This window comes from Cheilinus undulatus, linkage group 12 (genome assembly GCF_018320785.1).
Source record: "Cheilinus undulatus linkage group 12, ASM1832078v1, whole genome shotgun sequence".
Lineage (NCBI taxonomy): Eukaryota > Metazoa > Chordata > Actinopteri > Labriformes > Labridae > Cheilinus > Cheilinus undulatus.
The window spans coordinates 36,443,433-36,711,244 of record NC_054876.1 but is presented as its reverse complement, the minus strand read 5'-3'; the positions used below and the strand labels follow the sequence as shown (position 1 = coordinate 36,711,244).

The following is a 267,812-nucleotide window of genomic DNA, read 5'->3' as shown; positions in this document are numbered from 1 at the left end:
TGCATGTTTAATGTAGTGCACATCACCAAAAGGAACACCATATCCACACACCTGTCAATTTTGGCACCAAACCTTCAGGTATCTGCTAAAAAGCTGAAGGTACAGGGCTGGTCTCGGCTTGTAGCATGTCGATGGCCCATCCAAATCTACAAAAGAATTTCCTTACCAGAAGATGTTTGGACTGGCCCAATCAGAGTCCAGTGTTGTTAAATAAAATGTTTTGTTTTTTATACTTATTAGGTCTGACTGATCCGAAATAACTAAAAGAAATAAAAAGAAATGTCCACCAAATAAAAGCTCTGGTCTCAGGAGGTTAAAACTAGAAAAATTCTGAAATGATGTCTCTTTGCCTTATTTTTACATCACAAAAATTTTAACAGGGGTGTATAGACTTTTTAGAGCCGCTGTAACTTTATATTACCTCCAAATATGACTGCCGGTGATGCTTTAAATAATATTGTACTCTTTGTTTCCTAAAGCTCCTGTGTTTGTTGGTGTATCACAGATTTAGTGTACCTTACTGGGAACATTTGGATTAGAAAATGTAAAAAAAAAAACAAAAAAAAAAAAACACAATGTTTCTGCAGCATGCAGTTTGTTCCTTTGTCTTACACCTACCCCGTGACAACCTTTGAGAAATGGTATGCCTATACGCTGATGGCCTCTGTTTTTTTGTGCTTTATAAAGTGGTATCTTTATGGATTTCACTCTATTTCATAACCAGTTAAAAACTCACCGCAGCTTTAATGCATTGTACTTCAAGTATTGTTGCTTTTGACAGTTTTCTGGCTTATGTTTACTTATTATTACTCACTTTATTCATGTATATTTGATGTTCTTAAGTCTTACTCTTATTTTGTACTGTGATATTTGAGCAACCTGGTTCCAGAATTTCCCTATAAAGTAAAAACAAATAAAGTTATAATTTATCTTGTCTTTGTCTGTTTATAGAGTTCTATCTCATACCATGCATCATAAAATTTAACACAGTATGCATTCATCATGTGAAACCAGTTGCATTATTTGTGTGTCCCAGTTTTTATAATCTTCTTTCAAAATACGGACAAACTACCAAAAGAAGACGAGGTCTGCACGTACATTACACCTATGAAACTATAGATTGTTGGACACTTAATATAATTCCTAAACTGTGGAAAAATAAGCTATAAAAAGTTTTTTCAGTTTCAAATAAAGTCTTATATGTTTGAGTGCAAAGAGTCAGAGCAAAACTGATTAAATAAAGTTTCAGTTAGTGTCAGGCTGATGCTACCAGAGGGGCAGGGGAGCTAAAATGAAAAGAGCACCAGGTGCATTAAAAGTGCCAGGATTCCCCATTGGAAGAAAGGCTTTTATCACATTTTATCCATTTTAATAGAACCTTAAAGAGAATCAGTATGCCAGTCATTGATCAAACTCAAACACCAAGTGATCACTTAAGTTCTGCTGCAGTCAGTCTCTTAACAACCCTGTGTGAAAATGTTGCTAGTTGTAGTGGTGACAAGGCCAATTATTCTGAATGAACTGATTCTTTTTTCACAGCTATGTTTGCTAACATCAACATCAGCTCACCTGACCTCCTGTGATAAACTTCTAGTTTGTGTAGATTTAGAGCCCCCTTGTGGATAAAGCAGTATTTAATCTGTTCTCTACATGTATGGGCAGTACTTGCAAAAATCAAAATCTTAACCTGCTTTCTTCTGCAGTCAAACTTCCGCTCATTGAAAAGAATCCCTGCCATGAAAAATATAAAAAGCTGTTCCAGTTTGTGCAGTTCATGGATTTGTCTGACATCTACCCCACAGCGGCAGCGTCATGATTAAAGAACAACCACAAAGAAACCAACAATCCTGTCACAGATGGTTAAAATTGCTTCAGTATCCTACCATGAGACATACAGCATTAGCTTTAGCATGTTTCACATCCAGCTAAAAACTTGTTTCAGGAGCTTTAACCCTCATAAACAAAGTCAGTTTTTGTTGTTTTGGCACCCTCTGTGGACAAAGCTGTAGCTCTTAATCTTTGCTGACTTTATGTGCATAAGCAGTGTAATTTCACAAACAAATCTTAGCCATCTTTTATCAGTAGTAAATAGTTTTACTCTGGTGGAATCTTTGCTGCAGAAGCATATTTAGGCATTGTTCTGTTCATCACATCATCAGTCCATCTGATGAGGCATTAAAGTTAGCAGTACAGAAGTTACAAGCCTTGCCAATGATGGGGAGAGACACCAAATATTAATTTCATAGTTTCATAACAAGTTTAAAACTCCTCACAGGGGCTTAAGGTCCAATAAATTAAAAACTTCAGTCAGCTACCACCACAGTTGGAATCCCACTCTGTTGAAAACACTGTACTTAACAACCTAATAAGCAAGCTCATTAATTAGCCGGCTAATAGTGTACCACATGTGTGGACTGTATGTGTTTGAAATATGATTGTTTCCAAACCCGTCCTCCTGTCTGTCTTTATTGAATCATACAAATGTTTTTTTTTTATCTATAAAACCAAAGTCAAGGTTCTAGTCACACCATGGAGGCTACGTCTCCTCAATTAAGGTCAAACACTTTTCTTTTCTCAAAAAAACAAAAAAGAAAATCCATTCTTATAATAACAGAATATCACAAAACATCAGTCCAAAAAAAGGATTTATAACACAGAAATGTTGACCTTCTCTGAAATTATATTAATTTATCCACTCAGTTCTTGGTCTAGCTCCTTTTGCACAAATTTCTATGTGAAGTGGCATGAAGCCTATCAGTCTGTGGCACTGCTGGGGTGTTACAAAGCCCAGGTTGCTCTGTTAGCAGCCTTCAGCTCGTCTGTATTGTTGAGTTTGGTGTCTCTCATCTTCCTGCTGACATTTCCCCAGAAGAGACTCTTGATCCACTGACTCCAGACTCGATTCAATCCTTGTGAGGTTCCCCTAAGTTCTTGAGTCTACTTTGTTTGACAATCCTCTGAAGGCTGAGCTCCAGTTCAGCTGTTTTCCAGTATGCTCTTATGGTTGTTTGCATGGCTGCTGCTTATTTTCTGAAACTTTGTTAACTGTGCTTCTGCCTATCTTGGCTAGGTCACTCGAAAAAGAGATCTCTAATTTAAATGACGGGTTCCTGGTTAAATAAAGGTTGAAAAAAATTAAACAAGCCCTTAAAGCAGGGGTGTCAAACTCATGGCCCAGGGGCCAAATCTGGCCCATGGTACAGTTATACCCGGCCTACAAGATCATATTTCAATTTTATCATAAGTGGCCACCAATATGAGGTCTACAGATTTCCTCCAGTATAAAAACGTAAATTTAACCATGATCATTTAAAATATCCTTGTTAAGACATACACATTTAAAAAAGTAAAAAGAATTCAATAAAAAAGTTAAGTGTGGGAAAAGATTTACTTTTTGTTTTCTTTTATATTTTCAATTTTGCATCTCACAATTCCAGCGTAAACTTATGATTTTTAATTTTCGTTATATAATTTGAACTTTTCAATTAATAATTTTGAATTTTATCTGATGTTATGACTATTTAAACTCCTAATTTTGACTTTTGTTTTGCTTTTTGATTTTTGATTGATTTGATTTTGACCTTTAAGACTCACAATTTATAAGTTAAAATCATATTTTGGCCTTTTAAATTCACAATTTCAAATTTTATCTCATATTTTGATCTCAGCATCTCTGTCTTAAAGACAGAGCTATTGCTGACCCAGTACCATGAGTTAAACCAAAAGAAATCACTAGCAGACACAAGCATCTTCACCTTAAACAAAGGTGACTCAGCTCAGAGCAGATGCTGTAGCTATGATGTCTGGGAAAACTCTGACTGGTCATCACACACGTGCGAACATAAACTGAAGAATGTATGATTAGGGGAGCTAGTGAGTGTTTGGGCTCATGTGGAGGAAAGAGTGAAAGTGAGAAAGAGACAAGGCAGAGAGAGCGAGTGAGCGTTGAGTCACTTCCTCTCTGAAAGTAAGAGTGTTTACCTTCAGTCGCTGAGGAAATGACTGCATGGGCTGAAACAGAGTTCACAGGCCGTTCTCACATTTCTCCTTTCCTCTGCTGCTCGCCATCAACGACATCGTCGACTGCCAAGAAACACACACACACGTATGTCACACACAGAAGACAAACACACAGTAGATTTCACATAAACCTCTTTGGCTGTAAGTATTATTATGTAAGCAAAATTTAATAGCTTCCTCTTTGGAAACTGAGATATTAGTGTTACTCACTCATTGCACCACACAATAACGAACAGAGAAATGGTCATATAAGACAACAAGAAGATAGAACTAAAGTTACCAATTCAACAGCTTAACCAGACAAAAAAGATGTGTCAGAGAGGAGTGGGTCCTTCTCTTTATTGTAAGCAAACTTCTGCAAACACATGTACTCAGTGGTATTTTGATAGTAAAGGAGAGTCATTGTGACTATAAAAGTCAAAGATGATCAGAAACAGAAGTTGTAAAATAGCTGGAGCCTATTATGAATGACCTAATTTGGGCTGCACTATGGCAATATGACCTAATGCAATAAACCCATCACAAAAATCTGAATTTATTGCATTACATTTTTCCATCAAGCAATGCTTTCTTAGTTACAATTGCAGTTTTGAGGCGGTATAATAGAAAATATTTGCAGAGGTGCAGTAGAAAAACTCTACAGTTGTGCAGGAGGAGTAGGACAATGTTGACTGGAAATATTTTCCCTACGGTATAGGAAGACAGTATGCAACATATTTTATAAAAGAATCCACAAAGTGCAGTGTTGTCTAATGTAGATTTTTCCCTCTGATTAAGGCAAAGTATCTTAGATAGTACAACACAAAAGAACAGACTAAAATTCATACGTTTTTAAGCTCAGATGAATTGATGATTTCCTCATCTTTATGTGTGATCCTGTTTGAAGGGAGTGAAATGAATCTTGCAGCAGATTTAGTGCAGAGAAGATGCAGAGTTGTGTAGATGTAGTGCTTCACCAATGTTTTTTTCATGAATCACAAGCTCTGCAGCGTGTGATGTATTCAGACAAATATTGAGTTTTATTGGCCTCCACAGCACGAGTTTGGACTTGATGTCATAACTCCCATTAGTGGTCTGTTTTGTTTGAACAAGTTTGCATCCTTTAGATTTCATCTGACTGTGAGCTTGAAAGTTTTGATCAACAAAATGCAAGCCTAGGATTTAAAGGGTCTGACAGGTATACCTCTGCTTTAAACAAACACTGCTTTGTATTACTCCAATCAGATTATCAGCAAGCAGCTTTTACCCTGTGTTTGTATTCTTTTCAAATGTTGCATGTATTTAATGTAAAACTACTACCAAAGCACGCCGTTTTTTTCTGCAAATGTCTAATCTCATAGCAGATAAATGACAATAAAACACAACTCAAAGAAAAGATCAAAATTCTGCTTTTGCTTTTAAAATTGCTACACTTTGTGCTATTATTTTCAGTCTTTCTTTGCAAAACTGGAAACTTATTACCTCTTAATAACTTGATATAATTTAAATAAAATAATGTGGGACATTTTAAGGTGCACAGGAAAAACAATGTTAATAACCACCTGTTCTTTCAAGGTAAAGCCAGTGATTGATTTTCTACAAAGTCTGCCTGACAGTCAGATCTTATTTATCTATTTCCATACTATCTGAACTATCTAACAAAAAGCAAAAAAACATTCACTGACTCTGTTTGAAATCAATTATGAATCAGAGATATGACATTCTCATATGCTTTGGATTTGTTGAAATCTAACATGTTTAAAAGTAAGTGTGAATATGCTGCATTCATGGGCAACCGTTGGGTAAATGTTGGGTGCTCTTTAAGCTCACCTTGCCAGTTCGACACTCTTGGCTTTCTTGCACATCACCCCCTCTTTCTTCCTGTCTGTCTTCAGATTTCCCCATCAATGAGGACAAAAAGGCCAACAACATCCTGAAATTCAAAGCAGTACGTCATATATAAACACAAAACAGGACAGGTGAGGTGGGCTATGGATGTGACAAAATATTAATTCAGTTATATCTATTGTGACTTGTCTTGTGATACTGAGTCCCTGGTGGTAATAAGCTGTAGATAATGGATGGATGCATTTACTGTCACTACAACTTGACTCCTCATGGTGGTGCCAAGACCAGACAGAAGACAAAAGAAGAGGACAATATCAGAAAAATACACAGCACTGAAAAGAAGTAAAAGGAGGACACCACTTTAGCTCAGTTGGCAGAGCAGGCTCCCATATGCTGAGGCTACAGTCATTACACTGGTTGCAGGTTTCAATCCTGATCCTGGTGTTGTTTGTTGGGTGTCTCATCCACCTCTCCCTCCTCATATGTCCAGTCTCTCCTCAGCTGTCCTGCACAACAAAGGCAAAATGAATACATGAACAAATTAACAAATAGGTCGTTTGCAATCACATGACCCTGAATGTCTGTTAGGGTTCAGGAAGTAGGGGGGCAGTCATTAGGACTGAATAGGAATAGAGAAAAGTTTGTATTTAACAGCTCTCAATGAAACTGCACGCTGCAGTTTTGCAGTTATCATCACAAAATCCCTATAGACATTCAGTCATTACACTTAACAGAAAGGTTTTTTTTAGCACAGTTTAGCTGATTTACCTGACGAAGAGGTGATCATTATCACTAATGACTCAGTCCTGCAGCTCCCACAGTCCAGCAAGGTCTATCCAGATGAAGGGAGACAAGAGTCTAGAGGAGTCTTGAAGTGAGCAAAGAGGCCAGCTGAGCCCCTTTAAAAATATATAGAAGTTCCTTTTAACATGCTTTTACCTGGAACAGTGATGTACTATCAACCGAATTAACCTTGTGGGGTAAGCGGCTGAGTTATTATGTGCCGTTTAAGAATGAGGCTGTTCTACAAAACAGCTCTTTAATGTGAGCCACTGTAGCTAGCTCCTATTTGAGTGCCTGTTTTCTTTCTTCCATTTTTGTCATTATTTAATCCACATTTAAAAAGCCAAACAGCTACCAAATGAAGAGCTGTTTGGAAGTCAAACATCCAGCTCTACTGAGCTGAGCCAAATGATCTGAATCTCTAAAAACATGCATTTCCTGTCACAACGAGCAAGGCTGGAAGGACATCAGCTGAGGAAACCCGGGTAAGACCAGAGTTCGATGTGCTAAATCAGGAAAAACTGAACCAAACAAGGACCCCTTTGTGGAAAAGGACAATACACAAACATTGTGTGACATCACTTGTCCAGGCTTTAAAAGGGGGCTTTTTCCTGATTCCTGCCTGCAGTGATTTCTGTGACTTTTTAAAAACTTTTTGTGCCTGAATATTTCACTTTCAGAATGCAAAATTAACTTAAAAATTAAGAATGTTTAGATTTTCACACTTTGAATGCTTGGCATACTTCAAAACATGGCCTCCTGGTAGCATTTCTCTATGCAGAAATCTCTACTTCCACATCATCTGCAAAGAGCCTATTAAAAATAAAGCAGCACCACACAGTGGCCAAGTGGTTAGCTCATGAAAGCTAGTCTTCCAAGGAGCCAGCCTGGGTTCAGATCAAGCCTGTCATTCCTCTCTCTACCCCGATTTCCACTCTCCACTCTCCAAAAGTGGCCCTAAAATCAATATGAATAAAGCCCTTTAAAAAAAATCACGTGTGATAAAAGGTGGAAGTGTCATCAAATCATAGTGATAAAATACCAGTCCTTTACCTTTATAAGGGTCTTTTTATAATTCGTCAATTGATCAGATATCTTGATGTTATTTGACTGTCCTGATAATGCATCAGTTATGGCAGAACCAGTGAACTGTGGTTTTAACATTATCCTGAGCTATGTAACCCTTATTGTGTCGTGAGTTACCTTACTATAGATATAATAGTCATTTCATTTCTTTGCATCGTTTGCACTGAAAGACGGTTTCATTAAATTAATATAATCATGCATAATATAATCCTGGTACTCATGTCTGACAGCTGTTGTAATATTTTAGTCTTTTAATGGTAAAATAAGTGATGTTTTCTATTCCTGAAAGTAACCTTTCAACAGTTCCAAATGATTCAGAACTTGAAAAATATTCACTTTTTGAATCAAAATTGTCATCAAGTATGTGGAAAAAGTCCAATGTGATACGGATGAAAGCTGCCACACACTTACATTTTTTTCAGTAATATTTTACCCGTTAAGCCTCTGCAATCAGAAGAAAATCCACCTCAAACAGCACTTAGTGTGTATAAACACAACTTTCATTACTCAGCACTCGGATAGTAGGCAGGGTGTCATTTGGGCACTTTCCATGGGCGTGTCTGCAGCACCTACACAATCTGCTTGGCGGCGTTTCAGTCATTGTTGGAAAAAAACCCTCTGCTCCAGGGTAGATGTGGTTTCCTGTCAGGATATAATGAAAAGAAATAAAGTGAAAATGCTTGGACGATCTAAAATTAGCCTCGAGTATGGAGCCACATTGTTAAAACGCTCTCCTAAATATGGACTCAAATGTTTACGAGTGATTCCTCTGTCTTCATTTGACATACAGAAAAAAAAACAAGCAGAGAGAGAGAGGAGTAGAAACAAGGCCCTTTAATATAGTAACATGTAGAGTAGGTAACAGGATGACTGCCATGTGGGTGGATGTATACTGAACACAGAAGCATAAAAAAAGAATCCATTTCACATTTAGCACTGACTTTGAATGGGGCGATGCTGATTCAGTTCAAACCTACATGCAAAGGCCTTCCTGTGTGTAAAATAAAAAACAATAATAAATATGATTATCTCAGGAAAGACTTCCTTGGCAGACTGTATTCTAGGGACACAGTAACAGATATTTTTACATTTGAGTGCCTGCTAAAATGACTTACACTTGATTATGTACACAGAATAGTTACATAAAGACCATTATTAGAGTAATATACATATTAAAGACAGAAGAGACCTATAGTAGAGCTTAAAAAGCCGAGGATAAATGCTCCTGATGTACAAGTCACACCAGAGCATCAGGAAGAACACGAGGAAGAAATCAGTGAGATTATATATAATTACATTGTATGTACTGTGAGCATACGGGTGCTGTCTAATCCTTCTTTGACATAGTTGCACTTTCATTTGTTAACCCTCATTGATCCAGTTAAAATGGCTCAAACTACATTCTTATTTACAGAACCAGCAGGTGAGGTGTTGTCGCCAGAGAACAAATACGCACATGCAAGCACCAGAATCTGTCTGTTACTAATGGCTATTAAAACAGCCGGCAACGTTAATACAAGACCAGAAAAGCAGCAGCTTTCTGGATGAGCAGCAGCTTGAACAAAGAGAAGGAATGCAAAGATATGGTCTTTAAAAGGGGCATGATAAACAGACAGGGAACAGTGAAGCCTTGTGGAGAGAGAAGAGAAGTTTGTGAAGATAAAAATTGTTATGAAACCAGATTTTTTAAAACCTTAATATGACACTAGTAAAAATCAAACTATATCATTTCTTGTTCTGGTATTGTAGTGACAAAAATACAAGTCCTGGGCACCCAAAATTTGATAAGTTCTTATTTACATTACCAGAAATTATTTGGCCAACATCTGAACATTCTTGAACTAGACCAATTTTTGTTTGCAGTGTTTCAGTACTAAATTTTTGGTTTATTTATTCCTCTCCTATGCATTTATCTTTAAAATATGGATTTTTGAAGTATTGGTATATTTATAACTACTATCATAAAAAAGAGATTGTATCATAAACATCTGTAGAAAGGTATTGAAGAATCGAGAAATTCTGACTATCTTAGAGCAAATACAATCAATCTTTGACTTTTTTAAGATTTATTTTTGGGCTTCTTCTGCCTTTATTGATCGAGAAGAACAGTGGATGGACTCAGAAACAGGGAAAGGATCCACAGGCCGAAAATGAACTCGGGCTACGACCCAACCAGTTCTCCATCTGCCTTTGACACAGATTTTTACACAGATGACCTTATCTTGACTAAAAACATTACATTTAAGAAACAGATGAAAATAGGAAGAGTGATGCTGGAGACAAAATCTACCATGTTAATCAGTGGTTCTCAACTGGTCCAGCCTCAGGACCCACCAGTCTGTCTTATGACAGACAGCAACCCAAGTTTCCAAACTATTTTTAACAATGCATGTTTAGTTAATTGAATATGTCGCATTTGGAGCATGATTGGACCAAAACACCCGATATAAAAAAGTAAAGGGACAAAACTGACACATTTTAAACCCTCTTTCCCATCATTATGTGTCAATTTTCCAGAGAGCTTGTGAAATCAGTTCATTATCATGGGAAAAGTAGCCGCTTATTGCAAGAACAGGAGATAAATTACTTTAAAAATTAATCAAACATTTAAATGACCCAATTTCACAGAAAAACAGGGTAAAGTAAAAGGTATCCATGCATGTTCAATAAGGACTTCAGGACTTTTGCCAACATTTTTTTTCAGACACATCGTTGCGACCCACTGAAAACTGCTCTGAGACCCACTTCCATCCCGACCCTCCAGTTGAGAACCACTGATGTAAATGACTGCAGTCAGTAACAATATGGCTTTTTAGCTTACACTCTGCTTAATCAAGGTAGAATACTGGGATATGGTAACTAGTAAGGCTGCACAATAGTATTGGTATATCAGCATTGGCAGATATTAGCTTGGAAAGTAAATTATTATTTCTTTTTTTTTTTTTGAAGATTTATTTTGGGCATTTTGTGCCTTTATTATGATTGAGGAGGACAGTGGATAGAGTCAGAAACAGGAACGAGAGCAGGGGAGAGACATGTGGTTAAGGGCCCCAGGCCGGATTCAAACCTGGGCCGTCCGTGTACATGGGGTGCGCCTTAAACCACTAGGCCACCTACGCCCCAGTAAATGATCATTTCTGAACATTTCTGATGACACTGACAACCAATTTCAAAGCTCTAAATACTGACCTGTATTAGCTGTAAATATTGGGTGATATGTAAATATGTTTGTGGACTTTTAGGCGGGACTAACAGACCTACATCAGCTAAAGTCTTTTTCTTCATTCATCCTCATTCCTGAAACTTTGAGTGTTTGATAAGGACTTAAGCTGTAGGTCTTAACTACATTTATATTTTGGTGTGAGCTAAAATAATTTTTTTAATATCAACCTGCAAAAATCTAATATTGTGCATCCTTAGTAACAAGGGGTTGAACAAAGTATCAATACTGCATTATATCAGTTAGAAATGTTTTTTCGGCTCAGTTGTAAGCACTAGGTTTTCTCAGATGGCTGCATCCGTACAAGAATAAGCCTCGCTGACAACTATTAAGTAGGTTGATGAACCACATTACTGAAAGTAAGCACATAAATTCTGAATGTATATGGCTTTTTAATTGTCCATCTATAAAGACTTCAGAAGTGGTTCAGAAGTTACATAAAGGGTTAGCTGAAAAAAATTAGGCCAGCAGTGTGGTTATGATAAATACCCAGGTGTAGCCCTCATGGACCATGAAGCAGCCCCAAGGATCAGCAGTTGAATGAAAAGGAAAAGGCCAAAATAATAAAGCAGAAAATTCAGTCCCTGGCTCATGTTTTGTGTTTATATGAACAGCAGCAGCAGCAGCAGAGACTCAGCTGATGGATGGGTCAGTATACAGAGGATCTAAATCGTAACAGAGGGGAATCTTTTTGCCATCTTTTTCCTAAATATTGGCAGGAGGCTTAGCTAACCAGTACCCTCCTGTCTGCCAAGAACAGTTCATGAGCTGCTGCTTCTGCTGCCTGAGGAATGTCTGGACATAAATACTTACTGTTGGAGAATGTACAGTGGATTATTTTGAAGTTATTTTTACATCTTGGATTGTGAAACATGGCAATGTCTGGTATATATAAAACTAAAGGCCAGGGTTATATGTAGCCTCATTCTTCACTTTCACAGCTGAAACAGAGATGACCTTATGTGCCATGTTTACAAACTACACATAAAGCTTATTTCAGGTTTATCACCAGAAGACGATTTCATGGTATGTAAAAGTTGCCCCCTAAACACAGTCCACAACAGAGCTGTCATCCTCCTCAGCTCCCCACTCCCCAAACCTCATCTGAGGGGACGGCGCTGCTGGATGGAGGTTGTTTATGTCGTCCATGGCGTCTGGGTCCGTGTCATCGCTGGCCCCTATCCCCATGTGGCCTCCTTCGCGGTGTGTGCGGATGTGTTTCCGCAGAGCTGCTGGCTCTTTGAAGCTGCGGTTGCAGAAGGGGCAGCAGCATGGCCTCTCTCCAGTGTGGATGAGCTGGTGGTGCTTGAGGTGCTGCAGGCGGCTCAGGCGCTTCCCACAGATAGCACACACGTAGGGTTTCTCTCCAGTGTGCGTGCGCCTGTGTTTGCGCAAACCGTCCAAGTGTCGGAAGCAGTTTCCACACTCAGAGCAGGAGTAAGGCTTCTCACCTGTGTGGATGCGCAGGTGGGTTTTGAGCGCCCCTGACTCACGGAAGCGACGGCCGCAGACTCCACAAGGGTACGGCTTTTCTCCTGTGTGGATGCGAATGTGCTTCTTTAAACTGGAGATTAAACGGAAAGTTTTTCCGCATTCTAAGCAGTGGTGGGGCCGATCTCCAGAGGGCTCCCCTGCTGTGTCGGGGACTGAAGGTCCTGCTGAGTCCTCTGCTCTGCCTGGTGAAACACCGTCTCCTCTTCCACCTACAGAAGTCCTCACCAACTGTTTCTGTCCATCAAGTCCACCATGCTGCAGGTCAGTGCTGCAGTCTCGCACAGGTCTTTGGTGACGCAGAGGTTGAGTAAAGGAACGCTGGGAACCTCCCTCCCCTCCAACTTGAACATAGCCGAGGTCACCCATGCTGTGGGATGATCGCTCTTCATCCCCAACTCTGTTATCACCACGTAAGCCAGGATCCTTCCTGCTCGACTGTGCAGGGCCTGAAGACGGCCCCTGCTCCTCCTTGATTTCAAACCTGGATGCTCCACCTGGTCCCTGAGACTGACGCTCATCTAAAGGCAAAACATAAAAGTTAATGGTGAAGCACTTCTGAAACGCAGCAACAAAAAATAATAAGAAAGCACAAATATATCTGCAGTACCTAAATGTTGCCAATGATTAAACATTTAGTACAGTTTTGAAGTTGAAACAACCCTTATCGTAACAACCCTGTAAACAAATTTGCAATGAAAACTAAGAACATATAATGTGATTTTTACCTGGTCTGCTGGAATCTGAGCACATGTGGGCTGCATTGGAATCAAAGTCCAGAGCATGGTTAGTCACAGAGCCATCCGGTTGTATTGAGAGCTGGCACATTTTGTAGTCATCTCTCGGCTCAAACCCGTGAAGCGATTCATCCACAGATCCACCAAGACCCAAGTCAACACCTGCTCCATTTACATTTCGTGAACTCTGGTGGTCCCGCTCCAAACCTGAGGTCATTGAAGCCATGGAAGACAGTGAAGGGGCGAAGACTGACTGATTGATAGTCTGAGTGCCTGTGTATGAGATCTGAAGCTGATCTATGAGCTTCTGAGCACTACACAGACACTCCTGTAAAGTCTTCAGCTCCCTCTCTGAGACCTCCAGGCGAACCTTCAGTCTTTCATTTTCTTGTTCCTTGTGTAACAGTTCTTGTTGTGTCTCATTGAGGACTAACACGACTTCACCCAGGAGAGTATCCACAGCAGCGGACATGGCAGTCTGAATGGTCGGGGCGAGCCGTGATTTCAGAGATGTGACAGTCATGCTGCCCTGTGAGGCTCCGTATCCTGATTTGTCTGCTTTCCTATCATAACAGGACTCTGCTCCAGTCCTGTCGGGAATGTTTATAATATTCTGTTTACGGTTCCCACTGTGGACTGAGCTGCTACCGCCGTTTGATGGAGAGGACTCCATGCTGCCAGCATAGCCTGTCCTCCTGGAAGTCATTATTTTAATGCAGTTAGCTAGCTTTAATTCACTTAGCCGACGTTCACAGGCTGTGCTAGCTTTTACTGTGCTGCCTGAACCGTCAGAATACTACCAGTCTTTTTAATAACGGGGGTTTTAATGGTTGAATATGTACAGAATGACGTGGAGATGCTACATTCACATCTGCCTTATTGGCTATTCCACCCGGGTTCGCTGACAAAAACAATGTAGAAACTCAGAGCAGCGACTCCTCACTGGGCCTGGCTGCGCCCGCTAACATTAGCCTGTTAGCTTTTAATTATCAACGCCAGCCAGTCAAACACGGACGTTTGCAAACAAACAGACTCTGCAGGACAAAAATGCAGACGGGCTCTGACAGTGTTATTCAAGTCCGTAAATTATTAGAACTCATAATCTCTGAAACCATGGCCCTCAGCGGCGACTCACCCATCTCCAGCTTCTGCCTGCAGAACTGACACAGTACAGTACTGTACACTGAGGCCCGGCGCATAGAAATGACGTCAGTGAAACGGACATACAATGGGCTAACGTTACCCTGTGTTTTGACTTGAAGAGTCAAGACTCGCAATTTCTCCTTTTTGATTGATATTTTAGTGCTCTATGATATATCTCTGGCTATTTTGATATTGTTTCACACTAATTCTAGAAATCTATTCTGTCCTGTGTTCCTTAGAGATACAAATAAAAGAATTTGTGGAATATTCAAAATAATGCCTGAGTAATGTGGTCGTCCTTTGTGTTAGATAAAATGGTGTGCATACAGCCTACGTTGCATTTTAATTTCCATTTAACAATGTCAAATTTTAACAATAATATACAATATATAATTATTAGGGCTGTCAAATTCATTTTTTAAAATTTGCAATTAATCTCAAGATTTCTCTAGTTAAACGCTCTTAATCACACCCTTTTAAAGCATTTTGAAATTCCACTATTCTACATTTAAAATAAGTCCATCGCTGCTCATTAATGAAACAATAAAGAGCAGTGGAGGACTCATTTTACATCACCAAGGCTGCAGGGAGAGGCTGGTGTGGCTTAACCAAAGTTTGTTGAAAAGAACAATAAGGCATTTTATTAATCAGTTTTAAAAAAAATTAGTGCAATTGTGAATCGTAGTTCATCGCATTCATACGATTAATTTTGACAGCCCATTAATGCTTAAAAATCAGTAAAAAAAAAAAAAAAAAAGAAAAAAAGAGGAGTACTAACACGAGTTTTTTCTCTAACTGTATCAAATATTGGGATTGAATACATAGTAGCCAATCAAATTATTAGATTCTTATTACAAGTAAATCAGACTAATGTTTGATTACCTGTGATATACCACTGTCTTTTATGCAATTTGACTTAATCTAAAAAAAAAAAGTTATTGAAAATGTTTTTATTATTTCTAGAGGTCTCCACGTACCCAATCTTGCATGGCAACGGTCCTTTTTCTTAAGCCTACAAGTCATCCCTCAGGGCTAAATTTCCCCTTTTCCGAAGCGCTTGGGTACAGCAGCCATTTGGAAGGAGAGGTTGAAGTTTGTACTCATTAATCCAAAATTAAACTTCCAGGGCTCGACCTAAAAGTGCCCTAAAGGTCACAGACCTCTCGTGGGTTAAAACAACCGGATACTGTCTTTGCAGACATTGTTTTCTACCACGGCAGCAGTCTGCAGGCGGAGCTGTGACTACAGGATGTTGCTGCCAGATTGTTATTTTCGGGAATTTCCAAGCATATCATGAACTTTGGGATACTTTGCAGATGAACTGTCGATTGTTAGGATCTATCATGGGAACCAATTAATGTCATCCACACCCAGCTGTGTAACTGAGAGAACACAGACCTCGCCTTGCTCTAAGTTCAGTCCTCCCTCATTTATTCAGTGTTTTCCTCGGTGTTTTGGGCTCTAGGAGGCACTGTTGACTTCTTTAATAATGAATTACACGGAGGTCAGGTTCTAAGCTTTACATTAGCCAGTTCCCATTGGAATTTCTCCCAAAACACAAAAATACAGAGCTTTTTACACATGTTTTATTTAGTTTCTCTTGCATTATTCAAGTTTATTCAAAAGTAAGTGAATAATTCAGCTAATGTCCACAGAATACCACTGAGTTTAATATTGTTTAATTATTAAAATGGGAGATAAATAACAGTAAACGGGTTGGAATTTTATACATTAAAAGTTTAAAAGGTGAAATACAAGCTTGAGTCTTAAATTCTAGCATTTGAATTACTGTTGACAAATCAATTAATTGCTTAATCAACTTTCAGACAAAACAAGAACTAAAAAGATGGCTGATTAAAATAACAGACAAATTAAGAAAAAAGAGATAAAATTAAAGGGCAGTGGAATAAAAAGAAAATTATGACAATGGTAATACAATATAATATAACCGTCTCAGTGCATTACAGCTTATTCTGCTCTGTGGAACAGCCCATAAAAAAGAACCAGAGGATCTGTGGGGCTGTCCTGATTCATAAACAAAAACCATCATTGACAGGTAGTCTGGAGCAAGGCCATGTACTCAGATGAAAGGTCAGTGAGAGTGGCCTTCAGAGATGTACAGTCTGCAGCTGGACCCCTCTCATAGTTTAACTTTCATAAACTTAGAGTAAACTGTTTATGCATCTAAGGAGTGTCTTCCTCTTTAGCACTGCAATCCTGGTTTGCCCCGTTTCTATAGACCACAGAAGGAACCACATAACAGTTCAGTGTTTTCTTAAAATTCCTCTGGTTAACACAAGAAGTGAGTGTTGCATCTAGAACATGACTGTTAGAAGTTGCCAACATTCCCATTTTTACACTGTACCTTTAAAACAGTCTCCCTTTCTCTTCTAGAAGAAGGGCCACATCAGCTAATATAACTGATAAAGGAAACCCTGCACATTGCTGGAATAACATTAGATTATTTTATGTTGAACAAACAAAGACACCAGATTTCTTCATTTAGGATACAAAACAACACTCATACGTATACTGCTATTGTTGCACAATGCATTCTGGGTAGTGATGTCAATGGTTGCATTTTTCTCCCTTCTGCATTTTTCCAGTTGTACTCACTATGATCAGGATTGCAGTAACTTTTTCATCATTGTCCTCTTGACTAAAACTGCACCTAGGTTAACACTGAGAAGACTCAAGGATGACGCCATGTAAGAAAAGGAACAACACAACCATGTGACATCACTACCCAGTGTGCATTGCACAACACTGACAACCTACATGTGAATCAGTTATATAGTTACTAAAATGTGGAAATCTGGTGTTTTTTTGTACAACTTACACATAGAGGACAACAATATTTATCTAATAAAGTTACCATATCTTAAGATGTAGGCTTCCTTTTAAAGTCAAATATCTGAGTCTACTGTTGGCTCCTTGACAGAAATCTAATTTAGATTGACATTGCTCTCACATTGCTCAGCTACTGTCCCCTTATGGCCATCAGTGACAGACCATTAAAGAGGTTATTTAATCCTGCATTAAAAATATAGGACAAACAGCCCATAGGGTCCCATCAGTGATGTACCCTAAGACAGTGGTCCTCAACTGGCTGGTCATAATGACCCACCACCCTTTTTACAAGAAATCGTGACCTAAAATCTTCAAAATGTTCAACCACTTTAATGGGTTTAATAAAACTGTTACTGTTGGGCGCATAGATAGTTGAGTGTGAGGGGGATTACACAGGGCATTCACTGTGGCTGAATCAATCAGTGCTGTGCCAGGTGTATGTGGCTGAGTCAATCAGGGCTGGGCCAGGTGTGTGTGGCTGATCAGCACTGAGTGAGACCAGGTGTGGAGAGCTTATATATGCTCTTGGGTTGCAGCTCTCAGTGCAGACTCATTATCTCACCTTCAGAGGTACTGAGAGCATCTCCTTGGGATTTTTCCTGTGTCTTTCTATGTGAAGTCTCTCAAGCACTGTCGACTCTTTCCTCAGAGCTTTTTTTCATTTAAATTACTAGTTACCCCAGAGGTAGTGGTTGATGCTGGAGGTATAACCAGCTTTTCTTTGTTTCTCTCTTGAACCCCAGTGCGGGCATCTTTGAGTTTCTTCTGAAGACAGTTGTCTCACTCTCCCTACAAGTCTAAGTTTCTTTTCAGCTGCACGGCGGCAGTGGTTCAGTTTCTCTTTTCTACTATTAATTAGAGCGGGAGTTATTAGTTGGGCTTATCATTTTGCTTTGGTATTCTCCCCTTTCCCTTTTATCGCTTGCGATTTAGTGGTTATCCTTCTAGGATAACTTTTTGAAACCTGCGGTCTGCATTTGTGTCCCACTGCCCCTCCCCCCTTGACAGTTGAGTGGTTTAAGGTGCTACTCATGTATGCAGGTGGCCTGGGTTCAAATCTGGCCTCAGGCCCTTAGCTGCACTGTCCTTCCTCTATCAAATAAAGGCATAAAAAGACCCAAAAAATAAACCTTTAAAAAAAGTTACAGCTTGGATCATAAATGGAAAAAAGGAAAAGTAAAGTATGCGAACATTTTATTTGATTCATTTTGTTCCAAGATAGCATGGAAATTTGATAATTTCTCAAGGAGTTACCTAATTATCTTGGGAAAACAAGCTTTGTTATCCAGGAAAAGTGCATCAATAAGTTAAATATTGAGAAAAAGACTGAAATTTGAATAGATGTTCTGTCTGTCCACTAAGGGCACAAACAGCACAAACTTTTTGCTTTTTTTCCTAGCACAGATTTGCAACCCACTTGAAACAGCTTTGCTACCCACATTTGGGTCCCAATCCACCAGTTGAGAACCACTGCTCTGAGACACCTATACATGCGAAGTTTTGACCACTTTGTGGTATTTGTTGATCTTATACACAAGTGTTTACATGCAGATGCCAGTGCTATAAAGGGAACCAAATTAAAGGAACTCCTTAACCGATCAATCAAATAAATCTTGCAGTCATATGTAGGTGTGGGGGAAGGGAGCATTGGATTATATACAGTATACTGCACATACACTATAGTGCCAAAAGTATTGACTCACGTATGAACTTAAGTGACATCCCATTCTTAATCCATAAGGTTTAATATGACGTTGGTCCACTCTTTGCAGCTATAACAGCTTCAACTCTTCTGGGAAGGCTTTCCACAAGGTCTAGGAGTGTGTTTATGGGAATTTTTGACCATTCTTCCAGATGTTGGACGACAAGGCCTGGCTCTCAGTCTCCACTCTAACTGATCCCAAAGGTGTTCTATCAGGTTGAGGTCAGGACTCTTTCAGCTCAGTTCAGTTTCTCTCAGTCAAGTTCATCCACACCAAACTCTCTCATCCATGTCTTTATGGACCTTGCTTTGTGCACTGGTGCGCAGTCATGTTGGAACAGGAAGGGGCCATCCCCAAACTGTTCCCACAAAGTTGGGAGCATGGAATTGTCCAAAATCTCTTGTCATGCTGAAGCATTCAGAGTTCCTTTCACTGGAACTAAGGGGCCAAGCCCAGCTCCTGAAAAACAACACTGCACCATAATCCCCCTCCACCAAACTTTACACTTGGCACAATACAGTCAGAGAAGTACCGTTCTACTGCCAACCGCCAAACCCTGACTTGTCCATCAGATTGCCAGATAGAGAAGCGTGATTCGTCACTCCAGAGAACGCATCTCCACTGCTCTAGAGTCCAGTGGCGGCGACTTTACACCACTGCATCTAACACTTTGCATTGCACTTGTTGATGTATGGCTTGGATGCAGCTGCTCGGCCATGGAAACCCATTCCATGAAGCTCTCTATGCACTGTTCTTGAGCTAATCTGAAGGCCACATGAAGTTGACAAGCAGTTGACTCTGCAGAAAGTTGGTGACCTCTGCACACTATGCACCTCAGCATCCGCTGACCCAGCTCCGTCATTTTTATGTGGCCTACCACTTTGTGGCTGAGTTGCTGTCATTCCCAACCGCTTCCACTTTGTTATAATACCACTGACAGTTGACTGTGGAATATTTGGAAGCAAGAAAATTTCATAACTGGACCTGTTGCACAAGAAACATCCTATTACAGTACCATGCTGGAATTCACTGAGCTCTGAGAGCGACCCATTCTTTCACAAATGTTTGTAGAAACAGTCTGCATGCCTAGGTGCTTGATTTGTATGCCTGTGGCCATGGAAGTGATTGGAACACCTGATTTTAATTATTTGGATGCATGAGTGGACACTTTTGGCAATATAGTGTATGTGCACTTGCATGTTTGTGCAGGTAAAGGCTTTTGTGTTGTATTTGTGAATGCTGAAGTCTTGAAAATACTTAAAAATGTTGACCAAATGTAACTCATGGACTGGCTTTGTAAGAATTTTCTATGTTTGTTTTATAAGAGGCCAATTCTAAATGCTGTGGTGTTGCTGTTCAATTCCTTATGCATCCATCATGCCAAATAAACAAACAAATAAAAAAATACATAAAGCAAGTTCCCTGGAGGATGAAATAAAAACTTGACTGTTAATTTATGATGTGGCAATATGCGCCCCCCTCCCCCAGGTCAGAGTTGACTATAAATCAAACAATCTTACTATTTACTGTGCTGAGCTTCATTGTTGTTCTATAACAAGACCTAGTTGTATTCCTTTGGGCAGCTTCCATTTCATATTTAAAAATAATGTATTCCTGATGGAGTTGTCCCTGATGAGGAAAGCAGATCTGTCCCCGCCTGCAGCACACCAGTGGTTGAGGAAAAAGTGATGTGGTCTGTGGCAGAGAGGGGCATGCAATCCACAGTGAGGTTATATAACAAACCGTCTGTAACAGTTACCATCTGTCTGCGTTTGTGTCACTTCCAGAGTCACAACACAAATATTTCCTATTCAGTGGTTTAAAATCTGATTCTGAGAAGCTGTGACTGCCTGTCACACCATGTCTGCTACGAGTGTCAACTCGCTCGTGTCTCAGTTTCCATGTATGGGCCTTTTGTGGATGAGCTGACTCACTACACAGAGCTGAACAGGTACCTCGCTATTTCATTTATAGCTTTATTTTATACAGGGGTGGAAAGGTTAGAAGAATATTTGACCAAAGTAAAAGTACAAATACTTTTCTTGAAATGTACCAAGGTTAAAATCAAATTACTGGTCTATGAAATACTCAAGAAAAGTAAGAAGTAATTTGTTTTAAAGTTAAATACTGTGTAGTAATTTTGATGCTGAAAGGAGTGGGTTTGAAAAGGAAAATTTGATCTTTTCATCATGTGACGTGCAAAAACACAAAGAGAATGTGAACTTCAACCACGCCTTTATAATGAAATGTGATGAAATATCATCATCTCAGACAGAAAGACAATAAATGACCCAAAGCAAACAAAAAGGGAAATTTTCAGTCAAAATGCAAAGGAATAAGTCGTTTGCAAAAACCAGCTTGTTTCCAGCTCTTCAGATATATGGATGCAGGATTTTCAGTTCACACAAGTCCTGTAGTAACAGTCTAAATAGACGAATTGGCCTTCAAAATAAGGTCAAATCTCCAATATTTAACTTTGAAAGTAGAGTTGTCAATACAGGACAATTTCAGACTTTCTAGGCAAGTCAAAGTAAGAAGTAATGATAAAAAGAGACACGGTGTGATTGAAAACAGCAAGCTCTGTAAACAACAGGATAAGAGTATATCACTTTACATTTGATCCCCATTAGATATAACCTTGCAAAGCAGATGGATTCACCCATTTCTGTGTTTCTCACTGGTGAATCCATCTTGCAAAGCTCCATCTGAACAATTTGGCCCGGTTAGAAAGTGGCAGGACCAATCAGCAACGAGGGGCAATACTTTTGGGCGCGGCAGAGTTGTGACGTAAGCAAGCAGCGACAAGATGCCCGGTGCAATTATGGCGGAAAAGATTAGCGTGGATGCTGTTTAAGTGCAAGTTTTATCAGAACTTTGACGACATTTCTTCATTAAAAGAAGAACAAAGAACAGCAGTGAGTTGTTTTCTTTTCAAAACAACAAAAGTCGTGTACTGACAGTCTACAGTTGCCTTGGTTCACATAATGCAGTTCTCTATGGAGTTTAGTCCCCAGGTAGTGGCGCACTTCTGTAGCAGCTACATCACGTGTTTTGATGTTCTGATTGGCCCGTAAAGATGTGACAGACAGAACACTGATCCATTCACAACTGGTTAAACCTGATGTCAGTGTTTAATTTTACAGCAAAGCACTGTCAAGTTTTCACATTTTAATTATAAAACTGTGTTATTTTTTACTTGTATTACCAAACACCATGCCACCCTCCTGACATTATGGACCTTATGTAAGTCTGTTTCATAAAACATCATTAAAATCCATTTGAGTGTACTGTTGAGACAGGAGCTTTTGGAGTGGTTTGAACTTGAAACCTACGAACTGTAAGTAAAATCTGCTAAGTTTTAAAGCGTTTTAATCACAGACAAACACATGCTCTTTATCATCATATACCCCTATATTTGCTGTATGAACTTGGATTAAATCACACATGCTCATTAAACAAAGAATAAAAGAAATGCCAGATGAAATTTATAAAGGAAATAAAGAATTTTATGAGAGAGACATTTTGTTGCAATGGTTTGCATGCCAACATCTGCATTTCTGTTACATAAAGGGCCAAATATTTACTAGTGTGTTGTGTAGCAGCAGTGTGAACTCACAGCACATAAAATCTGAGCGACTCCATCAGTAAAATCAGCTTTCAACGAGTTCTGCTTTGTTTTAAAGTCTGACCTTTGTGAATCTCTGGGACAGAACAATGTGAGCTGATCTTCGTCACTTTTCCTGTAGACTCAGCTCAGATTCAGAGCGGATATGTGCGTGTTCACAGCTGGATTTAAGGCCACATAGCTGTCACACAGTGTCTCTATCCCAAACGCCACATCGGCAGACTTCTTGTGCAGTTCTTTCTTTCCTGGATATGACAGTTGCTGAGCTGAGTTCTTCTTTAAGTGATGTTGCTTTTATTGGTCCGTCTTGCAAGATACACTCACGCTGATGGATGCTGTTCTTTTTCTTTACTATCCTCTTCATACTTAACTGGATGCTTTTCTTTAGTCAAAACTGACATTAAAAAGAGAAATGTTTCTGTCTTTGATAGAATTACCCACACACCAGCCTAAAGGTTCTAAATTATGGTCCTTGTCTGAAAGGGATGGCAATCATGCGATAAATAATTCACTGAAAAGCCTTGTCCGATATGTTTCATCAATCTAGCATTATAAACCATAGACAAAGATTTAGCTATGCCAACCATTTGGTTACTAAAATAGACTTTGGAAGCCAAACTGGCCACAGTATTGAAAACACTGACTAAGACTAACTTTAGCTCAACCTGGAAACAGACGAAGACATGGAGCTTAGATGGGCCTGCAGCCTCCTGTCAGACAGCTACACTGTGCTCTTGGAGTCATATCAGCATTGAACTTAAGTATGCATAACTTGCATCCTTTATAAAACCAAAACAGATGGCTATCAAAATAAAAAGTCAGTTCCTGTCTTGATTTTCTGGCAGCATCTTGTTGACAGATTCCCAGGTGTGGGGAAACATATAAGCACCCTTGTCCCTGTTCATAGTCCTATTCACCTGTTTATGAATCTCAAAGGCTTCCCTGATCCATTGTAGATACTTCTTGTTCTCTGGACGTCCAAAGACGCTGTCCTCAAGAAGCTGCCAGACAGCAGGGGACGTGGTCGTCCTGTCCATCGAGACAGGACGACCAAACCTGCATAAGGCCAGCTGATAAAATGTCAAGCATACTCATCGGTCAATAAGAAAACCAAGAAAACAAAACTGACACAAAGCCAGTGTGGTGGCAAACCAGGTCCTGAGGTGCAAAGCAGCCACTCTTGAGACTTTACGGGCAAAGATCAATGGCCTGTCTCTACCATTAATCCATCCTGCATTTGCAAGAGAGTTCATCCGTGAAGGTGCAAAGCATGGCAGGTCAGTACAACATCAGACATCGGCCAGCTGTGAGGGGAACAGAAGGGGAAGTGGGCCGCTCATGGCAGTGGTAATAGACAACATGTACATCTAAAATTATCAACCTTGTTAGTAATGTTCTTGTAGGGTTAGGGAGTCCCTATTCTTGTTGAAATAAAGGGGCAGGGTGAAGTGCTAGGGGCACATGACCCTTCTAACTGAAATTTTCCAGTAGCACACTCCAAACAGAGTGTTATGGGAGAACTCTAAGGCCCCTTCCACACCATGACAAATTCAGGAGTAGATGCAAACGTTTTTTGTCATATCGGGATTTCAAAGGCATTAAATGCTTCTTTTTAAAACAGGTTTCCAGAGTGAGCAAATCTGTATAGGCCTACCGTTTCATCTCCATGAGGACAGCCTTGTACCGCATTTTTCTTGAAAAATACATAGCACAGCCCACTTAAGCCGCATGCATGGGTGCAACCAAAACAGCAATGGCGGATTAAAGGCATGCTCTGTAATCTTCTTCTCTCTTTTTGGTGCATTTCCGTGGCAGCATTACGGCGCCACTTACAGGCTTGGCATATATATACTACAGCTTTTTCAGTGACATTTCCTGAGATGATCCAGTGTTTACAGAAAACGTTTTCAAAATGAGAAGGAAATATACTGTTTTCATCTCAGTGTGGACAATGCAATGGATTTTATTTTTATTTAGGTCAATACAAAATATAGACAAAAACATAGTCTGAAGATTAAACATTATTTATCATGCTGAGGTGGACATGAGCTCATTTCCATTTAAACAGGAGAGGCGAAAAAGGGATAAAAAAGACGATGTGCGCTATGGAACAAAGTTTTCTTATACAAGTCGGCATGCAGATTGTTAAGTGATGAGTTCGCTGCACAAACTGAAGACATGGTCTCATAAATGGTGGCTCTTATTTTAGATAGCCTAGAAGAAATATTTTCTTATGATTTATTGTCCGTACATCTGTGAGTGGCTGCTTTAAAGAATCATCGGCAGACAAGGCTGAGCATTTACATAACTATTTATAGGAAATAGTGTTCTCTTTACCTTATCACAAAAAAGAATAACAGCCTCATGCAGAGTAAAAATGATAATGAGAGCAGCTGGTGAGCAATGTAGTTTAAATGAGATTGTACAGTAAACTTTAGATGAAGTCTGGCTTAATTCATAATGCTTAACCTAAAAAAAGTTCGTTAAATTTGCTTTTTTAGAACTATTATTAACATAGGAGTTATATGATGATAAAACAGTCTATTATATTACTATCATTATAGGAGTTAAATCAGTCTGATGTTGTTGCATGCACCTTTGCAGACAAAGCCTGTGCAACTGGTGGAGGAGTATGTGATTGTCACAAGTTGTCTTTTCTTGTTTTATTATTATAATTCAGCGTGCGGTAATGATAGAAATCCTGCGAAGCAGACAAAATGCACACAGGCATATTATGTCTGTGCTAAGTGATACTTGAATTTGGATCATAAATCAATTTATTTAAATTTAATCGCTGTGCTTGTTAGTCTGTAAACTCATGTATTTTTTGTGTACTTGTATTTCCTTTTGTGATGGAATTGCCTACATTAATATTTCAGCGATGTACGAAGAAAAGAAACGAAGAAGATGTTCACTCCAATTTACTTACGGTATCAGACGACGAGATATGGCGGCAATTTTCTGACTTTCGATATGGGGTTGAGGTCCTCGGTTGCATCCAGGTCCCTCTCCTTTTCCTCTCCACTGCTCAATATTAACCATTTTACTCTCCTCGATGCCATCAGCTTCACGGTCACCTGACTTGTCATCGTCGAAGAACATGGCTGTTTAATGTAGTTGCTGTGCATCTACCAGTCTGCCATCTTGGAACGGGCGGGATTAGCGAACGCTCAATATAAATTAGCCCACTTCGCCTGTAAAATCTGCCCTACCATGCTTAATCCTGAACCAATCTACATGAAATTTGTTTTGTTATAAAGCTGAAAGCTTGAACATGATACTGACTACTTACTGGAGTTAAATCAAGGTACTGATTGTGGGTCTGATCAATTTAAAATTAAAAAAACTATTATGTGTATGATATGTACAGGGAACATCAGGTGTAATCAAATATTTAGAATCTATAATTAGATAGTTTTTGTTTCTCCAAATAGATTTATATAGCTAGATAATTTCTCTCCCTCTCATCTTGCAACTGTCCTTTAATCTATAGGCAGGCATACACTGTGAGTCGTCACGCCTTTTCTCACCTGATGATTTTTGAGTTTGCAGTGCATATTAGCCATGTGACACAACGGCCAATCTCGGCTTAATTACTCATGCAGGCGATGAATTTCTGACTCAAACACTCGCAGAGCCAGCAGATTCTAAAACATCAGGACAATTTTCCAGTAAAATTTTCTGAGCAGATCATCAGATGAGGGGCAGAGAGAGGGCTACATGAGGAAAACTAAAGTCTCAACAGGTAAAAGCCCCGACAGGATGAGTCACGTGATTTCTAATTTCTCGTGTTTTTTTTCTTTATGGTACAACAGAAAGTGGCAAAACAAAGAAGGAAAGACCGAAGTTAAAGCTGAATGATCCTGGCTTATTTGATCATCTTTATGTTGTCTAAAAAGCCTAAATCAAACTGATCAAAACTTAGACTGACAGTACAGTGCGCCGTACACTGACTTTCTCTGTCTGCGGTGCATATAATAATGCTTATCGTCAAAACGAGAGAATTTTCCTGCATTTAAGTCAAATACCAGTCTTCTGATGGCTGATTTATGGGTCTTTGGGATAGCAGAAAATTAAGGCAATCATATTTTTGGAATAGGCTATAAGAACTGCGTGCTTTACTAATGCCAATAAATTAATATGACTTAGTTGTATATTTTAGTATTGTACTTAATGACATTATTAAAATAATGCTGAGTAAAAAAAGAAATACTTAAAGTCACAAAAAGGAGGTCCAAGATTTCTGTCAGCAACATTAAAATGACCAGTCTGGCTTTCAACAGTCAGATGACAGTCAGTACTTGCACATAGCAGGAGAAAGATTCCACATTTCCTTCCAAAACAGCGGGTGCATTGTACTTTAAGTAAGGTAACAACTTATAATAAACAACCCGGTCGGAAGTCCTGTGCATATTTAAGGCCAGAGCACTAACATCAGAATGAGGAACCCATCGTATCTGTGGGCGTCAGCACACGAAGTTGGCATTTTCAGTGCTGTCTGCCCATATAACTATTGAACTCTCACTCTTTTGCCCGCGCCAAGATGGCGGCCATGTAGACGTACCGTCAGATAGCGAACGCGTCATCTACTTCTTGATATCTATGGCTGCACCTACGCCCCTACTAACTAGGTTAAACTTCATAAAGAACTATATAACGCGAAGGCTGGTGACTGAAGACATGTCAGTACCCAACTTTTGTTGTTTTTGAAAGTAAAATAACTCCGTGTTGTTCTTTGATTTTCTTTTAACAAAGAAAAGTCAAGTTCTAATAGCAGCATCCACGCTAATCTCTTCCGCCCCAACTGCACCGGCTTCTTGTCGCTGCTTGCTTATGTCACGACTCTGCCACGCCCGAAAATACTGCCCCTCCACGCTGATTTGTCCTTTCACTTTCTAACCGGGCCAAAACGGTTCAGATGGGAGCTTTGCAACATGGATTCACCAGTGAGAAACACAGAAACAGGCGTATCCATCTGCTTTGCAAAGTTAACAAAGAATGGGATGAAGGCATTACCTTTCTCCTCTTCGCTGGGAGACCTTAGGTTTTAGTCCGTGTGATCATGTGTTTGGCCATACAGTTGGTGACCCGGACACAGCATGAAAAATGAACCATAACACAGAGATCTCAAGTAGCTGCAAAGACTAAGTTCAAGATTTTAACAAGAAGATAATTTAATAAAAAAAGTCAGATTTAAATTCACACAGACAAAGGATCGTTTACCTCAGGGTGAGAGACTTTAACCTAACAAAAGATTTATGGGAGAGACCACTGTTGGTCTAACTTATTTTTGATCGTAATCATCTTATTTCCTTCCACCCTTTAAAATAGCTTTCTTGTTTTCTTGTTTGCTCATTATATTGTACTCAATTGTTAATTATTTTTGATCAGTCTCCAAATGATATTGTCTTTGGAAGTTACTTTGCTTTCTTCACAAATATTTTTTTTTTTTTTTTTTTTAAGTTTGATTGGCATTTTACTAATTTCAATATCCCATATTAGTAATAACTCTATGTCCCCAAAATCTCCCTCCTCTGAAAGTCTACGAGATTTTTGACAGGGTTTTTGTTCCAGTTAAATGGATTGGCATCATAACGTTAGACTATATGCAAAGTAATTAGAATTTAATAGTGTTCATTCAGTCTCGGACAAAAGACCTTCTGTTTGTATTTTAACCATGTAAAATGAGTTGGCTCTAAACTTAAAATGTCATTAGTGAATGTTTGAAGAGTCTGCAGACAGAGCAGGAACACAACATTGGTCACTCGTTTGACCACTTTACTCTTCTGTAGTTTCAGCCCAGAGCTGCAGAGCTCTTTTTTTTTACAATCATCAACAAGGCTGATTATTAAGCTTACAAGGATCGACTTTTTCTAAATACTCATGTAGTGTGATTTTATGATTGTTTTACTACAAAATATTGCACATGATGTTCAGAGCAAAATGAAAAAATGCTGTGACACTCAGTAAAAAGGTTCTTTTAAAATCAGGAGAGTCCATATATCTCAGAGGTGTTCGTAAATTTACTGTACCAAAAGCTCAAAGGTATGATAAGTAGATGTGTTTCCAGTGTTGGAGTTTAATTCTGGAATGATGCCAATGGACATATAAAAACATGTATTTCGCTTTTGGTCTCAAGAAAATAGTTTGTAAAGCTATGTTTGAGGCTTACAAGTGTGATTGATTATCTGTTGTTGTTTCTTTGCGTTTCTAGAAGTTGGGGGCTTAAATTGTTGAAAATATAGGATAGGCTTTTATAAGCAGCTTGCTTTCACCTGTGCCTTTCAGCAATTACTCCACACATGAGTATTGATTTTGTTTGAAATGTCTATAGTGTAAAATGTTTGGAGTTGTGGTATGATTGAATAAACTAAACTAACTAACTGATTCATGATAACAGGGTGAAATATGTTTGTGCAAGTCTTTGCTGTCAAATAATAGACAAAAATATTGGCTATGATAAAGGTTAAGGCCTCTGCACACGGGACGTGTTTCTTTGTTGCGATTAATTTCCACATAATCGTTTTGTTTTCCTGTTGTCTGAACCTGCCTTTCATTGAAATCTTCCACACCAGCAGTGTCATTTTGGCTATTTTTTTATTTATTTATTTATTTATTTTTTTGGGACCACTCGAGTACAGATAAATCATACCTGAGACCACTATAATCTCAGTAAACAACTTGTCGTTTGTCTGCAGCTGGACATTTTCAATAGGCTAAAAAGTGCAGGATTGGACCAGCACAACATCATCCAGTTATATGATCATTACGGCAGGGATGGTGATGTGCTGGTCTTAGGGGATCTGGATATCACTCTAGAGGATTACATGCTGAAAAAGAACTATCCTATGCCATTGAGCTGCATCACACCCATCATCCCACAAGTATGTATACTGTACCATCAGTTACGTGGAGTAGGAAACTGTCTGATAAACCTCGGTACAATCTCTGATTATGTTTATTGCTTTTAGATGGCTACAGCATTAAATGCACTGAAGAGCATTGAGGTGATCCACGGTGGTATTAGAGGGAAAAAGAGGCCAATTACAGAGGCCATCGACACGTGGTCATTGGGCTGCGTGATGTTTTTCATGCTCTTCGGCCAGAAGCTAATTTTTACACCGTATGAATGTGTAGCAGTAAGTCATTTTTTAAGCAAACAAATCAAACACAGCTGCTGTTTAAGGGTTTAATGGAGGTTGCAAACTTAACAGCTAGTTCACTGGAAAGGGGGGTGGGTACATTCAGATGTTCTCCAGGTTATTTTTTTTAGTAATACTCTCACATGATAGTAAGGGCTGTATTTAAACACATATTGTTAAAGAAAGGGGGAGGTTGGATGATTAAATGCTCTTAAATGGTAAATACACCATATCTTACAGTAGATGGAAAATTTGTAAAGCAACATTATGAATTTATTAAGTTTTTACTCAGGATGACAGAAGGATACAACTTCATGTGTTAGTTATAGTTTGTGCTCTTAGCATTAGCATGTGCTTGTGGCTGATATTTTCATGTGTGTGTATCTCCAATTACGGGTGATACTTTGAATGCAAGGTCAGCTGCCAGACGAGATTCTGGACAAAGGAGTACAAACAGGAAAATGTTTTAACAAGGGGAGGTCAAAACGCTGGACAATCAAGGTATTGATTCTACTCTAAGCTCTCACATTATCAACATTTCCAAATGGTGTCCATTTTCCTCTTGAGTCAGACTCTAGTGGTGTAGCTGTGGAAACAGTGCTTTGATTTAATTTAGTTTTACTAGTTAAAATGGGTTATATAACAAATTTATTATATATATATATTATATGGTTATATATGATATCTTTAAGATGTTTGTAGGGCATATTTACAGTTAAAACAACGTATTTTAAAACTGAGCAAACTTTGTATTCCATAGCTATAAATAACACTGAAAAGGTTTCAGGAAATGTGGAAATTCCCAGCTAAGATTCACATTAACTCAGTAAATCTGTTTGTTTTATTTTCCAGGACTTTAATGCATCTGTACCACGAACCCAGCCCATACCTGCTTACCTTGAAACACTTAAAACGGTATGTGTGGAGCACCCTCCAGTCAGTTTTAGACTTTTAAGGACAGATGAAGATGGCTTTACTGACTCTCCTGTTTCAATACTAGTTCAGGATTGATGAAAATGACTTCATTACTTCTCCGGTTTCATTTATAGCACAGGAAAATGCACAATGACAATGCAAAAGAGAAGGAGCAGTGCATCAAGCTGCTGAAGGCCATGCTGACATTAAGTGGAAGCGAGAGGATCACTCCCACTGAAGTCCTTTGACACTCCTTCATCACCCTGACCCACCAGTGCTCCCAGTAAGTGTCCATTCTATTTGTCTTACACTGCTAATATCAAGAATATAAGTTGTCAAAAATGGCCATCCTGATTCATTCTGGGATGCTTAGCATTGCGAAATGGGAAGTTGAGGGCACTTTTAATCTGCTTTTCACCCTCATGCTGTCAAATTCAAACACTAAAACTGTGTTTTTCTCAGAAGTAAGTACACTGAAAAGAGGCAATTTGTATTGAAAAGACCCATTAATTCAAAAAGCCTGGTTTGGACAGAGCCCAGTGACAAACTAACTTTAGCTGAGGTTTCCTGAGTGAGGTCCATCCAACTAAACAGAGACAGAGATCAGACAGTGGGGTCATAAATGATCATGTGGTCAGAGTAACATAACTACAGAATTACCTTCTGGTCCGGACACTCTTAGAAAAGCCAAAGTATGTACTGACTGTGAATGTTCAAACTCAACAGGAATAAGATAACATCTACCTGTCCTGTTGAAGTGTGCTGCAGTAAAGCTCCCACAATCCCTTAGCCATCAGTAATCGACGAATGTAATGCAGCAGCATAAAGAAAATGTGCAGAAAAGAACTTACAAGAAAAAAATGACAGAAGACACTAAGACATCTCCTCCAGTCCATCCGTCACGTTTATTCATGGTCAGAGCTGCACCAGCTGAAGACACACCGAATCACCAAGATGAGGACGATGACAGGCCAAAACTGAAAAAGGAAGAGACTCAAACATCTCCTCCAGTCCCTCCATCACATGTGATCATGGACCCGCTGAAAACATGCTAAAACTAGAAGATGGAGGAAAAGACAGGCCAATACTGGAAAAGGGAGACAGCGCAGGAAAAAAAACAATGAAATCAAAACATCTCCCCCAGTCCCTCCATCATGTTTAATTATGGTCGGATCTCCACCAGCTGCAATTAAGCTGGATCAAGAAAATGAAAACAAAGACAGGCCAATACTGGAAAAGGAAGTCACAGCACAGCCAAACAACAGGTAGAGCTCTTTCTCATTTTTTGTTACAAATATGACTGAAGATCATTAAGTAATATCAATGAGAGTCCACTAATCTTTTATATTGAGATCATGCAGAAATATATCTGGGCCTAAAGAGCAAGATATCCTCTGTGTGTCAGATAGTTTATACTTCAAAAAAGCTTTAAATTTAGACCGTTAAAAAGTTTTTCACCTCTTTCCTGGCTCATTGATCTCATTCAACAGACTCTCACACCATCCTGGAACAGATTTACTGTCTCATTTTTCAAGATTTTGAAGCTTAGGACTTAGGATTTTTTTTTTATGTTTTTCAAGAATTGCCTGACTTTCACCTTTTTATTTGGCAGAACTGGGCTTCCATAGGTACCAGCCCACTCAATTCACTTAAAGAAACCAACAATAATTGTCTTTTCTTCTCTTTTCATTTTTTAAGCTGTTTTTGTGTGATTTATTGATTTTCAGCCTGATCGGTCTCCATGCTCTGTACCTTCATAAGCATCATGTTCAGATCTGTCTTCATGTGATGGTGGTAGTATTTCAAAACCCAACCCACCACTTGCTTTGTAACATCTGATATCGTAAAATTTTGTTTTTTCAGACAAGTGCCAACCTGGCACTTTTATTTGTCAAACTCCACTCACCGTACAAGTTTACTCAGGTCCGTTTAAGGCCTTCTGCTGAACATCTGCGCAACAGTTTAGGTCCTTTCAGTTTTGTTTCATGTTTAGAGTTCAGTCATGCATTTTCTAAGTGAGAGGTTAGAGGCCTGACATGATGAAATAGGCATTGTATATGTGAGAGATGACACATTCAACTGAATCAAAAGAGGCATCGCAAACCTATTTAGCGCCAGTCAGGCCTAAAAAGGGAAACATGCTCATTAACAAGTGAGACATGCTCTGAATAACCTGCCACTGTTCAGATGTGTAGCGGGAAATGAGCTTCACTTCTTCAGAAGTTTAGGTAGCAGTTACGTAACTAATAGCAGCCTTTGGTAATGCCTCTAATAGCATGCATACTCACTCAGACACTGGTGAAACATTAAGGGAGGAGGAGGGAGGTGGAGCTGGTGCAAACGGGTCAGGAATAAGGGAGCGAGGGGGGGGTTGTGGGAGGGAGGAAAGAAGGAGGTGATTGTTGGGGAGACGGGAAGCGTATAAAGAGGGGGCAGACAATTTTAGCAGAGACGAGGAGAAAGAAGTGTGCACATTTTCATTAAGACACTTTGGCAAACAACTGGTGAGTTTGTTTTTAAATATTGAACACATTTGAGAGAGATTGGCTGTAGTGTAAACAAAGAGCTCTCAGTAGTATTCAAGAGTTGTCTTCAGTTCAGCTCAGGCGGATTTTAGTGGATTTTTGAATGGGCTTTGGTTGGACTTCAGTCCACCACAGAGCACATTTCAGGTCTGTTTATGTGGATTCTTGTGGGTATCACTGAGGCGTTTTCCGTGTAAGTGGATCCTGCTGACAGAGCCGTGTGCATGCATGTGTTTGTGTGTCCAGGGTGTGTGAGAGGCATTTGGACCTGTTGAGCAATAGCCGAGTGCCTGGAATGCTGAATTAGTCTGAAGTAGCTCCAAATCTTAACAAGTGAGAATTATTCCCAGCAGCTGTGAGTACAACAGTGGTAATCATGGACAAACATGCCACAGAATAATACATTTGAGTTAATTAAGTGTCCTCATTATCTGCATGTGTACTCAAGAGGAAAGACAGGGTGTTTCTCTAAAGCTCCTGTGAGAGGTTTTTAGCTGGTTATGAAGCAGAGTGAAAGTAATACTAATGTGTCTATGTGACCTGAAAAAGCAAATAAGACCATCAGTGACAAGACTATTTCTGTACAGCTACATTTAATGTCTGTGAAGTCGAATCAACCTCTGCCAAGTAATAGGTTTGATTGTCGTATTCATCAGAAAACAGTACTTACAGGGATGTTTTTTCACTGATTTTGGAAATGTCGAAAAATTCTGTAGTTTCGGGGGCAAGTTGTTTGTATAATGCAGGAGTTTTTCACTTCAAATAAAAGCAGGCCTGGCTTAAGTTATTTTTTGGTATTTACCCAAAGGACCACAACATGAAACAAACAAATTTCCATGGGCTTGTGCCTTTTATGAGCAAAAAAACCTCCAATTGTGTTAACATGGGTTGAGTGACAGACCAAGTATCAACCAGTGGTTTAAAGAAATGTCAGCAGCAGTGTTACTTCAGTAAAATACTGTTTTACTCATGTTAAAGTAGTTACTTAAAATTTACTAAAGAAGAAGTTAAAGTACTGATCTATAAATCAACTCATGAAAGTTTACTCAAAGAACCAAGTACTGAGTAGCTACTTATGATACCCAAGTAGGTTGTAGTAATACACCTCTTTTTTTATGTAAAATAAAAAGAAAATAAAAATCTCCAAAATATGTAAAGACATGACGCCATAATGAGGTGAAATGCAACAACTTTTTTTGGATGTAATGTGGACTAATTCTCTCAGTGTGTGCAGCTGAGTGTCATGTGTAATCAGAGCCAAACTTTTGGCCAGTTTCAGGCCATTGACAGAGCCCTTAGATTTGTGTTTATATTTTTTACTCAGTAATTGGTGCTTTTTAAAATGTAATGAAGTACAGTACTTTACCTCAAATACACCTAAGAAAAGTAAAATGACTGATTTCATAATGTACTCAAAGAAGTATAAATTCACAAAAAAGCTAATCAGTAATTTGAGTACATGTAATCAGCTACTTTCCACTTCTACTTTACTTTTACACGTCAAGACAAAGTATTTCACAGCATCAGGAGTCTACCAGTTATCTCAGGGATCCATGTCATATGAAGCTGGAGAAGAATAGAATCTCTAATGCAGGTCATCTGCAATATTAACAACTCCATTGTTCCCATTTTATTTGGAATATTTTATCAATTAGTGCTTAACTAATGTCATGCTATACATATTTCTATGCTATATTTTGTATAAACTTTTAAATGTAATGTTTTAATTTAATCTGATTTAAGGTTATTTTATGGTAAACTGTGTATCTATGTGTGAAATCTATGTGTCAATAGCATTTAAACACCTTAGAATCCATTTAATCTCTGTATTTTTTCCTTTGTAGTACTATTTTTGTTAACATAAGTTTTAATTTCCTAAAACACATAGACATAATGCATACTGGAATGTATTAAAGATATTCCTCTCAACTTGCCTAAACTGCTGTACTCTACCAGTGAACAAAAGCGTGGCTTTATCTACGTTCGTCCATCTTCACTCAGAGTGATGGGGATTCCAGCTATTTTTAGAGTTTTAGCATGTTGTGAAACAGATGATGTCTCAGATGAACCGTCTGTGAGAGTGGCCATCAGAGATTTACAGGCAGCAAGACCCCTCTCAAACAGGAGCTGGCTCCTGAGCTGACTCCCGTCTGGTCACAAAAAGAGCCAGTCCTTAAGACTGGTTCAGATTGGCTGCATATTTTGCTGCAGGCAAATGCCATGAATGTCTGCTCCGGCACGCATAGTCACGCTTTCATACCAGTGTTAATTTCGTCAACCAAGACTATGACTAAAACTATTCGTCAACAGCCTTTTTTTCCATGACAAAAACTAGACTAAAACTAACAAAAATATATCTGTGATAACTAAAACTGACAAAAACTATGTTTAGTTTTTGTCAAGATGACTAAAACTAGACTAAAGTGTAATGTGGTCTTCGTCAGACATTCACAATCCATGATATTTCTCCACTGTGGATAAATCTGTCAAAAACAATGCATCTATTCTGCCTCTCAGCTGTAGAAAGCAGGGACCCCAGGTTTGGCAGGGTGCAGAGAACACACTAAAATGATTCGGTACCAGATTTAGGCAACAAAATAAATGTTTGGACTAAAAGTAAAGACTAAAATGTGAGAACTTTTTATGGAATAAAACTAAACTAAAATGTTTTAAGTTTTGTAAACTAAAACTTGACTAAAACTAAAAAGGGTAGAAATGACTGAAATGTGACTAAAACTCAAATGCATTTCATTTGAAGACTAAAACTAAAATTAAAAATAGCTGCCAAAATTAACACTGTTTCATACCAGGTGTGTGAATGCCGTGAGTTGGCTGCATCTTGCTGCTACAACAGCCCTGCCTTTCCTCATCAGTTAATAAATCTTCCTTCAAGTCACTTTATTCACTCTATAGCCAAACTGAAGAGAGAAAATTCAGAAGAAAAGAATTTTATGAAGAGGGGATTTTTTTCCAAGGAAATGCAAAAGCTGACAAACTGGAGGAGTCCTCATCCTGTGTTTATCTTCCCTGTAATACATTCACCAATTTGGAAACAGGAAGCCTCGTCAGTAGTTGAAATTTAGAGAACAATTTGTAAAGACATTTCAGCTTGTGGCCTTCGTCCAAGTTATCAAGACATTCATTGCAAACATATTCTGATGTGTACATACACATCACCTAAAACTAAAGCAGTATATGACTCTCTATCATTTTCCTGTCTGTTTTGGCCAATTGGCCAGCTATCAAATGTCTAGATCCTGTGTGATCCACGAGTAAGACATATGTATCAGATGCATGAGAGGTGATGGAGCCCTGCTCTGAGAAAATCCAGCGAGGCAGGAAGTTTCACCAAACCAAATTAAAATATCTAGTTGAATTTCAGAAAAAAACAATCGCCAAACAAATGCAAGAACAAATTTCGAATCGAGAAAATGTCACAGTGGGGGGTAGCCAAGCCCCGAGTCAACAGGTCAGAGGGACAAGAGGAAGCGCATCGATTTATAAACAGGTTGCTTACCCATGGTGGAAGCACAAAAATCCACACGAAAGGACAAAAAAGAGACAAATCCAAGCAAGACCTTTCTCCAACTTCAGTAGCATCTTTCTCGCACGGCCGGGAGTGATTATGCAATTACAACGTGACCCCCTCCTCTCAGTCTCGCGGGCCCTTGACCCGTTGCTGATCTGTGCAGCACACTGAAAACACTTTTAGTGGATTTGGAGACAGACCCAGTGGAAGTCCTGGATCAGGCTGCTGGTTTGACCAAGGCCTGCTGATACAGAATTTGTCAATACAGCTGAAACTATAAACAGAATCTAGATTATGTTCCATGAAAATCCAAAACTTTGTGAACAGATTCTGCATTTCCTTTTAGAACCTGTAAACATTGATTACTTACAGGACAGCAAAGAGAAAAGAGGTGCTTCTTTTGTCCATAGGGGACACCAGAGTTGCCAAAAACCAAAAATTCCTCACAGGAGCTTTAAGGGAAAAAGTTTCTGCTTTACAGTAAGACAGATGTTTTTATTCACAGACTGGAACTTGTCTGACTTTTAAACCACATTTTTATTCGGTCGGCCGTCCTCTGTGCAGTCATATGATCTCTAAACGGAGCACCATCAGGGGAGAAATAACTGTGTCCTTATTCAGCCCTCTTTATGCAGACTGAAGTTCCTCTGAATGTACACATGGCAGGAAACCCAAGGGGCTGATACTTTTAGTCATATGCAGAAAAGACAGATTTTTCATTTTTCCTGTCTATGATCTCCACAGAGCTCCATGGCTTCCTGCAGGAACCTTCCTCTCTTCGTGATCTGTCTGCTTCTCATCAGAGGTTCTGCTCCTCTGCCAACAATGACAGACGAGAATCAATTTAAGGACCTTCCCCCACCAGATTACTATGATAATGATGAAATCTCCACTACGGCACCTCCTAAAGCTGTCCCTGCATCACCTAAAACGCTTCAGAAATGTGACTATAACCCTTGCCTGGACGGTCAGCTCCCCTGCGATTATCTATCGGCCACTACTGGATGTTTATGTCAAGGGGTCACTCTGTTTAACGTGGCCCCGCTGGCCCCTGACCTAAAGTCAGTCTCCTGGAACGGCTCCGAGGTGGTCATCAGGTGGTGTGCACCTTATTCATATGTCACAGCGTATATCGTGACGGTCGGGGGAGAACACAAGCAGGAGTTTGGGAAGGACCAGAGAAGCGGTGGGTTGGGCGACTTGGAAAACGTCGCAAAGGTGTGTGTGGTCGCCATGAATGACGCAGGACCCAGCAAGGAGTCCTGCATGATGTACCAACCCGAGGACACCAGTCTACCTCTAAAAGCAGGACTCATAGGAGGAGCTCTAGGATTCCTGCTGCTCCTCCTATTGGCTGTGCTGCTCTTGAGGCACAGGAGGCAGAGGAAACAGGAGGCCGGCATCTCCATGCACAATACGGCAGAGACAACGCAGTGAATGAAAAACAGAGCAGGGCCGGACGCCTTAAGATAAATCTGTCCTGTGAGACTCTTCAGATGGTTATAGATAATAAACTGAGACTGCATTTTAAAGTCAGAGGGTTTCTGAATATGCAGCAGGAAGCAGAGGTCATCATGCCCCAGGAATATAAATACAAACCTATATGACGGGCAATGTTATAGCTTAATTCTTGTTTTATTTTGAAAACCTCCTAAGAAGTGTTAAAATGAATTTCCCACAAGATTAAGAAAGCAGCTGCAGGACATTTTTTAAAATTATTTATGTGTTATGTGCTATGAAAATTAAACCCCAAGGACAAACAGTAAGCAAACAAGAATTTCACAAGAGATACAATGGAATTTGATTGCTTTCTTAGCATTTAAAATAAGAGTTTTAATGTTGCCTGTGATGAAATATAAGGTTATAGGGCTTCAAGTAACAGCCTGGCATGCTGTCAGTGCTGAACAGCTGTTTATTGCCAAGTAGATCAACAGTGATTGGATGAAACATCACATACAGTCTCATCTACCAGTACAAATCTCAGCTCTCATTTACTCAGAAACCTGTCGGTTGCACTTGCTTTTAATGCTTGTGAGGAGATTTTAGATAGTTACGACATAAATCAAAAGTTTGACTGATGTGTCTAAATGTCCTTTAAAAGCAGTGAAACCATCAGGAACAAAACTGTTTATTTCTATCGTTATTTTCAGCCAGTTTCTGCTGATGTCATACAGGCCGGTTACCAGACTGATTGTTTACATCTCTTACAGCAGAGACTCCCAGTAGGTAAAAAAAAAAAAGTTAGACTTTTAAAATAATGAATTTAGTTTTTGGTTACAGAATGATTCACATCGGACAAAACCAACGAAGAGATTAAACATATGGCAAGATAAAGCTGAAATGAAAGTTGCACACAGAAGCTTAAAATAGTTTGATTCTAAAAAAGCATGAAGCATTATTTGGTGAACGTCTCCCTTCACGCCCTTTCCCAATATTTCCTGTCTCTCGTCAGCATTCCCATCTAATAAAGGCAAAAAAAAAAGTCCTGAAAATAATCTTAAAAAACAAACAAACAAAGAAACAAAGGTTAGTCCAAGACAGTCTGGCTGAAGACCGTAGATCTCAGCCCTTGCAAACCACTACAGTGAGATGCCACCTCTGTCAGAGCAGAAAAACACGTGAAAACTTTCAAAATAAAATCTGATTAAACTTACGGTTAGGGCTAGGCTTCCAAAAGTTAAAAATCCAACCTGAAAAATCTGATGACAAAACATTTGAATAAGTTTGTCCACGACAACACTCTAAAGCAGCTAACGCTAAAGCTAACAAAGCTATGCAAGCTACGTAGGCAACGTAGCAAACAAAGCTACTCTAAAGCTAACCAAGCTATGTTAGCTATGTAAGCTACCACGGCTAAATAGCTTTTCTAACTAATGTAGCTAAAGCTGAAGCAAACGAGGTTACATTAGATTATGCTATTTGGTAAAGCTAGGCCTGTTTATGAAGTAGTTATGTGAACGATGGCTCATTTAGCTTCATTAACCTTTGCTAAAGCTAACGTAGGTACATTGGCTATTGAGTACCATTTATGACATAGCTAGAGTAGTTTTGTTTGCTTGAGCTGTAGGAAACGAAGCTAAAGTGAGCCACCATTTGTGTGACTAATTCTAAAATGGGTCATGACATTTAAAACAGAGGTGGTGTTCCAAAAGTTTTTTCAAACCTAAAGCGCTGTGAGCACTGCAACAAAAAACAGCTGACACCCAAGATACTGAAAACACTGAACTGCATTAGTTTTGCAGAGAGAACAGGCCCTGCCAACACAAAAGATGACGTGGACACAACCCTTTAATCCCTGAGTTGTTCAAAGGTACTGAAAGGAGTTTTTAGCTGGTTATGAAACTGACTAAAATGAATATTTATGCCTCTTTATGAGCAACAAAAGTAAGCCTGACTGTCAACATCATGACTAACTGCTTCTAAAGCTTGAATCAACTACTGCGGGGTAGGTGTCAAAGGAAGTGGTTAAAGAAACGACTTGTTAGCACACTTTCCATGTGGAAAAATGTTGGTTAGTGTTTGACAGTTTAAGGAAAAGCGAGCGGCCTGGGTTCCAATCTAACCTGCTGTTCCTTTTACACATATTCCCATTTTCTCAGCCTAAATTGCTGAGAAAAAGGAAAAAAGGTGCTTGAAGGAAGGCGCTCTCACTGATCTAAATCAGGAAATACAGATAATGAATATTAAAGAATATTCTTTAAAGATTTGTTGTGACAAATGCTGACAGGCTTGAATGGTTTTATTTGTGGTCAGTCAGCATGAGTTAATAAATTAAACATTGTGTACACAGAAAAGATTCATGTTTTAGTTTGAAACTCTCTGTGAGAGTCTTTGTTTGTATTTCAAGTGACTGGATGTTTGTTTTTAACTTAATTTATTTGTTTTTGGGGTTTTTTTGCCACAAAGCTTGTACATGTTAAGCGTTTTTAGACAGAATAAGAGGCTGTTTTAACTGTATATTAATGCTTTGACTATTTAATACTGGTGACTGTCATCATTTTGAAAGTTGTTTTCACACCCATGTGCCACTACGTGTATTTATTGAACAGCTTGTTCCATCTGTCATGTGTTGGACATTGTCTCAGTGTGCTGAATGAGCTCAAGTGTTCACTGCTGTTTTTCCAGCTGTCATACAGCAGCGTCTCCAGCGGATATAGATTTTTTTTTAAAGGCTTGTCTCTTTCCAGCTGAGACTTCCAGTCAACCATCGCTGCGCTGCTGAGAGGCTTCAGGCTCCTTTTCTTTCTGCCATGATGCGAAAGAAAAAAAGGTCCAATATTTAAATCCTCACAGTTTATCTCATGTTCAAGCCTCCATCTGCGTGTCTCGCAGCGATGATATAATTCCTTTTTGCTCTGGATCCCAACAATCGCTTGTTCCTCTGCTTCTGGCGCTTTTCTTGTTGGACTGCACATGTAACATGGCACAGAGCTGTACAGAAGTCCGTCTGATACAGAGACGCCGTAGATTGTTTATTTCAGTCTCTGAATTGGCCTGAAGACGTTACTTTAATGGCACATATTCAAAGAGTGCAGTCACTGTTAAAGTAGGAGTGAAATCATTGACACAAATGGGCCAGAGTGAGATTAATTTAAAAAACATGTGCAGACAGCATTGTTTTTTAAATCGTCCAAGATGTTTGAGAGATTGCTGAGTAGAATTAACAAGAATTACAACCAGAGCGTTGTTGTTCTGTTGATGGTAACGAGCAAAACAAAATGTTCTCACTGATGAATAAATATACGGGCTAGCTTATTTTTGAATGATCTGTTTGCTTTTCTGATAAATAAGCTATTTTCACAACTTGGATGTTTCTGAATGATGATAATGAAATTAAAATCTGTTACACAAAGACAAAAAAGTTCTTCTTGTGCACTCTGTGTCCAGTCATACAGCTGTAAGGAAAATGATCAAAGTTTATTTTGCTCTGTCGCTGCTATTTGAGTACGTTTGTTCATACAAATACAAAATTGAGAAATCTGATTTTAAAATACTAGATCATGTAAGTTACTTAACTGTTGGAAGGGGATTTTTGTGATTTTAGGGGGGATTGTGGACAGGCCAGGGGCCTGAAAAAGTTAGTTTTGCATAATATGTGACCTTTAAGGAGAGTGCGCTGAGATTACCAGCAAGAACGCCAGATTAGGCAGCCTCACGAACAGATACAGCTGCTCCCTGTAAGTTAGCAGATTATAGGTCAAAAAGGCCAAAAGTCAATGTTGGTTTTAATGTACATTTACAGAAAAATCTGGAAGCTTTTTATTTTTCCCCCAGAAAGCCTCTGTGTATGGTGCTAATTTTCCATGCAACAGTTAGGCTATGTGTGCGTCATTATCTCCTGATCAGCTGTTTCAGTCTCAGAGCAGTAGTGGGGCAAAGTACAGGTCAAAGGAGCATACATTGATTTATGTTTTTTAATTCACTAAATCTCTGAAAACTACGGAGCCCCAGACATGACATGGTCAAAAATAAATAAATAAATAAATAAATAAATTGTGGCCTGGACAGCTGGGTAAGCAAAATTGAGCGCACCTTCTCTAAGGTCTCAGGTAGAGGCAGTAGAGAGGTTCAAGCTACACGATGAACAGGGATAGTATGATTGAATTTTATTTTAGGCTGGGAATGAGCTACATAGACATTCTGAAAAGCCTGGCATTGCAGGGGACCATTGTTACCGAGAGGCATTTAAACAGAATATTGAGAGCCAGGTTGCTTTACCAGCATAGTTATGACTTGGACTACGGGATAGGAAGGTGCGCTCGATTTGCTTGCCCAGCTGTCCAGGAATAGTATTATTATTATTATTAATTAGTATTTCCTGCACACATTATACCTACTTCATGGCCACAAATTTGTATTTCGTGTGCGCGTTATACTTATTTTGTGGCCACAATTTAGTACTTCGTGGCCACAAATTAGTATTTTGTGCGCCCGTCATAGCTATGTTGTGGCCACAATTTCATTTTTTTTTGATCGTGTCATGTCTGGGGCTCCGTAGAAAACATTAATTTTGCAGCTATAATTTAAAATTGACAGCTTTTTTCATCACTATTACATTCATGTAACTTCCATTTTATATTTACATTATTTACTTATGGAAAACGAACTTATTTTACCTTAAAGGCCTTTTTCTTGATTGAAATGTGCTGCTGTTGCTAATAGCAATTAAGCTAGCCAGCGGATGCTAACGTTAGCTAGCGCTAGCATGCTAACAGTACCATATCCACTATTTCACCACTGTGGTGTTCACTGAGTGTGTGAATTATCCATCATTCCAGATTCAATTTCTGAGTTTTCTCAGTGTGAGTGCACTGATAGTTTTAACCTGGTACAAAGGCCTAATATCACATTAAGGTAACGCTAGCTTTAAAGAGATGGTAGCTTATTTACTCACAAGCTAATATAGTTTAAGCTATTTTCTTTTTAGTTTAAGCTAATTTAATGAAGTCCTCTTTTAACCCTCTCTAAAACAAGCCATATTCCCCTTAACATTCTCATTATCTTCTTATTATCTTATTATTTTTAGTCACTCAGTCATGGATTGGTGATAAAATGATGTAGCTTTTTAGCCTCCAAACATTAGCGTGACATCAGAGGAAAATGGCAGAGTGATTTACAGTTAATTAATCAAAATTTTAATTCAATGAAGATAAATAAATGAACAAAGTAAGGAAGAAATTATTGCTGCTATTTTTTGTCCTACAGAAACTAATATATGGGATTGAACATTTTATTCTGGATTCATTATGTTTTAAGTCCTATACGATGACACAATGTTTGTTTGCACATTTTGAGGTTATAATGAATTAATTTCTTGAAGTTTTCAGAGGAAAACCCCCAACAATCTTCAGTGACCTTGATATTAAATCAAAACAGAAGAGTGTACAGAAGAAGGGTAGATGTGAGGAGCTAAAACTGGGTGGAGTAACAACCCTTTTCTTTCTCCTGAAGCCTGTTTTTCATTTATTAAACTTAAGGAAGAGCAAAAGCTGATGGAGTACAGATAAGATGTTTTTGTCTGCAAATTCTTCCAAAAGCTCAGCTCTATGAATGTTTTTGTGTGTATGTGAGACGTCTCTTCTTGCTCTGTACAAGTCATGTTGAATCACAGCTATCTCATTCACAAGTCCAGTGACTCATGTTCCTTTTCTGGAGAAGAGGTGACATATAGAACAGTGAATCAGCTGAAATCATGAGGCCAGCATTCACAGAAAGATACTTTTCTAAGTTGCTGATTCATTACCACAGGTGTTTAGCACATTTCTTGAGTCAGCATGAGTATCTGTGTAGTCTGCATACTTTATTACGTGTTTTATTTATATTACTTCAGTTTGGAAGTCCACCAATGTGTGACACAACAGCTTAAAAATGTCTCAACTTAAGTGAGGAAATGAGGAAAATATCGCGTAAGCAGATGAGGCATTTGAAATATTTAAGTAATCCAGGACTTTTATCAGCCTCTCTTTTCAGCATGACAGATTTATATTTTCACAACAAAGTGTATGGATGGTTTTTTTTAATTACAGTTGACATCCATGAATTTTAGAGGTAATAAAAGGAGTTTTGAGATATAAAGAGAGCAGATATCTGCCCTGTTTTTACTGCCCTTAGGCTCAGGGGAGAAAAGTAGCTTTGCTGCCCTCTGCTGGTCACATGATGTCCTCTACTGAAAGACACGGGGACACTGCGCTGCAAAAACTAGTGCTTTTGACAAACTTCTCATCTAAAATATCTCATAAATATATTTCTCCTGAAATACAGCTTAAGACAGTACCATTTACAGTATATGTTGATGCTTATACCAAAGTAACCCATGAGGACCCAGCATAACACAGGTGTCGCATGACCTTTAAATGTTAATTCATGAAGTTTCTAAGTGAAACACACTAAAAACATTCCGATGTGGTCATGTGAGTGGCCCATAAAGGGGATATAAGGGAGAACTTTCTTGGGCCCAGCCAAACTGGGGGCCAATTGAGGTTAGCAAAATCATGATCCATTCTAAAGTTAAGCTGTAAAACTCACATTTTGTAATTTTAAATATATATATATATATATATTTATAGAAATGGGTTTAATATGGCAAAAAAAAGAAAAAGTAGCAAAAATGACCGGATATAGTAAACAGGGCTACACATTGACAAAAATGATTGGATGTAGGAAAAAAAAAGTGGCCTAATGAATGGAAACAGTGGTGAAAAGGGTTCAAAAGAGACAAAAATGGGATTAAAGTAGCAAATATTTGCTACCAAAAAAAAAAGAAATAAAATGCAACAAGGGGGAGAAATGGATGGAAAATGTTGAAAGTGGTTAAAGAGTGGCAACAAAATGGCGAAAATTGACCAAAATGGCTTGAAGAGGCAAAATTGGCAATAAAGTGGCAAAAATAGGTTTAAATAGCTAGATAAATTGATAAAAACTGGTTAAAAACTGACAAAAATGAGTTCAACGTGGGAAAAAACTAGTTAAAAGTAGCATACAGTCACAGAATTTTTATTTAGGATGGGCAAGAAATGGGTTACAGAAATACAAAAAAAGGGTTTAAAATGGGTGGAGGATGTTGAAAAATGGTTAAAAAGTGGCAGAAATTGGTATACAGTGGCAAGAAGTTGCAAGAATGGTTAGATAAAGTAGGAAAATTGGGTTTTAAAGTGGCAAAAATGAGTTGATAGTAGAAAACATGGGCTAAATGTGGAAAAAGTGGCATAAATGAGCAGTAACAGTGGTCAAAAGGGGTTAAAATGCCCAAATTCTTTGAGTCCAGCACACGTGTTGATGTCATCAATACATTGTGAAAGTGGAGGGCCCATTCACTTTGTTTTTGTGTTGGAACAAAACTGAAAATGACTTTTGTAGTTAAATGTAATTGATTTGACCTATGCTGTATAAATATTAATGAAAATATGTAGTTAGTGTTATGCCTCCCATCATTTTTTCAATCTTATGGGTTAAACTTATGGGGAGAAATACCTCTGCATTACCTACATTTGTTGAGTGTGGAGGACTGGAGGTACCTTTTTCACAAAACCCAAAGAAAGTGCAAACTATCTAAATGATTATTTTAGAAACAAGGTATCAAAATTACAGGAAAATCTTTCTGATGGACTAGAAAATAACCTGTCCACTCTAAATATAAGTAAAATCATGAAGGAAAAGTTATGCCATTTTGAATTCAGTGAAATAAAAGTGGAAACTATTGATAAATTGATAAAGTTAACTTGCACAGACAAACAACCAGGTATGGACAAGATAGACGGTAAACTGATCAGGTTGTCAAAAAAATACGTTTTGCACCCTATTTGTCATATATTGAATGCTAGTTTGAAAAACAAAATCTTTCCACAGCTCTGGAAGGAAGCAAAAATTATACCAATGCCAAAAAACAGAAAAGAAACACTTAACGGTCCTAATAGTCGGCCCATAAGCTTGCTATCAGCACTAAGTAAGATCCTGGAGAAGGCAGTATCCAGTCAAATACAGGAATACTTTTCAGAAAATAATTTGATCACAGATTCTCAGCATGCTTATAGAAAAGGACACTCTACATGCACAGCTCTCATGCAAATGACAGACGACTGATACAAAGAGTTAGACAACAAAAGATATGTGGAGCAATCTTATTAGATTTTACAGCTGCGTTTGATGTGATCAATCACAAGCTTCTTCTAAGGAAGTTAGAGGGTTACGGATTTAGACCATCAGCAGTAACTTGGATGGAAAGCTATCTGACAAATAAATCGCAAAGAGTTTTCTTAATGGAAGTTTTTCAGACAATGTCTCCTTAGAATGTGGCCTTCCCCAAGGTAGCTGCCTAGGCCCTCTGCTCTATTCTATTTACACAAATGATTTACCTTTTGTTCTATCAGATGCTAAATCAATAATGTACACAGATGATATTACAGTATATGCATCAACAACTACACCTGCTGATTTGACCACCACCTTGAACAAGGAATTAAATATCATAGGAAAATGGATTCAAGAAAACAAGCTTATACTGAATACATCCAAGACAAAAAGCATAGTTGTCGGGTCTAATCATTCTCTGAGGCTAGAGCCAGAGCTTAAACTCTTCATCAATAATTCACCTATAGAGCAAGTAAAGGAAATTAAACTCTTGGGTGTTACCTTAGACAACAAATTATCCTGGTCAAAACATATAGAATCTTTTGTCGGTAAAATGGGAAGGTCCTTGGCTGTAGTAAGGAGAAGCAGAAAATTTCTTACCCCTGAATTAACTAAACTTTTACTGAATACTCTTGTGCTCTCACAGCTGGATTATTGTCAATTAATATGGTCAAATGCGACAAAAAAAGATTTAAGTAGACTGTAGCTCATACAAAACAAGGCAGCACGCCTGATTCTACAATGTCCATATGACACTAATATCAACACTATGCACCAAAGTCTGGGCTGGCTAAAGGTGGAGGACAAGATGACTGCTTCATTACTACTGGCAACATGGAAACTTTTGCAATTTAAAACACCTATTTATCAGTATAGGAAACTAAAACTGAATTTAGAATCGTATAGATACAACACTAGACAGGCAACAAATCGACAGTTTTCACTACCAAAAGGAAACACTAACTTCCTAAAACGTACAGTGGAGTACAGAGCAATGGAGGCATGGAATTCCTTACCTCTATTACTGACTAAATTAACACAAAAACTTATTTTTAAAAGTCGTTTTACAAAACACCTTGGCACATCAAATTTGTAGGACACTAGCCATAGATAGAATGATTTTAGTTTTCTTAACCTAACCTTGGTATTAATGTTTTGTGGTTGACATTTGTTTTATTTTTGACAGAAATTATTGTATAATTTCAATGAAAATTTTAAGTTTCTGGATTTCTGTGAACTTTGAGCTTAATTATCTTTCCTATATGCGATGGTTTGCACAGACTGTGTTGCTTTCTTGTAAAGTTAAATGTATATATGATATGCCTGTAAATATGTTTGTTTTTAGCCTGGACCCCAGGGAGACTAGCTGTGCTCCAGGGTACAGCTAATGGGGATCCAAATTAAATAAACAAATAAACTTAGTACAAAAAGTAAAGATGTGTATTTGGTAGATTATTTCTTTGTTGTAACAATGCTTCTTGGTAATAAATCTTATATCACTGGAAAGCCTGTTTATTTCCCTTTAATTGGTGCCACATTTGCAGGGGACAAGAATTTGTGGGATGAGCAGCAGAGCTGAGTATGTGGGTTGCACCCATGAAAAATGTGCCAGATCTTCTCCACCAATGCAAAACAGCCTATTTTACTGTTGCGACTGACTCTTGTTTTGAGCTTCTGGTACCTCCAGGTGCTGACAGTCAGGTGCCTGATTAGCTGCCCGAAATGATGGTTGAAGAATGGGATGCCATCCTACAGCAGTGTGTGACCAGGCTGGTGACCAGCATGAGGAGGAGGTGCCAGGCTGTTGTGGCTGTGTGTGGCAACTGAGGCACCTGTTTGTTAAATGGATAAATTGTAAAATTGCCAATACATCTTGTTTCTTCATACTTCAACCATCCAATAAACCCAAAAAAACAGGCAATGGTAGAATATGCTGTTTGGCTGGGAATATTAATGTTTATGTACTTTTTGTTATCAAGAATCATTAAAATAATACCACGGTGAAACACAGTCATTAAGAGTACAGGAATGTTTGATAATATATGGGCATGTTGTCAATGTTTATTTCCAGTTTTAATGGGAGTTTGTTTGTATTTTTTTCCTTCAAATTCCAAAAAATGAGGTGTTTTGGATACCTTTTTTTGTTCCTATTGCCCTGACCCACTTCTAAGTATCAGAGTTTTTGCAGTTTACTGCTAAAGATGATTATAATGTCTAATAAGCAGAGTCATACCAGGGGCAGCATCAGGGATAAGCAGCAAAAAGCAGCACAATCTGAGGTTTCAAAGCTGAACAAGAAAAGAGATCTTCAGAGCAAGGTCACCTGAGTTCAAAAACATGAAAAGACAGCTGAAAGATTTATTCAGATCACTTAGTTAAAGCTGTTTTAATCACAGTGCTTATATTAATTATTAATCAGCAGAGAAGGTGTTATACACGAACAGAGTATTAAAGTATGACTCTACAGTTCCTCTCTCTGTGGATTTGATTTCTTTAAGTCCATTGTTTTGGTTATTATGCTTCCACTTTGTTCTTTAATTGACTCTCATAGTTGCATTGATCTCATCTGTGCAGTCTCCAGAGTGCATCTGTGCAGCATGTAGCTGTTTTCATTGGATTACTGAGTAAAAAACACTGCACGCTAAATGACCTGGACTGAACTCAAGAGGGACAAAGTTGGTCATTTAATGGACAAAGTGGAGCGGCTTAAGAGTCAAGCATTTCCCTAACAAGTCTGCAGAGACATTAAAAAACAGTGAAATGAGATTGAATGCTGGACTTGAATTTATCAAGTCAGTAGCAACATTAAAATGCTCTCTATGGCTGCTGGAGGTGTAAATACACCAACCTGCTGATCACTGGTTAAACATCTGATCAGAGGAAAATTATGTGGCATGCATCAATGTCTGAGGTTTTATTGGCCAGAGACATTTCAAGACAATAATTTAAATCTGTCACATCTCACAGGTCATTGGAGGGTTTTCAAGCATGAAGCACTGTTTAAAGTCATGCCACAGCCATCCATCCATTTTCTATACCGCTTATCCTGTTTGGGCCCAGCTTTCATAGGGCGAGAGGCGGGGTAGAGAGACAGACAACCAGGCACGCTCACACTCACACCTACGGCCAGTTTTTAGAGTTCACAATTAATCTAATGAGCATGTTTTTGGTGGTGGGAGGAAGCCAGAGTACCCAGAGAAAACACACATGTGCACAGGGGGAACATGCAAACTCCACCCAGAAAGGCCTTGACCAGGAAGCAAACCAGGATCTTCTTGCTGTGATGCAGCAGCGCTAACCCCTGTGCCGCTGTGCAGCCTCCCCATGCCACAGCATCTCAGTTAGAATTAAGTCCTGACTTTGACTAGACCACCAAAACCTTCATGTAGTTTTTTTAAAGCCATATAAAGTTGGACTTGTTTGTGTGTGTCAGATCGTTGTCCTGCTGCATGAGCCAAATGCTCTTGAGTTTGAGGTCATGGACTGATGGCCAGACATTCTCCTTCAGGCTTTTCTGGTTGAGAGTAGAATTCATTTTTTCCATCAATTACGACGACTCATCCAGGTCCTACGCAGCAAAGCATCTACAGTCTATCACACTATCACTATATTTGACTGTCGGTATGAAGCTCTTTTTTTATAAAATGCTAACTCAGTTTTACACCAGATGTAACTGAACACCTTCCAAAAAGTCCAGCTTTTGTCTCGTCAGTCCACAGAATATTTTCATAAAAGTCTTGGGGATCATCAACATTTTTTTGGCAAATGTGAGACGAACTTTTGTGGGGGTTTTTTGGTCAGCAGTGGTTTTGGCCTTGGAACTCTCCCATGGATGCCATTTTTGCCCAGTGTCTTTCTTATGGTTGAGTCATGAACTATGACCTTAACTGAGCCCAGTGAGGCCTGCAGGTCTTAGGATGGGGTTCTGGGTTCTTTTGTGACCTCCTGGATGAGTCGTTGTGCTCTTGGAGTCGTTTTGGAAGGATGGCAACTCCTGAGAGGGCTCACCACTATTTCAAGTTTTCTCCATTTGTGGATAATGGCTCTCACCGTGGTTCTCTAATGAGGATAAGCTAATTATACCTTTTAACTCTTCCTGTATTATATAAATACATGTCAAATTGACTTGCAGTTGTACACATACAAGTGTACACATGTAAGTTGTGTTTATGATAAGTATTAGTCTGTTTAGTTTATTATTTTTTGCATAAGAAATCAAAAAACAAACCCAGCTTGCTTGGCATTCTTTTAATCTTATCTGACACCTACCTGGCAGAGATTTTAAGCGTTAAACATAACCACACAAAACCAGTAATTCTTCTTCCTGAGGGTCTGGCTTTTACTTCAGTAACTCACATAAATGCTTCATTATAAAATTCAGTCTATTTCATGAGCAGTTAAAACTCCTCATAGGAGCTTTAATGTTAACAGCAATCGTGAGAGTTTAAAAGGAGAACAGATGGGAAAAGACAGACAGTTCTAAAGTCTAATCTAGAACTTTATATTTTCAAAACTCAATATCTTAAGAAGGATTTGACATTGTTTTGTCTGCTCCTGTGCTGTGTATACATCACACTGAATAAAAACTGATTACATTATTTCCAACTGAACCACAATCATCTCTCAGTTTGTGTATTCTTACTGCAGCTGAGGCCTTAAGAAGCTTTACTTCCATAAAAGTAATCATAAGCTGTAATATTATGTTCATCTAATAACATTCAAATGGTTCCTCTGCAAAACCATCATTCATTTTCACACTATTAATTATTCATGAAAAATTAATTTGCATTTGGCTTAGGGAAATGAATGTTAGTTTTTATTATTAGTAACTCACCAGCAGGGGTACTAATGGCTGCTTCTGTGCCCGCTGGGGTCACCAGGAAACATGCAAACTGGGTCAGGCATCAATCAGTGCGCATCACAGGATCTAGACCGGCCTGGACTCGTACTGGGAGTGTTCAGACGGACAAAGGATAAATGAAACATGGGACTGTACAGGTGTACAGCACTTCAGGTGTAACATAGCACATGATTTATCTGATGTACTGGAAGCACTATTCCTAATTCATGTAATATATGATAGTATATGAGTTTTTAATGCTACAGTAGAAGCTCTTCCAATCTGCAAGGATGTTATCCTGTTATCTTTTATCTGTCTTTTTTATCCAAGTTTATACAATTATTTATTAAGTGTGTGTTTGTTGGCAGACACAGGTTTTATTGAATTAGTCTCTTGGGAGTTCAGTGGAAAACATCCAAATATTCTAAATATAGGAGATCATATCTAAGAAGAAATTCTTTTAATTGGCTTTATATTGTTGTAAATCAACATTGTAGTGATCTCTGAAGCACAAATGAAGCTTATTTTTCATGTTTACAAAGCTTCACATGGCCTTCCTCCATATATCACATCCAAGCATTCATCATCTAAACTACCTGTACTGTTTGGGGGTTGTAGGGACACTAGCGACCAGTCCAGGGTGAACTCCGTCTCAATGGTCAAGAGCCAGGGTACATCAAGGACTTGATGCCTGTCAGTTACATATAGTGCTGACATATAGAGACAGTCACGCACACATTTACACCCACAGGCAATTTAGCAAGCATGTCTTTGAAGGAGGAGCTGGTGTACCCAAGGGAACCTACATATGCAAGAGAACATGCAAGCATGTCCAGTGAGGATTCAAACCAGGAATTTTCTTGCTTTAAGGCAACAATGCTAACTACTGCACCGATGTGCATACATGTCACTAACACATTAATTATATTAATGTATATTAAAGCAGCAGTTACGTGAAAATATAGTGGTTAAGTTCATGCTGTGTTTTCATGTGTGACAGAAATAATGGTTGTTTGTTACAACTTTATGCAATAGGTCATACCTGAGATGGTGAGAGTTAAATAGGCCTATTGTTAATATATGGTAGATGCATTTTTGTCATTTTAAATGATAAATATTTAAGCAGGATCATACTGGTAACAAACAATAAGAAGATAAAAAGAGCCTGATTCAGAACCGAATCCCCCTTGATACAACAATGGTTCAAAAATATTTGAGCCATTCTTAGCATGGTAAAAACACTTCAGTTTAGACAGAGGAAATTCTGTGTTGTATATTGTGTCAAGTCATGCTATGCAATTCTGCCTCCTGTTATGTTACGCTGCACGACCTAGGGTTACATTGCATGTTATGTTGGACGTTATGGTCAGTCACATTTCTACCCCTTAGCCTTTATCTTAGCCCTACCCTTTGGTTTTGCAAATTAACGTCAGGTGAAGGGGTTTTTCAGTTCTCTTAAGATTTTTCAGGACCATGTTTGAAACCTAGGGGTATGATGAATTTCCCACCATGCACTGCATTCACTTGCGAAATGGCACAATGGACTACGAAGGAGTCACATAAATGTAAAAATGTCTTCAGCATACAGTCATACAGTCAATCTTGAGCTACTAGGGATGGGAGTTTATTGTATTTTCAGTATGTACACGTTTAAACCAGGGCTTTTAACTGTATAAATAAATGTAGATCAACACAGAGATCTATAGTATGAATGAGATGGTTGAAGCTTTATTGTCACCTCTGATGAAGCAGCTGTTTATCGCCAATGTGTGACGATGAACAGCAATCAAGTGGCGTCTCGATTCTTAAGTGAAGATTTTCCCCCCTACCCCTTACGACTCTGTTTTAAGGGGCAAGGGGAAGAGGTAGACAAAGGGAAAGGATTAAGCAGTAGAAATGGGATTGGCCCTTACCTTGTGTAGTTCTGCTAAGGTTAAGTCAGTTACATCAGTTTAACTTGTGTTTTATTATGTTATGTTGTATGCTACGTTGTATGCTCTGTTACATTGCATTACTTAGCACTGCATTACATTACGTTGCATTATTTCATGTTGCATTGCATTTTGTCGAATTGTTTCCTTGCATTACGTTTTCATTGCATTATGTTTTGTTGCATTACTTTTTCATTGCAGTGCGTTTTTTTTTTTTTTTGCATTGTTTCATTGCATTATGTTTTGTTGCATTGCATTTCGTTGCATTACTTTTTGTTGCATAATGTTTTCTTGCATTTCGTTTTCATTGCATTCGGTTTCACTGCATTTTCATCACGTTAAATCACTTTACATTATGTCATATGTTACGTCATATTTTACATCACATTCGGTCCTATATGTAACATTACATTGATTTACGTTGCCTTTTGTCACGTTGCATTATATTATGCTACATTAAGTTATCTTGCATCGTGTCAGGTTGCATTAGGTCATGCTGCGTTACGTTACCTTATGTTGCGTTATGTTACATTGTGTTATGTTAGTTTACATTACATCATGTCATGTAATGTAATATGTTACATTGTATGTAATATCACATTTTGTCACATAATGATACACTATGTAGGTTACATTTCATTACGGAAGTTTGTATTACGTCATGTAGAGTTATGTTACATTATGCTACGTTAAGATACAATGTTACATTATAATACATTATGTTATGATACGTTACATTAGGTCACGTTATGTTGTTGTAATATACACGGTGTGTTATGTTGTGTTGCATTGTGTTAAGTTACTTTACCTTAGGTTCCATTATATTTTATGTTGTATGCCATGTTTTTCTCTGTTATTATTTTACATTGCAATACTTTACACCATATTACATTATGTAGCATTTTTGTTACTGTACATTAAATTACCTTGCATTATGTCATGTCACGTTATGTTGTGTAACACTGCATTAAATTACATTACGTTACATTATGCTACACCCTTTGCAATATACCTGTCAGGGTTTTCAAAAAATGCAAACAAAAGTAGGACCCAAACACAAGGCACAGATGCAAAAGGTTTAATAACTCAAAAAAAGGCAAAATACAACAAAACTAATACAAAATCAAAAGCTCGTCAAATAAACACTAGGGAACACTGGAGGTAGCCGCAAGAGATTCACAGGAGGGATTAACCAGGAGGATACACAAGGAGGATAACCATATGAACTGACAAAGACACAGGGAAACACAGAAACTAAACAGACAGGGAGTGATTAGACACAGGGGGACAGGTGAGGACGATGAGACACAGATGAGGGCAATCAGGGTGGAGGGGAAAAAATAAAAGGGCAGGAAGAAAACTAGAGATCACACAAACAAGGAAGGAAAACTACAAAATAAAACAGGAAACACTGAGTAAGGAAACACAAACACGAAAAGGAAAGAGGATAAAATAACACAAAACTAGAAACTAAACTGGGAAACACAGGAGGTAGAAACAAACACAAAGAGCACAGGAAATCTAAGTAACTCAAAATTACACACAAGAAAAACCAAAAGCATGACAATAACATTATTTTACATTACATTGGATGTTGTGTTGAGTTACATTGCGTTATGTTACTCTGCTTTATGTTTACGAATAGTTCTATGAGCTGACTTGACATGTGGAGTAACTGATACACAACATCTAGATACTGGATCAATGAGCCTATGTGACCAATTGTTTGTTTCATGTAGATTATGTTTATCTTAGTATTTCTTGCTGATTCTTAAAAGAGTCACTAGTTAACATACCACTTATACATACAGCAAAAATCCATTCAAAAAGCAGCTAGGTGTCTTTGAGGATTTAAACAGTTGTATACTGTGGTCCATGTTGTGGCCTTCATCAGGGGACAGTCTGGGTCTAAGTGGGTGGTTGTAGAAACTGATCCCCTCTCTGCTGCAGGCATCTCATCCTGTTTATTCTTGTTTTTGTCTTTAAACTTGCTTATGCCTGTTTTGCCTGAAAAACCACAAGTGTGTAAATAAAGGGATTAACTTCTGTCCTCGAGTGTAACTGGACGGATGATGGAGGTTTATGTAAAGGCAACAAGCAGTGTGTTAGATTACATTTCTTCTCTTTGCATCATCATTGAAACACACACAGAAAAGAAAAAAAAATGAAAAAACAGAGTGTGACATCTTTCATCATGCGGACATCTTTCCAAACAGGTTCAGTGTCATTCAGAGCCTCTTTGATTTATTTTCACAGGAGCCACTAGAGGTCATTATTGCAAAGAGCAGTGCAGGAAAGAAAGGACGCCACCTCTGGCATGCTCTCAGTGATAATGTAGTGGAAATGGAAATTAGTTGCTCTAATGGGGATGAAAATGAGTTTGCAGTTGTAATCAGCTCAACCACATTTCTGCATCACAGGGGAGAGGAAAGGTTTGTGTTTGAAGAAGCAGATAAATGTTTGCTTTCCGTTACACTTTCTTTTTTTTCCTCCTAAATCATTTTTTATCCAGTGCTTGGCAGGCAGGTCAGCGCCCTCCTCTAAACTCCACCAAGAGCGATTCATAAAAGGAGAGAAAATCTTTTCCCTTTTTCCCCCTCTTTCCATTTCCTTGTATGAAGAGCAAGGGTAACCATGGCAACCTGGCATTATACAGGACAGAGATGAGGAGGAGGTTGAAACTGAGCTTGGAGAGGAGAGTTATCAATCACTTTGGCATCAGCACTGTCACACACACACACAAACAAAACACACACACACTTGGCTGCTCTTTCATCCTTCACAGGCCAGGAGTCCTGACGTTTGTCTTTTCATCAGTGAACAGAAAAATTTACTTCAGAGTCCAGTGGAGGGATCAGGGTTATCTAAACACTCTGGTTAGAGGTGAAAAGGCATCCAGCTTATCAAATTAGAATTTATCACCTCCTAAACACTGAACACTCTAATAGTAAAAGAGAATTTATTTGATAAATGGACTAAAGCTTGTATAACATTTCCTAGTCCTCTGACTACTCAGAGTGCACCGAAGGTCACATTCACCCTCCACTGATGGCGGAGGCTGTGTAGAGTGTCCAAACTCATCCCATTCATATCCTGTGGCAGTAGGAGCAATTTGGAGTTAGCCAGTACATTTACATGCACAGTAAAATCAACCTAAAGTTATGGCTTCATTATTAAATTCATTAGGACTAGGAGTGGATGGTAATATGGTAATATCATATTCAAGTGCATCTCAAAAATATTAGAATATGAAAAACACTTGAATCAAAGAGCGGCCTCTGTTGTTTGTTTTTTTTTGTTGTTGTTGTTTTTTTTGTTTTATGTTTCTTTTCGGGGTGGGGTGGGGGTGGGGGGGGGGGGGTCTGTATGTTTGTTTGTCTGTTTGTTTGTTTGTTTGTTTGTTTAAGTACCACCCTTAGTGGGGACTGTATTATGTGTGTTGCCAATACTTTTTAGCTGTTGTCTTGCTGTTAATGATGCAAAAAACAATACAAAACATTTTAATTACAGAATATGAAAATGTTCATTTACCACCTGTGATTTAATTCAAGAAGTGAAACTTCCACATACTCTAGATTCATCTCATGCATTGTGAAATATTTCAGTTCCTTTTTTTAAATGTTGATGATTATGGCTTACAGCTCATAAAATCAAAAAATCCACTGTTTCAGAATATTAGAACATCATAAACATCTGACCTTCTGGAAAATTATGCTCACAATGTGAAAAAGTATTTGTCCCCTTTCTGATTCCTGTTCTTTTTTTTTTTTTTTTTTTTTTGCATATTTATCACACTTAAATGTTAAGGATCATGAAACCAATTGTTCCAAGTGTTATATTTCACAAAGACAACCTAAGTGAATAGAAAATGCAGTGTCTGAAGGATTATTTAATTTTTTTTTTTTTTTGGGGGGGGTCCAGTAGCCACACCCAGGCCAGATTACTTCCAGTTTGTTGAATCAAGAAATCACCTAAATAGAAGCTGCCAGACAGAGTGAAGTAGGCTATGATCCAAAGAAATTCAAGAACAAATGAGAAACAAAGAGATTGAAATCTATCGGCCTGGAAATGTTTACAAAGCCATTTTCAAGCTTTGGGACTCCAGCAAACCACAGTCAGAGCCATAATCCACAAATGGAGAAAATTTGGAACAGTGGTGAACCTTCCCAGGAGTGGTCGGCCAACCAAAATCACTCTAAGAGTGCAACGACAGCTCATCCAGGAGGTCACAGAAGAACCACATCCAAAGACCTGCAGGCCTCACTGGCTTCAGTTAAGGTCAGAGTTCATGACTCAACCATTAGAAAGACACTGGGCAAAAATGGCATCATAGGAGAGTTCCAAGGCCAAAACCACTGCTGACAAAAAAGAACACAAAGGCTCATCTCACATTTGCCAAAAAAAAAAACATCTTGATGATCCCCAAGACTCTTGGAGAAATACTCTGTGGACTGATGAGACAAAAGTTGAACTTTTTGGAAGGTGTGCGGCCTGTTACATCTGGAGTAAAAATGACACACCATTTGATAAAAAGGACATCATGCCAAGAGTCAAACATGGTGGTGTCAGTGTGATGGTGTGGGGCTGCTTTGCTGCTTCAGGACCTGGACCACTTGCTGTGATTGATGGAACAATGAATTCTGCTGTCTACCAGAAAATCCTGAAGGCAAATGTCTGGCCATCAGTTCATGTCCTCAAGCTCAAGCGCTCCTGGGTTGTGCAGCAGGAAAACAACACAAAACATACCAGCAAGTCCACCTCTGAATGGCTCAGAATAAACAAAATGAAGGTTCTGGAGTGGCTGAGACTTGACTTTAATCTAACTGAGATGTTGTGGTGTGACCTTAAACAGGCAGTTCATGCAGGAAAACCCTCCAATATGGCTGAGTTAAAACAATTCTGTGAAGAAGAGTGGGCCAAAATTCCTCCACAGTGATGCAAAAGACTCATCACCAGTTATCTCAAACGCTTGAGTTCAGTTTTTGCTGCCAAGGGTGATACAACCAGTTATTGGGTTCAGGGGGCGATAACCATTTCAAGGAGGTCCAGATGATTTTGGATTTTTTCCCCCTTAAAAAATCAAATAATCATTCAGACACTGCATTTTCTATATACTTGGGTTGTCTTTGTGAAATATTAAAATTGGTTTGATGATCCGAAACATTTAAGTTTAATAAATATGCAAAAAACTCAGTAATCAGAAAGGGGGCAAATACTTTTTCACAGCACTGTATGTGACGTGGCATGGAGCCCGTGGCGCTGCTGGGCAGTTATGAAGCCCAGGTTGCTCTGATAGCAGCCTCTGATCGCATCTCTCATCCTCCTCAGAGATTCTTTATGGGGTTCAGGTCAGACCAGTTGGCCTACAGCCTCAGTCAGGTCTTTATGAGGCTCCCCTAAGTTCTTGAATCTGTTTTGTTTGACAATCCTCTGAAGGCTGAGCTCATCCCTGTTGCTTGTGCACCTTTTCTTACCACACTTTTCTCTTCCAGTCAACTTTCCATGAATATACCTTGATACAGCCTCTGAGAACAGCCTGTCCTTGTAACAGTGACCTTCTGTGGGTCACCCTCCTGGTGAAGGGTGCCAATTGTCTTCTGGACATTTCAGCAGTCTTCCCCATGATTGTGGTTGTGTGAGATGAACCAGAATGGGAGAAGGATGGCTCAGAAAACATTGGACTTTATCATAATTTTCATTAGCCATAAGCCGTAATCATCAGGATTAAAACAAAAAGTCTTGAAATATTTCATTTATATGAGATTAATCTAGAATATACAATTTTATGTAGTAAATCAAAGGGAAAAAAGGAACTTTTACATGATATTCTAACTTTTAATATGAACCTGTACCAGCGTATTTAAAAATAATAGCCGCGGTATTGCTTTAATCACCATCATGAAGAATGTGTGTCTGTTTCCACCAGCAGCACCGTGTCCCCTTGGAATTTTAAGCATTTGAGAGTTTTGTCAAAAATGTCAGATCTTAAAAAATAGTTAAAGCCATCCAAATCTAAAAAAAAACATTGTCCCTGAACCCTAATAACTGTTTGGTCCCCCTTTGGTGACAACTGCAAGCTCCCGTCACTGGCATTTAATTTTTCACATTTCTGTGGAGGAATTTTGACCCCCTCTTCTATTCAGAATCATTTTCATTCAGCCACATTAGAGAGGTTTCAAGCATGAAGAGCCTGTTTAAGTTCATGTCACAGCATTTCAATCAGATTTAAGGCCAGACTTTGAGTAGGCCACTCCAAAACCTTCATTTTGTTTCAGGTTTTGGATCATTGTTTCGCACATAACTCAAGTGTGCTTGAGCTTGAGGTTACAGACTGATGGCCGGACATTGTACTTCAGGATTTTCTGGTAGAGGGCAGAAGTCATGGTTCCATCAATTAGGGTGAGTCATCCAGGTCCTGAAGCAGCAAAGCAACCCCAGACCATCACACTGCCACCACCATGTTTGACTGTTGGTACGATGTTTTACATCAGATATACACACACCTTCCAAAAATCTCAACTTTTGTCTTGTCTGTTGACAAAATATTTTCCCCAAAGTCTTGGGAATCATCAAGATGTTTTTCGGCATATATGGCAAGCCTTTGTGTTCTTTTCAGTCAGCAGTGGATTTTGCTTTGGAGCTCTCCCATGGATGCCATTTTTGCCCTCTTACTGTTGAATCATGAACTCTGACCTTAACTGAGTCAAGTGAGGCCTGCAGGTCTTTAGATTTTGTTCTTGTTTTTTTGTGACCTCCTGGATAGGTTGTTGATGCACTCTTGGAGTAATTTTGGTGGGAGGGCCACTCCTGGGAAGGTTCAACAGTGTTCCAAGTTTTCCCCGTTTGTGGATCATGGCTCTCACTGTGGTTCACTGGAGTCCCAAAGCCTTAGAGATGGCTTTGTAACCCTTTCCAGACTGATAGAAGTCAATGACTTTGTTTTAGATCCTGGCATGATGTGTTGCTTTTTTTTAAATCTTTAGGCCTACAGTCTCCAAAAAGTAAACAAAAGGAAATAAATGGTGAAATCAGACAATATTTGTTGTCAAGTGTGGGGTCTATCACGTTTTCAAAATTGGTTAAGATTTTAAAAGTCTCCAGGTGTTTGTCAAGCTTTAGAAAACACACAGTGCCCTCACCATTGCTGCCTTTATCTTACTCATTGTGGATTAATGTAGGCGCTCTGAATATTTCAACAAAGAGAATAGTTTGGATCTATTTTATGTAAAGTCTCGATATATTTTCTGACGCTTCAGAAATACTTTAGTTGCACCTAATGTACCTCCATCTGAGGTTTTATTGTGGTGTATTTAATCTAAATGACTAAGATGGCTGCTTGTATAAGCAGAAATACTTGTGAATATTTTAGAGCAACTGTGTTTTCTGTGCATTTTTTACTCTCTAAACCTGTAGCTGCTGCTTTGTGTTGTTGAAGTTTGCCGGTGTATCCAGCTGAATCTTGAAGACTTTAGGAAACCAGGAGGGACACGCAGCCCGAGCTGTATTTAACCCTGTGAGGTTAAGTAGTTTCCCCTGAGCTGCTGCGCTGCTCCACTTCCTCTCTCCTCTCAGCTGATCTGAAGTCAGCGGCTGTTAATGCACTTTATAAAATAACGTGTTCTCTGTGGCCTCGGTGGAGAAGCTCACTGTTTAAAGTCCTCAGTGTGCGAGCTGCATCGTTCTGCCTGTACCTCCCCACGGCCCCATTTATATTCCTCACCTGCTTCTTTTTTTCCCTTTTCCTTGTCAAGGGGGCATTGAAGCATATCCCAGCATGCATTTGGTTGAAGGTAGAGAGACACTTTGGACAGGCTGTCAGTCTATCCCAGAGTCTCCAATCCCCTCTGAAGAGCAGAAACTTGCATTAAAAAGATGGAGAACGAAACAGAAGTTTAGAAACTCATCAGCATCATGACAACAATAACACAACTCTGAATGGGGAACTTTTAATTTAAGATGCTTAAAGACAGTTGGTACCACATCTAGGTCCTTTGGTTTGTGGTAGATAGCTGTCCTGTAGTAACTCTGGTTCTGCTTGAGGTTGCCATGTGCTTGTTAAATGATGACGTAATGTCCAATATTCAGTAGCAATAAATAATAGCTTAGACCTGATCTCTAGGCCAGTGTTACTCAACCCTACTCAACCAAAGAGCCAGATTGTTGAAAAATGCCTTTGCAGGAGCCACAATCTCAATGGTGAAAGTGGCAAAAATGGTTCAAAGTGACAATGAAATGAAAAAAAAGGTGGCAAAAATGGTCAAAAAGCAGCAAAGAAGTAGCAAAAACTGGGTGAAAAAGGAGCAAAACAGGCATGCAATGGACCAAATCAGGTGAAAAGTGGCAAAAATGGGTGCAAAGTCACAAAAAATTGAGTTACATGTGGTCAAAAAGCATCAAAAACTGAGCAAAAAGTGACTAAAATGGACAAAAAAGCTGTAAAAAGGTGGGAACATTGGTGAAAAGTGGCAAAAAAGGGGAGCAAAATGCAAGAAACCAGGATTAAAGTGGCTAACGCTGATGAAAAAGCACAAAAACAAGATAAAAGTGGCAAAAAGTGGCAAAAAGAAGTGTTAAAAATCAGCTAAAAGCAGCAGAAATTGATTATAAGGGGCAAAATTGTACAAAAAGGGGCCAAAAATTGCAAATAAGCGATATGGAAATATACAGAGAAAAAAAATAAAGGTTGACAATTAAGTCTGACCATTAAACCATCTGCATAAGTGTGGGAAACAAACTGATTAATGTAACTTGCAATGGATAGTTTCTGAGGTCAAAGTTTTCATTTTTAAGATTTTCTGGGGAATAATATTTCAAATTGAAGCATAAAAGAGTCACAAATCATCATAAAAGAGCCACATGTGGCTCAAGAGCAACGCGTTGAGTATCACTGCTATAGGCCCTTTCATGCTTATACTGCGATCCTGGAAATTTCCAGAAGTTTTCTGGCTGACAAATCACTCCCAGATCTCTAAGTTTTGTTTGGATTTTGCACACCAGGGTAGCAAATAATCATTTTAATATACACTGTTTCCATGAAAGGGCCAACAAGTAGAATTTCAGCAGTCTGCTCATCATTTTTATGCCTCTGCAGCAGGTATAACTGTTCATTTGTTTGCTGCCCAGGGATAGTGACGACATGACCTGCCTTGAACTGCCTTTAATTGTCCAGTTCTTTTTACAGCCTTCCTGTTCTGGTTGGGTAAGAATATCACAGTAAGCCAATCACAGGCAGAGTAGGGCAGGTCATAGTTTTGGTTCTCTGGGATATCAGTGCATGAACTGAGCTGGTGTTGCTACTGTGTGTCGTCCTGCTTTCCTTATCATGACTTCAGATTGATTTTTTAATACTTAGAGTCCAGCAGTTAAAGTTTAGTGTGTAAGACTGCAAACCTAATAAACTATCCATGTTATACAAATCTGCAGCTTTTAATGTAAAAACCACACAAACCTTATGAATGTCCCATGAATGTAACAGCAGTGGCCTCCTGAAAACTTCATTTACATTTGCAGAGATTTTATAGTTTATGTGAAGGTAAAAATAGTCTTTACTTTTAGTCCAAGCATTTATTTTCTTGCCTAAATCTGGTACCAAGTCATGGTAGTGTGTTCTATACACTGCCAAACCTGGGGTCCTGCTTGCTGCAGTTGAGAAGCAGAAGAGATACAGACGTGTTGTTTTTTGATGGATTTACCACCAGTAGAAAAATATCACGGATTTTGAATGTCAGCAAAAAATAAATTACATTTTAGTCTAGTTCTAGTCATCTTGGTGAAAACCAAACTCACTTTGAGTCAGTTTTAGTCATCACAGATCTATCTTTGTTTAGTCTTAGTCTAGTTTTCAACATGGAAAAAAAAGGCAGTCGACGAACATTTTTAGTTTTAGTTGGCAAAATTAACACTGCCACAAAAGTGATGTGACCATGAAAAATAAGTTGTCATTGTTTGTTGAAGCCCTTTTACACGTTGGCTTAAGCTCATCGAAAAATGTAGTTATGGCTATTTTTAGTTCACCATGAAACAGGAAGTAGTTTTTTTCAGAGTCTTAAAACATCCATAGAGCCAGAAATCTAAGCACATTTTTTTTTTTTTTGTATGAGAAAGAGAGAGGATTGATACCCATTCTGGAAAATTCTGCAAAATCCAAGGACTTCGTCTTGAATCAAGCCCTCGGGGGAGTTCATCTGATCCAAATGTAAGAAATTTTACAGTTCACATAGAGCTGAAAAAACAAACCTTTTCTGCATGTGAACAAAACTCACAAGCTAAGACTGTGCTGGCTCTCCCCATTAAAGCAAGTCACTGTGTGTTAAACATAACAGATACAAACAATAAAACTGACTAGGTTAGCAGTGTTTCTGCATGTTATTTTTAATTTCCTAGGATCATTGTTTTGAAATATTTTAATCCACTCACTTAAGCTTCATTGCTCCACCAGTGTTTAAAGACTCTGAAAAAATACTTCCTGTTTCATGGCAAACAAAACATTATGCAACTAGGTTTTTTTTAATTTGATTTACTTTGATGTGAAGATTTTTACGTTTCCACAAAGGTAATAAATCCCCGCAAATGTAATGGTTATTATGTTTGTGTGAATTTTGTCAATATTTATGCAGTAGGCAACTGCTATTACATTTGTGTGAAGCTTTTACTGTGTTTGTGGTCTATTAAATTCATGAGCAGTTATTAAGTTTGAAGGTCTAATAGTGTCGATGTTCAAATACAAGAAGGTATATTTTTAGGCTTTTAGAGCATATTTTTAGAGCAGTTAATGGCAGTTTATCTTCGCTGGATGTGTTGCAGAAAAAGTAGACCCACCTCTGCAGTCACCATTACATCACTAACAGGGCCGCAATGCTTTTAAATTGTCTACCCATCCATCCAGGCTGTTCCTATAAATGCAAAGTTTTTCAAAAACTCTTCTAGTGATTCTTTTCAAACTTTGCACAAATGTCCACTATTACTCAAGGATTATCTAGTTTATAAGACCATGGATCAAAGGTCAAGGCCTTTAGGCCTAATGTTCATCCTTAACTTTTAAGCATCAAGGACACTTTTAGGAGTTTCCTTCAAACTTTGCACAAATCTCCACTATAACTCAAAGAGAATTAGATTAGATTTTGGAGGTCAAAGGTCCAGTTTACTGGTTCTCACTTTCACCTCTTGCTTGTACATTCATTATCTCAAGAGAGCTTTGATTTAATTTTCAAAAATTGCACAAATATCCACTCTTACTAAAGAGGAACAGATTGGACTCATTGAGGCCAAAGCCCATGTTCATCCTTTGATTGTGAATGTCTCAAACATTTTGAGGGATTTTCTTCAAATTTCTCTACCCTAATGTACTGTAGTAATACTGCTTAGAAATTTCTAGATCAAAGGTCAGTGTCATAAAGCCTCATGTTCATTTCTTGCTTATGCAGTTTATTTGAATCACACTACCACAGAGACCACCCCAGCCATCTTTCATGGCTGCACTGTCAACAACAGTATACGTCATGGTGGCATACAACCTCCAAACGTACTTCTAGTTTATAAAGTTTAACCTTCCCCAAATGTTGTCCACCTCCAGAGCAACAAATAGGGCACTTTCTAAAATTTTGTCAACTCACAGCGCACCCAAGAGGGTCAGTTTTTCAATATCATGTCCATAAAGAGGATTTTTTTTTTTTCCCAAGAAGGCACGTTGTCAAAGTGGGCCCTTTCTCGAGAAGACACCCAGAGGCACTTTTTAGAATTTTATCCACTTACTGGGCACCAAAGAGAGCTGTCCTTTGTCAAATTTTGTCAACTTGCAAGGCACCAACAGGTCACTGTGTCAAATTTTGTCTATAAACAGGGCTCCAAAGGGGGCACTTTCTCAAATATTGTCCACTCAGGGCTCCAGAGAGGGCACTTTTCAAATAATGCCCATTTAGAGGGAACCTAAGAGAGGGTTTGTCAAATTTTGTCCATTAAGAGGACACCCAAGAGGCAGTTTTTTTTTTAATTAAGATTTATTTTTGGGCATTTTTCTGCCTTTATTAGATAGAGGAGGACAGTGGATAGAGTCAAAAGCAGGGTCAAGAGTGGGGGAGAGATGTGTGGTGAGGAGCCTCAGGCCGGATTTAAACCCGGGCCACCCGCATACATGGGGAGCGCCTTTGGCCACTGGGCCACCTGCTCCCCCCAAGAGGCAGTTTTAAAATTGTATCCACTTACAGGGCACCAAAGACAGCACTTTCTCAAATTTTGTCCAATTACATGGCTCCAGAGAGGGCACTTTTTTCAAATAATGCCCATTTAGAGGGCATTTTTTGTTCATGCAGAGGGCACCAAAGAATGTGCTTAGTCAAATTCTACTTGCAAGGCACCAACAGGGCACTGTGTCAAATTTTGTCAGTAAACAGGGCTCCAAAGGGGGCACGTTCTTAATTTTGTCCACTCACAGGGCTCCAGAGAGGGCACTTTTTTCAAATACTGCCCATTTGAAGAGCACTAAAAAGGGCATTTTATCAAATTTGTCCATTTAGAATGACCCCAACAGGGCATTTTCACTCTTCACTGTTTTTTGCCCCCCTTGGCCCTCCTCTGAGTCCACTAGTAAAGCTCAGAGATTACGTGTACATTTTGGTGCTATTTAAGGTAAAATGGAGTCATATATTTAGGGCCAGCTGTGCTTGCTTGAGAAATCAAGATTAGTTTTCTGTCCAGTAAATCTTCTGGAGCTGCAGGGTAGGGAGAAGACACTCATTTAAACATGAGATAGAACTGACTAATAGATTAAAATTCAGGCCTTATTTGTGGCCAGATGTTGAACAAAACAAACCCAAATCATCCCTCCCACCATAAAAAAAAAAAAAAAAAACAGGCAGAGCTGGGGCAGAAACAAGCTCAGGAACAAGAGATGAATCAGGGACAGATTATCCAGGACACAGTCACGAGGGAGCGCGAGCGCGAGAGGAGAGCAAGGACTTGACCTTTTCTGAATATTCATGATGAGGGAGAGGAGAGAGATATAAACCTTTAGTGACACCAGAAACCTTTGTGGAGTCTAATAACAAAGGGCAGCATGTGATTCAGCGCGAAAATAAAAATATGTAGCAGGAGTAACATCAGGATATGTTGGCCGTCTGCCACCAGGAGGATCAATAGCCATTAACACCATCAGGCATGCAGTCAGAGCACAGCGGGGATGTGTGGCTCTGCGGAGTATTTCATCATGATGGGAGGTGGATCGCGGCTTTAGTTACAGTTGGAGCTGCTGAGAGCGATGCTTTCTGACTGACAATGTCACCAGTGCGCTGTGTATGTAAACACATCCAAGCCGTCGAGAATCTGGGTCATTTTCTGGCGGGGATGAGATGAGAGGAGGAGCCGTCTGGAGACACAAATGTGCGCCGCGTTCATGTGTCAGGGAGTCGGGGCCGTAATCCACACGCAGCCTCTTTTATCTGCTTCATGAATCAAGAAAACGTGCCTCCAGTGGTGATGAAATCCGCCGAGAAACACAGGTAGTGGAGAGAAAGGGGAGGGAGGAGGGGTAAACGCATGTAATTTCTTGCTCCAGTTCTCTCTGCTTTAGCACTGAGGACACATTGTTCATTAAAAATCCAAGCCCTCAGTCTCCAGGATATACAAAGCCCTGCATCATGTAATATTGACACACAGGCTCGCATAAAGACACACGAGGAAAGCATGAGGCGGGAATTACACTTTGGATCTGGAACACCGTGTCCTGAATTTACACAGATGCTGGGGTTAGGGTTATTTTCTATCTGTTTAATGTCAAATCTGTTCATAAAGGCTCCGCTCAGTCAAAAAAGAATTCCCTGCAAGTTTCAGTGAGCTGCTAGATGTTTTCACCCAAATCTATTTAAAAATCAATCACCATTTTATGTCTGGGAGCATGATTCTATGATTTCAAAATTTAGACCACGCTCTTTAGCCCATTTCATATATGTTTTACATTCTGGTACAGACGGTGCTGTGACGTGGTGGCTCCACCTCTGACTACTTCCCAGTTGATTCTGGGGTGAGGCAGGAGTGCGTCTCAACCCCTGTGCTCTTCAGTATCCGTATGGACTGGTAGCCTGACACAGTAAACCTTCCATAGACAATGTTTGGAAAAGGGCAGAGCCTTTGACAAAAAACTTGGAGGGTGATTGGATGAACGTTCAGTCTGCCACATCTTTACGGGCCAATCAGAGCAACAAAACGTGACGAAACCAAGGTGTGCAGCTACCGCCGAGTAAACTCTTTTCCCATTTTTGAAAAGAAAACAACTTAATGCTGTTCTTTGTTCTTCTTTGTGAATCCATCTGCTTTGTAAGGGTAACAGACTGGATAATGAGGTTAAGAACAGAGGCATTGAACTGTGGAGTGTCATTAGCGATGTCCAGATCCCTGATCTTGGCTTTGCTGATGATGCTGAGTGAGGAGGCTAAAGCGTTGGGAATGCACGTCATCTGGGCCAAAACAAAGATCCAGGCATTTGGGGATAATTTGGATGCGTAGTGGAGCGTGGTGTAGTTCGCCTACCTTGGCAGTATTAACCATTGATCCACTGACTGCGAGGCTGAAATCAATCACAGACTTGGACTTGCGCATGGGGTGATGGGTTCGCTGAGCAAGAAGGTGTGGTATTCCCGGTATCTGAGGATGCAGATGAAAGTCTTTCAGTCCTTTGTCCTCCTGGTTTTAGGAGGCCTCTCTTGTGAAGCCTAGATGTTGACTGATGGCCAGAGGTGCTGGCTGGATTCCTTACTGACTAATTCTCTGGTACATCTTTGAGTATGGGGGCAAATTGTGCCATGGAGGGGGCAGCTGTAGAAATCAGGCATGGGCCTGGCGAAGGCCTGGACTATGGCCATCAGGAGGCCAGAGCAGTACAGAGCCAAGGTTGACATGGGAAGTGCTGAACTGTATATGCTCCCATACCTGACCTGACCTTTAGCCCATTTCAGAGCAAAAATGTGCAAGTTGAAACCAGCTGCAACTGCTTTTTACAGGCAAAAATGCAACTTTCTGAAAGCCTGTCAGTTTTTACCGCTGCAACTGGATGAGACGATTAATCGTTTCCATTACAACAACTCTCTCCAGGCACGTCTAACTGGGAAGAGACCCCAAGCAGACCCAGAACTTGCTGGCCTCGGAATGCCTTGGAATCCCAAGTCTGGGTTGACTTGCTTTCCCCACTGGATGAATGGTCACAGAGGTCTTTCTGGTGCGTTGCAAATGTGTGCCAAGAAAAAAAATGTGGTAAAAAGTCTATGCACAAAAAAAACCAATAGACTAAAAGTAAATTAATACATGCATTTTTAGGTCTTCCTACATGACAAGTACATTTATCTATTTGCTTTTCTTTGGATAACATGGCTTGTTTTTCCAAGAGAACCAGGATGCATGTCTTCTGTAATGGCATGTTTCTTTTGTCCTGTCTTGTGCACTGTAATTTTTTGGTAACATTTTTCATTAAATAATTGAAGTTTTACATATTTTGGTCACTATTATTCTTAAGGAGGTGTTGGTAGATCCTGATGCCTGACCATTTCAGAACCACCGGCCTAGTGGTTTAAGGTGCGCCCCATATCTGCAGGTGGTCTGGGTTCAAGTCTGAACTGTGGCTACTTTCCCGCAGGTCTCTCCCCATTCTCTCATCCCTGTTTCTGATTATGCACTGTCTTCCTCTATAAATAAAGGCATAAAAGCCCAAAAATAAATATCTTCTTAAAACGTCCAAAATTTGACATATAGCTAATGCTCAAAAAAAGGGGAAACTATCACATGAGCGGCACTTATCGGGACCAAAATGTCTTATTGATGGCAGAAGTGGGAGAGGGATTGCTGGACAGATTCAAGCTAATAGAGGATCAGCAATAACTCAAATAACCACTAATTCAAAAGACCATTCTGAGTGCTCCAGTATTTGAATGGTAGGGTCATTCTGATCCTCAGTTTGAACTTCAGCAGATCATCTGGACTATGCCTACAAGAATAAATTCCATGGTCGCTGTTGTGTGATTGGCTGATTAGATATGTGCAGTAATAGCAGATACACTTAATGAAGTGGTTAGTGAGCTTCTATAACAGGATATAACAATATGAGGGAAAAAACTCAGAGTTCAAGCATGATACATGGAGGTATTTCATCATATTGATGCAAACATCATATAACAAGTCTGACAGTGTGCAGCTGTTCTAACAGCTGTGTGAGGCTCTAATTAAGCACACTGGTGCTTTAAGCCAAATGCCACCATGCTTACATTGATAATGGGAGCATGATGATGTTTCACAGGAATATAATTTACCATGTTAACTATCTCAGTTCAGCATATAGGCATGCAAACATCAGTCACCTAACAGTGAACAAGTAGTGCATGAAACAGTGTCTTTGCACACATGCAAGCACTTCTGAATGCAAATGGTTAAAGGATTTTTTCTTGTCAGCCTTTTAGGGACATTTCTGCAGGTCTGAGTGTGCAAATGTATGAACACAGCAGGTTACATTCAGGAAATTCACTGCAAGCAAAGGAAAAAGTGACGACTTTTATATCCTGTGAATGGTGTAATCTTAGTGCAGTTATAAAGCTGCTTCATTCTCTTTTCTACACTGTGAGTACATTTATATATAATCATATGTTGTCTGTCATAGTGTGAGACTGTTGTCTACCATTTTAAATGTGTTGCAAACACTATACTGTTACGTCTAGTGCATTCTTTTTACTTTATGTCCTGCCTGATGAGACCCCTTTATTTATGTAGCACAGGGAAAATTTCCTGCTGTGAGGGACCTGTATGAACTGAGAGCTAAGGTTTATTTCACAGGCAGGCTGTGCTTAAACTTTCGATAAGTTCTTAAGCAGGGTAAGCACTACAAAGACACAGGGCTGATTTTGGGCCAGAATCCTGAATCCTCCCTTCCAACAATCCTAAGTGAAGTCTGAATTTTTGGATGGATCTTAAGATTGCCTTCGCAGATTTTCCTGTGGTTTGAGATATGTTAAGAGTGATCAGATCTCCACTGAAGAACGTCTGGGCTGCATCAGGAACAGCCAAGTGTGCACTCTATGATAGTCAAGTGTAAAGAAATGTCAGCCAAAGTGGGAGGTGAGCCATCTGAGGAAGGAAGCACAACAACTGCCAGTTTTTACCCTACTCCATCTTGCATTTTAAAACCTGTTTGTGCCATTTCCATGACTTCACTACCTTATTTCTTCATAAATAAAAAGTCCAAAAACTATCCCAAATTCTACTTGCCTCACTGTTCACCATGTTTGTTTACATGAAAGTCACATTTAACCAAAAGATTTTGTGAAATTTCTTGTTTGAAGAATTTGGACTCTAGTGGTTTGTGAACACAACATTTAAAGCAGGCTATAATTTACAAGATTGTCAGGCCGATTTTTTGCCTGATTCCAACCCTCCCCTGATGTCTCTAAAGATTAACTTCCCAGATCTTCTTTTGGTGTGAGTTGTATAAGGAGTAGGGATGCTCCTAGGTGACAAATATTACATCTGGTGACCACAGATTATGATTACATTTAACCGAATAGTCTAAAGACAAGTTAACACATTCTATGAACTAAGGATGTTCCCAGGCTGCTATTTCCCTTTTCTGATAAACTAACATTTATATTGCATTTTGCTGACTAGTCTAAAGAGGAGAAAATGCTCAGTAAAGAGTCATCACAGGGCCATTGTGTCTGTGGGTACATGATGTGAGGCTGCTTTACTGAGTCGAGTGTGGCTAAAGTTAGCTAACTCTGCCAGGCTTCAGTGCTAAACTACACTGTTCCTGCAAGATGCTGTGAAATCTCTCTGTTCACTGTTGTTTACATGAGGCTAAAAAGCCCAGTGGCAGCATAGTGGTCTTTAAGAACAGTTGCAGGGGCTACTAATGGTGGGGGGGTTGCCTTACATTTCAGACGGAGTGTTTGAACAGGATTGTAGGCCTGAATTAATGCTGCATTCCATTTGTCATCGTAACTCGTATTTCGACTTGTTTATCTGACTTCCAACCAGAAGCGGCAAATGGAACGTCTCCCCAAGTCGTATTTACAACTGAACTTGTTCTTTCACAGAGCACCCCAACCTCGACTATACAACATGGTGGCACAAAGTATTACGTGTAGTAAAAATTTTGATTTTGACCTGTTTTCAGAACCTTTTGCTGTAAACAGAGCACTACCCTGCAGTTGCAACAGTCTTTTAATGCATGAAGTACTGCACAATGTGTTGTTTTAAAGGCTCATCAGCTAGCAACTGGTCAATGTTGCTAAAAGCAGTGAATGGCTAATTTAAGAACGGCAGCCATCACTTTTCCAACTGGTCGTGGTTGTGACAAATGGAACATAACTGATAAATCCGTTTTTTCAGACTGATCTGGTGTCATTCCCAGTTCCGACTTCCGACCTCCGACGTACATGTGCTAAACAATCAGTACAACAATATATCATCAAGTGCACCATGCCATTATAGGTACTGCACTAAATACACTAAATTCTGCATATACAGTTAACAACATAGCCAAGACATGGCAGCAGTGGTTAAATTGCATGATGCAACACACGCCTCACTCAACAAGTTGGTACTTACTCCAATAACTTAAATCAGAGTTTCTATTTACTACCAGCAGGCTAAAAGCAAAGATACTGGGTTATTTTGGGTTTCTTCAAACACCAGAATGCCAGTCATAAAAGCTGTGCAGTAAAAAAAAAAAAAAAAAAAGGTAAAACACTGCAGCAATACCAATCCTCATTGACACGACACCAGGATAATTAGCAGTTAACACCAACAGCTAGGCTCAATGGCTTATATGCGTCTTCTCAACCAGCATTGAATGATGCTGTTAAGTAAAATTTCCCTCAACTTCTAAATGGGATCAGGAGATTATACGAGCGCTTTGTATATAGAGTTTCTTTTGGAATTATAACATAAAACTGATGGTATCCTAAAGAAAATCCTCCAAAAGAGGTCAGAATCTAAAGAAAGCCTCACCAACTCTGATGTCAAAGAACCTGTCAGAGGACTCTGCAGTCATCTCTGATGACTATGTGGTTTGACTCGTCTTGGTTTTTATGTCCAAAGTTTTATGGAAATAAAATAAATACCTTTTATTAAAAAATGTTCAAATGTTTAAGTAAGTAGCTCATTTGATGCTATATGTATTTTTCCATAGATAACATTTTTATATGCATACACTATGTGGAAACTTTTTTTTATTTTTTATTTATTTATTTTTTTTTTACCACAAATGGACTAAGAACCATATATGGTCATTTTGCTGACCTTGATTTTTACCATTATAATGTAATATCAATATAAAAGTAATAAAAGGGAAAAGTTGTCAAGTTTTTTTTCAACAAGACAACTAATGATAGTCTCATGGTGATATAGGAGGTGAAATCAAGGACACATAAGCCAATGAGGATTCATCCTGTGGGAATTGTAACTGTCTGTACAAAATGTCAATGTCATGGAATTCTGCCGTACTGTCCTTGACTGACATTGCTACTACTGGACTCATTCTGCTGGCTTGGCTAAAAAAAGCCCATAAAGCACTGCTGTATTGATTTGCAAATCAGCCTATGGTTGCCTGAGACATTAAAGAAATACAAAAGAATACATTAAAGGCATACAAAAGCCCTGTCAAAATGTCAGACTTTACATTTAAGCAGGTTTTGCCTTCAGCTGTACATCCTCTCACATTGTATGGAGTCATTAAAGCATTTTATTGAGAAACCGCTTCAAATGTGTTCATTTTTTCTGTTTGAGCTGAATTCAAACCTGCACTAAATACACCACATTCTGGATAAAGTTGGGCTGAGCCAATGTGTCAATGCAGCAGGAAATCATCAGGAAAAGCGACTTAGCAGGAGGGAGGCTGATGTTTATATGCTGTGACTGGTGTGATCCTGGCCCAGGTAATGAAGCTGCTTCATCTTGTTTTCTGTTCTCAAGCATGTTCATCAAGTCAAGCCCTCTGAGACCCCATCTGATAGAGAGAGCCTCCCACTGTGAGCTGCATGTGTGAATTAGCAAGTGGGGAAAGGGCAGGCTGTATGAAATCAATGAATTTTCAGGAATGCCTCTGTGAAGATGGCTGTTGTGTTGTATGGACATTGTGCTGGTGCAGTGGTTAGCATTGTTATCTTATAGGAAGAAGGTTGCTGGTTTGAAATCCCATTTTTCTTGTGTGTGGTTTCCCTCTCGGTACCAAAGCCTTCTCTCAGAGGTCAGAAACATGCTTTTTAGGGTAATTGGTGTCTCTGTAATGCCAACAGATGGGAATGTGTGGTTTCAGACCATGACAGCTTGTGTACCACCAGCCCCCTATTACCATGATAGATTTATGTATATGGGAATGTTTTTTTATTTTAGGGTACACAGGGATGGTTTTACAACCCAGGGAATTAAAGCACATATAACATCTAAAAATATTAACACCCAAATAATCAACATCAACATTTAAAAAAGCATTATAACTCTCCACATTTAAATATTACATCGCCTCTCAAGGGGTCAGGTCAGGTGTGGGAGCATATGCCAGTCCGGCCCTTCATCACATCAGTCTTTGGCCCCATACTGCTCTAACCTCATGGTGGTGATCAACCAGGCCCATGCCCCATTACTCCAGGTATCATCCCAGGTGGCCCTTCCAAGCTGCACGCAGCCTCCCCTGAGGCCTAATCCACCCATCTGGTCCTGGGCACCCAGTATGTGATCAGCTGGATCAGGCAAGGGAAAGTGCTCCAGATGCCTGTAGAAGTGTCTGTTCCCCATCCAGAAAGTGACCCTGCCCATCTAATCTCCCCTGTGCACGTCAGCAGTAGACACATGGTCATGTCAAAAATACCAAAAAATGTGCTAAAGGTAAATTGTTACAAGAGTCCAACTGGCGTCCCTCAGTCAACATCCAGTCCTGATAAGAGTGTGGTCAATAGGTGTTTTTTAATTGTCATACTTCTATACTAAATACTTCATATTTAGAGTGCAAAGAGCCTAAAACACACTGGTGCCATCTTCTGATGTGTATCCAAACATGCCCCCCCCCACTCTTTTTTTTTAATATAAAAAACCCACACCTGCAGTGGCCTGGATATGATATGTGACAGCAATTTACACCACTGCTCTATTCCTTGCACAGATGCTGCAGGCAAAGTGCCTGAGAGAACAGCTGTTTCGTACATCTCTGCTGAAGCTTTTTAAAAGCACAGAAGAAGAAATTTACCCCCATCTTCTTTTCTAGGTGTAGAGTGAGTGGGAGTCCCAGCTGTGAGTGCAGTACCATTGCTCTTATCGTTTACCTGGTGAGGTAAAAGTCCTGAACAGGCTCTCGACTCTGGTAACAAGCGCCTGGCCGAGCAGTGGTTGGTGGAGAGTTTGACCATTGATGTGTGCTAGGGGCAACAAATTCAATACACTTCAAATTACAAATTCAAGCGATTATGATTTGATAGTAAGAAATAGTAAGAAATATTTGAACAATCAGTGCCTTTAAAAGTAATTAAAGCAAAGAGGTCAGCCTTTTCTCTATAACTGACTCAGAGATGAAGACAAGCAGCATAATTTTAGTCTTTTACCTACTCACAGTATCACACTATCATCCTTTCTCCTCCAAGCAGGGTCATTCTTGTGGTTACGAGTTTTAGAGGTGATTTATCTGCACAATAGTAATCTCCTCCTTTGACTCCTTCTTCAGATCCAGGTGGTACAAAGGGCAGATGTTAACTGTGTTTGATTTATTGTTAGTAAAATCTTCTGTCATGTTTGCCTTTGCCTGAGGCGGGGTCTGTTACTCCTCTCTTCCTTTAGTGTCTCTCTATTGAAGGATTACAAACTGGCTATTTCTAAATTTAGAAGAATAACACAAATGGATCCATCAAGAGGACTCAACAATAAGCTGCTGTGAAAATAGAGCTTTTGAAATGTCACAAATAGAGGTATCTAAGTGGCACTGCTTCAAACAGCGTGACAAAGCATCACAAATGACTATACGGTAAATAACTGCACTCACCATAAATGAGGTTAGGATAACAGTATAAAGATACTCTTTGGGTGCGAGGAGGGGGAATGTACCACACTGAGCTTTAAAAGCTGTAAGTATTTCATTAAAAGGCACCAAAATGAAATTTCTGTCATAAGATGATTATATTTTGTATAAAACTTCAGCTGGAATGTTGCCATGAACAACACAGAAGCAGGCATTGCTATTTGAAATCACAGGCGCTGCTGAAAGAATCTCATTAATGGGATATAATGAGAAGATAATGAGAATTTAAAGCTGTGGACCAAACTCACCTGATGGCTACACAAACCTCTTGTTCCTGGTAACAGCAGGAAGCACACGTCTCGGACACCATATGCTGTTATTAAGGCCTAATGGGTCCCGGTGCAGGTGGGCAGATTGTGGGCGACATTAGCGTCTGTCCTGATGCCAAGAGGAGAGGAGATGGCGTGGAAGTGGACACTGGTCAGCTGCATAATGTTTATATTACTGGGAGACAGTACAGCATGTAGATAATTTTTAGTAATGGCATGAGCAATGAGGACACCAATGTTAACAACTTAATGTGGAGGTTTCATGGACATGATGGGAAGATTATAGTTTATAAAATCTTGTTCTAAAACTCACAAAGTCAGATCAGTTTCTCTGAGGTGACTAAAGACTAAGCCATCAACAATAACCCCCTACAGTCAGCCCATCTCCAAATCACCTGCACAATCAAATTCAGGGTGCAATCCAAGGCTGAGCATCAGAATGCAGATCATTATAAGCTTCTGTTTGTGACACATGACTCAAGATAACGCTAGTGTCACGATGCAGAAATTCTGGATGAGCTGGCCAGCGATGCCCCTAAAAAGTCACACTGTTGATTTGATTTATTCACTGCAAATTAGTGTCAAGTTTAATCTCCCACTTCATCCTTTGCTGTCGTTGTTTTTTTTCCAGTGTTATTGGTTTTCTGTTCATCAGTTTATATGCACACTTTCAATTACCACAAAAACTGAACAAAACTTGAAATAGCTTTGATGCTTGGATGAGATGGAAAAGTAGGAGAATTGATAATGGTAAAGTGAGACTTTTTGAAGTAAAAAACAAAGCAGCAACCTCAGTGTAATATCAGGTCTTTCCCACAGCCTCATAATACAATACGCATCACAATACAGGGGCCACTATACAATATGTATCACCACACACAAACCCTGATCTGATAATTTCACTTTACAAAAGCCATAGCATGGTATGCATTGCAATATAGAGACAACAATATGACACGTATCACGATACGGAGGCCACGATATGATACTCATCACTATACAGAGGCCATAATATGATACAATAGAGAACACAATATGACATGTATCACGATACGTAGGCTGCGATATGATACTCATCACTATACAGAGGCCATGATATGATACATATAACAATATGGAGGCCACAATATGATGCGTATCACAATACAGAGGCAACGATGTGATACGTATCCTGATACGGAGGCCATGATATGATATGTATCATGATACACAGGCCACAAAATAATACGTATCATCATACAGAAACCACAATACTATACGATACATAGGTCATGTTACAACATGTATCACAGTAGAGACCATATGATTCATGACACATATTTACACAATACATGTCATAATAAATATGTCCTGCACTGAATTCACTATAGCAGCTTGTCTTCACTGAATCACAGAAAAAAGGTAGTTTTAAGGTTCTTACACTTAAAAGTACTGAAATTCAGTTCATCAGTGACTCAAGTGAATCAACGGCGTCCAACATAAAACAGTTATGTAACAAGTTTTACAGCCAAAATCCTCACCATATAAAAAATCTATGATCTTCAAGCCCCAACTCTTCTATACAGTTTGCTCTTGTTATGCATCTAAATATAGAGATGAGCTGTTAGCGCCTTCCCTCTATGTTGCACTGAGCATTATTCTCTTCCTGGCAAGGGTCAACCAGTGCCCCCCTGAAATCTGATTAGCCACCCCAAAATCCTTAAATGACTGTGTTTGCATTGTCAGCCATTTAGGGATATCCAGTCACTAAACATACCTTAAACTACATCGGTTTTTACCAACTTTAAAATCCTAAAGGTAGAGTATAAGAAAGTGGCCCCATCATTTTTATATCTGTCTGTGGAAAGTTCGGACACCCCCAACATAGTTTAACAGCAATGCTCAAGGGGTACACAAATCCCCCTGTTCCATCCTGCCAGCTACCCTCTAATACCACATACTCTGTCCATGCCGGGTTGCGAATGCGCCATGCTCCCTTTCTAGTCAGTCATTACAGAGGTAATCATTATGGATTAGAGAAGTTAATTCCTGAGTTGGAACACCATAAGATTGTTCTTTTGACTTGACACGTCCTTTCTAGGAAGTATAAACCTTTAAATTTTCCTAATAAACTCATTCATGGTAGAAGCAAAACAATTATTACAGAACAATCAACCTCAGAAAGGCAAAGTAATATGTTGTTAACTTCTCATGTTGGACTCAGTTGTTATTGCATGATTTTACAATTCCTGCAGAAAACTGGTGGTGCACACATAACGCTGCAGATATGGACTGTGTAGAATTTACAGGTCAGACAATACTCTCTGCAGGACTAATCTGCATTGGTTTCCTCTCTGTGTGCCTCACATTGCAAGTGAAGTATAGTTTCTTTAAATGACTGTGAATGCATGAAGACATGTATGCATTTGCAATGTGAAAACAATGACATTTAAAATTAATTGCCCAGCCCTAGTAAAGACAACAATATTCTTTACTTTCAAAATCATGTTTATTAAATTTAGAAAACACCATTTTGTTAACAGTTTCATAGCAATAGCAGGAAAAGAACTGAAACTGTAAGAGAGAGACGTAGATGGGGCCTTGGCCAACCCCTGAGTTAAAAACCAGCTTTGTTTTGGAGCTCAACCGTCCCTACGTGTCTGCTCTCTGCAGGGTCACCTGCATCTAACCTGGCATAGACTAGAAGAGAGAGAGTCAGTGTGGGAGTGAACATCTCAAAGGTAGAACGCCTAAAGAAACGAGACATAAGAAAAACTTTGTAGACATCAGGTAGAAAAGTTGATTTGCAAAGTCACTTTTCAAGTCAAGGTATTTCCTGCCAAAATATATACCGAGTATGCAACATTAACATGTAATTAGGTTGCCAAACCGTATCGGTACGTAGGTTGAATCACTTAGGGAGGGGGTACTGCACAGCTTCAAAGGAGGGGGGCTTGGGGGGGTACTCAGGGGTGCAGTACAGATGTAGTCCGAGGAGGAAGTGCAAACAATGTCTATAAGGAGTGTCTGTTGGTAGGGGAGGGAGGGTGATGGGTTACGGGGGTGTGAGCAGAACACAGCTCCCCCCCTTTGCTCATCAAGGTGCTGAGAGGGGCGACTCTCTAGAGGGCGAGCCTGAGATATCCTCAGGGGGGAAAACTGTGAGTGTGCAGGCTCGGATCCCGCCCAGCGATTCGGGTAAGTCAAACACTTTGTGCCATTCGTCTTTCTCGGGGTCGTACTTCTGTACTATTTCCACCATGCAGCGATTGTTCCACGAGTACCCGCCCACCACGTAGATCTTATTCTCAAACACAGCCACGCCCACGTCGCTCTGGCCTCGCAGCATGGCCGCAATAGGTGTCCATAAGTCGAGGGCAGGGGAGTAGTACTCGCAGCTCAGCACGTCGTCGTAGTCGCTGGTGCCCCGGAAGTGATTGCCCCCAATCACATACAGACGATCGCCCACGGTGCACATGCAGTGAAGGCCACGCACTGTCGTCATGGGCGCTTTCTGAGTCCATTTATCCGCATCGGGGTCAAAGCACATCAGCTCCTTCTGAAAAGTGTCATGAGTGATTCCCCCTGTAGCCAAAAGACACAAAAGAGCACAAATTAGCCTTGTCAGTGATCATTTTAGGGGGAAAACAGCTTTGGAGACACGTTAATCAGACAGATCGGTGACTCACTGGACCATGCCAACCTACATTTCCATTAACTAGGCCATGTGCAAGACCGTCTATAACACAGGAAACAGTCACATTTGTCTCAGCAGCATTGTGAAGATGAAGAAGAATCAGGATAAAGGCTTTGAAATTTAAAATCTCACCGCTCCGCCATCCCTATCTGTCAAACCTTAACTTGTACCTCAAACACTGACACGCAGAATGAACTGCATTTACAGCCTTTAAAGTGACATCCACATTTGTTCAGCGTCTTTTCAACAGTGTGAAAAATTGCTGGTGATGAGAACTCAAAGTATAAAGGAACACAGTTACAAAACGCATACACACGAAAACAGACTGTATACGCCGGGACACAAAAAAGCTGAGGGAAAGTGGGGAGGGAAAAAAAACAGGACATGTCTACAGGGAAGGCTTAAAATAAAGAGGAACACAATCCCAGCATGCATTTGGGTTGAAGCCAACCCACCCCTCCCCCCCGCAGGCGGAGTGACTAGGAGCGATGCAGCGAAGGCTTGCAGAGCATGGCGAATAGAGGCAGAATCCCTCTTTTGCTGCTGCCCAGTGATCGTGTGCGCGCTTTATTGTTGAGGTCTAAGCTGTCTTTTCAGCTGCCATGACTCAGATCTGTGATGCTGCTCCTCTTTAACTGATCAGATCCAGTGATAGGCCCACTCTCCATTTTCTTTATCCAAGCAGTCCATGGGGCACGCCTGCTATTAAAATCCAGACAAGGGAGGCATGCGTTAGGTCCTTATAATTCCTCTCAAGAGGCCCTGCCTCTACTCTGATTCAGTTCAAGAGCTTTGGCCTTTTCCCTGATACAATAATGTCTGATCAGTATCCCGCCGTTCTAATGTCTAATCAGAGCCATTAGTGAGACGGGGTTTGACTAAACTGAGCCAAACTCAGAGAGTCAGGCTTTTAGCCTTCTGTAGACAGCACAGGACACACTGGATTATTGTTTACATACATAATGCATCAATACATTTTCTTGTTCTGACGTGTAGACATTAAATAACTATGGATTCCTGAGGGATGTGACCAGACTGGTTGCTGCATTGAAGCCCCCACAAATGGGACACATTTTTAGAAAATAAAAACTCAATGCATAGGTGCTTACTTGCTAGCAACATTTGATAGTCAATAATACTGCTAGCACCACTACATGTAAAATACAGTCTGGTTTTGGGGGTCTCCCAGAAGGAAAAATGGTTTAAACCAGTGGTCCTCCACTGGTCAGGCTTCAGGGTCCACAACCTCCTCCTTAAGAGAAATCACAAGCCATCTTTTTTTCATATGTTCAACCACTTAAATTTCTATCTTCTTTTGGTAAAACTAGCTCTATTACCATCCCATCAAAGGGTTAGGGTTAGTGGAGATGAAGAAAGGATAGAGTCAAGGCAAGAGAAGGTGCTAAGCACAATCCACTTGGCTCCATTATTTCACTTTTTAGATCAAGTAAAAAAAAAAAAAAAAAAAAAAAAAAAAAGACGCTTATTTTCATTTATGGGCTACATTTAAGTGAGACATATATACACTTTCCTGAATTTGTCCTCTGACTATAACCTCACTTTTCAAATTGGACCATTAAGTGCATTTACATCCATCTGACATTTAAGCATGACAGTGTATATTTTAAAGTCAAACCAGCCCTTTATGTTTCCTATTTAATGGATTTTCACGCTTTAGAATGAGCAGCAAATTTAAAAGATGTCTATTTTTATAAAATGCAAAGCATAGTCAGACTGTTGGCAAAATGGGTGACATGCAGGGGTTGCTTTTTCATGCCAGTGATTAAATATGTGGGGTGAGGTCACCTGCAACAATGGTCATCATTGCATTGAATAATCAAATCAACACCAATGAAACCAGGCAGTCCAAATAAGCAAATAAAACTGACCATGGCATACAAGCTTTTTTAAAGAATACATTTAGGTGAGAAGTCATGCATTGGAATTTAAGTGTGTGGCATACTTTACACGAGTGAAATTCTCTTCAAATAGTTTGTCTTTTGGAAACTCAGAACCATGAATTGTACAACTAAAGATTTGGATGAACCTGAAGAAGCTGCAAGAGAAATGTTTGCTAACAATGAAGTCCCATTTGCAGTCTGCTGTGCAATATTTCTTTCCTTTTTTAACAAAAACAGTCTATTGTGAATTGTAGGAATGCTTATCTTTAGACTAAGAGCTTGCAGGAGTTGTTTAGATGTGTTTGAAGAAAACTGCATCAATTTATATCACAGTTAAACGTCGTTCTCAGATGAGAACATGATTATTCAATTACCTTTTTGCTGATATACACGGGCTTTAATGAAATTATTTATCAATAAATACCAAGACATACTAGTAAAAATGTACAACTAATATGTTTTTTGTTGCAGGGTCACCACCAAAGAGACACGGTTATTTTGTCAGAAAAGGTCCTATTTTGTCTGAATCAAATATAAAATTAAGCATTCAAATGAAGGACTCCAAAGTATCAGCCTTGTGATGTTATCAAACACCCTCTAACAGTCTGGCAAAAGTGATTATTTTGAATTTTTTTCAAAATAAAATGCACAACTGTAGACTATGAGGCTGCCTGCAGTCCTGACACCTTCATGTAAATTACTCAGAGTTCTGCTCGGTGTCCTTGTTGTAGATGACTCAGTAAAGAAGTAAAAAAAAAAAGTCTGATTTGTAAGCATCTCCACAGAGATATTAATCTCTCATGTAAGAACAGAAGCAGAGCGGCTCTGTGCTGGTTCAGTACTCATGTCTGAACTCTGCCACACCACTTGAGCTGTGACGGTCTGCGGGCTGAGTGGATTTGTCAGGTTCATCCAGCTGACAGAATATCTTCAGACAGCACAGCAGCGCAGTCGGAGAAAGTGACCTGATCTGCTGTGACAGACGGACACAGAACTGCACTTCAGCACGGGTCACCTTGCACAGCGAGACTCTAACCCCAGAGACCGTGGGCGCTACAGTACAGCCTCAGTGTGGCTAAATTCCTTAAACGGGTAATGCTGGGTTACTTCTGCATTAAAAACCCTCGAGCCGTTTACAGACAGCGTTCACGTGACCTTTTAACAAAACTGCTGAACTTGCTTTATCCTGTAACATGCACATGTTCTTCTCCCCCCGCATGTAGTGTTAACTGCTGCAGGTGCAAATCATGACATTGTGTCATTGTGTTTTATCCTGCTGCCCTGCATTACTAAAACATGGCACAAATACAAAAAGAATCCATTAGAATATATAAAAATGGGTGAGCAGTAAATACTGTGTACTGAAGAGTACAGCCTCAGGCAAAGTGTAAAAAACAGCTGGCTATCAGCAGATTAGCTGTCCCTAACTATTTTGTTATTCATCATTCAGTTTATTTATTTTAAAAATGGAAAATGTGTCTTTCATCTTCAATCCACTGTAAAATTAGGCTTGCCAAATCATATGGTCCATGTGGTCCCAAATATGCCCCAGTTCTTGTGCTTGCCAAGGGAAATACTGACTAATTAAAATTCTCTAAAAAGTTTAGCTTGTTGTTGATAAAAACAACGACAGTAATCACGTATGAAGTTTGTTGTTAATTGCTGGCCTCTTTCCAGAAAGTTACAGCTAGTTAATATGAAATTAAATGAAAGAGGCTTCATGCACGGTTGGGTTTTGCACATGCATGCACTCTGAGAGAATTCATGCAGCACTCTGTTGTGTTAAAAAAACAAAAGACGATCCAATAACAACAAGCAGCTACATGCTCCTGTAAGCAACTTTTAGTTTTAGTCGTGTTGGGCGCTGCAAAAATAGCTTGTCTCATCTCTTTGCCCATCCTGTGCATGCATCAGTGAGATTTTTTGATAGAAAATCTCATCCTGCTCTTTGAACAGTCATTCTAGAGGTGGGCAAAATGGTCTGATATTTATATCACGGTACTTTATGCCCCCATCTCTCACTCAAACGGGCGAGTGATGCCCTTTCAACTCATTTGCGTAAGAATAGAGAAATACGTTTCTCTAGGTCACTGTGTACTCATATACGCTGTAGCTTGGGACTGAAAGTGTGGGCTGAGGTTTTGTTTCTATCCTGTTTAACTGTGTTTAGCTGCTACTTAAGATTTCCTGACATGACTGTTTCACAATAAAAGCATTTCAACAATACAATAAATTGGAAATTTTGTTTTCAAAGTTTATCAGCACAAAACATGTTAATTATCAAATTATCTAAGCTCTAGCAAAGATGCAGTTAGTGGCACGCCTACATAAAAGTACTCACAGGTGCTCCTCCTAAACAACTGGTTCCCAACCTGGGGTCCGGGTCCCTAGGAGGGCGCTAAAGATCTCAGGGCAGGTACAAGGCTTTGCTTGCTTTGAGGTCATCAATTATACTGGCATATATCAACTAAGATCATGGAAAAACTTTACTTAAATAGTTTATACATATGTCTTTTTTCATGATAAATGTGTAGACCTATTTTTTAGGGATCTGTCCATAAAACAATTCAAACTAATATTGATTTTTGTCAGAAATCTATCACTTTTTAATCCTTGTGGGTCTCGGGGGGCTTAGCTTGTCTTGGGAACCACTGCCTTCGACCATAAATCAAACTTGTAGGACACCTTTAAGCAGGTAGGCCCATTATAAAAGAAATACAGTAAACACTTTCCTCCATCCCTGTTGATTCACCTCCTGTCTGCCCATCTGATATTCACGTGTCATCAGGTTCCCGTGACTGCAAACAATCTGTTGTCAGAGCAAAACATGCAGCAGACAGGCCACAACCCAGGCTGCTGTCAATCACAAATCACTTTTTTATGCTGCTATTATTTATTTGCCAGTGTGGCTGGTAGTTTGAGCCATGAGTGGCCTTGTGTGCACTCCTACCAACCCCCCAGGTTCATACAGATAGTAAAGGTATTGCAAAAATCAATTTTTGTTGCAGCACATAATAGCGGCAGTATAGTATAGTATGGATACTGGTTTGCCGCCCACCCCTAAGTCAAATGAATTACTCACAGTCAATCTATTCTCTGGAAGATGTAAAAAGGGCTGCTTTTTCTTTCTGCTGTAAATCACCTCATCTGACACCTCCCCGGAGCAGCAATTTTAGCATTCAAAAATGCAACGACACAGTTTTAAACTATAAACAAATGTTTTAAATCAAAGCTGAAGGAGAAACAAAATTGTTCCCACACAAAAAACATATGCTTACATGTATTAAGTCTACTTACAATACCGAAATCTTTTTATTTACTTTATCTGTGAAGCTTTTAGTTTACTATATTTTCAAGTGAACTGTGTTCTCTTATTATTTTTATTCTGTTCTTTATTTCTAACATCAGCCCCTAGAAGCCTCCAAGTGAAGGCTGTTGCAAATCAACATTTTGCTATAAATACCTTAAGCAGGACAGCTGTGACAGTAACACAGTTAAAAGCTCTTAAGAAAATGCTCTTGATAAAGTTTTAATAGTTTACTTGAAATATAAAAAGAACTTGCTGTGAAATTTTCCTGAAAATCTGACAGCAAATTTGAAGGGAATTTATTAGGATATTTGGGTTATTTTTATTTTTTGTTTGTGTTATTTTTTGTCTTGGGTAATTTTTTGGGCATTTCTTTGGAAATTCAAGCAAATATCTGGCTGTTTGGGAGACGTTTGCATGAGGGGTGTCTTCATCTTTTAAAATTTAAAATGTCCCTTAAAAATTTTCATTTCAAATTCATGTATATTTCAGGGAATTTGTTTGAAGATACTACTTTAAAGATATGTGTAAAAGATTTCACAAAAATTTTTGGGACTTTCTTTGAAATTTTGGATTGGATTTCTTGTGGATTTGAAAAGGAAAATTTCTAAGAAGTTCAGAAATTTGAGTTAAATTTTGATCACGCTTGGCATAAATAAGCCTTTCTGTCCATCATGCAAATAAAAAAGAGAATGACTCCGCTATCCCTCCAAACAAAAACTCAGATCTCAGAAGGTTCAAGAAACAAAATTTATGCAAATGGTCACACCTGCTTTTCTAGATCAAAAAAGGCATTCAGTTTCATTATCTGTTTCATTTCCAACTAAAAACTTTTCACACGTGCCTGAAGTCATGAAATTTACCATGACAGAGAAAAGGAGGGAAACAATAAAGTGGGTACTACACAACATAAATATTTGCAGGAACAATGACACGTGTGGATTATAAAATTAAAAGCGTGGCTCAGGTTGCAAGCACAGTACTCAGATGAGTGAGTGTATCTATTAAAACAGTGTATGCTTATCAGCATCGCACATTGTAATCCTAATGTAAGCTCAATACAACAGCTGTTTGCCACCACAGCACATAAGTGCAACAATGTTAATGTAATTAATGCTAATGTATGTTAATGTAAATGAGGAATGGAGATTAAATCTATACCCACTACCCATAAACCACCTCTTTAGTTAGTTCATGAAAATGCTGCTGCATTAGTTGTAATAATCACTAACCTCTGTCTAGAAAGACAATTAACACCCTTTATTCCTTTAACTCATCTAAAAACTGATCTACAAGAAACCTTCATTTCAGTGTTTATGAGTGCTTTTTAGATTTGCATGTTGTAGGAACGACGATTGTACCCACAGCTAGGGAGGGATTAACACATGCTGTTCAGTGTTAGACCTCCTACACCAGCTTCACTCCTCCACTTTGCTCCATCCTTCCCAATTTTCCCTTCCACTTCTACGCTCCCTTTCCTCCCTCCCTCCCTCCCTCCCCTGTAAGAACTGCTCTGGATTAGTCACACTGAGAAACTAGGGCTCATCTCCATAACGCAGGATTTGTTTTCAATCCTATGAAGTGAACAAGTACTGAGGTGACACTAAAGAGACAGGAGTTGCTGGCCAAAGGCAAGACCTCAGTGTGAATAACCCTCTGCCTGAAGCGCTGAACGCCTGCAGAATTGATCTTACTCTACCTGTGTGCTCAGTAGAAAGGGACTGAATTCGTGAGAGAGGATTTGCAAAACAAACTCTTTTATCAAACAAAGTCAAAATGCTTTAAATCTGGCATTGGCACCTAAAATTGCATTACTTCCTCATGAACAACCCTCTAAAAACTAAAATGTACTGTATGAGCTATTTGCCAATAATCTGAATAACAAATTCAGTGGAGACTCACTTTTATAATACAGAATTATTTATCACTACTATGACCTAACATGCACTGTCTCTGACGCATGTGTCAATCTTATGCCGAGTCTGTTTCATTTGATTGTTTCCACTGAACATGATGAAAACACACAGAACTCTCTGTCTCTGACTCACGTTGATGCATTATAAATGCAGCAGAGATTTTGAGGAAAGGTATCACACGAGGAGAGCGCAGAATAGATTTCATGGCTTGTACGTTGTAAGATATAATCAGGCAGTTGCTGCCTTGGAAATGATTGGGAATTTGAAAAAAAAACACTCAACTCTAATTGGAAAGCACAATGCATTGAAATTAATTTCATTAATGACTGCAAGACATGAAATCAGTTTTTAATCTCAAATCATAGTCAGACAGCGTTACAGTTCACTATTGGAGATGATTACAAATGAATGTACTAAGGTTATCAGAATTTCTACCTTTTTCAGATACCATGTGTTTAAATAATACACAACCTGTGCTGATTTGATGATCAATAGAATCAAAAAGTACCAAAACCAAGTAAAAATACATCTTTTCCTTTAAACAGATGCAGGAGAGAAATGAATCTATTGGTAATTACAGGCAAACTCCTGCATATACAGTGCTGCAAAAATAGTTAGCCCCTTCCTGATTTCTTCTATTTTTGCACATTTATCACTCTAAAATGTTTCAGCTCATCAAACTAATTTTATTATTAGACAAAAACAACCTGAGGAAATACAAAATGATGATCTTAAATGAAGATCTCATCTATTAAGGTACAAAAGTCATCCAAACATACCTGGCCCTGTGTGAAAAAGTAATTGCCTCCTAAACCTAATAACTCATTGTGTTTTGTGTTTGGACGGCTAGTTTAAGTCTGGACTTCGACTAGATAACTTCAAAATCCTTTGTTCCCTTTTTTTTCTCAAGCCATTCAGAGGTGGACCTGCTGGTGGGTTTCAGATAATTTTCCTGTCACATAACCTGAAAATGCTTGAGCTTGAGGTAATGAACTAATGATCGGACATTCTCCTTCAGGATTTTCTGTTAGAGAGTAGAATGCATCGTTCCATCAAATACAGCAAGTCTTCCAGGTCCTGAAGCAGCAACACAAGCCCAGACCATCACAGTACCACGACTATGTTTCACTGTTAGTGTGGTGTTTTACATCAGATATAACAGGTCACACATCTTTCAAAAGTTCAACTATGTCTCGTCAGTCAACAGAAAATGTTCCCAAAAGTCTCGGGGATCATCAAGATGTTTTCTGGCAAATGCTAGACAAGCCTGTGTGTTTGTTTTGGTCAGCAGTAGTTTTGGCCTTGGAACTCTCCCACAGTTACAATTTTTTTCAGTCTCTTTCAGTCTCTTTCATGAACACTGACCTCAATCGAGTCAAGTGAGGCCTGCAGGTCTCAAGATGTTGTTCTGGTTTCTTTTGTGACCTCCTGAATGAGTTGTTAATGTGCTTTTGGAGTAATTTTGGTGGGCCAGCTACTCCTGGGAAGGTTCACCCCATCCCAAGTTTTCTCACTTTGTGGATAATGGCTCTCACCGTTGTTCTATTGAGTCTCAAAGCCTTAGAAATGGGGGCTTTTTGAGATCTTTTAGCGATCTTTTAGCCTACTTCTCTTTGTCAGACAGCTATTTAAGTGGTTTCTTGTTTCAACAGGTCTGTCAGTAATCAGGCCTAGTTGTAGCTAGCGAAATTGAAGCCAAATTAAAAAAAAAAAAAAAAAGTGGTTTATTACACTTAAATAATGATTACCATGGATTACTTTTTCACATAGGGCCAGGTAGGTTTGGATGGCTATTTCTCTTGATGAATAAATGTATTTACTTGGGTTTTCTTTGTCTAATATTAATATTTATTAAATGATCTGAAACATTAAAGTGTGACAATAATGCAAAAATAAAAGAAATAGGGAAGGAGGCAAATAGTTTATCACAGCACTGCACGCTGCCAATGTTTGGGTGCAATCTACAGGAATTTACCCATGGTTTTGGTGGTTAAACCAAGAAATAGACCATATTGGGTGCCCAGGACTTCTACTTTTGTCATCATGCTTTAAAAAAAGATATTGATGTCGCTTAAATTCTTACTAGTATAATATTAGAAACTTTGGTATCGTGACAACCCTTGAAATTACTCACCTGAAATATACATATAACCCCCGTACACCGTCCCAGCATGGCCATAATGTGGCTCGTTCATTTTGGCAACATACGTCCATTCATTCGTCCTTGGGTTGTAGCACTCCACAGTAGCTTGAAGAAAAACATGGAAAAAAGAGAAGTATTAGTTGAAAGTAGGTCAAGACACAACTAAGGAGGACAAACAGCAGCAAATGAGGCCTTGGAGGGTCTCAGCGTGGGAGCTAAAACACGGATTTAAATACAGAGTACACATCCCCAAAACCCCACCAGCACTGACTGCACAGGAAATAGGGAGATTGTAAGATCCTTTATCTAAAGGCGCCTCAGGGTGTTTTTGGCAAAAATCTGGGAGAAACTGGAATAAGGTCGCTGGGATTCATGAGCGATGCTCACAGGTGAAAAAGGTTGTAACTTGGACCAGCAGGGTTACTGAAGAGATGGATACTTGCCGTCTGATGATCTTCACCCTCTAGACATAATCTGTGATGGAGCGTTTTAATTAAAGATTACAACATGAGAGAGTGATTTCACATTCTGGCCTTATCATTGAACACTGTGAGAGACACAAGTGTATGTTTTTAAGGATCACACACCATAGATTACTTATGTTCCAGATAAGGGCAGTCTCTTCTGCATATAAGGTGATAAAGATTTACTGTATGGTTTTCTGTCACCAACAGGGATGGAGCTGAAACCCAGAAATTCATTTTCACAGTTTGTAGCTGATGGATAAAGCAGAAGTTGGACTGATTAACAGTGATTTTACGCTCTAAACGGTCGCAGCTGAACACAGAGAATAAGATTGGACACTTTCTAAAGGCTTTGGTTAAATAAATGGTTTAATCAATGGTTTGGAAAAAAAGATTAAATACAGCATTAAACTCAGGACCACAAAGGAGAGTGAGCCACCAATGGGCCAGCCTGAAAAATCTCAGCGGAGAAAATGAGTGAAAACCTTCCTCTGCTCGCTCAGCAGCCATCATCAAAGTGACCTTGAGTGGGGCATAATATCCTACAGCTGCTTGGAGGAAGAAGGGAGGAAATAAAGAATATTGCTGCTCTGAGAAGATCTGAAAACTCAATGTTGAACTTCCCGAATGCAGAGGGAGGGCAGACTGAAAAATAACGGTAATTTTTGAAATTCTTTATACAAGCTATGATCTATAGATGTGTTTCTAATCCCTGAATGTTGCTGATTTACCAACAGAACCCAAAGAGGCGGATGTCTTTACTTTCAGATGCATATCTTATACTGTACTTCTCATCATCACCTGGAAAGGTCACATTCCTAATTAACACATCTTTTCCCCCTGGATGTTGTTCACAAAACCTGAATGCTCCAAGGGCCAGGCTTGCAGCTGGTGACATCTGGTAACAATTACTGTTTAGCATACTTCAGTGACCTCGAGCGGTGGTTCGCAACATGAGGGACAGGACCCCATAATGGGATCAAAAGATAGAGTAACTGGCCGAAATAACCTCAGATTATAAAGGACCAAGATCAGATTGTAATAGTAACCTTTGCTGTTCTTTGAGAGTTTGAGGTTTGCCATAGATGTTTTGACAGAAGAGATTACAGCAAAAATAGACCAAAATACACCAGTAGAAGCACCTCTGATGACCTGTACATGTCTTCTTCTGTGGAGCAGTATCCTGAATCTAAAAGACTGTATTAAAGTAAAAAAAAATTAAAAATCTATAAAAGAGGGTTTAAACAACTAGAAGCCTATGTATTACATCACCAGTTAAGTTGCTTTTGACATTTTAATTTACATAAAACAAAGAAATATACTGTTTTGTTTTTTTTTAATAAATCATATTTAAAATGGCAAAATAATGCCTTGCAATCACATCACCTGGCTCCAAAATTTGTAATTTCAGGCTAAAAAAAGTACAGTAGCTATTAAACGTATTCAGCTCCCTGGATGTTTGACCATTTTAATGATTTTATAAATCAATCATGGCCAATATAATTTGACTTTTTTAAACAAAGTCACCTCCTTTAAAGTGACTGACCTAATTCAACAGAGCTCCAACCAGTTGGTGCAAGTAGTCTCACAATTAGTGAAATGGGGATCACCTTGTCTCACGTGATTGCAGTATAAAGACACTTGTGTCTGGAAGGTCCAGTCACTGGTTAATCATTATTCCTGGCTACCATTACACTATGAAGACAAAAGAACACTCCAAGCAACTCAGTGAAAAGGTTATTAGAAAGTATAGGTCAGAGGATGAATACAAAAAAATCCAATGAACTGAACATCCCCAGGAGTTCAGTTAAATTCATCTTCAAGAACTGGAAGTAATATGGCACGTATGTAAATCTGCCTAGATAAGGCTGTCCTAGAGTTCATCAATAGCATGCAGGAGACTCCATGGTCAAGTGGAAGAAAAGTTCTTTGGTCTGATGAGACCAAAATACTACCTTTTGGCCATCAGATAAGACGCTATGTTTGGCGGACACCAAACACTGCAAATCACCACAAACACACCATCCCCACCATAAAGCACAGTGGTGGCAGCATCATGCTGTGGGGGTGCTCCTTTGCAGGTGGCCCTGGTAAAATGAATGCAGCAAAAATATAGGAAATCCTGGAGGGGTTATCTTATTCAGTCTGCAAGAGAACTGCAGCTTGGGGGAAGATTTATTTTCCAGCAAGAGAAAGCAACATAGAAATGGTTTAAAGATAAGAAGGAGAATGCTCTGGTGTGGCCGAGTCAAAGTCCAGACCTCAATCCAATAGAGAATCTGTGTCTGAACTTGAAAAGGGCTGTTCCTGCCTGATCCCTATGCAACCTGATAGAGCTTGAGCAGTTTTGCACAGAATAATGGAGTCGAATAACAGTGTCCAGATGTGCAAGCCTTACTAAGACCTATCCACACAGACTCAGTGCTGTGATTGCAGCCAGGTGCATCTGCTAAACATAGACTTGAAGCATGAAAACTTATTCAATTTCTCATTTTACCTTATATATTTTTATTTAAATGACATTACTTTATAGAAATCTGTTTTCACTTTGATATGAGCAGTTTTTTGTAGGTTTTTTTTGTCAAAAAGCCAAATTATATTGATCATGGTTGATTTATAGAATCAATAAAAGGGTAAAACATCCAAGGGGTGAATACTTTTGGTAGGCACTGTAAATCGAGCCTCAAGAGAGAAAGAGTCAGACATGTGCAAAATAAAATGTAAGGCGTTCCAGTTAAGATTAAAGCTTCTTCCAGTAAAAATCCTTACAGACGTTGTTAAGCTCTTCTTTAATAAATCCTAGCATTTCATATGTAACAATAAAACCACACCCGTGTGTCGTCCCCAGGGTAAACAAACATAATGCAGAGGCAGGGCACATCCAGAATAACATCAAGGCTTAGCCACATGCAGGGGAAGGGCAGTGGAACGTAAAGCAGAAAAAAAGCGAAGTTGTGTAGACAGGCAGTGAACCGAGGCCGTGTTCTTTGGTCTAATTATAACCCAGAAGAGAAGACTGCTTGCACTGTGGCCTCACTCTGTGTGCTGCCTTTACAGAGCTGACTTTAAGTACTGGGTGGCACCTCGCTGTGGTCCGCACTGACGGGTGCAGAAATTCCAGATTGGTTATTCAGCAGCAACAAGGAAGCTACGCTGGACGGTCAAAACTATGTATCATTCCAATCAAGTGCTTCTCCTAGGGGGATGAATTGATGATTAAATTATAACAAACATCAAATTATTGAGTTAAGATGATCCCAGACAACCCCTTTAGACACCCATCAGCCCATCTTAAACCTTTTTGAGCTCTGTATAGTTCATGTCTCAGGACCAATTAGAAATGTGTGCATCATAACAGGAAACCCACAGGGTGAATTGAACTGTGGAGTTTCATAAAATGAAAAAACAAAACTACCTACACCTGAAAAATACCTCAGAAAATGTAGCCTCTGAAACAGTGAGCAACTTTATGATTCCTGATGTAAACATTAAATATTGCAAAGGATTTTCATGTGCTGAAAAGCTTCTATATTAGATATTAGATTGTAAAAGGTATTCATGACAACGCACCCATCCTCTACCTTTAATTAAATTACACAGAGATTATGAGCGCGACATGTTGAAACAGCAAATGATGTGTAGGCACAACACTTGATTACCAGCGTCAGCATGCTCCCAGCCTTATTAAACAGCACGTTCTTTCTTCCAGTGCTCCTTCATTTTTAAGAGTATAAACTCATACAATATTAATACACAGCTTGTGTTGTTGCTTAAAAGGGAAAGTTAAAAACAAACAAGCAGGGAAATAAACTCACCGAGCTCCCCGGCAGCGTTTCTACCACCCACAGCGTAGAGGTGTCCCTTGAGTGCACTGAGGTGGAAGAAGGTACGTTTCTCATTAAGGCACGCCACCTGCATCCACTTGTTGTAGCGCGGATCGTACCGGAACACCGTGTCCACCGCTGTCTTGCCTTTGGTGTCATAGTTGCTTTGGCCTCCCACCACATAGAGGAAGTTGCCAATGACTGCAATGCCGTGTTGGTAGCGGGGTGCATCCATGGGTGCCAGTGCTTTCCACTCATGAGCCTTCTCATCAAAAAGACGCAGCTCCTTACTCACAACTAGCTGCTGGCGCAGGACACCACCCAGGGTGACCAGGTGGGCACTGTCTGAGCGGATGGCTGTCCGTTCTGACTGCATAACGGGCTGCATGTAGGGCATCATTTGGTAGTTGCTAGCTTCCAGGAGAAGGTTGACACAGGTGTTGTCTGTGCGCATAAAGTCCACCGTCTGCACGTGATTGATGAGCTCCTGTGGGTTCATGAGGGGAAAGCGGATGTTCTTCATGAGTTTTGGGGCATAGTCCATACGGCCATCTTCGTAGCGTAGCCAGCGGCACGCAGCCTTGAACAGGTCTAACTCAGTGCAGTGTTTCAAGCTGTTGCTGGACAATACAAAAGCCAAGCGTTCAAATGGAAGCTTGACAAACTCCCCTGTGCCCAGCAGTGAGGGAAAGTTCTTCAGGATGAAGTTGTTGACATATTTGTCCACCTCTGTGAGGTTATATGTGTTTGCAATGCGCCCGACCTCTACACAGTTGTCAAGAGAAACCTGCAGAGAAGAAGAAATTTTTAAATCTTTGACAGCTGCAATTAAGACTGACAACTCATCAGGACATGAAAGAGTCAAATATCCAGACGTGTACAGAGAAACTTGCCTCCTTAGACAGTCTAATTAGAAAATGTCAGTTATTTGGCACTGAAGGATGCTGCAATCAGAGGCAAACTGGTGTAAAGTCCATACTTACTGCACAGAGCACGAGCACAGTACAAGAGTATACTGCTTTTGTTTCATCAACCTGACCTTGACACCAAATGTCTTTTCTATGTTCCATTGATTTTGATGTAAAGACTGTGTGGTGATGCAAGTCTCTAATTTGGAAAAAAGACCATGATCTCAATGGGACTAAAACTGCTAGAATAAAAATAAAAATAAACGTGCATTCTGGAAACACCAGAATCTACTGATATTGTTAATCTAAGCTTTAATGTTTATTAGGGATGTACAATATTATTGACATGATATAAAATCTGCAGATAACAACTTTAAAAGCCAATTATCTGAGGCTCATTATAACAGAAGATACCAGTATTTCTACCGATATTTAAGGTTAAGGTTAAGATGAAATTTATCATTCTTGAGGGGCAATTCATTTAACAGCCAGCAGAGAATACATTAAAAACATACAGGACAAACCCAGAATAAATGAGCTCCTGTATCTTCTTGTTTTACATATCAGTACCATGTAACTCAGTACCATGTACCTGCGAATGGACGGCAGCAGTCTATATTAACAAGACAAGGGATGACTCATATAGCATGGATGGCTTTGGCTCTATGAAGGAGGGATAGCTCTTGAAAATGTGTCTGTTCAATTTATACACACATTTTTACAATTCTCTTAAGTTTGTTCTTACTTTCAAGAATAAGGGACTCAAAAAAGCAGATTAACGAGAGAGTTAAAATGGATTAGGGCTGGGTAATTAATTGAAATTTAGAAATATGGCCTGCTGTAATTTTCGAAAAACAGAAGGTGCAACATTTTTATCTAATTTCTAAAATAACTGAAATTTGAAAATCATTTAAAAATATTTCTAGCAGGAAATTCAAAACATTATTTCTTTTGACAATTTCAACTTAACGATGAATCAATGAGCTTGACTCACTCTCACAAGAATGGACTCTTGAAGGATGTCTGGGGCTGCTGAGAGAATGCGTATAAAAACAACAGAAAAACTACAAAAAACTCCTTATAACTACTGATTTTGACTAGTGTCCTCATGTGTTCGAGTATTTACAGCTAGTCAAAACTGGATGAAAGCTGTGTACTGTGCAGTGATGTGCAGCCATGTGTCTGCCGTCTTACCCCAGATATAAGAAAAACCTTGCAGAAGTCCAGTACAGGCAGGATTTGTAAGAAGCTGGCTGCCTCGAGTGTGTCTTGCAGATTCTCCATGTTGAGTGACAGTTTTGCAGTGTAGATAAAATCAATGATCTTCTTCAGGCCTATTCGGTTTACCCCGTGAAGCTTGATGCACATTAAATCCTGTTCTTTCATTCCACCTGTGTTGGGGGAGTGACGGGAGAGGATGAGAAAAGCAGGCGCTCACACGTGGTTCAACACCTACATAATCTTGTTTAACTGACAGGTCGGTGAGCTGAGACTATTTGATGCTTTAAAGAAGTTGGAGAATGACGCTTACAGCAGAAGGAAATTAAATTAAGCTGGAAAAAACAAAATGCAACATTTCATTTGGATGCATTGGCATCTTGTGTGAATGTCAATCAAATGTTTACAGTGTCAAAGGACTTATATTCAGGGGAAGGATTGAAGGTCTTAGAGGGAATCTCACTGCTCAGCATCTATGCTCAGACAGCTCTCTTGTTGTTAATGCTATTCCTCACTAAGTACAACATGTCCCCTCATACCTACTTTAACTGGATCCTCCTCTGATGTTATTGCAAGACCTTCATCTTAAAGATCTAACAAAAATTCAACCTACTTCCACTGTAGTCGAAATGTAAGACCCAAATGAACCTCAAAATAATGTAAGAAAACCAGCCTTTTACTGCTTATATTTACTGTTAAATCTTGATTCCTTCATCTTGATTGGGCTGCTGCACACCTTTTAAAATCAAATAAGACATTCATCTTGAAGCCCCCTAAGCCGATAGATAGGGTTTGCACAGTCCTGCAGTGAATTGTCATGTGAACAAAAAATCCTAAAAAAAAGTATTCAGAAAAAAGAAATCATAAAGCCAACAGGATAATGAGGAATTTATGAAGTATTCAGACATTTCTCAGTCAAAGTGTCATTTCAAATTTAACACCTCTATCAAGTAAATAAAAGACATTTTTTAAATTTAAGAAAAATAACACTCACTTTATTATGTACACTTGGTTAACTGTTCATGAACACCAATTATACCATGGTCTTGCTGAATGCTTGATTGTGACTGCTCTAGAAGTTCCATTTGTGTTCATTAACTTCTGATATAAGGACACCTATCGAACTTTACAAGTAGTTCCGGTCAAAAATCTTTACACGGTTCCAAATTAATGCGTAGCATGCGTTAGATGGTAGGAGTAACCAAAGCAACCTGAGCCGGTCATATTTTCTGAGCAGGTGGTACAGCGTTGCCAACCTAAGGAGCCTGATGGTCTGCATCAACCATCACTTAACAGACATAAATAAAATGACAGAATCTAGGTTTGAGACCAGTAACGCAAGATGGTCTTATTTCCTATTTTTGACATTCAACTAGTTCTCAGGCTCACCTTAACACTGAGAGGTGAGTGTTAAGGTGAGTGGCATGGAGGCAACCGTCCTCCACTGCGCGTCAGATGGTTCAGGCCTCCACGCCGTCCATTAATCCCTGATAATTGGACACCTCGTCTGGCATTAGCCCTTACATATCTGATCAGCCAATCACATGGCAGCAACCACGATACTGAGGCATGTAAACATTGTCAAGACGATGGGATAAAGTTCAAAACAAGCATTAGAATGGGGAGGAAAGGGTACTGAAGTGACTTTTAATCACTGTTGGTGGAATTATAACCCCAGGTTCCTGTTCTTAACTGACAGAAGAGACACTATGTGAGGCCTCCTTCTCCTGTAGCCCACCTGTATAACTCAGTTGTAGTGAATGGTTATTTGAGTTATTGTTGCTTCTCTGTCAGCTTGAACTAGTCTGGCTGTTCCCCTCTGGACTCTGCCATCAACAAGGCTTTTTGTATCAGAGAGGCATTTTGGCTCACTGGATATTTTCTCTCTTCTGGACCATTCTCTGTAAACCCTAGAGATGCTTGTGCATGAAAAATCCCAGTAGATCAGCAGTTGCAAAAGACTCAGACCAGCTTGTCTGGCACAAACAACCATGGTACATTGAAAGTCACTTACTCACTTTTCTTCCCCAATCTGATGCTCAGTTTGAACTCCAGCAGTTCATCTTGACCATGTCTACATGCCTATTGGCAAGGATTGGTTGCTGCCATGTTATTGGTTGATTAGATATTAGCCTTTTTGGAGAGTTGAGTAGATGTACCTAATAAAGTGATCAGTTAGTGTACTTTAAGGCTTCTTATGGATCTGCAGTAGCCCTGAATAGAGACCAAATCTCAATAAAAATAAACACATGCTAAAGTCAACATTCATTTAAAGAAACAAAGTCATTTTTACTGACTGATAACTTTTACAAAGAAGCAAAAACCTTGATAATTTCAATTGTTTTGACTGCATAAAGACATTTATTGCATTCAGGAACTGTCTTACAGTTCATATGCTACTCCTACTGCACATACTGTGGACATTTATATAAAGCAGTTGAGATTCTTCCACTTCTGCATACATAAGAATGTTTCACTACTGTGATGTGGGCACAAGGTCAATTTGAGTAATTTCAAAGGAGGCAAAATGACACAGGCATGGCTGCGACTGTGTTAAATCATTGAAAGATTCATGAATACAGAAGGAGTTACTAGAGAACACAATGAAAGCAGGAACAAGTTCTAAGGCATTCACTGCATGTGTCATTGCAATGGAGAGTGCATCCTACACAAAAGTTTATTAGATGTTTTAGGTCAGTGTGAAGTCTGCTAACCCACCTGTGAACATGGCTTTGAAATAGTCGGAGGAGGAGGCCATCATGGCACGGTGTACAGGGAAAGCTTCGTCGCCGTCCCCAGCGACCAGTGTGACATCACATAGTAAACCTTCTATCCTCAGCTGGTCAAATCCCTGAGACAGGAGCAGAAAGGTGAGAGATTACTGAGGAGGCTCAGGTGGCTGGAACTTTGCAGTAAGACAATAACATTGAAAAATCTGTCTAAGCCAACTGCATCTCAGCTTGAAACAAAAATCAGACCACAGTATTTTAGGTAGGATCAATCATGATATTGTTTTGTCTTGATCTGTCAGTAGGGAGCTCATGAGCCTTAAAATGGTGCTGTTCTATTTTTTCTGCCTGACTGATTGTAGCCTGTGTCTTTTCTGGATTTTATTGCATGTAACTGGCACAGGATTACATGTTCAGAGCTCACAGCTACAGTGTATTGTCCCCTTTTGGCAAAGCAACAAAGTGGGGTCTTGTGCAGCATGGAGGCATGTGCTTCATAACAAAGAAATCCTATCCACATGCTGACAATGTGTGCTCACACCACATTATTAACGAATGCTTTCATTTCTCTCAACACCTCATTTCACTGAATACCACACCTATTTGCTATTTGAAGTAAAACAAATCAAAATAAAATAATCCAAACTTAGTTAAATGCATCCTTTATGTCAGCATTATCATTTAACACCATTTAGGTTGGCCGAAATATCAATAGGGCATTACAAATTTTTATCCTGGTTTGTAAGACACAATTATCGAATCACTGGTGCCAAATATTGATACACATATTGATAACATCCCCCGGCCAACTTGAGTCAGGGCATCATCCTTTCATGACTCCATAATGTGGTGCTTCTGACATGAATTCAGGTAACGTGAGATTAATTCTTAGGGCCATTGCAGTTAATAGTAGGATACAAGAAGAAAAAACGACAACAGGGTAATGTTAGACAGCGGTGAAAAGAAGTACAGGAAGGTTGATTATCAGCCTGTCTGATGTTCGGCATTTTCCAGATTATGTATCAGCAATTAAATTAGCTAATTAAAAAAGACCTACTTTAGCGCTTCTATGATGTGTGCCTATCCCTCTGGCTCTGCTTTTCACTCTCCACAGTCTAATTTCCCATCCACAACACTATCTGATTGGCTATACATCACACAAGTAATAGCCAATCAACAAAGAAGCATGGTAAACTGACTGCATCACTTCCTGTTTTCCTGTTCAGTTGTGCAATTTCATGTGTTGATCGAGCTTGTCCTAAACAGTTTATCTTAACTTATTTTTTGATCACTGCCATTACTCTGTTTATGTATGTTTAGCAGAAAATAAATTATCATCAAACACTGATCTGCTAAACTGTTTGATCTGTACTTCTACTTAGCTTAGCTTAAAGTCCCTGTAAAGTGATTCAAAAAATCTGTATTTTAGGTTTGTTGTATATCAGGTCACTATGATATGAACCACCAGGCCAAATTTCAGCCATGAAAAACCTCTCTAAATTCATAAATTAAGCTTCAGATTCACAAAAAATGAGGCAGTAATATCTACTCTGGGATGGGGTGAGCATGTTATTGAATGAGCTTAAGCCACGCCCACTCACAGGAAATACGATCCTCTAAAATAAAAAAAAGCTTCTGATCAGAGCACAGCTGCCTGGCTCTCTGCCAGGGCATAGAGACAGAAGTTGGGGATTAAATTTACTGTTTTCTGGTACAAAAGTCTCTGTTATGATACTTTTAATGACTCGTAGGCCACCATGGCGGAAATTCACCTCACAGCGACCATTATGTTTGTTTTCAATAGCTTTGTATGCTTATCATTTGCTTTTAATCAAGGACTCTGACCTCAGTTTCAGGACACTTCTTCTCTTGCTACTTTCACTGTGTCATCTCCTCTTCTGTCTACACTCTGAGACAACAGCAAGCGGTGACACAAAACGTTACACCCTGTGACTTGTAAATGTCAAAAGTGTTTCCATTGCACTTTTGCAATATATTTCTCTATATTGAAACGTCTACAAAACCTCCTCATGAGAATGTAAAAACTTTTTAGTGATTAAATTAGAGGTTTTTCGAAATTCAGGTGTTTCCATTACCAGTGTTTATTAGACTATTTAGATTTTTTGTATTTCTAAATGTAATAGAAATGCAGCTACTAATGAATATGGTAGAGCACAGCATGCACGATGACAAAAAACTGTATTGCAACATATTAACACAGAACTGCTGTATCACTATATTGTCAGTGTGAACCATCCTATTGTGATTTAGTCTGTGATTCCCACCCATAATTTTCAAGCAAGATAACATACATTGCATGTTGTTAAACCACAATAACTCCTATCAACAGATGTTTTGGAGGGTTTGCTTCAAAACGTCTCAGCAAATCTACCAGCTGCAGGGTGACTGAATCAAATGGCCAGGATAGAAATACCGTTATCAGTCCCTTTCTGTGCTCTGAAACCAGAAGATTAATGTGCAGAAAAAGCAGCCAACAGCCATTCATTTTCAATAAGAGCTGGTGATGACGGCCAACCATCGCTGTGACAGCAGCAAACAGCCAAATGCCAACAACTGGTCCAAAAAATTTTGTCGATGCAGTTTTTGAGAATCTGTCTACGTGAGATGAAACCCATTACTAACTTACTTAGTAAACATTGATTCATACTTAAAGATCTGATCCTGAACTGTTTGTTAACTGTTTTGTATGCATTTTTGGGAGGGATATAGGCCACTTGAAAGACTTGTTAAGCTCCATTACTTTGTTTAATTACTCCTGATCAACAGAGTTTCATAATGTTCTTGTCTTTATATCAAATTACACAAAAACCATCTCCCAAGTGCTTTTGGTTAATCATCTGAATATTATCTGAGCTATTAAAGTGTGTCCTATAAAACATGCTATGGGCTTTTTGCTGTGGTGAGGGGTTTTAAACTGCAGAGAAATTCAATAAGGACAAATTTCCCATTTTGTAGTCTTGTTGAAGGAACAGATTAACTTAGATAGCACTTTATCTCATTTAAAAAGTGATGGTAAGGAATCTGAATCAGTCTCACCAGTGTGCAGTCAGCACTATTTTAAGGATGGAGCTATCAGGCCTACATTATTCACAAGATCTCTAAAGGAGCAGTGCGGGAAATTGGGAAAATGATTATCATATTTGACCCAGTGTTGACTTCTCATGTCTGCGCACTCACCTGAAGAACGACTGAGCTGTGTGTGTTGCTTGTGAAAAATCGAGTGTTTCCTGTCTTTGATGCCTGGAGGTGAGCAGAGATGCCCATATCACCATAGCCCAGAGCCACTTTCATGTGAGCGTCGTCGTCCTCCACGAGGGATCTGTTAGAAAAAGAAGGAAAGTTTTACATTGGGAAAGGAAACAAAACCAAGTGGTCTATCCAATTCTATAATACATGAAGTAGGAAAGAGAAAGTGACAGTACTTTGGGACATACTGGGTGGTGATAACCAGCTGTTTGACAAAGAGTCAACACCAAAAGTTGCACCAACTATTACCAGACTAATAAAGCCTGTTTTATACTTCTACCTCAATTCTACAATGTCGCCCCACATTACATACTAATGCATTATCTGCTTCACTCTATAATACACCACCAAAACACTGGTAGGCGGTGACATTTCTATGCCTTGCTATTACAGCAGTTTCAGGTTCTGTCAGATTCTCTGCTTGTTTTTGCACAGGAAACCATGAAAATCATGTTATACTGGAGCTGATAAACTACTGAACAGCTGTTGATTTTGTAAAGAAGAAGGATAGACGACATCTATAGAAATGGAATATAAGGTTGCTGAATCAGCTGAGGCAAGAGGACGGAAAACGTTTCTGCACTTGTTGAGCCACAGAGATGTGGCACCTACAATATTTTCTAATGTCGGCAAGTATAGCGTAAGAATTGAGAGTTTTTCTGCAGGCATTTATCTCACACCAGCGTACACACAGGGTAACATGCCTCAGAGACAGACAGTCACTCCATGCTACCCAGTGGACCTATCACAGGACTGCTATTTCAACATGCAGCTACATTTTGAGGTGGTCCATGTCAGGCTACCTGCATAGGCCTCTATTTTGGCTCAGGACTGCTTGGATACGCTGCATGCTACAGCATAGACTTGTAGCGTAGATGTATAAATTGGCCTTAGGGCCACTCTCTCAAATAACAGTATTCTACAGATAAGATTTTCTGTGACATTTTAAAGCTTTATTTAAAGGGTGCACAATGTCTACTCAGTCAGTTAAGATGCCCGTTGAATTTTGGCAACAGAGAGTACAGCTACAAACACCATCAGTGAGCAACTTTTGCCCATTACACCAGTAATGAATGCATAGAATTCCTCAGCACCAGCAGCCTGAGGATGCTCATATTTCTTGGTTAGTCAGTCTATTACACAGTTAAGTCTAAAGCAAAATTTATAAATAAACTTCTTGAAGTTTGGCCTGAATATTCGTGTCCTTCTGAAGACAATAACTCCATGACATTTGTGGCCTCCTCATCTTCCTTCTCATGCCACTCTCAGGTCAGAGCCTATCTTCTAAACTTCCCCAATTTTATGTAGCTATTCTTTGTACCCACAGAATGAGACTTGGTATTTTAGAGGGACCTTGACCTTTAGTTTTGTGCCAATTTATATATCACACATGGGCAGCTGTGGCTCAGAAAGGAGAGAGGATCTTCTATTATTCTGTGAAAGAGTTCTTGTGAAAACACTAAACTCTAAATTGCTCTGGATCCAGAACAAACAAATTTTAAAGCAGTCCTCTGCCATTGGTGTATATAATGGTGTGTGAATGAGAGCCCAATTAATAAGCATGAGTCAAGAATATATAAATGCAAAAATATGAGATAATTGTTAAAAGTTGAGGAAAGTAGTTCAACCAATTTAGAAAAAGAACAATTTTGATTTGATGAAATCATGGCCTTCTCTCTTCAACCACACAAAGGAGCAGCTTTACATTTTTCTTGTAAATCACTCCAGCCAAGACTTGTGTGATACAGATTAGAATAAACATTTAGGCCTCAAAAACCTTAGCAAATTGGTGCAACTAAAATGACTGATTTCAATTGAAGATCCTGCTGATGTACACTGGCAAAACTTTAATTTGGGTACTCTATAATACCATGTATTGTTAAATAATACAATCTTGGTTATTGTTTAAGCAATAGTTCCAATCTGACTGAAAGTATACATGATTAAAAACAAGAAATTAGCTAGTGGTTGCCAAAGATTATCCTTATTGTTATGGTATTTCAACAGCTGTAATCGTACTGTACCTTTTTCAAAACTCTGCTATTGTCTTTACCCTTATTATTCTTGTTGTGCATTTCAAGGGCTTAAGAACTGACAGCCCAATGTTCTTTCTTTTCATATTTGGCCCAAGCAGGACACGGGTGAGTGTGGAATAAACAGATCACTCAAATATATGATGCATCATTTGCCCAAGTTAGATTAGCACCTGAAATGAAATATTTTTCAAACCCTGCAAAGTAGTAAAAAGGCTGCAAGTTTTAGAAAGTTCTGAATAAAAGATGAAACCACTGTACAAAAACAGACATCACTCAATATCCAGATATCTCTGAAAGACAAAAACGTAGGAGACAAAACATCTTAATGATGAGAGGCATAGACAAAGGTTTGGTTTCGAACTGTGTACTAGATTTATAATCAAGGGAATCTACACTTTAACTGAACTCTGTTGAGTCTTTCACAGCCTCGGGAAACAATCTGCTCAGTGGGAACGTGATATTAATGTTTCTCATCTGTATCGTCCAATTCTTGTGATGTTTCTGTGCTCTAGGACAGTCTGACTAAAATCTAATGCAAAGTCCTTAACTGCTCCTCAGAGAGGCAATGTGGAAAGATGGCAAGAGTGACTCAGAGCCCCAAGGGGAACACTCTGGGGATATTGGTACGTTTCGTGCTGACAACGCTGACATTAGAGAATGAAGCTCATTTGGATAAAAAAAAATATCAGTCTGTGAATCAACAAAATCAGCCAGGCATTAGTCATCTGCTATCAAACGAGATAACTGTCTCTAAAGTGTTATAAGCAAACATTTTTGATTTCCCTGATTTGCTCCTGCATAGCCTCTTTGAGAAGTGAGACTGATGCCTCTATAAAAACAGGCCTTAGTGAAGCGAGTGTAATTAGATGAACAAAAGACAATGAAACAACCCATCTCTACCAGAGTTGAACAGCTGGTATTTTAAAGTGGGATGGTGAGGTAATGCAACATCCAAAGGAAATCTTCTGACTGATAATAACAGGGATGATTTTTGTGCCTAAGTGCCTTAACCTGTTCTGCTTTTTATAGAGCAAAGTGATGCTCACAACACGATGGACCATAAAAATCTGCATTTCAAACATTGATTTAAAAAAACTGAACACAAAAGGATTACAACTACTTTTCCATGAACTACATTGAGATGACAGGATAGTCAATAAAAGTGGCGTGTGAGAGTTGAAAGCCTGTCGTTTTCAGATGAAGATTGGCCTCGTTTTGATGAAATATTCTTTTACTAAAATGTCTGGCTCAGCACAGCGGTAAATTTGTGTCTTCAAACAGGCCCATGAGCAGGCAGTGCTTGTCAGATCTAAGAGACTAATGGTTTTTGGGTGAACTATTTATATAATTAAGCAACTCGAAATCCTTGCATGGATGAACATCAGATTTTTTTGTGGTGAGCAGGGTGGTTTTACCATTTGTAAATAAAGGCCCCATGCTTTTTGAGAGAAAGTTCATTATTTTTGAATGAAGTATTACTTTTTTTTTTTTAATAAATGGTTGCCTTTAAGAGCTCTCTCTCAACAATTATAGATTAGTCTTCTACATGATCAAAAAACATGAATCCATGAAGATCTAGGACAGATTTGGGATGGTAGTTTGATCAAATATTTATTTTGTGGAAAATATTAAGTTAAAACTTCAGGTTTTGTATTTTTTTTAAAATTGCAACTCAATATTTGTATGTTTTCAGGTGAGAAATACACCCTTCAAAGCTATCATGATTCACTGCGATTTTCTCGACAACCAAGCAAGTAGACTTAAATGTATCATATCATAATATCTATCACAATATTTTCCAATAATTCCCCATTAGGGGTGTGTACTGGCAAGAATCTGGCGATACGATACATATCGCGATACAGGGCTGCTTGTAGAGGAAGACTGATCCTCATGTCCAGCTTTAAGAACTGACAGACTGCTGTGAAGAGAGCATGACGTGATGGGCCCGTGTTTTCTTCTTTTTTTTTTTATCATACTACGGAAACTGTCATTCATAAAGACACTACAATGGCACAGGTCCTTACAAAAAAAAAAGAAAAAGTACTGACATGGTAATTGTAGTTACATGAGTAAAAATCAGTGGTAGCTTCAGCAGGCTTCTTTTACGTTAGCTGTTAGCCCCTAAGCTATCACTATGATGTCTCGCGCTCGGGTTTGTCGTTTCACTCTGGCGTGGCCTACCTTACAAACAACTTGACTCCTGTAGAAGTCTGTACTGTCTTTAGTGTTTTGGAAGCTAAAACAAGTCCACATATCCGCCATGAATGCAGTAGAAGCTGCACTGCTGGGTAGGCATGAGCAACCGACTCACTCAGACCGGCAGTCTTGCGTGATCTCGTTGTCTAAGCAGAGGAGGAGAGGGAAGCATCAACTGCTTGATGCCAGCTGGTGGTGCCTGCCGCCAACTAGCGGTTGGGGGGTTAAATTACACCACGAACTACTGCACCAACAAAGTAAATTATTAATTACAAAAAATGTTGATACTGCATTCTAAAATATGGATACAGTATTGCGCCGCAAAATATTGCGATTTATCAGTGTATCGATATTTTCTAATACCCCTAGTCCCCATTGTCATTGTACAAGTACAACAGTATTTTATGCAATCCTTGTGATGCCACAAAAAACAGCCATACAAAACACAATAAAAAAAAGCCCTGAGCTGATGGGTCTGCCACTTTAACCCTTTACCTACTGCCATAGCGCCGACGCTATGTTTAATATGTCCGTAGTATTATTACCATAACTCCATCAAAGTTTATCCAATCAGGGGGAGCAGGTGGCCTAGTGGTTAAAGGCGCTCCCCATGTACGCGGGCGGCCCGGGTTTGAATCTGGCTTGAGGCCCTTTACCGCATGTCTCTCCCCACTCTTGACCCTTTTTCCGACTCTATCCACTGTCCTCCTCTATCTAATAAAGGCACAAAAATGCCCAAAAATAAATCTTAAAAAAATCAAAACAAAAAAAAAAAACATTTGTCCAATCAGAAAAATTCTAACAGTGTTGGAAAGCTGAGAATTGTGGGCATGCGCACATATATGGCTCATTACAGTACTCGCAACCATATGACGTGGGCATTCATAGCAAAACATCAGTTTTGTATTTTTTTTCTTTTAAACCGCTGACAATTCCATATAATGTGCAATAATCATTAACCAGATGTTGAAAAGTCAAGTTCAAGTATTCATGGGAAAAAAAGGGATCAAAGCTCTCAGACTTACAGCTATAATCGCAATTTTAAACTCAGTAGATAAAGGGTTAAACATGCAATAAAAGTGGTTACTGGTATCATGTGGGCTGGTCTGAGTATCTCAAAAACTGCTCATCTACTGAGATTTTCACGCACAGCCATCTCTAGGGTTGACAGAGAATGGCCCAGAAAGACAAAATATCCAATTGGGATGCACGATATTACTGGTATCAGATGTAATTAAAGCAATACCTTGGCTATTATTTAATACCCCAGAATACAGTATTAGCATATTACCACTCATTCCTATCCGCCATACATATCAGCAGTATAAGTCCTATATCATCCTTCAATATCACTAGAGGTATACGTGGTTGCCAAGGACATCACACAATCAAGGGGGTCTGTCTATACTGTATCAGTATTATGAAATAAGTTTAGAAATATCAGCATATCGAATCTCTGGGGAAAAAAAAATCCCTAATATTCAATGAGTGGCAGTTCTCTGAGTGAGCATGCCTTGTTGATGGCAGAGGTCAAAGGAGAATGACCAGACTGGTGTTAGCTAACAGAAAAGCAACAATAATTCAAATAACCACTCATTATGACCGAGGTATGCAGAGGAGCATCTCGTAGCAGATGGGCTACAATATGGTGGCAGAAAAGCTCACAGTGCCACCCCTGTCAGCTAAGAACTGGAAAATGAGACTACAGTTTGCAGGAGCTCATCAGAAGTGGACAAAAGAAGACCGGTTAAATATCACCTGGTCTGGGGAGTTTGACTCTTGCAACTACATTCAGATGGCATGGTCAGAATTTGGTGTTGGATACATTAAAGCCTGCCAGATGACCAATGGCAAATTCCAAGTCTCTTTAATCACCTTTCTTTCCCATTTTAATGCTTAACTTGAACTTCAACACATTGTCTTGACCATGTCTATGTGCCTAAGTGCATTGGCTGCTACCATGATTTGCATTAACACACTTTTTACAGGTATGAAGTGATCAGTGAATATGTGTAATGTAATGTAATGATCACTTAGAGAGAAAAATGCTGAGAAGCTCCAATAACATTTTACATCATTCACACTACTGCGACACTACAGCAAAATTCATCTAGATTATTAAGAATCAGAGCATCTACTATTCTAATTGTTTTGAATTCTGATTGATATAGATAGGACGTTCTATTTTACAGTTCTAAACCTTTAATCCTTTTAAATGCACATCTATTTTAAGGGTAATCAGGTGTAATGGTTTGTGTATCCGTCACGTAAAAGCCTACAGATGTGGTGTGTTTAAGTATTGCTAGATGAAGAGGCTTGCTGGTATTCTGTTGTTTTCTGCTACTTAAATAAAATGTACTACTTTGGCTTCTGCACATAGGTAAATGTTTAGGGCTACAGTTAGGGCTAGACTGTGCTGTTGTTTCATGCATTTTTCGACAAAGCAGCATAATTGTCAGAACACCAGTATTTAAGTAAATCACTGTAAATTTATTGAACATATTAAAATGTTTGCTGCTGTTTTTGGCTCAGTTTTCTCCACATATTTGGCTGATTATAAGACAAAAAAATTCTGTCTGATGAGGTTGGGAAGAAGCAAATTTTCATAGTGTTTATCATCTCCAAAGCACACAGCATGTGTTTCACCATTTGGTTCGTTTACACTTCTGTTGTAGAAGGCAGGAAATCAAACACGTTGGACTGTCTGTTAGAGGGTCTTGAAATGCAGAGTTCCTACACACTTTAATGAATTAAATTCAAGGCTTTTTAAGACCTTTTCTAAGACCTGAGAAAATTATTACCATTACTTTTTGTGGAAAACTGTAAAAATGAAAGCCATGTGAGATTCCTCGAGTACTGGACAGAGCAGAATTACCTGGTTTAATGGAAATGTCAATTGATGTGGGATTAAGAGATTTTTTTGGTCAAAAACACCCAAATTCAATCATCTCTTGTGTACATAAAGTTTCTTTTCTATCAATCTATACCATAGTTACTCTATCAATAGAGATGCACAATATCGGTGTAAAATTGGTATTGTCAGATATAACATTTCTGTCAGTATTTACAACAGATGTATTAGCTGCTAATATCAGCTGTGAGTTTTAGCCGTATGTTGTGCAGGACCAACAGATACATGGTAACAGAAGTCTTTTTCTTTTGTTCATCCTCATTCTTTCTGAACCAGAAGCAGAATCCCGTTTATTGTCATTACACAGGATGTGCAACAACATTTTGCTGTACACATCCAATACTGGGATAGTAAAGGAATAAATATACAATAAAACACATTAAAGTGTATTTCAAGGCCTGAAGTTTGCTTCTTTATTCATCCTTAAGCTTTAAAACATATCTAAAAGACTGATGTTTTGTGTATGAAGTACATCTATGTATTGGTATTGATATCAGTATAAGCTAAAATTATTTTGCAAGTATTTGCGTATTCGTTATCAGCAAAAATCCATCCATCAATTTTTGAATAATACATTGTGCATCCATCAATATTTGGATCTGATGAGTCCTGAACTCCTAAGACTTCTGGATCAGGCAATAATCATGCTAAAAACATGTGGTCTGAACTTGGCATTTCTTGACAAAAATAATTAATAGCCAAAACATTTTTTGGTCCATGACAATATAAAAACATTCAGGGTTATCTAGTTGTCATTTGTTTGACATGCTGAACAACAGCAACAGGAGGGAACAGAAATAAACACAGAAATATGGATGTTTCTGCTACCACAACAGGGTATGGAAAACTATTAATGATCAAGGCTACACATGCTTCATCTACTACGAACACATCTTGATGATACTCTGAACAGTTCGGAAAAGGATGATGAGGAGGGTACAAGGTCGATATTACAAGGAAAAAGATGATCATGGATCACGTCTACCAGGAATTTGTGAACACCACCACCACTGAATGCTGAGAAACTGGCATGGCTCAAACAGTGGTCACAAAATCACACTGACACACAGCACAGGCAATGTACTGGTACATTTACCCCGTCAGGTGGTAAGTCGGACAGGCAGCGAGGAGAGAGTGGGTTGTCCAAACCACAAAGGAGTGTTGGTGGCTGCCGGGATGAAACAAAGAAGACAACAGCTACAGCATCCCACATACAAGTTCTGCTCCTCACAAAGACACCAGAGAGCAGAGAGACTGCATCTCTGTCTGCCCCCGTGGCATCATGTTTGAAGATGATGATGACTAAAGCATGAGTGTAGAGCAGCACTGACCAATTCAAAAATCTGTTACTGGATATCAAAGGGAATCTCACCAACTATTAGTCTGTCAAGGCCCTGTATGCTCTATGCCAATTATGGGTCTATTTTAGGTCTCATTTATTTTTAGACTAGTTTAAAAGACACATAACTAATTTGATAATTGGGATGTAACAATCTTAATACACAGTGCAGTATGTTTCATGACGCCAGTCTCATAAGAAAATGTTACTACAATTTTCCAACTTTAGAAAAACAAAGGTAGTGAGATTAAATTCAATTTATTAAGATGCATTTTTATTTCAACTTTCTGAAATTAAAAAGTTAAATATCCAACAGAGGGGCCACAATTTTTACACTTTAATATGACACTAGCAAAAATTAAACAGACATACATTTTCACCACACCAAAGAAGCAGCGCACACAATACTGGCCCCTGCACAATAACATGACGTGATATTGGTATCAACAGTTACTATCTTGAAAGGTTTATTATCTGCAGATATGATGATTTCTGCTGATATCTACAACCAATATATCATCCCTAAATACTGGCCTATATTTGCTGTAAATCCTGTATGTGCAGGTAAGTGAAGTTTAAAGCAGAACAAACAGTCCTGTGTCATCAGTAGTCTTTATCTTTGTTCATTCAAATTTCCTTAATTTTTGGGTTCTAAAGCCTAAAGTTTATTTCTTTGTCCATCCTTAAACTTTAAATTGTTTAAAGGACTGATGTTTCCTGAACTACACTGATATATCAGTATAAATGTCAGAACCTGCTAAACTGAATTCATGAGTATCGGCATTTTTGATATCAGCAAAAATCCATTATTGTACATCCCTAGTAATTTCTAGGGATGCACTGATGCATCAGTTTCACATTGGTACCAACCAAGCCAACACTGGCCCTGCTGACAAACATCAGTTATCTGAATATGTATCTGTAGTTGTGCAAAGGTTTGGGGAAACACTTATAAAACAAATACAAACTCTATTTTTCTGTTACAAAAAAGCCATACGTATTATAAAGAAAAAGCCTTATCATGAACCAACCAATCCTCTATTTTTGCAACTAAATATACTAAAATTATCAGACTTCGTTAAATACAATATAATATAAACAATGTATAAAGCTATAACTGGACAATTGCCACAAAGTGTCCAGAAGTTGTTCATAATGAGAGACAGTCAATACAATCTGAGAGGAAGATTTATTTTTCAAAAACCAAAGATACGCACAAATGTCAAATCTCATCGTCCATTAAAGGGGTAAATTTGTGGAATTCTTCTTCTGAAATTATAAAAACATGCACGACATTAGTAAGGCTGAAAAGACTGTATAAAAGTCAGTTGTTTTTTAAATACACCATGGAAAATGTAAGTTAATATGAATATGTTATTATGCATATATTGACTATGGAATGTAGTAATGAATGTAAACAATAACAATGCTTCTGCATTGTTCTTGCTATGAACTTATTTCTGTGATTTTTTTTTCTGTAAAATAAGAGGGGTAGGCTTTAATAAGCTTTAGCTTTTGCCTACACTCTTTCTGTTAGCTCGGAAATTTAGAAATTGCACCATGATCCTGTAAATTGCTTTTTTTCTTCCAAGTGAACCAAAATAAATTTCTTTCATTCATTCATTTGAACATTTTTTATGGATTCATTCCTCTCTTACCCATCTGTCTAGCTGCACTGTAAAATCTGGACTATAAATCATCCCAATATAAAAGACACAGTCTGTATTTTGGAATCTCCTGATAGAGGAAATATTTGGTGCATCTACAAGCTACAGGACAGTAACTGAGCTCTAAGCCTCCAGTGGCTGTCCAGAGACGGCCCTCCACCGTCACTTGTCCTTACTGAGGAGTGTTTTCAGTCTAACCAGTGCTCAATGGTAAAGGTAACACTAACTTCATTTACATGATTACGACTAAAGGAGAAAGAAAAGAGGTTAAAAAGTGGCGCCAAACCCTGCTGGTGGGTCTGGGCTGTTATATATTCCAGCATTTTGAGCAGCGCAGCTCTCATTTGACCTTACAAAGCAGATGAATTAGCTAGGTTCCTTGTCTGTCAATAGGCAAATCCCTCATGCAAAGTTTCAATATGAAACTAAGACTGCCATTTGTGTAGGGTTTAGCCTGAACATTTTTAATAGGTCCACCAATGTAACAGATCATCAACTCCTGCACTCCTGTAACCTCCACGCCCCTTGTTCGTGAAACAGTCTAGCCTCACCTCAGGTGAGTTTTCCTTTTCCTCTTATACACAGTGCTAAACAGACAGGATGTAGAGACAGAGCCCTGCGTCGGACAGCTAAAACCCTACCTGCCCATTCCCCCTGATTTCCTGATCATTAACACCTGCCTGTGCAGTGTGTGTCATCTCTCCCTCCAACCTGTACCCGCAACATGCGCGTCCAATTCCACCTTAAGTCTGACCATCCATGTAATGCACGGAATAACAGACACTGCATTTAGGTTGAAGAAATTATAATATTCCATTCACTTAAGCGCTGTCCTTGACAAATACGGGTTTTCACTGTTCTTGTCAAAGTTTTCTCACTTAATGAAGCATGAAAGAAAACACTCACAACCTCGTCAGCCATAACGCTCCAAAAACACCAGCTATAGCAGCTGGCAGCCTGGACTAATTTAACCCTGGTTATATTAATAAAAATAATGTCAGGATCATATTTACAGACTTTGTTTTTTAAGCCGTAGGTGGAATTATTTTCCTGATCATTGTTCGCAAGTGCCAAAAAGCACAAAAGAGCTTCTACAGAGAGTACATTTTTACTCTGTTTGCCCCTTTCTGTTCCTGTCATTGTCCGTGTATTAAACACTTTATGAAAAGAGGCCAATTTTTATGGATAGTTGTTGGCTCAGTATCTCTGTGCCAGTCCCTTCCTGTGCGTCATGAGGCGCATGAGTGCAGTGGAGACACTCAAACTGTATATCTGCAGCGCTATGAAGAGCGTTAAAGCTTCTGTGCACATTTAAGGAATGGTACTGTGCCTTGTTTATGAACATAAACAGTTTCAGTGCAAACAAAACTTAAATTCAGACCTGATCAATGCAGCTCTTGAACTTGGTTCTTTTAGTAGAGCTAACAGGATAATTCTCGTTAAAAAACTGCTGCAGGTGCTCTTGAAATATGTCTGTAAGTAATTATTTCCTAAAGTGTTTATAACCCTACGTTTCTGACACTTTTTTGGTATTATGATGTGTAAATCCTGTGTGGTGATAAGTTTATCAGTCAGAGGTGGAGCCATGGGGTGGCTTGCGGGGTCCATGCCCCTAATATTTTCTCAAAACATTAAGTCATTAACTTCAGTAAAAATATGCTATCTCTGATTACTAATGAATATAAAAAACTATCTTGGATTTTGATAAACAGATTGGCCCTGCTGATCCCAACATGGAAATTTCATTCTTGTTGCCAAACTGAAAAACCCCCTAATCAGATGGGGTTTTTTTTTTACTTTGAAAAGCTTAAAAGCACATGCTACAGAATAAATAAAAACCTCACTATTGATATTTCTGCATTTTTTTTTAAGGAAAAATGCATCTTTAACCACACAATTGGCCAGGGGGGCGGGGGGACTCTTCCCAGCAGTGCGCGCTTTGGAGACTAACATTTATTTTCTGGCACACGCACTTCACCTCTGCTGCTACAACTCCATCCTACGGGAAACACTGAAGCTGGTATATACAATGGCTGCTGGGGAATGATTAGCTTCGAAGTAAGCTAAAGTATAGTGGCAGTTTTAGCAGAACTGGGCCACTTTATATTTTTAATCAAATCAACAACAAAGAGCCACACTGAAAGCTTCTTTTGGCAGAGAAGATGTTTTTTGTACTTCTCCCAACTGGCATCAGTTTTATCCACCAAGAAGCTCCACTGATCATCAACTATATGGCAGTGGCCCACCTGTCTGTCGAGCTCAGGTTACAACCCGAGCTGTGCATGTCCACTATCTCATTTTGTCTTGTTGCTCTGATTGGCCCATAATGAATGTGATGGACAGATCAGCCGTCAAATAACCTTCGGAGAACTGTTTGCAAAGTCCTTAAGTACTAATTTAAATGATCCATTTTCATACTGATTCCTGAACTGTGTTGTAAGTTGTTTCATCCTGATTTGATGTGAAGGATGCCTTCACATTTGATTTATTACACACAACATGTACTTGTGTAGTTTCTCTTTATGTTGCAGTTCAGTTTTTCAGCTTCGCTAAAAAGAGTCTTAAAAGGGGGGATTACAGATGCCCAGATTCATCTGTCTCAGTTGTATAGTAGTAATCCACAACACTGACCACAGATGTTATAAATTATACATAAAAAATAAAACCCTACTATCTCCATTAAACAAAGATCAATACTCACTCTTGTGGTTGTACACTATATCTTGGATTTAGATCACCTATTTCAGTTTTAAGCACACAGAGCTAGAAGTATAAAATGGTTTGAAGGACATCTTAAGAAGCAAGGGAGGAAGTTGGCGGATTGAAAAAAGAAGTATTAAAGATAAAAGAAACAAGTGTGGCAGTTTTTACAGTCCCTTCATGTCAGTGGAAAGCTTAAAAACATCCCTCCACCAGTGACAGTTCATGAAGCTGAAGTCAACTTGGCTTTTTTCCCCCTGGGATGACAGTGGAAGGGTCTTAAAAGATTATTAATGAGTATATAGCTTTGCTGCCTTGTCATGCTTAGCCATGCATTGATAGAAACTTTATTAATCTCATCTTCTCCAGGCTGTGAACATCTGAAGGACCCATGTCATGGTTTTCAGTGCAAAATAGCTAAAAATGTGTGTGGTGACACTGCAAAGTAAGTTTACTACAATGCTAAAGGATGAGTTCACGGTTTTTCTAAGTCTCTGTAAGGTATGCCTCTTTTAATTCAACAAATAATCATAAAGTATGGTATATATCAATACTCAAAACCGGGTCATGCATCGGTCCATGGTCTCTGCTCCATGAATGTTTTTCACAAGACAAAGACAGAACAATCTTGAGAAAAAAAAAAACAGTTTCCAAAGAACGTGTGCATAGCCCTAATGAAAAATTGATCACAGCCCTTTTTTTCTCGGGACTAATTCTGTGCAAACTGCATTACACAGGCATTTAAAAGTTTTATTGCATTTTCTTGTGGCTTAAAGCTACGCTGGACTAATGTGACACTGTTTAAACATGGGCACAGGAAGAGCCTGAGAGCAAAAAAGGCAGACAATGAGGCAGCAATTGGCAGAGAAGCAAGAAAAGAGCAGCATCAACATTTTATACCAAAGAAAAAAAAGCCGAGATACCTCTGCCCCATTGACAAAAAGATCAAAAGACTCCTACGGTCTGGCTGAAGCTTTTAGAGCACTCCAGCATCAAATCTGAATCACTCACACACACACAAAAATCAAAAGGCATGAGAAAGGTGACCAGGTACATGGAGAAAAAACAAGGGCACCTCTCTGAAAGGCTCCAGAGTGATGTGAGTGGAGTCAGGAGGGAAATACCTATTTGTCCTGGGAAACAGAGAAATGACAGACTCCTTACCAGAGGAGTGTTCTCAATCACTGAGCACAGCAATGCAATAAAGCTGCATGTCGAACAGTCTACACTCCAGGGGAAAAGACATCTTTTTAAGCCACTACTCAAGAACAATTTGTAGAAACAAAGAAATAGAGCCCTATAAGAAGTAATGCAAAGACACAGCAATGCGATACACTTTCATCAAATAAAATAGACACATTTGAATTTTTACAGTGGAATAAAAGGGTAATTTCAGATTTACAATGCAAAATATATTTAGAACCATACCTCACACATTACTATAGCAACGATGCTATGGCAACAACATGGATATAGAGCAGCAGCCTCACTGAAAAATCTATTCGAAAATGAGTTTCTATACCTCACTGGAGTCTGGACTTGATATCCTGTCATATTCCCATGAATATCATAAAAATAATGCTTACTCATTACTGATCAGCCCATTCAAAGCTCTTCAAATCTGGTTAAAGGGGTTCTTTTTTCACTTTTATTTTGTAGTATTTTTGTCATTGGGAAAAGTGCCTTGTTATGTGATAGATTTCCAGAATTTAAGTAGTGCATTACTAGCTCTAGTTATGTTAACATGAGTTCCTCCTTTATGCTCACCCTCTCTTTATTTAGCTGCTACAGTGGCATTCCTGCAGTACTTGGTTCCAGCTGATCTCCTAAAGCCTGGTTTATATTTCTGTATCAAATCAATGGCAATGTGGCCTACTCCATCGTGAGCACTACATATTTGTGCGTTGGTGTACCTGCGTCACTCAGCCAAAACGCTAGTGAGCAATGTGGTTTCCAGTCATTGTTGTTCTATCCAGTTCTTGGTGTCGTTACAATATCTGCTTGGTTGTCACCAACCTTTCCCAACTAAAGATCCCCTATGATACTAACAGATAAAGCTGAATCCACCCAACCAAATCAACAGAGAACAATCAGCTAATATTTACTCTTAAAATTAATTAACTTTCATTCCCACATCTAAGCTGACAGACACAGTCATAAGTCCCACTCACACTTGTAGCTCACCCAGGTAAATTCAGACATTTTTTTAGGAGTTTTGTGCCAGTGTGAATGCAAACAGCAGAGTTTTCCTCCAAGACTTGGGCTTGTAATTTCCCTGCTGACCCTCAGAGTTTTTCACTCCCCACCCCTTCAGTGGCTGACAGGCTATGAAAGTGTGAACAAAAAAGCCTTAATTTTCCATGTAAGTTACCCTAAAATTTTCAGGGTTGCATGTGTGAAAAGGGTTATAGGATTACATTTGCAATACTACTCTTATTAAACATTTAAATTCATATGTTGATACCAAAGAATTTCAGTATATGCATCAAAGTCCTTATGAAAGTCTTCAAAGAAATCTTCTATTTAACAATGTATGTGGCCTTTAAAACAATAAATGGATAAAATAAAATTTGAACAATGCATGAAAATATAAAAACACATTTATAAAACACCAAAAAGGTTGAAGGAACTTCTATTAAGATCATACTTAATGCTTATCTAGTATTAAAGATCTACTTGAAACATCTCAAAGATCTACGTGTACATCCTGATCTACAGGTTGGTGACCCCTGGCATGATGGCAACCAAAAGGGAGCATAACATTTTGGAGGTATTAAATATTGAGCATCAGTTGATTTACTGCAAAATGCAATTATTACTGCCAACCATTACAGCCAAATATTACTGCAATTATTGCAAAAAGAAAAAGGAGGAGGCATCACAGGAGGTAGACTACATGGCTGCTGAATCAGTTATAAAAGAGGACAGAGAATTTGGACACAGAGACATGGATGAGAAAATGCACTTCTCATAGTTTTGGATACAGGCAAGTAGATTTGACCAATGTGCAGCCATTAATCTCACTCTAGTGCACACAAGATGCCTGTAGACATTATCAGGGAATGACAGACACTCAGTGCTACCCAGTGGACCAATCAAAAGGCTTACGGTCAGTGTCATTTTGTCCATTCTGAGGAGGTGGGTGTCATTTTATGTGTGTAGGCCTCTGCACAGGTTCAGGGCTTTGTGCACCTACACCATAGATTCTACAGTAGAGGTAGACCCAACCATCAGCCTTGCTGATTATTGAGGCTGATTTTTGACTGATAATTGACCAAACAAATTAAAAAGTGTGCTTTGTTTACACTCTTAAAAGTCTCACCTTGTATCCCTCCCACAACACTACCTGACTGGCTTGATGTCATACGACTGACAGCCAATCAAAGGCCTGGGTGGCACTGGCCCAGGGAGTGTACAGCATCTCTACCTGTTTCCTGCTGCTACTGTGTCGCTCTTTGCTGATTCTATTAACTAAAAGCTAGTGCTAAATTGTTTATTTTTCCAATCATGCAATAATTCTTGTGTCACATTAAGAACATTTTGTTTGTCAGAATAAACACATATCAATTTCTGATATAGGTTATCAGAACAACTAATAAAACAATTTCATTGTGAATTTACTAGTTAAACTTCAGGAAATATTAGTGTCTTAATTATGACTGGTACAAAACACATATCACTGTCATGATAAAAGTATTGGAGTCACTGGTTCCAAATATTAATATAATTTGGGGGAAAATTGGTACTCTAGTCAGATTCCTGTCAGTCTGGGTCAGTGCTTCACTATACCATGACTCCCTGTAGAGATGCAATAACGTGAATGAGGATAGCATGAACAGAAGTTAATTGGCCAAAGATGATAAAGACAGCGGCACAATGGTAGACAGCAGAGAAAGACAGTTTGGAGATTCAGCATCATAAAAGATTAACTGCAGTAAGATACACCAATCCTGCATTTTTTGCTCTTTTAAGGGCACTTTATATTCTTTATTTAATCTGATAACATGATATATCATTACATGATTGTCTTGCAATCTATCAGTTATTGCAGAGAGGCATGACACAACCAGGGGGTCACACGTTGCATATTCCATAGTGAGTTACCCTGTGATCCTATCTCAACATATGAATGGCTGCAACATTACATAGAGTTTTGCATCGACATGATTTGTAGGTCTGAGCAGGCTTAAGCTGCCCCTGCTGGTCTCTACCACCTGACCATGTATTTGTGCAAAATCCAATTCCCTCTGGCTTTAGTTTGTTCCAAATTAAAGACCCTGTATGCCAAAAATTTTACTAAAACATGTAAAATTATCGGATGTGATTTACTATATTCCATCATACCAACACCCTTAAATTAGAATTCTATTAAAGTATTTTCTTTCCCACCTTCCTAACCCTTCAAAATAAACCAAAAAATTCTACAACAGAGCAGAGGAAATGGAAATTCTCCACTTCACAGAATTTGGTGCAGCTCTTTTTTTTCTAACCACATATGGTTGGGAAAAAGAGGACAGAAAAAAAAAAAAAAAGAGTTAGATGTGCAGTCTTAAAATTCATCTCTCATACCGTCTCCATTCCATCAAACAGACTTTGGTGCATCTGAAATGTGAAAATGGGTCTGGTGGATAGGGTGCAATAGAAAATGTGAAAATGATCATAATAGCAATGAATGGAGACATTCTTAATGCACCACAATACAAAAGTGAACCCTGATCTATTCAGTGGAAAGCTCCCTTTTTTATTCATCCATTCATAGGGTTCCAGTAAAAAGGAAGCTTCATCACTATTCAGACTGTTTCAAACATCTGTGGCCCATGTGTCTGACAAATGTTGTGTGATCTGCCCTTTCAAATGAATATTCTCTAATTAATGCTCTGGCTTAACTAAATCAACCCGTGGTTACAATGAACTATTCACAGGCTCAAAGGTCGCTCTTGTGAAAGCTGGGAATCAAATATGATGAAGAAGAGAGAAGGGTTAATCAGAGTGAAATGTGGTTATTTTTATTTAATGTGTTTTACTGAGAAAGGGGAGTCACAGCATCTATAAATGGGGATATTAAAGAGGACATGGTAATGAGCTCCAGCAAGGCGTGATGATAATCTGCAAAATGTTCTCACTAAATGCAACATTAAGTTTATGCTGATAGACACTAGATTAAAATTAAACTCATATGAGAAGAAAGGTTGTCAAAATTGGTTACACTGATATCAGAATTTATTCTAATGTTTGACTGAATTCAAAAGTACTACAGCTTTGAAAAAAAAATCACAGATCCTCAGTCATATTTTTAACCAAAAGCTGCTGCCAGCACAAGAGTGAGCAAACAAGAACACATTGGCAACATTTCAGTGTTTCATTGCCATGGTATCAAAACAGGTGTTGATAAATTTGATTTCTGCTACTCTCATATCAAAGTTTGAATTCTGCTCCAGTGCCAAACCTAATGTGGAGTTAATTATTTTTGCCCGTCAGTTCTGCTCCCAAGGGTCCTTATTTTTTAATACCAAAAACTGAAGGTGGACTACTGCACACGGTCTTAACTGAACTAAAACATTGGCGATGTTTTGTCAGCCAAGGGCACAGGCACTAGTGAAGCCGCTGCAGGAGTACATGTACAGCTGTCATGGTACCAAAACTTTGAATTTAGACATGGCACTTGTTCAAATCAAATTGCTTAAATACCTATTTCAATACCACTTTAAAAAATGATTTTGTGGACACCCAGAGCAGCTGAACAGTGAATAAATAACAAGCTTTGACGCTGTCAGAATATAGTAATAAAAGGCAAAACATAAGGTTTCTTAATAATGTAAGGCCTACTGAAATCAAATATTTCCTCAGAACTATCATAAATACGTACGTGGGCCCATCTCAAAAAATTAGAATACCATGAAAAAGTTCAATGTTTGTTTTCACTCATTTCAGAAAGTGAAACTCATATATTATATAGACTCATTACACATAAAGGCTTGACATATTTCACTCTATTTCTTGAAATTTTGATGATTATGGATTACAGAAATGAAACCCAAAATTCAGTGTCTCAGAAAATTAGAATTTTTGAAAAAGTTCAATATTGGAAAGTCATGGTGTCACACCCTAATCAGCAAATGAACTCAAAATACCTGCAAAGGTTTCCTGAGCCTTTAAATGGTCTCTCAGACTTGACAGATGTCCAGAGGACAGTCATTGACACCCTCCAAAAGGAGGGTAAGCCACAAAAGGTCATTGCTAAAGAAGCTGCTTGTTCACAGAGTGCTGTATCCAAGCATATTCATAGAAAGTTGAGTGGAAGGAAAAAGTGTGGTAGGAAAAGGTGCACCAGCATAAGGGAGAACCGCTGCCTTGAGAGGACTGTCAAGCAAAATCCATTCAAGAATTTTGGTGGAGCTTCACAAGGAGTGGACTGAGGCTGGAGTCAGCGCATCAAGAGCCACTACACACAGACCAATCCTAGACATGGGCTACAAATGTGGCATTCCTCGTGTCAAGTCACTCCTGAACCAGAGACAACGTCAGAAGTGTCTTACCTGGGCTGTGGAGAAAAAGATCTGGACTGTTGCTCAGTGGTCCAAAGTCCTCTTTTCAGATGAAAGTACATTTTGCATATCATTTGTAAATCAAGGTCCCAGAGTCTGGAGAAAGAGTGGAGAGGCACAGAATCCATGTTGCTTTAAGTCCAGTGTGAAGTTTCCACAGTCAGTGATGATTTGGGCTGCCATGACATCTGCTGGTGTTGGTCCACTGTGTTTTCTGAAGTCCACAGTCAACGCAGCCATCTACCAGGGCATTTAGAGCACTTCATGCTTCCTTCTGCTGACAAGCTTTATGGAGATGCTGATTTCATTTTCCAGCAGGACTTGGCACCTGTCCACACTCCCAAAGGTACCAAAAGCTGGTTCAATGACCATGGTGTTACTGTACTTGATTGGCCAGCAAACTGTTCTGACTTGAACCCCATAGAGAATCTATGGGGTATGTCAAGAAGAAGATGAGAGACACCAGACCCAACACATGCAGATGACCTAAAGACTGCTATCAAAGCAACCTGGGCTTCCATTACACCTGAGCAGTGCCACAGGCTGATCGCCTCCATGCCACGCCGCATTGATGCAGTAATTCATGCAAAAGGAGGCCCAACCAAGTATTGAAGGCATAGAAATGAACATACTTTTCAGAAGCCTGACATTTCTGTTGAAAATATCCTTTTTTATTGATCTTATGTAACATTCTAATTTTCTGAGACACTGAATTTTGGGTTTTCATTATCTGTCAGCCATAATCATCAACATTTCAAGAAATAAAGGCTTGAAATATTTTACTCTTTGTGTAATGAATCTATATAATATATGGGTTGAACTTTTTCATGATATTCTAATTTTTTTTAGATGTACCTGTAGATAGACGTTTACATGTAGCTCGGTTATACTTTGCCTACACTCTTCTTCTTTGTGTACAGTAAACGATGGTGACTAAAATCTAGTATATTATGTTGAAGTTTATATTAGGCATTAGTTGTTTATTCTGCAGGTATTGTGAAGAAGAAAAGAGAGGAGACATCAGAGGAGATGGGATGAACAGCCACTGTATCAGCATGACATTGATGCTATTTTGATATTATTAAATGTCGGCCAGTAGATTTGATATTTTTTGTTGTTTGCAGCCAGTTATCTCCAGCTAGAGTAACCTCAGTATACCTGTAGACATTACCAAACCCAAAGCTACCCAGCGGACCACTCACAGGGCTTACGATCTGTGTTGTTTTGACATGCTGTTACATTTTTGAAGGGGTACATATCAGGCTTCGTGCTTAGATTTCTGTATAGCGTCAGGGCTCTAATCTAATCCAATCTAAGCACTGGTTCTCAACTAATGGGTTGGGACACAAAAGTGGGTCACAAAGGCCTTTTCAGTGGGTTGTGGATGTGTGCCTGGGAAAAAACTGCGCCAAACTGTCTGAGACTCTATAAAACATGCATGTTTTTCCTGTTTTATTGTTTTGTTACACCTTTTGTAAAGCCCAAGCACTACTATTTTTTATTAAATACATCTGACTGACCAAAGAAAACTCCAAAACTTGGGTCACAATTCTGCTTGAGGAGTTGATGGTGACTCCCATGACTCAACCAGAGCCACTGATCTAGAGTGTATGTTACGGTGTAGATGCAACACAAACATATAAATCAAGCTTAGAAGGGTTGCCAGTGTGTTTGTGGAGGAGTTTGCCTGACTCATTCTTGTTCAGTGTGCCAGATTCAGTTTTTTTTCAAAGTTTTAAAACTTTTGTTTCAATGGATCATTAAAATAAGAGACTGTGTAGTTTTAAACACATGGTATCCCACTACTTCAGTATTCAATACTTTTACAACCTTAATCAGCATTGGTTTTAGTGTGAAAGTTTATTCTACTCATATTCTTTAACAGCTGTAGCTAAAGGCGTATGTTTCCAAATCATTCGTGCCTCACTGTGTCCAGAACAAACTATCCACTATTTCTGGATAATTGCTCCAATCACTGCTTATAATCTTAGCAACGTGTACGCTGTAATGAGTCTATAATTACACTTTATAATCAAAGAGCACTTTAAGGTCAAGGTTTTCATTAAAAGGGCTGTGGAATAAATGAGTAATTAAAATTAAGTTTAAAAAAAGCACAGTTTCAATGCTCACCACACACGGTTAAGCCAAACAAGCTTTATAAAGTGTTTGCGTGTGGGTGGAGCAGACAATCTGTCAACATGTACCAAATGCTTAATCAACCTGAAGGATGCTGTAAGCAGGAACACGACCTAGCTGAGTCTGTGCAAAGAAAAAGACAACTACTGCCAAGGAAAGACTCATTTGAGAGAACTTTTTATAGAAATGGCAATGAAATATGCCTTACAGTGTGGTAGATACAGATATGTGGATTTATTTGACATATGTAGACTAGGCAGGGGATGTACATAGATCCAAGGAGTGACTGTGGAGCCCCAAACAAAAAAAAGGGTGAGAATGAGCTCAATATGGCCAAAAGAACCTTGTTTTTACACTAAGGAACAATGTCAGTACAGGAAAGGCAGGAGGGTAATGAAAACTCTACGAACAAGAAAAAGCATAAAAACATAAGAGGATGCAATTGTTAAAACTTAAAGTAGTGCTGACCAGGCCAATTAAAGGGGTAACAACGCAGAAGGATCTATTTCAGTTGGACTGTAAGGAGCTTCAGCAGCAGTCTGGTGCAGATTTATTTTCCAATCCAGTCTTTAAACCTGCAATAACAAATTTTTTTGGCCGAGTGTTCTCTAAGGGCTCCACTGTAACAGTTGTCCAGATTTGTCCAGCTGCCCTGCGGACTTCTTCAAGGCAAGCAGTGCTATTATTAATTTTACAAGTCACGCTTATTTTTGGTGTTCTGAGGTGTCTGTTCTTATTCTACACTGTTTCTGACAGCAGGACAGGAGCAAAGTAAATCTGTTTGATGCATTAAGTTTCAGCAATGCATAAAGATGTTTTAGCCTCCACTGAGTGGTTGAATGTGTGGTGAAACTTTACCAAACTTTAACAATGTTGAGCTTGAGTGGGCAAGTGTGTGTGTCAACATATGTGTGTGCACAGGCATGAAGGTTTCACCTGAGTGAGCTAACTTGATGCTCTGCCAGCCAGACTGCCTGCCTGCCTCTCTCCTCCAGCCTTTCAGTGAAAATAAATGATCCCTGGGTGGCTGTTGCATTTTGTACAAAATGGCCACAAGTCAGCAAGAACTAAATGTCCATTTAGCAGGGTGGGGTAAATTAAAAGCCTCACAAAACATCTCTGTAGTTTCTTATTTTCCCAGCAGCTAAACACATGTCACAGGTAAGGGCTGATTTGTGAGTGTTCCTACAACACCAAGTCATAAACAACCACGACTCCAAAAAAAGTTAGTACGCTGTGTATAATATAAATACAAACATAATGCAAAGATTTTCAAATCTCATAAACCCATATTTTATTCACAAAAGAACAAACAACATATCAGATGTTAAAACTCACTGCATGAAAAACATAAGTTCATTTTGAATTTGATGGCGGCAACACCTCTAAACAGTAGGGATGCAACAACAAAAGGCTGGAAAAGTAAGCAGTACTAATGAAAAACAGCTGGATAAGTATTTTGCAACTTATTAGGTTAACTGGCGACTAGGGGTGTAACGGTACGGAAAAATTTCAGTTCGGTACGTACCTCGGTTTTTCAGTCATGGTTTGGTACTTTTCGGTACAGTAATTTAAGTGAACAAATAACAAAATTCATATATTTATTCAATTGTATTAAAATAAATAGGCTGAATGAATCACATTTAAATTATTACCTTCTTCCAAAAGATCTTCAATGAAAAAAATATTAATAAACAAATACATTTCTGAATTACTAGGTTTTTTAATTGATATATTGACATGTTTATACCCATTGTATAAACACTAAAATTTCCCAGCCAACTTGAACGCATCATCATACAACCTTAAGTCAGGTTGTTAAGTATGCTAATTTGTACCTATCCTGCCAGACTTCAGCACTGGATTACTTTTTGACCAATGGGACCCACTACAAAGTTTGGGAGAACTTCGCATAGCCCATATTGGCGGATAAAGAGGTCAGAGCCGTGTTAAATCTGCAGATAACTTTAACTATGACACAGCTGCAGACATGATGGAGTCCTCTCTCCACCATTGTTATAATAAAAATATCTTAAATCATGGGAAATTCATAACTGGCTGGTGAGACTTTTGTTGTTCCCCCTTGTTACAGTGACATTCTTGTTTGAGTGGTGCCTTTTCAAATGCTTTGATTGGTCCGCTGGACAATGTGCTGTCAGTGATACAGCTGCTGAATAATGTCAGCGCTACGTTTGCTGTCTTTGTCCACTGTTGTTATTTACTGGGAAACAACGTGTTCCTAAACAGGACACTTCTATCTGGAAATATTCAGGCTGTTGCTGTCGTTTGCTGTGGTTGACAGGACAGTGTGACAGTGAATTGTTCTCTGGTTTTCTGTCTGTGTATGAGCTTCGTCCCACATGTATCCGTTCGGTACACGTCTGTACTGAACCGAAAGGCCTGTACCGAATCGATACAGTATGAATACACATACCTTTACACCCCTACTGGCAACTGGGTATAAAAAGGAGCATTTTAGAGAGGAAGAGTCTCTCAGAAGGAAAGATAGGCAGAGGTTCAACTATCTGCAAAAAATAAACATCTAAAAATTGTGGACCAATTTCAGACAAAAAAAAATCCTCAATGCAAAATTGTGACAATTTTGAATATCCCATGACCTACAGTATATAATATCATCCAAAGATTCAGAGAATCTGAAGAAATCTCTGAGTGCAAGGGGACATGGACAAAGGTGATCTTCAGGCCCTCAGGCAGCACTGCATCAATAACAGGCATGATTCTGTACTGGAAATCACTGCATGGGCTCAGGAGCACATTCTCTGTACCATGCAGAGAAAAAGCCATATGTGAACACAATTCAGCTATGCCACTGTTTTCTCTGGGCCAGAGGAATCAACATTTTAAATTCTTTTTGAACACCACTAGGGAGTAAAGAGGTGAGGGACAGTCAAGCTTGTTTTCAGTACACAGTTCAAAAGCCAGCATCTCTGATGGTGTGAAGCTGAATTATTGCCTATAGTCTGGGCAGCTCACACACCTGGAAAGGCGCTATCAATGCTGAAAAGTATACAGAGGTTCTAGAGCAACATATGCTCCCATCCAGACAACGTCTCTTTCAGGGTAAGCCTTACCCACATACCGTATCCATCACAACAGCATGGCTTCACTGTGGAAAAGTCCAGGTGCTGCACTAGTCTGCCTACAGTCCAGACCTTTCAATAACAGACCCAGGACTTTTGAGCAGCTAGAGTCCTACATCAGGCAAGAATGAGACAACATTCCCCTCCCAACAATCCAGTCACTGGTCTCCTTATATGTTGTCAATGTTCTACATTCTGTTTGTTTACATTTTACAAAAAAGCGCTGTACAAAAAAGGCATAATAGTGGCTTTATTTAAAAATGTGATTAGAGAACGTTCTATAGAAGTTCCTCCTGAACTGCCAGTGCTATTCTGCATCCACATTTACAACATTATGTTTTAAACCTCTTCACTTGGGGATCACCTTCGGTACTGATATATGCACTGAAACTTTCTAAAATGGGAGTGGGATCTGTGAAATTTTAGTGTCTTTATGAAATACAATCCACTCACTGCTGATTGTAAAAGCAAAGACACAGACGGGCAGAGAGAAATGGGGAGAGATGATCGTTCACTCTATCTCTAGCTCTCTCTTATGGATGTGAAAAACAATTTTCTCTTCTTTTGTTAAAAGAAAATTGCTCTTCATTTAAATGTTCAAGCGAAAAATGTCAAAACATATTTTTATTTTTTGTCTTTGAGAAAAATGTAACAGTATAGAATCAATTACACATCATGTTCTAATAAAACTGACGTTTTACACCCCTACGCACTGCTTAAATTTTCTTTCACATTTAGATCAGGGGCCCACATGTGGAGTCTAGACACCTCAAAGACCTGGTCTCAGGATCAATCCCGATCCTGGCGCTGGTGCTGCATGTCGTCCTCCATTCTCTCTCCTTGTATTCCTGTCTCTCTGTTCTGTTCTATCATAATAATAAAAGCTTAAAAGTAAAAAAATATTCCTTAAATTAATCTGAGTTTGTCAAACAGGCCAATAAAATCCTATTAAAACAAGAGATACACACTGCCTACTGTCATTAGAGCACACAACATTATTTGCAGATATCTTGACTGATGTCTGTCAGCAGGGCTGATATGAGCAAATACTGATGCATCAGTGCATTCCCAAAAATAGCTATATAGAATAACTTGCAATTTTAAATAGTGTTCGAGTCAAATGTTTTGTGTTTATGAAGCATTTGAATATATTTAAAGGAATTAAATTACGTATTAAAAAACACCAACATATGCACTGAGTGCTAATAAACCATAAACTAAGGCTGTTTTTTAGCTGATGTGGCACACTGGATAATTCTCTGCCTTCAACCAAAATAGAAAAACCAACACAAAGAACAATAAGACACAAAAAACAACCAATCTGTCATAAACAGCTCTGTCTTTGTGATGAAGAACCGTGAAAGAAGGATTCAAATATGCATCTTAATAATGTGAGCTTCTTCTTTATAATTCTTCTCTTATGATCCACCGGTGTCTGAATTTGGGATCTAAGTGCACTTTGGAGAAAAATCACATAAACTGCTGGCTGAGAACAATATTGTAGTTTTAACATCTCTGCTGGTATATCATCTCTGACTGGGGCCAATTAACACAAATCACACTGATATATCTGCTGGGACCCTGGAGAATTATACCACCCTTTTATGTATTTTTAACCATGAAAAATCACTTTTCTGTCAGAGAAAGTTGAAGTTCAAAGTCAATGTAAATGAAAATCCTCCAGCTCTCACACAGTTGGATGTCAGCTGTCGAATGAACTCTGCTCTGTTTGTTTTACAAAACATGAACTGTTTAATTGATCGAAGAGATTAATTTAGAATGCTAATGAAGCCGTTTTCAAAGTAACGTATGTAGACTAATGGGCCATTTCTCCTCAGCACTGCAGGATAATCTCACAGCACAAGCAGGCCTTTCAGCAGCCGAAGGATTTAACATTGACATGAGACATGTGAAGCATCTACTTTCACAAAAGTCTGTGACTTTCTAAGCTTTCATTTTACTTAAGGCTGTGCAATCTGTATGGAGTTCAATCTGGTCACACTGGCTTTAAATATAGTCACAACACCCGCTACACTGGGGACATTTTTTAAAGACTTGGTGGCTTTGTGTAAAAGCTAAGGCAGCAGGCATGTTTAGAGAAGCTTTAAAACTGAATTTCTGTCAAACACAAAAATATATTGCACAAGAAGCAATGGGATTGCAGTAGACAGCAGCAGAACGATAGGGTGCATGGGGTCTGACATATGCTTAGGGTCCCTGACTGGAATCGAACAGGCTTTGCTGCCGTTAAGGCTGCTGGCTCACTGTGATGCTTCCAAGAGGTGATTACTAAAGACAGCGATCACACATATGAAGTGCTTAGTACTGAACCAATGTGAGACGAGAGATGATGGCATTTATTTCAGACATTTTGTGGGAAAAAAGATAATCCCGATGACGTTTTACTGAGCTGAAGATTATTTTAACAACCAGACTGACACTGAACTTTAGCCAGACTTCGCTAGCTTGGAATCTGCACCCCTTGCAGCTCTCTAGGCTTTTTATAGATTCGTGTGTTTTTCACAACAGGCAAGCAAAATGTGCATTAATCTCAATTATTCATCCTGCACATATGTCAGACATTTAAAAAGCTTCATCCACTGTATCCTCCATCATTCTGGTGCTTTGGACACATATACAAAGATTACTCTGGCAACATACCAAGTCAAAAATGTCTAAATACAAACAGACAGAGGCACCAGTCAAAGGGCCTATAAAGAGTAACTTCTCCCTGACCACAGAGTAACCTATAATTGGGGGCCCAATATCAGCCTGCCTAAAAACACAGCTTACAATATACACGTTTCAAAATAGTACGTGGTAAGGTGGGGCATGGCCACACTGGGCAGAGTAAGGTGGAGTCTTGAGGCTTGAATAAGCTTCAGTTGCCAGTGCATACACACAATCTCACATGAAGACACACGCAAGCAGTTTGTTGCCGCTTAAGCACACTCACTACACTCTTGTCCTGTCAATTATACTGGAGGAGTTGATTTAGTTATCAAAGGCATGATGCTATACTGGTTTGGACAGTCCATTTTTATTCAGTGTTAAACAACTGAACAATGCATACAGCCTCTGATTTAGTCTCCTTTTATACTGTAGGAGGGAGAGACACCAGCACTTATTAGAATGATTATACACAACAGTTTAGTCACTAATAAGGCACTTACAGCCTGATGTTTAAAAGTGAAGTTCTCAAGGAAACTGCTAATTTGTCAAAATGAAGCTAAAAGAATCCATTATCAGGTATAATAAATCTTTGATGCAATGTTTTTCAAACTATACTATCTGTTCTTTCAGTGATTCACACTATTGAAAGGTACCTTTGCTTTAAAAAAATCAACAGATCTTCAGACACAAAGCTGCTGGGAGAGACAGAGAGGGTGAGCAGCAGTGGCCCATTCAAATTCACCAGTCAGCAAAAGCTGATGCTTCTGAAGTCCTTTTGACAACTCTTAAGTCTTTCTTATGCATGCAATTTCCTGGGTAGATAACCCAGAGATTTTCTAGAAAATTTCTACCCAAAAAGGTCCTGACTTGCTTGTTCACACTTGTTTCTCACAGCAGAAGTTTTCCTACAGTTCACCTGTCAGACAAGGGAGGGACAGGAGAGGCGAAGAAAGGAGGTTCATGGAAAATTTGGAGACAAGTCTGGGTGACAAATGTAATTGTTTTCATTCACAAATGCAGCTCACCCAGTTAAATTTAGGACATTTTCTAGAGTGTTGCACTAGAGTTGCCAATGTATTTGCACAGTTAAGATGCTGTCCAAGTGTTTTCCTAAAAATTTTGGTAATTAAAATTTTGCATAGGCCATCCATTTTTGTTTTCATGGTACCATAACAGGTATCAATGCCATCTGATACAAACAATTAGAGATGCAGGCTACAAGTATTTGCAGATATCTAAAATCATTAAATATCAATATCTGCCAATTTTTACAACAGATTTATCAGCCGTTCATATCAGCAGTGTTTTCCAACCTTTTTGTGTTGAGGCACCCTTCAATAATATAAAAAAAACTCTAATCATCTCATTCAAAATGTATTGCTAAAAACATCCTTGCAACTGCCAGGGGATTCATGTAGGAATAGAATTAAAATAAATCTCTGAAGCACTCTTTAAAAACAAATAAGGTGCTTGTATTTTTAATTAATGGTTGTGCAGACCTAAGGAACACATTTTGATGTATTCTGGCATCAAAACTTTATTGGAAAGTGCAGCAATAAGAAGAACACTTTAATGAAAAACATAAACAAAACTATGGCATAACCTTGTGCAGCGTGCATGGCTGTGACCTATTTATCCGCTGACCCCAACACTTATGGAAAAATGGTATATGAGAAAACTTTATTTTTTTTACATCTGGTCAGCTAACAATCTGCATAATTATGGTCATTCTTGGTTCAAGAAGAATTTTAGAGCACTCATGACAATGCCAGAAGGCATCCCAGGGTGCCACTGCCCCCTGATCATATCTACCAATAGTATCGGTAAAAGACACAAGTGTACCATCAAGTATAAGTGGTTTCTGAATGAAGCCCCTAAAAGGTAAAATAACAAACAGAAAGTTTCCCTCCCTGCTCACTTGACTCGGGTCCTCTTTACACAGGAGACAACTGTTCTTAACAACAAGAAAGTCAGCCATTGTGTTGTGTGGAGGCAGCCACGGCTCCATAACAAAAAATGATTCTGAGTTTAAAAAAATTTCATGAGGACTGATTCTGAATAGGAAAGGTTAAAGACATGTGCTCAGCTAAATTAAATTTAAAGCATATCAGAGGAAATACGGGGAGCAAGAACAGAAGAGGATATGCATCAAACCTGTGCATCTGGGGATCAATTCCACGACCAGTGCTTAAGGACTATGGCCTCTGCTGAGCAACAGCGCCTGCTAACCTGAGATTTAGATCATTAAAATATAGGACATGCAAACAACCTTTGTGATTTAACTGAGGAAAGTCTGACAGGGACCTGGAAGGAAATAACCGCCCTTGACACAACTTCAGAATAAAAGCATTATTTGAAAACATAAGTATTTACATAGGGAAAAAAAAGACTGCACTTTTACTTTGAAGTTCATTCCAGTAGTTTACCATCCCTTACTTTCTTACCAGATAGGTACTGACCATTGACAGGCGGTGAATCTGCTTTGGAACGCTGCGCTTTTCAACTCTCTGTATCTCACGGAGCATGGGCACTCATTCAGCAGTTTCAGACGGGGCTACGCTCGCACTGTCCTTCATGACGAGTAAACTGAGAAGTTTAATTCACTATTAAGCAAACGGGAACATTTTATGTATTCATGCACACACTGCAGGCACTCATGTGCTTAAAGGAGGGGTGCGTGGACTCTGTTTACCACACATTACAAAATGAGCACATCACAGCATGTGGCACAGTAATCGCTTAGCCTTGATTATCTTGTTTAATGATCATGAGGAGCTAAAATCGTAATTGAACTCTACTTCCCAGCACTATATATCAGTATCTGTATCATTATTGGTATTGGTGTCTGCAAAAAGGACTTTGGAAATATCAGAATACCTGATATTGGCAAAAATCCAATATCATGCATCCTACAAGCAATGTGTTGACATGCAAAATTCTGGTGATATGATATAATGACCCTCAAACATGAAGATAGAAAATCTGAAGCTAGAATAAAACTAAATAAACTACACAGAAATATAAAGCAGATAACAGGCTAATGATATAGACTCTCAATTTTAGACATGAACATACATACTGTGTAACTGCAGAAATACTACAGGGCCATATAGATGATGGAAGCACTGATGTTATGTATACTATACAAGAAAAAATGATTAAAGAGGTGACATGATAGAACATTTACCTGGACAACCTTTCTCTAGCATCTATTCTCCTTGTTTGAAGTATTTTATTTCAAGCAGCTTCATCATGCATCACAGCTCTAAACGCCACCAACAATGAGGCGCTCAGTCAGTATGCTTGCAGACTGATTTTTTTGTATTTATGGACCAGACGAAGATGTATATGGAAAATTCAGTTCACTTAAAGGAGCATTTTTTTACTCAATGTTACTTAAACATTATTGACTTTATGATATCATTATGATCCAGCTTAAAACTAGAATGCCTGACTGAAAGATTCCCTGTGTGATACTTAGACAGTCTGGATCAAACTGGGTTGGAGTGTGAAAAATCAGTGGTAGCTCATATGCTGCCATTAAGGTGCCCTTGAGCAAGCCCTTAACCCCCAAACTGCTCCAGTGGAGCTTCTGTGGCCAGCAGATAAGACTGTGGGTGCACTGGATGGCTTCCAGGTGTGAATGTGTGCACCTCTGTGTGTGCATATGTGTGTGTGAGTGTGAAGCAGGCTGGACCAGCCAAAGACATGATTAAATTAAGATTAAAATAACGATTACTTGTCTGTAGTGCCAATTCTAAGGCATTCATCATATCATTTTGTGAGCTTAAAATATGACACTACAGAGTTCAGATCTCTGTAAGGCTACCATATGAACAGCAAGAATAATAAGGTAAATGTACAGACAACGCAACTTTAAGTCACACCGGACCCATTTAGTGGTTTAAATCCAAGAAAAATAGGCAAAACTGAAAGTTCAAGCATATATTTATCTCACTGCGATGATTTCATGTTAAAAATAAACTAAAAAAAAAGAAAAAATTAAGCTCTTAAGCTCTTAATGATCTTAAGCTCATGATAGCTGGAGACTGCGTACATCCAATATATAAAAAACATCCAAGTAAGCCTTGTTAGCCTATAAAATTACCTTTAGGCTAGTCTAGCTTAGCATGAAAACTGAGCTGCTTTTTTGATTTTGTTCTCACTCTCTGTAGGTCATGCTGCTGTTCAAAAGTCAACCCCGACACTTGTCCATTTCAGCCCAGCTCAGGAAAAAAGGGGGTAAAGAGGGAGGATGGCGAGAGGCTGTGAAAAGCACTTCCATGCTACCCTCCCCCCCTCCTGAACAGTAGCAGATGACAATAGCTTCTAAACCAGGGCACGCCAGACATCCTGACAAAGGCAGGCTCCTCCCAAGCTGCTGAGTCCCTGTTCCCAAATAAACACAGCCACAGGGAGAGAGGGCAGGAGTCGGGGATGTGCTGCTAGCCATGTCCAGACTAGCGGCAAAATTAGTCCTTCTGCCTGAGAGTAGAGCATTCTCCCAGCGAACCATGAAATGCATGCTGGACAAGGCAAATCTCTTGACACACTACAGCGCTCAAATCGAGTTGTCTAATTAGGACTGCAACAAAAATAACAGCAACACAATAAAATGCAAAAAAAGGTAAATATCTAAAACTGAACAGCAAAGATGTCCCTCTCCTTACGCATCTCTACAGGATATATCTGAAAAGGTTTTACTCACATGTAGGCAGGTGAAAGGGGTGAGGACCTGGATGTCTTAAGAACTGGGACTGGGAATTTCCAGCTGACAGGAGAACCGCTTTTCCATTTCAACGGCATGTTGTTGTCACCAGAATGGTGCTACAGCAACACCAACAGCAAAGACCATTTCCATGAAAAGGTTTCCAATGCAGTCTTCCATCCCACTCTGCCCACACCATTTAAGGGGGAGGGAGTGCAGCAGTGGCAGCAGCAGCAGCAGCAGCAGCTACAGAAATACACTGGCAGAGGCAGCGCAGGCTACTGTCAGGGTTGTGACTTTAGCGGCAGCGCTGAGAAGCCAATAGATTGCATCCAACGCAACTACTTTCCCTGCTGCATTCACGGATGTCTTGTGGAAGGAGGGGGGAGGAAGCCCAGCCTTCCCATCACCCTTTCAGGGTTTGTGTATAGCCCAGTAGCTAAGCAACAGTGCCACCTTGTTAAAGGAGTTGTGATTACAGCTCCAGGCTTGCTATGAAAAGACTTGAAAAAGAGATTAAAAGAGAAGCAGAAAGAAAGTACTATCATAGAATTCATACAATTCAGTTCCTTTGAACTAAGAGCATTCTCTAAACTCTAAATGTTCTTTGTGGGAGTCTGAATGTAATCTCAGTCAGTGGTAATGTTCAAATAAAATATGAAGAAGATATTTCAACCACCCAAGGAATTTTTTAAAATAAATTAAGAAAGGGTGTGTTGGTTTTTATTTATCATTATTGTTTTCTAGAAGATCTGATCACTTAAAATGCATAATTTCTCTAGTGGAGGTTGTAGTTCAATACTATAGATAGGAAATTTGTGTTACTCTAAGTCTAAAAACATGCTGCTAAAAAGATTTAAGACTTGGACACAGAGGCTCAGAAACATTTAATTCTGAAAACAAACCATTTCTGCACACAGCTGTGCTTTGTACTAAACGGTCATGATGGAAAATTAGAGATTTATTTGGCCATAATCATGGGTGCAGCCTAAAATAGACAGCACTAGTCGATTCCATGTAAAGCAATGAATGTGCAACAACACAGCTCAGAAAACATCTAATTAAATGACTCTTGCTTACTGCTATAATTTGTCAACTTTAAAAACCCCACCATTCAAAGCTGCAGAAGTTTCAGAGCTAAATTGTCAGTAATCAATACAAAGCAAATGTCCTTTAAGTATGGCGAGTGCCCCTGTTAAAGTCTGGAATTCTTTTTAATCACACCATGACTTATCATTAGGCTCTGCAGCAGGCTTGGCCATCATTATCCACCCAGCCAAAAACATCTTATTAGCAAAAATCAGCTCACATGGCAAACTTGCCAACCAGTATCCAGCATTGCATCATGCTGCTTAACGTACCAGGCAACAATCTAACACTAATTATGCCGTTTTCAGACATGCAATCAAAAAAAAAATTATAGAAAATTTCAGACACACACTGCTCCTGAAATCTGGTTAGTCGTTGTTTGTAGGTTTCCCTCACAGTGAAGGACTTTCCCTGTTAGACAGGAGGAAGAACAGACTCAGAAAGCAGAACAGGAAACAGAAACAACAAGCAACAGAGTCTGACTCCATTATGACAAATTTGACCTTAAATCAACGCTTCACATCATTTAACATGCATATTCAGTAGGGATGCATGTTATATAGAAGTATTGGCAGAATTCAAAAACTTAATTATAGTAATCAGTAGATATGAAGAATTATAATGAAGAATTCTGCCAATATTCACAGTAGGGCTGGTCAGTTAATCTTAATGTAGATAAATGCATTTCAAAATACTAGTTTCATATATTTTTGAGGGAGCGATGTTGTGCACATGGTGCAAACATTCAGGTGTCTTTTTTTTTTTTTTTTTACAATAGTTTACCTGCCTCTCTTATTTTGGTGAAAGTTTGTCTCATTAGGAATGAGAAAGACATAAAATCTTAATTTAGCCATTTAATGTTTCATAATGAATTTGCAAGGGGTTAAAACCATTTTATTTAAGTAATTTTTCAAAATTGTTCAGCCTTAGCTTAATCTAATACTGTTAGATATAGTAATTATTAATTATTTAATTCATATTAAATTGCAATTAGATTATTTACCCAAATTGTTCAGCCCTAATTCACAACCAATATATTAGCCATTTGCCGCATGTGCAAATAAGGAGGGGTGTAAATCACCAGTTTCATCTTGAGATGATACAATATCAATATTTTGGACAACAATACAATATTTTCTGATATCACAAAATCTGCCACAATATAATTTTAATTTGATTCAGTATAGGGGTCTACAATTGATATCAGGCGATTTTATGCATAAATCTCACAGAGTTACTGAAAAAAACAGTTTTTGCAATTAAATAATTAACAGGTCTCTGTATTAAACAAAAACATCTCTAACAAAAAGAATAAATACTTGCATTTCACTACGATAACAAATGTTTTCTCATTTCTTTAAACCATGACCCCTGATTACCTTTAAAGTTGTTTTATGGTTGGTCCTTTGACTTTAAATCTGTTTAAGGACTAAAGTTTTAGGCTTGGACAGCATTTAAATACTGTTTGGCTTGAATAAACCTGCAGATATCTGCAGATTGGACAGGGATGGGTATTAAAATCTGGTACCGATACCAACACAACAATACCACACCTACTGGACCAAATTACAACACAGATATGGATACTTCATTTCACTACCCTGCCACCATAATGCGACTCTCTGACACCCCAAATGAAAGGCACTCTCACTACTTTACTTCTCCCATGTTCTACTGCTTTCATTGTCCCACCAACTTTCAAAAGACTTTTTCTCTCTCAAAAGTATCAATTCAAGTACTTATTAGGCACTGGCACCATATAAAAAGTATTGATTTAGCACCAGTATCAGAAAAAACAAATAATACCCAACCCTAATACTGGATATCAGCAAAAATGCTGACATCGTGCTCCTCTGATATTCAGTTGATAAATTAAGAGAAGTGGAACAGAAACTACCATGAAACAAACTATGTAAGTCACATTCTCTGGTGTGTGTCTGAGATTTCCCCAACTTCTCTGAGTGTCTCTGCAGCTGCTAGCTACTCACACACCAAGCATCTTTCTTCGCTGTTCCTTGACTGAGTGAAGCATCTGACTGGCTGAGTAGCATCACGTTTCATTACCATTCAGATGAGAGAAGCTGTGCTGGTCGAGATAGATGACCATAGTTGTAAAAAAGCTGCACAGTTTGAGATGGGGGCAGTCGTCAGAAAAATTTCACAGGTACGCACAGGTCCAGATAGACCTGGGTCTGGAGCCGTACAACGGTCTGCTAATAAGTGACCTCAGATCGAGAATATTTCCAGCTACATTCAGACATGGGCTCTGTCTGTCTGTCTTGCTGAAAATTTCACTTGGGGCTGGCAGGAATTTATTCAGGTAAAGTTGAGAAAATTTTGTTCCATTTGTGTTCTCCAAAACATGTCCTGTAAATATTCAGGATTTTTTTGTAAAAGTACTTCAACACTGCCTAACATATCAAGCATACTAAGCTATTTAGCTTACACAAAGCAAGCATCATGCCATCTGAGTCCAAGAGCCAACAGAACAAACAGTGACTGTTTGAATTTTTTTTACAAAAAATTTAAAGTTGAATCAGGATCATCTTTGCACTATCTTGCACTCTACATCTCAGTCGTCATTGGGACAGATCTTTGATTTGCTGAAATGCTTAACTTTGACAAACTGAACATGCACTACACTTCAGACTCAAACAGTACGACACTTTTCATGCAAGAGAAACTATAACGCAAAGTTCTTTCATGACATGTATTAAAACTATCAACTTGCTTCACTACATTGTCTTAGCTGTGATCCTTCATGACTTTAAAAAGCTTCTCGTGCCTTATTTTCTGTTGTTTTGGTCTCTCCAGTACTCCGCCACTGTTTAAAATGATTGTCAAGAGAAACGGTCATATCGATCACATCCATACTTGTCCACTTGCTTGAGCAATCGTCGAAATACAGCTCTTCCTTTCGTGCCAGTTCCAGGAAAGTGTACCGTGTTGGAGCGCGGTACAGAGATCACACACTAGTCAAAAAAAAAAAAAAGGATTTTACAGATCAATAATGCTTGGGGACGATACAGATTGAGTAAGTGCACCCTTAAACTTGAGCACCCAGAAACAATTTTTGGGGTTCAGTGCTGACAGGTTGGGCAGTGTTATTCTGGTTAAGATTAGTTATTTTCCACTTGTTTTTATGGCCATATCAAAGTCCACAAAAAGCTGAAGTTGGCCATAAAACAAAAAAGAGCCTGAATGAAAACTTCAAAAGCTGCATACTTTCACACCCCCACAAAGCTGGCAAATCACAGCATGAAGTGGCTGTAAATATCAGATTGTTGGTTTCTGAAAGCATAGAAACTGTCAGGCACAGCCCCCACAAATCTGATGTCGGAAATGTCAAAAGAAAGAAGGATGTTGAAGCCGTTTGACTTTCAGGGGATTAAGCACACAGATGCCCTGATCCAAGGCCACCAGGTTGATCCATCAGATCTCACAATAAAACCTCTTAAAACTAAAACCATTATATAAAACCACAGAGTCATAGCTAATATGGAAGCCAGAAAAAGGGGGAAAAAAATCCTATCTCACTGAAAACACAAGTTGTCATGCCTCACGTCTCTCACCCCACTTTAATCAAATCAATTAGATTTGTTGGATTACTGTGCCTGAGATTAGGAAATAGTGATTTATAATTCTAGGAAATATGCAAGGTCATGTGAGGTAGAAGTCAAGCTTTAAACTGTATTAAAAAGCCTAATGATGGATACAACACCCTTTCTTTGCTGACATGCTAGAGCACGTTTAACACAGTACATTTAAGGCAGACTAAACTTAATCCAAACTTGACAACTTGTTGGTGAACAAATCTTTGAATGCCATCTTGCCTTATTTTTAAAAAGGCTGCATTGTCAGATCATTTGTTCTTGAGTAAAATTTGAAATATGCAGCATGTGCATACAATGCCCCGTCTGTAGGGGATATTTCTGCATATGACATACACCTGACCTTTCCTACAAACCAAACCCCACAGCCCACACCATGATGGCTGCATTGACAGTTTTCTCCCCTCGAGCATTATGAAAACAAGTAGATCTTAACCCCGCTGATACAATGACTTCCTTATATACTTGTTTGTACAACTTTTAAAATTGCACATTTGTTCTATAAAGCCCCTGGGAAAACCAGATTGTTTACATCTTAGTCATGACCTTGTCCATGTCTTCTTCTGCCACATGCGGCTCCATCCTTCCATCAACTTTGTCCTCGCTATTCCCAGCCTTGACCAGTCTCACTCCCAGCTTAAATGGCAGGATGACCTTGCCTGTTACAAGGGCAGCAGTCATGCTGTCTCTGCTGTTAAAGCCTACAGGCTCAGCACTCCACCTGTTACCCTCTGTACCTCTACTCAGATATTTTACTCCCATCTGATTCACATACCTCACTATATAGATTTCTATTTTAAAATAATGCTCTTGTAGAAATTTTATTCTTTATTGACCTCGACTGACCAAAAGGTTGTTCTAGTATCTGTTATTAGTAAGTTATATAACCGTCTTACTCTAAGAGCTCCTGAAGCTTCTCAAACTAATATTTGGCTGAAGCCAAGTCATGAAACACGTATCACTCCATCTGTTATTTTTCCACATACTTGAAGGCTGCATATTAGCCATGGCAAGACAGTGCAATCGAGTGATTTCTAGTTTTGTTAGTGATACTGACTTGCTCTGCATCAGTCAGTACAGGGTTCTACAATGATTTTCAAAAATAATTCTACTGTATGATGCAAGTTAACTCGAATATTCTGCTAAGATATTGGATTTAATAACAACCCAGGATGCATGATTTTTGATGATATCCAAAAACCAACATTTCCAAATTTACTTTAGCTGATCTGATTTTTACTATCGATACAGACACTTAAATATACATCTCAGACCTAGAACCTCAGTCCCTAAAATACAGCTTAAAGTTTAAGGAATGAGAATGTACACAGAAAAAGACTTCAAGTGATTTTAGTTTGCTGGTCCTGCCTGAAACTCCACAGATGTATCTGTACATAAAGCCAAAATTAACAGCCAATACATCGACCCATATATCAATACACCTATAATATTGCTCAACCCTAATAATGCAGCTGAAAGGAATCTATTGCATCCAAAGCCTTGGGGCGCTGGGTTTGCAGCCCCACACCCTCAAAATACAACACACATAGACACCTAAGAATGAAAGGCCCACAAAGGAGTAGTACTCCTGATGCTGCAGCCATTAGACAAACTGGGCATTAAATGAAGCCTGCAGGGAAAGTTCTCAGGACCCTCGTCACCAGACATGGAGGAAATCCAGCAAACATTGTTCAGATAGGCTCTCAACCATGTCAGCTCAACCTGAGGCAGCTAGTCTGAATCTGCATCTGAAAGGCGACTTCTCTTCATGAGGACTCTTTGCCTGTGATATCGAGGGACCTTGCTCGGCTTGGGATTGCCGTCACTCCTTGTCTGAGGTGAGGCGCCTTTGCTCAGTGTGTGGGCTGGTCTGACTGCGCCAATGCACGCCATACCGAGGGGATGGCACTGGCATTTGCAAGTTCACTGGCCCCTTTGATACTGGAGGTAAGGCCTGTCAACAAACATTTACTGCACACCAGACTGGCGCATCTGACGGGCAAGGTCTCGTTTGTTGCAGTCTGTGCTCCAACATGGGTGAGTGAGCTCTCAGCAAAGGATGCATTCTACACCCAACCCTACCAACAAATAGGTTTGCATCGGTTTAACATCTGTATCGGCCAATATTGGCCCTGCGATGAATATCAGACAACAGCAAATAATGTGGTATGAACAGATGTCAGTAGTAGGCCTGGGCAATATGGTTTAAAAATCATATCACAGTATTTTAATTGCCTTTGACTATAACGGTATTATACCACGGTATCACATAATTAAAAAGAGATAATGCTTTTTAATCCAAATTTAAGTGTTATTAACCCCCTCTTCCCCTTAAAACAAGCCTTTGATGGCATACTCAATTTATCTCCAAGTATAGGAACACAGAAAACATGTTTTATTTTTTTAAGTCTCTCTAGGTTTACTTCTAACTGCACTTCAAGTTTCACATTTCATCTCTAACCTGATGAGGTGTGTTAAGCTGCCAATGACTTGAACACGTTTCCTAGTGACGGCGTTCACAATAAAAGCATTTCAGAAAAATAACAGCCGCGAACTTTTATTTTGAAGAGCTTGATGGAAGTATTGTGTTAGCGTTGAGTTAGCTTAGCTTTGGCTGCCGTACTGGAGAATATGGCTAGTTTACAGCAGCTTTTCTGACCTCATTTAACATCGCAGCCTGGATCTTTGACTCACTGTGGACCTAGAAAAGAAAGTCATAAGTTAAAATAGACTTTTAAACTGTTGTTTATGCCGTTGTAAGAGGAAGAACTGCAGCGCTAGGCTCTGAGACCAGCCAAAGCAGCACTTAGCTTGTGTTACAGCCTCAGGCAGGCTGACAGAGACAGCACACTGACTTAGTTACAGTACAGCCGTCAGACTTTGAGAGGAAGAACACACGTTTTTGCCTGCTTACTCACACTGAGGCAGATACGATGACGTCATTAACAAGCGTTATCGTGATTGGTCGGTAGAGTCCAAATCTCTACTGTAGGGCAAATTTATATCCTTTATACCGTCTACCGCATATACCGCGCACCCCTAGTCAGTAGTGTGTTAACCTGTTTGTCAACTGAATTAAAAGCTGTCATTTAGTATACTTAACTGCTGTATCAAATACGAGATTTTATCCTGGAAAGAAGTCACCACTTGGACAAACTCGGAATTGAACATAAAATGTGGGCAGAGTCAGACGCTTACACAAAATGTGATTTAAACAATGGTATCAGTGCTGATTTTAATAATCCGTGCAAGTCAAGTATCAACAATTGTCCTTCTTTAGGCTATATAACAAAAAACGCAAAAGGGGGCTTTGACGATACTCTAATCAAAGATTCCATAACATACAAGCCATTCAGGTGTGGAAAACTGCTACAAATTAATCAGTTTAGCAGAGAAATAGTTGGGGTACCAGAACCCTAGTGGGTATATTCACGCACCACATGTAAAGAGGCTGTTATCTTCAAAGCAAACATCACTTATAAAACATCACAAAGTAAGCAATGAAACATGAAACAGTAGCTCAAAGCTGCAGATGACACCCTGAACTCCCCTGCCAGACCCCTGGGAAGAGACTGCCCCCTGATTAGTACAAATCTTGTGTAATGTAAGACAAAAGTATTTATGAATAGAACTTTAATTGTCTGAGAGGAATACCTACTTCGTCCTTTTATGCTTGCCATAATATCATTTTCCTTTTATTTGTTATATGCACTGGATACTTCCAAGCACATGTTCTGCTGAACTAATATGAACAAGTCATCCTTATGGATGTGTTCTCCTCCTTCTGTACACTCTACCCTCAGCACCACCCATCTCCAAACCCACAGGAGTATTTCCACAGGATGAGAACGGGTTTGACAAGGTTAATCTCCTGTTATGTGCTACCTACATGATATTAATACCACAGAAAAAGTCAGGACCTGAACATCCTGACACTGTTTTAGTTCATTAAAAAGGCAGCTTTAGATTATAAGGCATTCTCAGGACAGGTTATCAAGCACCTGGGCCTTACTGCTTTTCTTTCTTATAATCTCATCTGGGATTACCTGATTAACACCTCCTACTCCAGGTGGAAGCTATTTCCTAGCCAGGACTGACAACTGTTGCACTTTTAAACTGTAAAAGTTGGGCTGTTCCAAAAGATGTTTTATTGATGGCGTTGTTTTGCTTTGTGGTTTTAAATGTTAATGAAGGATTGCCCGTAATGTTTGAGAAATCCAGTAAATTACCTAACTTTTGCCTGGGTTTGTGAGAAAAATGTGCTTAACTAAAACCATTCCCATAATCATCACAAAAATAAACACAATGTGGCTATTAAGTTTATAGAAAATAAGTAGCTGCTCTTTACCTGTCATGCAATCCAATGGGCATCGTCTCCCCTCTGTGTACAGGGTGCTCCATACCCTCGCCAAAACCACACCTCAAAAACAGAAACAAAATTCTCTCAACATCCATGTTATGTCTCTTTTGTCAAACAGAAACAAAACAGTATTTTTTCACAAGGGAAACACAATGCAGTCATTACATGAAGCTGTGATTAATCCCTGCAAGGCCAAGTTTTATCTGCACAAACAAAATGTACTCTTTATGTTTACAGTCTGCAGCACACTTTGTTGAATACAATTTATAGCCTAAAGCTGCTGAGTTATGCAACAGGGATAAAACTCTTTAAACAATAAGTTATTCATTTTAAGTTCTCTGAAGGGGGCATTTTATCTCCGAAAGATAAACAGAGAAACAAAGTCATCATTGTATTAAAGAAAAACTTCCTTACGGCTACAGGCAATTTGAACAATAACCCAGACATTCAAGTCTTTATTTAGTGCAACTATGATGGACATTCAAATTAAAATGCAAAATCTGATTAATACAAATTGTGAAAAGTTAGAAGCTGTCTAAACGCACTTTTAGAATTGTTTTATGCACCACTAAATGTAAAAACCTATGGTATAACTTTAGTTATTAAAAACGTTGATGGAGTGTTACTTTTGTAAATTGGTTATATTTGCATTCAGGTTCTCTTTGGATATCAAATATCCCACAGAGGTTGGTCACATGCTTAAATGTGACGGATGAATGATAAGTCTAACTTGTTGCTTTACACAAAACTAGGCTAATTATTACTAAAAATATCTGCCTTGTGTTACTTCACAGAAAAAACGTCCCTTTAATTTTGAAATCCAGCTAAGACTGCGGAGAACTCAGAAGGTGTATTATAACACCGATCTTGTTTTTATCAAGAAAAGCAGCGGCTCCACAAATCCAGTTACTATTGTAATGCCCAATGTTGTTTTTACACTTTATTAAAGTGTTTAAAAAAGAAGTTAATGTACAGTTTCCTCGAGTAAAGTGCTGTACGCTGAATTATCACACGGTCACGAAACCGAGAGGTTAACTAAGTCCCTTTAAAGCTTAAGTGTGCTACATGTGGGGACAATCTGAGTTCACGGCGAGGTAGCCGACCTGGTTGCTAGCGAAGACATCAAGCTTCTATCGTTGAAAGTGTTTATATTCATTTAGCCGGGCTTCACAGTTGTATTGTCACAGAAGAACACGCTGTCAGATCGAAGTTTGGCTAATTTGCTGGCCATGTTGCCTGTACACAGCCTGTACATCTCCAGTGGGAACAGGCTAAGGCTAACTAGCCAAGCTAACCCATTAACGTTATCACTTGCTAGCTTGAAATAACATTAGTATATAAGGACAGCTGACACCATTTATGTCAACTAAGTTACTGCTCAATATCGTCCAATAAGTATGTTATCTTAACAAACGACGGCGTAAATCACAGAAGACGCAGCACGAGTTAGTTGGGTGACTTATTAGTTAGTCTGGCTGGTTGGTAGGTTCGCCACTACCAACAAATGTCTATGACTAACTGCCAATATAATAACCGTTAAGCTTAGTATCATATGAATGCTACAGAAATAGCCGTATACTCCCTGAATACGCTCTGTGAACTTTTAAAAAAGCAAATTTCATACCTTGAACAACGAGAAAACGTTAACTAGCGTCCTTGTTTTCCTTCCAAGCCCTCAAATCCACTTATACCACTGGAGCCTCCTTCCCTTGTTTTAGCCAATCAGCTTATCCCTTACTAACGCAACTGGAGTATCTAAACTTTTCATTGGCGGGAGAGTATGGCAATCTTTTCTCATTGGCTCAAAACTTCCGTTACTAAATAAAGTGGTTCGAGGAGGAGTCGTCTTTCTAAAAAGCCTGAAACAAATGCGTGTATTGGTGTGAGCTGACAGGTTTTGTGAGAAAAAATATTAACTGTACACACGAACTGTCCAACTGCGGAAGCAGGGAAACATATTTCTTCCTTCTGCAGGAATAATCTTACATAGAATATCACATATTTTAACTGCGACAAGGACAACCACTACATAATTAACAGTATAGTATATTGTAGGCTTACGAATAAAAGTTATGAATGTTGATTGGTATTATTTGATGAACTATTGTACACAACGGCAGCATCATATTGTTGTGTACAACATGATACTGCTGTTGTTTTTGTTTGACAGCAGTGACCTTTTATTTCAGTTCTTGCCATCTTGGCAGTACCTTGAAGGAAAACAGAATTTATTTAATGTTTTCAACAACCACGTGGCTTCATGATAGATGAACCCAGACCCTGGTATGATGTTTGATGAAATCACATTGATTCTATCTGATCCCATGTTACACTAATAGTGACAATGATAACATGATAGATACTGATAATTCATTTTTTTTACTTGGAAGAAAAAGATGAAAAGGACACAAATTCAGTTCCACAATATTGTTTGAATAATACATTATAATATATTTACATATATTTACTTCTAAAAAATTGCACTCATGAAGTGAAAATCTGCTCTTCTTTCCATTTTATTTTTTCCATTTATTTTTCTATCAATAGCAAAGTTGTTTATGTAAGGTTCAAGTTCTAGAACAACCCCCCATATTAATGCGCTCCCTCAAACTCCTTGTGTTTACATGGCCCAGGAGATGTAACCCAGAGCCTTGATTCTCAAATGGCAGACCAGGATCCAGAAGTGGGTCATAAAGGCATTTTCAATGGCTTGCATATGTGCCTAGAAAAAAAAAATGGGGCAAAAAGTTTATAAAGTGCAGTCATTTTTAAGGACATGTCTCTAACTTTGTCCCATCACATCTTTTGCTCCATCTCAAGTCCAAACTAGCCTTTTTTTTTTTTTTTTTTTTTTTTTTTGGCATAAAAATATTTGGATATGATTGAAAATGTTCAGAAATGTTGGCCATGATTTGCTGTTTAGAAGACGGTGTTGGGCCCTTGCACTAGACCATTTGAGAGCCAACGAACGTCAGGGTGTCAAATAAGTCAATTTTTTATGTCTCATCAAATCTCTTTCCCAAAGAATTATTAGGGCTGATGGGATCAGTATGAGCTTTATTTTTTGAAAATACAAATAATAGGAATAAATATTTTGTTAAAACATTTCAACAAGCTATACTGAGTTCCTTTCCCCTGTATGGGGCCCTTGCACACATAAATTATTATTGTCTCCATTTAAAAACTTAATCAGCACCCAAAATAGAGCAAGAAGTCACAAATAGAAGGAAACCAGCAAGGAGCTTAAAGGTCCATTAGCTTTACTTGTAGAGTGATCATCTTGCAGGAAGTATATATATCCATCAGTACAAGAATAATCTTCAATTCAATTGACTTGAGGTATCAAATTTGAGTTATTCTACAAAATAACTTTACAAGAAAATAATGCATGATTTTATCCCCTTCAAATTTAGTTTATTACTACTCTCTCAGACAGTAACTCTTCCTATTGATATCTATAGTTTTATTCAGGAAGTGCCACCATAATTTAGTGATAATTATTAAACAATCAATACTGAAAGCATATCATTGATTAATTTTTGCAATACCTATTCTATCCAGCCCTTTTAACAACAATGCAAGTGCATCCAATTACATATTCATTAAAATGCACCAAGGCGCTTTCAATAATCGTTCCTCCGCCGCCTCCACCCTTTGTCCTCTCAAATCATCAGTTTAATTGCCAGCTCAAACTCAATCAGCTGAGGCACAGATCTGGAACAAAGAGTGCTTTTGAAGGGACTGTAAATTCTATGGTGATTTTAAAGTGCCTGCACTCATCATCTGTGAATGAATAGGATCTACAGCTGCTAATTTATGCGCATGCTTTATCAACCAATTCTCACATCCTGGGCCACACTGCTGAAGCATCTAACAGTGCCACGTAATTAGGTTGTGTATTTTAATTGGTGCTTGTTATCAAATATTCCCTGTTACATTTTAATATTTGGCATTATGACCACTTTGAATAAAATAAATATCAAATAACCATGTCAAGGGACCTCAGAGCGCAAGAAGCAGAAAAGAAGCAGGGTTAAACTTTGCAGTAGAGGTACAAGAATCATCCAAATACATAAGAGAAGTTCAAACATGAACTGAATCAGATCCTTGCAGTGACAGAGGAAGTGTTTGAACTGTGAAATGAATATTGGTACAAGACCAGAGCGAGGTCTAAGAAAAATACAGGAAGGCAAATGTACACAAGGATAGATGCTGCAGTAATCCAGGCAGATTCTGTGGCAAATAGGGAGGTGTTAAAGTGGACTAAATGATTCACAAATAGTGGATCAGAAGACATACATTATCTGCACAGGTGTATATGGTGTCAGGGGCGTCGTCTTGACAGAGTACTATGTCAAGAGTTCAATGTGTGACATGGAGGCAGTGCAATATGCCACGGGCTGTGCAATATTTGACTAATACCTGTGCTTTAAAAGGCTGGCAAATAGGATGATACATTGCACCACAGTAGCATCTCCTCACACGTGTGCAGGCGCAATGTGTGAGCATTTAGGCATGATGTTTTTGTACAGTTGTTCATCTTATTTTTTATGTAGCAAAAATCTCTCAACTATGTTAATATCCCAAATGTTGACATTACATGTCATGTTTAAGGTTTGTTTTTAACCATTTCCTTGTACCTGCATACACTATAAAGATGAGATGATGCTCCCTCAGCCCTCTGCAGCATAACATAAAAGAACAAACCTATCACATTGCATTAACAGGGGTCATCAACTACATTTGTACAAGGACCATCTTACATCTGTGGGGGCCGGACTGTTAAATAAACTAAGTTACATGGATGGGCTTCCATGCAGTCTATCACTGGTTTTGATGTGAATATGCTGCATCCTGTTTGGCGAAAAAACACATGAAGGAATCAGGTCTGTTGAGTCGATTCTCAGGAAGTGAAAAATGCACTCTCAAAGCATCTTAACTGTTAAACTGATGCAGAAAATAGCAGCTTTAATCAAGAATGGACTGACGAGTATGTGTTTATTATGCATTTGATGATCTGGATTTTTGTACATCTGATCAAACATTAGGCCAATCTTTCAAAGATTTTTCAATCTCACTTACTTTTGAGGTTACATTAATACCTGTAGGGATTAAAAAGAAAAGAAAGAAAAGATACCCTAAACGCAAAAAAAATGTTTTTTTTTTTCCTCAGCAAATTTTGTGAATGTAATCAATCTTCTGGGTGCCGGATGGGAAGCTGTTGGGGACCTGATGTGGCCCCCAGGCATCAAGTTGATGATGAATGGTATATAGTTTAAACAACTGCCCATATAAACAACGCAAATGAGACATAAAAACACATTTAAAAACACTTATGACAGACGTATAACAGAAAACAGCTTAGGTAGAAGAAGCAATGAAAGAAGCAGCAAACATTTAACAACATACTTATTCAAGTCTTTGCTCAAGGTGCAGCCTGTATTTTAAGTGCCAAGGTTCCTATTGTGCTGAACTGCTTTTGCAATCCACTGATTTTCCCATGCTCTTGCTTGCTGTTCTACGATAGTCCTGAGGAGGGCAGTAAGGTGCCGTAATCTGCCTGACCAGCGGTAACAGTGAAGTAGAAGAAGAGCGCGCCTGCGCCCCGCCCTTTGACTCACCTCGCATAGATGTATGTTTTGTGTTACTGGTTTGTTTATGACGCGGCTCACTGGCTCCGTTAGCTTGACAGCTGTCCAAGAGTTTTCTGATTTAAACCCGCGTTTTTATGCTTTCTGTAATCCCGTGTACTGTATTGTAAACAGGAACCGTAGAGAACAGGATAGAAAGCTAGTTAGCAGTAGGCGTTGGTCAGTCGTGCAACTAGAATACATTTCTTAGCCTAGCATTATGCTAACGTACCGTAACGTTATGACTTGACGTTGGACACAAAGTGGCGGTTTGACGAAGCCAGGGTTAGGCCTCTTTGAATTTGAACTATTATTCAGAGATAGTAGTAATTCGAGAGGGGGGCGCATGAGTTTAATAATTCAAACCACAGGTTAGGCTTATAGACAGCTGCCTGGAGACTAACTTTGCATAGCTAGCGAGCAAAATTCATGTTAGCATGGCGTCAGATACGAGTGACACCGAGGAATTCTATGATGCTGCCGAAGACGTTAATTTCACTCCATCTCCTAAAGTGTAAGGAAACAAGTTTTTATGATTTTACGTTAAATAAGAATGGCTAAAAGGCGCATTTCATCCTCTGCAATCACCTGTCGTTATGTTGAAAGTACCTGCCGACTTTGTAATGTCAGCCTCTGTCAGATAAATACGTTTTAAAGCTGCTTCGTTGGCAGGTCTGTAGTCAAGTGCAAAGACTGTCCTGTGTTTTTGTATTCAGATCAATTAAGTGTTCAGTAAAGTGTATTGAGTAGTACTAACAGTTGACCAGCTGTCAGGTGTTACTGCAGGAAGAGTGCTCTCAAAGTCACATGATAATAGTCCTGGGATTAAATCGACAGCTGATGTTACCTTCATCAAAACATTGTTTGTTTTAACTCCAAATGTAGTTATACCGCAGGCTGACATTTAGGGATCTTGCTTGGTAGGCTTCATGGCATAACACTTCTTAGAAACATTTCTCCAAGAATGTTGTCGTTTTGCAAAACAATTTAAGTAATTGCTGCTAGTAAATGACTGATTTAGGAAAATTACTCCGAAATTAAAGTGTTACATTGCCTCCTTGTGTTTGGTGTCCCTTTGAATACTGGCAAGTTTCCAATAGGGAATTGTTCAGGATGTACTGAAACTGATGTGTATTGGGAAAAATGAGAAGAATCATCCTCTGCACTGAGCTGCCATAATACCAGATTTTTAAGCTGTAATGTTTCTGAACCAAGTTAAAAGAAAGAAAATCCATAGGCTCCTAATATTTGTAAGCTCTTGTTTTTTAAAGGTGTAGTGTGTAATATTGCATTGAGTAGAACAAACTTGGTAAAAATGCAACAAAAAGAATTATAATTAGGCCTATCTAAATGGTCGCTGATCACCTGAACATTAGGGCTGAACATTTGGGGAAAATAATCTTATTGCAACTTTCTCAGACATTGCTATTGCAATTTGTTAAGTAATTGTTTTTAAGTTCCTCATCTTATTTATTTTAAACAAACACAAGCAGTAAATCATAATGTATTATAACCAACACAATACTGGATTAAACTAGGGCTAGACAAGGTTGAAGAAATATCTGTGACTCATATTGGAAATTTCATATGAATGGTAATGAAGGAAGTGATGGTTTTTGTGTCATTCTTATTTTGATCAAGATAAACATGGACAAAAATGAGTAAAGTAGGATTTCTTTGTGATCTGTTTTTAAAGAATGACACTTGAAAGATTGCATGATGTGGAGAGCATAAAAGCTCTGCTGCAAAAGTGTTTCAAACTGGTATTTTGACAGGTATTCCTAATAAACTGAATATTAGTCCTTCTGTGAAGGCCATATTGAGATTTAATCTTAATTTTGATCAATTGCCCAGCTCTTCTGAATACATTTGCTTTATTTTCATTTCATTTAGAATAAGCGTTTCATTCATACATGGGGAGGGTCCACTCCATGGACTTTGATTTTTGCATCTTGCATGTTCACAGTACAGCAGAAGGGAGCAAATAACAGATATGTTTTTTAAAAACAATTCCACAGGTTGCCACACAAGCTACTAGAAGGGAGCATCGCAAATGATAATCTGACTGTTAGAGATCACTTTTATTCCCAATTTTACACACTGTACCTTTAAATACCCTTTACATGCAGCTTTGCAATGCTTTCTTATGCAATGGAGAAAGTGCTCTTCTGAAGAGAGACAAGTTGTTTTTTTCCTGAAGATTTTTGTACATTTAGATAACAACAATCATTAAAATAAAACAGTGTGTATGGGAGAACACAAAGCCATATCATTAGTAGGGATGCATGATATTAACAGCATGATATTTGTATTCGTATATTGTTATTAAAAATCTGCCTGTATCAACTTTAACTATTGGCCATATGAACAGATTAGTTTGTTGAGTACTAGGCTGGACCAACAGACCTATATTAGTTGACCTCCTTTTCTTCATTTATAGTCATTGCTTGTACTTTAAAGTGTGTTGTAAGGACTGAAATTTGTTCATCCTCAAACTTCAGATTGTGTGTTTTTAGGGCTGAAGTTTTAGGTCTGAACTACATTGAAATACTTATATTGACATAATTAATTTGTAAATATTGGCATATTGGATATCAGAAAAAATCCAATATTATGCATCCTTACTTTTTAGTACTATTTAAGTTTAAAATCAATAATACTGACTACTGACATCTTGGCCATATTCACTGAACATAAGCCCATACTTGTCTTAGTCTTGTTTTAAGAATTGTTTGCATCAAAGAAAACGTATAAAATTAAATAAAAGATAAAACTCTTCCTCAGCTTTTTATGAAATCGATACTCATTATCCACACACTTGACAAGTGCATTTCTAAACTGATAAAATACAAAACTTTTTTGTAATTAATCATAAAGAAGTTGGCATTTACATTGTTGGCTTTCTTATGTTTGAACTGTGTGTGTGTGTGTGTTTTTTTTCCAGGTCACCTGCAAAGTTTGTCATTCCTTCCCCTAAGGTATGTTTACCTATTACCCAGCCACCCTTGAAACGAAGCAGCAACTGCGTAGTTGCTATTTCTGTTGATAGATTACATCTGCATTTTGTGAGTTGTTGTACTTTAGCTAATGCCTCAGATTTGCTTATTAAACAAGGCATGATCTTTTAGGCTTTGACTTGAAGATGGCAGGTTTCAGTCAGTCTCACGTACCAACAGTCACTGGAGCTGTGGCCCAATAAAACATTGCACTGTTCTAACATGACATGTGAGGGTATTGTCAAGTTTATAGTAGTTTTTATGAAGTAGTGTCTAACTGAAGTTACCGTAGGGGAAGTTATTGGTGCTCTGTGTGAAAACATTAACTCAGGTTGTTTAGAAATGTCAAATATTCAACCCTTCGGCACTAGTATTGCATTTTTCAGCAGTTTTGTTACACCTCTTTCCTAAATGCTAGAAAATGCAAATGAATCACCTGGCCTTGCTGCTATGACTGCCCTCCTGTCACAGACAGTTATACCTGAAATTTAAATGGGATATTGCAAATAAGAGCCACTTTAACTGCAGCACACAAATACTGAGCCAATATTTGAATGTTCCCAGGAGTGAACATTGCTCACAGACCAGCATTATATCTGCACCCTAAACCAGGACAGTTTACTGAAAACATTTATTTTGCTGCAACGAACATTGCATCATGAAACAGTTTTTTTTTTAACTGTTCACACAATGATTAAATCATTGTGTGAATAGTTGCAGTGTTTCCCTGTCTACATAAACCAACCAATGGAAAATAAAGTTAACTGAAATAGAAAAGATTGTGCTTCTCTAATATGTATTTCCTTAGGAATTGATGAGTATATTCAGCGTTGTTCAGCATGAGCCCTGATGTATGTTAAAGCGGAAGTCTGCCTTTTTTATATCTGATTTTAATCTACTGTTAATTTTTTTTTTGTCTTTTTAAAAGCTTTCACAGAGGACAGTAAATGCTGCAGAAGATGTTAGCAGTGCAGTTGCAGCATCTGAGACTCAGCAAGACGATTCCCTACAGGTAACGCTTGCTTTTATTTTGGTTTCACTTGAAATTATTCTGATATCTGAAATAGAAATGTAGAAAAATGCATCATTCTTTTATATTCTCACTTGTTATTTGAAAAAATACAAGTTATACTTGATAGGCTAGGTATACTCTAAACAATCTGTTATATATATCACTATGTGTGGGGTCTTTCACATTTTCAAAATCACTTAGATTTTGAAACTCTTTTAGTGTCAGACAGGCTTAAGTTCAGATCAGTTTAGGAACAGGGAAAGAGGTGGTGTTTAGGGGGGCAGCTATAATGCCAGCTATGGTCAGCTATGCTCCTACTTTATGCCAATAGCCTTCATACAATCCTAGTGGATGGGTTTGAAAAATTCACCTCCCACAATGAGTGTACCATTGAAAAAAACAGGCTTTAAATATTTTTATTACTGCTGTGAAATAGGCATTTTGATATTGAAACTCCTGTATGGATTTTTTTCATTTCTCTAAGTTGCCACTTGGTATAACTCCAGCTTTGACTTTTTATATTGGCTAGAGAAAAAGGGGAAGAAGAACCTGTAGAGGTGTTAGGTTTTTGTTACAGCCTCACAGCTGCAGCGTTGTAAAATAGCTGTTGTTTTGTCTTCTTCATAGATCATTGATAGCATCATTGAAGAGAGTCAAAAGGGAAGTGCTGAGGATGTTGGTGAGGTGGCTCAGCTGCTAGATCAGCTACATGTTGATGTCAGAGCAGAACCAGAGCCAAAGGAAGACAATGTTGCTCAGGAAGTTCCTGTGGAGATCCCTGCAGCAGCAGCAGCAGCTGTCGCACCTCAGCCTGTTGAGAGGCTGGAAGAACAACAGGAAAGTGCAGCAACAAACGGAGCATGCTCTATACCTGCCCCGGAGCCCACAGATTTTCCAGGACCATCAGCTGTTTTACAAGAAGGAGTTCAGCCCCCAGATATCACCAGCACTGTGGGACAGAGTCAGCCAGGTGGTTCTGCTGTGGCTGCGGATGGAGGGCAGGAGCAGAGACCGGCAGATATCTTGGACCAAGTTCCACTGGCAGACAGGCAGGCCGACTCGGACTCTGGGCCTTGCAAACCCCCGCGGCAATTCACAGTGGAACCAGACATTGTAGCCAGCACCAAGAAGCCTCCTCCTTCCCGCCCACCCCCTCCAAGCGGAGGTCCTCCTCCACGACCGCCTCCACCATCTTGGCAGAGTTTACCTTCCAGGAAGTCACAGGACTGTCTGAGGCCAAGTGGACTGGAAGGTAGGGAAAACGGCGTGCTGTGAACATTAAAGTCTTGAACTGTTCCAAAGGGTGTTATGAAACTTTGAATTCAATCTTTAACGACATCAGTGGATTAGCAACTGTTTTAAAGGGTTTAACATTGCTGCATGGCACATTCTTAAGAGCAATAGCTTTAAGTCTTTGTTTTGTGTGCATAACCCCAGAAGTTTTTTCTGTGTGGATTACTAAGCATGATTGAATGAATTAATAAAAGATCTGTAGCAGCCATGCATGAATAGTTCCTTAGATAGTGGATAGAAACATAGCAATGGGCAGGAAAATAAGTAAGGTTTAATTTCTAACAAAAACTTAATGCAAACTTGAAGCATGGACTTTAATATCTGCTGTTCTGATAGGCAATGAGAATGTTAAACATTCCTCTTACCTTACATGTAACTGAAGATCATGTTAGTTATGCTGTGATTTCATATGCATCTTGCTGTTATTTTGATAGAATGCTGTTAGAAACATGTTTTGTCTGCATTTCTAGAAAAAGAAAATGTTCTTGATGTAGCTAATATGCAGGAGTTCTTACAAATACATGTTTCAAAGAATGACAGAGCAGATCATAGCAGCCACTTCTCTTAATTTGTGGTTCTTCTGAACGGAAGAGAAGCTTCTTCACTGACTTAACGTCTTTGCTGATTGCTGTCATAGTTAACAACCACAAACATCCTTTGCATTTATCTGAAAAGAAGAAAAATATGATAATTATTTAACTAAAATAAACCTAACATAAAGAGGAATTAAAAGAATGCAGTGACTGAACAAGACAGAAAGAAACTCAAATCGTAGCTCTGAAAAACTTTTTCATATATTGAATCTCCATTAGAGAATTAATCAATTGATATATGGAAACAATATGTGATAGCTGCAACCTTACTGCATCTTTCTGGCAGCAATAAATGCCAAGAACCAAAGCAGTCTCTGGGTGTGATTAAGCTTCTACCCTTAATCATCGTTTATCATGACTTATCATAAAGTTTCAGTTACAAGGTCTCAATGTTGCACCCAGAAACTTCTCACCAAAAGATGCACCAATATGATATGTACAAATGTCTACTCTTGGTTTAAATGTCTTAGGGAACAGACTGTAGAAGTAGCATTATAAAGGGACACTGTTCTGTTTGATTGTCCAGTGTCTGCCATGTGTTCAGTCAGCGGTGAAGCTCTGGAGCCCTCCGGCCTGGTGTCGCCCAGCAGCACAGTGAGGAGTCTAACCAAAGAGCTGCAGCATTCCTTGGATCTAGCCAGTGCCACCAGCGGGGACAAGGTGGTGACAGCACAGGTCAGTGAGGCTTTAGACCTAATTGTTATCTGGTGCTTATTAAAGTTAGAAGTTAAGTTACAGTATGCCACTATAGTAGTGCTTTTCTCTCAGACCTAAACAAAGCTTTTTCTTTGGTCTGCACATAAAATCCTCTCCATCCCTGCTCCTCTATCTGTTTTCCTACCATGTACAGCCTTTTATGACTGATCTCCATGCAGATATGCAGCCTAAAGATTATACTTGTTTTTTTTTTTGTTTTGTTTTGTTTTTTATAAAGAAGCCCAGAAGAAGATTGACTTCACTCTTGTTTTTGAACTTTATTATTCAATTATATATTTAGTACGGATATAAATTGATACCTGCAATATATATGTTGCAGTGTTAGATATAATAAATATTATAAATTCATGAAAATAAAAAATATATGGTCAACAGTTTGCTCATCCATTGCACCATCCTTGCTTTGATTTTCAGGAAAACGAGGATGAACAGGCTTCATCTCAAAGTGGTGAACAAACACCGGGCCCTCAGCGGCCGCGCTCTAACTCTGGTCGAGAACTGACAGATGAAGTAAGAGCTCTTCTTTGTAATTGTTGCCTTTATTCTTCTGTATCCAAGCCATAACCCAGCCTCCAGCTCATTCCTTCCAACAACAATTTTTTGCTGAAAATCTGTACTTTCTGTGTTATCTAAAAACAGGAAATCCTGGCCAGTGTGATGATCAAGAATCTGGACACTGGGGAAGAGATCCCTCTAATCCAGGCAGAAGAGAAACTTCCTGCTGGGATCAATCCGCTCACTCTGCACATCATGAGGAGGACAAAGGAGTACATCACGTAAGCAGAAATTTAATAGTCTGTCTTTGCTGCAGGAAGTCAGCATCATAGGCATATTTCTTCTTCACTTTTGCGTATATATGACATGCATAGCTTTTTGTGGGAAACCCAGTTTGCTTTGAAAGTCTTGTCACCAGTTCAAGTTTTTACTTCAATTAGAGCTCACCATTTCGCACAAACTGGTTTGGTTAAAGTGACAAACAGGGTTCTTTTAGATCATTGAAAAGTCTTAAATAGTTTTAAATTGCACATTTGAATTTTAAAACCATCAAAGTTCTTAAAAAATCAGATTTTTACCAGTGAGAGGTCTTAAATTTTAGGAGGCACATTGACTAAGACCTGTCTCTATCCAATATTTGTTTTTTAAGCCAACCTTATTCACTTTTAATCATCCTCCTCATTAAATTGTATAAATACTGCACAAATATTTTCATAATTCAGGGAACTCACAGTTGGATGTCCTAAATGTCCTTGGGGAGGACCCCCGACCCTGCTCTGATTTTTTTAAACTTACTGTGTTTTAATAAACTTTTTACTGTTGTGACACTTGTCCAGTTCTCTAACATATGGCTACTAGGTTTCCCACTTACAAACACATGCAGCCCACCCTTATTTTACCAGGTCTTCCCTGACAGAAAGTATTAATTTGCTTTTTAAAAGTTAAACTGTTTAGAATCAGCTTAATACACCTGCAGAAATGTGTTAGGATGAATGTCACCATACAACATATTGATTAAATAGAGGCATTAAATGTGCCTGAAATCATTAAAGTTGGACATTTATGACCAAATAATGTATTTTGGCCCAAACCATTTGACATTTCATAATAAAAAAAAATCAGCCCTGATCTAGTGTACCAAACAATCTCATGCTTTTCATTTTTGACTATTTGCCGTGTAGAAAGTGGCGTTCATTTTTCTCAATTCAGGTCTTAAATGTTTCTCAATTCAAGTCTTAATTTTGATTTTAAGAGTGAGTAGAAACCCTGGACAAATCATCTACTGTTATCTTCTAACAGAGAAAAGATATTTTTGCTGCATTTGATACAACTGACCATCACATCCTGTTAAAGAGACTTGAACAATTAGTTGGAATTACAGCAGCTGCTGTTGTTTTAAATCATATTTTTTCTGATACATCTCATGTTAGTTTAATTAAAAGTTATACAAAACAAGTCTGTTTGAAAAGGGGTTTCAAAGATGTTTTCACAACCCACTCAAAAGGGCTTCCCTACCCCCCAGCTGAGAACCACTGCTCTAGTGTACCTGTTTGTTCCCCTTAAGGGATGAGGGGGTAAGACAGCACTGTCCAGAGGGAATTACAGAAAAGTCAGACAAGGGAATGTGGCCAGGTTGATCTGTTATCCCTTTGGCTTCCTGGACCACATGCTCCATCCACACAGAGCCAAATCTTTCAGATGGGCACAAAAATCTTAGAGCACACTTTTACTATGTGATTTACACTGTTTTTGTTCTTCACAGACAACCCACTGAACCAACAGATAAAAGAAAATGTTTGAAGACTTTTAATAAAATACTGATAAAAGCTACATCAAATACTCTTAGAGACACTAAAAGAGTTAAGCCTCCCCATTAATTGAATTCTTTGTCAACCACATTGAACTATCAACTGTGTGCTTTCAGCACACTTTGACTCAGCTTAACACTCTCCCAAAATATTGAGGGCTAATTATGTCAGAGACGGTCCATTTTCTGAGGAAGTAGTTCTGTTTTATTGTCTCCCCTCAGGAATGATGCTGCACAGTCAGATGATGATGATAAATCTCAGGCTCCACTGGCCGACACAGACGGAGGGAAACTGAAACAGAAAACGTAATAACACACACTTCTTCTTTCCTCTTGTTGGCACTGATTTTTGTAGGTGGACTAACCATGTGGTGAAAGACTGAATTTAATTGTTTGCTTCTCCTTGTTTATCATCAGGACCCAGTTCAAAAAATTCCTGGGAAAGTCTGTGAAGAAGGCGAAGCATCTGGCAGAGGAATACGGAGAGAAGGCCGTCAACAAGGTGAAAAGTGTACGAGACGAAGGTAAAGGAGCACAGGAATTTAAGCGCTTGCAGATTATCAGAAATCCTCTTCAAATGTGCCTGTGTATTTTTGTACACTGTATTGTTCTTCCTAGAAGTACTCTAAAAACATTTCCAGCTAAATTTCCTAAGAGGGTGGATACTTTATTGTGAAGTAGTACTTAAAGTGGAAGTACATGAGATGCAGAGTGCAGATAAGTGCAGGCAGGGAAATTATGTACAGAGTGCTGTTTTTAAATGGATGTGGGCACTTTGGATGTAACAGTATAAAAAGCTCTAGGAAAACAGGCTTCTCAATGTAATATCCATAAATGAAGGAGTGAAATAAATGCACAGAATTCCTCAAACTCACTGTAAACGGCTTCTGTCTCATGTTTATCCATATGCATTTACTATGCATGCACTTTAACATTAAGTTAAGAGGATTACCTTTTACTAATGACTGCTTCTATGCTAAATATGCGACTGTTAAATGTAAAACAAGAGTTTCAGTATGAAGAAATCATGCCTGTCTATGCAAAACATTTTAAAGTTAGGAAGTTATGAACATGACTTCTAAAGATTCTAACACATGCTTCTGAAATTCTGATGCTCATGCTCCTGAAAATATTTTGATTGATTATGTTTCTCTTTTTTTAATTTTGTCTTGGCTCAGTTTTCCACACAGATCAGGATGATCCGTCCTCGAGTGACGATGAGGGCATGCCTTACACCCGCCCCGCCAAGTTTAAGGCAGCACACAGCTTCAAAGGTCCCTTTGACTTTGATCAGATAAAGGTTGTGCAGGACCTGAGTGGAGAGCACATGGTAAGAGGAGCTTCTGTTTTAATTATTAATGTTTATAGTGGTAATTCTAATCAACTTAATATGGTCTAAAAACATCACTTAGGGGGGAAAGGGGAAACTATTTTAAATACATATTTAGCTTGAAGCAACAAACCATGCCCAGTGTTCTTTCACTTTGCTGATGTAGATCCTTTTGTTAATACTTTTCCATGTTATCAGTATTGTTGCGTTTTTCTATGTCAATTAAACAAACTCAAAACCGACCACTCAGTTTCCGGGACAGTGGTTCTCACGCAGGAGCAAAAAATGGCAGTGTCAAAGCAAAAATACAGCTTTATTCTTTGAAACATTGAAACATGTATTTAAACTCCTGTATACTGGCAGCATTGAGCACCCTTTATTCAAGGATTCTTTACAAACAAATTGGCATTCTCATGGCGTTCTTCTGGCTTATGCCCCTCTGGTTTAAAACAAAACCATTCACCTTCCCTGGTGTCGCACCATTATCTTTAATCGCCATTTATATACATATCACCCCACACCATAAGTACCAATTCTATCGAAATAAAAGCATTAATAAATACTCAAAGATTCTAAATAGTAAGACTTGTAATATCAAACTTAAACCTTAAGTATTTTACTTATCCAAAATAAGTCAGTTACACAAAATAATGTGAATAGCTCCAACAACCAGTGAAATCCATGCAATTGATGCTCCAGGGCATCTACATACTAAAAGCAAGCATAAAACATTCAAATTCAATCAAAGCTGAAATGATTTCTCAAGTAATTCAAGTCCCTTGATTAAAAAATTCCTCAAGGCACATTATTCGTCTTGAGGCTTAATTTAAATCAGTCTTGTACCCATATATACCCATGGTTTAAGTACCAGTACGGTGCTGTGTGTGGTACAGCATGCTGTGTTTTGCACATTTGTGTGGAACAATGCACTTGCTTTCACTGTTGCTATAACATGATGTGCACTAAAGATGATGCGAGGCGTGAAAATCATGAAGGAGGAGGAGAGAAGATGATGCGGTGACATTGAAAGGTACTCATCCTGTGTCTCCTACACACCAACTGTCAGTGACATTATGGCAATACAGCCTTAAACTGATGCTGAAGCAGTGTAGTGTTGTAATGAAAGGTTAATAAAAGAAAAAAGTTTTCCACGGAGATTGCATAGGCCATACTCTGCACATCCCAGAGTTCATGCAGCCTGCAGGACTTGTTTATTTTGAAGCACGGTCAGTTTGTGTCTGCAGATTGAAGAGGTTTTTATAAATTCACCGTCTGACCCTAAAGTTACACAGAGCACAGACAGCCTTCATGATTTAAGTCCTGTTTTGGCGCTTTCCATCTGTCTCTCTCTCCCTTCCATGTGCGCATTTCGGAAGATTCGGTAATTATTATTTAACTAATATTCAGAGCCCTCACTTCTTGATCACAGCGTGTTTTAAAAAGGCTTCGACATCCCAAAGCATTACAGAAGAATACGCATGTCTAATGAATACATACAAGTCAAATAGAAACACGTTATAGCCACAAACAGTGACTGAGACAGAGGAACCAAATAGGTCAGAGTTCATAATCAGGATTCAACAGGTCATAGGAGCAGCTCTCATTTCAAAATGTGCCGTCCAGGTCAGGGGGTGGTGTTAAGAATTCATATTTTTATAGCTAATAAACTCAAAAACACAAAATGTGGTTGAAAAGATGAAATGGATCATATTTCTGCAAGTGAGAGCACAGCTGTCAGGCATCATTATACCACTCTCTGAGTGATGGAGCTTTATTTCTTGCTAGAATGCACAAATAACAAGATGTTATTGTCCTTTACAAGAATAAAGATGATTTAATGAGAAACTGGAGCATAAAAGTAAACTAAAATACAAGACATGAAGTGCAGTGCTCAAAATTTACTGGGAGAGGATCTACAAACAAAGTTATGACAATATTTAACTCTTTAATTAATTTTCCTTTTGATTTTACAAATAAAGTTTAATTCCATTAGGACTTAAATACACATTCTAAAGTGTATTTTTGTTACAAAACCTGTCACGTGCAATGTACAACTTACAGTTAATTTCAGATACCTATCTTCTTTTCTCATTTGTCTTGTGCCATTGCTCATGAATGAGGCAAAAGTGATGCATTTCAAAAATACTGTGCATGAAATATTTCCTAGTAGTTCACTCTATTAATTGACAGAATAATCAACTACAAAAATATTAAATTACTGCAGCCTCGACATCAGTCCAATACTGTGTTAACTCTTGACTTGGGGACACGGCCTAAAAACTATATCATATCAATCATGTGCTTGCCACTATTAAGCTGTAACTTTGGCTTTATACACAGTATGTGCAATGTGTTACTTTGTTTCTCATGCAAATTGTAAAACAAAGAAAAGAAGAAAAAAAAATTGCCACCAGATGACACCATCTTTGTCGTTTTCTCAGGGTGCTGTTTGGACCATGAAGTTCTCCCACTGTGGGAGGCTGCTAGCGACCGCAGGACAAGATAACGTAGTCCGCATCTGGGTCCTGAAGACTGCCTTTGACTACTTCAATAACATGAGAATAAAGTACAATACTGAAGGTAAGCTCATCAGTGTGTCACATTTCCTTGCTATGATCGATTATTTAAATTTAGATACTCAGTTTGTCTTCAAGAAGATTATTTTTGTTTTTGCTCCCTCAGGTCGAGTTTCACCTTCTCCGTCTCAGGAAAGTTTATGCTCGTCTAAATCTGACAACGATCCCGGGGTGAGTGAAAATAAGCATAGCAGCTATTTTGGGTTATGTAGTGTTTCCAGAAATAGCAGAAACACTGGAAAGATTTCAGCTATTTTAGTTTTTCAGAGTATTATATTTTTGGTCTTGAGATTCCATGTTTTCATGACAGATTTTTTTCTCTCATTTCAGGCGAGTTGTGTTCCAGAAGACCCTGAGACAGAAGACAGGAACGCACCTTTCCGTCAGGTTCCCTTCTGCAAGTATAAAGGTCATACAGCAGATCTGCTCGACTTGTCCTGGTCAAAGGTAATATTTTGCTAAATCTGTTTATTACTCCTGTATTTATTTTGTTAGAGATTGTTGTATCGTCTGTATTTTTAACTCCTTGTTGTCAGACAGATCATTTCTAGGGTTAGGGCCGTCTGATTTATTTTGCAAGCATTATTTTATACCAGGGGTCTCCATCTTTATTAAATCTTAAAGCTACTGTTAAAGGGGCTGATAGCTACTTTCATCACATTGCTTACATTTACTCACATACTTTGTCAGAACACATGAATCTGCTGATTACGCTCTTCTTGTATGTATGTGCCAGATGTTAACACCCTAAACAAAAAAAGTGTAGACTCCACACCACTATATTAGTAAAAAACTGGACATCAAAAGGTGTCTTCACAATGCATTTCAAAGACAGCCCCATAATGAAGCCTTGCTGCCATTGCACCCACGCATACCGCAATGCTGTGACATGACATGTCCCGATCTGTCAATTCTTGTGTGTTTTGGCTTTGCAGGGAAGTAAGAGAGCACAGTGGGAGGTCCACATTCACACAAACACAGCTCTGATCCTGTTTTCGCTTCTGTAATGCCTCTTTTCTACCAAAGATGGCACAGAGTTCAGATTGCTTCGCCCCCCCATTACTCCTTTGTGAAGTTCATAGTAATTGTAAGAAGTCACAGGGATCGTACATACTGTAAGAATCCACTTAAGCCAGTGGATTCGCCAGATTCCATATCTGTCATCAGGCAGATCCATTTTACAAAGCTTCGACCAGACCAACTGGCATCATTTGAGGGAAAAGAGGTTGTGACGACAGGCGTGGTTTAGCTTAATTTACAGTATGGGGTACGTTTTATCAGAAGTGGACGTTTCTTTATGAAAAGAAAAGCGAAGAGCCACGCTGAAGCTTTTCTCGGTCAAAAAAACTGTTTTCCTCTTCTCCTGATTGGCCACGGCAAGAGTTTATTTTACTAGCTGGCTCAACTGATAGTGAAGAATCATGTACTGACATCATATTGGCTCCCTGTCCAGTCAGATGATGATGTCCCAGTTTGTGTAATGTATATTACTCCCCGGGGCGGCACAAGTCTTCAACGCCACTTGTTTTGGTGTTCTGATTTGTCTGTAAATGATGTGACATTCAGAATGTTTGTCCTTCTAATATTTTTTAAAAGGTTTTGCTCTTCCCAAACACCGTCTGTGCTGGTCTGTCCAGATGGATGAAAAATAAATCCCATATTATGGATATTGGAAATCGGTGTTTGGCATGTCAGGTCACCTTACCATCCCATCACCTGTAATTTTCATCTTGTAGGATGTGCACCACTTTAAATGAAGCTTCTGTTTCCACGTTTTTGATTTGCAGCAAGATCCCTGCAGCTATCTTTAGTTAGGGTTCAGATGTTGACAGACCTCATGAGGGCATCCCCTTTTTTATTGACAGTTGGTAGTTGATTTGACTGAAGTCAAGAGACACAGCTGCGAGCTAACATCTAGAAATGGGTTAGACCCCTGCTTTACACTGTGTGTTGACTACATTATAAAGGACAGTACCTTCTGAAGGGTCTTTTAGTGTAAAACCTAAAGTTTTATGCATGTATTTTAGACACTTGCAGCTTTGTTTTTCTCTCTTCTTACTAATTAAGTTTTGCTTCCATCCAGAACTTCTTCCTGCTCTCCTCGTCCATGGATAAAACAGTCAGACTGTGGCACATATCCAGGAGAGAGTGTCTGTGTTGCTTTCAGCACATCGATTTTGTCACAGCCATTGCCTTCCATCCCAGAGTAAGTTGTGTCATCTTGCATCACTTCTCTCAGCACAAATCATGCATTTATTCATTTTGGCTCCTTGGCTGTATTTATAGAAACATTTAAACATTCTTGTTTCCCAGGATGACAGATACTTTTTAAGCGGCTCTCTGGATGGAAAGCTTCGGCTCTGGAACATTCCTGACAAGAAAGTGGCGCTATGGAACGAGGTGGACGGCCAGACTCGTCTCATTACTGCAGCTAACTTCTGTCAAAATGGGAAGTATGCAGTCATTGGAACCTATGATGGTCGCTGCATCTTCTATGACACAGAGGTGGGTTTCCTTGTTATCAGTTTATGTTGTTGCAGTATTAACTTCAGGCTGAACTTTGTATATTTTTCTGTTTTCACATTCTCCCAGCGTCTGAAATACCACACTCAAATCCATGTGAGGTCCACCAGAGGCCGGAACAAAGTTGGTCGCAAAATCACAGGCATTGAGCCCCTTCCTGGAGAGAATAAGGTAACATCTGATCTCCACTTCAAATATATCACAGCTCGTTTGATGTCCCATTAATGATGCATAATTCAGAATTTATAAATAAAAAATTCCCTCCTTTTTCCTCACCGCTAGATTTTGGTGACATCAAACGACTCCCGCATTCGCCTTTATGACCTGAGGGACTTGTCATTATCCATGAAATATAAAGGTTACGTCAACAGCAGCAGCCAGATCAAAGCAAGCTTCAGGTGAGACGGGTTCACTCTGTGTGGAGTTTTGACTTAAGTAGTGTTAAGAAGCATTTAAAACAAGGGAGTTATATTTCAATCTCTATGACCGGCTGTTAAAAGTAGCACATCCAAACTCTGCACAGCTCATTTGTCTAATTTCTTGTCAAAATTATCCAGTTACGCACATTTTAAGCCACATTCTCATGATGATAGAATATGCACATCTTTTTTCCAGATAAAAAAGATTAAGGCCTTTCATGAATGTCATAAGGATTTTGGCCAAAATCTGATTTGGTGATGTAAAAAAATATTTTTAGCCAGATAATATTATCATTATTAGATTCTTCTGTTGGTCCAGCCTAAATCTCCACTAACTTATTTATTCATAAAGCCAATATTTAAAGGCATAACATTCAGATTTTTAGAGCCAGAAATTTTCTTATCTGCCAATACATTAGTTCACTTTTGAAGCTGATATCTGCTGTTACTGATATCATGCTAATAATATTGTGCATCCCTATCAATACTGATAAACATCTGCTGATGATGCACTCAAAACTTACATATGGTGTCTTGAAACCAAATTTAAATAAAACTTAATTGTGCATTTTCATTGCTGCAGCTATGTTTTCCTTCAGAAATGTCTGTAAATTCTAGTACATTACAGACTTTGCTTATCACATGCAAATGGACTGCACCAAACACTGATGTCAGGGGGTAATTCTTATATTATCAGAGGTCCCTAGGTAATACTTGTCCTGTATAAGTAGGGGATTAGAGAAACTTTGTGGTTGCTAATGGAGTTGATGACAAGCTCCTGTAAAAGACACCCTGGGTATCTGACATAGTACAGACCTCTGGTCATCAGTACCTGACCCTCACAGACAAACTCTCAGATGTGATCATCCACACACAACAGGGGAGGAGACACGAAATGAGAATAATACACAAACATAACCCAGGGTCATATTTGTGGATATTTCACCTGTTTTACCTTGATGTAAACAGCCCTTTGTTTTGAAACTGTTTTTCCATGCACACATCCCTTTGGTCGTAGCGGTTTATATAGAAGCTAAGCTGCCATGTAGGATCATCAGCTGCCTGCTTCATATAGAAAATGTGCCGTTATCTTCTGAATGACATGCACTTACTTGACTAAATACCTCAGAAAATCCCATTAAAAAAATCCCTTCAGCTATCAGTTTCATTTGACTGCGCTTTGAATCTTTGAAGTAAAGCTGACTTAATGCGGGTTTATCTTTTACAGTCATGACTATTCCTTCATAGTCAGTGGTTCAGAGGATAAATATGTCTACATCTGGAGCACTTACCACGACCTGAGCAAATTCACATCTGTACGACGGGACCGTAATGACTTCTGGGAAGGGATTAAAGGTAACCATGCTGTGTGTTAAATGGCAAACACAATATCGAGCTGATAAATGTGATCATCTTGATTTAACTTATACTTAACCATAATTCTTCCAGCACACAATGCAGTGGTCACCTCAGCAGTATTTGCACCCCACCCGGGCCTTATCGTTCCACAAGAAACTGGAGCAGAGAAACCAGAAGCTGAGTGCAAGAGCCTAGACTCCAATGACTCAGAAACAATACCCTCAGGTATGTTTCGCTCTATAAGCAGATTAATGACATTGAAGCTATCTGTTCAGTCATTTCAACAAGAATTGTCTTTTTCAGGAGCCCTGAAGACGGATCACACAGAGGTTCTACTGTCGGCGGACTTCACTGGAGCCATCAAGGTTTTTATCAATGTGAAAAAGTACTGAGCACCTGAGAGGTCGTCAGCTCCTCACTTTGAGGCCTGTCCGCTGGAAGTCAGTCATCAAGATTGAGAGGCCATCAGATATCTCCCCACTACCTAACGGTTTTAGCTCTGACACAAAAAGCTGCCTGTAACTTTTTCTCGAGGACAGGGAGTCTAAAGAGGCAAGAAGAAAGACTGTTAAAAAACAGAAGGTTTGATCCCTGTAACATTTCTATTTTTTTATGTTAATACCAAGCAACTGTGAAAAGTTTGTCATCAAATAAGAGCGAGTGATTTGAGCAGGAACTGAAACTGTCCTGGTATGTGTGAATTCTAACTTGTAATTTCAAGACTGAGTGATTTGTAACAGAACAGGCACCTTACTGGTTTCTTTTTCTCCCACATTTCAAACAGATGGACTTTTAAATGTGCAAAAGCACTGTCCTAATGTTAATCACAAACTGCATCTTGTATAAAAGAGATGAAACAATTTGCCTCAAAGCAGTGTGGTAGAAAATGTCATTCGTGATTAATTTGTGCCTACAAAATTTAGATTGCTTTCTCAATTTTCCTCAAAATCTATCCAACTTCTTGGTGGAGGCAACAAATCAACGGTACAGGAAATCTGGCTATGGTTACTGCTGATTAGGGCTGGGTATCTAACTTTTCCTCAACATACTGGCGCTTTAATACTTTTGATAACTATATTTTTGTTCAAAGGAAGCACATTTTATTCTCATAAATAGTACTGTAAATGTAGTGTGAAACCTTGCATACTTACTGCTTTTGTAAACTAAGTGATTAATTCCCCCAATAAAATCCTCACAAACTGGAAGATTATTTGTAAAATCACATTTTTAAACTTTCAAATCAAATCCTACAATTCAGCAGAGAAACAGTGAAATATTTCGATACCTGGCCCTATCAGCCATCTCCACACACACAATCATCACCGAGAGTGATTTATTTAGTGTCAGAACTTTGCAGATCATTTTAAAAACAAGCATAAAAACAAAAATATATATACTTAGTTACAGTGTTGAAATGTCTTCATACAAAAGAGTGCATTGATGGTGTGAGAGGGGACCAATGAAACAGACATGTCTGTTTAAAGAGGGTGGGCTCATGGAGGACAAAGTCCAGAGCTGAGAGTCAATGTTTGCTCTTCTTTGTCTTCTTGCGGGAGCGATGTGGCGACCGAGACCTGGACTTCCTCCCCTTCCTGTCTGGAGATGGGGATCTGGAACGTTTGGACTGTTTTGGAGACTTTGTCCTGTTAAAAATGGGAACAATTGATTTCAGATTTAAAAAAAACAACAATCAGGATAACTGCACTGGCACTGAACTACAACATAACAAGACTTGCTTTGAAGGAGAAATGCTCCTCGATTGTCGGGCCTGATCATCGTGATCTCTGCTTCGTTCTCGTCTTCTGTCCCCATTTTCACTTCTTTTGCTCCTTTCTTTGTTCCTTCTGTCTTCCTTCGACCTGTCTTTAGATTTAGATGTCAGCCTCTCGTTCTTTCCTTCATCTTTTTCAAACTCCTGTAACAGAGAGTAAAACATCTCATTTAAGTTCAATTTTAACTCATAAGATTTAAAGGTCACAGCTGAAAACCTGCAAACCCACTCATGCACGCCTTATAGGCTGCCAGTTCTCCACAAGGGGGAGCTGTCAGTGACACAAGCAGCTCTTAAACTGTAGCTAGATGTTACTTCTTTGTAGACAGTGCACACTGGACTGAATCGGTTTGAGTGCCCTGCATCAGTTCAACTGTTTTTTACTGTGCCAACTGACAAATTTCGTGGTCTAATTTTAATGTACTTATAATGAGCACTTTTGTATATTAAGCCCCATACTGTTTGTGATTAAATAAATATTTCTTTTAATCATCTGTGTGTCTGCTCCAGCTGTGCTTTGACTTAAATGACCCCAAACTTCAAAATAAACAAAGTCCTTTGATTAAGTACTTTTGGAGGATTAATACAAAAATAAGCTTAGTGACCTACAAAAGTTATGACCCCTTTTAAACCTGTCAAGATAATCTTTACAAATGAAAACCACTTCATATTTGAATTTTGGAGCTGCATTTGCCAAACAAAAATTCTAACTTCAGGCTCTAAACAGACTTGACAACTGTGTGAAATCATAACAGGGTTTGGAGTGTGCTTAAATGGGTGCATCTAAAAAAGGATGAGTGTGCTGGCACCTGCACAATGGCTTTTGCCATCATTGCACTAGTGTGTGAAAAGGATGATTTGATATGAAGTGTTGAAGCTTTTTGGTGGTCAGAAAACCAGGCTCTTTAAAAATGTGACCTTTTCAGCAATTGTTAGAAAGTCCAAAAGTTCCAAAAAGTTACAAGTGGGAGATTCAGTGACATTTTATCAATACAACAAACAAAAAGTGGCCAGGCAAAAACCTTGTATCTCCAAAATCAATCAAAAATCATCCAGAACCACCTTTCAGGGAATGAAAAAAAAAATCAGTGTGTTTTTCAAATAATTTAACACAGAATGGTCATAGTCAGCTTTTTGGCACTTACAGCTTTAAACAGATTACACCCACTGAGAGATGTAAAGGCTGACCAATAGCACTGATTTATGAAAAATAGAAATAAAAGGTTTTGGCCCGACACCACCAATATGTGACTTAAATCTTTTTTTTTCTGACACCGTAAACAGCAAAAGTCACATTGAATCTAATTGTTAATCAGTCACAAAAAGATTTAAGATCTTGATCAAAAGATCAGAATTAAACATCAACAGCAGTGCGAACAAAGCCTTAGAGAATGAAACCTGAAGTGAAAATAGCAAACAATTGCAGCAGCAGCACCCTGTACCGCGTGTAACTGACTCGCTTCATGGCATGGATATCCCTGTTTTGTAATTGCTTTTATCCAAGGGTGAATGAATCTAATGATGCTCTTATTAAAATGGTCTCTCAGCTCACCCTCTGCAGCAGTTTGTTCCTGTAGTGCTCCACTTGTTGCTGTATGCTCATTCCAGACTTCCTCGGCCTCTTGCCGGACTCCAGCTCATCCTGGATTTTCATAACTTTTACCTGTTTGGGACATGTTTGATCAGTTAAGCATTTTAAGTCACTAATTAAAAAAAAAAAAGAAAAAAACAGTTTACTGAAGGTTGAAGCTATGATGGTGACACAGCTAAAATCAGACTGAATTTAAATATAAATGCTACTAAGCTATAGCAGCATGGAGCAAACACCTCTTTACTCCCTTTTTATGTAACAATGAGTAATTTCCAGTTGTTTTCTCTAGACCTTGAGTTATTTCTCTTGTATGTCCAGAGTTGCAAAAGCAAACCACAACCCTGCGAACAGGCTTGTTTACCATAAAATCAGGTTTATAACAGCCTGTCCTGACTGCATGCAATGCAAGTGATCATCAGTGACAAAACAGGCTTGATTTAACTGATTTGCAGTATCCTGCACAACGCAGTGAACCTTATTTCCTCCATTGTGCTATTCTTGTTTTCCTCTCTGCCACTCATCTTTATATCGACAAGGAACAAGGGAGATGGGAAGGCACCAGGAGTGTCTGATTTTCTTGGTTTTCTTTTACTTTTATCACTCAACATGGTTTATTAACTTGTCCTATACTCATCAATACAAATCACCACACTGCTGTTTCCCAGCATTAAAATTTAGAGTTATACTCTATAACCTGAAATTCACTTGGCAGAGAACTAAATATTTAATGGATGCAGCATGGACAGTGAGCTTACGATGCTGGGCAATGCAAGGCAATATCTGACACATGCACCTAGGCCACTGTGAGAGAAACTTTCAGTACCCACTTTTTCATCCGTAAAGTTTATGGCATCCTATATACAAATGCAACCCAGATATCAGCATAACATGAGACATGCACCACCGTAACCACAACTCCTCGACCACCCTCTGCACAAAGTGTGCTGAAATAGTTTGGATACCAGTCATAAAACACCATTTCAGCCATCATTAGGCCACGACCCTGCATTTAAAGAAAGCTGTAGTATACTGCTATGCAAATTAACCCTTTGGAGTGCTGGTTTGATTGAGAACAGTCCTCAATTCAAGACAACCAGTGACCAGCAGAGGTGGGTAGAGTGACATGAGGAGAATTGGTCTTGAGCTTTGGGTCTGTGTTTCACGACTATCACTGCTGCCATGGAGTGAGAGCTCAACTAATTCACCTGTAGCAAGAGACAGGAATTGGTAAGAATTTATTGATACTGATACTTCGATTACTTCTTCCTGACGACTACACAGGTTTTTACTGTTAACAACTCAAATTTTATTGAGTTTTTTCTCTCTGAACACAAAACACAAGCGAACTATCTTATATGATGGTGCAATTCTGCTGATTTTATGTCATCTCATTAGCATGTGCAATGGCAGCATGGCGTGTCATGGTGTAGTCTATCACAGTAACCTGATGATTGTTTTTTTTCCTTAGATTGCCAGAAAATGATACTTTTATCACTAGAAAACAAGTTTAGTTATTCCAGCATGAGATATTTCAATCCGTTATGAAGGGAAAATCTGCTGTATTATTACAATACTAAAAAAATAGTTGAGAAAACATCTAAAATCAACTTCTTCATATGTGAAAGAGTTAAAATGTACGAATGCATGTCCACTAAAAGCTTCTGTGTTTGCAGGTTATAACCTCACTCTTTCTTTTCAGGAAAACTGTTACAGCTCAATTGCATCTCTCTTCAGTAATAGCTTTTTTGAGATGAGGTGCTGCTGTAAATAGATGAAAAAACTATAATAAATAATAAAAGATGTAGCCTGGTTCATCTCAAAGCAGTCAATATTTCTAGCATATCTACCTTTAATCACTGTTATTTTTAAAACTGCACTTACCTCCAGCTCTCTCAGCCTTTTCCTTTTACTCTCAGACATCTGAAAACTTCTGAGGGAACTCTGGAAGTCTGCACTGTCATATTTGGGTGAACAGCTGGAGTCATCACTGCTGTCGCTCTCTGAGTCTTTATTACCGTCCTGTGAGTTCACACTGTCACCAGGAGAGAGGCCAGACTGTTATTTTGCTCTAGTATTTGACTATTTTAATTCAGTTTGTGTGCTTCATATAAATGCTGACAAGCTCAGAGGGCTTTACCTCACATTCACTTCCTCCTCACTGTCCTGCTCCACAATCATGTCCCACTTAGACTCCATCTTGGCTTAGAGAGAGAACAGGAAGGTGAGCAGACAAGAAAATGTACGACTGATATGATTTAAAGTTTCTTGTGATGTTTGTTACCTTGAGAGAAAGTCCCTGTGTCCCCCGTCCTCTCCCACTTGGACAGAGAAACACTGCTCTCATCTACTGAATAAGAAAAGACACAAGTTAAAAACTCCCCACCAGAACTTTAGTTACACACATGGACAAAATTGTTGGTACCCCTCTGTTAATGAAAGAAAAACCCACAATGGTCACAGAAATAACTTGAATCTGACAAAAGTGATAAATAAAAATTCAATGAAAATTAATCAATGAAAATCAGACATTGCTTTTGAATTGTGGTTCAGCAGAATTATTTTAAAAAACAAACTCATGAAACAGGCCTGGACAAAAATGATGGTACCCCTAGAAAAGATTGAACATAATGTGACCATAGGGACATGTTCAACCAAGGTGTGTCCTCAAATTATCATCACAGGTGTCTATGAACTTGTAATCAGTCAGTCAGCCTATTTAAAGGGGGACAAGTAGTCACTGTGCTGTTTGGTGACAGTGTGTACCACACTAAACATGGACCAGAGGAAGCAAAGGAGAGAGTTGTCTCAGGAGATTAGAAAGAAAATTACAGACAAGTATGTTAAAGGTGAAGGCTATAAGACCATCTCCAAAAAGCTTGATGTTCCTGTGACTACAGCTGCACATATTATTCAGAAATTTAAGATCCATGGGATTAATTTTCATTGAATTTTTATTTATCACTTTTGTCAGATTCAAGTTATTTCTGTGACCACTGTGGGTTTTTCTTTCATTAACAGAGGGGTACCAACAATTTTGTCCACGTGTGTATGTCTTTTTGATACATGAAAAACTTACACGGCATCCCATCAATGTCATCAGCGGCAACTCCCAGAGGGACACCATCTATGTCATCAACAGGGACTCCATCCAGAGAGTCCCAGCCCATTGGGCAGCCATCCAGGTCATCCACAAGAGCTGAGTTTGAGGCGATGGCTTCACTGTCCATTGGTGCACCATCAAGATCCGAAGATGCATCCTAAAGGATGCAACACAAGTGAACATCTGTTACAGCTGTTTTTGTCCAAACACGTTTGAACTTCATCTTCTTGATGTTCAAATATTTTTCCAACATGAACAGCTGTCCAATTAGCCAAAAAGCCAGGAGGAAAAGGTAATAAAGTCTGCTCACCTCTGCTGTCTCTGTAGGGTCCTCCTCTGCTTTGGAGAAGCCCAGAAAGATGTTTTGAAGGTGGATTAGATAAGAGTCGGGGTATATGGCCCAGTCTTCCCATGCTCGGAAACAACTCATGACTCTTTGCTGTGAATGTAGAAGATAAATTCTTTTATGTTTGTCTTATCTGCTTAAAAAATGACTTTGCCAAAAATAGAACACAATTACCTTGAACTGCTCAGCCTGCAGCCTGGCTTGGATGTTTTTGTGCGCTGCATTAAGGTCTCCAAATATCTGGGGAAGCTTTGATTCAAAACTGAGAGATAGACACAATGACACTGCATGAGGGGAGAAGACAAAAAGTAAAAATGTAAAAACAGATATAAGAGAAAGTCTCTTACTATTTACGATAATATGATGCACCGGCAACTTTGGCACAGGAGTTGTGCAAGACGTCTGACACAAGATACAATCTGGCAATCTGTGGAAATGAGGACGAAAAATTATCATAGAAAAGGCAACTCTACTTGCAATTGATATTTTAAAAAAAGACTTTAAAGAGGAAGACTAGCCTTTTTTTGAAGTGGCATTTGAAGAGAAGACAAAGACTCAGCGATGTGTTTCACAACTTCCTCGGCTGCATCTGCTCGCTCCAGACAGAACAGCATGGCTTTGGCGATGTCTTCTCTGCTTGGAGAGAGCTCTGTAAGCAATGTCTGCAGCCTCTGTCTGTGCCTGAGAGGTATTTACAGAAAACAGGCTTACATTCACTTCAGATAAAGATGCAAAAATAAGCTGGTTTCACAAATGCACTAAAAATTTTTAGACAATTGCAGGCAGACATCCCTCTCCTCTATCCTTCTTAGGCAGAAGGGAGGGAGCTGTCAGAAGCCAGGACGAGACATAAGAAGAACAAGGCAAAAATGCCAAATAAAGCAGCAGAGCTCAATACTGTGATGGCAGTTTGGCTTTTTTAGTGCTTGTTGTAGTTCTACCTAATCACTGAAGTAACAAAAACATCTGAAGACATAAAATCTGCCCCCCCCCTCAACACACCAAAAAAAACCCACCTTCCTATGCTGGGCTGGAATAATCTAGATAAAGCTGGGATCCATTTTAATAATTTTCAGAGTTTTCTACTGTGTATGACAGCACTTAAAACTATCAATAAGCCATACTTACTCAGCTCTTAGCTGTCCTTTCTTCACTTCCTCTTCAGGAGGAGCCTCCTCCTGTACGTCTACCTTATCTTCACCTCTATGAGAGTAGCTGTTTAGGACAGGGGGTCTCCATATAGATCCACCACGGAACATACGAAAATCTGCTGTCCTCCACTCTGTCGGGGACTCTCCCTGTGGTAAGAAACAAGCTTGACTTAAACAGCTAGTTTCCACTTCATGTGTACAGAAGTAAATTATTAGCACAAAACTGTCTTTATAATAAAACCCTTAAAGCTCCTGTGAGGAGATTTATTTCATCTGGTTATGAAACAGTCTGGAATTAAAACTGGAGCCTCTAAGTGACCTATAGGAGTGAACATGACTACTCATAGCTTTTGGTCATGTTACCATTTCTGTTTCTCTATTTCTTTAGAACTGCATGTTTACATCAAATGACAACCGCAGAAAGACCCAGATATTGATTTAAACTGTGAGTTTTTCTCTAACTGGGTTCATATACAGTACAGGGATTCTATTTAAATCATTAAAATCTGACATGTTCCAGCCAGAACTTTGCTTCAGTGATGCTGATGTACCGGTATTTCTGCATTAGTGAAGAACTATTCTTCTTGCGCAGCTGCCAGGATGAAAATCTATAGGCAGTGCAGGCACCTTTATGTTGCTACATCATATCATGAAGATGCTGCTTTAAGCCAAGGCTCTGGTGCTGTAACGTTAGTTAATAGACAATCATATTCTGCTCAGGTTAGCACAACATTTGATGGAAGGGTTAGAAGAAATCTGTTTGGTGCTATCACATTATTCGCTAAAGCAATGGTTCTCAACTGGTGGGTCAGGACCCAAAAGTGGGTCATGTAGCCCTTTTCAGTGGGTATCAAACCTGTTCCTGGAATTGTGCCAAAAAGTCCATAATACTCCAAGAAAACATGACTGTGTTGTCCTTTCTCTTTGATTTATCCCATGTTTTCAACTGTATGAGATCCAAACTGTACTATTTTGCATTTTATATTTCTGATTCATTGATAGTAATCAGAAATTTGGGTTGCAATTACTCAGTAAGGAACTGATGGTGTGTTTTATGGCTGAACCAGTTAAGAACCACCGCTCTAAAGGAACACTGGAGTAGAGCTGGGCAATTAATCGAAAAATAATCGAAACCAACATTTAGAGCCTCTAACCGGCGAAAACCTGCCATGTCAATTATTTCAGTTTGTTCTCCTTTTCTTGGAAAACTTTGACTTCTAACAAAAAAATTTTCATTTCAGCTGATGTGTGTTTTGATTTCAAATGTTTCAAAAGATAAAAATAAATTGTTAATCTGTACCTGTTCCTTTCAGCTGTTTGTTTTAAAATTCTACAAATATTTACAGAACAAACAGAGTCAGAGGTTGGGGTGGAATAATTGTTCATTAATCATAATCGAGGTAAAAAGTTCAATTAATTGTGATCTTGCTTTTTGCCATAATCGCCCAGCCCTACACTGGAGCATTTCTCTATTGGGATTCTGTTAAAGTATAACTGTTGAAAGTATAACTGAGGCTTGTCTTCTGGATATTTAATTAATGCTTCCAGTTGAATAAACAACTTTCCTTCATTTAAAAAACAAAACTAGCAAAGACCCATAGATGGCAACTGAGGCTGTTAAATTCCTCCAGATAGGAAGACTTTCTTTCCAGCAAAGGGGCGGTTTCATGAGAGTGTGAAAGCCATGAATAAGAGAGAATATTGAAACTTCTTTACAGTCATTTTATACCCCTCTCCCTCCTGCAATTGAAAGTAGTGTATGATATTTTTGCCCGTAAACATGCACAGTACAAAATCAGCAAAGAGATAAATTGGGGCACCAATATCAACAGAGCCTAAAAGTTCCTCACGGGAGCTTTAAGGAGGCAGGTTTTAGAAATAAGTTTCTTAGTAGGGACCTACCTGGAGGATGGAGAAAAGTTTCCAGCGATAGTACACATGATCTTGACTTTTATTGTCAAAAAGGAACCTAAAGCAGTAAAAATAAACAGCAAATTTAATATTTACTTCTCAAGACCGCTTAAAGCATATCACCCTCAATGGCACTTTTAAGAAACTAACAGAAATTGTTTGTAGTGTGTTGATTCATTCAGAGCTTTTGTCATCTTTTATTTTTGATGATCTGTGTTAGGTATAAATTGTGTTACTTTAAATGAGATGTACTGTAAAACCTGGACTATATGTAACCATGTTATATAAGCCACAGTCTGTTTTATGGAATTCCTCTTTCCTCTTTTATGATGATTTCCATTTCATCTCACATTTCACAACGTGCCATCTCTGTGCAGCTGTGTCGCCTCTTTAGTATTGAATGTCTAGTTTGTGGAGCTACTAGCTACAGTACGGTAGTTGAGCTTGCAGCCTCTGGTGATTGCTGTAAGTCAGACTCACAGCCAGTGAGTCACTCTGCCTACCTTGGCCTATCACTTGTTGTCCTTACCACTCAGTGGTAACAGTCACACTACCTATACACTTCCTGTTTTCCTTTGTTTGCATTATTATGACCTAATGAGGAAGAAAAGCAGTTAAAAAGTGGCGCCAAACCCTGCCAGTCTGGTCTGTGTTGTTATGTATACCTGAGCAGTGAAGTAGTTGTCTCCAATACACAATAAATGTGGTGACTTTTACAGCATGCAACATCTTATAAGGCTGCTGCATGCACTTGGGGTAATACTTTGTATATCCTGACCAAGCGACAACCTTTGGTCCTGAAAAACGAAGCCAATGTGTAAGTGCAAAAGACTGCAATACAACAAATGTCCACTTGAGGCTGGCTGCAGGAACACCGGCAGTCACATACATAACACATGCTTTAAAGCCGTTTTTTTTTTCACTAGACATAAACTGGTTTACAGCCTGGTTCAAAAAACCAAACGCGTCTCATTAGCTAATGTCTTCATGTCCTCTCACTGTACAGGGAGTGATTTTTTGTATCACAATCGTTTCGATTATATTTAAAGAAAAACCTCAATGTGCACTGATTTGCATGTCTCATTTGATTGACAGATAGCTTGGCAGGCAGATGCTACCACCCGAAGGCTAGCTTTAGTGATAGCTTAGCTGAAAGGAAGTCCCACTCAGTAGGCAGGCTCGTCTGCTGTGAGGTTGATCCAAAGTTCGGTTGAGACAGCGATTTCAATATGGAAGCCACCATGGATTGGCTTTAAAGACTGTTTGAGTCTACCTATTGTAATCAAATGGCTGACGTCACACAGGCTTTGTCCAATTCTTCTTATAATCTATGGTCTTGACACTTTATACCAGGATATAAGTTGCCCAGGTATATGAGCAGCAGCCAGCTTTTTAGATGGAAAAACACTTAAAGAGTGTGGCTTATACAACGGATTTTACAGTATGTTGTATAGTGTTGGTGTAATGTCTAATGTTTGTGTATTTTGATTCATGTGATTGCGTTAATTGTACCGTCATGATGTTAACAGTGGACCCCTGGAAGAATTGCTCCTTCCTTTTGCTGTAGCTAAAGGGGATCCAAATAAAAAAAACTTTCAAAAACATGAAGAGCAGTTCTTACTTACCTGTAATCTGGATTGTTTATCTCCTTGTTCATTATTATGGCTTCAAACACGTGGCCTTCACGCACCACAAACTCTATCATCCTGTGAATGAGGAATAATAGATTCCTGTTGGGGGAGAAAAGCAGGGCATTAGAGCAGATTTCCAAATTCTGTTGATTATTTTTCCTTTTTTCTCTTTCTACTGGCTTAGTAGTTGCATCCCCTGGCAGTATCAATCACGTCATGGTTTTCATTAGATTAAATATGAGATAAAGGATGCAGCTTAAGGGAAATCTCATTGTATAAAGTCACTGCCATATACATGAGGAGACCTTGTGTTAGCATGCATCAGTACTCCTTCGTTTCTGTGTTCATGAAAGGGCAACACAAGAAATCATAAAAGCCATATCTGTCATCTAAATTTGAAGAACTAAAAGCCTTCGTGTAAAAGTGCAGCTGTTTCACCTTGATTACAGAAACATTCCAAAGTAACTAATTCACATGAGAATTTAGAGGCCTACATAAATCACCCAGTGTTAACGTTTACAGGGCACTATATTGAGGACATTTTCTGTAATTTCTCTGTTCATGCAGTGTTTCTGTGCTCTGTTAGATCTGCAACTGCAGTTACACTTTTATATGACTCACTGCTCCAACCTGAAGCGGTTCCTGGTTGTATTTTTGGCACCATCCTTACTAAACTCACTGAACTCCAGCTTACAATACAAAATTCATCTACCTCCTGGTTGTTATAGTCTGCAGTGTCTCAACCAACCAAGGAATGTATAAGCCAGTAACATAACTGTTAAAGTTTTCATTTTCACATGGTCATAAACAAGCACTTCCTTTACCTTTCAAAATACTGAATAAATAATCAAAAAGCATGAAGCATCTAAAGTATTTTCAAACTCTCTGGGAGTAAATGCACTCATCTAAAAACATACAAATAATCATAACTGTGTGGCCAAGAGGACCTTTAATAATTTCAACAAGAGGCCTAAGTTGTTTATATTAAAATGTCCACTAGTGTTGAACTACAGAGTGTCTAAAACATGGATGTACTCTCAGTGACATCACCCACTGGTTTCTCAAAGGAAGATGACAGTGGTTGGTCGCCATATTAGAAATGCTTTGGATCAGTTTAGTAATAGGCAATGACTGCCCTTATATCTCCTGGCAAACAACTATGGTCTGTCAGTCATAGCCTCACCCCTTACCCAAATATAGCCCTTACTCCTTTTACTTATCTTAATCGAAACAGATAAGTTAAAGAAGATTCACCGCTGTACACTTTTTACCAATAAAATATGATTGATTCAGACCAAAAGTGTTTAGTGTATCTGGCTCTAAACATGTTTAGTTCAGCTAGAACTATGTGTTACTATGATTTCCTGGGTTTTTGGAGCCAGCAACAAATGGACACTCAAGGAACTGCATTTTTACACTGCTGCACTGGCTCATTTATCAACACTGGAGGTTTCCTTTCAGTTGCAACATTCACACAAACACTGTTAAAAGGGATAATCCTTTAGACTTGAAATTCCCACCTAAAGCACTCATATGAACACAAACAGTTTACCACACCCTACATTGTACCACAAAGTGTTAAAACAGCTGTTCAATCACTGCAAGAAGAGTGTGTACCTGTCTGTCGGGATAACCACTTTGACTACGGCTTCAGACAGAGTCTGTGAAGTCAAACCAAACAGGAAAGATCTAATTAATAAGTGAAACACTGCAGCAAACGTGCAGCTTAAAGACACAGCACTCAGTCAGTTGAAAGAGAAGGGTGATACAAATTAAAGATCTATATCTAAAGCTCAAAATGATCAATAATAACCAAGCTGATCTATCTGGATTATTGAAACACGAATCTATTCTGAATTGTTTGGAGAGCAGGCTGTAATTATTTAAGCTCATTTTCCCTATGTATACTGTACTTCTGTTTTTTTGTGGTTGACTTGAGACCAGTTCTAGGGTGTACCCTGCCTCTCACCCAAATACAGCTAGGATTGGCTCCAGCCCCCCTGAGACCCCAAATAGGACAAGTGGTATAGATAATGGGTTGAGTAGGTATTTCTGGTTTCAGTGTACCTACAAACCATCTGTTACAGTCGTCAATGGTGGAGCATGATTAATCTAAACACAATTGCAATTTAGATGTCTGGCTATGCAATTACATAACCATATACATTTTTTTTATTCAGTGGTATTAAAAGGTTTGAAAATGCCTGCAGAATGGCCTTTAAGTTTACAGTACTGCCACTTTTTTATTTTCTATGCCACCTTAACATTTGTATGTTTTGAGCTGAGAAATACACACTTCTAATTATTCTCTGCATTTTCCTTGATAACCAAACGAGTAGATCCATGATACACCCATGATATGATGATGAAGTAATGACAAGTGAACATTAACCTCAGTTAATTTGGGTGAAACCCTCTCATCCTTATGTAAAAGTACCTTTGTAGAACTCAGAATAACAAACAAGAAAACTGTCATGAATACGCTTGAAAAAACAGAGACAACTGTACCTTGTCCAGCTCTCCTTTGGACATGCCCAGTGGCTTGGTGAAGTCATTGCGGAATCGATCTCTTGGCTGAGCGTTGAAAGGTAGACCAGACGGGGGAGGCGGTGTAGCTCTCACCCCGACTGGTGTGTAGAGAGGCTGAGGTGGAATACGAGCTGGTTTACCCCATCCCAACTTCATCTCAAACCCCATGATTACCTTTCCTAAAATATAGTAAACAATAAAATCCCTCAGTCATAATCACTGTGAAACACAATTGTGATCAGATACAAAAGAATCTTATTGATGAATGAGTCGTACCATCAAGAGCAGCCAAGGCTCTTTCTGCATCTTTACGTGTCATGAAAGCCACAAAGGCTCTGTTTGAGGGGCGGGAGCGCTCCTCTTCCGTCCGTGGCCACATTATCTTTACACTGGCCAGGGGGCCATATTTACAAAACTCTTGGCAAAGCATCTCCTCATTCATCTGAAAAATGAGAAAAAAAATCAACAGTGTTGATTGTGTATCTTCAGTGTGGTGTGTTAAGCTAATCAAAGTGAGTGTGCTCTTTTACCTTCTGGCTAATGCAGCTGATGTAAAGGTTAGTGGTGGTTGGTGTCATTAAGTCATCATATAATGCTGAAGGAAAGAACAAGACTAGGTGAGCTTAAGCTTGGGAAATTCAAAAATAATCAAACATATGAAGAGGAACTCACTTGATCGTGCTGCTAACGGTATGTCCAGATCTCCTTCACCACCGGGGTCATTTTTCTTCCTTTTATGTCTTTCCTCACGCTCTTCTTGTATTCTGAATGTTTTGTAAAAAATAAATACATAGGGTGAGATGTGACAGACACAAAAACACTGGATTAAACCTATCCATAATCAAATGAATGCATGCAAACAGACTTACATCTTAAGTTCTTCTTTGAAGAGTTCAAGATTACTCTTCTTCTTTTCTTCTGTCTTTCTTTTATAAGCCTGTTAATCAAGCAGCGGCTTTTAAGATTAATCTTTCATTTCGACAGACTGACCACAGTGAGAGATTATAAATAAGTTAGAGACAAGAGTGACAATAAGTCAAAAGAAGTTCAAGCCTTCCCAGAAACATCAGAGGACAGACTTACAGCCTTTTTGCTTTCAGCTGCTGACACTGGTGGCACATGCTGGGAAACGGGGCTGAACTTGTTAGCCGGTTGATACAGTTTACTTCTTTTGAGCTGCGCTGCTTCCTCCTCTGCAAAATGATAAAGCAATCAGTGAAGACTGACCATCCAACTCTTCATTCAGATGCAGCAATAGCACTCCAGGGTCTGTAAAAACAGGAAGCAGCTCTCTGTTCTTGTGTCAGTCAGCAGGATATCTAGACTGCTTCCTGCTTCTATGAAGAAAGATTTGCTCCAGAAACATCAGTCATAAATATGTTAAGTGTTAGTGCTGCTGCCGTGTTTGCATTACAGATATACCAATAAAAATTAATGCAAAATGTTTTTCCTTACTTCTTTGTATTTTTTTGTGTGTCTGTTTTGATTGATTTGAATGATTGTGGTTACCGGACCTCCTCTTGATATGCCACTGGCGCATGTTTTACAAACTGCATTTTGCCAATCTTTCACAGAAACGTTGTAGGACTCCCATGCGACCAACATTTTTTTACATTTCTAACCATGAAAACTGATGAGGGGACTTTCCCAGTAAATAAAAAAAAATCTTATCCTTATCAGTACACAAGCTTGTCCATTTTAAATAGATGCAACCCAACTGAAACACATCAGACACCAACATCAGCTCATGCCGCATAATTTGCTGATGGCGCAATGTCTTTCAACAGGGCTAGGATCAGCTGATGTAGATGTTCACCTGAGACATTGGTGCATGCCTAGTTTACAGCTAAGGTTTGAATTCAAGAGATTCACTTGTGCATTACACTAAAGAAGTTCTCTGAATTGGATCAATTGTGTTACTGAAATTACAACAGATTTTTCAGTGTGGGTCCCAAGAGTTGATTAATCTTTTTCAACATGTCAAAAGATAAAGGCTCTAGGGTACTGATAGCCTGGTGGTTATGTCCCTGTGCCACATGTACAGACTGTTTTCCTCGTAGCAGGCAGCTCAGGTTCACATCCAACCTGTGGCGCCTTCCAATCATTAATTCTCCATCCTCTATCTCCATAACATAAAGGAATAAAAGCCCCAAATAAATCTTTAATAAAGAAGGGAAAAAATGACAAGGGCTCTGACAACCTTGGATAGTCAATGTAGTTGAGTCAGTTGCTCATTGTAATTTCTCTTTTGATCCTAATCACAAAAGAAGAGCCAGAATGCCCTACCCATTTACCTTTAGTTGCATTCACGATACCTCCATGGACAAAAGTTTTCACTCCGCTTTTCTTATTGGACTCAAACGACGCCAAGAATTCTTCAAAAACCTCTGCTGCTTTTTCTTCCTCCTATAAACCAACATATACGAAGCATTACATCTTTATATATGTCATTAAACCAAAAAGGCACACAAAACTAACATATTACGCCCTCCACACTGCCGTACCTTTTTCTTGAGCTCTTGTTGTTGTTTCTTTGAGAGTGCTTTGATTGGAGCGGCAGGTTTTCCCTTTTTATCTGCCATGCTCAAACTGCAACAAGGAACCAAAAGATTATTAGAAAGAACCACGTTGACATCCCTGTTCCATTAATCTCCTTCACCATTTAGTTCCAATTAACATGTGTTATATATACTGTAGGATATCCTATAGGTTATAGGTGGTTGCCTAGCATGCCGCACACTCAAGGGGGGCCACAGTGAGCTCTAAACATTATGAATGAAGCCCAAAATGTAACACAAACACAAGACAGTCTACTTCCCTAGCTCCACTTGACTCAGACTCTGTTTGTACAGAACACTCGATATTCTTTCCAAAAAAAAAAGCGTGTGCATTGTTCATCCCTATTTATTAGTATCATATTACAGTGATTTCTGGGATCTTGGGAGGCAATTATATAGGGTATAAAATCACAGGGACTTTTCACTTTAGTATCACTCCAAAAAGCCAGGAGTCTGTGTTTGTTTTTACTAATTAAAGCTGGTGGAGAAAATAAATAATGGCCCATTGTTGATTATTACTTTTTTTGTTATTATAATTTGCTTGTATAGCTGTTGTTTAAAAACAATATCACACTTAAAGTAGTGATGCGGGGTATTATCTATATGACATCAATAATGGCAGATATTAGCTTAAAAACTAAAAATAGTCAGTAGATATGATAATTTCTGCTGATGTTTACAACAGATATTTTGGCTTTAAGAATAGTCTGTATCAGCTGTATAAACCAATAGGCTAGTGAAGTTTAAGGCTTAACTGGCAGGCCTACTTCAGATGAACTCTCTTTATTATCATCATTCCCTACACTTTAGTGTGTTTAAGGACTGAAATTTTTCATTATGTCCATCCTCAGATTTTTGTTGTTTTGTTGTTTATAATAAAGACTGAAGTTTAAGGTCTGAACTACATTTAAATATCTGTATTGATGTTGGTATTGGCTAACATTATTTTGTAAATATCGGCATATTGGATATTGACATATTCCAATATTGTGCATCCTTAACCTGAAGTCATATAGTCCTAAGACAGACAAGTTAAAAAATGTATCAGCCACAAAGGAAATTCTGGTGCAAGGCTGCTGAAACGCAATAGTATAAAAAAGTAATTCAAACAAATTATGCCTGAAAGGATAAAAAAGGTATGCTCAATTTTATACTGGAGTAAGATAAGTACAACGCTTTTACTTATAGTTTATGCAGACCCAGGCCAATATGTAAAAGTCATATTTCACTTTAAATTAAATACATTTTTGAATATGATACGAAAGTAATCATTGCACAAGACAATGATGACAATATAATCCAGTATAATAAACATCAGTACAACATCCCTCCTGTGCCTAAAGGTAAAATTAAGAGTGTTTATCCACTCAGTTGTTTTATGTTCCAGTTGCTCTAATGCTGTTAAATGTGCCCTTCATTCAGGGCACTGCGACCCTGAATTAATACAGTGAATTTTACACTCAATAGTAAAAAGTAAAAGTAGTAAGTACTCAACATAAGTTAAAATGACTATGGTCTTCTGTAGCAGCACAAATGTGTTTTCTGCTGGGACGTTTAAGTGCTATCTATAATTCACTGCACTGTTTCCTTGGTCAGAAAATAGATAAAAGCAATGCATTATAAAAATAGGTACAATATTAGGATATTTTAGTATTCTGCTGTGCACAAGACCCCACGTAAACTCCACACAGATACTCTTGACAGGTTAGCTACATTACATACAGCCATGCAAATGAACTCCGTAACAAATATTGACTTTTCCAGAGTCATGGGATTTATTATTGTGATCATTTTCGCTGAAATGACCCATAAGTTGATTTTCCAGCGGTGTTTTAAAGGCCTAAACCTAATATCGCTATTACTCCAGCTGCTAACGTTAGCTAGCTTTGATGTTTAGCTTAGCTCAACTGTCGCTGCACTTAAATATGATTTAACTGTTGAGTTTTAATGCAGAATACAGCCAATATCTCCCTTTCGACCTCTCTCTGTGAATCTTAAACCCACGACAGATGCAAGCCTCCCTTTTCTACAGGTTAAATCTGCTAACTCTTGTTGCATACACTAATGTAAGCTAGCTAACAACAGTGCACTATTTTCTTCCACAAAGCAACGACAGGACACTGTTAAACCACACGTCATGCATGCTAATAGCCTCATGCCTTAGCTCAAACAGGGACTTACAATGAATGACATGCTATTGCTTCTGCATTTGCTCTCGACGACAATTGTTTTCTATCACAACATGCTATCAAGATGAGAGTTATCCGACTGGAGCTGTGGAGGAGGACGCCTGCTCAGTCTGCGCTATAATAAATGAGTCTGTCACAGTGCAGCTCCTACATATTCATGATGGAGACAGACTCTGATTCTCAGGACATTTCACCAGCCAAGGTAACATCTTCAGCTTCTCACTTTAACAGTAAATGCAGAGTCCTTTACCACTATTTGTGATGTGGTCATCTGGTATGAGAGTTTTCCCCTCCTCACAGTCTTCTAAATGTTCAAGGCTCTAACTGGTGTTGTAGTTTGAAATAACCTTTTTAATGTGTGAAATGTTCTTATTGAAGTTAGGTGATAGAAGGAACCTCATAAAAATCCCCAAACACTGTTACTGGGTGGTTAAAAATGCCCCATCCTACATAGGCCACATACAGAAAAACTATACAATAAAACTCATATTAAAGCTGTTACAAGTAGTTTTACCTAGTTAAGGAGCATTGTGATATAAATATTGATGCATTTGTATGATCCTAAAAAGCGAATGAAGCTATAATCCATAACACTGACTATATCTATGTTTTAATTATTAGCATGCATGCTGCAGGGGGGTAGGTGTCAGATGAAGGAAGTTTGTTATTTTTTCTATTTTCTATGTCGAACATTCACAGTGAAATATTTAGATAACTGTTAAAAGACAGCAGGATAAGATTTGTAATCAGGAAACAAAACAGACATACACAGGACAAGATCACTATAAAGGAAAGTGGGGCTTGGTCCACAAGGGGCGCCAACATCAACTCAAACTAGACATTCCTCACAAGAGCTTTACATAAAATATGGTGCAAGATGGCATACACAGAGCCAATAGAAAGTATTTATCCCCTTTGATATTTTATCTTTTTATCAGTCATGGTCAATGTAATTTGGCTTTTTTTGACAAAAGAAATACAAAAGAAAATCCTCTTTAATGTTAAAGTGAAAACAGATTTCTACAAAGTAATGTCAACTTAATAAAATTTGTAATGCAAAATTACTGACTGCATAAATATTCACCCTCTTTAAAGTTAATAACCCAGTTCAACAGAGGCTTACTTTTTATAGGCACTGTGGACCTCAGAGTTCCCCAAACAAAATTACTGTCACTGGAGAGAAACTTAAGTGGGCACACATACCCCCAGTGCTTTGAGTAATACATCATTAAACAATCTAAATTTGATTTTAAAGCTCCTATGAGGAGTTTTTATCTTGTTATGAGACATGAAGATATTCATTTTGATGTCAATGTAGACCCCAAAAAAGCAAGTGATGTCATAATCAACAAGACTGACTATAAATAAAAAAGTTATTTTAATGTATGATTCAAACAAAGGGGGTAGGTATCAGAAGCAGTGGGTCTTTTTTGCATTGCAGTGATTCACAGTGAGATATACAAGTGACTATTTAAAGAAAACAGGATGAGATTTTTCTTCAGAACATAAAAAAAACACTAACTCACACATTTACTGATGATCAGAAGAAAGTGACAGCGTACTTGTCCACAGGGAGGCGCCAAAATCAACAAATCAAACTTAAAGTGTTTCAGTGGAGCTTTAAAATAAAGGTGCAAACTGGAACACCATAAAATAACTGGATCTAAAAACCCCAAAATAAAATCAAAAATTTAACTGAAGAGATACACAGTTTAGAATACTGGGGCCAAGTATTTTTTTTCTTTTGGAAATTAAAAGTCTTCTCTTCTTCTCTTTATGAAGCTGAGACAGCCATGTTATGTCTTATTAAACAGAATGAAATGGAAAGTTTTGATTTACAGCTTAATACTGTACAAAAATAAAAATAGCAACAAAAATGTCAATACTCACAACTTTTTTGTAGTTTTTGCAATTTATAAAAGCATTCATACAATTTCTTAAACTTAAGTTTAAGAATTTTTCCTTTTCCTTTTTCTTCATTGCTGAAGACTTTCTAGACATTGCTTCAGTTTTTTGCATTAGTAAGCTGAGGTGTTTCTCTCAAATTACAGAATCTTGCACATTTTTCACTGGGACTTATTTATAGTGTTACAGTGGGCCACTTGCTTCAAAGCTAAAGTGTTACAGCTTCATTTAGCAAAGCAGTGTACATCTGAGAGAAGGCATGACATAAGCAAGGATCTTGACAGGAAGGACTAGCATTAGTAAGTGCTACAAACTGCCTCAAGTCCAATTGGACAAATGTGCTGCTATGCGGTTTGAGGGACAATGCACCGGTTGTATTGAAGCATGCTTTTTAATTGAGACCTCGGTATTGTCATCATCATGTGGAACACCAAGCGTTCCAGTAGAGCTGGGTCTTAAACTTTCTCGGCGGTAGAAAGGGACTGTTTGGACCAAATGTGGTTGGGTAACTCATCCAGCCACTGGGGACTACAGAAGAGAGGATTCTAGCTCTCCTCCTCTGGTACAATGTTTCCTTCTCATCCACTCTGTGCAAATTGGGCTCATTATCCTGCTGGAGGACCCATGACCTGCAACTATAGCTTTATGACACTGCACTGTTTGTGTTTTGTTCCTAATGCCTCAATAGTCTTGCGATTGCACAGTGCTTTGCCTGCACAGATTCAAAGCACTAGTGCCTCAGGCAGCACGGCAACCCCAAAACGTCACAGAGCGTCCTCCATGTTTAGAGTAGGCATTGTGTTCTTTTCTTTGACGGCTTCATCTCTTCTTCTGTGTAGATAGGGCTGATGTTATTTGCATAAAAAGCTCTGATATCTTTTCTAATGTGGGATGGACTTTCCTAAGAGGACTGTTTCTTGCCAACATTAATTCTGGCTCTCTGTCTTCTCATGCAGTACCATGGAGCCCATTTAAATCTGAGAGAGACAGATGGTGCAACCCATAAAGTGCATCGCTGTAAAATACTAAGTTATACCTTCGATTTTTGGGAGAGCCTGGATCTGTTTTTAAGTTTGCGAAGCAAGCAATTCTCTTGTTTTTCCTCACATTTCCTCTGAACCTTAAAACAGTCAACATCTTGTAATCACATCCAAACTTGCTGACGATGGCTCTGAAATCTCTTGATGATGTGGTAGCAGTGACAGGTAACATCAACACTTCAGGGATGATCTTGTTGTTACACACCTTTATTTAACTTTCATTTTTCTTCCTGTAATCATTCCAGACCTCTCTCTGTTTCTCCATTTGTACATCATGTTCAGTGAGATGAGCATAGCAGCAGAAAAAAACAAGAGCGAGTCATCAGCAAAATAAGCAACTACAACAAAAACACACTACTTCTTTGGCTGATACAAACAATCTGCTCACGCTATTGCTGCAAAACTAGTATTTCTGTTGTAATTTAAGAATACAGTTAAAGTTTACACATATATTCAGTTATTTCTGTAACCTATGTAACAAAATACCCATATTTTTAGTCCAAATGTAAACCCCAGATTTTAAAGAAAGTTGGGACACTGTGTGGTTTGCAAATCTCACAAACCTGTAATTTAATCAGAATAGAGCATAAACAACATATAAGATGTTAAAACTGTGATAATTAACTATTTATTTAGAAATAATAAATTAACTGGCTATAAAACACACACCACCACAAAACTGCACAGTCAGCAAGAGAATAGATGACAGTGAGGTATTTCTTGGTCAGTCCATCAAGTAAAAGGTGTTAAAACCAGAGGCGCTCATAAAGGTACGGGCAGTTGTTGCAGGTGTGCTTCACTGCAAAGGTCATCACAAAAGTGTTCAATGCTGGAGCTAAAGGCCATAAAATGTCAAGTATCATATGGTGCTATACTGCAGTCCTCATAGAATAGAGCAGAGCTGCATTTCGTAGGCCTGGGAGGCACTTGATAGACATTCTGGGTTGAGAAATCAATCAGCAAAACTGTGGGAGTCGTTATGGCTGACCAGAGGAACTACAGGTGCGTCTCAAAAAATTAGAATATCATGAAAAGTTCAGTATTTTTTGTCATTCTTTTCTGAAAGTGAAACCCATATATTATATAGACTTGTTACACAAGAGTGAAATATTTCAAGCCTTTATTTCTTGAGATGTTGATGATTATGGCTTACAGATAAGAAAACCCAAAATTCAGTGTCTCAGTGGGTTTTCTTATCTGTAAGCCATAATCATCAACATTTCAAGAAAAAAGGCTTGAAATATTTCACTCTATGTGTAGCAAGTCTATACAATATGTGGGTTTCACTTTCAGAAAAGAAGGACAAAAAATATTGAACTTTTTCATGATATTCTAATTTTTTGAGATGCACTTGATTATTAGAAAGATCAATGTAAAGAAACTAAACTCATTCATTCAATAATTAAGTGTGCCAGTATATAACAAGGACTTTTTGTAAGCTGTAGAATAAATGTATTCAATTGGCTGCACATGAGCTAACAAGTACCATTGTGGGGTAAAACTGACCTTCATTTCTTTAAAGAAAGAGTATTGTGTTTTTCTGGAGAGGACCTTCTGTTTTTTTGTGACTGTGTCAACAGTGCCCTTGTGAACAAAGCAATACCTCCCATTTCTTTGCTGAACTTTTCCTGTACATGATTCAGTCATGTTGTGAATAACAAAATTGATTCTTTATTTTATAAAATGTTGTACTAAAGTAAAAGTACAGTTACTTTGATTAAAATCTACTAAAGTAAAATCAGAATCACTAGTGTATAAATCTACTAAAGTAAAAGTAAAATTAATCATTTTAAAGCAACTCAAAGTACTGAGCAGTAAGTAGTTTCTTTTTAAAGTAATGTGATCTTTTCTTTATTTGCACAGCAGAAACATGAAGATGATGTCGATCTCTTACTAGGCTGTTTAATTAAAGGCACACTTTTATAAACAGCTGACTAGTTTCACACATTTTGTGGAAAACTCAGACCTCTTTTCTCGCCCTTATTAGTTCTTTGCTCAGTAACAGATGTTATGTAAATAGTACACTTCCCCAGAATATACTTAAGTAAATGTAAAACTATTTAGTTTGAAAGAACTCAAAAAGTGCACAAAAAGCTACATAAAACATAATAAGAGATACAAATAAATCAAAATGTTTAAGAGACACAAGATAACACATTTAAACAGCAAGTATTTGACAAAATTGACCACAATTTTAAATTCATCTGAAAAAGACTGTGCACCCACATGTGTCTTGCCTCCAAGTTATTTTACATCTTCTTAAGAGCATCTGAGACCAGGAGAATCCCAAGAGCACCATGGCCTCCATAATTCTCAGATGGAAGAAGTTTGGCACAACCGGGACGCTTCCAAGAGCTGGTTATTGAGAAACTGGGGGAGGGTCTTAGTAAGAGGGGTGACCAAGAACCTGAGGGTCACTCTGACTGAACTCCAGAGATCCTGTGTGGAGATGAAACAAAGTTCCAGGAGGACAAACACCACTGCAGCCCTCCACTGGTCTGGGCTTATGGCAGAATGGCTAGATGGAAGTCTCGTCTACACTTCTACTAAAAAATGATGTAGGCCTGTGCTCTTGGACCGAGCGACATAATTTTTTTTGCCTTGCGACAATCCTGTCTCTGAGCTCTGCAGTTCCTTTGACCTCGTGGCTTGGTTTTTGTCTACATGCATTGTCAGATTAATTAGATTAATTTCCCACAGGTGGACTCTAATCAAGGTGTAGAAACATCTCAGCAGAGATCAAGAGAAAAGTAAGGCACCTGAGATAAATTTCAAATGTTGCTGCAAAGAGTCTGAATACTTATGTCAATGTGATATTTCTGTTTTTATTCTTTATAATTTACCAAAAATTTCTAAAATTCTGTTTTTGCTTTGTCATGATGGGGTACTGTGTGTAGATTAATGAGAATAAAAATAGATTTTTTTTACTGTAGCATCAGGCTGCAACATAACAAAACTGAAGAGTGAGGGTTGTCTAAATACTTTCCGAACGCACTGTATTTAATATATGCCATCTGCTGATGATAAACAATATTGGCAAGAGGAAATCAAAGACTCTTTTATGTAATTTAGGCTTGTAGAAGCATGCAGGGCCATTTTACCATTAGGCGAAATAAGGCAAATACCTGGGGCCTTTTAAGGTATAGTTGTGAGCATCAAATCTGAGGTACAAGTCTAATGATTAGATTTATGTGTGAAAATTCTTCCCATTGATTAAGATGCATATTTTGAATCTGAATAAGGCCCCCCAAGAGGGAAAAAGAGCATCAAAATAGATTTAAATTGTCCAAATAAGTCCAAAGAGAGGACCTCTTTCCCTATGAGCAATGTTTATGCCACTTTAAAAGCCCCAAAATGTCAAATTATACTGAGATAGACCCTTATAGAAATATTGAAACACCAGATTTGTGGTTACTATGTGGTAAATTGGCAGACAAGCAGTACAAATTTATTGTTTGTGGCAGAAGGAAAGATATTGTTCCAACAATGAACATATATTTTCTGTATTTTTTAATAAGGATCGCCTCACCAAGAAACATGTTACATTCTTCTGTGAGGTGGGTAATGATGCTCTTCTGTAGGAGGTGATGAGTACTGATGGATATTCGGGTATGTATTTATAATTCAGACTAGGTAGGACCTGTAGTTATGTGGCTTTGTTGGGTTAAAACATCGGGTTAAAACATAGTCTATGCCCGGGGCCTCAAAATGACTAAACCCACCCCTGAGAGCATGTGGCACCAGATGACACTTTGTATTGTTTGCACTGCTGTACATGAAATTGCTTTCTATTACAGTGATTAATCATAACTGCCCTCCAGACACTGGGGGCCAAATGTAAGGAAATATGCAGTTAAGCATTAGGGCCCCTGTCTCCTGACTGTATAGGGGCCCTGTTAGGAGTTTAACATGAGCAGGTGGAGGAAGGGTAGCCTAAAATGGCCACCAACCCCTGCTCACCACCACTACCACCATCATCATCATCATCACCACTACCACCAACAGCAGCAGCACCTCAGAAGAAGAAGAAGCCCATCCCCTAGCGTCCGTCCCGGGAATGTACCTCGTATGCGCATGGGCGGAGAGTCTGCCGCTGTGCGCTGTTATTATTGTAAGAGTAATTTCTTTTTTACGAAAATGGCGTCTAGTCAGGGAGGTGTGGGAGCTGTCACGGCTCTACAAAGCCATCACTACCCCAGTGGACCTCACTGGAGCCCGGGCATCAGCCAGTTCCAGCCGCCGCACCAGCAGCAGCAGCAGCAGCACCACACGGCCCGCAGCCTGGACCGAGCTCTGGAGGATGCGGTCTGCTCCGGGATCCTCAACCTGAGCGGCAGGAAGCTGAGGGAGTACCCGGGGATGAGCTACGATCTGACGGATACGACACAAGCAGGTGGGTGGCTGTGCATGCGTGGGCTTGAGGAAACCACGAGTTCGCCCCAGACAATGTGCTTCTATTAGAATCTGCTTTATGTGTCTGGATGCAGCACGTCCGCATTCATTGTGCGTTTCTGTCTGACTTGAGCGCATTAATATATAGGTGACAGAATTTAAAGGGATATACCGTCCACTGGGTTGCCGTCTGTGAAAGCACACACACACCCTTGTTGTAATTACTGTCCACTCACACTCATATATCACACCACTTTACTGCACGAGGGGCTCGGCTGCTGTTGTGTGGTTGTTTTGGTCGACGCCAGCAGCTTTCAGTCTCTCCCCCAGGAGACACATGAATGAGACGGCAGGCGCACCCAAAGCCAGGCGCTGTGCAGCGGTTCGCACTCCGAGCCGCAGTTGATTTGGCACCGGGGGGCTGCTGCTGCCGTGCTGGAGCAGAATATGAATGAACCGAGAGGCTTGGTTGTAGATCTTCCTCATTGAATCTCATTTGCGCTTTGCATGTGATAGGCTGCACCTACATGCTCTACCTTTTTTTCATGTATTTTCAGCACAACCAGACAAAAGATGCAGTGTAGACTTGCAGCCTCACCCCCCTGCTTGCTTGCACGCCTGCCTGGGTGCATATGCCAATATTGCCCATAATGCATCAGAGAGGAGGAAGAAACTGATCTGCTTTGGTTTCATATTTAAACTGATAGCTTGAATCACATCTTTGGTGGTGCATTTCCATTGTGTTCTGCACAGTCATTACAGGTCAGCAAGGCTCATATTTCCTGAAGCCTTCTCATTAGTATCAGACATGGCTGTTTAAGGAAGGGCTTATTTCCTACTTACAATAAATCACTCTTTGTCATTATCATGGACATCTCAATTACAGAGGATCTCGCAGCGACAGTTCCTCTTCTGAGATGTCCACATATACCATCTGGTGCTTCTCCACCATTTGCAGCTTATGGCAAGCTTCTTGTTTGAGCCCATTCCCCACGGGGTTTCAATTTTTCAGCTCAAAGATTTTGATCTGAACCTTTTGGAAAACTGACAGATTTAAACACATGCAAGGATATTGTAGGACGCAGGCTTGGTTAACATTGAGCAGAAGTTTTTGGCACAAATGAAGATGATGATTTTTAAAATTCAGATTGGTATAAAGTAGGGCATTTTTAATCATGATTAATCTCAGGATTTCTGTAGTTAAATGTGATTAATTGCACCCTTTTTTTGTCACATTCTAAAATTCCACTCTTTGCATGTTAAACTTGTTTCTGTGCAATTTTCAGATTTTCCTGCAGTCTTACACTGAGGCTGATCTACTGACAGACCTACTTGTATAGGTTGATTTAAGACTTTAACATCACCATAATGACAGAAAAAGGAAGTTGTTATGGATTGAAAAGGAAATAAATAAACTGTAAAAAAGGTAACTGATAACACTTGGTTCAGGTGACTTTTGACTTGTTCACCGAGCTGTCTGTGAGTTTTAAAGTAAAATGAGACACTAAGGAGCAACGGTGGACTTACTTTACATCACTGTGGCTGCAGGGAGACGCTGACGTGGATTAACCAAAGTTTGTTGATAATAAAGCATCTGATTAATCGCAATTTAAAGCGTGTGCAATAATTGTAGATTGTCATTAATCATGATTTGTTTGATTAATCTTGACAGCCCTACTATAAAGCTAATCTTTATTTTTATTTATTCTGATTACCAGTAGCCACTTCCTACTCTCCCAGCAATCCACACATGCAAACAGGTCATTTAAATCCACACAGATCCAGTTTTTAAAAGGCCAAGGCCAAACAGAGAAAGGCAATTAGGAAAATAATAAACTTAATGATATCAATGACACACTGATGACAGGTAAAAATGCAAAACTAGACAGCCAACATGGACCTCAAATCACAGCATTTGTCTGAAGTGCCCACATTAAATCAATCCAGTCAAAAAATTCATTGTCAGGCCAAGTTTAAAATTACTTTGTATCTCCTGGAGAGTGACTAAAACAAATCTGATGAGACCTCATCAGTGTTGATTCCAAACCAGACCCAGACAATGTGATAGACACTCATCAGCCACTTTATTAGGTACACCTTGCTAACACCAGATTGGACCCCTTTTTGCCTCCAGAACTGCCTTAAATTTTCATGGCATAGTTTCAACAAGGTGTTGGAAACATTCCTCAGAGATTTTGGTCCATATTGACATAATAGCATCATGCAGTTCCTGCAGATTTGACTGCTGCACATCCATGTGGCAAATCTCCGGTTCCACCACATCCCAAAGGTGCTCTTTTGGATTGAGATCTGGGGACTGTGGAGGCCATTGGAGTACAGTGAACTCACTGTCATGTTCAAGAAACCAGTTTGAAATGATTTGAGCTTTGTGGCATGGTGCATTATCCAGCTGGAAGTAGCCGTCAGAAGATGGGTACACTGTGGTCATAAAGGGATGGACATGGTCAGCAACAATACTCAGGTAGGCTGTGGCATTTAAATGATGCTCAATTGCTACCAAGGGGCCCAAAGTGTGCTAAGAAAATATTTCCCACACCATTAAACCACGACAAGCTTGAACCGTTGATACAAGGCAGGATGGATCCATGCTTTCATGTTGTTCAAGCCGAATTCTGACCCTACCATCTGAATGTTGCAGACTCATCAGACCAGGCAATGTTTAATAATCTTCTTTTGTCCAATTTTGGTAAGCCTGTGTGAATTGTAGGCTCAGTTTCCTGTTCTTAGATGACAGGAGTGGCACCCAGTGTGGTTCCTTGCTGCTGTAGCCCTTCTACTTCAAGGTTTGGCGTGTTGTGTGTTCAGAGACAGAGACGGAATTCTGCATACCTTGATTGTAGTGAGTGGTTATTCCAGTAACTGTTGCCTTTCTATCATCTCAAACCAGTCTGCCTATTCACCTCTGACATCAACGTGGCATTTTGGTCCACACAACTGCTGCTCACTGAATATTTTCTCTTTTTTTGAGCATTCTAAATAAACCTTAGAGATGGTTGTGCATGAAAATCCCAGTAGATCAGCAGTTTCTGAAATCCATGTCACCGGAAACTTTGTCATGTTCAGAGTCACTTAAATCCCCTTTCTTCCCCATTCTCATGCTCAGTTTGAACTTCAGCAAGTTGTCTTGACCACGTCTACATGCCTAATTGTATTGAGATGCTGCCATGTGATTGGCTAATTACTTATTTCTTTTAACAAGTATTGAACAGGTGTACCTAATAAAGTAGCCACTGTCTGTGTTTGGATACAGTGTAGTAGCTTTTGCCTGGACTGTGTGAACATCCTATACTGCATATGCTCTGTCAAGTTGTATTGCTTAACATCATGCACAGCCTTTCAGAGGAGCGCTGCATACAACAGGAAGTTATAATGTACTATTTCTGGACTGCCTGGCCGAGTTTACAATACATTCGTTAGAAGACTCTGTTATACTGATCATGTTCTCTTTCTTTAAAACAAGTCCACACGCACTGCCGCTGCTCTCACGAGAGCACATTATATAACGTTGATAGTGATCAAAAGAGATATGACACATTTCTGTCACAGCTTTCATCTCCTGCTAACATTGTAACTAATCCCTTAACCGTGAATTCTGACGTCTTTTCACTTGTTTTCACATCTTCATTTGGATGCTGTGAACAAAAGGTGTGCCGGGGGGAAGTCTCACTCTCTAACGTGCAAAGATAGAGCAACACTTCACAGCAGCACCACCCTATACATCAGCTTTACAGTATCGCTTTACTATGCTGCATGCAGCCTTCTGGGGTCATCACAATACTAGAATTTTACACTTCAGTGTGACATTAGTAAATATTGAACAATACAATACATGTGCTGCAACAGAAAGAAAAACCTCAGGCATCTAATATTGTGTGATTTGTTGATATTAGTTACCAAAAATTGCAAGCAACTCCTTTACACGATCCCAAAGTTTCTATACCATAACTCTGCTAATGTACTTATACAATTTAGACCATGTGCATAAGCATGCCTACTATTCATCCCTCTCCAGTGCAGCTGTTTTACCAATTGTTGGTATTTTTATTAACTGATCATATCATTTTTAAATCATGTTTAAAGTATCAAGCATTTTAACAACCTCACAGCCTTTATATTTCACTGGATTGATCATAGCAGGAGCCTTACCATCTGATTAAAATCAAGTTTATTCAGATTAAGTAATGCAGTCAAGCCAAATGTGATAATTAAAGATGGTCCTTTCTTTGTCCTTTTCACAGTGTTTCACATTTTTAAATGTAAACCAGTGCATCTTTCCTTTTTCTTATCTGTACCTGGGTAACAACTTTATTTTTGTTAAAAGAAGAAAAGACCTATTGATCGGAGAGCTATTTTGATCACTAATGTCATTGCACTTTATTCTCTCCCACAGTCTTAAGCTGTTTGTGTGCAGACTATTTAGATCTGAACTTAAAGAAGCAGAATGGTAGCCGACTATTAATTAGGCATGATTATAAATTCAATCCACCCCTCTGCCTTCTTTGGAGTTAAATGTTTTTTTATATGGAGAGGAGGGTCTAAGTGAGTGGCCCCCATCTGACTAATGAGCAGCAGAAGGCAGCAGTGTGTGCAGACAGAGAAAAGGGAGAGGCCGGCTCACACAGGGGTGTCTGTTTGCTGTGTGCTCTGGCAGTTTGTCTCCACTCACTTTGTTTTCCCATGAGGGGGGATGAAGGAGTCCGAGCTGCTGCCCTGACCTTGGAGGAAGAGGCTGAGGAGAGGGGGGTACGTCAACCTGGGCAGATGTTCAGGTTCTTATCCCAGCATGCCTCAGCCTACCATTAACTTGCCCCAGAGGGTACAAGCACATGCAGCGTAAGACACTACAGCACCATGCACTTAGTTTAAAGACACACAACAAAGCTGCTGTGCTATATGTGATGCTACTCCGAGGAATAAAACAAATATATTTTTAAACCCCAAACTTTGTTTGCTCTCTAAGGAAGCGTAATGACTTATTTACAATATATGTAAGAATGTAGGTCACGCAGGAGATTTAGTTTATATGTTTTACTGGGTTATTGCGACTCTGCAGAAAAATGAAGATTGCACAGACTATTTCTTCACACGACAGATGTTCTGTCTTCTCGCTCATTCTTGTACATGTCAAAAACTCAAAGTGTATATGTCTAATTTTGAGTCAGAAATACCTAATTATAGGCACCAGTTTGGCTCATTTGGCAGAGGCTGTAGTCCTCAGTGCACTGTTCATAGCAGTACTTCCCAAAGTGTGGGTGGGCCTCAGAGATATGGTAGTATTTAAAATAGTGTTTAAATCACATTTTTTAATGATCATAAAATGCTTGAATGGATGTGTTATTTAAGACACAACATGTCCCCATAATTTATTTTGTCTGCTACAACTAAAGTCACAGTTGAACTAGTGTCGGCTTAACTGGTGACACTGTTAACACAGTTTGGGTTGGTTCTTAGGATTGATTCCTGGTCCTGTAACTGTATTGTGCATGTCTTCCCCTTTCTCTCTCCCTGTCTTCTGCTACTCTATCAAAGAAGCCCCAAATGAGAAAATCACTCCTTTCAGGCCACATTCACCATACAAACATAGAATGACATCTTGTTTTAAGGTTTGAATAACTTGAGAAAGTAAAGATATCAACCAGTGCAGCAAGATTTTTTATTTGTTGAGTGAGATTTACATGCTTTTATATCTTGAAATAAGATCTTTATTGAGATTTTTCTCCAGAATCTGGCTCGTAATCATTAAAATTAGATATTTCTGATTAGAAATTGGACAAATAGACTCAAGAAGATCTGAGTTTTTGCAGCTTCCCCTCCATGGGAGAATTTGGTTAAATATTTAACAACCAGCTCGTTGCTGGTTGTTAAATGTGAGGTCAGAGGAAGGATAAGTAAGTGTGATTTCTGTCGCCAGCCAAGGATTCATGCTGTAGTGATTTGACAGCCAAGAACAACCCAAAAGCTGCACAAGTGTAGTGTGAAGTGCACCATGTTCAGACTTCTGAAGAGAACTGGCTGGCTGAACAGGTGGCAAATGAATATTCCATGTTTTGAGTGGAAACACAAAGTGAATCTTCAAAGTAAATCCTTGTTACATTCCTGAGGAGTTAAGCCCTTCAAGGCAGTATGTGAAGGACGTATGCCACAAGGACAACAGTAACATGCTTTGGAATTTGATAATTGACTTAAGTAAATACCCTAAATGTCACAGCTCATTAAAGTCTTAGCACATTGCAGGTCAACTTATTCAAACACCCTGAGCTACTTCAACATTGTGCTCCATATGACTTTAAATACATTAAATATTTGAGCTGCCTGTCCGGACTTTATTTGTGAGCAATGACAGGCATGGCTGGGTTGCTACTGAAACGATGTGCACCAAGAAACAGATATTTTACATGGCAGACAGAACACAAAGAATTGGATCCTAGCAACATGAGTGCTGCTTGAACAAAATCTACATTCCCAACTAGTACGTCCTCCCTCAGGGCTCCTTTTTTCATGTGCTTCTGCATGTCTAGACAAGACATATGCATACCTGTCAGCAGCAACACAAAGCTTCAGCTATCACATGGATGTGGCCACTGCTAACTACATGGATAATGATACTTAAAGAGTGAAATGATATCTGTGAGTAAAGAATGTTCCCACATGATATTTAGAGTTTGGCACATCATCAGCTGTAAAAAAGGTTATAGGTGTGAATCATTCAAATCATTATAACAGATGGCAGACTTAATGCTTCCTTGGGTTTCTTTCTCACAGTAATGAACTCTACATTTTTTAAATATGACATTGATCATCTTTGTTAGAAGTCTGTGCAGACAGCTGAACCTCACATGTCTTTTAAGATTCTTTAGAAGTTAAAGCGCGATCTGCAGGCACGTTGGTATTTTAAGAGCTGGAAGGGAAACAAAGAGCGGCCTGTTCATCACAAGAGTTGAAAGAACGTATGAGTAAATTAGGCCAGAGTATAATGCTAGAAAACATCATGAAAACATACTAATATTAGTTTGTAAATGCTGTTGTTTCTAATCTTAGTGGTGCAGTATGTTATGTCTATTGATCTGTTCGTCAATAGGGTACTTCTTGATTAATCAAGTGGCATTTCATTTCTCTTGTTATGGTTTTTTCAGTCCCTTTAATCAAGTGGTTTTTTATTCTACATGCTAAATTAGTGGCAAAAAGGTGCTTTTTGATTTATATAGGATTAGGAGGGACAGGTTGCAAGCACAGCTGTCAAGTTACACATAAAAAACATCCATCCAGCCATTACCTACACTGTTTATCCTGCACAGAGTCACAAGAGACTGGAGCTGATCCCAGCTGCCAATGTACAAAAGGTGGTGTACACACTAGACCAGCTGCAGGTCAATCACAGGGCTGACAACTCTTGACACACAATCAGTCATGATCACACTCACAACTATATTCAATTACATTAAAAAAAATAACAGTTACAACTCATAGAGGGCATTCAGAAAGTATTCAGACCCCTTCACATTTTCACTTGTTATGTTGCAGCCTGATGCTACAGTAAAAAAAAACATTTTAATTCTCATTAATCTACGCTCAGTACCACATCATGAAAAGTGAAAACAGAATTTAAGTTTTTTTTGCAAATTTATTGTAAATAAAAAACTGAAATATCACACTGGCATAAATATTCAGACCCTTTACAAAACCACTTGGAATTTGGCTCAGTTTCCTCCCATTTCTCTGGACCATAGCTGAGATGTTGAAATGATTTTTTCAACTGTAGCATCAAGCTGCAACACAACAAAATTGAACACAGTGACGGGAGTCTCAATACTTTTTGAATGCACTGTATACACTCTATTTGTTGTCTATTTGTCACATATTGTTATTGCAACATTTAACAATAACAATGTAATCATGCATCACATTTTTCTCATATTTTGTAGGCTTTATAATTACCCTTTACCTGCTAATGTTACATCTCAACAAAGTAAAACCTATCTTTATGTGTCTGTGTGGCATTTGCTTGAGCAACTTTTATTTATCTAGCATATGATAATGCATATAATCTATAAGGACTGTTAAAACTTAAATATAATCTATAAAAGTCCTAAGAAATAAAAAGGGAATCTCTTTCTTGTCATTTGTGCTTAGTTTTTTCAAGTTTTCATATTCTATGAACGCTTTGGTTTCATCATAAGTCAGCAGTGACATCATTTACATGTCAATTTGTTCACTGGTAGGTGATTATAATGCTAAACTACATGTGCAGACAGTATTTCTAATGCAGATGATGAGTGAGAAAAAAAATCTCCTAGTCAGCATATTTAAGAAGTCTAAGACTACATCTCACTGGTGTTGTGCCAAAACCTCCTTTCTCCAAAATCCCCACTTTTCAGGTGACTTGTAGCCCTAATTTATGAAAAACAGTGTAAAATCATGATACAAGGTTTTGGCCCCACGCCATCGATTTGCAGTTTATTAAATAAAACATAATTAATTTTACAAAAACCAAATAAATAAAGGTACATTTTATATGATAAACACCAGAATTTCTTCAATAATCATGATTTATCGTCTTTTTATTTGCATTTCAAAATGCCACATTTTGCATTTAAAGTTATTTTCTTTCATTTTAGATTTTTGTAATGTCTTAAATTAAGGGTAGTTGACTTCCTGTTTGGGTACAGACCTGCTGTTATTTTGAAGCAATATAAGGAATTTCTGGTAGATTAAAGATTGTGACATTAACTTAACCACATGAAATGTGTTATAGTTGAAAAGGAAATGAAGGAGCAGTAAAGAATGTTTAGTAACACAGGGTGCAGATGACTTGTCTGCTGAGCTGTTTGTGAGTTTTTTAAGTGGAATGAGGAATCACTGTGGCTGTGGGGAGACGCTGCAGTGGCTTAACCAAGGTTGCTGAAAAGGACGATAAAGTATGAGATTAATTGTGCAAGAAAAAAAAATGCACTAATTATGGACCAGAATTTCCCGGCGATTAATGCTTTAATGCTCACAGCCCCTTTGGAAATATCACCTTTCAAGCTAAAAAATAGTGTTTGAATGAAAAGTATGTGGTATGTGGCTGCTGAGTGTGCACTGATGAAATGGCTGGAGGGGAAGTTTAGACTGTGTGTAAGGGTGAAGCTTGGCCTACATATGGACAAAGTTTGTGCCTGACCTTGAGTGCGAGAGTTAAAATAAATTGCTCTATTAAAGCACCAGCAGACAGCCCCCCACAAAAAAGATGTGCAAATACAGCTGATCCAGAGACCTCCCCAGGCCAAATCTCACACAGTCAGTTGACATGCAAGAGACTCATCTCTGGACTGGCCTTAAGTAAAACATGGCCAATGACTGGGTTCTTTTTTTTATAGATCTGATGATGCAAGCTTAGTCGTGCAATCCTCATCTTTCCTTCTTTTTCTTTTCTTTGGGTGAGATACTTAACTGACTACTCCTGTTGGCATAGCCAGTGTTTGAATGCATGCAAACACAATGTAAATTTCCATTCATTCCAGATTTATAAGTAAGCTAAAATACAACAAATAATTACAATCCAGAGGAGAATTGGTTCTATCTAAACTAATCCAACATATGACCTGATTAGGGATACACCAATACCAGTATTGGGTTTTGGTGCTGATACCAAGCCTAAGCACTCATACTCATAACACATTGCAGATAGTTGGTATAATTTGAAAGCATGATGTTATAAATTTGAACTATGCACTGATAAATTGTCAAGAGGAGGGATGAAGAACATATTTTGAATATAAAGTTAACTTTAAATTATTTGAAAGAACAGTTATGGTTTTATCATGTATACTCATATTTGACTGTCTGTCAGTGAGTACACACATGTAAGTACCTGTACTCAGTCTGGAAAGATGTGGTAACGTAGCATCCTTAGCTAATAGCTAATGCAACGACTTTCTTCTTTAATTTTTAAAAGGATGTGAAACTAAGAACTGAACAATGCAAAACGATTTCTAGCCAATATAACTGTAAGCTGAGGAATAAGTGAATGCTAACATATGATTTGCTGTTTTTAAAAGGATTAAAATTCTAGATTAAAAGAATGAGCTGTGGTTGAATGCTAAAATTATTTTTAGATTGATTTGAAGCTGAAGGAAAATGGAAAAAAAAAAAAGGTGAGGGGTCTGGCTGCAGACAGTTTATTCTGGCGGCTACCTTCAGAGCCGTTCATCTTAGATGGCGTCTCTTTCAGAAGGAAATACACACTTAAACTTTAGAAATAAAACTGTATTTAACTTCTGTTTAGGGTTACGGTAAAGGTAAGGGTAATGGTTAGCATATCAAAAAATTAAAAGTTAAAAACCTGACTTGAAAAGCCTGATTACACAATGTTTTAAAGCAGAGTAAACAGTCAGCTTACAGGAAATCATTATAAAACAGCAAGTATAGCTTACACAATTACGTAACAAGCTCACATGTTCGTGAGCTAGCATAGCTATGTTAGCTTTAGCTAAAGCCATAATGTCTGCATTGTGGTTTTTCTAATAAATGTAACTTGTTGATGGATAAAGTTGAATTAAATTAAAATGTTGTACCAACAAATTACTGCACTTCTGCTCTGAAAGAGACAGGTGTCTCAGATGAACAGCCTGTGAGAGTGGCCGTCAGAAACGTACGGTTCGCAGTCACGCTGTCTCAAAAAGAAGAGGCATATTAGCAGGGCTAATACTTAAACAGCATTAGACAACAGCTAGTGTTAGCATATAATCACTTCATTGCTTATGTCACCAGAAGATAAGTAAAGACCAAAAGCCAGCTAGTATGGTAAACATTGACAAAGACGTTTGTTCTTAGCTTCATGTAATTTTCGCATTTACCCACTTTTCTAGCTAAAATTGCTGCTAGCTTAAAGTGACAGCTGTTAGCTAAGAATATTAGCCTTGAGTATTTAGTTATCTTAGTTAGAAAGAAGTTAAATGCTTAGATTACTGTTGATATTAAGAACACACTTTTTTTTCTATTGCTTGTGCAAAGAAATGTTTGAGTGTGAAAATTTAAATGCTTTTGTTAGCCTGAAGCAGTTTAATGCTTTATTCAATGTTATCTATATATGGGCTAACAAATGCTGGATTTCATTCAAATGTGGTTATAGGCTATGTAACTTTTATATATGTATTTTTATTTGGTCTTTTCAGATCCTGATTAATCTCTGAATGATGATTTTAAGACCCTACATTTACAGGATTGTATCCTTGATGACAGCGATAGAAAATTAATACAGCATTTGAGTTTCCCTCTCTGAGAGTAATGTTAATGAAAAGAATATGGTTCTTCAAATCTGACTCAACTAGAGAAGGCTCTATTGATTGAGTAGGACTTATCTGACTGACTATAAAGCACCTCATTTAAATCCCAGTCAGTTCTTAGAGAGTAGCTGGTGCCTAGCTCTAAACGCCCAGCTGTGCTCCAAACCACACCCAAAACATACCAGCAGGACACCGTGGTCACGTCTGCTGCAGGGCGCAAATAATTAACCCTAATTAATCATGTTTTTGTCAGGTTCCTTCCCTGATCTCATTTAGTTGAACCTTGTAGTAAAACTGGGAGACCTTCATGATTTCTCTTGATTCTGGGATGACTTGTGAACAGCATGCAATCTTTTTTCTTACATGATTTTGTAGTATTTCTGAATGCAACCTTTGTTCTTTTTTGAATTATTAGTATAAACTCTCAGTATATAAGGGAGACCAGTCTGTGACTTGCTCCAGCACTCTGCAGTGCAGTTTGCTGTGTCATGGTAAGACCTAGACACATATTGTCTGCCCGAGCAACATTAATAAATGGACTGCTGATTTTGTATGAGGGTGCAGTTTAGGCGTGGAGCCTGCCTGGTGGTGCTTGTCCTGCGGGAGCTCTGGGCTGCTAGCAGGTGGATAAGAGGCCCACTGTGGGCTGCAGATGGTGCACAGCCTGGGTTGGAGGAGGGAGCGAGGGGAGAAAGACAGGCTCACAAACCCTGCCTCCACCTACCCCCCATCTCCAATCAACCCCTCATGATTCCACTGCTACAGAAGAATCCCCAGTTGTGGGAGGGTGGGAGGAAGGGAGGTTGGTGGTCCACATGCAGCTGGGTTACAACATCAATGTCCGAGCCTCAGGGAGAAGCACAATTTACTCTTAATGGAAAACAAGTCTAGCCTGTGACCTCAGCTTTGGTTTGTCCCCATGTGGTAATTTCTGTTTCCCTTTAACCTCTGGGCATCTTTTTCCCTTTGTGCTGCTGACTGTCTCATGCTCTGCTTCTCACTTCTGCTTATTTGGCTGCTGTTTGAGCTTAGAAACATGACTACAGAGTGGTGCCTGTCTGCTCTACTGTTGCTCATTTATGGCTTGTCAGAAAGCCTATTTAAAGACATGGACAGAAACTGACACATCGTTCTGCTCTCCTTGTGATGCTGTGTAACCTCAGAGAAATGGAAGAAAATGTTACAAAATCTGCATAAATATACTCAAATTCAGTTGGGTGAAAAAGGCTGTTAACATGTCATGGTATAAATTGTTTATTCTTACTCATTTGCAGCAAACAAACCTCTTAAGAGCAGATCAGTTGATTTCACTGAAGCCTGTAATGATTTTATAAAGGCTGGTATCTATATGCAGCTGCATGCATTAAGAAGATGGAGGTGCATTTGTGTTTGCTTTCCCAGCAGCACGGATGTAGCACTTTGGTAAGGTGGAACAGAATTATTGAAAGCTGTTTTTATCTTAGGCTGTGCAGCTTCCCACATAGGTCTCTAATTATCTTGTCACCTGGTGATAATGCAGGAGACAGGATCGCTCACACAGAGACACATACACGTACCCTCACAGCTGCTTAATCAATATGTGTCTGAAGGTGAAGTCTACACAATGTCAGCCAGTCTTAATATGTGCTGTTCTAGTAGATTAGCAAATATCATCATGATTCCTGTCAAGATGAACACTGCTTGTGTAATTATTTAATACAAGACAGAAAGGGAGGAAAGAAATGTGTCTGCACACAAGTGTGCGTGCTCTGAAATGTCTCGGACTGTGGGTGATTCAGCAACCTTGAGGAATAAAGTGTCTTAACCCAAGCTTTGTGCATGATCAAAAGGCATGCATGAATTACAGCCCTCTGGAGGGAGCAAGAGCCTGGTTGATGATGTATATTAAGTTTTAAATGTGATGTATGAGTAAAAGAAAGGCCTGAATTTTGACAGTTGAGTAATGAGCCTAACCACCACTGAGCGAGCGTCCTCTACTGCTTTGACTTTCTGGGGCGAGAGAGAGAGAGGCTGTGTGCATATTCATTGACTGAGACAGAGATTACATTCATATTCTGTTGCAGAATAGAGGCACCCACCCTTTCTTAATTGATCAGTGTGAAGCTGGGGTTTTGCAGCATGTTGGCTTGATTAATAAAGCAGACCTCATGAGTTTAAGATGGGTTTTACTATTCTGCATGTAACTATAATAACTCACAACCTGAACAACACTATGCAACAATACAATACATGAAGCATTTCTTATGTTAAATAGGGAACCACTCTTTACAACACAATTTTTTTTGAGAGACTGTCATGAATTTTTATGTCCAAGGATTAACCCTACTGACTCTGGAAATCCCCTTTTCCAGGTGTCAGCCGGGGTTTCAAGTATTTTTTCTAAAAGGTTTTCATGGTTTTCCATTAATTTTGGAGAGATAGATAATACTCTCACAGTAAAGGTTTTAAGAATTTCTTCATATAAAGCTCCTGTGAGGTTGTTTTAGCTGGTAATGCAGACTGAAATGAATACTGCATGCCTAGATATGACCCACAAACACAAGTCTTATTGTTTAATGTATTTTTAATGCTTGAAACAGTTGCTGTAGGGTATGGGTCAAACTATTTACAGCATGTTGCAGTTATAGCTTAAAAAATAGTATATAATATATATGATAATATTCTCAATGACTAAGAATGTTTTTTAGAAATCATAACTTAAACATGTGCATCTTAAAAAATTAGAATATCTTGAAGTAGCTCATGTTTCCTGTGATTTAATTCAAGAGGGGAAATGTCCATATATTCTAGATCAATCTCATAGAAAGTGAAATATTTCAACTCTTTATAAATCTTTATTACAGTTTACATTAAAAAAAATTACACTATCTCAAATATTAGAACATTGTGGGAAAGGTCCAATATGCAAAGGTCTCCTGAGCATTCATTCTCTCACTTGGGTTCAGTATACACAACCACAATCATGGGGAAGACTGCCTACCTGACTATTTTCCAGAAGATAATTACTGACACCCTTCACAAGGAGGGTCATTGCTGAAAGAGCAGGCTGTTCTCAGAGCTGTATCAAAGCATACTCATGGAAATTTGCCTGGAAGTGGGGTAACAAAAGGTGCACAAGAAACAGGGAGGAGCTCAGCCTTCAGAGCACTGTCAAACAAAGCAGATTCAAGAACTCCACAAAAGTGAATGAGGCTGGAGTCGGAGGATGAAGAGCCACCACACAGACGAGTCCAGGAAACGGGCTACAAGTGTTGTGTTCCTAGTGAAGAGCCAATCCTGAACCATAGGCAACGTTAAAAGCGTCTCACCTGGGCTAAGGAGGAAATACAACTGGACTATTGTTAGTGGTCCAAAATCCTGTTTTCAGATTAAACTTAAATTTTCATTTCATTTGTAAATCAAGGTCCCAGAGTCTGGAGAAATATCAGTGAGGCCAATAATCCAAGGTGCTTGAAGTCCAGTGTTTCTACAGCCAGTGATGATTTGCGATGCCATGTCATCTGCTGCTGTTGGTCCACTGTGTCAACGCTGTGTGCTGTCTACCAGGAGATTTTAGAGCACTTCATGCTTCTATCTGCTGAAAAGCTTTATGGAGATTCTGATTTCCTTTTCCAGCAGGACTTGGCACCTGCCCACAGAGAAGCCAAACTACCAGAAACTGGTTTGCTGACCATGGTATTACTGTGCTTGATACAGAGAATCTTTGGGGGAATGTCAAGAGGAAGATGAGAGACACCAGACTCAACAATATAGATGAGCTGAAGACTGCCATCAGAGAAACCTGGACTTCATAACGCCCCGGCAGTGCCACGCATTGATTGGCTACATGCCACATAGCAGTGATGCAGTAATTTGTACAAAAAGGAGCTCCAAGGCGAATTTATCATTAAGAGTTTTCCCATAGTAATCAAACTTAAAGACATAAATCTAAGAGAACCTCAAAAAATTCCCAAACCCATTATTTAAAACTTATTTTGTGAAAATTTCTGGATCTTTGATACTTAATGAAACCATATGATAAAAGTGATTTGAGAAGCCATTTAAATAATTGATAATATCAAAATGTACCAAAGCTTTAAACCTACAGACACATTTTTAATGATTTTAACAAGAGAACATGATTGAATTTGCATAAATACATTGATTAAGTTTCAGAACAGTAAAGTTATCAGTGTGTTTGTCCAATTTTGATGCCTCCTTACTGGCAATAGCAAAAGGCTGTCGATTGTCCTACCATCTGGGCTTCTCCTCAAACATGATATCTTAAAAATGCACTGAAAGATTTCCTTCAAATTTTGCACTAATAGACATATAGTGTTAGTTCAGGCACGTCCCAGAGTCAAGCGTTGATAATCGAGATCAGCTGATCCCATGTGAGCCCTCATCAGCTGACGGCAAGCTGATCCACTCTAAGCACACTACTGACTAATTGCACTCATGCTGCCATATTTAAACTCTTATAGCCTTGCTATGCTTTACTGATCCCTCTGCAAGTTGCATTTTGCAACCCTCCTCCACCCCAGCTCCTCCTTTATGCTATATCTGGCTTAATCAATGTCATTTTGTTGTCACTGATGCCTGCTCTGCTCTGGGCTTATTGCTGTTTCTGTCCCTGCCTGAGGATTTCCTTTTAGGCACAGAAAGGCAGGAACATGTGCTGTTCCTGCTTGATGCCTGCCTAGGCTTGTGGAAGGGCAGGGGGATCCCCGAACAGCCATACCACACAAAAACATCAATGAGAGCAAATTAGTAACTGCTAAAAAAGAATAATATTTGTAACCACAAATTACATGAGTTCCTTGACAAAAAGATCCTGACTGAAATTCAATTTGATTATATTTTGGGAGGTCACAGATCAAAGTATGAGGTCGCTGGGCCTCATGTCTGTCCCTTGCTTTCCAGGCCACTCTTGTGACCATGATGTCTTTTTGACTGCTTTGAGGGATTTTCTTCAAATTTTTCAGAAATGTCTGCTCCGAATTGTGAATAAACTGAGTAGATTTGGAGGTCAAAGGTCAAGGTCATTGTGCCACATGGTGAGCCCTTGTGTATAACATTTCTATAATGACCACTATCACAGAAAACACCACAGCCCTTCTTCTGGACCCACGACTGGACTTTCACTGTGCTCCTGATAGTTCTAGTTAGTAATTAGGAAAAGAAATCACCAAATATTTGCTGCTTAGGAGTCCAATTGCGTTGCCATGTCCTTAAAGCAGGTATCAATACTGTTCAATTTTTACTTTTGTCATATAGAAGTTTGAAATTCTGGTATCAGGACAACCCTATTTAAAACATACTTTGAAAAATCTGTCTCTACAGCACGAGAAGACGTGGAGTGGATTCTAAGAGATTCCACCTAGCCATACAATTGTGAAGCCATTACAGTGCCACTCCCAGTAAGATCAATATTGGAAATATGTAGATATTACACTGCCAGCAGCACTCCAGGCTTCCAGGCCCAGGACTCTGGTGTAATCTTAGACTGATGTTCAATGAAAAGGGCGTGCTGCACATCGCTCAGTCACAGAGATGTATTGATTGGTCTTTCTGCCTTAAGCATACATAATAGACAATTCCCAGATCTTCAAACAATCATAATGTACCTTACATGTATGTTTAATGTGCATATTGTTTCTGCTTTTCAGATTTGTCCAAGAATCGCCTGACAGAAATCCCTCCTGAAGTATGTCTGTTCGCTCCCCTCGAGTCGCTCAACCTCTACCACAACTGCATCAAGTGCATCCCAGAAGCCATTATCAACCTGCAGATGCTCACTTATCTCGACATCAGGTGGGTTAGGGCTAGTTTGGTTCCTGCTGTGTCTCATGCTCATTTTTTATCTCTCTCTAGAGGACCTTGTTCCCCTTCCTCTGCATTGACAGGTCAAAAAATGCTTACATGAAAGAGAGGCAGTTCCTCAATTCCCAGTCCCCGGATACCCACTGATACATGCTTCTGTATACTGTCTGAAATGTAGGTCAGTGTTTTTCTCTTTCTCCACAGCCGAAATCTCCTGTCAATTCTGCCAAAATACTTGTTCAGCCTCCCCCTCAAAGTCCTGCTAGTGAGCAACAACAAGCTGGTGTCCATCCCAGAGGAGATCGGGCGGGCCAAAGAGTTGATGGAGCTGGTGAGCTGTCTGTTTGTTAGAGTAAATGAGCTTAAAGCATATCATACTTCTTGGAGTTATATCATTCATTGCACTCTGTCTCCCCTTGCAGGACGTGAGCTGCAATGAGATCCAGGTGCTGCCAGCTCAGGTCGGGAGGCTTCACGCCTTACGAGAACTCAACATCAGGAAGAACTGTCTCCACATGCTGCCTGAGGGTCAGTTCAACACTCCCCATGTTTTTTTCTCTTCCCACCGTGTTCTTTAGAAACCTCTTATCATTGATTTATTTTGACATTTTTGGCAAGTGCACTAGTTCTCAAAATCCAAGAATTACACCTCTGCAGTGTTTGTCTAGTGTTTGCTGTCATGTTGCCATTTGTGAGGCTGAAATTACCCCAGATTAATGAATGCATAAGTTGAGCTTTAAGACCTAACACAGATAAGTCTCTCCTTTCTCCGCATGCAACTTTATTAATTAAATTAAAAATAAATCCCCATTACCTCCTTACTTTGATAGATTGATTTCATCATAGAGCTACTGTCAGACAAAGTAAAAGCAGCTCCATTTAAAATACAAATTAAAGACAAAATTCATAGATGCATGTGGCACAGCATTCAAAAAGTAAACATTCTCCTCCAATGAACTTTTGGATTAAGCTTCAGATTAAATTTTGGGATTGACTTGTGTACAAAAGAGTGCTTCAGTCTGCCTTCAGTAAAAGTTGAACCCTGTTTCTGGTGTTTGATAGTAACAATTAAATTAAGCTGTTCAGAGTATGGTTGAGGTCAGAAAAAATCCTGTTAGCCTGCCTCACGTGTTTTTTTTATTGATGGCTGATTGATAAGCATCTCTGGGGTTGCTGGCCAACAATCTCTGAGGATTTTTAATTCCTCTGGAGTCAAAGGCAGCACTGTATGTTTTCAGGTCGTCGGTATGTCTGAACCATTCTTGTGAATGCATTGTCTCAATTTTTTTTTGAAACTTGCAAAAATGCCCACTCGGACTCAAGGATGATCTGATTAAATTTAGGAAATTGTGGTTTAAAGGTCAGGGTTATTGAGTGTTATATCCAAACCTTGCTTGTGAGCTTGATATCTTAAGAATGTGTAGAAGGATTTTTCTTAAATCCTTGTCCAGGTTTCCATTCGGACTCAAGGATAAGATAAAGAGGTTTTGGAAGTCCAAGATCAAGGTCAAAAGCCACCACAGGCCCTCTTCAAAAACTCACTGCAATTTACTTTCTGGCAGTTATTCCCCTCCTAAAGGAATTTAACCCTTTATGACCTAACATGGAAGGCAAAACGAAAATTAAAATGTACTCAATTTGCAAAAAGACAGCATGTTTATAAAAAATAAACTATTTACAGTAGTGCTATCAAATCTCTAAGTGTGCCAGATAGTTTTGGGCATACATATTCTTGCAGAAGACCATGTTGAAACAATAACAAGTGCGGCTCGGGACCTGCAAGAAAACAACACGAAAGTTTCGTGCGAACTTCATCATACGTCATCACGTACACGTAAAGTAGCAAGTGCTGTGAATGGCAGTGGTCTGGATTATATTATAGTATATTGTTTATGATTTGTGCGCTTTTTACTACAATTCTGCAAGAGAAGGGAGGATATTTCTGGAAGGAAAAAAGGACTCTGGGACTCACTGAATGTATGATATGTTAGTGTTACTCCTCCGGTTTTATATGCAAAAAGAATTATTGCTCTAGCTCATTTGGTTGCAATTCTACCTGCCGGTGCTCCTACAGGTTTTAAGGGCTACCCACCATTAACCTAATACCAAATACCTAGCATTAACATCTAAGGTAATCTGATGACAAGTGGTACATCTTAATGCCAGATGTGAACGTGCCTGAATTTGTCCAGTCTCAGACTGTATACTGAGCTAGTCTGGCATGCGTTTATCCACTGTGGTTTGGAGGTGTAAATGCTCATGCATCCTGGCCAGCATTAAGGACCAACCCTTAAAACTGGCAGAACATACAGTGCATTCAGGAAGCCCCTTCACTCTTTGGCTGACCACTAAGGTCAGCCCTACACATACTGTAGGTTTGTATGCGTCTGCCTGCCTGACTGGGTAACTGAGTGACTCCACTTTCAGAACCTTAGAGTTGTGTCAAATGCACCCAGCTGTCAGTCAAGTAAACCACGCCCCTTATTGTGCAAAGTTAGGCATAACGTTTGGCCTGAATAGAAATCAAAGCAAATGATGAAAAAAAATATTACCCCACACACCTTCAACAAGTGAAGACTTTTCCAACTGATAATGATTTGTTGTATTTTTTTCAGTTTTAGCTTAACGGATGGGCATATAACATGGAACGTAATTTAATTTAGCTTGAGTTATTTATTTATTTATTTTTTTGTCTTGCAGCCAGGCTTAAATAGACTCTAGAGGAACTGCAGTTTTTTGCATCTCACCTTGGCATCATTTTTCTGTAAATCCTTGAGGTTGCCCTTCAGTTCTTTTTGATCAGTTCAATGTTTTTCTCAGTTATTTGCACATTGGACAAGTTGCTTCAAACTCAACAGAAGAATAACATGAAACTCCTCCTGTCTGTTCTTGCAGAGTTGGCTGACCTGCCTCTCATCCGACTCGATTTCTCCTGCAATAAGATCACAGAGATTCCTGCAGCCTACAGGAAACTCAGGCAGCTGCAGCACATTATCCTCGACAACAACCCTATGCAGTCTCCACCCGCTCAGGTACTGTCATTCTGTAATTCTGTTTCTGCTTTCTATCAAGATTCTGTATCAGTGAAGCTGACACGCCCCTAACACTGTAATGTTTCTGATACAGTGGCTCCATCTAGTGGATAAATAAATATATTTTTGAGCTGTGGTGACATGAAGTCAGAATCTACAAACCCCTTGAGTGTATTTGTATGTTTCAGATTTGTCTCAAGGGCAAAGTGCACATATTCAAGTACCTGAACATCCAAGCGTGTAGGATGGACAAGAAACCGGACACGCTAGACCTCCCCTCCCTTGGCAAGCGGTGCCTTCCACAGCCGCTGACAGATAGGTGCTAAAAACATTTCTTGCTATTGTTTCATCACAGTATACAACATAATATACCTACTTTAAGATCATATCTGCTCCTTAGGATATGATTTTGCAAATTCAAATGATGTCCTGATAATAACTCATGCAGAGTATTATAAAGATGTGTTGTACTTAGATTATTTGTGTGAAAATTTGCTCTACATAAATCTTGTTCTTATTTTTCCTAGCATGGAAGATTTTTATCCTAGTAAGAACCACGGGCCTGACTCTGGAATTGGTAGTGACAATGGCGACAAGAGGCTGTCTACAACTGAGGTGGGAGTTCAAACACTGATGAGCATACACAAACTTTAGTTTGGAAAATCCCAATGAAATACACTACAATACAGTCCCAATCAACCCCCCTAAATTAACATTAAGTCAAGAAAACTAGGAAAGATAGAAGATAAAACAGAAACAATGATTGGCTAAAAGAGGCTAAAAAAACACATAAAGCAAATAAAACACCATGAATAAAACGACAAGAAAGCCTCTTAGCAATGTTGTTAGCAATGATAGCAATGTTGTTTAAGATCGTCAGGCAGATCTTTCCATGGCCCAGAAGCTGAACAGTAAGCACTGAGTCTACTTTAGTTTCTAGTGGGAACAATAAGGAGGTTCTTGCCTGAGGATCTTAGGCTGCAAACTAGCTAGTAAGGAGGCAGCAGTTAAGGTATACAATCACCGGCCAATTCATTAGGTATACCTGATCAACTGCTAATTGATGCAAAATCTAATTAGCCAATCACAAGGTAGCAACCACTGCATTCAGATATATGGATATGGAAAAGATGAGGTGTGAGCTTTAAGACATATAGTAATCAAGAAGACAAAGAAGGCATGGTGTGGAAAAGCATCATAAGAAATGTGGGCAAAACAGTAATACAAATGCTTAGAGAGGTACAACAGTCTATGGCAGTAAAATGTCTGGCAGGAATTGAATTCTAATTGATCTGTTAATTGGAAGCTGTCAGGAGGGTAAACGCAGGAGGATGGTGATGGATCAATCAAAGAACACTGAGAAACCAGAGTGACAGGAGAGGCTTTCCTGGATATCAGCAACTTTAAAACACATGGATGTAGGGGTCTAACTCCACATAAAACCCAATCAGACCACTCTGGTGCTTCTCCTTAGCTAAATACAACACAAGAAGAATATTATGTAATATGTAAACATGGATGTTTCTTCCACAAACCAAGAAAGCCAACAGGCACTGAGGGAAGTTCAAACTCATTTAAAGTTTAGATATCATACAGGACAGAGGAAATCAGCCATCGATGCAACACAAATGCTTTAACTTTCCCATTTTTACTTAATGTCTTCTTATGGAAGTGTGTGGTATTCCTATGAGAAAATATTTTTGTCCTTGTTTTTCTAAATTATTTTTTCAAACAGAATTACTCATCTAGAATTCTAGCAGAAGCAGGTTGTTCCAGGAAGCAAACAGCCTGACTGTTATGTCTAATCGAGCTTTAATTCTGTTTGGGTTGAAACATTGGGAGATACTTGTGACAGAAGCTGCTCAGCCTGGTTAGTAGCACTAAGGCATGTAGGTGACATCTTCAGCCTCAGCTGGGATTTTTTTTTTTTGGGGGGGGGGGGGGGTAAGCAGGTGTATGAAAAAATTTAGCTCGGAAAAACAGCAATAATTTATTGTTTTTCATAAAAATGATTCTGATACCACTAGTTTAGAAAAAAAAGAGCAAAAGCCTGTGTTTCACACAAATAAACTTCAACTTGAGCTTAAAAGTGAAATGGAATCATAGCAACAAAAAAGTGGTCACAATTTACACTTTAATTTTTCAACATTAAAGTCCCTGTAAAGTGAAACCCAGAATTTATGTCTAAACAGACTAGATATGTCGGAATAAGGTTGCCGTAAACATGTGAAAACACTGAGATTAATGTGTGACTGAGTTTTTGATTTAGACCAAATTTAGAGATGCTATGAGAATTTCGCCATCCTCCTAAGGCTACAAGGATATCAAATCAATGAGGAATACAATCTGTTTTTACCTGATAGAATTGCCTTCACTGAAAATGATCAGCCAACTAAATGCAGTTTTTGTTTATTGTGAGGTAAATTTGCCAAATCTACCAGCTACAGTGGTCCATTGATCATTAAAGCACCCTAACAGAGACTGAGCAAGAAAACAGACATCTGTCTCTCCTCTGGCACAGAGCCAGGCAGCTGGCCATAGCTCAGTGTAAGGTCAGGGGGAAGGCTAATTGCTGTCTTGTCTATTTTTCACTTGAACCAGGCGCAGCAGGAACAAACATCTTACCTGCTGAAGGTTTGTTTTAATCCATATTTCACTTGTCTTTAGTCCTGGATGATTAAAAGAAGCAGACAGTGGCTTTGTCCCTCTCAAAGCAGCAGCAGTTAAACCCCTCCTGTCTGTTAGCATTGCGATGCTAAAGTTAAGTGAAGTGTCTGATTATAGACACTTTCAACTCCTGCTAAGTCTTTCACAATAAAAGCCTCCAGTGCTAATCATCATTGAAGACCTTTTAGTTCAAAGAGCAACATAAGAAAATTGAGTGTTTGGAGCAGCAACTTAGAAAGGTGTTTCTTGTGAATGGGTGTGGCTTAAGCCTGATTTATGCTTCTGCATTGCGTCGACGGCGTAGCTACGCGTAGCCCTCTGCGTAGACGCCGACCCCTATGCCATAGCCTGATGTGCACCTCCAAAAAATCCTAACTACACGTCGCGTTGACGCGGACTGCAAGGGCTGTGATTTGTCTGCTCAAAATATCATCCAGGTCCCTCAGTGGGCGAACCAGTGTGGTAAATTCACCCGTTCTCCACCTCGACTCGTTTAGTGGTCGTACAGACCACCTTCGCAAACATCTTCCCAGTCACCTGCGCTTCAACTTTTGCAACAAAAGAATTTGTTCATCAATATCGATTAGCTCTAACTGGATTAACTGGGCGACAGAGCGACGCGTTCCCTCGATGTAGAACTTGGAATGGTCAACGACAGCATCGCGTACGCCGTTGACGCGATGCAGAAGCATAAATCAGGTTTTAGGCACAGTCAACTGACACACCCACACCATCCTAGAGCAGATATTACTGCCTCATTTTTCTTTTGAAGCTTTTGAAGCTTAATTTGATTAACCTAGAGAGGTTTTTCATGACTGAAATTTGGCCTGGTGTTTCATAACACAGCCTCCTGTCAGACAACAAACCCAAAGTACATTTTTTTAATCATTTTACAGGGACTTTAATGATATAGTCTAATTTCATTTTACTTTTGTACTACAACAATGTTGCATCACTTTTGCCCACAGTTTCTAACCTCTCATGTTCCTATTCATATGGAGCCATATTTTCATAAAACCAAAGAAATCCAAGATCAGTGGGTTGCTTTATTTATGCAAATTTTGTTTTACTAGCAAAATTTTAAGGGAAATATGCATGAGTAGAAGTACAGATTTTATTTAGGAAAGGTCTTGAAGTAGAAGCTGATGGAATATTTAAACTAAAATTAAGTACAAAATGTGTTTTAACACTGTAACATTTTAATTATGCTAAATTATACCATTGGACCAAACAGAAGCTGTAATCATGCCTATGAAGTAGGGATGCACAGATGCATTGATTTAACATGAGAATTGGATATTATCTGTACTATTGACAGACACAGCCAATGGGAAATAATGTGGCTGAACACAGTGTTTCCGCTAGACTTTTTTGTCCCCGGTCAAAATGACCGGCAGTCCTCAAGGATTCTGGCCATTTAGAACAACTACCGGACATTTGCTTTAACATTATTTGCTGCATTAACAGCAGCAAAATGCATAAATCTCTCACTTGTTTATTTATTTTTTCTGTGCACACATTACACACGCAGTTAGTTACACAATATATGCCAACGTTAAACTCATCAACAACAGTTAGCTTCACATCAGAACCGTTAGCCTGTTAGCTCGTTGGCCGCTATCATAACTTTGCAGCTTACAACAGCCAAAGACCATCCTCCACCGACAACAACGACGCATCCAAACACATAACAAAAGTGCTCTCTTAACTGGACACTGTGTTAGAACTCTACATTTCAAATGAAAAATGAGTCTTACGTCAGCTGCTAATATCAGTCCTCATGATGATATATAACTGTAACCTCTCTGAAGAGAGACAGAGCCTTTGTTATAAGCTCCAAGTGGTCCATGCCGTTTTGCACGATGTGATTCTGTGTTGACTTCAATCCAACCTTATCTGAGGATTGGTCATAGGTAGTTTATCGAAGTCCACTACAACACTGTCCGGCGTAGGGCTCTCTGTCTCTGCTGCTGCATCGGTGTTTCAGCCGCTCTGCTAAACATTTCCCTTTGTTTCAGCCTCTCCATTACTTGCAGCGATGACATAAAATCCCTCCATACCGCTGATGATATCAAGCCTTTGATTAACCAGGAAAACCTCACTTACATTAAAATTCTGCTTTACGAAAAAAACTCTGGTCAAACTTTCCCACTTTCCCTGCATAGTCCCCAGCAATACTGAGCCTGCGCAGAGCTTTGACGTCATCGTGCACACATAATTAGCCATGTGCTTGCTGTCTGAGGAGATAAACAACCCCAGCACCGCAGGACAGTAGATGTAGTAAGATTAGGCAACTTTTAGTTTATATTAAGGCATTCTCGCAACATATCTTCTAGGTTACACAAAATATAATATGAAAGTATTTAGTATTTACTTATCTGGTCATTTGCATATTTTCTGCCGGACATTTTGACCGGTTATATTTTTATCTGCCGGACTTCCACCCTTTTTACCAGCCAATGACCGGCAAATGCCGGCTAATGGAAACTCAGGCTGAACAGATATCTGTAACCAATGTTTATCTGTTGTGTTCAATCAAGTTAATGCTACAATCTAGTGTACTTAACTGCAATAAGTAAGTGTTTTTACTGGGCAAAAGAAGTCACTATTGGACAAACCCTGATCTGCCATAATGGTCAAACACAAATAAAAATGTTTGCATACTGGGAGTCTTCCAAAGAACTAATAAAAAACATGGGAATCCGCTTTGCATCTCTACTACAAGGTAAATCATGCAACACAAGTGTGAGGGTGGCAATGGAAAAAATTCTCTGTGTGTGTTCAAAATTAGAAGACTTAAACAACTTCATTGGAAACATTAATTAGAACCAAATGTTGCTCTTTTTATTTTTTCTCCTGCAGCCTTCAGATGACGACACAGTCAGTCTGCACTCCCAGGTTTCAGAGACAGCCCGTGCCGACGCCCTCTCACTCCTCTCCAAAATGGATTCTTGCAAAGGTTACCGAAAATAAGTATCACATATTCCCTATGACAGCAATAAGAGAGACACAAGGGTGGTTGAATGAAGTGCCTAAAATGTGAGAGTTTATGTGATGAACGCGGATGCTTCCTCCCTCTATCAGATCAGGATCTCTATGACTTTATAGAGCCCAACCCGGACGAGGATCCTGCTCTGTCAGAGTGTGATGGGCAGCAGAGCACTCATGTGTCTTGTGTAAAGGTATGGATTAATCAATAGGACAGTAATGAACATACAAAAAACAGCCCCAGGATGAATGGGTTTGTTGGTTTTAGCCCCTGACATTGTGTGTTTGTGTTTCAGGAACTGGAGAAAGTTCTTAATATGTCTCACCAAAGCAAAGATAAAGACAGCTGGAAAGAGGAGTCTGGGTGAGTTTGTTACTTATGACTGCAGACTAACAATCATTTAATCATCTGGTACCCATTCTTAAGTCAATACTTTTCTGCTTGAACCTAATGATGGCAAATCACTTTTTCCCTGCAAAGACTGCAAAAAGTGCTGTGGGAATAAGGGAGTTTGAAGAAACTCCATATTCCAGAGTACTGAGTCACAGGGCTGCAAAACACTAACAGACCAGCCAACTGGTCATTAAGCAGCTGAGTATGTTTATATTAAAAAAAGAGAGCTAGTTAAAGCTGCTGTTTGTTTAATTTAAGACAGGTTCTTCACATGTACAACACTAGATTTACTGAATACTTCCCTACTTTTTAGCTCCCACTATTTAAGTAAATTGGCACATGAAGCTTTAGCAAGCATTTTTGCTTTGTGCGTGCTTGAACCTTTGTGAACTCCAACAAATCAATCAGTCAGTCTTTCTTCTCTTTCTTATTTCAAGATGAGCGAGTCTCAAGATCTTAAGAAAACAACCAAAACTGACTAATTACCACGTCAAAACAGAGTAAAATAAATGTCTGCTTTAGGCTTCTATACTTAATAGACTTTTTGCCATAGTGACCCACTGTAAGAAGCTCCACTATTCACTTTTTGTCCCAAGCCACCAGTTGAGAGCCGCTACTTTACAAAGACACAAGTCAAGACCAGGGGTCATCAACAACTTTTGCATAAGGGTCAGCTTTTTACTTAACAGATCCTTTTGGGGCAGATTTTCAAATGCATCCAAATAAAATAAATAGTTTTGGTCTAATTAATTTGTTAGTGTTTACATATTTTTATTTTCTTCCCAAATGTATGCAATTCTATGCCTTTTACAGTGAGATCAGTTTCTTATAGCTATGCTGCGGACAGAAACAAGGGTGTGTTTGAGCTGTTTTGGCTAGATATTTCTGGAGCTGTCATGTCCATCGCTGGGTTTGGTGCTAATATGCTTGGTTAAAAACAGATGCACAAAACTGAATTTTTGCTTTGGTTCCCAGGCAAAAGTTGACAAAAGTTGGGGTGGAGGAGGGTTGTAAAAAGTGGGCTTGCATGAGATCAGCTGATCTCAATTATGTAGCAGTGCTTGACTCCATGGCTCGACTAATGCTATATGTTCGATTTAGTGTAAAATGTTTTAAATAAGCAATTTTGTAAAAATATGGATTTGGCGTGCCTTGACATTTTGGCTTGATCTTAGGTGTGCCTTAGGCAAAAAAGGTTGAGAACTACTGGTGTAGACCATACTCTTTGTTAGATCATTTATGTTAATCCACCATCTGTACAGCAATTAAAGCAACATTAAACAAAGCAAAAGTTGCTAGGAAAACTTCCTTTTATTGAGCAGAAACCTTGAGCAGAACCAGACTCACCAGCCTTTTTTGACATGGCAGCAGTGGGAGGGTAAAATGCTCTTTGAAAACTGCCCTCTTTGACTGTATATCAGAGGGGCTTTAGCTTTCTAATGTTCTCATTTAACCGCATATTTTCCCTGTAAAATATATTTCTCTTATGAGTCAGATTATGTGCAGGCTCTGCAGTTTGTAACAGATTGTGTCCTTTTTCCAGTTCCGATAAGGAACAGCTGGTTGAAGAAGAAGACGATGAGCTAAAGGAGGTGCTGGATCTGAGGAAGATCGCTGTTCAGCTGCTGCAGCAGGAGCAGCAGAACAGGTATGTGAGAAAGCCATTTGATACTTAATGAAACATCTGCACTGCTTCCTTCTGTTCCTCTTCACTCCTCACCATGTTACCTGTTTAATCATTTTTGCTGTTCCCACTGTTTTCTGTTTAGTTGATTTCAAAGACTAAAACAGCTGAAGTGAATGATTCATTGAAAACCACCTCTTCTTTTTGGTCTTGTCTTGTTCCCTCTCTTCTCCTCACCTTGACCACTGCTTGTTTGATGTACCGACTGTAGACGACGGTCCTTAATCTGCAGAGCAGAGAGTCTCATCCACCGACGGAGAGTGACCGGCCGAGCACACAGGTAATTGGGTTTTGCTCATTTTTAGTTAACCTATATTTAACAAAGCTGCTTTCAAGAACACTGACAGAACAGGCTCCTGGAGTGTCTCTTTAACATTAAAGTGCACAATGAATGCTATTAAAGCTACAGTGCCTATAACAAGTATTCCCCCTTGGATACTTTACCCTTTTTATTGACTTTATAAATCAATCATGGTCAGTATTATCTGGATTTTTTTACAAAATAAAAAAGCCAAATTAATGTCAAAGAAAAAACAGATTTTGAAAAAGTAATGTCTCAAGTGATTGGAGTATAAGGACATTTGTGTCTGGAAGATTCAGTCACTGGTTAATCAGTATTCATGGCTACCATTACACCATCATGACAAAAGAACACTCCAAGCAACTCAGAGAAAAAGTTATTGAAAAATTTAAGTAAGGGGATGGATACAAAAAAAATACCAAGGCACTAAAACCCCCCAAGTTCGGTTAAATCCATCATCAAGAAATGAAAGGAATATGGCACATGTGTAAATCTGCCAAGATCAGGGGGCCCTCACAAGCTGAGAGACCGTGCAAGAAGGAGACTAGTGAGAGAGGCCACCAAGACACCTATGACTACTCTGTAGTTACAAGCTTCAGCAGCTGAGATGGGAGAGACTCTGCATATGACAATCGCCAGCCAGCCAAAGCCTTATGATAGAGTGGCAAAGAGAAAGTGACGGTTGAAGAAAGGTCACTAAATCTCAGCTAGAGTTCACCAAAAGGTGGGAAGCACCATTTTGGTCTTTTGGTCTGATTAGACCAAAATGGTGCTTTTTGGCAATCGGACAAGACATTATGATTGGTGGATACCAAACACTGCGTGCATCTGCTCAAACACATAATCCTCACTGTAAAGCATGGTGGAGGCAGCATCCTGCTGTGGGGATGCTTCTCAGCAGCCAGCCTTCCAAGGCTGGCAAAGGTAAAGGGTAAAATGAATTCTGCAAAATCCGGGAAAATCATGAAGGACAGTCTGCAAGAGAAATAAGGCTTGGAAAAGATTTTTTAGCAACACAATGACCCAAAGCATACAGCGAAAGATACACAGATATGGTTTTAAGAGAACAAGGTTGATATTTTGGAGTGGCCGAGTCAAAGCACAGACCAAAATCCAAAAGAAGTGTGCAAGCCTGACTAAGACCTGTGGTGATTACAGCCAAAAGTGCATCTACGAAATACTGACTTAAAGGGGGTGAATATTTATGCAGTCATATATTTTATCTTACATATTTGTCTTTACTTTCACAATAAAGAGTTTTTTTTCACCAAAAAGCTGAAGGTGCTGTTGCCTCACAGCAAGAAGCTTCATAGTTTGCTTCCTGATCAGGGCCTTTCTGTGTGGAGTTTGCATGTTCTCCCCTTGTATGCGTGGATGACAGCTGGGATAGGCTTCAGCCCCCTGCGACCACAAATGGGATAAATGGTATAGACAATGTATAGATAATTGATTTATAAAGTCAATAAAAGGGTTAAATATCCAGGGGGGTGAATAATTTTATAGGCACTGTATATATTCCCATTCTACATAGGAGTTTTTGTCTTTTATGAATGAACATGAGACTTTGTCCATGCTGTAATTTGTAAAAATATTTCCAAGTCAGAAGCATATTTAGTCCTCATTTCAGTATCTGCTGCTGTGTTTGTCATTGCCCAGCCTAGAGACTCTTGTAAATACACAATCCGCTGTGTTGATAAATTGCTCTTTGTTTCTCAATTGGTAAAATTCCTAGTAAAAGTTGATGAAGCCCTGCCAGCAAAGTTTTACCGTAGATGATGGTAAACCTGCACGCAACATAGGCTATGAATCACTGTGGTTAGTCATCGCCACATAGTAGTGATTGTTCTCACACAGGTCTGTAACCACACCTGCATGTGTTTCCGTCTGCAGGTTCTTAAGTCACTCGGGAAGCTCCAGCAGCAAACCAAGGCCCCCGCCTCAGACGGCTCGCAGGTTTGTACAGAACTCAAACATGACAGCAACTCTTTTATGCTAAAATTATCCAATCCAAGTAGATTCATAAAACGTAAAGCACATAGGAACAATGTCATAAAAACACTTACAAGTATAGAACACATAAGAGCCAGTAAAAACACATGAAAAGATGGAGTCAGTAAGAAAAGACTGAAGATATGATGCCTCTTATGAATGAAAAAGTGTATGTCCAAATGTTTTAAATAGAGCTGTTTTATGGGTTAGGAGATTTATTTTTGAAGTGAAAGAAAAGGAATTTGAGGAAGTCTCAAATGTTCTTTTTTCTTAGAGACTGTTTTAAGTTAGAAGGAATTATTGCAAACAGACAGAAAATATGAGACTGAAACAGAGTACGTTGATGCCAAGTCTAGAAGGATAATGACCCCGATGATTGTTTTTGTCTCTGTTTATTTTTCTTTGTGACTTGTTTGTGCATTGCAATGCTTCTAGTAGTACTTGTACTGTGTTTATGTCTTGTGTGTATTGTTTTGGTCTGAAATATAAAAAGGAAGAGAAGATAATAAAGGGAAATACAGGGAACACACTTAGAGATATAACAGCTTAAAAATGTCATATCATGTCTGCAGTGACCTAAAATATCACCGTTATCAGTGTTATCATGGTATTGCTGTAATTTGGAAGTGTCTATACTTTACTGATGCGTCATTTCAAATCATTACATGAAGTTTTATATCAGAAAACACAAATATAATTAGCTGCACTATATTTGTAAAAACATTAAAATATTAACATAATAAAAGTAAAAACAAAAACGTAGCAAATGAGAATCTGCAAGTGCATATGGGGACATTACATTCAGGCTTTCCTACAACATAGTAATACAGTAACTATAAATGTAAAGCGTGCCAATTGAAATTAAAGTAATTTTCTTGAAATGTTGAGAATATTTGCTATGAAATTTAAGGAATTTTTATTTTGAGGTATTAGCTGAGAAATTTTTAATTATCTTTATTGAAATTTGTTTTATTTGCAAATTTTGTAGAGTTTCATTGGAATTGTTGGGATAACTTGCTGTGACATTTTCTGACATTTTAATGAAAATTTGCGAAATTTGTTGTGGTAATTTGGGGGTGTTCGGAAATTTCCAGGAATTTTCAAGAAAACCCGAGATATATTGGACATGTTGGAGAATTTGATAACAATTTTTGTGGGCATTTGATGTGCAATGTCAGGCTATTTCTTGGAAACTTGTTAAATTAATTTTTAGAATTAAGGAATTGATCTGGAATTAGGGTGGGGGTGTCTTTGAAATTTTCAAAGAAATTTCTGGAAATGTATATGGGGAGTTTGACCCTCCTTTTCATGGAATTTTTGAAACATACTTTGACTTCATTTTTTGGCATATCATGGGAATTTGGGAAATTCGTTTGGATGTTTAAGGCATATGGACATTTTCAGGCATTTTCAAAGAAATCTGAGAAAAATATATGTCATTTTTGGGAATTTCATATCATTTTTGTGGGGATTTGATTTAAAATCTTTACATATTTCTTGGAAATTTGTTACATTTTATTACATTTGGGGAATTTGGGGGGTAATTTCTTTAAATCTTCAGAAAGTGTCTAGAAATTTGTTTTGGGAGTTTGGGGGAATTTACCCTCTATTTTCATGGAATGGAAGGGGATGCATTTTCCTTTTTTTAGGAATTTGATAAGAATATTTAGGGGGTATTTTATGTAAGCTCAGGGAAAGTTCCTTGAAAATTTTCATGATTTACATGGAACCTTTGGGGAAATTGTTATTGGAATGTTTTGGCTTTATAATACATTTCCGATGAAACAATTGGGAAATATATGTAGAAATTTTGGGGTACTTTCTTGGGGATATTTTAAAGATATTTTCAGGAACTTTCACAGAAATTTAATGAAATTTTTAAGAAGATTTCAAGGGAATTTGTGTGAAATTTGGAAAGAAAAATTCTGAACTTTTAGTGGAAATTTTGTTCATGCTTGCCAGTCTTAACAAGTCTTTTTGGTCCAAGAAAGATGACTCAACTTTTTTACTGACTTAAGTCCCCCAACAACTGACCAAACATATTCTCTAAAGTCTGGGCTGTATTTCCTGCATAGATATGACCTAGAGGAGATTAGGACATCATTTTTGGTGAAAAATACAGTGCATGACAAATTTATTAGACCACCCTAACCCTAACCAAAGTAAGGTTTATGCCACAGCTGCCCTAAATTAACAGCATTGGTAATTACCAAAATAATTTTTTTATGTTTCTGCAATGGTTAATACACCAATATGTAGAAGCTGTATAACCCAGATTATATTTTTAATGCTAAAATATAATTATTATTGTTATCCATGAATTATCAAATTTACTGATTTACAAAAAAACTGAAAAAATAGTAAAGCACATTGATATTTCTTGACTAATATGTCAAATTATAGTTATACACTTGCATTCCTGAACAGAAAAATGAGTTTTAGTGGTTTAATGTTATGCTTGATTAATTTCTGACTTCTCAGAGAAGCCCAGTGAGCCGGCTCAAATTTGGGTGAATTCAGTGTGAGATTCCTCATTCCTGTTAAAAATGGTAAAACGTGGAGAGCTGACTGAAAATGAAAGAGTCCGCATTAAAGCACTTGATGATGCTGGATGGTCTTTGAGACAAATATGACAGGTGGTTTAATAAATTTGTTAAGCACTGTAATTCTCGATTAAAGACAAGACTGAGCCTTTAAACTTATCTGGTTCTGCTGATCCCAAACTAAAAATGCATTACAATAAAAGCTCGGGTCTCAGTATTACTAGTGATAATTTTCTATTATTTGGTGGGAAGAGAAAATTACAGTATGTTTTTAACAGGAGTGGTATAAGCTTTAGTTTATTATTAAGTTTATTTGTGTCAGGGGCAATGTACAAAATTACATCAGTCTCAAAAAGAAAAAAGATGCTTTGTACCAGACTTACCTTGCTAGCTAACTTCCATCTGCAGTCCCTTGGCAGGTAAACAACAACAACGGAAACAGAATCAGTCAATCATCTACACACGAGCATGCATGCACACATCTGCATTCATTCAGCCACATTACATATTTCATAGCAAAGGAGATCAAATCATTAAAATGCATTGAAAGGACATTTTCCGCCTGTTATATCTATTTTATATTGCTGAAAAAAACCAACCAAATAACTCATCCTAACAACTACACTGTCTTGACAATATTTACTGAGATATTAAAGTGCAGTAAAAAGGTTTTATCTTGGTTATCATTAAAACTGGTAGCTTTTTAATTCCTAAACACACTACTCTCATACAGTAAATGAAATATATATAAACCAAGGAAAACTACTAAGAATGTGTTTTCCTACAACTAAAATGCCTTAAATGTCACAGTATCAGCATGTAGATCTCAAAACAAACTCTTACACATTTTGGCATTTAGCTGTCTACTGGGTTTCGTATGTGCAATTTCATTATTTTACAGTGAGCTGTTTATTCATCCGATGTTTTTTAAGTCAAAGCTCTAGTGAATGTGTTTTGTTTAGCCCGAAACAGAATCAAAATAACACTGATGCCTCCTTATGTCTTACAGAAGCAAAAGAAACCATTAAAGAAAACAAATATTACGATATAGTAGCTTTTAGAGCCAGTAGACTGAGCTGCAGGGGAGGTAATAGACGAGGCAAGCTGCCAAAATCCTTCTTTGATGACATTCCACAAGATTTATAGTGTGAGATATACTCAACTAACAAGAGACAACTGGATCAGAATTTCCACCACAAGACACTATTTGCAAAGGTTCTGGATTAGATGAATAGAGATACGAGGCACTGCTTAAGCCATGGGGATGCCAAAATCAACAGACAAAGAAAATCCTAACAGATGTTAGAATTATGTTTGATATGGCTGGTGTTGGTATGCCTGATTTTTAAAGGCTAAGCATTCATTAATAGCATACTGATTATGTAAAGGGCTAATGGCAGACAGCACAAAAGACTTTTCCCTGTCTCTTTATGCAGCATGATGGGAACGTATCTGCGGCCACAGATACTCCTTCAAAAGCAGAAGGTTGTGTTCATCTCAGTTTGATTGGAATTTTTCAAGAATCCTGATCTTAAACATTTCAGACAAACCACTCAGAGTAGTGCTGCAGCTCATTCAGTCAGGTTTGACAAAATAAAAGACAAAGGCTGTATGTTGCAGGTTACATTTGAACCTAAAAGAGGCCCTAAGGAGACATTTAGGACTATGATATGAAACAGCAGTTGTGCATGCTGTATGTAATGTTATTTTAATGTAATAATAAGAATAACAACATTTTCATCTTTGTTTTAGTGCTTCTCTGGATGAAGGAAGCAGTGGAGCGTCAGTGCTGAGTGGACAGGTAAGACACGTTTTAATTCAGTGCAATGATTGTAATCAATACCAGTATCTTTGATTGCAGATTCCAGTGTTTCTTTCATCACTCCTTTGAAATGATTTTGTCTGGCTGAGATTAAAGTTTTAAGATGGCTGTTAGCAGTCCCTCATCTTGAAATGTCACTGGAGCATGATAATCCATAGCCAAATTGTCCAGCGGTATATGGTATTACTGTCACATGATAAAAAAAAAAAAATCACATAATTAAAAAAGGAGTTCAACATACCTCTGGGGATCAGAACCAATCATTATTAATTAGTTAAACATTTTCCATAAATATACATGCACAGCATGTAAATTATGCTGTAAGAGGGGCTCTAAATCAGATGAACCTGCAGCCAGTATCAGAGAATAATCATGGGCATGGTCCATCACAAGTAAGCAGCACAAAGCTTAATGGGATAAAGCAACCGGAGAGCAGCTACCAGTAGCAGCTTTCACTGCATTATGTAGCTGTTTTACTCGTAGCGTCCATCATTTCTACATCAACCATAAACAAGTCACAATGGTCCCATAATGACAACCACCAAATTAAGTCACTTTTTGTAACAATCATTAAAATTATGAATTTCTCTGGCTTTTGAAAACTGTTGGAAAAATTAGAGCCAATATAAGAACTCAACTAAAAGCAAATATAACATAGGAGTTTTTTTTTTTTTTTATGTAATGTAGGCATTGCTGTGTAAAATTTCTACATGCTGTGTACACCTTTAAACCTCCATCTGGTGTTTTCTCCTTCACTCAATGATTAATGTTCATCTGTCTGATTTTACAGCCCTCATCCTCCTGCTCCTTTGATGGAAGCCTGAAGTCAGATCTCTCCGATTCAGAACCAAAGTGGCCTGAGGTCCCACCAGTTCTTAACCAGAATGAGGATCGCAGGAGGAACAAGTACCTGAGAAAAGACTATCTCAAGGTGTGCACATGCCTCTGCCATAAAAACAGCTTTTCTTTTTCATTCTGCAGAACACACAGAAGTTGCCTGAGGACAAAGTCTCACCCACTGAAAAACACTTTCTAATTATGCTCGGGTGTGAACATGTTTTTTCATTTTAAATGTTGGTGCTCACATCACTGAATTGTTATTCTTATTTTGGAGCAATCCACAGACTCATTGTGGCCACACTTTTATGAGGTGTGGTTGTTTATGAGGTTGAAAGGTCTGTTGGTGCACTGTCCTATAAAATTATGCCATACAGGTTTATCAATCTTTTGGGAGCCAAAAATTCCTTTCTCCTCCTCTGTTTTGGGGTCAAAAGTTTGTAGAGGCAGGTATCTTAGAATCTGGAGCACATGATTTTCATTCCGAATATCATTATTGCAGATGGAATATTTATGTTTTTATTAAAGCTATTCTTTTACTTGAAAATGTATTTATTTCTGGTTTGTTTGTTAAGGGCAGATACATTGCCTTTTAAAAAGTACTCACCCCCTTTTATTGATTTTATAAATCGGTCATGGTCAAATAATTTCGCTTTTTGACAAAAACCTCTGCATAAATCAACTGTTTACGTGGTTCTTCACCAGTCAGAGCTTTATGGGGGAGTGGCAAAGAGAAAGCCACTGTTGAAGAAAACTCAAATCTGGACTAGAAATCACCAAAAAGCATGTGGGAGACTCCACGGTCAAATGGAAGAAAGTTCTTTGGTCTTGTGAGACCAAAATGGCCTTTTTTTGGCCACCAAAAAAGATGCTATGTTTGCCGTAAACTAAACACTGCACATCACCACAAACACACCATCCCCACTGTGAAGCATGGTGGTGGCAGCATCATGCTGTGGGGATGCTTCTCAGCAGCCAGCCCTGGAAGGCTTGTGAAGGCAGAGGGTAAAATGAATGCAGTAAAATGTAGGAAAATCCTAGTGGACAATCTGATTCAGTCTGCAAGAGAACAGCTTGTGAGAAGATTTATTTTCCTGCAAGACAATGACCTTCAGCTTATGGAAAAAGCTACACAGAAATGAGGAAGAATGGAGTAAAATTGCAGTGTCCAGATGTGCAAGCCTGATTGAGACCTATCCACACAGACAGTGCTGTGATTGCAGCCAAAGGTGCATCTACTAAATACTGACTATAAGGGGGTGAATAATTATGCAGTCACTAATTTTACATTACATGTTTTTATTTAATTGACATCACTTTGTATAAATCCGTTTTAAATTTTGGCATTATAGACATTTTTTGCCAGTAAAAAAGCCAAATTATATTGACCATGATTGAGTCACAAAATCAACAAAAGTGTTAAACATCAAAGGGTGAATACTTTTCATTGGCATTGTAAATACACAAACTGGGAACAATCATCCAATGCAAATGTCACAGAAAGAATAGCGAGTATTGATTTTTAACTATAGTTCCTTGATCCTCTCGAATTTCCCATGCTTAACTGTTAAGTTACAACCATGATTTAAACAGAAGCAGAACAAATCATGACAGGTGTGTTTGTTCTCCCTTTTCTCAGTACAAGTGTCAGAGTGCTCGGAAAAACTCCGGCGGGAATGACGACTGCGAGGTCTGTGTCATAAACATCCTGATAAAAATCACGTCTTATCAACTAAGAACATCTCTGTTATCTGACAATGCCTCTGATTGTTGTGGCGTTCTTGTTTTCTTCAGGAGGGCTTACGCAGCAGTGATTTCAGCACCACCCTGACAGTGTTTGGACTGAAGCCTAGATCAGGTAATGCACAGGCGCTTGCTTTACAGCTGCTTATATTTTGATGATTTGGCTCAGCGTTATTCCTTTTTACTAGTCATGATGCTACGGTTATAAAAAGACAGACAAAGGGTTATTGTCTATGTTTGGCTAAATACATAAAGTGTATTTGAAAGCAGGTATAAAAAAACATTACAAGTTGAACATGTTCCATTAAAAAGGTCATGAGATAACAACTGAAACCAGCAAATATTAGCCAAAATTGGCCATAATCGCTTATATTTTAATCTAATTTAATTTCAATTCATTTAACCAGGAAAACTTGATTGAGATTAAGAATTTCGTTTACAAGAGTGTCTTGGCCAAGACAAGCAGCAGCATATTCAACACAGATACAGACAAGAAACGTCAGATATAAAAACACTACAAACACAAATCAAACAAATAATCTGAGCCACAAAGCAGCAAGTGAACAGTCTAAACATCCACTGCCTGATGTTTGTCCTTCAAAACCTTTAATCTAATTTTAAAGCAATTTAAGGAGACCAGCTCCCTCAGATGGTAATTAACCTCAGTGCCACATGGTAAAAACTGTCTAAAGATTTAAGGCATTGGGATGATGCATGAATATATAAAACATCCCTGTAATCAATCAAAGGCATAAAAGTGACAGCAAAAGAAAAGAATGACAGTTCTGTAGCAAAAGTCCAGATGCAATTTTAAGATCAGTATGGAGCGTAATGGTAGGCAGGTTTAGTGACTTTTTCAATGAGTCAAATATGTCTGCAACAAGATCTACAGCCAGACATGCTTGTGTCCAAGTCATCCAAATCACATTTAATGCATCCAATCAGTGCATTTCCTGAAGTTTTAGCTCTTTTCAACTTTTTAGGGGTTTTCTGAGTGTAAATCAACTGTCATATGTAGTAAAAGTAGAACAAATATTCTTAAGTGTTTGTTAATTTCATTGAAAAAGCTAAGTTCCCTTGTTTACAAAGCCTCACCCACACCGCCTACATGTACCAGGATGTACTGCACAGCATGCAAGTAGATACAGCCTCTCTGCATGTCTTCAACTTGTTGAAATTAATACAGCTGACAGTATGAATCTGGCCAAAACAATAGAATATGTTCATGTCCATGACATCCAAATGTTTTGATATCACCTATGCTGACTGAAAAATTGGCAGAGATTAGAAATCAATCCTGTGGTTTGACTCAGCTTCCAACTGCATCAGATGACATCCAGGCTGTTACTACAACAAGAAAAATGCAGCTACGTGAATATTACCAGGTGTGTCTTTTACCCTGTTTAACTAAATCAGATAGATAGAGATAATGATGATCATCAGCAACAATAACTAAATAAAAAAAGGAGTTTGCATAGCAAACAGATTTCGAAATTGTATTAAAATCATTTTTGTTCCTCATGCATTTTCTCTATCCCTGGGGAAAAATAATGTTTCTTTACCTGATGTTTTCATTATCTAGTTACAGATTGTGGAGACTGTGCATCATACTTAGTATGAAAAGAAATGACTGAGCCAGTGCAGCATTTCACCTAAGGCTCATATCTGATACGATGTGAACACTTTCCTCTTCAGCTGGAGCCAAAATATTTTTGAGGAGTGTCCTGGCAGCCTTCTCTGGAAGTAGGGATGGTTTCTGAGGAACTGTTGCTCTGTTTTCAATCAATGCTGTGGGACTCTAGGACAAGGAACAATAAAGCTGAAAGCTTCTTGTCTTCTCCAAATGATGTTAACTAAGGGGCACTCGTAAATTTTCTTTCACTACTAAGAAACCATTAAAATGTTTTTTTAATTGTTATTGAGTTATGGCTACTTCTAAAAACCTGATACTCTGAGAAGAAAGAAAAGGCATTTAATGTTTTAAATGATACACTTATTTATACAAACATTCTGAGTTTGATGCCTGCAACACATTCCAGAAAAGTTGGGATGGGGCAAGAGAAGACTTGGAATGTGAAACCTTCCACAGGTATGCAGGTTAAATGGTGAAATGTGATAGCATTGGGTATTAAAGGAGCACTAAAGAAAGGCTCAGTAATCCACAATCAACATCAACAGTAGTGCAAGGTTCTATCCATCCACCCATCCATCCATCCATCCATCCATTTTCTTCCACTTATCCAGGGCTGTGTCGCAGTCGCAGCAGGCTAAGCAAGTCGACCCAGACATCTTTCTTCCAGCTCCTCCTTGGGGATTCCAAGGCATTCCCAGGCCAGATGAGATATATAATCGCTCCAGCGAGTTCTCGGTCTGCCCTGGGGTCCCCTTCCAGTTGGACATGCCCAGAAGACCTCACAGGGAGGCAACCAGGAGGCATCCTGATTAGATGCCCAAACCACCTCAACTGGCTCCTTTCGACACAAAGGAACAGTAGCTCTACTTCGGGATCCAGCTCCCTCTTCACCATGACGGTGCAGTACAACATCTGCAATACCGCAGATGCTGCACCGATCCACTTTTTATCTCACAGTCCCCTCTACCCTCAGTCATGAACAAGACCCCGAAGTACTTGAACTCCTTCACTTGGGGCAAAGACACCCTCCCCACCCGGAGGGAGAACCCGCTTTAGAAAACCATTGTCCAAGAACACGGTGTGTCACTGAATCTATAGATGTAAGGTTACCCTCCGAACCCCGCTGGATCGTGAACCGTCCCAAGTTGTATCACGTGTTGTTTCCAGTATCTCTTGAAGTGTAAGACAGATCTCTATGAAGTAAATTGTGATTGGAAGCGTACCTTTTTTGCAGATCTACAGATAGCTCCTGGAGTTAATATGCCATCCTGAACATTTTTGATTCAGGTGCAAAACACTGTGTTTATGTAGAGCTTTAATGCTACAAATCCACATGGCTAAATCCACAATATTATGACTATTTAATTTTGGCAATGAATACACAGTGTTGCCATCAGTCCTCCATTTTAACACTGTGACTAAAAGACAACTTCCAGTTAGCCTGTCGGCTAGCCGCAGTGCTCCAATTTCTTCTTCGATTGTTTAGTTGGCAGTAGTGATCAATCAGGGCCAGCCAGCAAGAGATAAGATGGTTATCTGCCACTTTGGAAAGGAAAGACAAAAATAGTCCTCTCTGGCCAAAATAATGAAAAGAAGACATTGGCGCTCCTGGCATGGGATTCATGCACCTTTAATACACTTGAATACCACATGTGAATTCTTTTTACAAAATATTTATTTTTCCTAAGGCCTGTAGAAAATACATGTCGATGTGAAAAGGCTTGGCCAGTGTTGCTCTGGGTATAATTTGTATCAAAGTCTATGAGATTCAATTTCAGTTATGTCTTCTGGTCGTATAACTATTGATAAATTTATCTGACATCTTGCAGCACACATATTCTGATAGCTCAGCTTGTCCTGAAAAAGTAGATGTTGCTCTAAAAGGTTGAGATTCTACATGCATTTTTTTGCATATAAAGTATGCACTGTACTGTACTTCTATGGGCCTGATCTCATCTCATAAGGACTGACCTAAAGTGCAAAAGTTTGCTGTGGTCAGATGAGTCCATATTTCAATTAGTCCTAGATCTTGTCCTACTGGTTAAAAAGGAAAAGGACCATCTGGGTTGTTTCAAGACAAAATTCAAAAGCCAGCATCTGTGATGTTATAGGGGTGTAATAGTGCCCATGGCATGGGTGGCATGCACATCTGTGAAGGCACCATTAAACCTGAGAGGTACATACAGGTTTTGTTCTGCATGTGCGACCACGTTTTCAGGGATGTTCCTGCTTCTTTCAACACAACAGTGCCGAGCCACATTCCCTGTGTCAGTTATGAACACCAACAGCCTGCTGCTTCCGACCCATCTGTCTAACATTGCTTCATCCACCAACTACAGCTTTTTCAGGAAGTGAAATTCACCATTCAGATCCCACATAGAACCAAGCTCAAAAGCTACCTGGGTACTCAGGTCAAACTAAACATTTTATTTGTTGTTAAGTGTTGAATATTTTACAATATGGAGACAGAGCTGAAGTAACTTTTGTTGTTACTGTATGCAATGCATGAAGAATATGCTCTATGCATCCTTAAGGAGCACCTATAGTCACAGGCAGGAGTTCAAACTCAGTGGATAACTTCACTCATGGTGCAAATATGCCTAAAAGATTAAAAAATACCCACAATGCACCAGAACCACAAGCAGAACAACCCCAAGCAGGGGTGACTGTACAACAGGCAACATCCAAACACAACTAAACACATCTAAACTCTCTTCCCGAGTGCATGATGGGGAATTGAACCCACACATCACCCCAGATTTGAAATCATAGTGTGCAGAGCTTAGCTCAATCGACAGAGTTGGATCAACACTGTCATTTCACTCAGAACTAAGTTAAAATGACACTTTGGGAGATGAAATCAACTCCGAAATGTTTAACCCAGAGAACAACACTTCAGTTTTAACTTTAAACTACAGCTGTTTTGGGATGGGATGTGGAATCATTCTCTCTCTACATGCTACTGTGTAGTCAACAGAAATGGTAAAAGTGCAACAGTATTGTACTCAAGAAAAAGCACAATTTTCTTGTTAAAATTTACTAAAGAAAAGGTAAAAGTACTGATTTTAAAATGTACTGACAAAGTACAAGTTCACAAAAAACTACTCAGTTTAAGTAATTTGAGTAAATGTAATTAGTTACATCCCACCCCTGGAGATAGGAGAAAATGCATGTTTAAAAAACTGGAAATTTTAACTTAATTCCATAAAGATATATTTTTGTTATTTATTTCATTTATTTATTTATAAATGCAAAGTTTTGGAAAGATGAAGACTGATCGACTGAAAAAGTCAAATTGTGATACAAAGGCGAGTCTGAAAGAGAGAGCTGAAATGTCTCTCTCTTTAAAAAGGTATTTTACAGTGTATCCAAGAGCGGATTTGTGAAAAATGTTGGTGGTCTTTAAATACATGCCAAGTTATCAGAAATAAAAGAGGGGAAATCAGTGAGCTGCAATCACAATAAAACATTTCTAAAGAAGAAAATGTTTACGGGCACGCCGGTGGTCGAGTGGTTAAGGCGCACGCCATATACGCAGGCGACCCGGGTTCAAATCCGGCCCGTGGCACTATTTCCTGCATGTCTCTCCCCGCTCTCCTCCCTGTTTCCAACTCTATCCACTGTCCTATCTAAAAAAGGCCAAAAATAAATCTTTAAAAAAGAAAATGTTTACGTAGGTTTGTGGGAAATTCTTATCTGTGCAATCATAAACATAATATTTGTTTCACAATGCAGCTCTGTTTCAATGCAGCAGTTTCTTCATGGTTTTTTTGTCCTGATAACAGAGATACATCTTTTCAGGATATCATCAGACATGGGTCTTAAGTTGTCGACTGTTTTGGATTACATTTTATTTGGCAGTCTACCCCGGAAAAGAGGAAAGCTGGCCTGGAAACGGCCTGTTAGACCCACCGGGTTAGACTGTTTATTTTTTATTGAATGTCCCCTTGTGTTACTTGGAACTGAGAACTGTTCTCTTTGTGCTTCATTCTCCAGCCTTCACCAGAGGAAACAGGCAGGAATACAACTCCACAGACCCCAGTTTTACTATGAGGAGGAAGATGGAGCACTTGAGGGAGGAGATGGAGCAGATAGGACTGTTACGGCAGGTCAGAAAACCCAAAGCCTGTTCATGCCTCTCACAAAGCACTTAGTCACCAACAGTGGCTGAAGCCTGCCAGATCCTGCTTCTGATAAAGTGTTTTTACCTCTAAAGGGGGAAGGTGACACCTACGTCACATATCCAAGGAACACTTTCATGAGTGGTTTCTTATAAAATGAGTCATACTGCATTTTTTGTCGACTAGCTCTCTTCATAAGAAACACACATGATGGTTGTATATTTGAGTCTTAAGAGTCATTCAGACACAGTTATAAATCATCTTATGTGGAGCTAAACATAGGCTGATTCCCATTTCTAACTTCTCCCCTATCTCAACTAACCTACCAAGCCAGATGGATGTATTCACACATCCATCCTTCAACGGGAAATGTTTGGGAAAAGGCAGAGGCTTTGAAAGAAGCTTGGAGTGTGATTGGATGAACATTCTGTCACATCTCTACGGGCCAATTAGAGCAAAAAAACACATGACGTAGCCACTATAATGCTGCGCTTGCACAGCTGCCAAGGGTTAACGCGAACCATACCAACTATAGACATGTAAGTACTCGACTTTTGTCGTTTTGAAAAGAAAACAACTCACTGCTTTTCTTTGTTCGTCCTTTAATGAAGAAATGTCGTCAAGTTCTGATAAAACTGGCGCTTTAGCAGCACCCATGCTAAGCTCTTCCTCCATAATTGCACCAGCCTCTTGTTTTTTCTTGCTTACGTTATGACTCCGCCGCGCCTGGAAGTACTTCGCCTCGTTGCTCATTGGTCTTGTCATTTTCTAACCAGGCCCAAACGGTTCAGACGGGAGCTTTGCAAGATGGATTCGCCAGTGAAAAACAAAGAAACAGGCTTATCCATCTGCTTTGCAAGGTTATATCTCAACCCTACACATCAACTCTTAAAGTTCCCGATAAGTCATCAATAGTTGACCTCTGCCTTTGTTTAAACAGTCACAATATTTAAACTGACATTTCCATAGGGTGCGATATTTAAGTGGCTGGTTTTATTGCTTCTAATAATGCAACACTGATAGAAATATAGCTGCCAAGTCTTCTTATGATTACCCACACCGATGAAATCGGCCGGGAGTTAGGTAAATGGTTCCTTATCTTTGTTTCTTTGTTTGTATGTGTACAAGATAACTCAAGAACGGAAAGTCGGATCTTCACCAAACTTTTAGGGAATATTGGGATAGTGACAGGGAAGAATCGATTAGATTTTGGTGATGATCCGCGCACCCGTTCAGTTTTTCTCGGACTTCGAAATTTTGAACACCATACTAATCAATGGGAGCTTAAGTTCCTTGGTTGCGCTGCTTAGGTGTGGGTCTGCCACCTCAGATGGCCATTCTCGTTTGTTGTTTGTTATTAAAATGGTGACAGCTTCTGGTGTATTAAATGAGGTATCAGATGTCAAGTAGGTAGTTTAAATGTGACTGTAATGACACTTTTTAAAATTCTTCTGGTGTCTATCATTATTATCTATCCTTTCAACTGCACAGTTGAAGGTTATTTGGTGGTAAGTAATTTTTCAAGACACACTTTTAATACCATCAATACCATCATCATACCGTCATTGAGGCTGTTATTGTATCATATCAAAGGAAGTCTCTAAGGCATTAGTTCTCAACCTGGGGTCCGGGAAGTTTCTGGAAAGTCAAGTCACTGGTTACAGAGTATTTCTAGCTACAATTACACCATGAAAACAAAATAACACTTCCAGCAACTCAGTAAAAATACTATTGAAAAGTACAAGTCAGAGGATGGATACAAAAAACTTTCCAAGGCACTGAACATCCCCAGACTAGTTGAATCCATCATCAAGAAATGGAAGGATTATGGCACATATGTAAATCTGCCTAGAACAGGCCATCCTCATAAACTGAGAAGGAGACAAAAGAGAGAGGCCACCAAGACACCTATGACTACTCTGAAGGAGTTATAAGCTTCAGCAGCTGAGATGGAAGAGACTCAGTATACAAAAACTGTTGCTCGGATTCTTCACCAGCTAAAGCTTGGAGAATGGGAGAGTGGCAAAGAGAAAGCCACTATTGAAGAAAACTCAGATTTAATCTCGACTAAAAACGTGGGAAACTCCGTGGTCAAGTGGATGAAAGTTCTTTGGTCTGATGAGACCAAAATGGTTTCCTTTTGTCCATCGGACAAGACGCTATGTTTGGCAAAAACCAATCTCTGCACTTCACCACAAACACACCATCCCCACTGTGAGGCTGGGTGGTGGCAGCCTCACAGTGGGGATGCTTCTCTGCAGCCGGCCCTGGAAGGCTTGAGAAAGTAGAGGGTAAAATGAATGCAGCAAAATAGAGGAAAATTCTGGAGGGCAATCTTTTTCAGTCTGCAAGACAACTATGGCTTGGGAGAAGATTTCTTTTCTAGTAAAACAGTGAAAGCTACACAGAAACGGTTTAAATACAAGCCAAGTTGAATATTCTGGAGTTACAGAGTCAAAGCCCAGACTTCAAATCTGATAGAGAATTTGTGGCTTGACTTGAAAGGGCTGTTCACATCCAATTCTCATGCAGCCTGAGAGAGATTGAGCAGTTTTGCAAAGAAGAATGAAGTAAAAATTTAGTGTCCAGATGTAAAAGCCTGATTGAGACACAGAGTCACTGCTGTGGTTGCTGCCAAGGTGCATCTGTTAAATACTGACTTGAGGGCTGAATACAGTCACTTATTTGACCTAACATATTTTTATCTAATTGACTTTACTATGCAGAAATCTGTTTTCACTTTGACATCAAAGAGGGGTTTTTTTGTAATTTTTTGGTCAAAGAGCCAATTTATATTGACCATGACTGATTTATAAGAATAATTAAAGGGTAAAATATTCAAGCTGAAGCATACTCTCATCTGGATGCTTTTTATAGGTACTGTGTGAACTAACCATATTCATACATATCTAAACACATTCACATGACACTGACACAGCAGAGAAAGCAATTTGGGTTAAAGTGCCTTGTCAAGTGACATGTGGACATGTAACTGCAGGAGATGGGGATCAAACCCTCAACTTCCCAGTTGAGGGAGGACAAGCTCTACCTATTGAGATACAGTCACCCCAAACCATGCATGGACACGTTTCGCATTCATCTGGGAAACGTCCCATTTAAAGCATTTTGGAAAGGGCAGGATTTTTCAAAAAATTCCCTGAAGGTGGCTGGACGAATGTTCTTTCTGTCACATTCAGTGTTGGGTAGAGTTACTTTTGAAAGTAACTTGTTAGATTACTGCGTTACATACTGAGAAAAGTAATTTGTTACGTTACTGCATTACCTACTTCTAAAAGTAATGCGTTAGAGTACTTTTGCGTTACTAAATATTAAAACCCTTCACCCACTCGTTCCACTCAGCGGCTGTAAAAACGGCAGACGTCTGCATTTAAATGTGCAGACTGTAATGCCAATGTACAGTGTAATTTACAGCCCACAAGTGTATCTCTGCAGCCTGAGAACACCGCTAACAGACAGGAAAACCTTTACATCTCTCCAACATGCTCACAGTCAGACAACAAGCTGAGCAGAGGCAGACAGAATCACTCAAATGCTGTGCTTAATAACAGTGTGTAATTGGAACAGCTGATTCAATGAAAGCAAACAGCTTTTAAACTTACATTTCACCAGGATACTGTTCTTGTCTAACCTGACACGCCAGATGGATGTTTCACACATCCATCTGGGAAAGCTTCAATAAGAAACGTTTGAGAAAAGGCAGAGGCTTTGAAAGAAAACTCGGAGTGTGATTGGATGAACGTTCTGTCTGTCACATCTCTATGGGCCAATCAGAGCAATAAAAAACGTGACGTAGCTGCTATCGAGCTGCGCTTGCGGAGCTACAGAGGAATAACGCGAAACCATAGTGACTATAGACATGTAATACTCGACTTTTGTCATTTTTGAAAAGAAAACAACCCACTGCTGTTCTTTGTTCTTCTTTTAATGAAGAAATGTCAAGTTCTGATAAAACTGGCGCTTTAGCAGCATCCATGCTAAGCTCTTCCTCCAATCTCACCGGCCTCTTGCTGCTGCCTGTTTACGTCATGACTCCGCTGCGCCTGAAAGTACTGCCCCTCGTTGCTGATTGGTCCAGAGGGGAAAGACAAAATGAGGTAGTAGGCATGTGTATTCACTGTTAAAGCCAGGAGCTTGTCGTAGTGGACCTATTTGGTGGATAAAACTCATGCTGATGCCGTCCCAGAAATTCAGTTCAATCCAATTCAATTCAATTCAACCTTATTTGTATAGCACATTTCATACAAATGTAAACTCAATGTGCTTTACACAAGAACAAACAGTAAAAGCAATTTAATTGACAGCATTACTTTTTATATACAACTAAACAAACATGCACATACATTTCTAATAGTAATCCTTAAAACTGTAAAACGCTGCTTGTCCTCTCTACATATTGTATTGCAGCTGATTTCAGTGGGCACCACTGGATATTATTTTTATATCAATTCCAACCACACCCCACATCTTGTTTCCAGGAAAATGTCATATTTCCTATTATTTTCCACCTACAGAGTGAAGGAAAAACTTCACCGCTGTTTTTGTTATGATAATAAAAACCATGACTTTTTTCAACCAAATTAAAAGGGGAAAAAATCATTGAATGTAAAGGAGGGATGAAACCCAATGAAAAGACTGTCTACATTATTATTGATGGCGTGTGCCCCATCATTCCTGTCATATGTCCAGATGTTGTTTTCCTACCTGAATGCCTGCTGTCAATGATGAATGAAAACACTGTAGACGAGTCCGACGGACATTTCAAAACGGTGATTACAAAAATCAAAACTTGAAAACAGTCAAACAGATTAGTCTGTGAGAAAGGACACAAAGAGGGATTCTGTTTTAAAGTCAAGAAGCTTCAACAGCTGCCAAAGGAAGACAAGGCAAGCACAGACAACGTTTACCGTACTGAAGAATAACACTGATCCTCCCTGAACTGGCAAAATGTCACAGACCTCTTTCACACTGTAATTTTAGGCACCAACAAGACTGAACTACTGAAGTCATTTGTATGCCTGTTGAGTTATCACACTATTTTATTTTCTCAGGAAATCATCAAGATGAAAACTCATAAACATAAAGAAAGCAAAAAAAAAGTGAAACAACCAAATAGTTAGCTAACCAAATTGTAAAAATAGACAAGATAAAATTCAACTTGCTTGCACTGCAGTACTCCCTGAAAATCCTAGATGAAGCTTTGGTTAAAACTAACGAAGATACAACAGGACCATGAGGAAGAAAATGCAACTTCACATATCTACCTGTAGTTCTGTGTTGAAATTTTTTTACATCTGCCTTTAAAATTAAACCATTTGGAATATGACTTCTACTACTTGAAAATGTAGCTGTAATACATGCTTGCAAATTATTTCTAGCAGACCCTCATCCTCCACAATATTAATTGTGCTGCAATCTGTAGCCATCCATTTAGCAACCACTGTTGAACATTTGTTGCTTGCAGAGTTGTCTGAGTGTCTCCATTGTAAACAATCCAGCATGGCTTGTCTTTGGCTAGGAGGGCAGCTCTCTGCAGTGGTGTGTGCTTGGCCTGCAAGTCGTACAGGGTGTTTAGGACTCTGTGGGCTTTGGGTAACTCGGTTCACGTCGACAGTAAGCACACATAACTAAAGTCTTATCTGGCATCATCTTAAAGGTCACATATGCACAATGCACTGTTTCAGGCTTTTCTAGCAAAAGTATGTGCCCCTCCACAACTCTCCACAATCCCCCCCAAGAAACACCCCCCCCCCCCATTACTTTCTTCACTTTTCAGAAAATGTGTGCTGAAACAAGCCATTCTCAGATGTTCCTCTCATGATGTCATGTGGGAGCACCGCCCCCAGGTTCAGTCGGCCCTCCCTGCTTGGAAGAAAATCCCACCCTCCTCTCCTGATGGCAACTGAGAGAAGGATCGGGAGAGCCAAATTAATTAAGCCACATCCATTCTCTGAGAGGAGCCGAGTAAGGGGCGGTGTCAGACAGCTCAGTAACATTTAAAGTCACAGACACAGAAACAGCTTGTTCTGAGCAGGTCTGAACCAGAGGAGTTTTTAGACATTCAAAAATACAATACTGGAAGGTTTTTTTTCAGCAGCAAACTTCACGGGCATCTTTTGGGGACCTCAGAGACCAATATAAACTTGTCTTAAAGGGGTAAAATATGTGACCTTTAAAGCTGAACTCAAGTCCCTTCCTTCATCCATTTCTGCTTGCTTGTGACCAACATCACTACTGCACCGCTTCTCGCAAATGGGGTCAAAGGACATACAGAACGTGCGTTGATCACGCAACAAAAAAATAGTGGCGTAAAATTAATTTAAGTTAACTCATTATTAACACCATAAATTTCACACACAGCTTTTCTTCTTCTGTTGTAACTAAATCACATGAAACACATTATCAGAAAAACTAGTTGGTTTGGTCAGAGCTGAGAGTAGTTATTCTGTATGCTGTTATTCTTTGTAAATCAATATTTTATTATTCAATTAATTTGAGCATTCAGGATTTTATTTACCATCAGAATTAACAGCTGCTCAGACTGCAACAGACTACAGACTTAACACCACATGTTTACTCAGACAGGACCTGTATTTATAATGAACAGAGCAGTAATGAGACATCCATTTAATGTGGAAGAAGAAGAGGACACTGTGTCGAGCGGTAGCCTGACACGCCAGATGGATTTGTTTCACATATCCATCTGGATAACCTCTCATAGACAGCGTTTGGGAAAGGGCAGAGCCTTTGAAAAAAAAAAACTCGGAGGGTGATTGGATAAATCAGCCACTACAGAAGGTGCGCCCCTAATGAGTAGTAAACTCCATAGAGAACTGCGAACCATGGGGACTGTAGACATGTCAGTACACGACTTTTGTTGTTTTTGAAAAGAACACAACTCAAAGCTGTTCTTTTTTCTTCTTTTAATGAAGAAATTTCTTCAAGTTCTGATAAAACTGGCACTTTAGCAGCATCCACGCTAATTCTTTCTGCCATAATCAGCCTCTTGTTGCTGCTTGCTTACATCATGGCTCCACCATGCCCGAAAGTACTGCCCCTCGTCACTGATTGGTCCTGTCACTTTTTGACCGGGCCCAGACTGTTCAGACAGGAGCATGCACCACTTTTGCTGCATGTGGCACTTTTTACCATATATTCTCCCTCTTTTGGCCATGTATTGTTACTTCCGCTAAGGAGGTTGTGTGATCGGCAGGGTTTGTTTGTTAGTTTGTTTTCTAGTTTGTTAGTAACATAACGCAAAAACTTATGGACGGATTCTGATGAAATTTTCAGGAAATGTCAGAAATGGCATAAGGAAGAACTGATTCGATTTTGGGAGTGATCTGCATCACCATCTGGATCCAGGAGTTTTTTAAAGGATTCTTTACTATTGGGAGATAGGGCTACTGGCAAAGGTCTGCGCTCTCCTAGTGCTTTTCTAGTTGTACTGAAGATCACACTATCCCAGACCAAGACTTGCCTGAGACCAGAGTACACCGAGACCAAGACAAGACCAAGAATTCTGGGTGTCGGGGCCGAGACAAGCCAAGGCCAAGATCATAAAAATCAATTTTAAAAAACACAACAAGGTTGAACAGTTAAAGAGCATTCTCTCTTTAATTTTAGTTTTTTTAATAAATTTGACAGATAAAAACAAAGGTGTCTGCAACTCTTTCAAAGCACAACATGCAAAAATGTCAAAACTTCTAACAACTAACTTCATGTAAAAAATCAATCCTTATACGGATTTAATAGCTACTGACATGTCCAGAATTATTTTAAATATCTGAAAATTGGATGTTCATCTAAATTTGTCAGGGGAATGAGGCCTAAAGTAAGTGTTCGGAGGTATTTCTAACTAGAAATAAGATGGACAGATGTCAGAATTTTAGCAGGTGTAGATATTTGTTGTTTAAGCAAGTGCTCCTTCTTATTATCCCATTAATGAAGTCGAAGACCAGCAGACTAGTGCTGGTCTCTACTGGTCTTGATGCATGCTATTCCTCACTGAAAAGTATAAAAGAAAAAAGGAATGAAAAAGTAGAGGAGGGAATAGCTGCTGAGGCAAACCTGGAATCCTCCACAGAACAGAGCGTCTCTCCACAGATCAGTCTAAATTGTCCTGACAGGCTTAGAAAGCTGGGCTCTTCCACTGAAATGGGGTACAGCTGTTAAAAAAATTCCAGCTAAATTCTTATTTTGTCCAGATTTACAAAAGAAGAGTCTGATAAGTTTCTCCTCCAACATTGTTGTCCTACCCCCTCTTATTTGATGGGTTGATGAGGGAGAGAGCTATTTTCATCTGGGAGCTTAGTGCAGCAATAAAATACATGTGACGCTGCAGAGTGAGAGCGTTTTCGTTCTTAGGGCGCTGAGTGCTGAAAATGCTGACCATAGCATAGAAAACGGCCACAGCTAAAATGGCATAAGAGGCCTCTACTGAGGTATCTTACTGTGTATAGCGCATATCTTCTCAACACAGAGTAAAACTGTCCTCCTCTGCAAAGACAGCTCAAAAATATTTAAAAGCATTCATAAATTCAGATCTGTTTTTTAAATTATTATTATTATTTAATAAAGCCCTACACCGAGCCAGTAAAACTCATAGCTGCAGGCCAAACATATCTTCATGTGTTTTGGAACAACTTCAACTCCATACAAAATAAAAACAGTATGCACTCCTTTACTTGGAAGATCAAGTCACTGCTTGCTACTTTCCATCCCATAATGAAAACAAGACAGGCATCAGGAGCAGATTGTGATTACATACACAGCTTTTCTTGCACATTAACAGCACTGAATCCGTGTGCAGTGAATGTGTCTCAAGTGACAGCACCACAAGCACACCATCCCCACTGTGAAGCACAGTAGTGGCAGCATTGTGCTGTGGGGATGCTTCTCAGCAGCTCTGGAAGGCTTGTGAAGGTGAGGGTAAAATGAATGCAGCAAAATAGAGGAAAATCATGGAGGACAGTCTTTTCAGTCTGCAAGAGAACTGCGGCTTGGGAGAAGATTTATTTTCCTGCCAGACAATGACCTGAAGTGTTCAACGAAAGCTGCACATGAAATTGTTCAAAGACAACGAGGTGAATGTTCTGGAGTGGCCAAGTCAAACCTCAATCCAATACAGAATTTGTGGCTGGACTTGAGGGGCTGTTTACACCCAATGCCAGAGTAACCAGACAGAGCTTTAGCAGTTTTGCAAAGAAGAATGGAGTAAAATTGCAGTGTCAAGACTGTTTTATATAATCAATATAAGGGTAAAACTTCCAAGCTGAAGCATCCTTCCTTAAAAACAAACCAAAATCACTACTTGAAATACTCATAACAACTGATAAAAACAGCATAGGTTCACAAGTTATAAAAGAGCAGCATGCATTTGGCAGCACAGTCATTCAGTAGTTATTTCTGATGCGGACAACTGAATGAACTTTAAAAATTAACACAAATAAATCAATAAACCTCCTTTTCACTATTTGTTTTGTTTAGAAAATAATGATGTCATGAGTCCTTTGTTTTTCTGTCCACAGAATATTGAGTCCCGACTGAAGGTGTTGCTCCCAGACGATGTTGGAGCTGCTCTGATGGATGGGGTTGTGCTTTGTCATTTAGCCAATCACATCTGTCCCCGGTCTGTCTCCAGCATCCATGTCCCGTCTCCTGCAGTGGTAAGTAAACTGAAACCAGAGAAATGTTAAGTTTTCTTTTTCTAAATTTAAAATCCCTAGATGCACCATCGGAGCAGTGAGAGACCCGGATGCACTAGTTTTTAACCTGAGCATAATGATCATAATGACTTGCTGACCATTAATTAGTGTTGCAGATTTGCATTAAACAAGGGATAAGGACAATGGCAGTGCCAGAAAGCTTTATTTGCATGCACTTGATTGTGCTCTCAAATTTAGGATTTTGAGTCTAGAGGCATGATTGGAAATAATCTTAAAAGAAATCGTATTCTAGTCTAGTAGTTAGTGACCTACAGTCTTTGCAAATCTCAGTCTGAGACTAAAAACTCAATGGCTGGCAACAAATTGTCTTTAGATGTGAGAGGGTCTCAGATGTCAGTCTTTTTAGAGTCTTTTAAAAGTTTTAGTATAGTCCTGTGTATGGCCAGCATAAACTGTAGGTGATATTACTTGAAAGTGGAAGCATTTAGGAAACAGCAACTCAGCCCTGAAGTGGAAGACAATGTAAAATCACTCTGCTGATTCCATAAATGAAGAGTTCTGAACTTCTGCTGGCATCAATGTAAGCACAAAAAATATGGAAGCTTCAAGGAATAGGTTCCAATGGCTGAGCAGCTGCATGTTAACCTCACATCACCAAATCCAATGCAAAGCATCAGATGAAGTGATGTAAAGCACAGCGACACTGGACTGAGGAGCAGTGGAAGCGGGTTCTGCTGAGTGACACATATTTGTGTTTGGCAGTCATATGGGCAGGTCTGGGTTTGGCGGATGCTGGGAGAATGTTACCTGCCACCTTCATAGTGCCAACTATGAAGATTCGTGGAGGAGAGATAATGATATGAGGCTGTTTTTCAGGGTTTGGGCTAGACCCTTTATCTCTAGTGAAGGTCAATCTTAATGCTTCAGTGTACCAAGACATTTTGGACAATGCTATGCTTCCAACTTTGTGGCAACAGTTTGGGGAAGGCCCTTTTCTATATCAACATTACTGTACCCCAGAGCACAAAGAAGGACTATAAAGACATGGCTTGATGAGTTTGGTGTGGAGGAACTTGACCTTTGGAATGAACTGGAATGTAGATTGTGAACCAGGCCTTCTCATGCAACATCAGTGCCTGACCTTATAAATGCCCTACATAATGTATTGACACAAATTGCCACAGAAACACTCCATAATCTTGTGGGAAGCCATCCAAGAGGAGTAGAGGCTGTTATGGCTGCAAAGGTGCACCTTTAGAATAGACCAGTCTGTCTGTTGTAATGGTTAAAGTTGAAGGCAGCTCTGATTTCTTTTGTTGTTCAAGCCTGGATTCCCAAAAGTGTCCAGTTGAAGGTCATTTATGGAATAAAAAAAACAATGGCACATTACACTCTTGTTACTCATGCTAAACCAGGAAAAAGTTGTGCTCTGGCTGGAGGGAGGGGTTTCTTTTACAAATACGTAAGCATTTCCACCATAAAATTGAAAAAAAAAAAAAAAACCTCAACAAGAGTCATACATTTCTAAAAATCACGAATGCTGTAGCCATAAAGATAAATACAACCTTGTAACAATAAAAGCAACTATCATATGGTGACTGTATTTACAAAGGTTAAGTATTTCTGTTGTCTCCAAACTTGCATGTGCCTAAATCTTTTTGAAATGCTCCATTTGTTCTGCTTTTCACTGCTAACGTGATTGATTTTCTGACCTGCAGCCAAAGCTCAGCATGGCTAAATGTCGCAGGAATGTAGAGAACTTCTTGGATGCATGCAAGAAGCTGGGTGTCCCACAGGTAAGAATGACTCACTTATTGTCCACCCACACCCTTGATTATTTGACTGTTTGACAGATCAGAGCATGTGCACTTAGCACAACCCTGTCTCACAGTACGAGTGCTGTGACTGTAGCTATTAAAACGTCCCTCTACTCTCAGGACAAGCTGTGTCTGCCCCATCACATCCTGGAGGAGCGTGGTCTGGTGAAGGTGGGTGTAACTGTCCAGGCTCTGCTCGATCTGCCCTCACCGAAGCCCTCACAACTCTCAGCTGTTTGACGAAAGCCCGAATGTCACGCCCGACCTATTGTCATCAAACCAACTCATCTTCTCCCCGGAAACAAAATCCCTACAGCCCTCCACAGTCACCAGAGACCAGAGAGCCCCCTCTGGGTGAAGAACTGGTGGACAGAGGAGGGTCTTTGGGTGTCTTCTTCTGCCTGACTGAAACAGGAGACGTTAAGGAGAAAATCTCTGTCTCTTTAGATGATGTCAGCCGGCGCCTGCCTCCACTCCATCACATTTGTACTTGTGTCCTGTTCCTCGTTGTTGGACTCTTCCGTATATGTGAGTGCGTGCATCCTGACTGTGTTTTGCTGCACAGTTTGGAGAGACAGACAAAACAAAGGGTCTATAAAAAGACCCTCACCTCTCTCTTTACATGCTCAGTGATTATTGAGCCTTCAAGTGCCAGTACTGACAGTATTTCCATGCTGGTGTTGGAGACATTGGCAGTGAGGAGATGACAAGACATGTAACTCAGTTTTCATTGTAAAGACGCAAACACCTGTGATCTCGGGGGGTTCCTGCAATCCTCGACTCAATCTTCGTTATTTTTCCCCAGGAAAACATAACATTTCAATACTTGCTGTTCAGTTTTCTTTTTTGCCATCGTATTTGCAACTTACTTCATCTGAGCTATCATTTTTAAAGTACGACTATGCGACTTTTTCAGACCAAAACAAATTCTCTCTTTGGCTACACCCACATCATCTCTCATCTCCCTTTCCCCCTATGCCTCCACACTCACCTCACAAGTCATTTTCCGTGTCACCAGCATGTTTCTGAGACAAAGCAGCAGATAGAGCTGATAAACATCTAAAAACAAGATACTGATACAATTCATTTCAGGTGACAACCTGGTCAGGTCACACCTGATTATCTTTTTTATACCATAGAAAGTTTTTTGTACAAATCCTTCAGTTGAACCATGGGGATGACACAACGCTAATATGCCCGTATAAATGGCATCGCTGAGTCTGCAGGATTGTCTTTCACCCCATATCAACAGTGCATTAACAGGGATTTAGATCTATTCTGGGTATTCACATACCAAGTGATAATCCTTCATGCTGTGTCGATGCATCATGATGCGTACCGAAGACACTTGGATATCTGAAATCTCAGTCTTCTTATACAGGTAGTCTGGGATGCCTTCATATGGATTGGATTGGCTGTGAAGACCTAATGCATTCTAGCATGTAGAGGTGCTGAAAAAAGCAATCAATGTAAAAAATGTAGTTGCTGTGATTCGAATTGATTTAAAATCTCCAAAAATTGATATTTTTTAACATATTTTATCGCATCCTGAGCGCATTTTCAACAGCAGACAGTTGAACACAGCAGATCTAGTACTGGTATTTTCCTCTGTATATGATCTCTACTTACACTAGCACACAGATGCTACATACACATTCAGCAGGAGTAAAAATAAGTAGAACATCAGCATCAACAACTGCTGGCCAGCACAGGCAATAGAAATAACAGGATTTATTGTCTGGTTCACATCAAGGACTGGTGTTACGGGTTAACAAGTGACCATGTTAAATGGTGACTATTTGTCAGTCGTGTCTGGGTAATAACAGATATCAAAAACTTAAAGAGCCCCTTGCTGTAACTACAACAACCATATACACTTTCAGGTGAAAAGTCACCAGTTAACATGGCCACTTGTTAAAACATAACACCTTATCCTATAGCATCGTCAACAGTGAGGGCTTTGATTTATGACATTTTTTTCAGAGACAAATTACTAAAGTTTTCTTCTCAAGCCAACACATTTGATTCATATTGAATTAGCTTGCAATTCAAAGGAAATAAGGAAACCACCTCTCAAACAGGAGTCAGCTCCTGTCATTTGCAAAAGAAGCTATCTCTGAGAACCAGCTTGTCTGTGAATGACACAAAACCTAATGAGAGCTTGTAATTTGAACTTCATATAGCTCTTTGTGTGGCACCTTTTTACATTTTTTTTAATATCCTTAAAACAGCAAAGAATGAAAAAAGAATCACTCCTCAAACAGGAGCCAGCTCCTGTCATTCACAAAGCCAGCTCTAAGAACCAGCCTGTCTTTCAGTGACAGCAAACGTTATGACAGCTGCTCATTTGGCCCACGTATGCCTCTTTGTGTGGTATCTTTTTGCCTTTTTCTTATATTGTTAAAACAACAAAAAAGAAAAAGAAAACACCTCTCAACCAGGAACCAGTTCCTGTCATTCATAAACGGCGCAAGCTCTTAGGACCAGCATGTCCGTGGAGGACACAAAACATAATAAGAACTGGCAATTTGGCCCCCATGTAGCCCAGTTGTCCCTTTTTATATCCTTAAAACAAAGAAAAAATGAAACAAAGGAAACCACCTCTCAAACAGGAGCCAGCACCCGATTTCCACAAAAGAAGCCATCTCAACAACTGGTTATTTTGCCCCCATAACGACACATCACGGCTCCTTTATATGTGCCATCTTTTATTGAGTTCTCATCTCAATCCAACCAGTAACCCAAAAGGTTTATTTGCTAAATAGCATATTACTATGGCATTTGAAAGCAAACTGTATGACAAAATGAGGGAGAAAAGCTGTTAAAGAGGGGCCTCTAGCCTCTACGTTGAGTAGGGATACCGAGCCACAGAAAGGATGTTTAGGCTGTTGCCTGTATAACAGGCAGGGAAGTGAGTTCGGGTATCAACATTGTCACTGAATACACTTAAGACGGAGCTTAGACCTATGTGCTAAAGTGGAATCACATGGTATCCAAATACCCAAACTGGATTGTTATTCCCTGAAAATGCATTGATTGAAAACCCCTCTCCATATACGTGGTAGTAGGGCAGGGCAGACGTGTCATCCCATTAGTGTGAACACAGAGCTGATAACAACAAACCCAGAGGAAGTTTAACTTCACCATCATTCCAGGAACTATCTATTCCACTGTTTATTTACATTGGATATATTTGGTTTTTGCTAAATTGTCACCTAGAGTGCTGCATTTTAAGCCTCTTAGTTTGGATGCAAACCCCTCCATTGAAACATTTTTTTTTTTAATGTCATGCTACAATGAACTATCTTCCAGTTATTAGACTGATACATATTCAACCTCTTCCAACTACGGTACAAATCATTCAACCACTGTGAGAACATGCTGTGGCAGAAAGCCCCACTCTCCTGCTGTGTAGCATTTTTAAGTTTCGGGTTTTCTAACTTTTTTAAGACTTTTATACTTTCTCCTGTCATTGCCAATCATCTTTTTCATTTTTTTAGAGTTCAGAACATCAATTTACCATGTAAAACACAATGCAGTTTGGATTTTAAAGCATAACCTTAAATGAAACACTTTAATACTGCTTATGTAGTGAACAGAGGTGTGTCTGATTCAGAAAGCTGCTTAGAGACCGTCATTCCTGCAAAACTTTAACACATGAAAGAGCTTCTCTTACTGCCAGGCTACTGTGCTGTATGTTGTTTCTGAAACATTTGATCATTTCAGGGAAATGAAATTATTTATGTATTTATTCATGTGTTTTTTTATTTATGTGTTGTTGCTACTGATCTACTACGTGACTGCGAAAGGATCCTTTTGATTGAAAGATGCTAGGTTAAAACTGGTTGACACACGTGTAGCATTTATCACTAAGCCGGAGATGAAAGTATCCTCATTTATCACTAGAACTGAAAATAGAGTTCACAGCGTTAAAGAGTGTTGACAGCATAAAAGGTTCATGCATAATAGAGGCTTGAATCTGTGGCAAACATCCGAGAAGTGATCTTAATCTTAAAGGAAGATTAAGAGTTTTTTAAGATTAAAGCTTCAAGTTCTAGGACAGGACAACAGATTTGTCATCTCCTCATTAAGTTACACCCTTTTACAGTTGTAATTTATAATCTGATCTTTACTGAGAGGTTATTATTCAAAGGGCAGTGTCTGTCTTATTGACAGGAGTTTCATTTTACTTTTAATCCCTTTGAAAACAACTCCATGAGGCAGCTGCAGTGAAATACCATTTAAAAGTGGCACTCCAAGACTGAAACAGAAGGAAATAATGGAAAAAAAAACCCCACAATTTATCACATAATATACTCAGAGCTTAGCTTTAGGCTCCCTATTTGTAACTTTTGGGGGGTTTAAGCTGTTATCTTATCACTCCTCAAATTCTGTATGTTAAAATCTGTGCCAAACATGTTATGTTGCCATGATAAATGCTTAAACAAACTACAATGTGAGATTACTGGCTGAAATTCAATTTATTTTCAATATATACTCAACAGCCACATTATTAGGGTTTAGCTATTCAGCTGCTCAGTGATATAAATATCTTGTCAGCCAACCTCATGGAAGTAATCGATGCATTTAGGCATGTAGACAAAGTCAAGATGATGTGCCCTCGTTAAAGTGAGCATCAGAATGGAGGAGATTGGGGATTTAAGATACTTTGAACACACAACTAACTCTAGTTGGTAGGAACACGCAGAGGACCGGGACTTAATTAATGCCACTTTCCATCACAAAACCCTTCTGTTATGTGGCTTTTATTCACCTGCCCCTGTGGCTAGTGGGTTGAGCAAATTCACTCCACGCTGCTCAGAAATACCCGGACTTGGCTGATGGTGGGTGCTAATTTCCCTCCCTGCTAAACAGATTATAGCCGAATCCTGCATCCTGATTGGTTTTCCTTTTTAATTTTAAACTGGAGAGCCAATAGGAAGCCTCAATAAACTTCTTCCCTGCCCTCTCAGTAGAATTCAGGGCTTACTGGTAGTACTAGTAGACATTTTGGCTTTGACTAGTTGTACTAGAAGGCACTTTAAGCACTGCTAATTCTACTACTGAGGTGAGAATGTTACAATGTCATTTAGCAGAAACGATTTTCTTGTACTTCAAATGGATATTTTGCATCTTACTAGCTGTACTAGACATTTTAGTCCAACTATAAGTAACAATAGTATGCAAAAAATGAGTACTAGTACTTACAAAGATGGTACTAGTAGAGCTACACAATGGTTGATATCACCATATCAGATACATGTTCACTTTCCATACAGTTTTAGCACAGCTTCGATTTCAGAGCACTTATTGTTGTTAGCTTATGAAAGATAGCTTAGCAGCGGTAACATTGTTTTTAAATAGCGCATTGTCTTTGTATTTCCTGTTTTTTTCAAGGAAATGTCACCAGGAAAACAATGTAAAGGAATCCTGTTCTGACATAGGCATCAGCTGCAGACCTAGAAACTTCACTTAGATTGGTTTCTTTTCTGCCATTATCAGTTCTAGCCTGGCACAGATGGCTCTGTTGCATCATGATGGGCCAATTAAGCAACAAGACAAAATGAGGTAGTAGACATTTGCAGCTCCAGTGCTACCAGAGGTGCACGTGCTAGAGCTACCATAGTGTTTGAATGGCAAAGGTTGTTGGTGGCCAAAAATTCATGCCGAAGCCTATCAGGACACATGCAAAAACATCTCTACCAAGAGGAGCTTTCAGTGTGGCTCTTTGCTCTTGTGTTGTATAAAGATATTTGGTCAAGACCTAATGAAAATGCCACTTTTCTACAGCTACATCGAAGCTAATGGCTACCGTTGCCGAAGCAGTTGTATGCACCAGCGTACAGTTCAACTCTATCCCACCTGTAATGATCACAATCTAATGCCAAAACAAGCCGGTAGAATAGCAAAATTATCTTTTCCATCAGGAAAAGCTTTCTTTGCTATTCTTTGCTCTTTGTTGAATAAAGAAATGTGGTTAAGTTCCAATAAAACTGCTCTTAGACTATAGCTACATCCAAGCTAACTACTACCTTGGAGGCAGCCATTGCTAATGGCTCAGCTCTGTTTGAGCTTCACAACATCATCTTAACCATGTATGTGTACCTAAATGCATTGGCTGCCATGTAATTGGCAGATTAGATTTTGTTAGTGAGCAGTTGAACATGTGTACCTAATGAAGTGGCCAGTGAGTGTATGCCCAAATGCTGGTAATGCTTGCCAGTCTCTAGTTTTGAGCTTGAATGGTCAGTATGATCACCTGTGGTCCATTTTGTATCTTATAACAGAATGGAACTGAAAAGTAAATATTGATATAATAATTATTACTCCTTTAAGTTTATTAAATGCACCAGTTTAACGCATTAGCCATAAATTTATCAATTTCATGCTCTGCCCCCCTTTTAGGGTTTATTTATGTGGTAATGTAAAAAAAAAAAAACATGAAATGGGTCACAAAAATCTGGCTTAAAACTAATGTGGATTTTCTTTTCAGTGCTACTGTCCCAAGGGTATTGTTAGCAAAGATTATAGGCTCTGTTTACTGTTCCTGAGAACCTCTTTTTTCCTTGTAAAAGCTTTGGGTGTTTATTGCAGTCTTGCTTAAACTCTTCCTTGGAAGATCACATCAATTGAGTAGAAGTTTCTTCTTTCACTTTATCAGGTCCAAACTGTCACATTCACAGCCCTCATCAAGTCTTTTCTGTCAGACAGAAAATTCCTCAGAATTTCTTTAAATAAGCCAAGGGGAGTTTCCTCCTGACCTGCTGTTGGCTACAACCAAACAGTTAATCAAACTGCCAGCCTCTGAAGACATCCTTTTTATGACTGTTACCTGTTTTAACATGATGAGAAATACAGATAAATTAATGAACAGCCTCCTGAAAAAGTTGCACTTAAATTTAAAGTGTTCAGCATCTCTGTAGCACATGATGCATTGATAGCATTGTTAGTATTACACAAGCTCCAACAGGTAGAGGTAGCATCATTATGTCAGGTGGTTTTAACATTAAGATCAAACATATCTTTATTGTTTTAGATACACACAACAGCATTTCTCCAGGTCAAAATGTTACGCTTCAAAGACGGTTATGTCACGAAATATAGAAACATCCATCCATGTATATTGGGCTTTAAATTACAGGATTAACAATCAAAATGTGTAAGTAATTTGTTATGTGTTTTCTCTAAATGTATCATATATGTGTGGAGTTATTTTTCATTTTGGTTCAAAAGAATTATAACAACAAAAGGTACAAACTAGATAGCAGATAAATGTCTAAATCTAAAATGTGATCTTTAGGGACTGGGTCCATTTTGTTGGCAGCACCCTTTTTGTATGCAAGTTTAGGTCGGCACCGTGAGTGTAAAACTGACTTCTTTGTAGCCTGTTTTTGTCACTTGCTCCACTTTTGACTAGCACAATACTCCTCAATGCCAGTCCTCTTTCAAGAGGAAAAACAAAACCCGGATTTTCATTAGAGAAAGGGTGTCCAAACTTTATTCACTGAGGACCACTTAGAGAAAAAGATAAGGATGACTGGGCCAATTTGAAATGCATCACCTCTGGTGTATTTAGGTCTAAAAATGTCTTCTGTAGGTGAAGGAATGCTTGGTAACAAATTATACTTAAATATACAGTGCACAGCCTTCATCACAGCTTTCCAAATAGCCAATCATTGTCAAAGATTTTAAGGTGGCCAATCAGACTTAAGAGGGGCCCCAGTTTACCCTGGCTACTGCTGAATCTGCCCCTGGTCAGGATGAGAATGACTCTCTGTGCGAATAAGGGGAAATGCTGACGGCTCACCACATTCAGACACAAAACAAGAGCAAACTGCAGGAAGATGCCAAACTTTATAGGAGTGTTGGTGCATGAGTATGATTAGAGAAATATGCTTTGTAAATCTGACCATGAGATGAAGTGGAACACGAAGCAAATAAGTGCAATTTGAGCTGCTATTTGCTTCCATATTCCTCCTGTCTTTATTAGGACATTACGAATCAAGATATTATTTTGGTTGTCAGAATCTGTAAAATTGACATTGCTGTCTCTATCAAGTCATAAAAAAGAATGTCAATGAATTCTGCCTGTCAAAAATGTTGTTTTCAGAATTAACACAGCCACACTGACTGGTATTGGAACTAAAAATGTAACACAGTAAAGCACATGCCTCATGTTCTGATGTGGGCCATATTTCACATTATGTTTTAGAATTTGCTGCAAGCCAATTAAAAGTAGTCTGCAGGCCACAGTTGGCCCCTGGGCCATAGTTGAGGTTACAGTTTTAAGGTCTGAGGGCCGTTTCAGACTGCGGGGTAGAATATCTTTGCAATCTTTCTCTAGACGACCCTGATGAAGGCCTTGAGCTAAAATGCGTCCGTTTAATGAAGTTGTCCGCTAAACTTCTATTAGTGAGGATTTCTGTTTCCACACCGATACAATATGTCACAGGAAAGATAAACACAGTATGAGGCACTTCCTGTTTGTGCTTTTCAAAGTGAAAGCCTGATTTTAGCATTTCTTTGGAGGATTTTCCTGTCTATTCGAATGCTATTACTTTGAAAATTACCCGGCATAGCATACCCTGAATCAAGGCACTGGTACAGAGGTGTACTGAGGTAAAACTTATAAAGAATGACAGGGCTTTGACTGTAGAGATGCAGCCAACATGCAGTACATGTGCATGCCAGAGTGTAGTACAGTAGCTGCAAAAAGCAAAACACACTTCCACTCTGAAATGGCCATGAAACTGATGCTTATGCTAGGACACAATTCTGTTTGCCTTATTTTTTATGTCCATGAGTATTTAGAAGAAATATTAAGCACAGGGCCATTGGAAATGGACATAATGGTCACTACTGTGGGAAAAGGAAATTACCTTTTGCTACCAAGCAGGGCCTCTAAAAAGGGCTCTGCAACTGAGGTTGTGGGCGCTGCCAGCACAAAATATTGCATCAATGGACACAGACCCCTTCTTTGGAAGCAAATATGAGGAATTTTATGGATTAGAAGAATAAAATTCTGGGAATTTTAAACTAAATGACAATACAGATATGCTAAAAGTTATATTATTTGTCCTAAGATTAATTAAATAAAATAAGTAAGAAATCAGTGCATACATATCTAACATACTGATTTTGACCTGGAAAATGGAATTGTAATAGTTTTCTAGTCTAGTATCTTCTAGCTATAAAAAGAAATGATCTAAACATGTTGAATCTACCTCAGGATGGCTGAGACAAATATTAGTGTTTTAGACCTTGGTGCTTCTCTGGGCTAAAGCTCATTACTCTTGCTCTATTCTACTCTGCTGTCTTAGATGTTTCTGCACATATTCCCTCAAGTTGTCATCGGTTTTACAAAGGATTCAGTCAATTATGTTTCGTGGAAATCAAACTGAGAGGAGATGCCTTTTTATAATAGGCACTGAATGAATCAACAATACTGGAAAAGTCTTGTTTTGAGGTTTTAGTGTAACATCAGGTTACTGCTGTTGTTTCTCCTCTTGATTGGAGTTGATTTCCAGATGTGATTGCAAGGTCGACCAAGCACACAGAGTTAGACAGTAACACCACAACATACACAAAAAATTACAGTCTTTCTACAAAACTATGAAACAGCATAAAGCTGAGATTTTTAACAACTCTTTATAGTCCCTTATGTACAAGGGGGCCTGAGGAAAAAATAGTATAACATACCCTCTTTGTCCATGTACCACAGGCATGTCACACCAGTTATTTAGGCCTCTGGGCCTTTCTTTTGTAGGTAAATTTTCATGTTAACATGCAGTGCAGGTCTAAGCCTCTCCCTTTTATATGTTCCAGTGAATCTGAAGCACCTTCCATTTTTTTAAGTTGTGTGTATGATTTGAAGTTTCCTTTTGAGTTTACCTGTTTGTCAAACCAGGTACATGCTGGTACATGGATAATAGAGGTCAGCACGCGTGAAAATACACTTGACTTGATTGTAGTTAATCTGTGCACACCCACAATAGCTGTAACTCCAATGCAGACAGATGTAATTATGGGGCTTCCTCCACCTCCTTTAGATGTCTGTGCGTGACAGGATCTCAACTAAATAGATCTGTGGTTTCTTCAGCTTCCTTGTAAATGTACCCCCTGAAAAGATGGTTTAAGTTGATTAATTGTGTGCAGTGTATCTATGCTTTCATGGTACATGTCCACCCTAATGCCTTATACTCATTTTACCTGACTGTGCACTCGATATTTTCATGATCATTTCAGGACAGCCCTAACGCCTAACATTCCCTTTCACATGTGTACCTCATGGTGGGAGACTTTCCCTTTCAGACAAGTCACGGTGGAATAAAAATTTGTAGTTGCACATGAAGGGTACAGGATGTAAACGCAGCAGGGGGACTTGTCCTCCTTGACATTATCCCCATCTCTTTTCATTATTTACACCTGTGTTGCTACCTTTGATGGCCAATTGGAGGAGAAATGACAGCCTCCATGTTATACATGGTACGGGTGGCATAACAGGAATGTAAACATCCTGAATTACACTGGCAGTATGTCAGATTTTTAGTTTAATGGTTACATCTTAACCAAGATAGTGGAAGGAGCAACAGAGACTGATGCCATGATAACAATATTTGTCTTCATGGCTATGCTAAATGCAGTGTAGTGTGACTGGACAGTATTGATTAGAGCAATCCATCTGGGTTCTTTGTAGGGATGTAATAGTAGATGTAAAACTCAAAACAACAAATGAAGACTTGGGGAAAAAGTGACATCCGCATTTATTATCCAACAACTGCACTTTAAATTGAACAACATGTGCAAAAAAGTGCTGAATATGTGCATTAGGCTTAAAGATACATACGTAAACCTTGGCTTCAGTGTGTTTACTAACCTTATTAAACCTTCATTGTCCAACACTGAAAACAGCAGTAGGTCTTTGGCAATTTATCCACAGAAACACCTTGTGATCGGTTCAGTGCTCACACCTCTACGAGGAAGTGGGATTGTGAAGCTTCCTTCCTGGCAGTGTCTGTATGCCTTTTTTTTTTTTTTTTGTTTGTTTGGTTGTTTTTGTCCGTCACCTTTTTCCTTTCTCATTTCCTGACACCAGGACACATTTAAAAGTCGCTTGAACCTCCACAGTCTTCAAAACTTCTTCTTTGGTTTTGGCAGGTTTGACTCGTCAATGGCGTATTGCTGCCTAGCTTTGTCACTTGGTTCTCCCTTGCCACTCATGGCATCCACCATTTTCACACCGTTAGATCAAGCTACCAAGTGGAGCACAAAGGGTGATTGGTATGCAATGGTCAATGGGAACTACAGTTCCTACCTCACTTTTAAGCATACCGTTCATCTCTTGTACCTTGCCAAACAATGCCAGCCCTGCCTCCTCTAGGAGAAGATTTCAAGCAAAAGCATGGAGGTAAATAGGAAAGATGGGCTCTTTTGCAAATTAAAAGCTTAAAATACAGAAACCATACAATTTTTGGTGCCAAATCCAATAGCCCAGTGAGCTGAACATAAAAATGATGACTCTTCTGAACAGGAGTTTCCATCATAGCATTATAAAATAAAGGTATACAAGTGTCTGTAAGAAGCACACTGTCAAACCAGGCAACACATGTTGACCATAGAAGTCATAAACTTATGTCAAACCTTTTGTGTGTACTTCAACCATGTTAAATGAGTTAGATCTTAACTTTTAAACCATAATAAATATGTCAGTGGATGTGTAAAGAATCTGTCTGGAGGCAGGCAGACTACAACTCTTGCTGTCACAGAGTGATTGCTGACTTAATGTTATGTTGTTCCTACATTCAGTCACTTTACCCCCAAATCCACAGAGCTCTTCCTCTTTACTCTGCCCTTTTAGAATTGAAATCATATTGTAACTTCCAGTTTTTCAAGCGAGACCATGATTTAACCTCTTCTCAGCTTTATGTGGGTGTGGGAGAGTCTGTTCATCTGATGGCTTCACTCTCTTGATGATTCAGTAGAGTCTGTTTTGATGGGAGAGATTGTTGACTAACCATTTCCACTTGTGCTTAGAATTTATGACACCATGAATTCTCACCATAGCTCCAGCTGTTTTCACCCTTTCTTTAAATCTGCCACAGTTAAAAACATCTGTATTGGTGTCAAGAGTCTTTAGAAAAAGAAAAGTGCATTCTGGTGGGAAGGAAAGCGTATAAATCCCCTTCAGAACTGCACAATGATCCTACAACCAGAGGATGTAAATGTCATCACCCCTGCCACTTTATTTGTATGTTTTATGTTCTATGTCTGCAACGCTGATTGTGCTGCTGCTTGTCTTGGCCAGGACAATCTTGTAAATGAGATTCTTGAGCTCAGTTAGGTTTTTCTGGTCATACATATTTAAAAAAATAAATTATGGGAAGTGCAGATGGTCTAGTGGTTTATAGCGCTACCCATGTACGCTGGTGGCCCAGGTTCGAATCTGGCCTATGGCCCTTTACCTCTCCACTCTCTTCCCTGTTTCCAAATCTATCCACTGTCCTTCCTCTGTCAAATGAAGGCATGAAAAAGCCCAAAAATAAATCTTAAAAAAAAAAATTTAATTAATTAAAATAAATAAACTCATTCACCCTTATACTGCTTATCCCGCTCGCAGTAATGAAGGCCGGAGCCAATCGGAGCTGCCATGGTCACCAGTGAGTCACAGAGCTGAAATATAGAATCAAACAAACAATAATGCTCATATTCTCATTAACAACCAATTGACTATTACCATCTAACCTAACAAGCATGTCTTCAGACTGTGGGAGAAAGCCAAAGTACCCACAGAGAACCCAAGAGTGCACTCAGAAAACATGCAAACTCCACACAGAAAGGCAAAATGGGAATTCAAACCAGGACAACACTAACTATTGCACCACTATGCATGCTAGTTTGTATGTAAGTTACCTGAATATTACCTGCTGTATTCACACATCAGCTCACCTCAACACTTTGCAGAAAGTTTACCGACATGTAGAAGTCCTGATTAAGTTAGAGTTAAAAAAAAACAAACAACAACTTCTTGCATTCATACTTGTAAGTCAGCTAATTTACAGGAGTGAAGTGCATGTGTGAAAGGGGCTTAGCCTACATTACACTTCCTTTCATTGTTTTACTACAAGTTAACCAAGTGCCAAATCCTAAAGGCTTTCTTCCATCACAGCCTTCTATTTTCAAGCAAAAGCTTAACTAAGGCCGCTGTCAGCACTGTGGACTGTTAACTTATTCACCTCATAACACTGAGATCAAATTTTTAAAAAGCCACAGGCATTGTGTTTCTTTAAGAATTTCCAGACTGTTGGTGATTTTTAAACCTAATTTCAGTATGATTACTGTGCAGTTGGATGTTTGGCAGAATAAATCATTAAGTGACAAGATCGTCTTGTTGTAATTATTCCTCTTGTGAAGGCATATTTTCAACTATGCAAGTTTGGTGAAAATTGGAGGCTTCATATGATCTTTGTTGAACTTTGGTAGAAAAAAATGACACAAACAGAGAATGAAAAGATTAACTCTGGCAGATTTCCACTTAATTTTGTGAGCATTTGAGTGTGTCAGACTTGGAAAAAAAGTAACCAACCCTCACCAGTGTGCTCTGTTGGAAAGCATAGACCTAAACTTTTAACTATTGACCAAAGTTAAATTGGTGGTTTTGATTTTATACATAAAAGTATCTGTTTTTAGCTGCACATATATGTTTTGCACCAGATCTGCAGTTTCTTTTAATGATATGTTTATTCATGTTTATGGATCAGAGTTGTAAAAAATTGTGTAGGCTGTTTTAAGAGACCTGGGTGCAATTTTGAGTGTTGCAGAGGAATAAGAATGAACATGTTCTTGGTAATGATTGAAGGTGAAACTCCCTTTACAGCTGCAACAATACTTTATGATTTATCAATGTCTGCATAAACATCAGCAGGTTCTATTGAGGTTTCCATGTCTCTAAGATAAATCCACTGAAATGTTCATATTTATTACTGTATTAACATCTGTATAAGGCTCATTGTTTTATCTAACTCTCATCTCATCCAAAGAGAAACAGTTAACAGTGAGTCATGTCTGAATACTACACTGCCAAGAAAACTCAAACTCATGTAAATAAGCTTTCTTTTGTACTGTAAAACAAGTCAAATGCATGCAAGACAACTGAACAGCTGAGGCTGAACCTCTGTACATATCATCTGTATATACTCCAGGGATTTCTTAATAAACAAACAAACATGGACAATATAAATAAAGTGGAATTCTTTGATTAATCTGACTTGTCTTTACATGCATCTCAAAGTGTCATAAAACTGATTTATTGTCGGGCTATAGCTGCTAATCTCATCATAAAAAGCTGTTATTTGTGAATATCCTGGGTTTTATTTTCTCACAGTGATGCCAGTTCAGTGGGCAAGATAAAACATATTATGGGAGTGTGTTTGAGGTAGTCTCACTTGAGTCATCAATGACATAATGTATGGGATTAACCGCAAGAACAGCATTATGTTTAAGGCAAAGACATGACAAATCATGTCCAGGTGTTCATTTAAACAACTCTTTCTTTGTGGAAATCCATCATCTGTCATCTACCTGCAGTAACACCCTCTTCTTCCTCTGCAGGTTGCAGTTAAGGCTGTCATGGATGGGTAGACGGTCCAAATTCACATTTTTGTTAACGTCACACTCAAGTAAGGGCGCTCAAAAGTTTGCAACTGACAAGAGAAATGACAGAAAAATCTGTTGAGATAGGAGGCCATTTTTTGTGGGGGGTAAAACCAAGCAGCAACCTCCGTTGTTGAAAACTGAAGTCAATTCAGAAGTTGAAAAAAATGTAATTCCTCAAATGTCAAATTGCTGATGAAAAGGAAAGAAGTGAAATGAGAACAACTTTCTGACTTGCATCTTAAACATTAAATACCATCTCCCTGTAGTCTGCTTTTGCCTGCCTATGTTTACACTGAGGCCAGATTTTATCCTGATTTAATGGATTTTTTTGGCTTTTCCTTGATTCATGTGTTCCCTTTGGTTTTCCCTTCTTCCAGCCTCTCAGTTTTCTGCAGAGCCAGTCCCTGTTTCTCCTGAGTCCAAATAGCTCTCCTAGGCTTAGTCTCTCCAGCTTTTACTATCTGAGCTGCAACTCCACCTGTTTTTTTTGACTCCTTTTCAAATGTATCTGTCAGTCTCTCCAACCTCCTGGCAGTCTTCCATTTCTTTCTGTTAGCTTTTGCTAAAGCTCTGCATGACAGGCTTCGTGTAAAGCTTTTGATTAGCCTGAGTCCAAACTAATACCAGCAACCTGATTTTAAAAGTTGGCTTTAATGAGTGGGCCTTTTGTTACTTAAAACCGCTAAATAAGCAGGAAATAATAATCTCCAAACCACTGAGATTAAATGGTGTGGATCTATAATCTTGGTTTACTTTGTTAGAACTTATTACAGTTAATTTATGCAGCAATATTATTGGAGGTCATTGAGATCCAGCAGAGGTCAGAACTGACTTGAATGGAACTTTCATTGCCCTTAAGGACATTTGTTTTTCACCAAGAGCATAAAAACTTGAAAAAACAAATAAAGCAAAAACCATGCAGGACACTGTCCAATAAACACTAAACCATCCATCCATCCATTTTCTTCAACTTATCTGGAGCAGCTTCTTGGCAGCAGCAGGATAAAAAAGTCAATCTCGCCCCAGCAATATTTCCTGCTCCTGCAGAGTTGCAGGGTAGATAGGATATAAAACCCTCCAACGAGTTCTGGGTATGCCCCAAGGTCCCTTCCTAATTGGACTTGCCCAGAATACTTAAGCCGCAACCCAAGTCGCTTAGTTCATCAGTCCTCAGCCCTTGGTCTTTTGTCGAACCAGAAGTAGTTTCTAATCTGCCATCTTAAAGACCGTCCCAAAGACCCTTAGCTTGTCTGAAGACTGAGGACTGAGATTTGAAGACCGATTAGCGAAGACACATGAAAGCAGGCTTCCCGGAACTGAAAGCAGTAAAAAGAGTTCCTGGAAGCATGCCCAGGAACAATGCAGACAACCTGAAGGCCGCTATCAAAGCAACCTGGGCTTCCATTACACCTGAACAGTGCCACAGGCTGATCGCCTCCACGCCACGCCGCATTGATGCAGTAATTCATGCAAAAGGAGGCCCAGCCAAGTATTGAAGGCATAGAAATGAACATACTTTTCAGAAGCCTTACATTTCTGTTTAAAAAATCCTTTTTTTATTGATCTTATGTAATATTCTAATTTTTTGAGACACTGAATTTTGGGTTTTCTTATCTGTAAGCCATAATCATCAATATTTCAAGAAATAAAGCCTTGAAATATTTCACTCTATGTGTAATGAGTCTATATAATATATGGGTTTCACTTTTGGAAAAGAGTGACAAAAAATATTGAACTTTTTCATGATATTGTAATTTTTTGAGACATACCTGTATATTCTATGTTAATGTGTGTTCTCAAGTCTTAGCCACACATCTACCTGCCATCCGCGTCAGAGGGTTACAGGTAGTAGACTAATCCCCCCTGGTTCAGGTTGTCCCAGGATATGCAAGTGCCTTTATAATGGCATGTCTGCCTCGTTATAAGAAATTTATGGATAACCTTTTTTTTTTTAGTAAATCCATCTCATGAGGTGCTGTTTTATTAACAGTCCCCAATTCAAAATGAAAAAAAGGGCTGAGATGGGTAGAGCTGTGCAGTGCTGGTCTGTAGTCATAGTATTGTCAAACCGTTGTCGCTTTCTGTAAGTGCAAAACAGCAGAGACGATTTGCAACAATAGGGGAGACCAGGGGCAATTGTAACACAGGGCTCAATTCCTCCAATTAGAAACAAGCTAGAGTGATGAAATGAAATCTGCACAGGCTAAGAAGGATTCTCTCTGCCTGCTGAAAACAAGTGGGAATACTTCTACACCACGGAAGCACTCCATAAAAAACAGATTTTTTTTTAGCTACGAATGCTACTTTTTGGTTAGACAAATGTTTTTCTTCTGCTGTCTAAAGTTTAGATGATAGCAAAGTCAAACTCTGTTTAATTTTATCCCTGGCCTTTTGGTTAAAAAAAATCAACATGAAAAACCTATGCTTACATAAGTGCTAGTCGCTAATATGAGAGGCTTGATTATGACTGCTGGATCGGGGGCAATTGTAACACTTTTACAATTGACCCCAGTCACAGTGCTGCAATTGCAGTAGTCTACTGCAAGCCATACTGCCTCATGTAAGAAAATGCTGGCTTAAATTAATCTAAATAACAGAATGTTTTTTTCTAATTTTTCAAATATGTAATGAAATCAATCTTGTTTTTGTAGCGATATTAATGTGTCTATTTTGCACAGTTTTATTAAAGTTTGGCTACAGACAGTTCTTGACTGATGAATCTGAAATGATTTGAATTGATCCAAATAATAAAAATGTATTGAGTAGAACATAATTCTTACTGTGACTTTTTAGTGCAATAAGCTTTGGTGTGTCCATGAATAGATACATCTTTTGCTTTGAATTAATATTACAGCCTACTTGAATTGAGGAAAATAAGAAACCGTATTTAAATTTATGTGATACTGTAGCAGAAATGGAAATACTTAAGAGTTAACCCTAATCTGAAATATAGAGGGTAAATATGATGTTTCAGGTCAATGTTACAATTGCCTCCATTAGGAGTGCGTGGTATATGCGGTAGATGGTATAAATGATATAGATTTGGCCTACAGTAGAGATTTGGACTCTACCGACCAATCGCGATAATGCTTGTTAATGACATCATCGTATCTGCCTCAGTGTGAGTTAGCAGGCAAAAACACGCGTTTTTTCCTCTCAAAGTCTGACGGCTGTACCGCAACTAAGTCAGTGTGCTGTCTCTGTCAGCCTGCCTGGGGCTGTAACAAAAGCTAAGTGCTGCTTTGGCTGGTCTCAGAGCCTAGCGCTGCAGCTCTTCCTCTTACAACGGCGTAAACAACAGTTTAAAAGTCTATTTTAACTTATGACTTTCTTTTCTAAGTCCACAGTGAGTCAAAGATCCAGGCTGCGATGTTACATGAGGTCAGAAAAGCTGCTGTAAACTAGCCGTATTCTCCGGTACGGCAGCCAAAGCTAAGCTAACTCAATGCTAAACACAATACTTCCGCCAAGCTCTTCAAAATAAAAGTCTGCGGTGGTTATTTTTCTGAAATGCTTTTATTGTGAACGCTGTCACTAGGAAACGTGTTCAAGTCATTAGCAGCTTAATTCACCTCATCAGGTTAGAGATGAAACGCGAAACTTGGAGTGCAGTTAGACAGAAGTAAACCTAGAGAGACTTAAAAAAAATAAAACATGTTTTCTGTGTTCCTATACTTGGAGATAAACTGAGTATGCCATCAAAGGCTTGTTTTAAGGGGAGAAGGGGGTTAATAACACTTAAATTTGAATTAAAAAGCAATATCTCTTTTTAATTTTGTAATACCGTGATATAATACCATTATCGTCAAAGCCAAGAAAAATACCATGATATGATTTTTAGGCCGTATCGCCCAGGCTTAACCTCCATTATGGTCATGCCTTTATGGGTTAAAATACAGCAAAAGATTTATCAACTAGTGCAAAAAAATATATGTTTCTTATACTTAAAAACGCAGTTTTAATTCCAAGTAATCTGTGAGTTATGAAGAAAAATGTGAAAAATGCTACAATTGCCCCCGGTCTCCCCTACTACCCAGCTGTGATTAAGTGCTCTGTACTGCATTTCAGTGTACTGTAATACAGCATATGAACAGAAGTATGTTATTTGGGACAAATTGAAAATGTCACCTGCTTGTAAACTGGTGACTTATTTTGGTCCTGCTATTTGACAAGTAAACAGCTGTGAGTCCCACTTGTTAAGACGGACAAGGACTCGTATAAATGCTCTAATGGCATTCCATACACCAGGCAACAGTCAGCACCTCAATGGTCAATCTGTCATTTTAGCTAGCTGCATGTTTTTTCATTGATTTATTTATTTGGCATCCTTTGCAAAGACACACGGATACACCCATAATTATTCAATTATCAATAGTAAAATTAAGCCAACATAAGGTGTAAATAGCCCACAGTAAAATCCAATTTACGCTATCTTTATCCTCCTCGTCTCACTGCACAGTATGCTAACAATCACGTGAGCACAACACATTTGAGGTTACTCACCGACTTCAGCATAAAAATGGCTCAGTCCTCAGGAGGAGCTTCATTTTCTTCAGCCTTGTGCCAGTCTCATAAACTCTGTCTGAACCTGCCACTTACACAAGACGCTCCCACACACTCGTATAAGTACCAGACGACTTTTTTTGGTCGAGTAGTTTTTTTTTCTTTTTTTCTTTTTATATTTAGCCCATGCTTGCATCTCCAGAGGAAGGAAGGATGATGTTTTGAAAATGCCTCAAGTCTCTCCTTTTTTTGCAGTTTGTTTGCAGGTTTTTAACTTCGAGTGAGCCTTTTTCTAGCCGCTAGTTAGCCGTTTTGCAACTTTTTTATATCTATTTTTAATCTGTTTTGGCTAACAGCGTGATGACGAGTAAATCCTGGCTGATTCCTAAAGCGGCAATACTGCTGCTCGTCATAACCTGGAGAGAGAACATGTTTTGTGATGGATTGACAGGTTGGTTGACATTTATTTAAAACAATTTTTCATCTAAAAGTTTCATATTAATGTGTACATGCATGTTTATAGACAATAGGAGTGTTGGGGAGTTTAATTGTACTGCCTATGAAGTTGTTAATTGACCCTTTGTAGGGGGTTCTCTTTTCTCAGTTCTCTTTCATTTTATCATCACTGTAAATCATTAATCATACATGTTACTCAATGGTGAACTGTTAAAATAATGTGTTAAAGGATTAAATAATTAAGTTTTAATTGATTTCTACTGTTGTACAATTGTGTATACCTGTCTCTTTCTTTTGCATGTTAATCTGCCTTAATTTCTGATGTCACTAAGAATGAGGTAATCCGCATTGGAAATAAATACTGGTTTGAAATGGGATCATAACAGGTTCAGACATTCAGAATAGATGAAGTAAAGTTGCAAGAACAGTTGTAATTGTGCAAACTTGGCTCTTCATGGTTGCATTATGTGAATGAATACACTCTTCTCCTGGCAGTCGCAGTGGACCCCCCTGAAGACCTCATGGTGTCGGACCTTGGTCTTCTTGGACATCTCGAGATTACATGGAGCCCCCCAGCCAGCTTGATAGACGTGACAGAGTGCCAAAAAATGTATCAGCTGGAGTATTTCAACACCTACAGAGACAGCTGGAGCGTAAGTCTCATCATTTAATTCAAAATGTGGAGGTAACCTTGCCAAGAATAATAAGCATGTCAAGTCATGTCAGTTTTTTTTTTTTTTTTGCTGATTCATCACACTTAAATGTTTCAGATCATCAAACCAATTTTTATATTTCACAAAGATAACCCAAGTAAATACAAAATGCAGTGTTTGAATAATTATCTAATTTTTTAAGGGGGGAAAAAAATCCAAACCTGTGAAAAAGTAATTTCCCCCTAAACCTCATAACTTGTTGTGCCACCCTTGGCAGCAATAACTAATATCAAGCATTTGCGATAACGGGTGATGAGTGTTTCTCATCACTGTGGAGGAATTTTGGCCCACTCTTCTTCACAGAATTGCTTTAACTCAGCCATATCGGAGGGTTTTCCAGCATGAACTGCCGTTTAAGGTCACACCACAGCATCTCAGTTGGATTTAGGTCCAGGCCCTGACTGGGACACTCCAAAACCTTAATTTAGTTTTTCTTGAGCCATTGAGAGGTGGACTTGCAGGTGTATTTCAGGTCGTTGTCCTGCTGCATAACCCAAGAGCACTTGAGGGCACATACTGATGGCCGGACGTTGGCCTTCAGGATTTTCTGGTAGACAGCAGAATTCATTGTTCCATCAATCACAGCAAGTGGTTCAGGTGCTGAAGCAGCGAAGCAGCCCCAGACCATCACACTGACACCACCATGTTTGACTGTTGGCATGATGTTCTTTTAATCAAATTCTGTGTTATTTTTACGCCTGATGTAAACGGGACTCAAACCTTCCAAAAAGTTCAACTTTTGTCTCATCAGTCCACAGAATATTTCTCCAAAAGTCTTGGGGATCATCAAGATGTTTCTTGGAAAATGTGAGACGAGCTTTTGTGTTCTTTTTTGTCAGCAGTGGTTTTGGGCTTGGAACTCTCCCATGGGTGCCATTTTTGCCCAGTGTCTTTCTTATGGTTGAGTCATGAACACTGACCTTAACTGAAGCCAGAGAGGCCTACAGGTCTTCGGATGTCGTTCTAGGTTCTTTTGCGACCTACTGGATGAGTCGTGGTTGCACTCTCAGAGTGAATTTAGTTGGCCGACTACTCCTGGAAAAGTTCACCACTGTTCCTTGTTTTCTCCATTTGTGGACAATGGCTCTGACTGTGGTTTGCTGGAGTCCTAAAGCCTTGGAAATGGCTTTGTAACCTTTTCCAGACTGATAGATTCCAATCACTTTGTTTTTCATTTGTTCTTGAATTTCTTTGGCTCGTGGCATGATGCGTTTCTTTTTGAGATCTTGTAGCCTACTTCATTTTGTCTGACAGTTTCTGTTGAAGTGATTTTTTGATTCAACAAATCTGGCGGTAATCAGGCCTGGGTGTGGCCAGTGAAATTGAACTCAGCTTTCCAAAAACTGTGGTTAATCACAGTTGACTCATGATTTAACAAGGGGGAAATTAGTTTTTCACACAGTGTGCCGACCTGAGAAAAGGGTACATTTCCTCTTGCAGCCACTAGGCGGCACCTGTTCTTTGTTTACATTTTAAGACTTATGACTTGCCGTAGACGGCCATTTTATTTAGCCTTTAGTCACTGGCAGCACCACATGGTGAAGCGCTCTGCAGGATCTATGACCATCCTTTATACATGAGCACCTGAGGGAGCATTGTCTGTAAGTGAGATAATCTATACATTACTCTGTTCATTTCTATGCTTATATTTTGTATCAATAGAAATTTTTATTGCCTTCTGTATGATATGTCTTAAGTTAACAGCTTTTAGTTAAATTCAGCTACATAAGGCATACTTGATACAGAAATAGAGGATGTTTTACATCATGTGAATATGTTATCTTGTTTTTTTTGTGCATACTTTTACTCAAATCATCTTTTGTCATTCTTTTCAGTTTTACTCCATTCTGCACATTATCAATAAAACGCGGTGAAACGTGAGGAAGCATTGCTTATTGACCACAGTGTGTTGAAGGAGTTATCCGTCTGTCTAATTAAGGAAGGGGACTCTTTAATGAGGGCAGAACACACAGGGCCAGAGAGGTTTGGATTTTTCCCCCTTTAAAAAATTAGATAATAATTCAAACACTGCATTTTGTTTTTATTTGGGTTGTCTTTGTGAAATAAAAAAAAATTGGTTTGATGATCCGAAACATTTAAGTGTGATAAATATGCAAAAATCTCAGGAATCAGAAAGGGGCAAATACTTTTTCACACCACTGTATAATGATACAATTACACCCATTCTTTTCCTTCTTTATAGTTTAACACACCCTATTTTCTGGATCATGTCTAGATTCATTAGGTGCACAGTTTGCATTACAAATCGAACAAATATTTGGTGCAAAAGCAAACAATATCTGTTAGATAACAATAGCAGAACTAATATGATATGTATCATGCTCATTTAATTTCCTACAAATTGGATTTTCATCCAAATCAATCAAAAAAATTGAATGAATTTTTAGAAATTCTGCAAAAGAAAATGAAAATATATGCATGTTTCTATTTACTACTGTTATGTGTGTATTAGGAGTCATCAAGTCGAGCAGCAGGTGGCACAACTAAAAAAAGAAGAAAAATACTTTGGAGGAAGTAGGGGTGTAACGATTCATC

The 267,812-nt window shown here is 38.9% G+C and overlaps 7 protein-coding genes across 12 annotated transcripts in view; 4 read left to right on the top strand and 3 right to left on the bottom strand.

Annotated features, from left to right (window-relative positions):
• Positions 1-8,535: 8,535 nt before the first annotated feature.
• Positions 8,536-14,342, bottom strand: si:ch1073-224n8.1 (zinc finger and BTB domain-containing protein 17). Its single transcript, XM_041801508.1, has 2 exons — positions 13,156-14,342; positions 8,536-12,948 (listed from the first exon to the last, which is right to left on the bottom strand). Exons 1-2 carry the CDS (start codon positions 13,868-13,870, stop codon positions 11,981-11,983), a joined length of 1,683 nt encoding a protein of 560 aa, XP_041657442.1. The 5' UTR covers positions 13,871-14,342; the 3' UTR covers positions 8,536-11,980.
• An 18,627-nt stretch (positions 14,343-32,969) lies between these two features.
• Positions 32,970-41,488, top strand: LOC121518396 (leucine-rich repeat neuronal protein 4). Its single transcript, XM_041800682.1, has 2 exons — positions 32,970-33,046; positions 37,341-41,488. The coding sequence occupies exon 2, from the start codon at positions 37,347-37,349 to the stop codon at positions 38,031-38,033; it is 687 nt and encodes a 228-aa protein (XP_041656616.1). The 5' UTR covers positions 32,970-33,046; positions 37,341-37,346; the 3' UTR covers positions 38,034-41,488.
• Positions 41,489-77,771: 36,283 nt separating this feature from the next.
• Positions 77,772-143,428, bottom strand: klhl13 (kelch-like family member 13). Of its 3 annotated transcripts, XM_041802109.1 has the most exons (8): positions 143,349-143,428; positions 141,713-141,784; positions 100,581-100,722; positions 97,372-97,504; positions 94,630-94,826; positions 92,519-93,314; positions 88,231-88,344; positions 77,772-78,860 (listed from the first exon to the last, which is right to left on the bottom strand). In XM_041802109.1, the coding sequence occupies exons 2-8, from the start codon at positions 141,763-141,765 to the stop codon at positions 78,373-78,375; spliced, it is 1,923 nt and encodes a 640-aa protein (XP_041658043.1). In that variant the 5' UTR covers positions 141,766-141,784; positions 143,349-143,428; the 3' UTR covers positions 77,772-78,372. The 3 variants fall into 3 exon arrangements, with proteins under 3 accessions (XP_041658043.1, XP_041658042.1, XP_041658044.1); XM_041802108.1 differs by lacking the exons at positions 141,713-141,784; positions 143,349-143,428 and adding an exon at positions 132,665-132,854; XM_041802110.1 differs by lacking the exons at positions 141,713-141,784; positions 143,349-143,428 and adding an exon at positions 104,870-104,989.
• A 3,896-nt stretch (positions 143,429-147,324) lies between these two features.
• wdr44 (WD repeat domain 44) lies at positions 147,325-165,536 on the top strand. 2 transcript variants are annotated; one of them, XM_041800943.1, is made up of 20 exons: positions 147,325-147,868; positions 150,299-150,332; positions 151,279-151,362; positions 151,990-152,614; positions 153,793-153,923; positions 154,380-154,475; positions 154,605-154,741; positions 156,490-156,573; positions 156,685-156,791; positions 157,446-157,597; positions 160,039-160,177; positions 160,280-160,344; positions 160,504-160,620; positions 162,257-162,379; positions 162,487-162,678; positions 162,766-162,867; positions 162,979-163,094; positions 164,344-164,471; positions 164,565-164,699; positions 164,778-165,536. In XM_041800943.1, the coding sequence occupies exons 1-20, from the start codon at positions 147,792-147,794 to the stop codon at positions 164,864-164,866; spliced, it is 2,733 nt and encodes a 910-aa protein (XP_041656877.1). In that variant the 5' UTR covers positions 147,325-147,791; the 3' UTR covers positions 164,867-165,536. The 2 variants fall into 2 exon arrangements, with proteins under 2 accessions (XP_041656877.1, XP_041656875.1); XM_041800941.1 differs by having other exon boundaries at positions 153,775-153,923.
• Positions 165,537-165,681: 145 nt separating this feature from the next.
• On the bottom strand, positions 165,682-183,366 carry zgc:163098 (uncharacterized protein LOC100037380 homolog). 2 transcript variants are annotated; one of them, XM_041800944.1, is made up of 24 exons: positions 183,244-183,366; positions 181,009-181,093; positions 180,799-180,910; positions 179,588-179,697; positions 179,374-179,441; positions 179,177-179,268; positions 179,035-179,099; positions 178,781-178,946; positions 178,484-178,683; positions 177,593-177,636; positions 175,970-176,074; positions 174,336-174,402; positions 172,411-172,580; positions 171,801-171,963; positions 171,630-171,709; positions 171,457-171,544; positions 171,247-171,375; positions 170,913-171,093; positions 170,118-170,183; positions 169,974-170,037; positions 169,718-169,868; positions 167,798-167,908; positions 166,211-166,389; positions 165,682-166,117 (listed from the first exon to the last, which is right to left on the bottom strand). In XM_041800944.1, the coding sequence occupies exons 2-24, from the start codon at positions 181,084-181,086 to the stop codon at positions 165,997-165,999; spliced, it is 2,610 nt and encodes an 869-aa protein (XP_041656878.1). In that variant the 5' UTR covers positions 181,087-181,093; positions 183,244-183,366; the 3' UTR covers positions 165,682-165,996. The 2 variants fall into 2 exon arrangements, with proteins under 2 accessions (XP_041656878.1, XP_041656879.1); XM_041800945.1 differs by having other exon boundaries at positions 170,118-170,180.
• A 6,967-nt stretch (positions 183,367-190,333) lies between these two features.
• Positions 190,334-246,831, top strand: lrch2 (leucine-rich repeats and calponin homology (CH) domain containing 2). Its single transcript, XM_041801066.1, has 21 exons — positions 190,334-190,589; positions 207,522-207,666; positions 207,880-208,006; positions 208,098-208,203; positions 210,571-210,707; positions 210,896-211,026; positions 211,235-211,322; positions 216,237-216,333; positions 216,459-216,556; positions 216,659-216,726; positions 218,300-218,404; positions 218,652-218,720; positions 220,632-220,694; positions 225,026-225,074; positions 225,886-226,026; positions 227,572-227,622; positions 227,727-227,790; positions 233,305-233,417; positions 242,978-243,115; positions 244,834-244,911; positions 245,053-246,831. The coding sequence occupies exons 1-21, from the start codon at positions 190,334-190,336 to the stop codon at positions 245,170-245,172; spliced, it is 2,244 nt and encodes a 747-aa protein (XP_041657000.1). The 3' UTR covers positions 245,173-246,831.
• Positions 246,832-264,120: 17,289 nt separating this feature from the next.
• The window catches only part of il13ra2 (interleukin 13 receptor, alpha 2), a 23,892-nt gene continuing 20,200 nt past the window's right edge, over positions 264,121-267,812 (top strand). For both annotated transcript variants that reach the window (XM_041801067.1, XM_041801068.1), the window contains exons 1-2: positions 264,121-264,538; positions 265,039-265,196. In XM_041801067.1, the coding sequence (XP_041657001.1) occupies positions 264,448-264,538; positions 265,039-265,196 (249 nt within the window). In that variant the 5' untranslated portion in view covers positions 264,121-264,447. The remainder of the gene's footprint in view (positions 264,539-265,038; positions 265,197-267,812) is intronic.

Coding starts and splice junctions, on each gene's coding strand:
- si:ch1073-224n8.1 (XM_041801508.1), bottom strand. CDS start 13,870: ATGACTTCCAGGAGGACAGGCTATGCTGGCAGCATGGAGTCCTCTCCA. Junction 12,949..13,155: donor CTCAGATTCCAGCAGACCAG/GTAAAAATCACA, acceptor TTTTGCCTTTAG/ATGAGCGTCAGTCTCAGGGA.
- LOC121518396 (XM_041800682.1), top strand. CDS start 37,347: ATGGCTTCCTGCAGGAACCTTCCTCTCTTCGTGATCTGTCTGCTTCTC.
- klhl13 (XM_041802108.1), bottom strand. CDS start 132,762: ATGCCGTTGAAATGGAAAAGCGGTTCTCCTGTCAGCTGGAAATTCCCA. Junction 97,505..100,580: donor ACAGCTCAGTCGTTCTTCAG/GTGAGTGCGCAG, acceptor CTCCTGTCTCAG/GGATTTGACCAGCTGAGGAT. Junction 93,315..94,629: donor AGGTTTTTCTTATATCTGGG/GTAAGACGGCAG, acceptor TCTTCTCTGCAG/GTTTCTCTTGACAACTGTGT.
- wdr44 (XM_041800941.1), top strand. CDS start 147,792: ATGGCGTCAGATACGAGTGACACCGAGGAATTCTATGATGCTGCCGAA. Junction 154,476..154,604: donor GTCGAGAACTGACAGATGAA/GTAAGAGCTCTT, acceptor ATCTAAAAACAG/GAAATCCTGGCCAGTGTGAT. Junction 160,621..162,256: donor TCGACTTGTCCTGGTCAAAG/GTAATATTTTGC, acceptor GCTTCCATCCAG/AACTTCTTCCTGCTCTCCTC.
- zgc:163098 (XM_041800944.1), bottom strand. CDS start 181,086: ATGGCAGATAAAAAGGGAAAACCTGCCGCTCCAATCAAAGCACTCTCA. Junction 179,698..180,798: donor TATCGTGAATGCAACTAAAG/GTAAATGGGTAG, acceptor ATCATTTTGCAG/AGGAGGAAGCAGCGCAGCTC. Junction 174,403..175,969: donor ATAAACAATCCAGATTACAG/GTAAGTAAGAAC, acceptor TTACTGCTTTAG/GTTCCTTTTTGACAATAAAA.
- lrch2 (XM_041801066.1), top strand. CDS start 190,334: ATGGCGTCTAGTCAGGGAGGTGTGGGAGCTGTCACGGCTCTACAAAGC. Junction 218,721..220,631: donor GTGACCGGCCGAGCACACAG/GTAATTGGGTTT, acceptor TTCCGTCTGCAG/GTTCTTAAGTCACTCGGGAA. Junction 233,418..242,977: donor AGATAGGACTGTTACGGCAG/GTCAGAAAACCC, acceptor TTCTGTCCACAG/AATATTGAGTCCCGACTGAA.